This window comes from Rhodnius prolixus, unplaced genomic scaffold (assembly GCF_049639745.1).
Source record: "Rhodnius prolixus isolate KJV_2025 unplaced genomic scaffold, Rpr scaffold_4, whole genome shotgun sequence".
Lineage (NCBI taxonomy): Eukaryota > Metazoa > Arthropoda > Insecta > Hemiptera > Reduviidae > Rhodnius > Rhodnius prolixus.
In genome coordinates this window covers 42,615,897-42,904,254 of record NW_027411614.1, presented here as the reverse complement: position 1 = coordinate 42,904,254, position 288,358 = coordinate 42,615,897, and the positions used below count along the sequence as shown (strand labels likewise).

General features: G+C 33.9%; 4 protein-coding genes and 3 long non-coding RNA genes across 28 annotated transcripts; 5 read left to right on the top strand and 2 right to left on the bottom strand.

The window, feature by feature from the left end:
- Window positions 1-56,237: 56,237 nt before the first annotated feature.
- Window positions 56,238-76,947, top strand: LOC141455795 (uncharacterized). 5 transcript variants are annotated; one of them, XR_012459446.1, is made up of 11 exons: window positions 56,238-56,682; window positions 56,901-56,964; window positions 59,484-59,799; window positions 61,155-61,299; window positions 61,800-61,906; window positions 67,430-67,525; window positions 67,955-68,176; window positions 68,255-70,087; window positions 70,630-70,760; window positions 71,214-71,345; window positions 76,803-76,947. It is a non-coding gene; the product is annotated as an uncharacterized lncRNA (long non-coding RNA). The 5 variants fall into 5 exon arrangements; XR_012459444.1 differs by lacking the exon at window positions 76,803-76,947 and adding an exon at window positions 71,577-72,198; XR_012459445.1 differs by lacking the exon at window positions 76,803-76,947 and adding an exon at window positions 71,573-72,198.
- LOC141455793 (uncharacterized) lies at window positions 71,193-86,385 on the bottom strand. 8 transcript variants are annotated; one of them, XR_012459435.1, is made up of 17 exons: window positions 86,200-86,385; window positions 85,991-86,122; window positions 85,715-85,872; window positions 84,173-85,315; window positions 83,092-84,092; window positions 82,755-82,966; window positions 80,771-82,636; window positions 79,367-79,513; window positions 78,320-78,429; window positions 77,473-77,617; window positions 76,865-76,971; window positions 76,300-76,469; window positions 75,061-75,314; window positions 74,532-74,627; window positions 73,207-73,410; window positions 72,366-72,466; window positions 71,193-71,332 (listed from the first exon to the last, which is right to left on the bottom strand). It is a non-coding gene; the product is annotated as an uncharacterized lncRNA (long non-coding RNA). The 8 variants fall into 8 exon arrangements; XR_012459439.1 differs by lacking the exon at window positions 85,715-85,872 and having other exon boundaries at window positions 80,771-80,875; window positions 80,951-82,636; XR_012459441.1 differs by lacking the exon at window positions 85,715-85,872 and having other exon boundaries at window positions 80,771-80,875; window positions 81,024-82,636.
- A 163-nt stretch (window positions 86,386-86,548) lies between these two features.
- LOC141455794 (uncharacterized) lies at window positions 86,549-90,113 on the top strand. 2 transcript variants are annotated; one of them, XR_012459442.1, is made up of 6 exons: window positions 86,549-86,860; window positions 87,251-87,423; window positions 87,611-87,834; window positions 88,072-88,247; window positions 88,339-88,544; window positions 89,802-90,113. It is a non-coding gene; the product is annotated as an uncharacterized lncRNA (long non-coding RNA). The 2 variants fall into 2 exon arrangements; XR_012459443.1 differs by having other exon boundaries at window positions 86,551-86,860; window positions 87,683-87,834.
- Window positions 90,114-91,961: 1,848 nt separating this feature from the next.
- LOC141455790 (proteasome subunit beta type-5-like) lies at window positions 91,962-95,389 on the top strand. 3 transcript variants are annotated; one of them, XM_074131187.1, is made up of 7 exons: window positions 91,962-91,976; window positions 92,077-92,159; window positions 92,971-93,229; window positions 93,331-93,481; window positions 93,566-93,807; window positions 93,955-94,159; window positions 95,138-95,389. In XM_074131187.1, the coding sequence occupies exons 3-7, from the start codon at window positions 93,098-93,100 to the stop codon at window positions 95,230-95,232; spliced, it is 825 nt and encodes a 274-aa protein (XP_073987288.1). In that variant the 5' UTR covers window positions 91,962-91,976; window positions 92,077-92,159; window positions 92,971-93,097; the 3' UTR covers window positions 95,233-95,389. The 3 variants fall into 3 exon arrangements, with proteins under 3 accessions (XP_073987288.1, XP_073987287.1, XP_073987289.1); XM_074131186.1 differs by lacking the exon at window positions 91,962-91,976 and having other exon boundaries at window positions 92,014-92,159; XM_074131188.1 differs by lacking the exons at window positions 91,962-91,976; window positions 92,077-92,159 and adding an exon at window positions 92,416-92,516.
- Window positions 95,390-96,646: 1,257 nt separating this feature from the next.
- Window positions 96,647-136,619, top strand: Rhp (GTP-Rho-binding protein rhophilin). Of its 3 annotated transcripts, none has more exons than XM_074131179.1 (15): window positions 96,647-96,840; window positions 101,226-101,341; window positions 113,725-113,853; window positions 126,382-126,457; window positions 126,580-126,657; window positions 127,245-127,369; window positions 129,586-129,713; window positions 130,291-130,421; window positions 130,506-130,604; window positions 130,726-130,957; window positions 131,704-131,904; window positions 132,785-133,032; window positions 133,124-133,273; window positions 133,406-133,450; window positions 134,207-136,619. In XM_074131179.1, exons 1-15 carry the CDS (start codon window positions 96,802-96,804, stop codon window positions 134,360-134,362), a joined length of 1,953 nt encoding a protein of 650 aa, XP_073987280.1. In that variant the 5' UTR covers window positions 96,647-96,801; the 3' UTR covers window positions 134,363-136,619. The 3 variants fall into 3 exon arrangements, with proteins under 3 accessions (XP_073987280.1, XP_073987278.1, XP_073987279.1); XM_074131177.1 differs by lacking the exon at window positions 96,647-96,840 and adding an exon at window positions 97,881-98,015; XM_074131178.1 differs by lacking the exon at window positions 96,647-96,840 and adding an exon at window positions 99,767-99,908.
- Window positions 136,620-152,726: 16,107 nt separating this feature from the next.
- On the top strand, window positions 152,727-268,609 carry sona (sol narae metalloprotease). 5 transcript variants are annotated; one of them, XM_074131180.1, is made up of 18 exons: window positions 152,727-153,290; window positions 184,744-184,886; window positions 225,552-225,612; window positions 238,608-238,671; window positions 245,705-245,916; window positions 250,762-250,848; window positions 254,827-254,983; window positions 255,712-255,835; window positions 255,918-256,047; window positions 260,456-260,598; window positions 262,378-262,433; window positions 263,649-263,775; window positions 263,907-264,071; window positions 264,881-265,007; window positions 265,099-265,203; window positions 265,380-265,507; window positions 267,360-267,424; window positions 268,342-268,609. In XM_074131180.1, exons 3-18 carry the CDS (start codon window positions 225,556-225,558, stop codon window positions 268,485-268,487), a joined length of 1,893 nt encoding a protein of 630 aa, XP_073987281.1. In that variant the 5' UTR covers window positions 152,727-153,290; window positions 184,744-184,886; window positions 225,552-225,555; the 3' UTR covers window positions 268,488-268,609. The 5 variants fall into 5 exon arrangements, with proteins under 5 accessions (XP_073987281.1, XP_073987283.1, XP_073987285.1 ...); XM_074131182.1 differs by lacking the exon at window positions 262,378-262,433 and adding an exon at window positions 262,153-262,205 and having other exon boundaries at window positions 152,730-153,290; XM_074131181.1 differs by lacking the exon at window positions 152,727-153,290 and adding an exon at window positions 169,748-169,903.
- LOC141455791 (homologous-pairing protein 2 homolog) lies at window positions 257,504-263,291 on the bottom strand. 2 transcript variants are annotated; one of them, XM_074131189.1, is made up of 4 exons: window positions 262,644-262,680; window positions 260,530-260,633; window positions 260,173-260,415; window positions 257,504-258,311 (listed from the first exon to the last, which is right to left on the bottom strand). In XM_074131189.1, exons 2-4 carry the CDS (start codon window positions 260,533-260,535, stop codon window positions 257,934-257,936), a joined length of 627 nt encoding a protein of 208 aa, XP_073987290.1. In that variant the 5' UTR covers window positions 260,536-260,633; window positions 262,644-262,680; the 3' UTR covers window positions 257,504-257,933. The 2 variants fall into 2 exon arrangements, with proteins under 2 accessions (XP_073987290.1, XP_073987291.1); XM_074131190.1 differs by lacking the exon at window positions 260,530-260,633 and having other exon boundaries at window positions 257,505-258,311; window positions 262,644-263,291.
- Window positions 268,610-288,358: the final 19,749 nt, after the last annotated feature.

The following is a 288,358-nucleotide window of genomic DNA, read 5'->3' as shown; positions in this document are numbered from 1 at the left end:
AATGATGCCGCACAATGATGTGCAAATATAAGACAACAGAGCATCCAGTTGAGCCAACAACACACCACTGATACAACAAAAAAAATGTTTACATAACAAATCGTAAGCACCCTGGAGGTCGCATTGAGCACTCCCCAGGGACACAATAGCTGGCTGGCCAAGAGGACGAATGACAAACCCAAAGTGTAGATAATAGGATGTAAATTCGTTCTGCTATTAGTTGGATCGCTCAATCCCTGTTTTTTAGGTACCAATTTTTTACAGTTGATCTAAATAAAGAATGGGACAATTTCACGGTGAATTTTACCAAGTGGCGGATGGAGGAGTTCCCCAAGCAGTGTGGGGGACACGGGTCTGAGTCTCATTCCACATCCTGCAGGATTATCGTGATTAGCCTTGAATATGATAGGCTCTTTATTGCCTGATATAGAACTGATTAATTTTATCAGCATAGCCATATTATCAAATTAAGTACGTAAGCTCATCAATAGAGAAATTAACTGAAATTTAAAAAAAAAAGCCTTATATAAGTTTATTGCATACAACGATTCCATTTCTGTTGCTCCTTTTCTGGTACTCCTTCTTACTTAAAACGAAATACCGCAATCGTGTCTAATTTTCGAAATTGAATCAGTGAGTTGATTTTTATAAATCGAAATTTACAAATACTGATGAAAAACCTACGTGCGGTAAAAGAAAGTACGACACCAGCCAGAAATAACGAAATCATGCTTAAAAGGAATCAGCTGAAGTGGTACTCGCAAAAACTTGCTTAAAGAAATCAGTTTAATTTTATTACTTTAAACTATTATACCACTTCCGCACCCAATTCACAATATTTCTAAATAGACGATAGAATTCAGAAACAGGAAGTAATAGAAGATATTGGTTTGAAATGCCAAAAAATGAATCTAATTTACGGAATGCTATAAAAATCTGCACGGTGACTATAGCAACTATGGATCGATTAGTGGGTTTGACCTTATTGGATCACAGATTCCTAAGGTAGCGGTCCAGAAATTTTGGGTCAGCATCCGTTTATAAAGCAAAGAGGAAACACTCTCTTCTCAAACATGCGTAGAATTGGATTAGTGCCATATAACTAATTACTCCCAGAGAGAGTATCTATGTACCATACTCGGATTGATAGGATTTGGGACAATGTTGATGTGCTGAATGCCAGTAGTTCTCCAACAACTACAAAAAAAAAAACCACGGTGACAGAAGAAGATGCAGTAAACGAAGATGAACTAAGTACACTGAGACCATAAGAATAGCCAGTGAATCTTTGTGAATTTCAATTCAGGGAGCACTGTAAATATAGCCAAGTTCTTGGCCGAGAATGAGGAATGTTTGGATAAGAAGTACGCTAGCAGCGGAAACAGATTTCTAAGTGCATTAGAAAAGCTTTTTCAGAAATAACTATATTTTCAGATACGCTAAAATCACTACGAGTTAACCATTAGGAGGCCGACCGCAGAATTAATCCGTCAAGGCCGTGGGGCCATAAGGATGATTGCAGGCCTATTAACTGGCCACTGCATGCTCAGGAAACACATGTATCGCATGGGCCTGGCAGATGATAGCCTTTGCAGGTTCTGTCAGGAAGAGGAGGAAACGGCACTGCACGTGTTGTGTCAGTGCGAGGGGCTCGTATGGCTAAGGATGTTACTTCTCGGGGAGGAAAAACCAAGGCCTGAGAGCTTTACCCAGGAGCCACTCTCCAGAATTAAGAGTCTGATTAGGCGGACGGGTCTGGAGGGGGAGCTCTAAAGTCGGGGAGCCACAATAGATCCAAAGGGGTCGCGGTGGCGTAGGCCTTGAGGCCGCCCTAATTTAATCTAATCTAACCATTATGAGACTCGTTAGGGTACGGTGGGGCGAACTTTTTGCAAGAAGAGGAATGTCCTGATGGCAGAAGATTAGCTGGAGTCCAGGCTCAGGTAGTTCCTGTTTCTTACAATCCAACAATCTTCATAGGAACATCAATTTAGCGTATTTACCTAATAAGACCAGCGAAAATACAATTACCAGTAAATGTGTGCACAATTGCCCTATCAACATTTACTATATTTCCCAAAATGCTTCCTATCCAGTAAATGTGAGAATACACAAGGCATATTATCATCATAGTAAACTTACATTTTCTAATCTTTGGGATATATTTTTACTGGTGATACGAAAAAGAAGAATAGAATGGGAGAAGAAATGATGTTAGAGTGAGAAATCCGCTTGAGTTAGGCAGTTGTTATGTGCCAATTGAAGACGATCTTTTGATTTAAGTAGTACTCAGCTATTTAAAGGAGTTTGTTTAATAAGGTTGCTAGGTTACGGATGGTTTTTGGGTATTCGTTTATTAAAACAGTTGACGTTGAGAGATTACAAGAGAATTACATTCCTTTTTTGAGAATTCAGTGCTCTCTTTTAATTTCTCGACGTCAACTGTAATTAACCAATATCCAAAACACCATCCGTAACCTAGCAACCTTAATAAACAAACTCCTTTAAATAGCTGAGTACTACTTAAACCAAAACAACGTCTTCAACTGGTACAACTTGATAACGACTGCCTAACTCAAACTGATTTCTCAAGATCCTTATGTGTTCTATTAATTGAATCAGTTTGATTGAGCTGTATTTTGAAATTTGAATAAAGTAGTTATTTTGTGAAGTAATTTCAATTAAAAGCCTCCTTTATCAAACACCATACACATTTACTAGCGCATTTACTGGAAAACATATGCGCAGAAATTTTAAAGAACCTCTTTGAAGCCGACGGCGCTCAACTTCTGCAACCCAGTGACATTGAAAAACAAAGGAGTGTCCACTGAATATAAAACACGTCTGAGAGGGTTTTTAAACAAAAAAAAAAAAGTAAAGAGATTCCAGTGTACAAATAGATGCTGTGAAGTGGCTAGCACACTGGAGAGGAGCAACACCTACCCTATTTCCATTTCATGAAAGAAGTGTTTGCAACTCTTGTAACTTCAAGTGCCATGCACTTGCAACGTTCCATTGTTTTGACTAACGAGACTTTAATAAGTTCTTTGTAGAGGATAGACACTGAGAGCTGTTAGTAATAATTAATCTGTAGAGTGCGCTGGATCTATCTAGCTGTTGTTTAAACAACCATCTTATCTTTTGTTATCCATATAACATATAATATTTCCAGAAATAAATTTCAAAATTTGACTTGGACAAACACGAAGGAATAACAACATCTACTGTGAATAGTCTACCTTACCCAAACTGGTTACAGCAGATACAAATAATTGATAAGCTACTCACACGATTTTTTCTCATTCCGGAAATGTTAACCAAAAAAATTTATCAAACTTAGTTTCATATATACAGGGTGTCCCAAGCTACATGGATAGCGACTTTTTCTCGGAAACTAAGATAGCTAGAAAAAAACTAAAAAATACGTGTTCCCTTAGTTTTTTGTTAGGAATCCAAATTTAATTGGTAAATTTTTTCGTTGCTTCCAGAAGCGAGATACAGGCACCAAAAGCATTTCTAAATCTAGGTGTATCAGAATCAAGCCGGGATTGCATCTGTAGATGAACTAAAGCAGAGAATAATAGATGCCTGTAACTCGGTTAAAGCCGAATCTATTTCTTTGGCACTAAGGGGCAATAGGCAGGAAAGAGCATGTCTAATGGTATCTCTAACGGTGAAGCCATTTCGAGCATGATCTGTAATATTAATGAGGAGTAAAATTTATAATAAAATAGTACTTTACTTCTTATTCAATCAAGAAACCGTTATAATATTATCATTTTGAAATTTCTTATAAGAATCATGTTTTCATTCATATCTTGTAAAATAAAATATCGCTCACAGAAAAAAACCGTTCGAGTAAATTTTTCTTTAAAAAAAATAGAGGAATCTATTTCTGAAATAAAAACCATTTGAAAAAATGAAGTTAGTGGCTGTATCTCGCTTCTGGAAGCACCTAAAAAAAATTACACCTTAAATTTGGATTTCTTACAAAAAACTAAGGGAACACGTATTTTTTAGTTTTTTTCTAGCTATCTTAGTTTCCGAGAAAAAAATCGTTATCCATATACGAGGGTCGTTTGAAAAGTCCGTGCAAAGTCAGAGAGAGCACCACTGGCGCGTATCGAGGTTATGTTTAGTTAGTAGCATCTCTTGGAAGAACACACACCAAGTTTCAACCAGATCGGTCTATTTCTTTGTGTTTGGCATTCGTTTGAATCGAGGAAGACGAGTGATTTTCAAAAAATAGACGAAAAAGAATTTCGTGTGTTGATTAAACACTACTTTATGAAAGGCAAAACGCCTCAGGAGACTAAAGAGAAGCTTGATAAACATTATGGTGACTCTGCACCTTCGATTAGAACAGTTTATAAGTGGCTTCAAAATTTTCGGAGTGGCCATATGGGCACAAGTGACGCTGAACGTTCTGGACGCCCTGTTGAGGTTACTACTCCAGAAATCATTGATAAAATCCATGAAATGGTGATGGATGACAGAAGAGTGAAGGTGCGTGAGATTGCTAGTGCTGTGGGCATCTCGAATGAACGGGTACATAATATTTTGCATGAACATTTGGACATGACAAAGCTATCCGCAAGATGGATGCCGCGATTGCTCACGCTTGACCAAAAACGAAATCGTGTGAAGTGTTGCAAGGACGGTTTGCAGCTGTTCCAGAAGAATCCGCAGGACTTTAAGCGTCGTTTCGTCACTGTGGATGAAACATGGATACATCACTACACTCCTGAGACCAAAGAACAATCTAAACAATGGGTTACCAAGGGGGAATCTGCGCCAAAAAAGGCGAAGACCGTTCCTTCGGCCGGAAAGATTATGGCGACTGTCTTTTGGGATTCGCAAGGAATAATCCTCATCGACTATCTGGAAAAGGGTAAAACTATTACAGGTGCATATTAATCATCGTTATTGGACCGTTTGAAAACCGAGCTGCAAGAAAAACGCCCACGATTGGCCCACAAAAAAGTCCTTTTCCATCACGACAACGCACCAGCTCACACCTCAGCAGTTGTGGCCGCAAAATTAATGGAAATAGGGTTCCAACTCGTTTCACATCCCCCCTATTCTCCAGACTTGGCTCCCTCGGACTACTATTTGTTCCCCAATATGAAGAAATGGCTGGCGGGAAAAAGATTTTATTCAAACGAGGAGGTGATTGCAGAAACGAATGGCTATTTTTCAGAATTGGACAAATCCTATTATTCGGAAGGGATCAACAAACTAGAGTAGCGTTGGACGAAGTGTATAAGCCTAAAAAGAGACTATGTTGAAAAATAAAAAAGGTTTACCCCAAAAAATTAAGTAGTTTTTATTTTTGCACGGACTTTTCAAACGACCCTCGTAGCTTGGGACACCCTGTATACGGTAACTTTTACTCATATTATCATCCATTATGTAAAATCATACATTACAATTAAGTGATACCACAGAGAAGACTAAAAGTATTTAACTTCTTTTCAGGATGTCTTTTTTGGTCAGTTCTGATGAAGCGTAGGGCTATGCGTCCCTCTACAGTGCCATTTCACTCAATAGTAGGGAAGTACCATCGGATATATTATTTATTAAATATTTATTAAAACTGTCCGGTAAGGCAGTTGTATGAGGGTTGATTACTAAAAAATGCATAGTTTGTGCAAATTACGTAATTAATTACATCTCTTTTAACAAATTTATTTTGGCATTCGTATACTACGTAACTACCAGATGTTTTACTACTATTACTTTGTTTTAGGAGTTTAAAGAAGTCAAGCTTACCTCTAGCACCCATTCATTTGTAGTGAACACATTGAACTTAATAGCTATTCAGCAAAAATTTCTAAGATTAAGAATTATAGAAAGAGAGAACTGAGCGGATGTTCACAATAGATTTCTTTTTTTCCCCCTGTCACAAAAACTGAAATGCCTAACTGATTAAAGTAATGAAGAAATGTCTCTTAACAAAATCTGTCATCTTCCAATTAAGATGATCTTCCACAGGCAGGAAGTAAATTAGATGTACAGACATTATTTTTGTTTTTTTTTTGTACAGAAATATGGATACATCGGGAGGAATGAACTAAAAAAGTGGAGGAGGTTTTAAATATACAAAGGGCGGGTAAGGGTGCAGTAAGGTTATGTTGTTACTAAATCTCAGACAGTGAGAGAGTAGTAGGAGTGTATATCTCTCTCTGGAGATCTGGCTGGAGGCAATGATTTTAAAGAGTTCCACCACCTCCAGCTCCAGCAGCCGGCCTCTTTCTCAACACTCAGTATAGCTCGTGCTCGCTTCCAGCTATCACGATCTTCCCCTTTCAGCCTCTAGGCGCCGCCCCTCGTATACAACAGCTCTCAGCTATCCTCATCACTCTATATTCTTCTCCAAAAAATTATTTTTACTGGATATTTTTCCATCTTATATCCAACTCTCTCTTTTTTTTCTTTTTTTTTTTTAATTTCTATAAATAAACGGTCTTGTCTTTCACCGTTAAATGAAATTATGAAAATAAACTCCCGTAACGTTGCTTTTACTGATTGCTCTTTTCATTGAAGTAAGGTAACAAGTTCTTGTCTTGCAAGGATATTGTTACAATCAATAAAATGCAATGCTTTATTATATAGGTTCCACCAATTGCAATAAAGGATGCTAATGGTAGAGTAATTACTTCGATGGATCATAGAGTTTTAGATAATGTTCACACAGGAAATACACGTTTAGCCCAAGGTATAAGAAAAATAATTGGGAACAGCGTTTGAGAAATTGGAAATTTTAAAACAAAACAAAAAATGAAAAAACAATGCAAAATAGCCGTACTGTATATTAGATTAGGGAATGAGATTTTGTTCGCCAACAACCGTAGGGTTCTACGATGGTAACAAACCGTTATATGATGTTGGAAGTTTCCAGCACTTTCTGTAGCTGGAAGTACGAGAACAAATACACGCTCAAATCCACATTCATCATTTTCGAAAATTAAATAAATACAAAATAAATTTATTATTATTCTAATTTAATTAACACTGCCTTGGAATGAACCTAGACAAACGCTTGACATGGAATCCCCATACTAGATTGAAAAGACACGAAACTAACTAACGCTACAAAACTTCTCGCCAGAGACTACTTGACAGACGTTCGAAACTTAACCTACATAACAAAAGACTCTTATATCTACTGTTACTGCGACCTATTTGGTCATACGGCATCGAAGTATGGGGGATCGACTAAGCGTACCAACTCTCTACACCTCCAGACATTACAGTACTTTGGAAACATCTTAACACTCCGTTCTATGTATCTCTAACCTCACCACTATCCATAATGATCTCAAAATCCCTTTCATTACAGATCTTGCTAACACTCGTTTTCTCAAATTCATCATTCCTCTAAAGCGGCTCATCCTAAACCCTCTCATAGAACACCTATCTTCCTCCACATTATCAGGTAATCCTCTAAGGAGGATTAAAGAGAAGATGGCCTCTCGTGATCTACTCTTATCGTGAGAGCAGTATAGCAAGAGCACGTTACTGGTGTGACACAACTGTGGGTGCCTTCTCCACTCATGATTTTCTTTTATTTTTTTGCTATCAGGTACCATGTTTGCTTGTTGCAACAACCGTTGCAGTTGTAAATTCCAATAAAAGATTTAAAAAACAAAAAAAATATGTTATTATGAATAATAAACTCCTGACAGAAAAAAAAAAGATTAGGCAATAAGCTTATTTTTTGATATTAATGAGAGTCATTTAGTAATAAAGATTTTTAATAATCTATTTTCCGTCTCAATAGATTTCTCAACTTGTATCCGCTGCCAACTCATGAAAATTTTTTTTAAACGATCTCCAAATTTGTCTGAAATTAGAAACGAAAAATGAGAGAACAGATTAGAAAAATATGTAGCAAGGCACACTAGCGCTTCTGGCGGATTTTAATATAAACTTAAGTTATCGTCTCAAAAGAGAAAAATTTAACAAAAGTATAATTAATTATGGCATTATCAATCAAGTCAAATAAGATTGAAAATGAAATTCATCATTCACAGCAAAAATAAAATAGTTTCATTATGAAAAGAAATATAGGCAAGCAATAACACTCATTGAACACAACCAAGGCCATTAGAAGAGTTCATTTGTAATTTCCAAAATAAATAATTACCGATTAATTTCAAACAATCAATAATTCTACAACAATTATAACTTACTCATGAATCACACAATTAAATTTAGGTTTAATCAAGGTTTACCTTATTTAAAGATGAAGTAAAACTATTTGATAATGTTCATAGCTCGTGCCATTCATACCACAAATCTTATTACGTAATTTACTAATAATTCACAACATAACTAGCAATAAAACTGGTTCACATAACATTTTGTATAACTTACGAACAATTAATAACCAAAAGTTACATTTAAAAACACTTTCAACAATAAAAAAAATTTAAGACAAAACAAAATATCAAAAAAGTGAAACACTAGAGTTAAATATGACGGGCAGGAACTAACCAAAATCATCTATTGTCACAAGACACTTAATCTAACAGTGTTACCAACTTAACTTTAGTAATGGAATTATTGCCTACACATATAAATAAGTATCTTTATATTTATAACTGACTATCAGGGTATTGTTTATAAAATGTATAAGAATGACACAACAAACACATAGACACTCGGTCTTTTGTCTATTTCACTGTTCTAAACTTTTAAAATGTTCTGCTTTCTAGAAAACTTGTTTCTGAATTTAATAAACCTTTATCTTATAGAAAATTTATTAATTTCTCTGCATTATTTACTTCTTTTTATTCTCATGGGACTTTCTTTATCAAAGATGCCATTCGTACTGCCATAATCTTATTTTAATTAAAATCTGTAAGGACTACTCCTTCTTTTTGTGGTCCTTAATTTTTCGTAAAGACAAAGAATGAGAAATGAATTGTTTCACTGTTGATACCTTGGCCCTGAGCTCGCAGAATTATTAGAGGAAAGTGTCCGGATCCAAGAAGGTATTCTTCTAAAAACTGAATCTTCTCTGATCTGATCAGTATGGGGTAGGAGAGAGAGACCGTATATCACTACTCTTCACTGAAGAACCTTTTAGAAAGCCAGGTATAGATATTCGGTATTAGCCGAGTATTAAGGGAGGTATTAAATGATATTGTTGGAGACTGGCAGACTGATCTGGAAACTATGAGGTGACTTCCCCAATTCCCGATTGGGAAAAGAGCCCTCTACAGGTTCAGGTCCTTCCTAGAGTTTTGCAGCCTCAGTGAACGATTCCTAGTTTTATATCATCTACAAACTCAAGAACTTTATTATAGATTTCTTCCGATGTAATAAAATAAAAGTTTTGTAATTAAAAGATTCTGAGTTTATCTTCCTTTAGAATACTTCTCTTTTTAGAAAATCTACCTTGGACATATCACATAAACCTACGATCTAAACTTTATTTACTTTTTTATTTTTGCATATTGAACACATTAAAGAGTTTCCCACACTAGTCTTAAACAGGAATTCCACGCATATTCCATGGTTAATACTCTAGACGTAGATAAGCTGTTATTTGACGTAAAACAACTGAACAGAAGTGCCACGTCACTGATTAAATTTTGTGCCTTTTTGCGATTTCTTTCCAGACGATTCCAGCAAATTGCAATTTGAAAAAATGATGTAAACAAAGTTTTATGAATTTAAACCTGATTCGTTCTTTTTTTAAATGTACAAACGATAAATTAACAAAGAAATAAAACTTAAGTAAAGAAAAAACAAGACTGAAAAAGGTGAACAAGTATTAAAAGCATGGCAAAATGCCGTCTGCCAGAGTTTACTTCGTTGATTACATATCAAAATAACAAAATAAGAGTATAATATCACTTGACATAAAATCAAATAAAAATAGAAGAATAAGAAAAAGGAAAAATACTGAATAAATAAATAAAAAGAACCACTTGAGTTAAATTAAAAATAATATCAATATACCTAAATATAAACTCACCAAGACAAATTACCATATATGTGAGAATCCCTTAAATAAATTTATAGAGCAAAACATAAAAACAAATCAAAATTAAATAAAAGAATAAAAAATACAAAGAGATGTCTGAAATCCATTCAAATCTTATTTTCCAGGCATGGCGGGCGTAAGAAATCAGGACGCGGCATGAAACCTTGTCATGTAAATAATTTAAAATTTCCCCTCTATTAAGGAAACCTTTGCCAAAATACAGTAGCCTGAGTTCCGACAGAAGAGAACACTCGCCCAAAAAGTGGTAAGAGTCCTCTCGAACATTTGAGTTACATAGAGAGCACCTCTCGACATCTGGATCTCTTTGTAACCAAGGTCTGTAATTCAGGAAAAGTAACTCACCCCTCAGTTTGAAAAACCAACGCAGATCACGGAATTCCAGATGATTAAAAAAAGACATTGTAGTCAAATCTCTATGCTCAGAAATCAATACTCTGTAGAGAAGAAAAGGGTCAGTACTCAAAGCGCGATCCACCGCCTCCCCACGGCGGGCGGCCTCGATTTGAGACACAAGCCCAGAGAGAGTAGCGTTCCAACTAGGCAAACTTTCTAAGGATCCAGAAAAGTTCAAATTGTAAAGACGAGATAGGAAGCGCCAGTGTTTAAACCATAATGCATTTCTTTTTATTATTTGAAGAGCGGTGATCTTAGGAAGACGAAAATCATCCATCGACAAGACTTTAAGGCAGTATTTAATATGCAACTTCAGTGTAAAAGAATGAATAGAGACCAAAGCAGTTTCAATGGTCAACATATAATTGGGAGTACAAGAAGACAGAGCAAACAACTTTTTAAGAAAAAAACGTTGAAACTTTTCCAAGCAGTCAAAGGATTGAAACCCCCAGATTTGGCAACCGTAACACACGACAGCCCGGGACACGCTATTGAAAACTTGAAGTTTAGCATCCAAAGGGACATTTTTATTGAGTATAAAACTGGACCAAACCGTGTTTACGCCCAGTTTAGCTGTGGAAACCCTACTCTCAAGCTGAGGAAGGAAGGACAATCGAGGGGTGAGGATAACACCAAGATATTTATAGCTATTCACGATTTCTATCTGCTGATCTCTGTAGAACCATTTCTCAGAAGAGGACAATCTACCGCCTTTCCGAAAGACCATTATTTTAGATTTCCTGAGGTTGACAGTGAGATTCCACTGTTCACTATAGTAACCGAGAATTTTAATATTTCTTTGAAGGGAAATCGGATTATCAGCTATGAGAACAATATCATCAGCATATAATAATACGTTAATCCTGACCCTGTCGACTATCACTCCCTCCTCCAAGAGCAAATGCAAATCATCCACGAAAAGAGCGAAAAAAATTGGACTCAACAAACAGCCCTGCCTGACGCCTGAACTCACACGAAAAGGTTCAGATATCCCATCAGCAGTACGTACTGAAGAAGCTGCAGAGGCGTACATTGCCTTTATGATGTTAATAAATTTGGTCGATACCCCTAAGTTAAATAATTTTAAAAATAATGAGTTGTGATTTATTGTGTCAAAAGCTGACTTAAAATCGACAAAGAAACAATATAGTTTTTGGCCTTTATTTAATAGCTTAATGGTAATTAAGTTAATAAGAATGAAAATATTATCAACTGCGGAGTACCCGCGTCTAAACCCGGCTTGGAATTCACATAACAAGTTATTAGTTTTCACGAATTTGTTATTAAACAAGTTCTATTTATTTTACAATTTAATACTGTAACGAAGTTGACCTGGGCAGAGAAGAAAGGCCTAGATTGTTCTAGGGGTTAAGCGACCAAAGTCGGTATCAGGCCACCACTGTGTAGACAAAAGGGCCGGTCTCTACCTGAACTAGAAAGGAAAGGGCTAGATTGTTCAAGGAGTTAGTGACCTGTGTAAAAGCCAGCTAAGAGAAAGGCCTCAGTTGGGGTGGTGGCATATGTGTTTTCCCAGCCAGTGATTGACAGGTAGGAGCGAGTCAGGAGGGCGGCCCCAGCTGAGGTGGTGGCAGTATGTTTTCTCCAGCCAATGAACGTCAGGAGGGCGTGGAAACTTATGCTCAGAGAGTTGGAGGAGGGCTGCCCCAGTTGGAGGGAGGCACGCAGTTAAAAGGAGGCAGACACAGCTGGAGAAGTGAGTTTTTAAGGAGTTCTTAATGAGTTGTTAATCAGTTTTAATCAGTTAGTTTTGAGTGAGTCTTGGAGAGACACTTTGGAAGTGACAGTTTGAGAGAGTCAGTGTTGCGGAGTGCTTCAGTGGTAGCTAGTCAGGCGGTTAGTCAGTTAGTGAGTAGAGCTTTGTTTGTGTAGCAGAGACTAGTGCAATTCGGTGCAGTGCGGACCAGTGGTCAGTCGGGGAACAGTTTTGTGGCGTTACGTAGTGAGTAAGTAACAGAAAACTGTTGTGACTGTTGTAAATGGTAACTGTAATGAATAGCGTTAGTTGCTAGTAAATGTTAATGTGAGTAAAGGTAATGTGTTAATAAATCAGGTTATTACTTACAAATTTAGCGAGCTTTATTATTTAATCATATTTAACGTAACTAGTGGCAGGCATTAGTTGAGTAAGTAAAGTTCTTTCTTAGTAAAAGGACAAGAAAAACTTTACAATACTTTTTATTTTGAAATTTAATTCTTAAGAATAGTAATCCCTTATTATTTTTTTAATTTTTTTTTTTTTTTTTTTTTGCAAATACGGGATCGACTTTTATTCCAGCAAAAAAGAAGCATTAGCTTTGTCAAAACGTTTGCAGAACTTATCATAACTTTGTTAAACTTATCAATATCAGATGATAGATGATAATTAATTGCAATGAATGAGTTTTAGGAACTGCGGAAATAGGGAAGACAACAAATACTTGTGTTTCTACACGAAACATAGGCAAGCAAAACAAAACAAAAATTATCAACTCATTCATTAATTACACACAACAAAAAAAGTGAAGAATTAAATCGATTAGTATTAAATAAAAAAAATAAGACGAAAAAAACATTCTAAAGGTTACTCTACTGGTTCTATAATTGATAGCCACGGCCTTTTTAATTGGGGAAGTAGAGATTTCCTTTTCTTTTTGTTTTTTGGTTTTTATAAACTGTACACGGTTTGATGAGAGTGAAGCTGTAGGTATTGGAAAGAAGGATAGCGTGATTTCTTTTGTGACATTGCTTTTCGATGTAAATGGTTGCGGCGCTAGGGAGGAAGACGAATGGTGAGACATGGGCTATAGTGTAGCCTGCGGGCTCCTAAAAAAACACTAGCATTAGCTTAGAATGCCCCTCAGGAGATTCTGTCCAAAGAAGAGAGGACCATGGAGGAGGAGGCTCCATTGCATGTTCATTAAAAGTCTTCCTAGTTGTTGGATCCTCCTCTGACGTTCGAGATTTCCTTCACCCACCCTATCCACTTAGTTAAGTTTGCTGGAGGTTTCTAGAGTCTTAAAGAAAGATTTTTCTGGTTGTGAACACTCACTTTTCAGTATTATTTAAGCATAACTTAAAAGTAAAAGCTTTCAGACTTAAATTTTGGGACTTCTTCTTTCTAACTGGAAATAAAAGTAATCAATTTTGGTTATTGAAATTAACCAGAGCCGTTTTTTGAGAAAACCTAAAAAAAATGTGAAAAATACATTTTTAGTTAGAAAAAAGCACCTAAGGGGCTCTTTTAGTCGACCGTTATAATCAAATTTAGAATTTTACTTGAACATTTAATTCTTACTCCCTACTTTAAAATTGGTAAAACTGTAAATTACACGGAAGTGGCATTTCCAAGGAAAGCCTGCTCCTCACATTTAACCCCAAAAAATGTTTTAAATATAAGTTAGCAATCAGTATGCTCAAATTTTCAAGAAATTTTGGTTTCATTATAATATTTTCGTTAGAATTAAAAAATAAATAAATGAAAAATCTTTTCACTGCTAACTAGATAGTTTTCGTCTAAAAACTTCGAGACCAAATAACGAAGGTGAACTTCCTCTGTTTACGCACTATGCTGGTGAACAGTTTGGTAAAAACTCTCTTTTTTCGTATTCAGTAGAACTTCGATCGTGTATTTCGGCTGAACACACAAATAGAAAACAAAACTGCCCAATAACAAAAAAAAATACTCTTATTAAAAGAGGAAAGACAAAATGGACAAATTCTTTGTTAGCTATCTTTCCAGAACATCACAACTCTTTATAATAACGAAATATTAGGGAAGAGATTAGCTATGAGGTTAGGGTATTTGATTCCCACGCGGAGGTCCCGAGTTCGAGTCCAGCTGCTGACCCTTAGCTTTTCTCTTCCTAGGAGCTTCTTACAGACAACACTGTCCGGAGGCCGGCAGTGCTCTGAAAAAAAGCTCCGGGCGCCAATAACCTTAGATGTTGTCGCGCCTTAAATAATTAAAAAATTAAAAAAAAAATAACGAAATATTTGAAAATCTGAACATCCCACGTTTTTCCAGTTTTGAGTAATGCCTAAGATCAACTCCTGAAAACTAACTTCTCCAGTTTGACGAGACAGAGAAAATGCACTTAATTCTGCAACTTGTACTATTATTAACTAGACGACAAGTGAAGCTCTTGCAGATGGTATGTAGAAGAAAATGAGGAAACTTTAAAGGAACTAAGAAGAGAAATCACAGTGCTCACCCTGACTGGGGGGTAAGAGAAACCAAACAAAGGGGTTAAGAAAGATGAAAAGAAACTGGAGGGATGACTAGGCGCTGCTGGAATAGGGGGGAATAAGAATTATAAGAACGAGGAGTTGGAACTTCTCTGGAAGGGAGGAGGGATTCAGCAACCAGCACAAAGACTGGGAGAGAGCCATGGCAAGAGGACTGTGTGTGAGTATTGTGGGGGAAGGGGAGAGAGGGTAGGTAGGTAAGGATGAAGGGTATAGGTGGGTTTATTAGAGGACATGCTGCTGGAATAGTGGATATGTGCGTGTCTGCCATTTTGTAAACTTGTAGCGCCTAGAGCGAGATTTAGCCCACCACGCCGCTAGTTCGGGGCAGAGAGAGACAGAGAGAGAGAGAGACGGCCGTAACGGGCGGCGACACACAGAGAGTTCTATTGATCCAGCAAATATGAGCCACAGCAGCCGGCAGCCAACTGCAGAGGGGTGGCACTCCCCAGCTTCTTCTCGGCCGACAGTTAGCTGCTGCTGGCTGGCTGGCTGGCCTCCGTAATCTCAAACATTCCGTTCTACCAGTTATTGTCCAAAACCTACCGTACATCTATTTCTTTTTAAAACTTTTCTCGGTTAAAGCTATTTTTTTTCAAAACATTGTTCGTGCGTGGGAGGTCAGCAAAGCTCGAAACGAAAAAACCGCGGGATATTTGGTTAGTTCAATTTGGTGCCACCTGGGGACACTCTCAGCCAGCTTTTGGTCCAAATCAGCTGCTGAAATAACCATTCTATTAAAACTATGTTACCCGTCTTCTATAGCTATTTTCTCAAAAGCGGAAAACAATGATTCTCTTTAAATGTGGATAATTACGTAGAATTAAGGCGCCACGGTAGCCGAGCGGTTAAAGGCGAGACCCGCAAAGCTAATATGTATTGTGGTACTGGGTTCCATTCCCTCGGTCTTAGGCCTTGTATTTTATTTAATGGTTAATATGAGGAATTAACAGTAAAGTATGTTTGCTAGTCGCCTCCGTCCACGACACCTAATTTGGAAGTTGGACGTAAAGCCTGCCTGGAAAAATAGGCAACTACTTTACTTCATGTAGAATTGTGCACGTAGATGTATAGCTTTTAATAGAAATATTTTCTCTGAGAAAATTGTGGGTAAATTTTATTTTCATGTACTTCTAGTAGAGAGTTATAAAAGAGGATTTCCGGTTAAATTCGATAACCAAAATTGATGATACTTTAATTACCAGTTAGGAAGAGAAAGTACCAAAATTAAAGTATGAAAGCTTCTACTTTTAAGTGGTGCTAATTTCATTCTCTACGAATTTAGAATATAACATATATTGAATTCTTACCAATACAAGTAATTACAATTTAGTAGAGGAAAGCTAGCCAAAACTGCGCTTAAAACCATTTCCCACGGAAACTGTTTAAAATTAAAGTTATAGTTCTCAATGTGCACCAATGAGCGTACGAATGTTAAAACAAATCCTTGCAATAATTTCCAAGAAAAATCGACCCCGCCAAAAATTGATTAATCGAAGTTGTACATTCGGTTAGCTGGATTTTATATAACTTAGCTAATTGTTTATTTGAAATTTTAAACTGTAGAGAATAAATTTGAAAGATTTTTGTCTCCAGCATTGCTCTGAGGGAAGAGATTAACACAGTGGTTAGCGTATACTGGATTCCAACGCGGAGATCTTGGTTTTTTTTTTTTTAAATCCTGCTACTGGCTCTTCGAAATTCTCATCCTAGGAGCTTATTACATCTGACTGTCCTGGGATAATAGTATTGACTGTAACGACAGTACACTGGTACGCTGGCAATGTACTGAAAAATGTTCCAGGCCTCTACGACCTCAGATATTGTACGCGTCTTGATTAAAAAAAAAAAAAAATTGAACGTTCTGCAAGAAATATACTTTAGGGAGTCTCTAGGAATCGGTGCTGTTCAGGATTAAATTTAAAAACTTATCGACTCCCGACTACCAGGAAAGCATAATGCAAAAATATTTTTTCTTACAATTGCAAGAAAACTGTATGAAAATAAAAATACTCACGAAATAAACTGTAATAATTAAATTACAAAACACAAAAAAATGATAATAATTACATATTAATAATTTTTTAAAAAAAGTTGGTATGCACTGACGATTATTAATGGACATCCGTACGCAGTACCACACACAAGGAGATTTGAGGGGGAAGTGGGGGAAGGAAGGAAGTTTCCATTGTTATTGGTCACGTATTGCAATTTGTGTGGCTGATTGAATCATTATCTGGTAAACCACGAACTCATTACGCTACTCGACTAAAAAACCATCACCACCCGCACTATTCATTAGAATCAATTTCCCTTCGACGCTTTAGAGTTATGTGTAAAAAAAAATTAACAATCGTTTTGACTACTTATAATTATTATTTCAACTCGAAATTTTGGTTTATGCATTTCCTAGGCAAAATAATAAATAAGAACTTAAAACAAAAAGCTCTCCTCAAGAAAGAGGCATTACGGTCGCGATCTATTTTTTATCCAAATTTGGAATTCTTAATCAATACATTTTTTAAAAAACTAAAATGGCTTTTAGAAGAAAACTTCCCCACCCTTCTCCAAAATGAGCCCCCATGGAAATTTTCTTGGAAAAAACTTTACAAATATAAGTTTTAGATTTACACATATATGCAACTAGCACACCGTGATTTAAGAGTCGTAGGAGCCGTTTTTCAGAAAAAAAATTTTTTTAACTTAATTCAGTAAGATGGTACTTGGAACGAATGGGGAGGAAGAGGAAAGAATAACCAAGAAACTATTTCTTGGACATCCAGGAGGGCCTAGAAGAAAAGGGAGGCCCTGGGTGAGATGGCTCGACAATGTTGAGCAGGATCTAAGAGATTTGGGCATAAGAATTTGGAGAAGAGCGGCCCAAGAGAGAGAGATGAATGGTACCACATTATTGAGGCGGCCAAGGTCCTACATGGACTGTAGTGCAAAGCAAGAAGAGGAAGAAGAAGAATATGGTACATCCGGTTTGACGAGATTGTCTTTATTGTGGCGTCCTATATAGCTCTACTAACTAAAAAATCAAATTTTAACTATCTGCGATGTTTCCTCTTTGACTTACGATGGATACCCACCCATACATATAGGGATGGACCAAACCTCCATTTTTTTGGACTCACCTAAATACTGATCCGCACGATTGCAGTACCTCCCTAGTAGAGTGAGAGAAACTATAAAAGACAATACAGAGAGCGCACCCTGAGTAGATAATCGCAGTTATCCAAGCATCCGCGGAAAATAAAATAAAAAAAAGCTGGAACAATCCTAAAAACAAATACGACTAACAATAGAAGGTACACAACGTTTAGGATAAGAGAACTCATCAAACCATGAAATATAATCTCACATCCGCCCGCTTACTGCCATCATCATCATCATCAGTTTTAGCCTGGCAGAAAAGGAAGGCTCCACAAAAATATACTCATCATTCAAAGAGTTTATTTACTTAACCTCCCTCTAAATCTTCTCACTAATCTAATTGTTCATAATTCACTTTAATACAAGAGAAGAGACAGAGGTCTGTACGTCACTTTCCGGGCTGCGAGGATTTCTTTTCTCTTCTGTTTAAGGTTTTAGAAGGTTATTCACTGCAATATCTAATCCTGGGCCTCTCTTTCATAAACTCCTAGGGAAAAAACTTCTTTTTCTTTTATTTTTCTTTACGTTCACCTGGTAAGGCCAAAGTGCAGCAGGTATTATACTATAAGACCTAATGCCTAACTGGGCAGATATTGTACTACTGAACTGCTTCTTTTTTTTTTTTTTGTGAAGACGTTCAAAGCTATACTTTAGACAAATAGAACAAACCATCACCAAAAGTGTTGTTTTCTCGCGGATATTTTCAACATATTGGGTAAACAATAGAAGGGATTAGCTATCAGGTTAGCGTATTGGATTCCCACGCGGAGGTCATGGGTTCGAATCCAGCTGCTGAAACCTTAGATTAGCTCTTCAAAGGAGCTTCTTACAGCTCCGGAGATGGACAGTGTTTGTAACGAGAGAGCAATGTGCAGAGGCCGGCAGTGCACTGAAAAAAAGCTCCGGGCGCCAATAACTTCAGATGTTGACGCGCCTTAAATCATAAAAAATAAATAGAAGGGGTAAATATCTTACTTTAAATTATAAAAATCACGGTCTAATTTCCCGATTTGAAAAAGAAATGTTATTTTTTATATTTAGTAATTGGCCAACCCAAAATTTTATTGTAATTAACTCAAATAATAAATAGATATTAGACAATTTGTTAATTTTACTGATTTTCATATTTTTCTAGCGTGTTTGTTTAAAAAGATCAGGATTAACGATTTTCTCTTATTTTCAAAGTGTTAAGTGCCGCCAATCTGCGGATTTTCAGTAAATTCGAAAATTTATAAATGTAATTGATTTAAAGTAACTATAGATGAGAGATAAAAGCGAAAAGTTTTCAGAGATGTTACTGCCGAAGAATGCCCAAATAGATTCTCTACCGGAAATCCGTCTAAACTACTTAAATTTTCAAGAAAAAAAATATTATAAAAGAAATAAGCCCTTACACGAGTATTCACTACAAACAGTGTAAAAATTTCAGCGTAACTTGTTTTAGGAAGGGGGGAATTTGAAATTGTAGTTAGAATTATAAAAGCAATGAAGGCGATGATTGCACACTTCAGATAATTTCAGAAATCTTAAGAGACATTTTTTGAGAAAGTGCCTCCTCCCCAAAAAAATAAAAAATTATGTTAGAATATCCGGCTGGTCGATAAGCTCTAGTGAGAACAATGGAATTGTATACCAACTTTCTGAGAATTTCATTACGATGTCACTCACGTATAAGAAGGAGGTAGGAGAGTGATGAAGGAACTGACAGACAGAGAGAGCATTCTCTGAATACAACTCTTTCTTTGGATTCGGGAGTCCTCAAAACTCTAAGTCCTCTGAGATTGCCAGGTTAAAACTGATTTTAGAAAATTTGCCACTGTTACAATTTAATTGTACGAGTATAAAGAGGATGTACTAAAAGCGGAGAACTAGATTGTAACTGCAAAGATAACGGACTAGCCACAAGTATTTAAGAAAACAATGATCGAACCAAACAAGATTATAACTGGCCGGATATGAAGGGCGGGGACCCCCACTCTTTTTTGATGATATAGTCACCAGGGAATTTCCACTAAACACCGTGCATACCAATTTCCACCAACGATCCGTTTAGGCTGTATAAATGGCTTACCAATTTTGATAAATTGGAGTATTCCCAAGAGTTAGATAGGGTGTGAGACCCAAACTATGTACGGAGGGACAGAAGAGAGAGAACTGGATAACGTTTTAGTAACGGAAATGCACACGCTATTGGATTTAGTTTGGTGATATGAAGTGGTGCCAGATATCCCTAGTTTGTGGTGGCAGCGCCAAACTTCTGGAAGTAAACTTTGAGGGGAGGAGCTACCCAGTGATAACACTCCTTAAGTCGTCTCCAAAATTAGCTACTCTCTCTTCAGAAGAGAGAAAATCGCGAGGCCACTGGCGTTTTAATCGTCCGGGAGGATGATCTTGAAGGTGATAAGACGATAAATGGCGGAAAAGAGGATTGGAATGAGAGTGCAAGTTCTGATGAAAACTTTTATAGCGAGTTCGTGCAACCTGGACCTACAAACGGAATTTCCAGGTCTGTGTGGACGGTTAGATTTGAAACGTAAAATGCAGCGTAAACGATAGTGCGAGGAATTTTAGACTAAAGCGATTGAATTCGTTGAAGATTGGAGCGTTTCGTTGAAACCCACAGTTCAATACCGTACGTCCAGGCGGGTTTTAGTATAGAATTGTAAATCAGTCGTTTGTTATTAAGTGAAAGTTTTGAACGTTGGTATAGTAGTCTTTTAAGTAGTCGATAACGCCTGTTAACTTCAGTTCGTTTAAGTCTTGTGTGCGGGTTCCAAGTCCAGTTTTTTGTCTAAATACAGCCCAAGATAACGGACACAACATTGGCAGGAGGAATTGGAACTGAGTCATAGAAGATCGGAGGAAGAGTGATGCGGCGGAGAGTAAAAGTAATATTTTGAGATTTTGTTTCATTTAACTTGATTTTCCATTTTTTAAACCATTCCTCAAGAGAAAAGAGATGAGTTTGAAGGTTCCTGTGTGAAGTTACCGGATCAATGTGAGGAGAAAGTATAGCTGTATCATCTGCATAAGTTAGAAGGACAGTTTCAGGATGGATTGGTATGTCTGCTGTGTATTAACATATAGGATAGGTCCTAAGATGCTTCCTTGAGGGACACCCGCTTCTATACGATGTTTAGCTGAATATGATGTTCCGATTTGAATTTGAAAATAACGATCTGACAAATAGGACTTCAAGATGAGGAAGTGAGTGAACGGAAGAATGCCCTTGAGTTTCCAGAGCAAGCCTGGGTGCTAAACCCGATCTAAGGCTTGTTTCACATCGAGAAAGAATGTAGGCAAACTGCAGTTTGTAAAATCACAAGAATGGTAATATCTCATTCACAAACCTACTACTAACTAGAGAACATGGACATGCTCGTTTTCATGGAGAATAATTAAAAAAAAAATCGCGAAAAAGATGCGAGGGAATATTTCAAATTTGATTGGTACTCTTGCAGATTTAGAAGGCACTGTTATTGCACGGTTCATACCAGATGTTTTGTTTTAATTAGCACAAGTGTACTGGGAAGTACATAGATTTAGACTTCAGTGCTTGATATGGTGAAACACTGAAGCAGCCACATTCAGTTTACATACACTTCTATGGCAGTGTATTGGAGTGCAAAAAGGAACTTGGAAATAAATGAATAGAGTCTAAAAAAGAAGGTAGATTAAAAGAATCATAATTGAAATCTTTAAAGCCTCAGGATCATCTTCATTACCACTTTGTTATTGGAGGGAACGGAAAGATAGAAAAATTATATACTTATATATAGATAACGCTCCAACTAGTTCTTCCCCCTCGACTGATAATATAAAAGAACAATCCTGGCCCTTAAAAAGCAGAGAAAAAGATGACAGATGCGGTTACAAATCTAATTCTCCCACTAAATAAACTATTCTATGATGGATACCAGTGTGGCTAATAGCACAGTTTCAAATAGCCTATCCATTTTTTCTTTTTTATATAGACCCACCAACAATTGTACGCATCATTTACAAAGCAAATTGGCTTAAAAAAGATATCTCTCCTACAGTGATGATGGGGACATAGTGGTGACTCTACCCTTCTTTTAGTTAATTCTACTACCCAGGGGACCGTTGGGACCAAGTTGATGATGATATGGTTCTAAACAAGAGAGAAGTTGCCTCAACTTGAGAACGATTTTATTAGAATTACACTTATATATTATACTTTAATACACATTTCCTTAAACGTGTGATAAAACTATAAAATCCACTGAAATAATAATAATAAAAACTGCGTAAATTGAAGAAGCCCTTCAAAGAAATTCGCCCTTCCGTTCAAGCGTTTTCTTAATTCGGTTAGTTCCTTGTTAAAAGTTTATGTGGCTATAGAATCTTGATAAAATTTCACTGTAGAGGGAATCCAAATCAACCCCCCACCTTTAGAACTGTCATAAAATTAATTTTAAGAAAGAAGTTTTAAATACAAATGATAAAAATACTATCATTTGTTCAATTAGTTTTGGAATTAGAAACAATAAAATTAGAGGAAATCATTAGAGTCTTAAAAAGGAAAACGGAAATATCTATATGACAACATCCGGTTGATCAATTTTGTTCAATATCATATTACTTAGTTTCCTGATACCAATTTTAAAATTAAAATTTAAAAGTTTTGTCAATTTTCAGTTTTGAGATATCCGGATACATTGCCTCAATATGGCAGCTGTACGAAACCCATTTCTCAAAACTATGTGGTGGAGACTCTACAACGCAATACAATCTTTCCTAACATCCTTCAATTTTTTTTTTATAATAATTTTCTTATTTCCGAAGTCTAAAATCAAACTGATCTCTCTTAAGAACACAGTCATGTTTTACTTATTTTTATCTACATGTTCCACAAAAATACAAAAACTATCCTCATTTGGATAGAGTAGACTAATTTCATTCCAAACTCTCCTATAAGAAAAAATACAAACTGGAGATTGCGCTCAAGACGACAGAACCAACAAACCTATTTCACTTAATTCAAGAATCTATTCACAGATCACACAATACCATAATTTGATACTCCAACAACTAAATTGTCTCTGAGGATTGTATAGTTATCATAGAGCGCTCGCCAGACGATGATAAAATGAACTCATACAGCTGCAATAAGATCAATTCCATACTTTTGTCGAATATACTAACGATGAAGAAAAACCTCTCTGGGTTGTGGAAAAATTGAATTCTCTGTTATAAAATAGTTCCTGCGTATCTCTATGGAGAAGATAGGACCTGGATGAAGATAAAACCAATCCAGTTTGCATCTTATTTGATGGGTGTCTTCACTATTCATCCTATTCTGAACGATCCTCAAATCCATCATGAACAAAACTAGTTCTCTACCCTTCACTACATCTAAACTCATCCTCCATCTAAACCAAGCACTCCTTCTGAAGTTCAGTTCATCTTAAATCATCACTGCGTAAGAAAAAAAAACAGTTTCAACCTCATTCACCAACTTCTTAAAAAAAAAAAGGCTATTGTATTCCTCACCAAAATCTGTAACTCCAAGAACTATCACTTGAAACACTCCGAAATACAGCCCATTCTCGAAACCTAATAAACCTCAGCATCTTCCTTCTTCATATTGTCTCATTAGCCTTATTCCTACACTCGGCAAAATGTTCCAAAAAACTTCTTTTAAAGCAACAAAATCCAATCTCTAAATTCTCTAATATAATTCCTATCGTTAATTTGAAATTAAGGCGAATTGATTCAATCATTCAACAATGGCACAGGGTTACTGACACCATCTCATCTTCTCTTGAAGAAAAGGAAAGTAGCGCTGGTATCTTTCTTGAAATGAAGGCCTTCGATCAAGTTTGGCACAAAAATATGTTCTGTCAACTCAAAGCATTAAACCCTTCACCTACTATCTTATCCTTAGATCCTATCTGTACGATCGATATTTCTACAGGTTGATTTATGCAGGGAGAGTATCTTTAACACAATAAGTACTGCAGATATTTCTGCGAATCAACCAGCTACGCAGATGATAGATAATGCAACACTTTTCGTTAGTAGTAACCTACTGAGCCATTCAACAGAAATAGAATTTAAAAAAAGGGAAATCCAAATAAATGTACAACTACAACAAATCTGCTTCATACTACATCAGATAAATTCTCGCCTTCGCACTAAATCATTTATTCATGCCGATCGCCATCTTGCGCTTTACACCAAAGAAACGTTGATGGAACCTCCTTACACGTCATAAAAGACTATAGAAGTACAAGCAATTCCGACCTGTTAAAAGGGTTTCACCAGAAAACAGAAACTAATAGACGTTTTCACAAACAATTTCAAATTTCCGACCTATATGACCTACGGGACTCCTACTGGGTTCAACCTACAACGAAAATCCTTAGAACCATAGATACTGTCCTCTTGAAAAATGAAAAACAACACGTAATTGAAGTGAAAAAACAAAATAAAAAGTCTGTATGATGAGAATATGAATTTCTTCCTAAAGTACCGACAAAAGTTCAATTTCTTCTGGCGACGTCAAGTCTGAAATTTATGCATATTGAGTAAATGCTCATTTAGTTTGAAATCTACAAGTTTCTTCTTGTTTAAATATTAAGTGATCAAGTGAATCAAATTTGTTAAAAAGATTCTTAAGAAAAAAGAAAGCTTAAAGTATCGGAAATTTTATAAATTCCACAAGACTTTTAGAAAGAAAATGTTTTGTGAATTATATTTTGTGCAGCATTCTGATTACATATTTACTCGGAAAATACAACCAAATGAGCTGTTAACGAAATCTGCCTGCACACTAAATGTGTCATTCCACAATTCTAACCTACTTCTTTTTTAAATAATCAAATTAATACAAATTTCACAAAATAACATTTACTTTGAACGAAAATAATTACTGAATAATAAGACTTATAAGTACCTTGCATTTCCAATGGATAAATTAAATGATGCCAATTCTGAATGACTCCAATTTCGTCAAAGGATTCTGTAATGTGAACAATCATTATTAATTTTATCACTTTTTTTTTTTCTCTGGCGCATCGACAACTTGGTCATTAGCGCCTGTATTATTGATTATTTACAGTTTAAGAAAGATTCACTTTTTTTTCATTAGTCTGCAATGATTACTATATTAACATAGTTTCTTTGTTCATCAGTAGACGAATAATAATATAAGCAAGTGTACCTATTTAAAGGATTCATGTAAATTTAAACTTAAATTAAACTGAATGGTCATATTTTTATCATTTTTTGAAAATTTCAAGAAAATGCAGATCATTGCTGAAAAAACAATAAACCATGAATCTGGCACACCTTTAATAGTATAGTAATAGCAGAACGGAGTATGTAAAGGTTAGTTCTAATAATGGATTGAGTAATTGTTACAATCGAGAAAATGTATACCAAGATATTTATATAGTATATAATCTTTCATACAATTTGTTCTTTTTCTTTTAATTTAATAATAGAATTTAAGTCGTTAATTTTCACCAACCTTGCAGACCATGTGTTAAGATGTTAGAAAAACTGGTCGAAACTTAAACTGATTAATGAAAGTAAAAAATTCGCGATTAACTTTGTCACTAATTCCAAATGAAAAAAGTAAATTTTTCCCAAGTTTTTTTTTCAATTACACGTAATAAAATTACTGAATCTTTTATATTTGAACTAAGTAAATCTAATAAATTACAATCGAAGCAACCATAACGCCTTATCATTCAATTTGACTTTCTAATATGGCCGAGCACTACCAGTCACTCATACAGCACACTGATCAAGCAGGCACTTGCATTAGACGTCTTCAGTTCAATTTTAAAATAAATTGATTTCCATAAAATATAGGTTTTTAGTAAAAATAAACTTATTTTCAGATTCCAGTAGTTCAATTATAGATTTTTTTTTATTGGATTATTACCTAATGATTCTCATATGACTGTCCACCAGACTAGAAGAATATCATTGATAAAATAGCCCCTCCTGTCTCCTAAAATATTCCAGCTGTTGTCTGGAAGAAAAAACACAAAAGAATTCAGAGCCTAGTCGTTGCCTGTTTAACCGAAAGACACTCTCCTCCACAGGGCGAGTTTAGGGAACCTGATGATCTGAAACCCAACATAGAATAGCGGGCTCATAAAAATTATGATTCATTCTCCAAGAGGCATCATCTCAAATAATTTCCAGTGTCAAAGTAAACTGCAGCTCCAGATTTTCAATCCATCCGCTTAGGAATAAAAAATAATTATCAGATATCACACTAGTGCTAGTAACAAGTTCTGCCGAGAATAGTAAGAAAATAAGTTTCCTCCATCCCCTCTTATGATGTAATTTATAATATTTCGACCACTTAGTTGTCAAAAGTACAGCTAAGAAAGTAGTTAAATCTACGATCTTGCTCCTGTGAGAAAAACAAATTAATTTAGGTATTACCAGAAATTTTTTTTAAGGATATTTCAAAGATTTACTATTGATTATGTTACCAAGCTCCAAAATATCTAATCTGACCTGTGGTGAATAATATATGCAATTTTGTAATATAAATTAGAGACATCGCATATATATGTATAATATACCTTGTATATATTTTTAATAGGCCCCTTACTGCTTTGGTCCTTATGACTGATCGCACAATTAAGTGGTTGTTGTTTGCAGCACAGATTTAATACTTTTCACTTTTAATGATCACTAAAGAATAATTAATTACTTAATTTAAATTAACCCATATTAATGAACAATGTGCAAATACCAAATTTAGAAAAGAATTTCAGAATATTTTTAACAATAATACATGGTCACTGTTCTCTCGGACACTAAGCCTTTACTGTGGGTTCAGCCCACATAAATAAATTCCATGCCATAATAACTTAATAGTGTCGAATCATAACTTTTCTTACATTAATTATAGTATATAAAAGATGATAGAATTATTTACTCACCTAATCACCTATGTAGATGCTAATACATATTCTTGGACTCTCTTGACAACTCGCAATTGCAAACGCATCTACTTAAATCATTGAAAAAAGCCAACACTTCATCGTTTCGACATGTACATTGGTTCGGTTTAAAATGCAATATGGATATTCTAAGATCATTTATGACGAAGGAAACTAAAATTATTCTTATCTATTTTTGAAGATCACTAACATTAATTTTCCATTTAATCGGACCTACAATTTTGAATTAAGGAACAAATGTGTAACAATTTGGTTAGAAATTAGATTTGTTGCCCACACTGCAATGAAATTATTATTTTTTTTATTCTTATGTAGGAGAACAATTTCAGAAGTATCTAAAGATTCAATTTTTTGCAATAATGGTCAACCGAACACTTAACGGTTTTATAAAATTAACCTTTTATCCCAGGGAGGTAATGAAATGTTTTGAAGTTAAGTTCCAAATTTGACCGAATGAGAGCAGCAAATCCTAGAAACACTAACATTTTTACTTTGTAAAATGAACACTAGATGTCTACACCTATCGAGAAAATCCAAAACTTGGATAAATTACTTTATAAATTAAAAAAAATGTAATAGGGGTGTAGAAGGTCATAGGAGCTCCAACCATTTATTATTTTTTTTAATCAGATATAAAATAGGTAATACAATTAGAATACTTTTTGAAATTTTGATAAGTTAATATTACGAAAACTAGACAAATATACAATATGAAACTTTTATTTTATTCAAATTGTCCTTTAAACGAAAATAATTAAATAAAAATAATTGAATTAGAAAATTGAAAATAATTAATGTGTAGAATAAATACATTTAAAACAAGACATTGAACAAGAAAAAAGATTTTAGACTGCTTGTTCATATTTAAAAATTTAGAAGTATTAAAGTTTATATAGTTTATCTCTCCATCCAGAACTAGCCAAACTAATGAGAATTTTCCATTTTTCTCTTTATTGTAAATCTCTAAATCGAAAATGGCTAACCTATATTGTATAAAGTATGCCTGGCCAAAAATTGTAAAGTTAGAAACAAAAAATGACCAGTTTCCAGTAAAATTAATAAAGATGTACTCTTTTCTATTTTTTTTTTTGAACCTCTACATCTATAACTTCCCGACTTGGTTTGTATAATGTACATCATACCTACCAATATACATCGTTAGAAAATAAAAAACAAACAAAGAATTTCCAGAAAAATATTTATGATTTTGAATTTCTTTGATTTTCCTGAAACATTATGTAATAACACCAGGCATGAAAATAATTATTAGAAAAAAAAAAATAATGCATTCCCAATGAAACAATTGATGATTTCCCCCTTTTTCTGAACCACTACAATCAATAAAAGGCGACCTAATATGTACAATGTAAGCATGGCTTAAAAGCACATTGTTAAAAACAGAAAAAGAGGAAATTCAAGTAAATCTAATGAAGATTTTACGTTTTACCCTTTTTTCTAGTTCAACTTAAAAACTAGCAGATATTAGGTGTACGTATAAGGAATACTTGGCTAAAAACTAAAGAAAGACAAAAATAAAAAATACATTAAAATATAGCCAACCATATGTAGCTAATAAACTCCTTGCTTGAAACTGAAAATACAGAATTTACAAAAGACTATTGTAGTTATGCCAATTTATTTTTTCTTTTCCTAAAATTTTACATCATGCACTAGGTAACCTGATACTAAGATCCATATCTATATCTACATCTCAAACTAGACCACATGCAGGGCCGGATTTTCCAAAAGGTTAACTAGGCTTCAACCTAGGGCTCCAAGATCAAGAGGGGCCTAAATTCAAATTACTAGAAAATTTAAAAGTAAACATTTCTAAAAAACTGTGAACACTAAAACGCTTTTTTAGTGATATATCACCGTAGTGATATATTTCATTTTCTCTCATGTAATTTACAAACTTAAAACTGGAACATGAAAAGCCCTCACAAGTGGAATAGCCTAGGACCTCTTTTCATCTAAATCCTGCCCCGAGAGTAAGCCTAAAAATTAACTATGAAGAACTGCAGCCATCCTGTGAAATAAGAAGAAGATTTCGACTTTTTCCAGTAGTTTTCACCTCTAGCTTCTTAAAATAGATCGTCCAGCCATGCACAATCCAAGGTAAGCCTCAATATTAACTATAAAGTGCCAAAACAGCATCCTCCCAATGAAATAAGTAGGAAATTTCAACTTTTTCCAGTAGTTTTTACATCTGACTTCTTAAAAGAAATCGATAGATGATGCACAATCTTGGGTTGGCCTTATTACTAACTATCACGTACAAAAACAGCAGCCTTCCTGTGAAAGTAGGAATAAATTCCGACTTTTTCCAGTATTTATTACTTCTGAGTTTCCAAAATACATCAGCTTACAATGCACAATCCAGGAAAGCCCTTAATATAAACTATCAAGTAAAAAAACCGAAACCTTTCTGTGAAATTAGGAAGAAATTCCAGGTTTTTCCAGTACTTTTTACTTTTGACTTTTCTAAACAGATCAATCCTACATTTACAATCTAAGGTTGGCCTGAGTATCAACTATCAAGTAGAAAAGCAGCAGCCTTCCTATGAAATAAAAGAAAGATTTCTACTTTTTCCAGTAGTTTTTACCTCTAACCTCTTAGAAGAGATCGACCCATGATGCACAATCTAGGGTAGCCGTTAATATTAACTATCAAGTGCAAAAAGAGCCGCCACTTTATGAAATAAGGAAAATATTTTGACTTTTTCCAGTAGTTTTTACTTCTTAGTTGTCCAAATAGACCGATCCATGATGTACAATCTAGGGTAGGCCTTTAAATTAAATATCAAGTACAAAAACAGCAGCCTTCCTACGAAATAAAGAGAAGATTTCCACTTTTTCCAGTAGTTTTTACCTCTAACCTCCTACAAGAGATCGACCCATGATGAACAAGCTAGGGAAGGCATTAATATCAACTATCAAGTACAAAAACAGCAGCCTTCCTCTGATATTAGGAAGAACTTTCGACTTTCTGTAGTAGTTTTTATTTCGTAGAGGTCCAAATAGATTGATCCACTATGTACAATCCAGGGCAGGCCATAATATTAACTATTAAATATAAAAACAGCAGGCTCCCTGTGAAATTAGGAAGAACTTCCGACTTTTTCTAGTAGTTTTTACTTCTCAGTTTTCAAAACACATCAGCATATGATGCACAATCCAGGGTAGGCCTGAGTATCAACTATCAAGTACAAAAACAGCAGCCTTCCTCTGATATTAGGAAGAACTTTCGACTTTCTCTAGTAGTTTTTACTTCGTAGAGGTCCAAATAGATCGTTCCACTATGTACAATCCAGGGCAGGCCATAATATTAACTATTAAATATAAAAACAGCAGGCTCCCTGTGAAATTACGAAGAACTTCCGACTTTTTCTAGTAGTTTTTACTTCTCAGTTTTCAAAACACATCAGCATATGATGCACAATCCAGGGTAGGCCTTAATACAAACTATCAAGTAAAAAAACCGCAGCCTTCCAGTGAAATTAGGAGGGAATTCCAGCTTTCTCCAGTAATTTTTAATTTTGACTTTTCAAAATAGTTCGATGCATGATGCACAATTTAAGGTAGGCCTTATTCTTAACTATCAAGTGAAAAAAGAGCCTCCTCCCTATGAAATAAGGAAAAGATTACGACTTTTTCCAGTAGTTTTTACCTCTAACCTCCTACAAGAGATCGACCCATGATGCACAATCTAGGGTAGCCGTTAATATTAACTATCAAGTGCAAAAAGAGCCGCCTCTATATGAAATAAGGAAAATATTTTGACTTTTTCCAGTAGTTTTTACTTCTTAGTTGTCCAAATAGACCGATCCATGATGTACAATCTAGGGTAGGCCCTAGTATTAACTATGAAGTACAAGAGCTGTAGCATTCCAGTGAAATTAGGAAGAACTTCCGACTTTTTCCAGCAGTTTTTACTTAGGAGGGGTCCAAATAGATCGATCCATGATGTACAATCTAGGGTAGGCCTTTAAATTAAATATCAAGTACAAAAACAGCAGCCTTCCTACGAAATAAAGAGAAGATTTCCACTTTTTCCAGTAGTTTTTACCTCTAACCTCCTACAAGAGATCGACCCATGATGAACAAGCTAGGGAAGGCATTAATATCAACTATCAAGTACAAAAACAGCAGCCTTCCTCTGATATTAGGAAGAACTTTCGACTTTCTGTAGTAGTTTTTATTTCGTAGAGGTCCAAATAGATTAATCCACTATGTACAATCCAGGGCAGGCCATAATATTAACTATTAAATATAAAAACAGCAGGCTCCCTGTGAAATTAGGAAGAACTTCCGACTTTTTCTAGTAGTTTTTACTTCTCAGTTTTCAAAACACATCAGCATATGATGCACAATCCAGGGTAGGCCTGAGTATCAACTATCAAGTACAAAAACAGCAGCCTTCCTCTGATATTAGGAAGAACTTTCGACTTTCTCTAGTAGTTTTTACTTCGTAGAGGTCCAAATAGATCGTTCCACTATGTACAATCCAGGGCAGGCCATAATATTAACTATTAAATATAAAAACAGCAGGCTCCCTGTGAAATTAGGAAGAACTTCCGACTTTTTCTAGTAGTTTTTACTTCTCAGTTTTCAAAACACATCAGCATATGATGCACAATCCAGGGTAGGCCTTAATACAAACTATCAAGTAAAAAAACCGCAGCCTTCCTGTGAAATTAGGAGGGAATTCCAGCTTTCTCCAGTAATTTTTAATTTTGACTTTTCAAAATAGTTCGATGCATGATGCACAATTTAAGGTAGGCCTTATTCTTAACTATCAAGTGAAAAAAGAGCCTCCTCCCTATGAAATAAGGAAAAGATTACGACTTTTTCCAGTAGTTTTTACCTCTAACCTCCTACAAGAGATCGACCCATGATGAACAAGCTAGGGAACGCATTAATATCAACTATCAAGTACAAAAACAGCAGCCTTCTTCTGATATTAGGAAGAACTTCCGACTTTCTCTAGTAGTTTTTACTTCGTAGAGGTCCAAATACATCGATCCACTATGTACAATCCAGGGCAGGCCATAATATTAACTATTAAATACAAAAACAGCAGGGTTCCTGTGAAATTAACTGTGAGTTTCCAAAATACATCAGCTTACAATGCACAATCCAGGAAAGCCCTTAATATAAACTATCAAGTAAAAAAACTGAAACCTTTCTGTGAAATCAGGAGGAAATTCCAGGTTTTTCCAATACTTTTTACTTTTGACTTTTCAAAATAGATCAATCCTACATTTACAATCTAAGGTTGGCCTGAGTATCAACTATCAAGTAGAAAAGCAGCAGCCTTCCTATGAAATAAAAGAAAGATTTCCCCTTTTTCCAGTAGTTTTTACCTCTAACCTCTTAGAAGAGATCGACCCATGATGCACAATCTAGGGTAGCCGTTAATATTAACTATCAAGTGCAAAAAGAGCCGCCTCTATATGAAATAAGGAAAATATTTTGACTTTTTCCAGTAGTTTTTACTTCTTAGTTGTCCAAATAGACCGATCCATGATGTACAATCTAGGGTAGGCCCTAGTATTAACTATGAAGTACAAGAACTGTAGCCTTCCAGTGAAATTAGGAAGAACTTCCGACTTTTTCCAGCAGTTTTTACTTAGGAGGGGTCCAAATAGATCGATCCATGATGTACAATCTAGGGTAGGCCTTTAAATTAAATATCATGTACAAAAACAGCAGCCTTCCTACGAAATAAAGAGAAGATTTCCACTTTTTCCAGTAGTTTTTACATCTAACCTCCTACAAGAGATCGACCCATAATGAACAAGCTAGGGAAGGCATTAATATCAACTATCAAGTACAAAAACAGCAGCCTTCCTCTGATATTAGTAGTAGTTTTTATTTCGTAGAGGTCCAAATAGATCGATCCACTATGTACAATCCAGGGCAGGCCATAATATTAACTATTAAATATAAAAACAGCAGGCTCCCTGTGAAATTAGGAAGAACATCCGACTTTTTCTAGTAGTTTTTACTTCTCAGTTTTCAAAACACATCAGCATATGATGCACAATCCAGGGTAGGCCTAATACAAACTATCAAGTAAAAAAACCGCAGCCTTCCTGTGAAATTAGGAGGGAATTCCAGCTTTCTCCAGTAATTTTTAATTTTGACTTTTCAAAATAGTTCGATGCATGATGCACAATTTTAGGTAGGCCTTATTCTTAACTATCAAGTGAAAAAAGAGCCTCCTCCCTATGAAATAAGGAAAAGATTACGACTTTTTCCAGTAGTTTTTACCTCTAACCTCCTACAAGAGATCGACCCATGATGAACAAGCTAGGGAACGCATTAATATCAACTATCAAGTACAAAAACAGCAGCCTTCTTCTGATATTAGGAAGAACTTCCGACTTTCTCTAGTAGTTTTTACTTCGTAGAGGTCCAAATACATCGATCCACTATGTACAATCCAGGGCAGGCCATAATATTAACTATTAAATACATAAACAGCAGGGTTCCTGTGAAATTAACTGTGAGTTTCCAAAATACATCAGCTTACAATGCACAATCCAGGAAAGCCCTTAATATAAACTATCAAGTAAAAAAACTGAAACCTTTCTGTGAAATCAGGAGGAAATTCCAGGTTTTTCCAATACTTTTTACTTTTGACTTTTCAAAATAGATCAATCCTACATTTACAATCTAAGGTTGGCCTGAGTATCAACTATCAAGTAGAAAAGCAGCAGCCTTCCTATGAAATAAAAGAAAGATTTCCCCTTTTTCCAGTAGTTTTTACCTCTAACCTCTTAGAAGAGATCGACCCATGATGCACAATCTAGGGTAGCCGTTAATATTAACTATCAAGTGCAAAAAGAGCCGCCTCTATATGAAATAAGGAAAATATTTTGACTTTTTCCAGTAGTTTTTACTTCTTAGTTGTCCAAATAGACCGATCCATGATGTACAATCTAGGGTAGGCCCTAGTATTAACTATGAAGTACAAGAACTGTAGCATTCCAGTGAAATTAGGAAGAACTTCCGACTTTTTCCAGCAGTTTTTACTTAGGAGGGGTCCAAATAGATCGATCCATGATGTACAATCTAGGGTAGGCCTTTAAATTAAATATCAAGTACAAAAACAGCAGCCTTCCTACGAAATAAAGAGAAGATTTCCACTTTTTCCAGTAGTTTTTACCTCTAACCTCCTACAAGAGATCGACCCATGATGAACAAGCTAGGGAAGGCATTAATATCAACTATCAAGTACAAAAACAGCAGCCTTCCTCTGATATTAGGAAGAACTTTCGACTTTCTGTAGTAGTTTTTATTTCGTAGAGGTCCAAATAGATCGATCCACTATGTACAATCCAGGGCAGGCCATAATATTAACTATTAAATATAAAAACAGCAGGCTCCCTGTGAAATTAGGAAGAACTTCCGACTTTTTCTAGTAGTTTTTACTTCTCAGTTTTCAAAACACATCAGCATATGATGCACAATCCAGGGTAGGCCTTAATACAAACTATCAAGTAAAAAAACCGCAGCCTTCCTGTGAAATTAGGAGGGAATCCCAGCTTTCTCCAGTAATTTTTAATTTTGACTTTTCAAAATAGTTCGATGCATGATGCACAATTTAAGGTAGGCCTTATTCTTAACTATCAAGTGAAAAAAGAGCCTCCTCCCTATGAAATAAGGAAAAGATTACGACTTTTTCCAGTAGTTTTTACCTCTAACCTCTTAGAAGAGATCGACCCATGATGCACAATCTAGGGTAGCCGTTAATATTAACTATCAAGTGCAAAAAGAGCCGCCTCTATATGAAATAAGGAAAATATTTTGACTTTTTCCAGTAGTTTTTACTTCTTAGTTGTCCAAATAGACCGATCCATGATGTACAATCTAGGGTAGGCCCTAGTATTAACTATGAAGTACAAGAACTGTAGCATTCCAGTGAAATTAGGAAGAACTTCCGACTTTTTCCAGCAGTTTTTACTTAGGAGGGGTCCAAATAGATCGATCCATGATGTACAATCTAGGGTAGGCCTTTAAATTAAATATCAAGTACAAAAACAGCAGCCTTCCTACGAAATAAAGAGAAGATTTCCACTTTTTCCAGTAGTTTTTACCTCTAACCTCCTACAAGAGATCGACCCATGATGAACAAGCTAGGGAAGGCATTAATATCAACTATCAAGTACAAAAACAGCAGCCTTCCTCTGATATTAGGAAGAACTTTCGACTTTCTGTAGTAGTTTTTATTTCGTAGAGGTCCAAATAGATCGATCCACTATGTACAATCCAGGGCAGGCCATAATATTAACTATTAAATATAAAAACAGCAGGCTCCCTGTGAAATTAGGAAGAACTTCCGACTTTTTCCAGTAGTTTTTACTTCTTAGTTGTCCAAATAGACCGATCCATGATGTACAATCTAGGGTAGGCCCTAGTATTAACTATGAAGTACAAGAACTGTAGCATTCCAGTGAAATTAGGAAGAACTTCCGACTTTTTCCAGCAGTTTTTACTTAGGAGGGGTCCAAATAGATCGATCCATGATGTACAATCTAGGGTAGGCCTTTAAATTAAATATCAAGTACAAAAACAGCAGCCTTCCTACGAAATAAAGAGAAAATTTCCACTTTTTCCAGTAGTTTTTACCTCTAACCTCCTACAAGAGATCGACCCATGATGAACAAGCTAGGGAAGGCATTAATATCAACTATCAAGTACAAAAACAGCAGCCTTCCTCTGATATTAGGAAGAACTTTCGACTTTCTGTAGTAGTTTTTATTTCGTAGAGGTCCAAATAGATCGATCCACTATGTACAATCCAGGGCAGGCCATAATATTAACTATTAAATATAAAAACAGCAGGCTCCCTGTGAAATTAGGAAGAACTTCCGACTTTTTCTAGTAGTTTTTACTTCTCAGTTTTCAAAACACATCAGCATATGATGCACAATCCAGGGTAGGCCTTAATACAAACTATCAAGTAAAAAAACCGCAGCCTTCCTGTGAAATTAGGAGGGAATCCCAGCTTTCTCCAGTAATTTTTAATTTTGACTTTTCAAAATAGTTCGATGCATGATGCACAATTTAAGGTAGGCCTTATTCTTAACTATCAAGTGAAAAAAGAGCCTCCTCCCTATGAAATAAGGAAAAGATTACGACTTTTTCCAGTAGTTTTTACCTCTAACCTCTTAGAAGAGATCGACCCATGATGCACAATCTAGGGTAGCCGTTAATATTAACTATCAAGTGCAAAAAGAGCCGCCTCTATATGAAATAAGGAAAATATTTTGACTTTTTCCAGTAGTTTTTACTTCTTAGTTGTCCAAATAGACCGATCCATGATGTACAATCTAGGGTAGGCCCTAGTATTAACTATGAAGTACAAGAACTGTAGCATTCCAGTGAAATTAGGAAGAACTTCCGACTTTTTCCAGCAGTTTTTACTTAGGAGGGGTCCAAATAGATCGATCCATGATGTACAATCTAGGGTAGGCCTTTAAATTAAATATCAAGTACAAAAACAGCAGCCTTCCTACGAAATAAAGAGAAGATTTCCACTTTTTCCAGTAGTTTTTACCTCTAACCTCCTACAAGAGATCGACCCATGATGAACAAGCTAGGGAAGGCATTAATATCAACTATCAAGTACAAAAACAGCAGCCTTCCTCTGATATTAGGAAGAACTTTCGACTTTCTGTAGTAGTTTTTATTTCGTAGAGGTCCAAATAGATCGATCCACTATGTACAATCCAGGGAAGGCCATAATATTAACTATTAAATATAAAAACAGCAGGCTCCCTGTGAAATTAGGAAGAACTTCCGACTTTTTCTAGTAGTTTTTACTTCTCAGTTTTCAAAACACATCAGCATATGATGCACAATCCAGGGTAGGCCTTAATACAAACTATCAAGTAAAAAAACCGCAGCCTTCCTGTGAAATTAGGAGGGAATCCCAGCTTTCTCCAGTAATTTTTAATTTTGACTTTTCAAAATAGTTCGATGCATGATGCACAATTTAAGGTAGGCCTTATTCTTAACTATCAAGTGAAAAAAGAGCCTCCTCCCTATGAAATAAGGAAAAGATTACGACTTTTTCCAGTAGTTTTTACCTCTAACCTCTTAGAAGAGATCGACCCATGATGCACAATCTAGGGTAGCCGTTAATATTAACTATCAAGTGCAAAAAGAGCCGCCTCTATATGAAATAAGGAAAATATTTTGACTTTTTCCAGTAGTTTTTACTTCTTAGTTGTCCAAATAGACCGATCCATGATGTACAATCTAGGGTAGGCCCTAGTATTAACTATGAAGTACAAGAACTGTAGCATTCCAGTGAAATTAGGAAGAACTTCCGACTTTTTCCAGCAGTTTTTACTTAGGAGGGGTCCAAATAGATTGATCCATGATGTACAATCAAGGGTAGGCCTTTAAATTAAATATCAAGTACAAAAACAGCAGCCTTCCTACGAAATAAAGAGAAGATTTCCACTTTTTCCAGTAGTTTTTACCTCTAACCTCCTACAAGAGATCGACCCATGATGAACAAGCTAGGGAAGGCATTAATATCAACTATCAAGTACAAAAACAGCAGCCTTCCTCTGATATTAGGAAGAGCTTTCGACTTTCTGTAGTAGTTTTTATTTCGTAGAGGTCCAAATAGATCGATCCACTATGTACAATCCAGGGCAGGCCATAATATTAACTATTAAATATAAAAACAGCAGGCTCCCTGTGAAATTAGGAAGAACTTCCGACTTTTTCTAGTAGTTTTTACTTCTCAGTTTTCAAAACACATCAGCATATGATGCACAATCCAGGGTAGGCCTTAATACAAACTATCAAGTAAAAAAACCGCAGCCTTCCTGTGAAATTAGGAGGGAATTCCAGCTTTCTCCAGTAATTTTTAATTTTGACTTTTCAAAATAGTTCGATGCATGATGCACAATTTAAGGTAGGCCTTATTCTTAACTATCAAGTGAAAAAAGAGCCTCCTCCCTATGAAATAAGGAAAAGATTACGACTTTTTCCAGTAGTTTTTACCTCTAACCTCCTACAAGAGACCGACCCATGATGAACAAGCTAGGGAACGCATTTATATCGACTATCAAGTACAAAAACAGCAGCCTTCTTCTGATATTAGGAAGAACTTCCGACTTTCTCTAGTAGTTTTTACTTCGTAGAGGTCCAAATACATCGATCCACTATGTACAATCCAGGGCAGGCCATAATATTAACTATTAAATACAAAAACAGCAGGGTTCCTGTGAAATTAACTGTGAGTTTCCAAAATACATCAGCTTACAATGCACAATCCAGGAAAGCCCTTAATATAAACTATCAAGTAAAAAAACTGAAACCTTTCTGTGAAATCAGGAGGAAATTCCAGGTTTTTCCAATACTTTTTACTTTTGACTTTTCAAAATAGATCAATCCTACATTTACAATCTAAGGTTGGCCTGAGTATCAACTATCAAGTAGAAAAGCAGCAGCCTTCCTATGAAATAAAAGAAAGATTTCCCCTTTTTCCAGTAGTTTTTACCTCTAACCTCTTAGAAGAGATCGACCCATGATGCACAATCTAGGGTAGCCGTTAATATTAACTATCAAGTGCAAAAAGAGCCGCCTCTATATGAAATAAGGAAAATATTTTGACTTTTTCCAGTAGTTTTTACTTCTTAGTTGTCCAAATAGACCGATCCATGATGTACAATCTAGGGTAGGCCCTAGTATTAACTATGAAGTACAAGAACTGTAGCATTCCAGTGAAATTAGGAAGAACTTCCGACTTTTTCCAGCAGTTTTTACTTAGGAGGGGTCCAAATAGATCGATCCATGATGTACAATCTAGGGTAGGCCTTTAAATTAAATATCAAGTACAAAAACAGCAGCCTTGCTACGAAATAAAGAGAAGATTTCCACTTTTTCCAGTAGTTTTTACCTCTAACCTCCTACAAGAGATCGACCCATGATGAACAAGCTAGGGAAGGCATTAATATTAACTATCAAGTGCCAAAAGAGCCGCCTCTATATGAAATAAGGAAAATATTTTGACTTTTTCCAGTAGTTTTTACTTCTTAGTTGTCCAAATAGACCGATCCATGATGTACAATCTAGGGTAGGCCCTAGTATTAACTATGAAGTACAAGAACTGTAGCATTCCAGTGAAATTAGGAAGAACTTCCGACTTTTTCCAGCAGTTTTTACTTAGGAGGGGTCCAAATAGATCGATCCATGATGTACAATCTAGGGTAGGCCTTTAAATTAAATATCAAGTACAAAAACAGCAGCCTTCCTACGAAATAAAGAGAAGATTTCCACTTTTTCCAGTAGTTTTTAACTCTAACCTCCTACAAGAGATCGACCCATGATGAACAAGCTAGGGAAGGCATTAATATCAACTATCAAGTACAAAAACAGCAGCCTTCCTCTGATATTAGGAAGAACTTTCGACTTTTTCTAGTAGTTTTTACTTCTCAGTTTTCAAAACACATCAGCATATGATGCACAATCCAGGGTAGGCCTTAATACAAACTATCAACTAAAAAAACCGCAGCCTTCCTGTGAAATTAGGAGGGAATCCAGCTTTCTCCAGTAATTTTTAATTTTGACTTTTCAAAATAGTTCGATGCATGATGCACAATTTAAGGTAGGCCTTATTCTTAACTATCAAGTGAAAAAAGAGCCTCCTCCCTATGAAATAAGGAAAAGATTACGACTTTTTCCAGTAGTTTTTACCTCTAACCTCTTAGAAGAGATCGACCCATGATGCACAATCTAGGGTAGCCGTTAATATTAACTATCAAGTGCAAAAAGAGCCGCCTCTATATGAAATAAGGAAAATATTTTGACTTTTTCCAGTAGTTTTTACTTCTTAGTTGTCCAAATAGACCGATCCATGATGTACAATCTAGGGTAGGCCCTAGTATTAACTATGAAGTACAAGAACTGTAGCATTCCAGTGAAATTAGGAAGAACTTCCGACTTTTTCCAGCAGTTTTTACTTAGGAGGGGTCCAAATAGATTGATCCATGATGTACAATCAAGGGTAGGCCTTTAAATTAAATATCAAGTACAAAAACAGCAGCCTTCCTACGAAATAAAGAGAAGATTTCCACTTTTTCCAGTAGTTTTTACCTCTAACCTCCTACAAGAGATCGACCCATGATGAACAAGCTAGGGAAGGCATTAATATCAACTATCAAGTACAAAAACAGCAGCCTTCCTCTGATATTAGGAAGAGCTTTCGACTTTCTGTAGTAGTTTTTATTTCGTAGAGGTCCAAATAGATCGATCCACTATGTACAATCCAGGGCAGGCCATAATATTAACTATTAAATATAAAAACAGCAGGCTCCCTGTGAAATTAGGAAGAACTTCCGACTTTTTCTAGTAGTTTTTACTTCTCAGTTTTCAAAACACATCAGCATATGATGCACAATCCAGGGTAGGCCTTAATACAAACTATCAAGTAAAAAAACCGCAGCCTTCCTGTGAAATTAGGAGGGAATTCCAGCTTTCTCCAGTAATTTTTAATTTTGACTTTTCAAAATAGTTCGATGCATGATGCACAATTTAAGGTAGGCCTTATTCTTAACTATCAAGTGAAAAAAGAGCCTCCTCCCTATGAAATAAGGAAAAGATTACGACTTTTTCCAGTAGTTTTTACCTCTAACCTCCTACAAGAGACCGACCCATGATGAACAAGCTAGGGAACGCATTTATATCGACTATCAAGTACAAAAACAGCAGCCTTCTTCTGATATTAGGAAGAACTTCCGACTTTCTCTAGTAGTTTTTACTTCGTAGAGGTCCAAATACATCGATCCACTATGTACAATCCAGGGCAGGCCATAATATTAACTATTAAATACAAAAACAGCAGGGTTCCTGTGAAATTAACTGTGAGTTTCCAAAATACATCAGCTTACAATGCACAATCCAGGAAAGCCCTTAATATAAACTATCAAGTAAAAAAACTGAAACCTTTCTGTGAAATCAGGAGGAAATTCCAGGTTTTTCCAATACTTTTTACTTTTGACTTTTCAAAATAGATCAATCCTACATTTACAATCTAAGGTTGGCCTGAGTATCAACTATCAAGTAGAAAAGCAGCAGCCTTCCTATGAAATAAAAGAAAGATTTCCCCTTTTTCCAGTAGTTTTTACCTCTAACCTCTTAGAAGAGATCGACCCATGATGCACAATCTAGGGTAGCCGTTAATATTAACTATCAAGTGCCAAAAGAGCCGCCTCTATATGAAATAAGGAAAATATTTTGACTTTTTCCAGTAGTTTTTACTTCTTAGTTGTCCAAATAGACCGATCCATGATGTACAATCTAGGGTAGGCCCTAGTATTAACTATGAAGTACAAGAACTGTAGCATTCCAGTGAAATTAGGAAGAACTTCCGACTTTTTCCAGCAGTTTTTACTTAGGAGGGGTCCAAATAGATCGATCCATGATGTACAATCTAGGGTAGGCCTTTAAATTAAATATCAAGTACAAAAACAGCAGCCTTCCTACGAAATAAAGAGAAGATTTCCACTTTTTCCAGTAGTTTTTAACTCTAACCTCCTACAAGAGATCGACCCATGATGAACAAGCTAGGGAAGGCATTAATATCAACTATCAAGTACAAAAACAGCAGCCTTCCTCTGATATTAGGAAGAACTTTCGACTTTTTCTAGTAGTTTTTACTTCTCAGTTTTCAAAACACATCAGCATATGATGCACAATCCAGGGTAGGCCTTAATACAAACTATCAACTAAAAAAACCGCAGCCTTCCTGTGAAATTAGGAGGGAATCCAGCTTTCTCCAGTAATTTTTAATTTTGACTTTTCAAAATAGTTCGATGCATGATGCACAATTTAAGGTAGGCCTTATTCTTAACTATCAAGTGAAAAAAGAGCCTCCTCCCTATGAAATAAGGAAAAGATTACGACTTTTTCCAGTAGTTTTTACCTCTAACCTCTTAGAAGAGATCGACCCATGATGCACAATCTAGGGTAGCCGTTAATATTAACTATCAAGTGCAAAAATCCAGGGCAGGCCATAATATTAACTATTAAATATAAAAACAGCAGGCTCCCTGTGAAATTAGGAAGAACTTCCGACTTTTTCTAGTAGTTTTTACTTCTCAGTTTTCAAAACACATCAGCATATGATGCACAATCCAGGGTAGGCCTGAGTATCAACTATCAAGTACAAAAACAGCAGCCTTCCTCTGATATTAGGAAGAACTTTCGACTTTCTCTAGTAGTTTTTACTTCGTAGAGGTCCAAATAGATCGTTCCACTATGTACAATCCAGGGCAGGCCATAATATTAACTATTAAATATAAAAACAGCAGGCTCCCTGTGAAATTAGGAAGAACTTCCGACTTTTTCTAGTAGTTTTTACTTCTCAGTTTTCAAAACACATCAGCATATGATGCACAATCCAGGGTAGGCCTTAATACAAACTATCAAGTAAAAAAACCGCAGCCTTCCAGTGAAATTAGGAGGGAATTCCAGCTTTCTCCAGTAATTTTTAATTTTGACTTTTCAAAATAGTTCGATGCATGATGCACAATTTAAGGTAGGCCTTATTCTTAACTATCAAGTGAAAAAAGAGCCTCCTCCCTATGAAATAAGGAAAAGATTACGACTTTTTCCAGTAGTTTTTACCTCTAACCTCCTACAAGAGATCGACCCATGATGAACAAGCTAGGGAACGCATTAATATCAACTATCAAGTACAAAAACAGCAGCCTTCTTCTGATATTAGGAAGAACTTCCGACTTTCTCTAGTAGTTTTTACTTCGTAGAGGTCCAAATACATCGATCCACTATCTACAATCCAGGGCAGGCCATAATATTAACTATTAAATACAAAAACAGCAGGGTTCCTGTGAAATTAACTGTGAGTTTCCAAAATACATCAGCTTACAATGCACAATCCAGGAAAGCCCTTAATATAAACTATCAAGTAAAAAAACTGAAACCTTTCTGTGAAATCAGGAGGAAATTCCAGGTTTTTCCAATACTTTTTACTTTTGACTTTTCAAAATAGATCAATCCTACATTTACAATCTAAGGTTGGCCTGAGTATCAACTATCAAGTAGAAAAGCAGCAGCCTTCCTATGAAATAAAAGAAAGATTTCCCCTTTTTCCAGTAGTTTTTACCTCTAACCTCTTAGAAGAGATCGACCCATGATGCACAATCTAGGGTAGCCGTTAATATTAACTATCAAGTGCAAAAAGAGCCGCCTCTATATGAAATAAGGAAAATATTTTGACATTTTCCAGTAGTTTTTACTTCTTAGTTGTCCAAATAGACCGATCCATGATGTACAATCTAGGGTAGGCCCTAGTATTAACTATGAAGTACAAGAACTGTAGCATTCCAGTGAAATTAGGAAGAACTTCCGACTTTTTCCAGCAGTTTTTACTTAGGAGGGGTCCAAATAGATCGATCCATGATGTACAATCTAGGGTAGGCCTTTAAATTAAATATCAAGTACAAAAACAGCAGCCTTCCTACGAAATAAAGAGAAGATTTCCACTTTTTCCAGTAGTTTTTACCTCTAACCTCCTACAAGAGATCGACCCATGATGAACAAGCTAGGGAAGGCATTAATATCAACTATCAAGTACAAAAACAGCAGCCTTCCTCTGATATTAGGAAGAACTTTCGACTTTCTGTAGTAGTTTTTATTTCGTAGAGGTCCAAATAGATCGATCCACTATGTACAATCCAGGGCAGGCCATAATATTAACTATTAAATATAAAAACAGCAGGCTCCCTGTGAAATTAGGAAGAACTTCCGACTTTTTCTAGTAGTTTTTACTTCTCAGTTTTCAAAACACATCAGCATATGATGCACAATCCAGGGTAGGCCTTAATACAAACTATCAAGTAAAAAAACCGCAGCCTTCCTGTGAAATTAGGAGGGAATTCCAGCTTTCTCCAGTAATTTTTAATTTTGACTTTTCAAAATAGTTCGATGCATGATGCACAATTTAAGGTAGGCCTTATTCTTAACTATCAAGTGAAAAAAGAGCCTCCTCCCTATGAAATAAGGAAAAGATTACGACTTTTTCCAGTAGTTTTTACCTCTAACCTCTTAGAAGAGATCGACCCATGATGCACAATCTAGGGTAGCCGTTAATATTAACTATCAAGTGCAAAAAGAGCCGCCTCTTTATGAAATAAGGAAAATATTTTGACTTTTTCCAGTAGTTTTTACTTCTTAGTTGTCCAAATAGACCGATCCATGATGTACAATCTAGGGTAGGCCCTAGTATTAACTATGAAGTACAAGAACTGTAGCCTTCCAGTGAAATTAGGAAGAACTTCCGACTTTTTCCAGCAGTTTTTACTTAGTAGGGGTCCAAATAGATCGATCCATGATGTACAATCTAGGGTAGGCCTTTAAATTAAATATCAAGTACAAAAACAGCAGCCTTCCTACGAAATAAAGAGAAGATTTCCACTTTTTGCAGTAGTCTTTACCTCTAACCTCCTACAAGAGATCGACCCATGATGAACAAGCTAGGGAAGGCATTAATATCAACTATCAAGTACAAAACAGCAGCCTTCCTCTGATATTAGGAAGAACTTCCGACTTTCTCTAGTAGTTTTTACTTCGTAGAGGTCCAAATATATCGATCCACTATGTACAATCCAGGGCAGGCCATAATATTAACTATTAAATACAAAAATACCAGGCTTCCTGTGAAATTAGGAAGAACTTCCGACTTTTTCTAGTAGTTTTTACTTCTCAGTTTTCAAAACACATCAGCATATGATGCACAATCCAGGGTAGGCCTAAATACAAACTATCAAGTAAAAAAACCGCAGCCTTCCAGTGAAATTAGGAAGAACTTCCGACTTTTGCCAGCAGTTTTTACTTAATAGGGGTCCAAATAGATCGACCCGTGATGTACAATCTAGGGTAGGCCATTAAATTAAATATCAAGTACAAAAACAGTAGCCTTCCTACGAAATAAAGAGAAGATTTCCACTTTTTGCAGTAGTCTTTACCTCTAACCTCCTACAAGAGATCGACCCATGATGAACAAGCTAGGGAAGGCATTAATATCAACTACCAAGTACAAAAACAAAAGCCTTCCTGTGAAATTAGGAGGAAATTCCAGCTTTTTCCAATACGTTTTACATTTGACTTTTCAAAATAGTTCGATGCATGATGCACAATTTAAGGTATGCCTTATTCTTAACTATCAAGTGAAAAAAGAGCCTCCTCCCTATGAAATAAGGAAAAGATTACGACTTTTTCCAGTAGTTTTTACTTCTTAGTTGTCCAAATCGACCGATCCATGATGTACAATATAGGGTAGGCCTTCAAATTAAATATCAAGTACAAAAACAGCAGCCTTCCTACGAATTAAAGAGAAGATATCCACTTTTTCCAGTAGTTTTTACCTCTAACCTCCTACAAGAGATCGACCCATGATGAACAAGCTAGGGAAGGCATTAATATCAACTATCAAGTACAAAAACAGCAGCCTTCCTCTGATATTAGGAAGAACTTCCGACATTCTCTAGTAGTTTTTACTTCGTAGAGGTCGAAATAGATCGATCCACTATGTACAATCCAGGGCAGGCCATAATATTAACTATTAAATACAAAAACAGCAGGCTTCCTGAGAAATTAGGAAGAACTTCCGACTTTTTCTAGTAGTTTTTACTTCTCAGTTTTCAAAACACATCAGCCATATGATGCACAATCCAGGGTAGGCCTTAATACAAATTATCAAGTAAAAAAACCGCAGCCTTCCTGTGAAATTAGGAGGAAATTCCAGCTTTTTCCAGTAGTTCTACTTTTGACTTTTCTAAACAGATCAACCCTACATGTACAATCTAGGGTAGCCGTTAATATTAACTATCAAGTGCAAAAAGAGTAGCTATCTATGAAATAAGTAGAAGATTTCTACTTTTTCCAGTACTTTTTACCTCTAACCTCTTAGAAGAGATCGACCCATGGTGAACAAGCTAGGGTAGACATTAATATCAACTATCAAGTACAAAAACAGCCGCCTATCTCTGAAATTAGGAAGAACTTCGGACTATTTCTAGTAGTTTTTACTTCGTAGAGGTCCAAATAGATCGATCCATGATGTACAATTCAGGGTAGGCCTTAATATTAAATATGAAGTGCAAAAACAGTAGCTTTCCTGTGAAATTTGGAAGAATTTCTAACCTTTTCCAGCAGTTTTTACTTCTGACATTTCAAAATAGATAGGCCCATAATGAACAATCATAGGTAGGCCTAAATATTAACTATCAAGTAAAAAACCGCAGCCTTCTTACAAAATAAGGTAGAAATTCCGCCTTTTTCCATTAGTTTTAACTTCTAAGTTGTCCAAATAGACCGACCTATGATGCAAAATCTGGGGTGGGCCATAACCATAACTAAAAGAAAAATAAGAGCAGCCTTCCTCAGAATTTAGGAAGAAATTCCGTCTTTTTCCAGTAGCTTTTATTTCTGAATTTCAAAATACTTCGGCATATGATGCACAATCCAGGGTAGGACTTAATACAAACTATCAAGTAAAAAAACCGCAGCCTTCCAGTGAAATTAGGAAGAAAGTCCAGCTTTTTCCAATAGTTTTTACTTTTGACTTTTCAAAATAGATCGACGGATGATGCACAATCTAGGGTAGCCGTTAATATTAACTATCAAGTGCAAAAAGAGCTGCCTCTTAATGAAATAAGGAAAAGATTACGACTTTTTCAAGTAGTTTTTACTTCTTATTTGTCCAAATAGATCGATCCATGATGTACAATCTAGGGTAGGCCTTTAAATCAAATATCAAGTACAAAAACAGCAGCCTTCCTACGAAATAAAGCGAAGATTTCCACTTTTTCCAGTAGTTTTTACCTCTAACCTCCTACAAGAGATCGACCCATGATGAACAAGCTAGGGAAGGCATTAATATCAACTATCAAGTACAAAAACAGCAGCCTTCCTGTGAAATTAGGAGGAAATTCCAGCTTTTTCCAATACGTTTTACATTTGACTTTTCAAGATAGTTCGATGCATGATGCACAATTTAAGGTAGGCCTTATTCTTAACTATCAAGTGAAAAAAGAGCCTCCTCCCTATGAAATAAGGAAAAGATTACGACTTTTTCCAGTAGTTTTTACTTCTTAGTTGTCCAAATAGACCGATCCATGATGTACGATTTAGGGTAGGCCTTTAAATTAAATATCAAGTACAAAAACAGCAGCCTTCCTACGAATTAAAGAGAAGATATCCATTTTTTCCAGTAGTTTTTACCTCTAACCTCCTACAAGAGATCGACCCATGATGAACAAGCTAGGGAAGGCATTAATATCAACTATCAAGTACAAAACAGCAGCCTTCCTCTGATATTAGGAAGAACTTCCGACTTTCTCTAGTAGTTTTTACTTCGTAGAGGTCCAAATATATCGATCCACTATGTACAATCCAGGGCAGGCCATAATATTAACTATTAAATACAAAAATAGCAGGCTTCCTGTGAAATTAGGAAGAACTTCCGACTTTTTCTAGTAGTTTTTACTTCTCAGTTTTCAAAACACATCAGCATATGATGCACAATCCAGGGTAGGCCTTAATACAAACTATCAAGTAAAAAAACCGCAGCCTTCCAGTGAAATTAGGAAGAACTTCCGACTTTTGCCAGCAGTTTTTACTTAATAGGGGTCCAAATAGATCGACCCGTGATGTACAATCTAGGGTAGGCCATTAAATTAAATATCAAGTACAAAAACAGTAGCCTTCCTACGAAATAAAGAGAAGATTTCCACTTTTTGCAGTAGTCTTTACCTCTAACCTCCTACAAGAGATCGACCCATGATGAACAAGCTAGGGAAGGCATTAATATCAACTACCAAGTACAAAAACAGAAGCCTTCCTGTGAAATTAGGAGGAAATTCCAGCTTTTTCCAATACGTTTTACATTTGACTTTTCAAAATAGTTCGATGCATGATGCACAATTTAAGGTATGCCTTATTCTTAACTATCAAGTGAAAAAAGAGCCTCCTCCCTATGAAATAAGGAAAAGATTACGACTTTTTCCAGTAGTTTTTACTTCTTAGTTGTCCAAATAGACCGATCCATGATGTACGATTTAGGGTAGGCCTTTAAATTAAATATCAAGTACAAAAACAGCAGCCTTCCTACGAATTAAAGAGAAGATATCCATTTTTTCCAGTAGTTTTTACCTCTAACCTCCTACAAGAGATCGACCCATGATGAACAAGCTAGGGAAGGCATTAATATCAACTATCAAGTACAAAACAGCAGCCTTCCTCTGATATTAGGAAGAACTTCCGACTTTCTCTAGTAGTTTTTACTTCGTAGAGGTCCAAATATATCGATCCACTATGTACAATCCAGGGCAGGCCATAATATTAACTATTAAATACAAAAATAGCAGGCTTCCTGTGAAATTAGGAAGAACTTCCGACTTTTTCTAGTAGTTTTTACTTCTCAGTTTTCAAAACACATCAGCATATGATGCACAATCCAGGGTAGGCCTTAATACAAACTATCAAGTAAAAAAACCGCAGCCTTCCAGTGAAATTAGGAAGAAAGTCCAGCTTTTTCCAGTAGTTTTTACTTTTGACTTTTCAAAATAGATCGACGGATGATGCACAATCTAGGGTAACCGTTAATATTAACTATCAAGTGCAAAAAGAGTAACTATCTATGAAATAAATAGAAGATTTCCACTTTTTCAAGTAGTTTTTACTTCTTAGTTATCCAAATAGATCGACCCATAATGCACAATCTAGGGTAGGCCTTAATATTAACTATCAAGTGCAAAAAGAGAAGCTTTCTATGAAATAAGAAGAAACGTTCCACTTTTCCCAGTAGTTATTACTTAGGAGATGTCCAAATAGACCGATCCATGATACACAATCTAAAGTAGGCCTTAATATTAACTATCTAGTGAAAAAAGAGCCGCCTCTTAAAGAAATAAGGAAAAAATTTCCACTTTTTCAAGTAGTTTTTACTTCTTATTTGTCCAAATAGAACGATCCATGATGTACAATCTAGGGTAGGCCATAGTATTAACTATGAAGTACAAGAACTGTAGCCTTCCAGTGAAATTAGGAAGAACTTCCGACTTTTTCCAGCAGTTTTTACTTAGTAGGGGTCCAAATAGATCGATCCATGATGTACAATCTAGGGTAGGACTTTAAATTAAATATCAAGTACAAAAACAGCAGCCTTCCTACGAAATAAAGAGAAGATTTCCACTTTTTCCAGTAGTTTTTACCTCTAACCTCCTACAAGAGATCGCCCCATGATGAACATGCTAGGGAAGGCATTAATATCAACTATCAAGTACAAAAACAGCAGCCTTCCTCTGATATTAGGAAGAACTTCTGACTTTCTCTAATAGTTTTTACTTCGTAGAGCTCCAAATAGATCGATCCACTATGTACAATCCAGGGCAGGCCATAATATTAACTATTAAATACAAAAACTGCAGGCTTTCTGTGAAATTAGGAGGAAATTCCAGCTATCTCCAGTAATTTTTAATTTTGACTTTTCAAAATAGTTCGATGCATGATGCACAATTTAAGGTAGGCCTTATTCTTAACTATCTAGTGAAAAAAGAGCCTCCTCCCTATGAAATAAGGAAAAGATTACGACTTTTTCCAGTACTTTTTATTTCTTAGTTGTCCAAATAGACCGATCCATGATGTACAATATAGGGTAGGCCTTTAAATTAAATATCAAGTACAAAAACAGCAGCCTTCCTACGAATTAAAGAGAAGATATCCATTTTTTCCAGTAGTTTTTACCTCTAACCTCCTACAAGAGATCGACCCATGATGAACAAGCTAGGGAAGGCATTAATATCAACTATCAAGTACAAAACAGCAGCCTTCCTCTGATATTAGGAAGAACTTCCGACTTTCTCTAGTAGTTTTTACTTCGTAGAGGTCCAAATAGATCGATCCACTATGTACAATCCAGGACAGGCCATAATATTAACTATTAAATACAAAAACAGCAGGCTTCCTGTGAAATTAGGAAGAACTTCCGACTTTTTCTTGTAGTTTTTACTTCTCAGTTTTGAAAACACATCAGCATATGATGCACAATCCAGGGTAGGCCTTAATACAAATTATCAAGTAAAAAACCGCAGCCTTCCTGTGAAATTAGGAGGAAATTCCAGCTTTTTCCAGTAGTTTTTACTTTTGACTTTTCAAAATAGATCGACGGATGATGCACAATCTATGGTAGCCGTTAATATTAACTATCAAGTGCAAAAAGAGTAGCTTTCTATGAAATAAGTAGAAGATTTCCACTTTTTCCAGTAGTTTTTACTTCTTAGTGATCCAAATTGATCGACCCATGATGCACAATCTAGGGTAGGCCTTAATTTTAACTATCTAGTGAAAAAAGAGCCGCCTCTTAATGAAATAAGGAATAGATTTCGACTTTTTCAAGTAGTTTTTTACTTCTTATTGGTCCAAATAGACCGATCCATGATGTACAATCTAGTGTGGACCCTAGTATTAACTATGAAGTACAAGAACTGTAGCCTTCCAGTGAAATTAGGAAGAACTTCCGACTTTTTCCAGCAGATTTTACTTAGTAGGGCTCCAAATAGATCGATCCATATTGTACAATCTAGGGTAGGCCTTAATATCAACTATCAAGTACAAAAACAGCCGCCTTCCTCTGAAATTAGGAAGAAATTCCCACTTTCTCCAGTAGTTTTTACTTCTACTTTTTCGGATTAGAGCGACCCTACATGTACAATTTATTGGCCTTAGTATCAACTATCAAATAGAAAAACAGCAGCCTTCCTACGAAATAAAGAGAAGATTTCAACTTTTCCACTTGTTTTTATCTCTAACCACTTAGAACAAATCGACCCATAATGAACAAGCTAGGGTAGGCCTTATGATCAGCTATCAAGTACAAAAACAGCAGCATTCCTTTGATATTGGGAAGAACTTCCGAGTTTTTCTAGTAGTTTTTAATTCTCAGTTTTCAAAATACATCGGCATATGATGCACAATCCATGGTAGGCCTTAATATAAACTATCAAGTAAAAAAACCGCAGCCTTCCAGTGATATTAGAAAATAGTTCCAGCTTTTTCCAGTAGTATTTCCTTTTGACTTTTCAAAATAGATCGATACATGATGCACAATCTAAGGTAGGCCTTATTCTTAACTATCAAGTGAAAAAGGACCACCCTTCTTTTGAAATAAGGAAGAAATTCTGCCTTTTTCCATTCGTTTTTATTTCTATGTTGTCCAAATAGACCGACCAATGGTGCACAATCTTGGATTGGCTTTATTATCAGCTATCACGTGCAAAGAAAGCAGCATTCCTGTGAAATTAGGAAGAAATTCTGACTTTTTCCAGTACCATTTACTTCATAGTTGTCCAAATAGATCGACCCATGACGTAAAATCCAGAGCAGGCCATAATATTAACTATTAAATACAAAAACAGTAGGGTTCCTGTGAAATTAGGAAGAAATTCCGCTTTTTTCCAGTAGGTTTTACTTCTGAGTTTTCAAAATACATCGGCATATGATGTACAATCCATGGTAGGCCTTAATATAAACTATCAAGTAAAAAAACCGCATCCTTCCATTGGAATTGGAAAGAAGTTCCAGCTTTTTCCAGTAGTTTTTACTTTTGACTTTTTAAAATAGATCGACCCATTATGCACAATCAAGGGTAGGCCTTAATATTAACTATCAAGTGAAAAAAGAGCAGCCACCCTATGAAATAAGAAAAACCTTTCGACTTTTTCCGGTAGTTTTTTCTTCTTTGTCGTCCAAATAGATCGATCCATTATGCGCAATCTAGGGTAGGCCATAATATTAACTATGAAGTACAAGAACTGCTGCCTTTCAGTGGAATTAGAAATAACTTTCGACTTTTTCCGGTAGTTTATACTTAGTAGAAGTCCAAATAGATGGACCCATGATGAACAATCTAGGGTAGGCCTTAAAATTAAATATCAAGTACAAGAACAGCAGCCTTCCTGAGAATTTAGGAAGAAATTCCCACTTTTTCCAGTGGTTTTAACTTCTAATTTTTCCAAATACATCGACCCATAATGCACAATCTAAGGTTGGCCTTGTAGCAACTATCAAGTAGAAAAACAGCAGCCTTCCTACGTAATAATGAGAAGATTTCCACTTTTTCCAGTAGGTTGTAGCTCTAACCTCTTAGAAGAGATCGATCCATGATGTATAATTTAGGGTAGGGTCTTAATATTAATTATGAAGTGCAAAAACCGCAGCCTTCCAGTGAAATTCGGAAGAAATTTCTACTTTTTCCAGCAGTTTTTACTTCTAAGTTGTCCAAATAGACCGACCTACGATGCACAATCTAGGGTTGGCCTTAATATAAACTATAAAGGAAAGAAACCGCAGGTTTCCAGGGAAATTAGGAAGAAATTGCAGCTTTTTCCTGTAATTTTTACTTTTGGCTTTTCAAAATACATCTGCTTGTAATGCACAATCCAGGATAGGCATTAATATAAACTATCAAGTGAAAATCCGCAGCCTTCTTATGAAATAAGGAAGAAATTCCGTCTTTTTCTAGTAGTTTTTACTTTTGACTTTTCAAAATTGATCGACTCATGATGCACAATTTCAAGTAGGCCTTAATATTAACTATTAAGTACAAAAACCGCAGCCTACCTCTGAAATTGGGAAGAATTTCCGACATTTTCCAGTAGTTTTTACTTAGTAGAGGTCCAAATATATCGATCCATGATGTACAATTTAGGGTAGGCCATAATATTAAATATGAAGTGCAAAAACAGCAGCTTTCCTGTAAAATTTGGAAGAATTTCCAACCTTTTCCAGTAGTTTTTACTTCTTACATTTCAAAATAGATATACCCATATTGTACAATCATAGGTAGGCCTTAATTTTAACAATCAAGTGGAAAAAGAGCAGCCTTCTTATGAAATAAAAAGAAATTCCGTCTTTTTCCATTAGTTTTTACTTCTGACTTCTCAAAACAGTTCCGCCCAAGTTGTGCAATCTAGGGGAGGCCTTAATATTAATTATTAAATACAAAAATATTAGCTTTGCTGCGAAATTGGGAAAACATTTGGACTTTTTCCAGTAGCTTTTACGTAGTAGAAGTCCAAATAGATGGACCCATGATGAACAATCTAGGGTAAGCCTTAAAATTAAATATCAAGTACAAAAACAGCAGCCTTCCAGTGAAATTCGGAAGAAATTTCTACTTTTTCCAGCAGTTTTTACTTCTAAGTTGTCCAAATAGACCGACCTACGATGCACAATCTAGGGTGGGCCTTAATATAAACTATCAAGAAAAGAAACCGCAGGTTTCCAGGGAAATTAGGAAGAAATTGCAGCTTTTTCCTGTAGTTTTTACTTTTGACTTTTCAAAATACATCTGCTTGTAATGCACAATCCAGGATAGGCATTAATATAAACTATCAAGTGAAAATCCGCAGCCTTCTTATGAAATAAGGAAGAAATTCCGCCTTTTTCCATTAGTTTTTACTTCTAAGTTGTCCATATAGACCGACCTATGATGCTCAATCTAAGGTTGTCCTTAATATTAACTATCAAGTGCTAAAAGTACTGCATTCCTATGAAATAAGAAGAGGATGTCGACTTTTTCCAATAGTTTTTACCTCTTACTTTTTAAAAGAGATCTACCTATAATGCACAATCTAGTGTAGGCTTTAATATTAACTATTAAATACAAAAACATTAGTCTACCTACGAAATTAGGAAGAAAATTCGGCCTTTTCTATTAGTTTTTACTTAGTAGATGTCCAAATAGATCGATAGATGATGTACAATCAAGGGTGGGCCTTAATATTAACTATCAAATGAAAAGGAGCAGCCTTCTTATGAAATAAGGAAGAACTTCCGTCTTTTTTCAGTAGGTTTTACTTCTGAGTTTTCAAAATACATCGGCATATGATGCAAATCCAGGGTAGGAATAATTATAAACTATCAAGTAAAAAAACCGCAGCCTTCCAGTGAAATTAGTAAGAAATTCCAGCTTTTTCCAGTAGTTTTTACTTTTGATCTTTTCAAAATGGATCGACGCATGATGCACAATCTAGGGTAGGCCTTAATATTAACTAATTAATGCAAAAACATTAGCCTACCTGTGAAATTAGGAAGAAATTTCTACTTTTTCTATTAGTTTTTACTTAGTAGGTGTCCAAAAAGATTGATAGATGATGCACAATCAAGGGTAGGCCTTAAAATTAACTATCAAATGAAAAAAGAGTAGCCTTCTTATGATATAAGGAAGAAATTCCGCCTTATTCCATTAGTTTTTACTTCTGACTTCTCAAAATAGTTCGGCCTAAGTTGCAAAATCTAGGGTTGGCCTTAATATTAACTAATTAATACAAAAACATTATCCTTCCTGTGAAATTAGGAAGATATTTCTGCTTTTTCCAGTATTTTTTACTTAGTATTTGTCCAAATAGATTGATTTATTATGTACAATCTAGGAAAGGCCTTATAGTTTATTATCAAGTACAAAAACAGCAGCTTTCCCGTGAAATTATGACGAAAGTCCGCCTTTTTCCAGTAGATTTTACTTCTTAGTTGTCCAAATAGATCGACCCATGATGCACAATCTAGGGTAGGCCTTGATATTAACTCTCAAGTACAAAAAGAGCCGCCTTCTTGTGAAATTAAGAAAGAAGAAAGCTTTTTTTTGTACTTGATAGTTAATATTAAATCCTTCCCTAGATTGTGCATCATGGGTCGATCTATTTTAAGAAGTCAGAGGTAATAGCTACTTGAAAAAGTCGGAATCTTTACGTTATTTCACAGGAAGGCGGCATTTCTTGTAGTTCATTGTTAATATTATTGGCCTACTCTAGATTTAGCGTTATAAGCCGATTTATTTTGAAAACTCAGGAGTAAAAAGTACTGGAAAAAGTTGGAATTTCTTCCTAATTTCCCAGGAAGGCTGCTGTTTTTGTACTTGATAGTTAAGATTAAGGTCTATCCTAGATTGTGCATCATGGGTGTATCTATTTGGACAACTGGGAAGTAAAAACTACTGGAAAAAGCCGGAATTTCTTCCTTATTTCACATGAAAGCTTCCGTTTTGTTACTTGATAGTTAATATTAAGGCCTACCCTGGATTGTGCATTATAAGCCGTTGTATTTTGAAAACTCAGAAGTAAAAAATTCTGGATAAAGTGGAAATTTTCACCTTATTTCATAGGAAGGCTGCTATTTGATAGTTAATATTAGGGCCTACCCTCAGGGCGCGATTTAGATGAAAAGAGGGCCTAGGCTATTCCATTTGTGCGGCCCTTTCTCCTCCCAATTTTAAGTTTCTAAATTGCATGCGTGAAAATGAAATATATCACTACGGTGAGACATCACTAAAACAGCGTTTTATTGTTCATGTTTTTTAGAATAGTGTATTTTTAATTTTGCTAACAATTTAAATGTAGGCCCCTCTGGATCTTGAGGCCCTAGGCTGAAGCCTAGTTAGCCTATAGGAAAATCTGGCCCTGTATTTCTGTGTTTATTTGAAGTAATTAATGAAGCTATAAGCTCTATGTATTTTTCAATCTTTTCTGAGCATACCAAGTTCTACTTGGAAATACTAACTTATCAGCAAACAAAAGCGATTTTGGTAGAAATATTTCATAAATGAGATGATTAATGCTGTACTGAAAGACTATCATGAATCTGACCAATGAGACATTGGAATTTCTCCATAAACATTTCTCATTTCCTGTTTCAATATTCGATTGATTTTTGCCATTAAGGCCAAGATTAATCAGTGTATCCAGAAGATTTGGTGATTGAACATTCCTTCTATAGTCGACAAAAGTGGTGAATACATAACTACCTATCTTCTCTAGATTTATTTGTATGAGAAACGTGAGCCTAAATCACCCAATGTTCAGGGGGATTTATGAATATTTAAGAGTATCTTGTTGGGAATAAGTTCTACCTACATAAGAGCCTTGACAGTTCTACACTTGCATAAGCTTATTTCCTACTCTTCAAATTGTTTATTCAATACCCAAACATCATGTATAATAAAATCTAAAAAACATATATGTATAGCAACAAAATTTTTCTTATTAGGAACGACATGTAAATATCATAAAAAAATTTGATATTGAGTTATTTTATTTTCATACAGAATTGTTTATTTAATATAAACAATTAACTGTTTCACTTCCAAAATCTGGAAGGTTACACTTTAGTTCTACTTTTTGCCATCAGATATGAGCACTTACTAGACCCTTTTTAGAACTTTTAGCTGTTATCCATTTCTGCTAAATTCATCCATTTCCATTTCAAAGGTAAATTTTTGAGATTAAATTTTCACTTATTTTAGTAGCTTTCATTACGAACATATGTGTATTTATTACATCTATACTTGCTTGTCTCTTGCTTGTGATGATCATATGATTAGGTGAAGGTAGGTATATATTTTTTTTTAATTTACATTTAAATATGGATAACGTACCTTTTTCATTCAATTAGGAAATAAATTTTAAAAAACCAAGACCTTAGTAAATAACCTTTTAATTAAATATGTTATTTTTTAAAATATTCTATCCGTTTCTGTTAGTGTATAAAAGAAATTCATTCACGTTTACTGATAACTTAAAGAAAATTTCGTGTTAATCTTTACCCACGTAGGTGTGGCCTATTTATTTTCAGTACATGTGCGGTAGAGTAATACTTTTTTATAAGTTCCCGCCACAGATACATCAATTATTTTCAGTTTTGTACCAGCTGCAAGTTCCTGCAAACATTTTACGGTTTGCAGAAGTAAATATTACAAAAGATTTGTATCCAATTTGCAACCATTACAAACAAGGAAACTTAATGAAAACTGCGAACAAATGAAAATGGATGAAAAATGGTATTGTTTCAAACTGAAAGTTAATTTATTCAGTAAGTACACGTTTAAATAGATTATTTACACAATACATGGCACACAAAATGTTAAATTATGCATCCAATTTAAAGTGGTATTTTGGCTAAATGATAAGATGTGAATGCTAAAACAAAACAAGAAATTTAGAAAATTTTTGGTAAACAAGTAGTAATTAGTCCAAAAATTAAGTCACACTTAAGAATTAATTTTCTATTGTATTTATTTTTTCGTTTAGATTAGAAGGAAAAGATTTAATTCATTCTGAACAATTGAAGGAACTGTCTTATAGAAATATAAAAGTAAGTACGTTTATTACTTTATTTTTTTGGAACAATTTACATTTAATAATTTCCACGAAAAAAGTTGCCAAAATTGTGCAGAAACGACAACATTGTGTTTGTTACTTTTTTTTGTAAACAATAGAACGCCTTAACGCGTGAACCGGTTTTTATGAACGAGGTGTCATTCGATTTGGAATTTTATTTAGGTGTGCCATTATCGGCGCTGTCCATCTTAAAATGGGGGATTTTGACCCGCAAAAGTATATGTGTGAATGTGATGTCCTCGTGCCCAAAGGTTGTCTCTAAATATATGTGTAAATTATCGAGCGTTTCCTTTCTTCCTCTTGTGCAGCGTGGGCATATTTTTTAGATGTTTGAGATCTCTTTCATCATTGCATTATGCATATAGATTTAAAAATCTCTTATTAACTTAGTTCTGAAATGAGCTGACTTTCATTATTAATTATTTCATCTTTAGACTTTCTTATTTTTTCAGCATCAATTTCATCTGGTATAACTTGACAGTTCCAATTCGAGCATTACAATCCCCACTTACAGTACAATTCCAAATATTTCTTTCCACATAGAAATTACATAAATCATTATGTCATTGAGTAATGCAGTGCAATTTTTGTAAACTGGTAATATTCTAATAATCTGATTACCTCTTTGAATTCTAATCACAGTTACTTTATCAAAATTCTCAAACATTGCATAGCACGATAAATCAACCTTATAGCCAGCCAATCAATAGACCCCCTTTAGCACGGCCTGTTTTTCCTGGATTTTCATTAATTGCAAATACCCAATGTAATTTATAATCAGTAAATAAATTTACATATCTACTCATTTCGCGTTCAGTTTTGAAAGTTTCATTATAACAGAATACATATATCGTAATTGTTAATGAAACCTAGGAAAATGAGTATCATATTTTTTATTCATTATGTATCAGGTAGGTATCAGGTATTAGGTATCAGCCCTAACATTATAATATAAAATAGTAATCGAAAATGTACTTCTTACTGTTACAATGTTTCTTTCTGAAGTGAAATCAGATGTTCTACACCGAGTTGTCTCCTTCAAATTGGGGAGGATGTCAGGATCTTTTGTGCTGATGTTTCTATGGCTGATACCTTTGGTGTATAAATTTCCATAACTAGAACATGGATATTGTTGCCTTCCTTGCAATAGAAATATGAGAAATCGCATCCAGTCGCCTCTTTTAAAGCTGAAAAACCATCTAAACCTCCAGTTGTCACTATACCCGCCTCATCATTCAATTTTAACTTAATAGTTACACCCTGGGTATTTCTTATCAACAAGATGTCTGTATGCAGTCGAATCCACAGTTCAGGTGGCCAACAATAGTAATTTACCTCGTTTTACTCTGGTTGCAATTGAAAAGTCTTGATGGATTTGTATGCTAGTGTTCTGAGTTTTCCTTACATTTGAAGTTATCATTAAAACATCTTTATACGAAGCAAACACTGCCACAACTACATTACCTCTATTAGATGGAAAAATTTTAGTTATCGGAAAAGCCTGGATAATATCAACTTCGTTCTGCAAACCCAATATATTTCTACAAACTTCTTTAATTGCACTTTCATAATATTGCTCTCAGGAATACCACTGAATATTCAATTATTCCTTTTACTTTTATTTTCCAAATCAATGATTTTTTCTTTTAACTGTTTATTTTCTTCTTTAATTGCTGTTATTTCTACCTTCATATTACTATGTTCTACCATAATCTTGTCCATTTTAACATTGAATATATCTATATCATCTTTTGTTGCTACTCTAATCATTTTGCTCATTAATATTTGCTATCATTACCTTAATTTCTTGTATCCATGACGATTGAACATTACTAGAAACCGCTTCTAGCTTCATATCTTCCACACAGGAAAATTTATTACTGATTGACTCAGGCGAGCCTACACTACGTTTTATTTTATTTTCTTTTAAAGGCGTATTGGCGAGGAAGTCTGCACTACTTTTATTCATCAATACACACAGTTTCTTAGAAGAAAAAAAATCTTGTTAAAGCGATTAAATTTATTGATAATAATAGAAAAAAAGTTTATTGAACAAGTACTAGGCACTAAGTAATGCGCCAGTCTCCAACTTGCATTAGTACACTCTTACCCATCGCCTACAAATTACTGCTGGCATTGTTTCTTCTTATTTTTTTCTCGTATTACGCTAAACCGAATCTCACAAAAATTTCAAAAAACATTAAGAACCATAACACAAATGTACCTGTACAAAAATTTTTATTTAAAACGTAGCTAAATCAAGTAAAAAATTAAAAAAACTTAACTAGCTTGTTAAACACGTCTGCACTGATCACTGACATGTACGGAACTCCCACTTTTTAATTTTGAACCGTTGAATTATTAAATAAGTGTTGTGTGTATGGGTAATGTCTTTGTGGTACTATCTTTAAGTGAACCTCTTTCTTTTTATCCAGTATCTGGACGAAAGAAGTTTAGTGCTATACTAGCAAATTTTATTTTACGATATTGCAGATTGTTTTAAACATACCGACGGAACAGTACATACACCATATAGAAGGCTGGTAACTCACAAGTCTGCACATATATTACTTCTAGTGGTGAGAGAACTTAATGCCTATTTAAAGGATAGACTCCCGAAAGGAGAAGGTAAAGATCGCCCCAATGGTGGCTCTGTAAAACATCAGACATATTAGCATATGATAAAATAATTGCAGAAGATTGAAGTCTTACTGTTGATTGACGGATACAATGGATTAGCATGACTGAGGAACAACATTAGATTTATTGACAACCTTTTACTCCAGATCTTCAACTTCTTATAAAAATCGTTAGTATTTATTGATTTACTTATGGAAATTTTAGTTACGTTACTTATAAGTAATGAATTTTATTGATAATTTTAATCGCTTGTTTTACCAATACATATTATTGGCCCACAATTATTAAAATAGTTTTATAGGATTGGTTGGTTCCATTATACATAACGTGAAGAAAGTGGAATTTATAGATATATTATTTTGGTATTTGCTCTATTTAAATCAAAGAATAAATAAGTCCTTAGATTTAAATTTAAGAAATTGAGCAACCTTATTAGAAATACTGTACATTCTGTTCTTACTTTTAAAGTAAGTAATGGAAAAAATACACATTAAGGTCAAGCCAATGCTATCTAGCGGCAATAGCTTGAACTAGGAAGATGTAATTACTTAAGAAGTAGTTTTAGTGATTGCCGCTAGGTAGCATGAACATGTACTTTGACACTATTAAAATAAACATTAATTTTAATAACCTAATGGAACAACTGTCCGTTATGGCAGAGGGGTAAAAATGTTATTCGGTTTATTCCAAATATTCTCTTAATCACATAGCAACAGTAATAATTTGCTTTTTTTTTATTAAATGTTCATAACCCACGTTGATAAACTTTTAATATCGTCAGTATTTTAAAAAGAAGTTTACCTCTAAAAAAAATCCACTGTTAACATCATAATTTAAAGTTTCTTTATTTATGATTGATAGTTTAAAGTTGATGCTGCTGTATCTAAGACAGTAAGAACTTTACATACCTTAGAAAACTGATACTTAGATAATGCAAACTGATTGCATTATCTGATTTGTTAGTTAAAATTAAGACCAATGCTAGATTGTAATTGTAAAGTCTATAATTTTTGAAAAACAGAAAGTAAAAAGCAATTGGAAAAATTGAACTTTTATCCCAATTTTACTAAGATGCTGTGATTGCTGTATACAATAGTTAATAATAAGGCAAGGCTACAGGAATGTTGCTGCTCCTGTATTTAATAGTTAATATCATGCTTATGCTAGATTGTGCTTATTGGGTCAATCAATTTCGAAGCTCAAAATGTAAATACCATTGCATATAGGAGAAATTGTTGAAAAATTGAGACATTTTTAATATCAACTATCAAATACTGAACTTCGAGTGAAATTAGGAGAAATATTTCACCTTTTCTAACAGTTTTCACTTCTTGTTTTTCAAAATAGATCTGCACAATATGCAGAATATAGCTTTTAATTTAATAATTACTACCAAATACGGAAACGGGAGCGTTTCAGTAAAATTAAGAGAAAAGATCCACTCCTAAACTAGCTTTAGTCTTTCCATGTTTAAAATTCACTGTTAACATCATAATTTAATGTTTCTTTATTTGTGATTGATAGTTTAAAGTTGATGCTGCTGTAACTAAGTGGGAACTTTTCATAGCTTTGAAAACTGATTGCATTATCTATTTGCATTAAGCGATAACTTCCTAGGAAATTAAAAAACTTGTTTTTGCATCATTACTGCGTTAAGGATTTCTTGCAGGTAAGCAACATTTTTTGTGTATACTTTTATTTTTAATAACTAGTTAATGTGATAAGAAGTGTTTATGAAATTGTCATGTTCCTAGGACAGTTGATAGTAGATGCATTTTAAGTGTACTCATTTTAAAAAGTTAGTTTTAGTGTTCATTATGTTTCAGCGGTCATTTACTTCGTAACATGTTAATAATTTTTGGTCGTCTTTATTACTGTAAAGTAAATTACTAATTACGATTATGTATTTGGAAATTATGAACTTCCACGTAAATATTCACATTTCCCTCATTTGAAGGAGAGAGCAATCTCCATGAAATTTAAATAAATAATGTAAAGTTTAATAACGTCCTAGAATTATGGAGCTTGGATTTTGTAAGGTTCGCACAAGTAGTTTTAAATTCTAACTTTTTGAAATGTGATTTTTTACTAAATATGTACGTATTTGTAAATTGCAATGAAAACAATTGTATAAAAAATAGTTTATACAAATTTTATTTTTGTTCTCAGCATTTTTTCGACATTCTAATGGTAATTCTGAACTAGTTCAAATCAAACAAATGGCTGGTTTGATGACATTTTATCCAGTGTAACACATTTTAACTCCTACAGCAACAGTAAGTACAAGTTTTCAGCCTATAGCATGTGGTTTCTCAGTTAAGATATTATGACGTATTATCTGAAAATAAATAATAATGTATGCAGTAATAGATTAGATACGTTGTAAGTACAATGATTTGCATAAATTCAAACTATTCAGAAGGTACGTGAACTTAGATTTACGTTTTTTTTAAAAAAAAAAAGCGCATGTGCTTTTCACTTTTAATGATTCTCTATCAATCTTAGGGCTTTTTAGTGCTCAAATTAGTTTACTGAAGTGAATTACTAAGTAATAAACATATGTGTTGTACAGATTGCACATTCAGAATATTTAATTATATAATTTGATTGGTCTTTTTACTTCTTCAATACTGAACATTTGCAACAATTATGTCAAGTATCGCAAATAAGTAGATTGGGCGTGTTGTCTTCCGCTGTTATAACTCATTTCATTATTTTGAACGATCCTTGAATACTTCTAATTCTCTGTAAGGCTGATGTTTCTGCATTTTATAGTTAATATTAAAGGCAATGATAGATTGTATATGTTGGGTCGGTCTGTTTTGAAAAACAAGAGGTAAAACCATTAGCCAAAGAGGAAATCGCTCCCTAATTTCACTCGAACACTCCAGGTTTGTATTTGTTAGTCACTATTAAGGCCAATAGTAAAATGTACATGTAGGTACGATCTTTTTTTAAAAGTAAGAGGTAAAAAACTATAGAAAAAGTGAAAATTGTGGTCTAATTTTGCTGATTTGTTGATTTTGTTGTTTACAATTAGATTGTAATTGAAGTCTATCATTTTTGAAAAACAGAAAGTAAAAAGCAATTTTAAAAATTCAACTTTTATCCCAATTTCACTAAGATAGTTTTTACAGATGTTTGACAATTCGTTAATATTTTGGATAACACCACGTAACCTCCCTTACACAGTAGTGATGGGCAGAACGAGTCCGTCTTTGGACTCGTTGGATTTGAATCAGTTCCAGGGTTGGAATCGATTCCAACAACTCGTTCACCGATTCCGGTCTCTGTACTTACCCTATGCATTAGTAAAAATGTCACGCAATTTATTAAAAAATATCATTAAATGTTAGCTTTCCCAGTTAATAACAAAACTATATTTCTTTAACACACATTGAGTACTATCCCTAATTTCCAATTGCACTGATAAATATAAAATTAACAACGTAACACAAAAATTAACATAAAAATAGACTAGTCAATTATAAAAATTAAAGCAATGCTGTTTAGTCATTATCTAGCTTGACCACTGGAAGACTGGAGTTAACGTGCTTCAAGAGGATCCAAGGTAGAGAAACGGAAATGGGTAGGAAATTATTCCCATAAAAAAAATTCTAACCCTTCAAGCAAAATGATAATTACTCATAAATAAAGAAATATTTATTTACTAGGACTTGTATATCAAGCTTTAAAAATATTATCTTATTATCTTACGAAAAGAAAAAGCTGTGTGCTTAATCTTTAACATAGCGCTGGACACTCTTATTCTTATCTTCATTGGGTAAGTTTAACCGTGTACATGACCGTGAGACAGTCAAAGTAACACTGAGCCAAAATTTAGTATTACCTAATTGGTTTACTTACTGCAGTATCCCTCCCACTCTATCACCAATTTCACAAACATTCATCGATTGGAAATAATTTTTAGTTAAATATTCGTTTTATTTGAATACAAAAAACATTATAACGCTTTCTTAAGATGATTTTAATTTTTAAAATTTGTTTTTGTCCATTACTCTTATATAATACGAAGAATTTCAAATAAAATATAATATACAAACACAATGATCTAGTATGCAGGTGGAGTCAGTCCTCGTTACCATAGCAATGGAACCGTTAAACAACTCCGGTTCCAGCTCCAGCAATTTCTATTGGCTAGATTCAGTGAACGAAAAAATGGAACGAGTCCGGTTTCAAAAGGATTTAAATCACTCCGGATTCGACTCCACCAACTCCAGTGGATTTAACCAATGAAAATGCTAGAGCTGGGCCGGAGTCGTTTAACGGTTCCGTTGTCATGGTAACTACGACTGACTCCACCTGAACACTAGATCATTCTGTGTTTGTATATTATATTTTATTTGAAATTCTTCGTATTTTATAAGAGTAATGGACAAAAACAAATTTTAAAAATTCAAATCATCTTAAGAAAGCGTTATAATGTTTTTTGTATTCCAATGAAACGAATATTTAACTAAAAAATATTTTCAATCGATGAATGTTTGTGAAATAGGTGATAGAGTGGGAGGGATACTACACTAAGTAAACCAGTTAGGTAATACTAAATTTTGGCCCAGTTTTACTTTGACCGTCTAGCTGACATGTACACGTTCAAGCTTACGCCAATGAAGATGAGAGTAAGAGTGTCCAGCGCTAAGTTTAAGATTAAGCACACAGCTTTTTCTTTTTGTAAAACAATAAGATAATATTTTAAAAGCTTGATATTCAATTCTTAGTTAATAAATATTATGAGTAATTATAATTTTGAAGGGTTAGAATTTTTATGGAATAATTTCCTACCCATTTCCGTTTCTCTACCTTGAATACTCTTGAAGTAAGTTAACTCCAGTCTTCTAGTGGTCAAGCTAGATAATGACAAAACTGCATTGCTTTAATTTATATTTGACTAGCCTATTTTTGTGTTAATATTTGTATTACGTTGTTAATTTTATATTTATCAGAGCAATTGGAAATTAGGGATAGTACTCAATGTGTGTTAAAGAAATATAGTTTTGTTATTAACTGGGAAAGCTAACATTTAATGATATAATAATATAATAAATTGCGTGACATTTGTTCTTATGTTTAATCGTTCCAAACCTTCTGCTGCCTCATTTTCATTTTTATTTGCCTAAATTTTTTGGGGCGGGGCGGAATCACTTTTTTTAAAAATAGGGATTTGAATCAACTCGTTCCACCATCGGACTCGTTCCAATGGAACGAGTCCGCTCAAATAGCCCATCACTATTACACAGTCTACGCAGTCAGTAAGAGTAGTGCGGCGTGTGAGCTCTCGTGAATTTGAAATCATATTTGAAACGTTACATACTATTGTTCATTTATTTTTGGAGAATCGTTTCGTGTTTTGGTTATTGTTGTACTAAATGTAATATATCTAGTGTAAGAAAAAATAACAAGATGACAACGTGATATGTCATAAATTTTAGGGCTTGAAAAAGGCGTGAAATATATCGAAAATTTTGTATTTATACATGATGGTGATTTCGGCTATTCAGATGAAGATTCATAGATTGAACTGATAAGAAGTTACTAGCTCTGCTCTTCGCTGGTTATGGTTTTTGACTATTTCGTAAGAATAATGAAGAGGGTAGTAGTGCCAACAAGCAGGAATAGAATGAGAAGTCTTTTGTTGTAGCAAGTGTTGTGTGAACAACAAGACCTTTCCTTTACTATCGGCTTCATAAGGTATTTTTCTTTTCTTTGTCACTTGGCCCTTTAATTTTTCACTTTTACTTTAATAACCACCAAGCACTCGTTTCAATTCAATTTCTTTTTCTTACCTATGTCTTCGTATCTGAATGGTGCATTCAAATTTTTTTACAGCGAGATGAACAGCTATTTTCTCTCTTGAACAGCATATACGATTTTTTGTAAACAACGTACTTTCATTATTTTATTATGATCTAGAGCTTGTATTGAAACATTTCTCTTAAAAAATTCATTAAAAAAAAAAAACTAGAAACTCTCTGTAATAAATAAAAGCTGCTACAGCAGCTGGTATGGAGCAATCTGTACTTTTACAGGAATCATGAGATACTTACAACCTTTCCAACGAATTCAGTCTCCCATTATTTATTTAGGAAATTAGTCGTATGTTCTTCGGTTCGCTTTGATCTTACCATTCATGATGACCACAAAATCTTTTACCCTCTATCTAGCGAGAGCCTTTCTTTGCAGAATTATTGTTATGTGCATATCCATTGTTTTAGTTTAATTACAGTCAGATTTATTTAGTTTTATGAATTAAATCAGTGGTTCCCAAAGTGGTCCCTCCCTCCCCCCGATATCATTCAGTGGTTACCCCCAGGGGTCCCCGATATCATTCAGGGGGTTCGTGGATAATTAAAATTGATTTAGAGGTCCCTGAACAACGTCAGGGGGTCCGCGCAAGGTTCAATATAAAAAAATAAAACAGATCCCTTTTTATTATTATGGAAATTTGAATCTACAAGGTGACCAATTAAATTTAATCAAAACTAAAAGTGTAATATCTGCGTTGGTTTCTGTACAAACAAAACTTGGGAAGAGGAGAATGTTCTGTTTCCAAATCTTTCGAAATTGCAAAATAGAGATGTAGATTTGCTAGCTTACTGTCAACACTCAACGGTTCTTTATGCAGACCTGAACCAAAGATTTGAAGACATTCTTCACTTGGATATTCCCTATTGGGTGTTGAACCCTTTTGCGCATGGACTAACTCAGATTTCAAACACAGATGAATCCATTCTAATACAGGAGCAGTTTATTGAAATGTACACTAATGAGGAACATAAACCAATGTTTGAACAAGGATTCCACAAATTCTGATTACAAAAACAGAACCCAATTTTGTATCCTGCATTATGGGTTATTGTACAGAATTTGTAGACTGCTTTCCCGTCTTCCTATTTGGTAGAACCTGGATTCAAAGCCGTTAAGAACCTCATCACCAAAAAAAACCGGCCAGGAATTAGTGCTTGTGGGGATTTGCGGTTGCTACTCACAAACATTGAGCCGGATATAAATACAGGTACATGTACTCTCATAACATCTCATTTTATTTTAAACAAAAGTTAAAATTTCAATAAATACTTCTTCAACAAAATGTTTTTTTAAATTTGTAATTTTTATACTATGCATTTATGTAGCTTTTTCACTTGGGGGTCCGTGGGCAAGTTTTGACTATAAAAAGGAGTCCATGGGTCAAAAAAGTATTAAATGTAATAATTTTAAACGAAATTGAGCTTGAAAAATTGTTTATTTTGGTTGAGGAACTTAATAAACTAATGATTTAAATTTATGGCAGAGTGTAACTTGAATTAAACAAATTTAGTGTAAAATTAGATTGCAACGTAGGAGTGCATTCATGTTTGAATGATTGATTCGTTTAAAAGGTTTAAACTAAAATTTCAGCATTTATAATCACCTTTAATAACCACCAAGCACTCGTTTCAATTCAATTTCTTTTTCTTACCTACAATAATTAAAAGGTGTTACGATCAAGTGGAATGTTATTCAGTTTTCAACGGGTCTATTTGTTTTTGATAAATGTTTTTACGAATCGTCAAGTATCGTGTGTGATGAAATTCAATATTTAATTTAATGCTCCTTTTGGCGAAAACCTAAAATTTCAGCATTCATATTTTATTTATTTCTTAAATTTTTGAAAGATGCAAATTTATCTAAAACAAAAAATTTATCCTAAACGATTTAATTTGTGGTATCATTGAATAGAATGCTTTTTAATTTAAGATTAACTCTATAAACTGTTTATTTCATTGAATAATGATTTTCAGATTAAAACCAGCCAATACTGTGAGCCAATAACTGCAAAACCGTCCATCAACTGAAGCGGAAATGAAAAAGTCGTTGAGAAAACATCGATCAAATGAGTAAGTGCAAACAACTTTTCTTATGAATCAATTACTTAAAATTTGTATTATTAGGTGTAGGTAAATTGCATGGAGTAAGGAAAAAATATTGTGGGGGGGGTGAAGCCGCTCAATCAAATTGAAATTATTAATATTGGAAGTGATTTTGGATAGCTATGGTAATGCAACTCGCCATGTTGAAAATGTAAAATTAAATGTTAAACATTACATTGCCTGTAAAAAATATTTCACATTTGTATAATTCAATGTGGCGGTTGACATGGTAACAGCTAAACATAATCACACCAATATTCACGCCGTCACGCCACCAGCTGTCTATTGTTCACAGTTACCATTTTAAAATTAACCTTATTTAATTAAGTAGTAGGATTTGTTGTAGAATTTTATTTTAAATATTTTTACACATGTGTTACAATTCATTACATATAGCATATGGTATAACCTCCACCATGTAACCTTCCTCACTCAGTCAGTAGTCGACAAGTGTAGTGTGTAGCCGAAATATCTACTGTAACCATTAAATCTACTTTTTGATGGTAATTGTAATTATGAAACCGAATAGATACAATAAACATGCGTGCTACGTTAGATAAAATCAAAGTTATTATCCTGAATGGCGGGCCTAACAACATTTGGACTTGATACTTTTCGGTAAGGTATTAATTTTGTAGGTAATAATATTTCATTTATTTATAAAATATTGTATTACATACAAGATGATTTTTATAGGTCAGCTGTCTTTGAAGTTGATCTGAATGCAGCAGTTTAAATTGCCAACCAATGCTCACAAATAATGTCATTTTGCATATTTATAATTGCAGGGATATGAAATACAATAGGCAAAAAAAGTATTTGCACATCCTGTTATTTTAAGGTTTCATATAAAACAAAATTCGCTTTTTTACCCAAATTACGTTTATTTAACTTCTTAAATCAAGCACTATAAGATGATAAATAAAAATATGCAAAAGAGTCAAATAAATTAAGTATAAAGAACATAATGTTATTTTATACTGCAAAAAAAGTATTTGCACACCTAGTTAAACATTTCAAAAAATAATTTGGTTTACCCATAACCAATCATAACATTGTCCTTAATATTTAGTGTGCATCCCTTTAGCTTCAATTACGGCTTGTAACGCCTTGGCATTGATTCAACTAAATTTCTTGTCACCTCATCTGATAAATTGTTCCAGGAATTAACTGACACTTGTCTTAAGTGCTCCTTACTTGTAATAGAGGTCTGGCGGACTTTCCTGTCCACAATATGCCAGAGATTTTCAATTGGGTTCAGGTCTGGTGATTGAGGTGGGTTCAGTAATCTTCTTGGGGCATTATAAAGAAGCCATTCTTTTGTAATGTTGGCCGTATGTTCTGGATGGTTATCCTGCTGGAAATGAAAATCGTTCTCCAAACCTAATTTTACAGCACTTGCCTTCAAGTTGCCTCGCAACACCTCCAAATAAGACCGAGCTGTTATTATGCCCTCAATAACTTCTGAATTACCCACCCCAGAGTAAGCCATACGGCCCCAAACCAAGATATTTCCTCCTCCATGCTTAACAGTTTTTAATATATTTTTTGTATTCAAACCAGTTTTATTTCTTCTCCAGATTGTTATTATATTTTGTGGTTTAAAAACCTCAATCTTGCTTCCATCAGAAAAAAATAATTTTTTCCCGAAATTCAACAGGTTTTTTAACAAATTCTTTGGCGAACTCAAGACGTTTTTTCCTATTAACCTCACTAATAAATGGCTTTTTTAAGGGTCGCCTGCCTCGTATGCCTTTATTGTGAAGGACGTTTCTTATTGTTTGAGGTGTAACCGTCTTTCCTGAACAAGACGGTCATGCGCAAGTTTTTGAGCGCTGTGAGTTGGTTTCCTCAGCGTGTCTTTGACGACCTTCCTCCTCTCCCGTTCATTTAAGGCTCTTGGTCGACCTGTTCGCTGTTTATTTTCTGTTGTTCCTCTTTCAATGATATACCTCACTGTTAAAAACGATAAATTTACTTTATTTCCGATTTCTCTATTACTGTTTCCAGCACGATGTAATATAAGCACTTCCTGTTTCACACTCACAGGAATTTTTCTAGATTTTGGAGCCATCTCAATGCACTAGTTGAAAACACAATTAAAACTAATGAATCTAGTAAAGGGAGTATAGACAGTACCAAAGGTGACGTTAATCCTCTTTTGTTAGGGCATTTGTTTTATTTACAAGTCAAGAGATCCCAAATTACAGGTGTGCAAATACTTTTTTTGCAGTATAAAATAACATTATGTTGTTTATACTTAATTTATTTGACTCTTTTGCATATTTTTATTTATCATCTTATAGTGCTTGATTTAAGAAGTTAAATAAACGTAATTTGGGAAAAAAAGTGAATTTTTTTTATATGAAACCTTGAAATAACAGGGTGTGCAAATACTTTTTTTGCCTATTGTATGTAGTCAATCCCAACTTGAAAATGAGGCAAAACTGTTGGTAAGAGCGCTCTACTGGCAAGGTCAAGAACTACTCGGCAATTATTAGTTCTCAGTTCTTCCGCTAGATCGCATGGGTATGTAGAATTTGTTTTTACTTTCGAAGAAACCATGTAATTATTTCAACATTAATGTTACCAACTTTAGGTAACTTTAATATGTGCACAAATTATGTATTGAATATAAAAGAGATGAGAGTAAGTGTAACAATGAAATAGTTATTATCTTTTAAAAGCAAAAATGTTTTGTTGTAAATCGTACCAATTGCATTTCAAAATTTTTCTTAAAAGACATTTCACTGATTAAGATCATAAGTTATTAAAAATAAGGGCTTCGGATCGTTGACTTATCTAAAGTTTGATATTTTTAAGATTACTAATTGTTCTATTCATAATTTCACTCAAAATAAATAATATTCGTTAATACGAATATATTTGGTGCTTGTTTGTGAGTTTAAAGTACACTTAATGGGCAAATGCCCGTTCATTAGTACGTAATAAATAGAGAAATGTGTAGTTGATAGACATAGAAAAAAAATAAACAAATAATTAGTATTAATAAATTACGCTGTAAAAAATTCGTGTACGAATAAAAATTCGTATTTTTTCATTTCATGCAGTTCTAACATAAATGGGCCTTTTGTCAACTTGCAGCCCCGTTAAGCTCAGCTTTTACCTGAGATGAATTTTTAAGGGTCCCTTTCTATAATTTCAGCAGCAGTGCCATAAATATGAAGTGATTCGCATCCAGGTAAGTGTTATCTTATTATTTATTACGTTCAGAGTAATACGACAAAAACTAAAACTTTTTTCATATTATACTTTTTTTTATTACTGAAAAAATAGTTTTGATTTTTGTTAATTGTGGGTAAAGTTTTAATTGGAAAATACAACTTATTTTAGTTGAGCTAATAATTTTTCAATTCATTTTCATAATAATAATGTTAGTAGATTATGTGTGTTATATTTTTCCAATCAAATTAATTTTATTCATATGGAAGAAGTGTTGTTTGGAAATATATTTCATTATCATTGAATGAAAAGGTTTAGGTTAAAAAAAAAATCAATTTTTTAGTTTAATCACAGCCTTTATTTAATCTTTATAATATACATAAAGTGTTATAGATGTATTTCTTAATGCTAGGTGAAACTTACTTAACATTTTAATTTAATTTAAATTACAATAAATAATGTTTATTTTCAGAATCAATACTGGTGATTTCCAGAGTACTGCCTGCAAAACGGTCATCCATGGAAGCCCAAGTGAAAAAGATGTAAAAGATCAATCCAATATGAATGTACCAACAAACATTGGATAGGAATCTATAAAAAAAAAGTAAGTAGTTATTATGAGTAATATGCATGATTTTATCAAAATTTAAAGTTGCATGGTTAAAAAAAAAAAATTAATAAAAAGTGTTAAATAAATTATATTTTATTTTTCCATTAAATCTGTTAATGAATATAAAAAAGTAAAAATTAAACGAAAAAAATTGAAAATATTTGATTAATATTTCAAAATTACTTATAAAATGCGAAAAAATGAAAAGGATAACCTAAAAGGAAGGTTACAGAGTCTAGAGAGTGGTAGAAGTAAAAAAGAAAACCAAGAGGGAAGGTTAAAAATGGCCGGCAGGGTCGTGAGAGTGTGCAGAGCAACAGGACAGCTGGAGCGATCTAGTGGGCAGTGGATCAGGTGAGTTTAGTGCCGCCATCTTGCTCTGGGAGGCTATATAACTAAGTTCGCTGGAAGGGCGGGGCAGGGTGGGGAGAACCGTCGAAGCGACAACATCTCCTCACCTCACCTTCATGATTCTTTGGGAGAGAGAGAGTGATGATGGATGTTAGTAGACTAGACTAGATAACATATATTTGGAGCGACGAGCGATCTACCCCCCTGCATCACTCAAGTCGTACTGACGAGAATTTGTGCTGTTCCCGTATATATAGGGAAGGTTACAGCATTGCTACCTGGTGGCCATTTCTGGAACTATTTTTACACCTGTCTGATTAGTGGCGCCCTTTGGCGGATTTTTTGGAACTAATTTTTAATTTGATTTTTTTTGTTTCTCTGTTAGTTTTAAACGTATTTTAACACTTTTTTTGGGTATTTTATTAATTTATATATGTATTTTTTTTATATCATTGAATGTGAAATACTGAGGCTCTGTAAATGTAAAAAAAAAAAGGATGCAATAAATAAATTTTTTTTAAAAAAACAACGTTTTTCTTTGTTCTCCTGCTAAATACCTTTTTTACAGATAAATAAGATAGTGACATAAACATGCATTTCACATATATCTTTATCATATTTTTTTTAAGTAATTCATTCATAACAAAAGTCGTTTGTACTTACTCATTGGATCGATGTTTTCTCAACGTCTTTTTCATTTCCACTTCACTTGATGGATGGTTTTGCAGGTAGTAGTCACAGTATTGGCTATTTCAATCTGAAAACTATATTCAATGAAATAAATACTTTATAGAGTTATTCTTGAATTAAAAGCATTTTATTAAATGACACTACAAATAAATACGCAACCATTAGTTTGAGATACATTTATATCTTTCAGGAATTGAAAAAATAAATTAAAATCGCAAGTTAAAATTACAGTTTAAAACTCTTAAGCGGATCAATCTTTTAGAACGAATTCATTGCATTGTGAAACATTAAATTATATTAATTGAATCTACTCCTACGTTGCAATTATACTTTAGTAATAAATTATTATTCATTTAATTCCTACATAAAAGTTAATTTTTGTTCAAAATTAATGATCTATACCTCTATAGCTATCAGTCAAGTATTATTCATGAAAATTAAGCTGAAGCATTGATCTATACATTAAAATTGTTTATTAAAGAATCTAAACATGGTTACTCAATGAAAATGAAATATATATATTGTATTTCAAAAAAACACATGTATTATTTATCATTATGAATTATTTGATTGTCAAATCCTTTACATTTATTACCTTTTTTTATGAAATGAATTACAAAATGTTTAGTACGACTAATAATGGATCAAATTGATTGAACAAATATTCAGAATTCACATACAATTTGACGTTGAATTTATCTATCAAATTAAAATCCACTATCAACAAAAATTAAAAATTTCCATTTTCTGAGGGAAAAATTAAAAAAAAAAAGTTTTGGTTTCTGCAACAATATGAAATAATATATAAACCAACCTGAACAACAGTTCCATATAGGTCCCGTGATATGTAGATTTTCTTGACTTTCTTATGCTCCGAAATAGAATGGATGAGAGTGGACTTGTACTTCCTAGCGCATTGTAGGTTTAGTGAAGAAACCATTGAGGAAATCAGTTCAGATGAGAGTTACTTATGTGCTCAAGGCTGGTATAGCGTTAAAAAGGCCCATACATGAAAGCACTGGATAATGGAAAAGAATATTACATTATTATAATTTAATCCCCTCACCATGTTTCATTGGGAGAGAGGTAATGGATGTTAGACCAGACTACAAAACTGTTTGAGAGCGACAGAGCGTCGTATTAGCCAGTACTGCTCAAGTCGTACTGACGAGAATTCACTTTGTCGCCGTTTATACAGGATACAGCACTGCTACCTAGTGGCCATTTCTGGAACTATTTTTACACCTGTGTGATAAGTGACGCCCTTTGACGGATTTTTTTGGAACTAATTTTTTTAATAGGATGAAAAATTAATGCCATTTTCAGTCATGACAAACTTTATTATGCCGAGCTCTTGACCTAGGGACTAGGTCATCTTCGGGGCTGTGGAACCTATTTATAGTGTGTTAACAATTATATTACAATGAATATGTAAAATGTAATAAAATTTACTCAAATATTTACCCAATTTACAAAGTTTACAATCATTGGTTGGTGTGTCTTCTATCTTATCTGTTCATGGACTGTGTGTGATATCTGATACGTGTTTGGTTGTGAGGAAGTCAGTGTTGTCAATTGTCAAGTATTTTGTAGTAAGTTTGCGTATATGTTGTTTAAATTGTTGGTGTCAGTTTTGAAATTTAGACTGTTTTCTGTCTGATGTAATTGTTAACACACTGTAAATATGTTCCACAGCCCCGAAGATGACCTAGTCCCTAGGTCGAAAGCTCGGCATAAAAAGGTTTGTCATGACTGAAAATGGCATTAATTTTTCATCTTATTGAAACTATGATTCAGTCACCAAAAATAATGAACAGTAATTAAATTTTTTAAGTTTCTCTATTAGTTTTAAACGTTTTTTAGCACTTCTTTTTGTATTTTATTAATTTATCTATGTATTCTTTCATATCGTAGAATGTAAAATACTAAGACTATGTAACAAAAAATAGCATGCAATAAATAGATTTGTTTTTTTAAGCTAAACGTTTTTCTTTGTTCTCCTACAAAATAATGCTTTTTATTTTCACTTTAAGTCAAAAAATCATTTAATAAGATTGTAATACAAACATGCAATTTACAAATACCTAAATAATACATTTTTTAAGTAATTGGTACATAAGGAAAGTTGTTTTAACATACTCATTTGATCGATGTATTCCCAACGTCTTTATAATTTCCACTTCAGTTGATGGACGGTTTTGCAGCTATTGGCTCACAGTATTGGCTGGTTTTAATCTGAAAATCATTATTCAATGAAATAAACAGTTAACCTTAAATTAAAAGGCATTCTATTCAATGATACTACAAATTAAAACGTTTAAGATAAATTTTTTGTTTTAGATAAATTTGTCTCTTTCAAAAATCTAAGAAATAAATAAAATATGAATGCTTAAATTTTATATTTTCGCCAAAAGGAGCCATTAAACTAAATATAAATATTTGAATTTTCCGTTATTGATTTTCATCACACACGAAACTTGACATTTCGTAAAAACATTTATCGAAAACAAATAGGTCCGTTGAAAACTGAATAACTAAATTTACTTGATCGTAACACTTTGTTATTAATATGGATAAGAAAAATTAATTGAATTATGACGAGTGCTTGGTGGATATTAAAGTAAATATGAAAAAAGGAACAAGTGACAAAGATAAGCAAAATACGTACCTTATGAAGCCGATACAAAAGGAAAGGTCTTGTTCACACAACACTTGCTCCTGCAAGTACTTCTCATTCTATTCCTGCTTGTTGGCACTACTACCCTCTTCATTCTTGTTACGAAATAGTCAAAACCATTACCAGCGAAGTACAGAGCTAGTAACTTCTTATCATTCCTCTCTATGAAGCTTCATCTGAATTGCCGAAATCTCCATCATGTATAAATACCAAAGTTTGGATATGTTTCACGCCTTTATCAAGCCCTAAAATTTATGATATAACACATTGTCATCTTGTTATTTTTTCTTACACTGGCTATATTATACGAAGTACAATAACAAAAACATAAAACGATTCTCCAAAAATACATAAACAATTGTATGTAATACGTACATAAGCACATATACAGTAAAAGCTCCTTATTCGCGCTTCCTTCATTCGCGTTTTCACTATTCGCGGATTAAAAAAATGCGACCCAATTCCTAATTCGCGGATATTCGCGGAAGTACACTATGATAATAAAAGGATTCCAATAGGTATCCAACCCAATATCCTTTGTAAATGCCGTCAAATGGACTAATAAAAAAAGTAAAATAGATCTTATTACAACTTTGCCTAAAGTATGTTGTTAAATGATATCGCCGAGGACTTTGACATAAGCCGCCTTCGCCGCGATCGGTGATTTTGAGAATGTAAACGCACAGAATGAAAGCAATTGTTCGTGATCCAGCAATAGAAAAAATGGAAGTGGCGTTGCCATTATGGATCGAAGACCGCATCCAAAAAAGGGAGCCCCTGAGTGGTCCAATGGTCCGGGAGAAGGCAAAGTATCTTTACGCTCATTTTAAAGAACCTGATGGTAGTTGTAGTGGCAAGTTCAAACTTTGACTGCAAACAAAAGCTTTTAAAAACTGCCAAGCAAGAGGAAATTACAAAATTCTTCAAACCATTGCCTAAGCCTTAAAATAATTAATCAAAATGTTCAAAAACTTCAATTAAATTGATTTTTTTATATATTTGTTTTTTTTTTTATTTTGTCACCAAGGAACGTATCCCCTATAATCCCATATAAATTACCATTCCGTATTCACGGTTTCTGTAGTCGCGGCATATTTATGGAACATATACCCCGCGAATAAAGAGCTTTTACTGTACTTAATATCATTAAATGAGGTTCCTTTTTATTAAATCTATATCTATTGATTTAATGACTCCTCTGTCATAATAAGTATTCAATTTCATACACACGTCTAACTCGTTCTACAAGCGAATTAAGCTTATCCTACTCATCTTCCTCGTCATAGAATCTTGACCTGTGGTTTTCGTTACTTCTCTTCGATATAGAACTAACATTTCTCGAACCTTACTTTTCATAGGTCTTCATAATGCTAGATTGTTTACGCTAGGTCAATCTATTTCTAAAAACAAAAAAGAAAAACCTTTGGAAAAAGTAGATCTTTTCACCCTACAGTACAGGAATGATGCTGCTCCTGTATTTATTAGTTAATATGAAAGCTAATGCTAGAATGTGCATATTGTGCCGATCTATTTTGAAAAACAAGAAATAAAAAAAATAGGTGAAGGTGGGTAGATAGAGAATCAATAAAAGTGAAAAGCACATGCGCTTTTTTTTTTTAAAAAAAAAACGTAAATCTAAGTTCACGTACCTTCTGGATAGTTTGAATTTATGCAAATCATTGTACTTACTACGTATCTAATCTATTACTGTATACATTATTATTTATTTTCAGATAATACGTCATACTATCTTAACTGAGAAACAACATCCTATAGGCTGAAAACTTGTACTTACTGTTGCTGTAGGAGTTAAAATGTGTTACACTGGATAAAATGTCATCAAACCAGCCATTTGTTTGATTTGAAATAGTTCAGAATTACCATTAGAATGTCGAAAGAACGCTGAGAACAAAAATAAAAATTATATAAACTATTATTTATACAATTGTTTTCATTGCAATTTACAAATACGTACATATTTAGTAAAAAATCACATTTCAATAAGTTAGAATTTAAAACTACTTGTGCGAACCATACAAAATCCAAGCTCCATAATTCTAGGACGTTATTAAACTTTACATTATTCATTTAAATCTCATGGAGATTACTCTATCCTTTATATGAGAGAAATGTGAATATTTACGTGGAAGTTCTTAATTTCCAAATACATAATCGTAATTAGCAATTTACTTTACAGTAACAAAGACGACCAAAAATTATTAACATGTTACGAACTAAATGACCGCTGAAACATAATGAACACTAAAACCAACTTTTTAAAATGAGTACACTTAAAATGCATCTACTATCAACTGTCCTGGAAACATGACAATTTCATAAACACTTTTAATCACATTAACTAGTAATTAAAAATAAAAGTATACACAAGAAAATGTTGCTTACCTGCAAGAAATCCTTAACGCAGTAATGATGCAAAAACAAGTTTTTTAATTTCCTAGGAAGTTATCGCTTAATGCAAATAGATAATGCCATCAGTTTTCTAAGGTATGAATAGTTCCCACTTAGTTACAGCAGCATCAACTTTAAACTATCAATCATAAATAAAGAAACATTAAATTATGAGGTAAACAGTGAAAATTTTTTTGAGGAAAACCTATTTTTAAAATACTGACGATATATAATGTTTATCAACGTGGGGAAGAACATTTGAAAAATAAAGCAAATTATTACTGTTGCTACATGATAAAGAGAATATTTGGAATAAACCGAATAATCTTTTTACCCGGACAGTTGTTCCATTAGGTTATTTAATGTTTATTTTAATAGTGTCAAAGTACATGCTCCTGCTACCTAGCGGTAATCACTGAAACTAGTTCCTATGTAATTACATTTTCCTAGTTCAAGCTATTGCCGCTAGATAGCATTGGCATGATCTTAGTGTATTTTTTTCATTCCTTATATGAAAAGTAAGAACAGTATGTACAGAATTTCTAATAAGGTTGCTCAATTTCTTTAATTTAAATCTAAGGACTTCTATTTCTGATTTATTCTTTGATTTAAATAGGGCAAATACCAAAATAATATATCTATAAATTCCACTTTCTTCACAAGTTATGAGTAATAGAACCAATCAATCTTATAAAACTATTTTAATAATTGTGGGACAATAATATGTATTGGTAAAACAAGCTATTAAAATTGTTAACAAATCCCCATAAGATGTATTGATATTTTACTATTTACAAGTAACGTAACTAAAATTTCCATAAGCAAATCAATAAAAACTAACGATTTTTGTAAGAAGTTGAAGTTCTGGAGTAAAAGGTTGTCAATAAATCTAATGTTCCTCAGCCATGCTACTGCACTGCATCCATTGATCAACAGTAAGACTTCAATTTTCTGCAATTATTTTATACTAATATGAAGGTACATTGAAGGTGATAACAGATTGCCTCAAAGGTGACTTCGTACTTAAATGCACTGTTGTCAAACTTTTATCGGATGACAATATCACTTAATACTTACTAAAAACTTCACTTAGCTCGATATCGAAAATTTAAGTTTTACTATTAATTTTGTCTTACCATAACTACAGGAAGACTTCGCAATCTTTTAGATTATTCAATATATGGAACGTTTATTTTGAAAGTGGTGTAAGTCCATTTTCTGTTATTTCGAGAAAATTAAAGGTTAACATATCTGTTAATTATAAAATTTAGACAAATTATATGAAGTCTGGCAATGTTTCTACTGTTTTATCAATATGTAATTTGGTTATATAAATTTGTTTTAGGCGTATTTTACTAAACTGATGTATACTTACGGGCTGCAAATGGACTTACACCACTTTCAAAATTAGACAATTGTAAAAATCGTTTAATTTCAGTTTTGAAAAATCAAATAATATATAGTTTCAAATAATAATATACTAATGTATAATAATATTTCATGTTAATAAATAATAATATAATTCATAATAATCCAATTTTGTTTACAAATAATAATGACACGACATAAAATAGAAGTAATATTTTTAATTTTAGACGCTAATTACATTGTTAAAATTACAAGATATTGATAGTATTTAATATAAAACAAATGTAAAATAACAGGCTACTGATCGGCAACCATCTGCTAAGCCGCCTACCTCTGTCAATTGGACTTACACCACTTTCATAATCAATAATTCTGCAATTTCATTTACCGACCAATTTTAAATTCTACAAAACATGGGAATTTTTTAAGAAATTAAACACGGACTAGTTATACATAAAAAATTAACATAAAATTAAGCATGAATTACGTGATATCTCATTTTTTTCAAAAATGGACTTACACCACTTTCAAAATAAACGGTCCTATATTCATCAAAACCAGCTGCAATAAGCTGTAGTAAGCAGAGAAGAATTCCCAAACTAAATTTTGCTTTTTAGCTCTTGAAGCATTGCTCTTAATTAAGACTAGAATAACTGCAAACGGATTACTGAAACAAAATAGCATTTACAGCGAAATAATAAAGATGCTCCAGATTATCATACAGTAACCAGAAATAATTTTAGTTTACTGAATGCCAACGAATTCTGGTGGGAGCACTCACAAATTTCTCTCGTCACAACTTACGTAATACAATTCTTCAATATTGTTATACATGTTAAGTATTATAAAAAGATGTGAAACCATAAAATCGGGAAAACCGGATTTCGCTAGATAATGGATAAAAGGAATATGGAGGTCATTATGAATGGTAAAATCAATGCGAACCGAAGAGCACTTACTATTATCCTAAAGATTTTTGATTAGGGAGACTGGATTCACTGACGGTTGGAAAAGTAGTACCCAATGATTTCTGTCATAAGTTCAGATTGCTCCACAAGCAGCAGCTATAGCAGCCTCTTATTGATTACAGAGTTTTTAACGTCCGCCGAAAAGGCTTAAAAGAAGTTGGATGTAGAGTTTGGTTCCTTTGTTTTCGGACTAATGTGAGAGATCGAAGTTAATCTTTGTCGAGAAACAGTTATGTGAAGGAGTGGGAGAATTTCGCGGACCCGTAGAGAATTTTTATGTTCTAGCTTTACCCCGCGTTTATTTTATATTCTTCTCAAGCGAAGCCGCATAACACTGAGATGAGTCTGAAATGAACATTGGGCAGCAAAATGATCAAGATTTGGAAAAAAATATGGCTGTTACGTTCGCAAAAGTTCACAGTCCTATATTAGGCCATTGCGGAATAATAATAGCAGGAAACCAAGAACTGAGCCTTGAGTAACGCTAGCACGTACGGGGAATGTATAGGATTAGGCAAATCCATGATTAATAAAGTTGTCCTTGATCCTTATTTCGCAAACCCCGATTTCTTACTCTTTCCACGTCCGGACATCTTTGTAATGTCCAGGGCAATCACAAAGATTCACCTTAAGGAAGCGAACAAAAGGCGACAGAAAAACTTTTCAATACAAGCTCTAGATCATAATGATATAATGAAAGTACGTTATTAAATAAGCAAATTTGAACTTTCTATGAATTTTCATTATTGATTTTCATCGCACCCCACACTTGCCGATTCGTAAAAACATTTATCGAAAACAAATATGTCCCTTGAAAACTGAATAACTAAATTTACTTGATCGTAACACTTTGTTATTAATATGGATAAGAAAAATTGATTGAATTGTGACGAGTGCTTGGTGGATATTAAAGTAAATATGAAAAAAGGAACAAGTGACAAAGATAAGCAAAATACCTTATGAAGCCGATGAATAGGGAAAGGACTTGTTCGCCTAACAGTTGCTCCAGCAAGTAATTCTCATTCTACTCCTGCTCGTTGGCACTACTACCCTATTCATTCCTGTAATAATATAGACAAAAACAATTAGCAGCGAAATACAGAACTAGTAACTTCATATCAGACCTATCTACGAACCCATCCAATACTTCAACTGAAGTGCCGAAATCTGTTATACTGCTAATGTAAAATAAAAAAGTCAATTTCATACCCTAACTCGTTGTACAATAGATGCGAGTTAAGCTTAACGAAATTATCTTCCACGTCTTGCAGCTTTCTTTAGTTCACTTAAACATAGAACTAACTCTTCTCGTACTTCTCTTCGTTATTACGTTCTTTGTACCCGTTCAGGTTGGTTGTCTGACTTCAGAAGCTGTGTCGTACGTTCATCCATCTTCTGTGGTTATTCTGATTTTTAATACTAGTTTTCACAGGTCGATCGGATATTTTCTCTCTATTCTTCTCTTCTTTTAATTTAATTAAACAAATATGAATGTTAATTGGTTTAATTAAATTACTTTGCTATCAACTTTATTAAGTCCAAATTTATGCAGTATAAATTTGATTTTAATAAACAAAATTACACTGAAATGCATTAATACTTAATCCAGAGTGGACGTTTATAGTAAGACTTCAAAATCATTATATTGAATGTTCCTCTTATTTTATTCTATGCCATGCTACTTAAGTATTATTTCTTACAATTTTTTTTTTATACTTTTTATAGGTCTTTGTACAGTCTTTCGGACTTCCATCTGTCTCAGATGTAGGATTACCAGCTTAATTTAGAGACAGACTTATCCCACGTGCTTGTCCACACTACACTTACTGACTGAGCAGACTGAGTTTGGGAGGTTACACGGTGTTATCCAAAATATTAATGAATTGTCATTTGTAAAAATTATGAAATAAAATTATTGAAACCTAGGTAGTATTTGTTTAAAACGTCTGTTCAATTTTTTGTTTTTAATTCTGTGCATGTTTTTAGAACTGAAAAATTGGGAATGTATATTATACGAGGTAGGCGCGAAATTTAAGTTTAAAACACGGACATTATTGCATTTTCACTGCGAAATAATTACTGATAAGTAAAATATGAATGAATATGCAATTCTAATCATTTAAAAAATTCGTAAATCAGTAAAATCTTTAAAAGAAAACTTTTTGCTGTTATATTCAAGCTTTGCGAATGGCTTTCTGTTGGTATATTTGTAATACACGTATTTACATTTCTATGCCTAGCAGAAACACTAGTGTTATAAGACAGAAACTAAACAGGACATTAGCCAAGTAATAGCTCTAAGTGAAACTACCTGTCAAACAAAACTACTTAAGGTTTAACAATAACTTTTACCTAGCTAATGACGGATTGGTATACACGATTGGTGTGATTCAAACTGCCTATCGTTACAAGCACCTAAATTAGTCTCTGTCCTAAAGGAAAAAATTGAGTCTGCAATGGAATTGGCAGAACTTTAAATTTCCATGCAAAAATTCCGCCAAGTTATCAAGTTTCACTAGGACAGAGTACTAATTTGGAAAGGCCTCTTGGATATGTGGAATTAAAAATATAAAAATACTTCATTACCTCGAGAATGTTCTCACACAGGAAGTGGGGCTTGGAGCCCCAGAAGTCTGATGTTTTACAGAGCGATCTTTACCTTCGCCTTTCGGAAGTCTATCCTTTAAATAGGTATTAAGTTCTCTCACCGCTAGAAGTAATAAATGCGCAGGCTTGTGAGTTATCAGTCTTCTTTACGATGTATGTATCCCATCGGTATGTTTAAAAAAAATCTTAAATTGCATTTTTATTATAACAAAATTCTGCAATATTGTAAAATTTACAGTTGTATAAACAAAAAATACTTTAAATATAAATTTATCAGAAATCACTCATGAAATTCTTCTGGAATATGATGTAGGGTAATTTTTTTAAATCTACCTTCAGTTCCAAGCTGGCTACTCATTGGATAAAAAGGATGGTATAAGTAATTATTTGTTGTATTTTTCAGCTTCTTTGCATGCTATTGTTAAGATGCACTTCTTTTTAAATCAAATTATCAAAAAAAGTATAGAATTTCAATTTCCAGTTTGCATAACTTTTGTCGACTATAAGCATTCTTATATGTTCGATGCATTAAAAGCTCAAAATATCTGCAATACATATATAAACATCATTAAGTCAGTATACAGAGACAGCAAAGCGAGAATAATGACAGACTGGAAGGGACCTTATTTTAGCATTGAAAGGAGAGATAAACAAGGAGACTCACTGTTACCTGTTCTGTTTAACTGTGCACCTGAAGGATTGTTTAGATATTTAAACTGGAAAGCTTATGGCATCACTGTAGAAGGAAGAAAACTCAGTCACCTCAGATTTGCTGATGATTTAGAATTATTTGCCAATACATGTGGAGATTTAGGAAAAATGTTGATAGAAGCAGCTAGCAGAGAGGCAGGACTAGTTATTAACCTTGACGAAACTGTTCTACTTACAAATCATACAATAAAACTAAACTAGCCCTGAAGATGACCTAGTCCCTAGGTCGAAAGCTCGGCAAAATAAATTTTATTAGACTGAAATGGCAGTTATTTTTTCAATCCCAATAAAACTAAAGATATTTTATCACAAAATGTTAAATTAAAATGGGTTAAAGAGACAAGTTTATTTGGGGCAGCTAATTCGTTTTGATGACAGGAAGAAATGGAAAGAAGAATTACAATTGTCTGGGAAAAAAAATAATGGTCTCTGAAATACATAATGAAAAAGAGAAATATTAATATTAAACAAAGAAGTCAAGTTTTAGAACGATGCATAATGCCCTGCCTTCTGTATGGTGCTGAAACATGGTCTTACACAAAACTAAATCTAAATAGGCTTCAGACTACTCAATAAGCTATGGAGAGGAGTATGCTAGGAGTTAGTCGGAAGGATAAAATCAAGAGCACATTTATGAGAGAGCAAACTGGATTGACTGATGTTATAAAAAAGGTGAAGCTGGCAGAGTGGAAATGGGCAGGAAAGCTGATGAGAGTGGAGGATGGTGTTGGACAATAAAGAACTGGTCCATGGAATTCAGGAAAAGAAAGGTCGGCAGACAAAAAGGGAGGTGGGCAGATATTGTTCGACATGCTGGACTATCATGGAATAGGAAAGCGAAAGATGAATAATTATGGAGTGTAATGGGAGAGGCCTGTGCCAAGTTGTGATGGTCTGCTTTCAAGAATAAATCAATGTTTAGTATTCTTTTTTTGAAGTCATTATTTTATTTGTATTATTCTGAAACCAAATAAAAGGCTTTATTATTATTAATGCATTTATTATTATTTTCTTATGCTTTAAAAAGTAATCTCTCTTACCTTAATAATTTGCAGGTGAAGTTAGAGCCTATCAAGTTACAAATCAATCTGGCTGTGAGAAATCAAAAGTATTCTTGACGCTCCTTTCTCCCCCATTTCAGAGATATCATCAATTCCTTTCTTATGGATAAGTAGTATGTAATATAGGAACATTTTATTATAAATTGCATATTTATTAACAATTTTAATGCACACATTTCAATGCTTTATGAGAGGTTCCGGGGTTGGACTATGCAGTGAGTTCACTTTTGAAGGAAGAAGACTAGAAGGCAGCTTAGACCTTACATGATAAGAGCTAGAAATTCACAACTGAAAACGTCTTTAATAATGGTATTTAGTTCCTTGTTTACCTAAAGGCCATTTTTTTTTCAAATGCAGGAGCAATTAAAGAGAAAACTCATGGTCGAGCAAGATCTGGCTTTGCTCTCTTCTAAATAAAAAAGAAGAAAAAAAAAGGTAAAATGTACGTACGTATTGTATGCATAAGTACAGTATTTTTTTCCTATACAAAAGATTTGTTCAAGTAGCTCATCATTTAACTTAGATTTTCTGTAATATCTATTAATCAGAATAAAAGACATAATAAAGATAAATCAGAATTATAATTTGGAACGGAATCAAAATAAAGTATCTATTTATTTATGGAGTCGTAATATACATTTTATCATAATTTTAACAAAAAAATATTACGAATAAACTGGCCAGCATAAGGGTCTGTGACGTCTAATAAATTCTAAAAAATATTAATGAAAAGTGAATGCACTAAAATTACTTAAATGATATCGATTGTTATAATAATTCCATTAAGCAAACGTTTTTTGGAATGTTTCTAAATGGCTGAAATTACGAGCGAAAGAATGAATGAAATGTTGCTAGCTGTTTTTTTTGTCCCTTTTGTCCTTTAATCAACCCTTTTACTTAACTTTTTGAACTGTAAATTTTTGTTAAAGAGTCAAATCTTGTCTTAGGAAACATTTCTACCCCAAACTGCAGATTATCTTAAACTTTGTACTTTAAGGGGAATTTAAAGCACACGATCGTTATCTTACGCCCAGATATTGTTGAAATATTTGGAAATCCTTATAGCTTACTAAGGAGCGATCCCATATCGGCCTTTCTTCTATAACTGTGGATTGGATCACTCTGAAAAAAAACACAAGTTTAATTATTTTTGACGGCATCCCTTGGGAAAATAGAGAGAAAAAAAAACTTCAAAATTTCTAAAAAATCGAAATATATTGTAGTTATAATATAAATAAATTAATGAATCTTACCAAGTAAAAGATGGCAATAAAGTATAGCAAAATTTTTTTTTGCCACTAAATTTACACATTATTTTATAAAAATTGGGAGTTGGTAAAATATTGGAAACTACTTAGCTGCAGGTACACAGTAAATGGGTATTGTCTTAAAACTTGTTTTAAGTGTTTTAACTTACAGAGAGTATGGAAGAAACTTACAAATTTTTAAACACTTAAATTGAACAGTTATGGCTTTAGTTGTAATTTTTTTGTAAAACCATTCTTGCTTTCAGATACGTACTTGAAAACTCTTTTGTACAAGCCACAAGAACCTTCAATTTTAATCATAGCGTTATGTTTAAAGTATTCTTTAGTTCAGAGTAAAAGTCCCCAAAGCATTCATCAGTTTGATTTTTTAAAATAGAATTTTTAAGGATTTTAATAATTTATTTCCTTTTCCTAAAAAGATTTTTAAAAATTGAATTTATAAATGAGAGTGGTGAGATATAATGCACTAATTTCCCACTTTCACAGCTAGGTTACCTTTAAAAAATGGATACAAAAAATTATTACATACCATCTAATTCTTTTCCTTATATACTCAAGTCAAGTTACTTAAACTTAAGTAATTAGTTAATCGAATTTTCCACGTTGTAGCTCTCTTGATTTTTAGAAAACCTATTTTATGGAAGAAAAAAAGCAGAAAAACCTACGAGCAAATCAATAGTTACAGCATAATCGGTATTTTTTCATTTAGCGTAATAAGTGAAATGTTAAAAGCATTACCTGGGTTGGAATGGAATATTTATATTAAAATCATAGTTAATAAGGAATACTTAATAATAATGGAATAGTATTATGATAATACATTAATAAATTTTTAATTGAGAATTATGCACTGAATAAACAATATATGCACGCCCTTGGTTCTAATGTCTCTTTTTCACTACCAGTGTGCCAGTAAATTAAAGAAGGGTAATTTAAATAAAATCTATTGACCCGAAGAATACCGATAATAGCCGACTACATTCGGGTAAGTAACTAGTCTAGTTGAAACAGATCGAGAAAGGTAACAGGCGGCTAGGCAGCCGGGGTTCTGACCCATGTAAAATCTTTGTGTTAGTGACCAGTTTTCTAGGAATTACCTCACACACACAAAGATCTAACATGGGTCAGAACCCATGCTGCCTTAGCCGCCTGTTACCTTCCACAATCTGTTTCAACTGCTACTACCCGAATTTAGTCGGCAATTATCGGTATACTTCGGCTTAGGGTAATACATTATTTAATCTTCTAATCAGCAGTTTATTAGTTTGAGGCATCCTGCAGGAGGTTCTTATTTATGTTTACATGGATAAAAGTGATTTGAATTAATAGTTTACTTCTGGATTATTTTAACTGAAAAAACAAATGGATGTAATAATGCTAATCACTTACAATTAGTCAGGTAAATAAATTATTAAAAGAAACGTGTTTCCGAAAAGGTTAATTTTAATTTTCCTCCCAATGTAGTATGTACTGCCAGCAGCACCACAAAAATTTGCTCTATCTTTGAGAATAACATTCTTCCAAAAGCATGAAAATTCGTCCATATATTCTTTTTCAAGAAATGTTCTCTAAATACTATTCAATAAATCCCGTATAAAAGGGTTTTTACAAGTTTCTTGGTCTATGGCCAGAATTTCAATCATGTATCACATTTTGCTCCATTTGAGGATGCCTAAGTTATTATAATGCTTTCTGCGGATTCTTTGCTGATTTTTTTTACTGTTTTAATTTGCTTAATGTTTACCCTTTTCTTTGTTGACCGTTAATTAATTTTTGTCTATTATTTCAGCTTCTGGTAAAGTTCGACTGATTTCAAATGCTATGAAAACACCAATTTTGATAAAGGAGATATCACTTAACATAAATAATAATCAATCAAGTGTTGCGAGATTTTCAATGATTTCTGTTTATTTTCTGCCATTCTGAGCTTTGTCCAGCACTACTGTTTCAACAAACGAACTGGTATTTTTTTTAAGCGGATAAAAGTAGATCATAATATCTATCTAAACCATCATAACTCTTTACTGAATGAATTATTTTTTGAAGATTTTGCTACAATTTAGTTAATTGGTGTTGTACAATATCTCTAAAGCTTTTACTGGACACATTTATCTGGAATACGATTCATTAATTTTGATTATTTTTGCAGACATGCAGTTTTTTTTCTAATTTAGTGGTGTTTGCAAACAACATTTCCTAATACCTTTGACATCTGCCTCAGGTCTAATTTAAAAAAGCAAGGGTGATTTTTTAACCAGGAAATTTCTGGAAATTAAGCCTACTTTTTTCCAAGATATTGTCATTCAATTGTAGCTGTAGAAGCAGATCCTTGCCTTAGCATCATCTCGTTCTGCTCTGGATGATATGAGTGAAGTAAGTAATCTTTCTGCAGCCTACTCACATTATTTCTCTTCTTAAGTTCAATTCCTTTATTGGGTTTGACGAATCATATTGGTCATCGCATAATTTGTACGACACACGTAGGGGACACATTTTTCAATAAGGTCGAAACAGTTAACTGGTTAAACTACATGTGCATTATGAGACATAAAAACTTAAATGAAAGTAAAAGAGTGTGGCAGTGCTCCACATTTTGTTTGAATTTTTCAGAAGAAATGTTCCACCTAGGTACTAGGTCATCTTCAGGGCTTATACTACTAACCAGTTTAACATGCTTTGTCAAAACGACTTTATTCCAGTATGATACGAGGGATGCCTGCGTATTTTGCTTTGAAGCAACGGCATTGGGAAGGATTTTATTAATGGAAAACTTTACTTGTAATAAGGTTTGTTTTATTATTATTATTTGGTGTTAATTGAAAGGTGTATTTTATATTTTTCTATTCATCTCTAACAAAAAACGTAAATATTTGGTAGTGTAAACATTCAGTTAACAGAAATTAGATGGAAGCAAAAAAGAAATATTGTGGAATGAAATAGAGCACTGTCATTAAAATGTGAGAAACACTCACATTCGGCATAACGATATTACTATAAAGTATTACGTCTGGAGCTTATTTTGCAAGGAAGGCTACGCCAATGGGAAATAATTTTATTAATAGAAATACTATTCTTGAGAAAAGGTTCGTTTTATTATTTATGTTAGTAGCAAGTAATATTTTGTATTCCATTCATATTTTTGCTGTTGTTAGTTAGATGAACATGTAGATATAGTGGATATAAGAGCCGTTTTCGCTACTCCTACAACATCAGAGGATTTAAATTCAAACTTCGCTTAATTTTACTTCGTTAACCCTTTTTTTAGCTAGCTCCCTTTGGAGTCAAGTGATTGTGTATAGAATGTTTTTTGCCACTGAAAATAAATATAAATCAATATTATACTGAGGACGTCCTATTCATAAGATGTAGATAACGACAAGATTTTATTGGCAAGGTTTGTAGTGGCTGGAAATTGTTATTTTAATAATTTCGAATGGTAATTAATCAATTTCAATTAAATCGGGATACCTACGCGTCTATTTGCGTAAAGGATGGGTGGCTATGGTTATGTTAGAGTATATTCAATCCTGATTGAACCAATTAATATTTTATGACAAATCGACTTTATTCCAGTATGATTCCCTGGTATGTTGTAAAAAATATTTAAATAATTGAAATTCCTTTAGTATTTTTTAAAGTTGAACTGCCGGGAATCATACATCAAAAAATTCATTATCAGTCAATTAAAGTGCTTTGTCACATTCAAGTGTTCATTATTTTAAGGGTTGTTACAATTCTCTAATATAACGTTGATTAAACATTCTGTTTACAGAAATTACTCTAAGAAAAATTGTTAATATTACAACCAGCCTATTTATTTTCCTAGGCGATTTTTTTTTTAATCTGAGTTATCTGTTTGTGTTAACACAAGCTTTCCACTGATGCTTATGTCATCTTCAGGGCTAATACGTACTAACTTGCTTTACATTGTAAGGACTTGGTATTTTAGTTTATTGCATTGTCTATCATTGCGATCTTTTAAGTGAGTTACGCTCTCTCTAGGTAACATTAGAAGATAAATATCAATAACAAAAATATACGTGTAACTGTTTATTTCTTGTGAATCCTGATTTTCTTGGAGTTCTTCCTTTTGGTTGTAGGTGTAGTAGATATTAACACAAACTTTCCTTCATATAAATTTTTTTTTGATCTTATTTTAAGCTCCTTTGAGTGACGTGTTTGTGTGTTTGTATTACATTAGCAATGAATCTGCATTTTTTTTAAAGAGAGAATGAGAGGCAAGACACTACCTGTATGACAATGTAACGGAATTACAGTATTATATGGGAGCTTCATATCTTCAATGTCTTCAAGTTGTCTAAAATCATTGAATGTTACAGATTTTTTGAGACGGTGGAACTGGAAGATGCTGTACATTCAGCTAATCTAACAATGAAAGAAGGAAGGTCAAGTGACAGCCGATAATACAGATAGTTCTGCAATGAAGCGGGATTAAGATTACTGCATCTTGAGTACTCGAAGAGACTACCTTGCGAAGATTCCTTAAGGGTGCTATAATTCTGCCAGGAAAATATTTCATCTGCTAAAAATTGTTGTACAAAGAAGTTCTGTTTCATGTTATTCTTATTATTACAATATTCATTTTCTCTTGTTTGTGTATGAATAAAAATTGGGAAGTACTTTCTAAAAAATTATAACACACCTAAACCTTACCAAGTTAAAAGTTTAGAAGGCGTTAAGTGTTCGATTTGTGCCAGTTGTCGGTTCACTCAGCCATGGTAGTTGAAATAAAATTTTATGCTAAATCTCAGAGAAAGATAAGCTAAACTAACTGTACAACAAACGTAAAAAAATAGTCATCTATTTCCAAAACCTGAAAACTCTATCGCCGACATACTTAGTAAGGACTGAAATATTCTGCTAACTCATAATATGATATCTTATTGGAGTAGATTCACATGAGATATAAAATTAATTTAGTTACATTAAATTTGGAACAATACTCTTAAATTAAGGTAATCTTTATTTTATTTGTTTCTAAGTTTAACAATAATTTGTATCTGTCCTCTTACACATGCATAAAGTTAGCTAATTACAAATTAAATTTTTGAAGAAAATATATTTAAACAAAATTATTTTCATTAAGAGACGAAAAATTTTAAAACATTTACAGAGGAACAAGTAATAGATAACATAGTAATACAACTATTGATACGATGGTGAAATTGATTGGGTACAGTACATTTAAAATAATTTGCATTAGTTTCAATGCAGGTATTTGGGATTAATTAATTATTTTACTACACTTGAATTTATTTACAAGAGATCCAAAGTACTGGAGATTAGGTGAAAGTGAAAATAGGGAGAGAGAACAAGATTAAAAACTGTTAACATTTCTTGAAAATTGAAGCAATACTTACATAATATGTAGATACAGTAATGGTTCTTTTCAAATATATTATGGCAATGAAGTCTTATGGTAAAAAAGAGAGACACATATTTTATGATAATAAAACACAATTCCACCCTTTGTACTGACAATGCTGCTGATTGATAATCAGGATTATGTATAAATATGAATATTTAGGATCAACCACAGTGAAGAACAGGTTTTGAAGTAAATATTTTTTTAATCAAAGGCTGTTATTTGTATTATTATGTAAATAAATCCCATGAGAAATTAAAAATCCTCTTAGTCCTAGCCGGTAAATGATATCATTTGAGAATTCGCAAAAAGTTAAATCCATTTTAATACAAATTTTACAAAGATTTTTAATGAAGAATTTAAGGGAAATGAATGGAGTGGCGGCAAAATACCTGTTGAAATGGCTAATGTACTCAAATCTATGATGTAGTTATATTAATTCTTTAATTTTGCAATGAAATAACTAATCACTTGTAAGTAAAGGAAAACATATTTTAATACTGTTTCACAAGAAAACAAGAATTTAGATATTGATACGCATGATGAGAAACAAACACAGATTTATATTTTGAAGACTTGAGTTTAAGAAAAGATAAACTTAAGTAAGACTCATTAACACTTTAAAATCTTGATTAACGTCGACAAGACAAAACTTTCAAGATTTCTCTACCGAAAGCAAATTTATACATGGGAAACACACAGTAAAGGTGGATTTTGCTTTAGTTTTAATATGCAGAAGATGTCAACACAAACAACTAGAAAGAAATTATAACAGTGCGAGTAGGATACATTTCAGATTTTTGACGTAAGCAAAATAACTACTTTGGAGCTCCTTTATGTTTCTTTCCCCCTGATACAAAGATTCAATTTTGACCACTTTAGGGGTTTTTCTGGGTGTTTGCGAAAATGCCTGCTCCCTGGCGGCAAGATTCGGAAGTAGTTTTTGAACCATATATGTATTTTAAAAGTTTTGAAAACATTTTTTTTAACGTTCTACTATCAAATTAGAATAAAAAAAAAAGAGTTTTAATTCACTTGAATTATTTAATAATGTTTTAATGTATCATTTAGCTAAACCTTCACCCTAGTGGTTATTGTAGCAAGATAAATAATATTTCATCTGAACCTAGTAAATATTTACAATCTTTACATTGTGGGTTAGATAATTGCAGGTTAAATAATTGTTTGCTAATGTGGTTTATATTTTTAATATGTATTGTTATTTTCAGTTTGTTTTGTTGTTATTTACTGTCATATGAATACAATCCTGTTTTCAGGCCAGTGAAGGTGTTTATTAATTAGAAAAATTGCAGTAAGTACTTTTTTCTTCAAACATTTTATTTTATTTTTCTCTGCATGTTTATAACTTTCTTTTTAAATGCAAGCTCAGTAAACCATACATTAGTTCCTTTACTAAGAGTTAATGAAAACAATTTTTTAAATTAAAATTTATAAGCAATAACTTTCCCATAAAACTAACACTTTGAATGTTTATATCTGAAAAAAACTAATCAGAATTGGACTTTGTTCTTAAGCCTTGTGTGACACTGTCTGCAGACTGTACTGAGTTCTCGATTAAATCCAGTGACAGTGACAGCTCTGCCTATCTAACCAAACACAAATAAGATGTGGTTGGAATTAATTGCTGTAAATCGGTACATTTACATCGGTATTACTCTCTTTATTCTTTTTTCAATCCTGCTGCAATTGTATCAAACATCTCTTAGATTTTGCCTGTATCTCCCACACAAGAAACAGGATAAGTAAAGCTCGAATTAATCTTTCTTTCGCCACAATATTCATCTCCTCGGTCCCTCAGACGCCAGCGTATCCCTTAACACACTTTAATCATACTCTTATTGTATTAGTTGAGTGGAAATGAGAACTATACAAAACAAGATACTCGATAAAAGCTGGATGAAGGGATCAAATATGAGTAAAATAAAATTTTCAACTGTATTCACATTTTCTTCTTTAAAAAAAGTTTAGTTCGAGGGGGGGACTGAAATGTATTCTCAAAAATTTTTATCAAAATATTTGTAAAGAATTTATTAATGTAAATATTATTAATTTACTTACAAATTCATATTCAAACAAAAATAATTAATAAATTTCTCTTGTAGATCGATGGTAAATAGCTTGACTTGTTTTAAACACTGATACCTGTAAACACTGTTATAAAAGGTTCGAAGAGTCATTGTGAGTGTGCTAGCTTCAAGTATAACCATACATACTTATTTGTTTTAAAAAATGGCCTTAGAAGGTTTATTAGGCTTTAATGAAAATTTCGTGAAATCCTTTTCACATAAAGTTGATCCAAAAGAGTTTGAGGTTTATAATTTCAAAAATGAGATGTGTTTAGCTCCACCGCCGCTTGCAAATGTAAGTTATTTTTTCCAGATTTGTTTTTTGAGTAATTGCTATAAATGTAGTGTAGTATCTGAAATTTCAAGCAGTTCTAACAAAATATTTATTTGTCTTAGCCTCGTTCAAGCAATGTAAATTTTACAACCGATCAAAATGGTAGAGAAATTAAAATAAAATTTGATCATGGAACAACTACCTTAGGTTTTGTTTACGATCGTGGTGTAGTTCTCGCTGTTGATTCTCGTTCAACTGGAGGAAAATACATTGGTAAAGTCTGCCGTTTATATCCTTTTAAAGAAATATAATGAAACTGTATTTTCAATGTACATAATATTCTTAATTAACTGTTAGGCTCCCAGTCGATGAAGAAAATTGTGGAAATTAATAAATATTTATTGGGAACAATGGCTGGTGGTGCTGCAGATTGTGTTTACTGGGACAGAGTATTGGCCAAGCAGTGTAGAATGTACGAACTAAGGAACAAGGAAAGGATATCTACAGCTGCAGCTAGTAAACTCATGTCAAATATGGCATATTCTTATAAAGATATGGGGTTGTCCATGGGCATGATGATATGTGGATGGGATAAAAGAGTTAGTGTCTGTTTAGGTTTGCCTATAAGAACTTATAAGAAATTTTCTAATATTATAGATCTAAAGCTTTTTGATTATTGAGAACATCATTATTATACTTATTATCTTATTCATTATACTTATTTAATTTCAAACATTTTGCTTCAGGGACCAGCACTATACTATGTAGATTCTGAAGGATCTAGAACTAAGGGTAATGTATTCTCTGTAGGTTCTGGTTCAGTTTATGCTTATGGTGTGCTGGATGCTGGATATAGACCAGATTTGACTGACGAGGAAGCCTATGAACTAGCTAGGAGATCTATTTATCACGCCACTTTCAGAGATTCATATTCTGGTGGACTGATCAGAGGTAAATTTTTAAATGAAACATCACTATTCATAGTGGCAGAGGCGATTAGTCCTATTAATAGGTTGTGATTAGCAGAAACCGAATTCTCAGGCCACATCGATAAATCTACGTCTTCGATTCATATTATGTGCAATAATTCATATTTCCATTAATACGTACTTTAGACTTGTAGATGGCTTGACCAGTTCGAGATGGCGTGACCGGGATGCAATAGCAATTGGTGTGCTCCGGATAGAGTAGGTTAGCAAATATTCTTTGCGGAGGCCAGGGCTCGGAATGGGCTGAGCGCCAGCAACATAGGTATTTCCTACTTTTTACGGTTTCATTGTACCTTTTTCGAATACTCACAATAACTTCTCGATCAAGAATTTTCTGTTTCCAATTCCGACGTTATCACTTATTAAATGATAACCAGGTAGGTATTTGCTGGACGAATTAATTATATTCTCTTAATAGAACTAGAAATAACATTGTGTTGAATGAAACATATTTTTAAAACGTCTGGTTTGAAAACTCATATGACTTTCCCTTTCTACTATTCTCTTGATTCTAACTCGCATTTTTCCTATGAACTTTAAATATTTGAACCATCACCAATTCTTGCTACATTAGAAAGTTTGAAAAATTACACTACACCACAAGTGTATCCTACGGTAGTCTGCCCCACCTCCTACGCCAGAAGTATCCCCAAATGAATTTTTCTAGAAGGTAATAGATCTTATGCGCACGTATTTCGAAAACCAAGAGCCATTTTTGAGTGTGTAAACCATTGCGTTTAAAGCTTATTCCAGTTATAGAATTTTCTTTAAACTCTATAATTTTAGCTACACTTTTAAGCCTCAATGTACACAAGAAATAATAACTTCGATAATGAAGCACATTACTTACACCTTAGCACAGAAAGCATTACTAAAAAGTTTTAAAATTATAATTATGAAAATTTAATATTTTAAAGTTAACATTCATTTCTGTTTCCAGTATACCATATGAAAGAGAGCGGATGGGAATGCATATCAGTTCAAGATTGTATGGAACTGCATTACAAGTATAAAGACGAAAAACGCTCTAAATAGTGACAAAACAAATTGAAATAATTAAGTATATAATTTATGTAAAGGAAGTAAGGAATTATGTAAGAAGCAAGTAACACGTGAATAATTTTTTTTTTAATACTTTATTATTATACTCAATTATTTGCATTTCACTTTAATAAATTTATTATTCCTAATATGTATGTGTATTTTTTTAATAATTGCCCTGATTAGCTGCTTAGAATGTAGGTAGATTAAAAAAATAATATTTTACTTCAATTATGTTTATCTTAATAGGCAGATGAACATATTCTTGTTTTATGATATAAAACAAATTTTTTAATATATAGGTTAATATAGTTAGTACCTGTTGTTCATTTTTTTTTGTGACTGATTCATAGTTCCAATAGGATGAAAAAATAATTGCCATTTCAGTCGAGTAAAATTTATTTTGCCGAGCTTTCGACCTAGGGACTAGGTCATCTTCAGGGTTAGTTTAGAAAGTAATATTCTACATTTCAGGGTTGTGTGTCTTCTGCCTTCATGAGTCCATGAACAGACAAGAAAGAAGACACACCAACCCAGTAATGTAAAAATATTACTTTGTAAACTAGCCCTGAAGATGACCTAGTCGCTAGGTCGAAAGCTCGGCAAAATAAATTTTACTCGACTGAAATGGCAATTATTTTTTCATCCTATTGTAGTTAGTACCATTATAACACAAGCATAAGAGAATCCATTTAAAAATTTAAAATTTATTAGAACTAACAACTCAGTGTAAAGAAAACTTGAGCTCGTAAATATTTAGAGAACAGAAATGAACACTAAGATAATTCTCCAGCACTTACCTAACGGCAATGGAAGAGTAGTTCCATGTTTCGTCGCTAGATAGCATGAGAATGCTGTATATTAAGTTTTTAAACATGAGTTCTTGCATCTTCAAGTAAATTTTTACCAAGTAAACTTTTTAACACAACTGCTCTTTACATGAAATTGTTTTTCTTTTTGTGTTGTTCTTAACAATTCTCTTTAATGTAAAATTAATCTGCACAGTTTCTTGATGTTCTTTGTATTGAAAAAGGAAAAAAATAGTCTTGATTAATAATAGTTTCAATTTACATTTATTGAACACTCTTCTGAATTTTCGGTCATTATATTGTCTCTTCTTTTTGCTAATACTCTTACTGAAATGAACCAAAATTTAAGCATTAAAACGAACCATAAAATGAATTAATTGTAACTTCATATTTTGGAAAAAAAAAATCGTACTATTGTCACAAGTGGCTAGTTGGTTTTTGTTCTCATAATATTATAATAGAGTCAGTGCTCTATTGTTTGGGCGGCACGAATAAAAGTTTCCGTTAAACACCGGACTGGTCCATTGTATTGTGTTTCATTTCCAATGTATCACAACCACCGTTCTTCTCCATATTAGACAATATACAATGAGATCAGTTTTTTCGTAGCCAGAGCAACTACACTACAGTAATAGAACTGCTTTCAATTTTTCTCTGGAATTTTTCAATAATTTCTTGATTTTGTTAATAATTTCCTTTGAATCTAATTTATTCTTTGTTATAATGTATTTTATAAATTTGTGTAAAAGAAGAAATGGATGATGATGATGAAGATAATTTCATTTTTAAAAGAGTAAGTTTATAATTTAATTATTTCTATTACAAATTTAAGCGGACATCAGTTTAGCTGAAAACTATTATTAGTGAAAATTCTAGAAGGGCTCTGGGGAGCAGTATGTATTCGGGCTTCCCTAACCACCTCAATAATCTTAAATCATATTACATAATACGCTGTTAAAATGCTGAAATTGCAGATAGTCCGAAGTAAATGTGTTCTCCTTGGAGAATTTTTGGGAGAAAAGTCGTATGAGAGATTATTATTAGTATTTCCGGTTTAATTATACATTTTTATAATATAATAGCAATGAATGTAGAATTCATTGAGACTAAAGAAAGTGTAATTCGTTGAATATCAGGAATTACATAAAACATGAGAGTTTGGAAGAAAAAGTACCAGGCTAAAGAAGCTAAGGGTTAAGGTGAACATGCATTGTGCTAAAATCTCCTTTATATATTTATTTTTTAAATAAAGGATTTCAAGAAAATTTAATTACCAATAACTTCGTTAAGAGAAAGTCATGCGAGGGTTCGCATAAGATATTTTTAAGCAAAAAGATGAAAAACATAATTAGAACGAACAGTTCGTACTGACATTAATTCTCCTAAATCCTGGGATACCGTAGTTCAGTAACCAAGAGAAAAAAATCTTCTCATCTAATAACAATTAGCCTGCAGAAAGAGCGAGATAGAACATAACGAAGTGGTTATACAAACGGAGGAGGCCTTCTGATTAGCGTAATATGAGAGCTAGTGGAGGCCAGCAGGTGCTCGCAACTTGTTATAATAATCATGGAAATTACTGGCCAAATTTTCTCACGACATAACGTTATACTAATACATAGTTAGTTCACCTTCATATATGTGTGTTTGTGTGCGCACAACTCCCAAGGTTAGCTCTCAGTTATACACAGTCCGTCCTCTATGTTGCAAGATTCAATATCCTTTAGATTACAAATATATTAAGCGTTAATATATATATTTTGTTTTTTTTTTAACAAATTTTTACCGAGTGTTAATTTGAGAGAATAGACTGTTTAGGATAGTGATAGTGCTGTTGTAGCAGTGTGTTGTTATTGGTTTGTGATGATGTACATATCTAGAATTCTAATCGGCCTAAACCCTACCATCTACTTCGAACATAATAAAGTCATTGGAGACAATAATCATTTGGTCACCTGTCTAATAAATGTATGTACCTAATTTTTATACATTCTATTATTATTATTATAGATAAGTACCTAAAAAAAATTATGATGAGAACAGTATCTCAAATTGCTCGGAGAATAAATCCCAGCTTCCAAAGGCGTTGTTTTAGTGTTCCAAAACCATGTTTCTTGACTGCATTAGCTCGGAAGATTGCCTCTGTTTTTAGCACAATGTGAACGTCCAAATAATGATGATAAAATTGAAGAGTGCATAGGAAATTTATAACTGCAATTTCTGTTAAGTCCTGCACCGATTAGCCGCAATTTTCATCAATTGAATTACTTTAAAACCTAAATATTACTACTCATTCATAAAAAAATTGTACATAAATTAAAATATAATAAATATTTTTAAAAAGTCAAAATGTGTTACTGTGGAAGCAAATAAAAGTTAAAAACCATTAAATCCAGAGAAATTTGTGATTACCACAAAATTCAGTTTAAAAGTACGGAAAAAACGCAAGTTTTATATCAGTAGAAGATAATGGTGTAGGAGCTCGCAGTAAAATCTACTGGAAAAGGTTAGGGAGAAATAGGAGTAAACGTTAGCCAATCAGATTGCTGAATGACTGATCGACTCCATGTTGCCCACTTTTAAGTTCAACCAATCCCTTATATTGCTTACCGTAAAAAATGAAGACTGGCCGTACAGCTTTCTGATTGGTTATTATTTCCTATTTAACCTGCCACACCTTTTCACCGTGTTTGTACAAGGAGCTCCTTCCGTATTATGTTCTACTGATACGAAACTTGCTTTTTCGCCACTTTTAGATAGGGATTTCTAACTTTTTACTTTATTATTATTATTTTATTGCTTTTTACAATCAATTTGTCTATGATACTACTTATTTATTAACCTTTTTTTAATTTTTTATAGAACTATAATTTTTATACATGATTTAAATTTTGAAATTGTTGTTGTAGAAGGTTAACTTTAATAACCGAACCCTACAGCAAATTATAATCGTTAAATACTATACTATTACTAATAAATAATTATTAGTCATGATATATCGCGAATATATTTCGTGCTATATTTAACTTAAATGTGGGAAATCAGAATTCTTTCTTTCTAAAGGTACTTACCAAAAGAATTAACTTAAATCGTTGTTTAAAAGAAGGAACGTGGGCAACGAAAAATAGGAAATCTATTCTAGTTGGTTATCATATTCAAATTATGTCTGGCATTCGTGCAAGTTTAGATGGGCTCTTAACCTAGTTTTCAAAAGTTGATGTCTAATGTAGAAACACTGCCTACTGACAAATATTTGTTTTCTAAATTAACATAAAAATCCAGAAAGCAATTGAACTTTTTATTTAATATAATACACAAACTAGAAAACAACAGAACAGATACCTATGTCATTAAAGTCTCTTGAAGTATTTTATTTATTTAGTTCGTTAGTAGTCAGTGTTGCCAAGGCAGTATGAACTGGGAAAGTAGCAAATGCTATAAAATATCCCCATCGCTTGTGTTTGTTGATAGAGTGAGTGAGATAGTATGGCCCAGTGGAGATATCCTGGACAGGTAGGAGAAGAGAGATGTTTTTTATTCATTAATGGCGGGGATAGTAACCAAGTTCTTGTGTTATGCTTGTACCTGTGGGAAACAGTTATTTCTTAAGTGTTGCGCAGAGTCTTAGCTAGTTGGTTTGTCTGTGTCTTTCTTAATTTTTTTTTATTTAAATTTTTGTTTAGTTCAGTTATGGTGAAACTTTGTTTGGTTGTGTGTTTTCTGTGAATATTTGTGTATTTTTTTTTTGAAGTACTTGAATTTTTCCTTTTTGAATTCTTTTTATAATTAAAAATAAACATTAAAGAACATATGATGGCCCAAGCTGCTGTACTCAGGGCTCATAACAGAGCTCAAGCTAAGGTAAATAATCTTCCCAAGATTTATAGGTTAAGGGTTTAAACTAATTCAAATTGAGTCCACCAAACCTTTGGAATTTTATTGTCTTAATATTCTTTTGGTTCTTTTCAAATATAGATATATCTAATTTAGAACTTTTAAGATCAGTAATAAAGTCCTTTTAATGAAAAGAACCAAACAATGGAATTAATATAATAGGGAAATTACAATAACAAATATGAAGTTTTAAGTCTTCAGGAAAATTACCTGTATTTGGAGATTAATAAATAACCATAATTGCTGCTTATTAAAGAAACATTATGGGATATAAATAAAAATAATAAGATTGATAATGATGTGTTTACTTTCCTACAGATTTTCCTAATGGAATACTCAGACGAGTTATTCTTCTCTGGGAGCATAGGTAGTAATGGACTAATTTTGAGATCTATTTTGCTTCCCCTCCTTTTCGAGCCCCCGCACTACCCTCTACTATTTCTCCCAAGGAATCCAAAGATCTGAAAAGTTCTTGCAAAGATACCTTTTCTAATTTAATCTCCACACTCTAAATCTCTTCTGAATGATTCACTTGCATCGTAATCCGCTCAAAACATGTGATATTTTAGATGCATCTATTTAGAGGGGCAATCTTCCTTCAGAAGCTATCAAATTCTAGATCCTTAATCTTTATGTTTCCTCCAGGTCTACAAAGCCTCTTGGAGAAACCTGTTAACGTTTGCAGTTTGCTTTGTAAAAGCTTCATAACTTTCTGGTCGTAATAGCCCCCCAAAAAAATCACAGTCTTCCTCGGATCGTGAAGTAGATTTTCTAGAGCTATGCCCGAAGTGATTTCTATTTCTTTCTGTGGTCTTCATCAGGAGATTAGTTTGTTTATGTAACTAAAATGGTGGCAAGATAAGTTTTGCCAGAAAATATTATACTTCGGCCAACATGTTTTCTAATACCAAAAGCAGTGTAATTTTATTATTCTTCTCCCAAAAAGCTCAAGCCTCGGCCGTACATCCATTTTCGAACCAATAAACACATATGGAATAGGGTCTCCTTGATCCCTTTTAATTTTAAAATATATGCCTTAACTCCAAATTATTTTAGAATTGGATACTATTTTTTACTAGTTATTAGCGCCCGGAGCTTTTTTCAGTGCACTGCCGGCCTCCAGACAGTGTTCTCTCGTTACAGACAACACTGTCCATCACCGGACAGTGAGCTGTAAGAAGCTCCTAGGAAGAGAAAATTTGAGCTTTGATTTTGGAGTGGCAACTTTTTGTACATTTATTCAAGTGTTTTAATTTAGTTAACTCCATTCCACAACTGTTTCAGGGATCAGATCCAAGAGTGGCAACATGTCGTGGTAAACTACAGAACAAACGATCAAAACTGAATCAAGAAATCAACAAAGAATTAAGACTGAGAGCTGGCGCCGAAAATTTATTCAAGTAAGTTTTATTTTCTTTTATGTACATTCAGCAAAGAAATAACTATTTTTATGTAGCAAATAAAAGTATTCGCAAATCTACAGTAATAAGTGTTATCGTTAACATAAGTACCAGTTGTTTGGAGGTTGTCATGGTAATAATGTTGAGGTGAAATCGATTACAGTCCAGAGATAATCAATCACTTTAGAAATTGAGATTTTCTACTTTTATCTGTTAAAATCATATTATTTTTTAAGGAAAATAGACCTCTATGCTAGTGCCGGTTATAATAACTCACAATACAAAATTCAAATTTGATTTTTTGATTAGCACGATATTGTCGCAAAATAGATTAAGGTTTTTTTTTCAGAGAAATTTAATTTTTTTGGGGGAAGCAGACTTTTGCTTTGAAGAAAGTTTCGAATTTGCCTACACGAATGAGTTAACCAAATTTCTTTGGTTTTATCTATCATAGCCGGGGAGTTTTTATTGTTTTTGACCGGTTGCTGAGTCAGCAAGAGTAGTGTGTGACAAAAACAAAGTAGAAGTCTTTACCGATGAATCAACGTCAGATAGACTTAAAAGCAGAAAATGATTAGAAACCATAAAAACAATGATATTATCAAGCGGTTCAGGCCCAACTACATTATTCAAGAATTAATAATGAATTAATTACTAACAATTTTTTTTTTTTTTTAAGCACATTTAAAACAAAACCTGAAACAGTAACTTGTGAATTTATACTAGAAAAATTGCTTGCTTGAAAGTTGAGGTGATACAACTTGTGATAGAATTGTCAAACAGGATGTAAACAAAAAAAAAAGAGGATTCCTACTTCCTGTGCGAGGCTATCTTCTTCTTACGCAACACTGCACTTTTTCTCTTATAATGGGATTCCTTTGATTAAAGTTCGGGACTCACTTTTAGTTACCTGTAAAAGAAAACAAATACGTTAACTGTATGCCTTTATCAACTTTACTTCCATTATTTCCATACCTTATTATGTCTATCTCTCAATGTATTATTACATAGAATATTAATTCTTTATTATTCGGTAATGAGCCTGCCACATCGATCTCATAAATAGGTTGGTTCCTCATTTATTTATTTTATTTTTTTAAATACATCAAAAAAGAAAAAAAAAGATAACTAGCTTTAGACTAGACATTACGCAAGGCACATACTCGTATTTAAGTACTATCTTTTTGGGAGACGAGCCAGCGCTCTACAACCTCTCAAGTTCTACAGTGCCCCTCTTACTGGTGCCAGTCAAGTTTCCTCAAAGTCTTTCCTCTCAAATTTCAGATAACCAAAAAAAGTCCCAAGATCCTAGAGTACGATTCGCTTTCAGTGTTGAATAAATGTTAACGAGTGTTGACCTTTGAATTTCTTGTTTGGCATCTGAATTTTTCTTTTGGATAACGGCATTACATCCTTCATCTCCCCTCAGAATCTGCGGGTGAATTTGCATTTCCAGAACCTCGTGAGTAGACAATGCATCATGAGATAAACGGTCAACTAGGTCAAAGCACGCATCAGATAATTTTCTGTTAAATTACCAACCCAGTCAGATGTTCACCTGCTTCTACCTACTGAAGAAATCTATCGCTCACCCCACGGAGAGGTTTTAAACTCTATAAATGGGGTCTTGTCACCTTACCTTAACCAGGGTGGCGGCCATCTCATCCTCTCCACGACAATATGCCCTGGCAGACCAACTGTTTGGATATTATACATCAGATACCCAAGTCGTGAATTTCGCTAAGGCATTCCCAGGAGTTCTCAGGAGTTCACAATGAAAGAGGATAGCGGTCTCTAGGTCCCGATAGTTCCTAAAGTGAACGCAACTCCCTATTGGATATTATCACTGCCGAAGTTGAAACGCTGTTCGTAATGAACCATCGTCCGAACTGAGAAAGAATTTAAGGAGGCTATGGATTCATACATTATATACTTAATATATATGTTCGTAAATCTTAACTACAGATATTTTAGTTCCTTGTGGGTATCTTACAAGCGCAAGAATCAGTAATTTCAGAACAGCATTTGGAATTAATTAAAGAGAAAATATTTTTGCTTATTTCCTGTTAAGTTGATACAACCGTAAGTTTCTACAGGTGGAGAAAAGTTGTAAGTGAACTTCTAATTCAGCATCATGTACCTTACCACTACCTAGGGAGTTACGATGTAAACTAACTTACAATAAATAAGAAGACTATAAACATTTCGTAATGAACTGAAGTAAAAGATTTAACCTTTTAAATTTTGAAATGCCTTAGTGTCATGTAATAGAAGAATCTTTAAATTACCTCTAAGTAAGATATCACTGACCTCCCTCAGAATGGCGTTCTTAATACTTTGTACAGGTAAAAGTTAACCTGTACTACCATCAACATGTAAGATGCATTAAAGTTGTAGTATCTTTTGATAAAAAAAAAGATAACATTGTTTTGAAAGATATCCATTTAAATTGTTTAAATAGTTTATCTATTAGTTTTTAGAGGGTTCTATGGAAGTGGTACAAGAAGGGATACTAGATTACCCACCTACTAGGGTTTTGGTGATCTTTGGTTACGCCACAACTAAACACTAAACGTATATAAGGGAACTTTGGTACTGTTAACTGTAACCTTCATGAATCTTAAAGTGTATTTAAGACGTGCAATTCGAACCTAATGAGGCTGAGCCTTGCTTTCGAAAATGACCGCTTTTTTGTGCCAAAGATACGTTCTCATCTAGTTTGTCCAACTGGTGAAGTTATCCTCTTATTTAAAGGAAAAAAAAGTTGAAATTACGTAAAGGGTCGCAATTCCTGCGTTTCTAGTAATATTTTTCTAGCAGATTTGTTCCACTAGTTAATCGTATCCTTCTTCTTCTTTAATGTTTTTCAATTTGGTTTGCCGGATGTCAAGTCTTGAAAACTGATCTTTCTCAAATTGTCAACAATCTGGTAAAGTATCAGTTTGGGTGAAGTTATGTCATTTACAAAGACTAGGGATATTAGAAACACATTGCGATCTAACGATGCTTTTGGTTGCTCTAGATCTAGATAAGGAAATCTCATCTGAATTTCCGGATTTAAAGAGAATGACATTTACAAAAATTGGGAGTTTCTTGAATATTTATCTTTTCAGTTTTTCGCGATTTTCTCGTAAATCAATGAAGCTCTTAATTCTTCTTGCTAGGTGTATAAATACTCATTTTATAGACTTGAAATTTAAGAGGAGCTTTCCTTTTAAAAAGTGCTCTATTACTGAAAACACTACGGATCTAGTACTATAGAATTGTCAATTTCTTTCTTTTTAAATAAAGAAGAAGATTTAATCCAATAAATAGAAAGTTCAGAATTTAATCAGCACATGTTTTCGAACTGCATTATGCACTCATCTTAATCTGGTGTCTAGAAGTGTCCAATATTTGTGTTACAACGTACAGGCAGCCATTATTTAATAACAAAGAGGCTTACTTTACAACTTATTAGGAAACTTCCGGCCAGCTCCGATCACAGCCAGTGTTAACTTCCTCCTCCTTCCAGGGCCTGGATAATCATTAGGTGTACTGACCGCATATCATTATCATACACATCTTCTCCATCACCATTAACACCTCCGAGACACAAGTGTACTGTGAACAAAATATTTTAACGAACTATAGTTCATGACTTATTTTTCAATTCCTTTTTGGGCAGGGGATACAAAAATTAGTAATTTTTGATACAATTAAACCATACTTTTTAGCAATTAAATATATCCACTATAACAGCTGACATCTATAAATTTCAGAGCTTTATTGTTGCCGTTATAGTTGATGTCAACGAATAGAGAAGCTTTGTCTTACAATCCTTTTTTAGACTGTAAACAATATTTTTGTTTAAAAAAACAATAAAAATCTGCCAGTTAAACAGTAATTTTGTTTTCCGTCTTTTTGAATTATAGTTGAAATAAAGGCAAAAATTTATTAACATAAAGTAGAAAACATAAAATGATAAAAATCTCTCTAACTTCGTGCGAGGCTCTAATAATAAAGAAAACCTTGATTAAATATGGAGAGACTACTTGGTCGTGTTACAGTTTACCTCTTAAATTATATAGTAATCCAGATATGGTGAAGAGTCCTTGGCAGAAACAAACTGAATCAGCTCACAGCTTCAATTTCTAACAGGGATAAAACTCAGATGCCCACAAACAGCCCATTTTAGAGCTAATATGTTTTAGAAACATCTGGTGTGAACACACCCACGTCTTTCTCTTACTACAGTTTTCTACAAACCTGGAGTTCTTACTAAAAATTAGTTGGTTCAAAATGTAGCTTTACATAGAACACAATGACTTTTATGGGAAGCCAAACAAACTTATTACTTATGTTAATATTGCAGCCATGGCAGGGCTTTTCTAGGCTGTCCCTCGCTATTTACCAATGAAATAGGCGTACGTCCCCCGTAAGTACGCACAGAAGTCTCCTATGTGCAGATTCTAAGTGCGGGAAATTGACAATAATAAATCCTATTCTTAAATAAACGCATTTTCAATTCGTAACTGGTTAATATGGCTCTCTGGAGAAAAAAAATCAGTTCGTAAGTTTTGCTTAAAGAGAAAATTGAGGGAACTGTTTCTGATGTGGAATCTGTACCACACCGTCGTAAAGAATGTAAGAAAAGTTGATGTCTATAACTAACTCGCTCCTAGCAGTACACTGGCAGTAACACATTTATTCGTTGAATTTGGATTTCCAAGACGTATACTAAGACGTTACGTATTTTTTAAGATGTTTTTTGTTTATTTGCTTGCAGTTTGTTTTGTCCCTTAGCCAACATTCCCCTTGAGAAAAACTCGATATCCATTAATGCTTTGGAACATCGTGTTTATACCCAGATTATTTTTTGAAATCCATTTTTACTCCTCAAAAAGGAGCACTAAAGAAAAAAACGATTCACCGAGTGCGACATTATCTTAATTGGGCTTCGCTGTACCTCCTAAGCAAAACAGCGAACTACATGAGATACTACCTACATAACAGCTGATGCTGTTACCCATCTTGCAGTAGCAGAGGAAGTTAGAAATCGTTAGGGTTGTTCCAATGTACAGCAGGTAAAAGTGGTTCTCTTAAATTGAATTGAACTGGACGTTGAATTAGTTTAACCTGAGTTTGGTAATAAAAATAAACTAATAGACTAAATCTGTTAAGAGGAAGTCAGTGCCACGATTGTGCTCAAATAGCTGATTTGAAATTCTCGCAGAAGCACAAATACGTCGCTGAATAGTGGGAATTCCATTTATATTATCATTAGGAAAAAATACCGGAATTAAGGGTAAAGCTTTACAAGAATGTGCTACCATAATATATACAACTCTAAATACAGAAAATAAAATAAATCGTACGTAACCAGATTGCATTACTCTTTGTTTACCAGCCACGTTTCCTTCCTCACCTTCCATAACCAAAACGGACCTTCTACAGCTGCTGCAATATTGGAATTAGATATTGAAACGAAGCGTGGAATGCGAATAATTATTAGTCCGTCTTATATATACTGCAGACCTGGAATCTATATCTGTCATTTATCTTTTAACCAAATTAACCTTCTTTGATTTAGGTATTTGGTATTTATTGGGCTGTAACATGTGAAATGTCCCGTTTTGTAACACAAAATTACCAATATTTGAGATAAAAATTTTGGTATTTGTTCAAAATCATGTCCATTGGAGCACAGCATTGGGCAACTAGTTCTCCATTCCAGCTTTGAAGGAGAAAATTTTAACAGGCTTTAAGTAATGCAAACTAATAGCGTGTTTACCCAGCTCTAGTGGATAAAAGAAGAGATAAGACTAAAATGATTAGGGGCGCTAATGACCTCAGCAGTCGATGCGCCAAAAAAAAAAAAAAATAGCGTGTTTTATTAATATTAATTTTCTTGAATATTAACAGAAAATTAGCAAATGGCGGTACTAGTGCTAGGAACACAATAGTCCACACTCATAACCACTACACAAATAATCCTATTCTCTCCTGGAAGAGCGATTTTTTTGCAAAATATCGGAAATCAAACATTATACTCGTCTACAGAGATATACGTAGGCCTATCGATAAATCGTCATTACTGTTTTGTAAGAAAATGATTTAGTTTGGATTTATCATGTCGCTTGCCCCAGGAAAAAAGGGGTTTTTTCCCCAAAATATGAGATCTAAAAATTTGAACATTTCACACGACTATACATTTATGCAGGATTCTAAGCAAATATTTATACTACTAAAGTTTCATACCGGAGTAATTTCTCTGATAAAGATGTGTTTCAACTTAAAACTATCAAGTAGGCTTTCGTCTTCCACCTTTTAGATCTTAGATCTGAGGGAGAGAGAGGATTTTGACCATTTCTAAAGTTGTTGTGAACATTCGCAACCCAACTTGATGTTTATTGAATGCTTTAACAGGATATCTTCAAAATGAAAAATCCCAGGAATATGGTATCCTATTTTGTTTATACTGCTCCTTAAGATAAGATCTCTGGCTAAGTTCGAAATCCTCTTAGGCCGGACGTGAGACTTTTCTGCCTCCATTTTCCTCGTTTTTTCCGATTTTTTTTTTTTTCAAAGCTTGGCTATTTCCCGCTTATTGTACACATTATATCTACGTATAATTTCTATTCTATATGTATTAGGCAGTTCTGGACGAGAGGTAGGTTAAGATTTCCCGAGTCCAGCCATTACACGTGTAATGAGTGGCCATTTCCTAAATTTGAAGTGATTCGGTAGAGCGGAAGTGCCCCTTTACTGAATCAAGTTTGTGATTTTTCCGTAAAAAATAGTACCAAGAAATTTTATTAGAAAAATAGCCATAATAGAAAGCAATATGTGTGTTCCAGACTAGACATCTACCCATTAAAGAGAGATTAGTTAAATTTTCTAATTTTATTAGATAAAACAACAAAGAATTGAAGGAGGTTGTTCTGTTAGATAGTAAGGAGGGTGTTGAGGTGGGGGACACAAGTACAGTATGTAGGACAGCCAGTGTGTTATGGAGAAGATAGATATTGCGGAGATAATTGTTAGGATGTGTAGAAGAATGGAATTTGGACCAAACTGCCAATACAAAAGGAGATATTGGCAATATGGCGTTAGCGTGAAGGAATCCATAGTTAGAGTCAGAGTTACATCAACCCCATTCGTGACAAGTGCCTCATAAAACTATTACGTTAAATAACATTCCTCCACTTCAGGTCCTGTTCTCGTAGCCCCAAACTAATTTACCTCACATCCTAAAAGTGGTTCCTCTAGTTCAGTTCTCCCTGGCCAAGAAGTTATCATAGTAATGAATTAGAAAATTGAATTTCTTTAAGAGACCCCTCCTAATCTGTTTTAAACGCCACTTTCTCTAATTATTAAATTCTCTTCTTAACAGTTAAAGACAAATACGTTTTAACCATAATGTTACACAAGTGGTGAGGTTGTAGTTGCCATCACAATTCAATTTATGACGGGGTACCAAATTGTTAGGTGGCGCTGTCTTTCCAGCTCTGCCATAAACTTGCACAAATGTTTCCATTCGCATTCACTAAGAAAAACGTCGGGCTTTGTAAGTGGAAGAACAATAAAAGTCAAGTTGTGAAGACTGATTCAGACTTTTCAAACAAAATCCACCCAACATAATTAATGATTATCGACTGATAATTATCGATCTTGGTTATCGATTTGATATACTCCTACGTTTCAATTAAAGGTCAGTTACGTTGTTGATCCGTCGGAAAAATAGAGTCGAATTCTCTACTCCAAACTGATGTAGTAATCTATAACCTCTCAAGATGATGAAAGTGCTACAACGGATAAAATCGGACGATATTATCCAGCACCCGGGGACTTGACCTTACTTTCGTAAACTCATCTCTAAAAATCGCGGAGCCATCGATGGCCCATTTGAGGAATGTTTTAGACCAGAGAATTAGTTTGAAAAATAAAGTATACTGTAGATTCTATTACGTCAGGATTCTGGTAGGCCTTGGACAATATTAATCTTCAGATCTGAGTGGAGCGTAGCAATAGAGACGTGGTAAGGTATTTGGATTATTGTAAGTCGGAGGATTTTTGTATTCTGTTTAGGTTGGTATGTTCTGTGGTTCCGGAAAGTGCTAGTTCTTAAATCCAGAGAGTTGCAGTGAATTACTGTATCTTTTGTAAAAATAGAATGAGTTTGGAGCGGTTCTCTAGGAGTCTGACAAGGAATAAGAAATATCTGTTGATGGAAGTCACTTTTATTGTGCAAGAACATGCCTATATAACGAACGAGTTCTGTCTGTCACATGGGGGTGTTGTTGTGTAGGCTGACTGCGGTTTACCGCAGATCTTTTTTGTTTTAGATAAATACAATACTTTGGGGGATTGATTTTTAATCCAGGATTTTGTTAATCAGGACTAGTGTAATCGGAAATGGGTTTAGAGGAAACATTGAGAAATTACAGGTTCATTTTGGGAGGACACGATTGCGTTTATTGCCGGCATAAGCATGAATAACCTGGTTGGAATGTTAGGGGATATCAGCAGTGTATTAGTTAGTGTACGAGGGTCGTTTGAAAAGTCCGTGCAAAAATAAAAACTACTTAATTTTTTGGGGTAAACCTTTTTTATTTTTCAACATAGTCTCCTTTTAGGCTTATACACTTCGTCCAACGCTGCTCTAGTTTGTTGATCCCTTCCGAATAATAGGATTTGTCCAAGTCTGAAAAATAGCCATTCGTTTCTGCAATCACCTCCTCGTTTGAATAAAATCTTTTTCCTGCCAGCCATTTCTTCATATTGGGGAACAAATAGTAGTCCGAGGGAGCCAAGTCTGGAGAATAGGGGGGATGTGAAACGAGTTGGAACCCTATTTCCATTAATTTTGCGACCACAACTGCTGAGGTGTGAGCTGGTGCGTTGTCTTGATGGAAAAGGACTTTTTTGTGGGCCAATCGTGGGCGTTTTTCTTGCAGCTCGGTTTTCAAACGGTCCAATAACGATGAATAATATGCACCTGTAATAGTTTTACCCTTTTCCAGATAGTCGATGAGGATTACTCCTTGCGAATCCCAAAAGAAAGTCCATCTTGCAATGAAGCTGTTCTCAGCTGTTAGTAAACAACCAAATAGTTTAGCTACAACACAAAGTTCACTTTTGGCTAGGGTCAAAAAGAAAAAAATTCCTTAAATTTTCAACGTTTCAGACAATTCTGGTGTTCTTCTTCAGGAACAGATTTTTTGGTGGAAGGTAATTTCCAAAACGTGAAACGTTGTTAGTTAGCCCTAGCCGCCATTGAAGGTTTTTTTATTGCAGCAATGTCCCAAACATCCAACATTTTATGTACACTGAAGTTCTAGTGAACAACTTTTTGACGGATGTTCTCTGGATAGCGTAGAACACCTCCTCCGATAGACAGATGCATGTCAGTAAAAACCACTATTTCCAGCTCAGGATATAACAAAAACATGTATTTCCGGTGGATAACCAAAATTGAAAATCAAATTCAGTATAAAAACATTAAAAGTAATAAATTACCCAACAAAATGACATATTTTAAAATTTATAACCTGGCGAAAAAAATTACCACAGATGTTTTGAACAGGTCGCCGAATATAACCTGTTTGTATCTTCCTTTTTTTTTATTATGCATAAGATTCGACTTCCGGTGAAAATATGCTCCAGAATGATTTCCTAAAACTTGTTCCTCATATATTTGCCAACTTTTATTTATTTAAAAGGAAGAAACTCAACAGAACAAAACAAGAAAAAGATGCAAACTTTCACCAAATTGTCCCGGTTTCAATTTTAGATCTTAAAAAATTGAATTCTAAAAATACGGAAAAATATATTAAAGGTAAATGCTTAATAAAGATGCAATGAGTGCAGTTAGGTTGAGTGAAATTGAGGAATTTAATTTTAGAAAGTTCCGACCATCTGATATAACCAGAAAGAAACCTCGCTTGTTATTGCTAAATATATTTTCTCCCAAGTTTATTTTTTACGCCATTATGGAAATAATAAAATACTCCTAATTCTTGCTTAAAATATAATAATCAACAAATTTTCTTTAAATAATATGATACTTTTACTGATAATTTTACCTTAATTATTAGTTGGCTAAAAGTAAATGAATTGTTTGTTGAGGATAGTGTAGAATCCCACTTCTCCCAGTATATCCCAAGAAAAAAATATTGTGAAAAAATTTACACCAGGTGCAAATAAGAGTCAATAAAAAGTCTGAATCTCTATCTAGAAAATAACCGGAAACAGAGAGAACCATATCAGTAAAGCGGCACCTCCATTCAGCTGAATTTTTTTCGGATTTTGGAAACCAGCAACTTTTCTGGATTTGGAAACTACCTTAATTTGACAATTTCTTTTTCCCGGAGATTTCGATTAAGGGCAGTTCTAAGTGAGGGGAAGGGTAGAGTATATCTCTCTAAGGTCTTAGGTCTTACTTTAGCAGTATTACGGTTCTAAAACTTAATTATTACTCAGGAATGTTATAAATGAGTATCTAGAATACGGAACCATAATTTCTAAACCAAAATTACCACTTTATTAATGGAAAAAGAGGATTTTTTCCCTTTTTTGCGGAGTTTAAACCCAAATGGCTTCTTTAAATATTCATTTTTACGTTTCAGGTACGTAGTTATACGAGGGTCGTTTGAAAAGTCCGTGCAAAAATAAAAACTAATTAATTTTTTGGGGTAAACCTTTTTTATTTTTCAACATAGTCTCCTTTTAGGCTTATACACTTCGTCCAACGCTGCTCTAGTTTGTTGATCCCTTCCGAATAATAGGATTTGTCCAAGTCTGAAAAATAGCCATTCGTTTCTGCAATCACCTCCTCGTTTGAATAAAATCTTTTTCCCGCCAGCCATTTCTTCATATTGGGGAACAAATAGTAGTCCGAGGGAGCCAAGTTTGGAGAATAGGGGGGATGTGAAACGAGTTGTGGAACCCTATTTCCATTAATTTTGCGACCACAACTGCTGAGGTGTGAGCTGGTGCGTTGTCGTGATGGAAAAGGACTTTTTTGTGGGCCAATCGTGGGCGTTTTTCTTGCAGCTCGGTTTTCAAACGGTCCAATAACGATGAATAATATGCACCTGTAATAGTTTTACCCTTTTCCAGATAGTCGATGAGGATTATTCCTTGCGAATCCCAAAAGATAGTCTCCATAATCTTTCCGGCCGAAGGAACGAACGGTCTTCGCCTTTTTTGGCGCAGATTCCCCCTTGGTAACCCATTGTTTAGATTGTTCTTTGGTCTCAGGAGTGTAGTGATGTATCCATCTTTCATCCACAGTGACGAAACGACGCTTAAAGTCCTGTGGATTCTTCTGGAACAGCTGCAAACCGTCCTTGCAACACTTCACACGATTTCGTTTTTGGTCAAGCGTGAGCAATCGCGGCACCCATCTTGCGGATAGCTTTGTCATTTCCAAATGTTGATGCAAAATATTATGTACCCGTTCATTCGAGATGCCCACAGCACTAGCAATCTCACGCACCTTCACTCTTCTGTCATCCATCACCATATCATGGATTTTATCAATGATTTCTGGAGTAGTAACCTCAACAGGGCGTCCAGAACGTTCAGCGTCACTTGTGCCCATATGGCCACTCCGAAAATTTTGAAACCACTTATAAACTGTTCTAATCGAAGGTGCAGAGTCACCATAATGTTTATCAAGCTTCTCTTTAGTCTCCTGAGGCGTTTTGCCTTTCATAAAGTAGAGTTTAATCAACACACGAAATTCTTTTTCGTCCATTTTTTGAAAATCACTCGACTTCCTCGATTCAAACGAATGCCAAACACAAAGAAATAGACCGATCTGGCTGAAACTTGGTGTGTGTTCTTCCAAGAGATGCTACTAACTAAACATAACCGCGATACGCGCCAGTGGTGCTATCTCTCTGACTTTGCACGGACTTTTCAAACGACCCTCGTACAACTTGTAGTAGAATAATAGTGTCATTTAACAATTTCTGAAATTTTCCCAACTTTGAACATTGCCATGAGAGAAAGTAGTTTTAGGGTTTCTTTTTAACTAAATTTTTAAAAAATTGAAAATTCAATATTTGTTTCTAATCGGGACCATGTTGCATTTTAACGTTGCGTTAAATTAAGTAATAAGCAAATAACAATTAAACGAGTACTCTTGTTCTTAATTCATAATATTTGCTGTGAATGAGATAATTAACAATAAGATCATTAATTATTACGCGAATGATGATTCATTAGGTTGCAAATTGACGGTTACTGCTTCTTTGTCTGCCATTCCGGACATTAGATGCTGATTGCCTGTGTTTATATCTGCTCACAGCAATCATCTAATTTGACCAAAATATAATAATATTTTCTCCTTTATTTAGTAATTTATGTAATTAATTTTAATGAAATTATTTCAGAGCCACCAGTAATAGGAAGTTAAAAGAAACAGTGGCGCTAGAACTAAGTTTTGTAAATTCTAATTTACAACTACTAAGGGAACAGCTGGCGGAACTAAACAGCTCTGTTGAATTGTACCAAGGAGAAAGGTAAGTACCCAGTTTTATCGTTATCATTATTTTTAACATTAAATGTTGTGCGGAAGTTGGTAATTGTGAAGGTTACAGATTCCGGGCGAATAGGTATTCAGAGAATTCTTAGTTTTCCTCGCAACATTTGATTCCAAGTTATGAAATTTAGTAAATAAAAACCATATAGTTTTAACTTGATCATTTATGGAGCCTAATTCTGGACTTTTTCTGATCGAAAAACTCGTAGGAATCTACTTTGAGGAAATCTCAAAAATGTGAATCAAAAGAAAGGCAAAACTTACCGTTGAGCAAAATAAGAGAAAAATTGGTCAATAATGCAATATTTCTAATTAGCAAGTTCGAGAGAGTAGTACGTATTATGCATATTTAGTAATACGTTAAGAAATATTACGTTCATTAAGGAATGCACTATGGAAGGAATTTTAATTGAATAGAAGTATGTTTTCATCATGCACCACATTGCGATCTCTACGCTACAATTAATTTTGGTGCTCCCCGCCATATTATATAAATAAAATGAATGAAAACACTTTAGTTAGTTATTACCAATAATCTCCCTATCATTCCCCAGTCCAAAACCAACACAGGCCGATAGTGTAAACAATATTGTCTCTGTAGTTGGCGCTCTATTAGAATCTGTTCTAATTAATTCCTTCCTTGAGAATACCTTCTTTGTTTCCCGTCGTCTATTTGTGTAACACTTAAACAAAGAAATCTATATAGTATAGATAGTTCCTAGTTTTTTCACACACTATAAATAGTGAATTGATAGTACACATTGTTGAACAAATTACCTGCAAAATATGTGGTAAGATTTGTTTTTACTTTCTACGTACTTTGTACATCGTTAAGACGGTATCGCGCATCTTTTAAGCCTTCGAAATTTGAGTTTACACTTTGATTATGCTCTTTTATAGTAAATTTAGTTCATTCAAGTCTCCCTAACTTGTTGTTACTCTAACAAGTTGTGAGATCAAGTATTGGAGAATGTTCTAAATTTCGAAATGGGGATTTTACAGTTTATTTCTTTCAGTCAACAGAACTTAAACAGCTGCAATGATTTTTCATAAATGGTACACATTTAGATCTACAACCATTAATTTCGTTTTGTAACATTAATCCCGGGTAATTCGAATTAATGGCACTTCGGCGAGAAGAAGGTATTTGAAGGAAGGGCTTAGAGATAAAAGATGATTACCTAGTTCTCGTCATTCTGGGACCATTACTGCCGACTTTGTTCATGTAAAATCAATCACATATCAGCAGCGTCCAATATTTTTTGATTATTTTCGTTAATAAGTTCGCACTCAACCGGATCTCCTGAATATCTTCCACCAACTTCACAACAACCTGAATGGCCACACCCTCACCTAGACGAAAGAAAGCAGAGTAGGGGATACATCCGTTTAAGGCTCTGCGCTCTAAATTTTATAAACCAACCAAAACAAAAACAAAAAAAGTTTAAAAGAAAGTAATTATAAAAAAACATTAACGCTACACGAAAGCCGGAAGTAGACGTAAATGGTGGCGGCCAGTTTTAGTTATAATTACTTTTACTTCCTGCTTATAAGAGGAAGTCTTGTAATCGTGTCGAATTTTTTTTTTAAGGTTGAATTTTCACAGTCAATGGGTGACTGAGTGAGTCAATAGAATATCGTGCACACAATCGTCGCTAGCGACATTATGAATTCGGCCAGAAGCGTTCTTTTTTTAAATTACACATATTATATAAATCACTACTTTGCATACAAATTTGCCGCATACGACTAGATAATTGGGGTGGGTTATTTGTTCGATTTATTTAGGTAGGTATACATGATAATTTAGATCGATGACCTCTGGCTGAGTACTACGTCACTAATAAAAATAATGGTATAGGTTTGATGATAGTGTAGGTTTAAATTTTATAAAACGCCAAAACACACATTTCAAGTTTTTGACATCATCCATCATCTTGTTTATTGACCAGTAAAAAAAAACCAGTTGGTTCTGAATCATCATTTAGATGGGCAATAAACTGTATTTTTTTTTTTTTTTTAACAAAAATTCCGCCGAAATGCGTGTCTACTAAAATACCTAATAGGATGGGGGTGCAGACGTAATTTTCTAATCCGGATTGAAGATTCATTTCTTTTGGGGAGATTCATTGGAGTACAAGTTCTTAACTTAATACAGTCAGGTTTTTACTGCGTGCTGTGAAAAGCTGCTGCCACATAATGGAGTAAATCATCAGCAATTCGCCGGTGGTTTTATGTGTTACGATGAAGTTGAACGTTTAACACAAATTCGAAGATGAATTGATTATTAATGAAATAATTGAGGTTATTACAAGAATTAGTTCAATGAAGTGCAGGTTCGACTCCGCCGGCTTGCTGTCCTTTATAGGAGACCGTCATCGTCCGATAATGGACAGTTTGTAGTCACCCCAGGAAGGAAATTGTCCGCAAGTGATTTATCAATGAATTGTACGGAATTCTATGCATTGTAAAAGAAGTGTGTTGTTAAAATCCCGAGTTTGAAGGAGTCCTTCAGAATTGTAGTTAAGAGGAAGTCTTAAAGAAGGAATTAGCACAGTGGTTAGCGTACACTGGATTCCAACGAGGAGTTCCCGGATTGGAATTAAGCTGCTGGTAACGAGTAATAAGAGGACACTATTCGGAGGCCGGCAAATGAAAAAAAAAGCTCCGAAAAAAGCTCCGAGCGCCAGTGACCTCAGATATTGATTTTTTTATGTAGGAAGATCCATCATTTTCTAAGCCTCAAGAGCATACTTAGATTAACAATGATTTTAAGTACTCCCCAAAGATACATTCGGTTAGTTTTCTTCACTTCTGAGAGCCTCTACAGCTCGCTGTCTGTTGATGGACAGTATTGGTTAAAATAAAAAAAAATAAATAAAGATAATTCAGGCTCAATCAAAACGTTAATAAAGATAATCAAACTTTTTTTTTATTGATAATTTCTACTAAGCCACACCTCACTTTTTAAGAAAAGATAATTGATGCCCTGATATTATGGTACGGTATAAGGTATAATAATATGGTACAAGATTTGGCAGTGTGATAGATAATTCCCTGTTTCATAATACAGCTTCTTAGAAAAATAAAAGAAGAAGTAATTGCTTAAGTTGGCAGGTGATAATAATGAGCTGATGGGAAAGTCCTGTAAACCTACTTTACAGCACCCCGCCAGCCATTTGGTATCCCCATAAGTCCGGGGAACTAGTTAACAATTATCAAACAATTATCTAAAAAAAAAAAAAAAGTCTCTCATGAAATTAACTTGCCAACAACATGCTGCATTAACTAGATAATATTAGCATATATTCTGTTACTGAATGAAGGTGGAATACACTAATAAGACTCTGTGGCCAATGTTGTTTAGACTCGTTCGATAAATCATTGTAGCGTAACACTGCAGCACCAAGTGTGCTATGCAAAGAAAAAAACTAAAGAAAAAGGAAAAGCATCGAGATTGAAGCGCATAATGATACATTTCTGCTTGTTCAATGTTTTGGAAAACTTTAATTACCAACCACTCTCGTATCCAACAATCATGCTGAATATTTAAGAAAACTTTCTTTAACTTTGACAGTCATTTAACGCTATATTAGTTACGCCTTCTCCTAAAGTGTGGAAACTTTTTTTTTGAAAACAGTTGATTATTCGGGATAATATGGAATTTGATTAGTCAAGCTGATAATTTTCTATCGGAGAATATAACGTAATCATTATTACAATATCTTAGTCCAAATTGATCGATTTGCGTCTACACATTACTGGTAATCGATATGGCGATTTAAAAAAATGTTGGCAGTTCATAATTTGAACGTTCCAAATAGTTTTTAGTGGAGTATGAAAACAATATACCTCAAAAAAGAAGACTGTATCTCCAACTTGTCTTTCTTTCAGCTAGGACCGACACAGTTTAAATATTATTGAACTAAAAGGAGGCTATTCTCACTTGGAAGACTCCGGCACGTCTCTCTCTTTAAGCTTGATCAAACATGAACTAAACATTTCCTTCGAAAAACACATGAATTCTGGGGAAGTTAAGTTATCAAGATTTGGTCCATAAAGAATGGAGGAGATGTAAGCATATCATGGTACAGAAATGGGGCTATGCTTTGCATGCGGTTAGATGTTTTGAGATGGACATTGATACTCCAAGATCAGCTGCTACTTTTGCGATTGTCGACACTGTTTCTTCTTATACAGGCAGAGGCAAGGGTCAAGAGTGCGTAGATCGATCTCTACTGGACGCAAGAGAAATATAGAAACAAAGATGCCATGAATATACGAGGATAATTAGTAAAAAGTTAACCCTGGTCTTGCCTTTTGCATAACTGACCTTAAAATAAAATTTAACCTTACTGGGAAGCCTACTTTAAACCTCTCTCTAAGAAGTGACCTAATACAAACATTCCTACAAAACTGATAACCGAAAAACGTTTTAAATATTGTAAATAAGGAGTTTGCATAAAAGGTGTTTTTGGAAAATGGAACAAACTATCGATTAAAGAGCTACTTCGGATTGGGAAACTCCCTTCAAACTGGATTTTTAGCAAAATATTTTACCCCCCCTTAACAGTGCAGAAGAGAAAGGGCTGTAAATCACTGGAAAATGGCGCATTGAGGGAAATCTGCCTACTGCTTTTCCTAAAAGAATCCCTAATCGAATTTCCCGAGAAAAAGTCACAAACCAACGTATACCAAAAACAAACCAAGTCTTCAAAAACTGATAAAAACGTTTCTGTAGAGTTCTGTTACCTAGTATTGTCAGTTAAAGTAGAAACATATGAAACAAATGCTGGGATATATCTGTAGCTGCACGATAAATCTTTTGGATTTTTGACCTACGTAAATTTACATCTCAGCTGATTTTGGTCGAGACCAGTTAGGTCAGCTGATTAAATATACCTCTACCACTCTAAACAAAATAACACAGCGGAACTTCCTACATTATTTAGAACAGTTTCTCAGAGTAAGATTACCACTGTTGCTCTTCCAAAGGGGGTAAGAGAAAGTAAGAGAATAAATAATAGTATTAGTATTGAAGAAAGAGAGAGAGACACCATTAATACTATTAATATCCCCGATAGAAAGACTATACAGTAATATGGCGGTGAAGAAATCTATTTAAAGAGGCGGACAGAAAGTTGTTGGATCAGTGAAAGAGGCGCTGGAATGGAGGTCCAAGTTGCGGCTCCAGGTGAAAGTTGGAAACAGGTGTCTAGTTCTCTAGAGTATGTGTCTGTACAGTATGTCCGTCTGTTAGCTGTTTTTGGTGTCGTCTTTCATTTATATTTTCTTTAATAAATAATTTAATAAATATTTATTTATGGTTTTTAGAAGGCTGTGTATTATATGCGATAAAATAAATCTTTTAGAATATTTTTTTTTATTGCTTATATCTTCCAATTCAAATTTCTGGACGTAGCTAAAAGTGGCAGAAATATTGTCAAGTAGTCTGCCTGTATTATGCTAGTGTTACTGTTAATATTTATTTATATATTTTTACTAATTTATCACTTCATTAGACACGAGTTGAAATTAAAAAATAAATAAAAAAAAAAACGTAGGACAGTAAAATTTATAATTTCGCTTTCTCTGCACGTTTCCGCTTCAGAAAGTTTTAGAACAAATCCTCTAACCGGCGGTATGAGTTAAGAGATTCTTTTTGTCCAATGATTCGCGATTTCCTCGTGTTTCTGTGACTTCGCATTCCCAACATGTCGTCCATGGTGGCCAATAAACTTCTATTTGGAACTTTAACGCAGGAGAATTTATTTTGTTGTTGGAGGGAGGATCTTATTTCTGGTGAAAACTTAATTTTGGAAAACCTGATCTGATCGATATACTTCCTCTCAAAAAGAACTATGGAATTAATCATTTGGAGTATTCACTCACGCTACTGTTTTAAATTGAACTGTTTATGAACTCGCGGACATGCAAGTGAATACACTATTTTAAAAAAAAAGTTACAACGCGTCACGTGATTGTAATTATATATATATATTATTTAAATATCTAGTTGTAGTGTACATTGGCGAAGCGCTACATTACCCTGGGTACTGTAGATTCCACATTTTACACTGTTAGCACTGCATTAGTCTAAATCCGAAATTCTTACTGAACCATTGCCGAGCCTAAAGTGTATGTCAGGTAATCAGCGTCGCTATTTCCTTGCATCCTTCCTGTTCCAGTCGATAATCCCAAGAAAGAATCCTTAGATTCAACCCTTTGATGAATCTTTCAAATGGTTCCCTATTAAAGACAACTACTTCTAGCGCCGGTCGAACACAGAAAAAGACTGCCTCATGGTTACACATTCCTCAGCTTCAGCACTATCCAGGAACCCAAAAAAAGGGGGAAACTATTTTTCTGTTTTTCCTGGTTCATTTCGTCTTCTTCTCAGTTGTCATTCTGATCAGCTCTGATGAGCACTAAGGCTTTCATAGCAGCCTGACTATTCCAAGGGATTCTTACTGCACTGAACTAACGTTATTGTAACACTTTGATGGAATACGAATAATAATGATATGTCCACGTTATGTGGTAGAAAGGAAACGAATGTTTGACGACTTATACGCGATTATTTAGATGCACCATTTCGCTATGAAGATATAATATTCTCCATCAACATCTATGTGCTTAGATCTATAGCAGAGCTAGCACAGAAATATGAATGTATTTAAAAGTTATAGCCGATTAGAATGACTTGAAGAAAATGATTAGAGAAGGATTACGTGATTTTAATTTCGTTTAAGCTATAAGGATGGCAGGAATACAGAGTACTGATCCATCCATTAGTTGTAGTTTATGTAAATAGTTGTATATAGTAGAGGGATGAATGTGTGAAGCGAATGTATGTATTAGTAAGAATGGAGAGTGAGTGATATTCTAGTGATAAGCACCTAGACGATGCTGGCTGTATGGCGGAAGCCAACGCCAAAAAAAAGGCAAAAAAAAATACAAAGTTTATTTATGTAAACGAATTTGGAGCTCAAAGTGAAAATTAAGAAAGACTAAGTTATATCACTTACATTGAAATAGAAATAATAAAATGATCAAATACAGATAACAGCGTACATCGTGGAGTACTTTACACTTGTATCTCATTTAATGAATTACTTGTTCCGCTCAATTAAAGAGATAGAACAGTGCTGATGGTTGAGGCGCAACTGTTGGCTGTTTACGATAGAAATTTGATCTATTTCCACGTGATGGATGGTTAAATTTTGGCGATACAATAATAAGTGCAATAATGGGGTAAAAAAAACAAAAACACTGCAGATATATTTGGTGTAGTTAGGGCATGCTGTCCTATCAGTGGAAACGGAACAAATAATAACATATCTGCGATTAGACTTTACAGAGTCGCTATCAGGCTAACATCTAGACCGCAAACACTAATAATGTACTATCATCATAGTTTCTACTAGCATTATATGCAACTCTATCTATGTAGTAATAGTACCCATACATATTAACATGTTTACAGTTTTGTTAGCGTATTTTTTAGCATTATTAGGAACATAGGCAGTCGAAGAGCGGTCTATAACCCGTTATTCGTCAGTTTTATTCTCTCCTCGCTAATTATTCGTCAGGTTTTTTTTACCATCATACTAGTTTAACTTCACCATCAGATAATATTCCACGGAATGATAAGTAAGGTTTAATAAACCATAGTGAAAGAGCTTTCTTTGCAACGGTTTTTTTTTTTTAAAATAGCTCGTTTTTTTACAAACTTACTGAAGCAAATGATCAACCAGTTTAGTCCCTCACTGCGATTACCACAGTTCTAAATATCTGAGGCTCTCAGAGACTGGATCTGGAGAGAACACGAAAAGAACTCGGTGATGCTTCCTGGGGTCAAACACAGCAAGAGTGTTATGCCCTTGCTGTGTAAACAAAGAACCAAAGAGACTTTAGGCTTAGGCAGAAATCAGATTACTCTGGTTACAGGCCTATTCACGGGGCATGGTAGGTTCAGGAAGCAACTGCATAAGATAAGACTTATCAGCTAGGAACCGTTGTGCAGATTGAGCCAGGAAGAGGAAGAAACGGCCTCTCACCTGTTATTCGATTGCGTTGCGATCTTTGAGTACTTTGAGACCAAAGGAGATTGTAGCGCAGAAGGAACTGGTAGGGAAAGTCCTCAACCTTCTTAGAAGGGGAGGTTTCACTTACTAGACTTAGAGAGAAGGCACAATAAGCCTCTTGTGGCTGCGGTGCTGAGGGGTACAGGTCCCGTCCCGCCCGTTAAATCTAATCTAAATATCCAGACCTGGATGCAAGCTCATATGATGTTCTTTTGCTCGATTTCTAACAGTTTGCCCTCAAAACGAATTTTTGAATGGAAAATAACTTATAGACCTACAGTAGACACCAAAATTTAAAGAAAATATCAAATCATTGAAAAATTTATTCAAAGTAAAAGGCTCTTCCGGTATAGAAAATTTAATTGCTAAGATTCTGTCAGGTACCATGGGTAATATAAAGTTACAGTTTCCGGTGATTTTTTTCGATTTTAAATAGAATTTTTAAGGAATTTTAATTTTTTTAAATCTTTAGTCCCCTAAATTGCTTTCATTCTCAAGCGGGGTCCGCAAGATGACATAGGGTCAATCTTACTACTCAATGCCTTGGAGCAGTAGTAAGAAATTGATGATCGTTGTAGCCGTTTTTATCCAAAATCTTATTGTCACGATCTTTGGTGGCGCCGAGTCGAAATATAAAATTTCAATTTGCCATTTTTTGAGCAATCCTATTACCAACTTTACAACCTGCAAGTCCTAAAAACGGATGCTTTCAGTGAAGAATACTCATCATTCAATTTTAAGTATGATGATTGTTCAGGAAAATATTTGGCTTTTTTTTTGTTTAAACTTAAGAGAGGTCTCATTCAAGCAGGAAGGGGAAGTATTGCAGTCTTCTCAAATTTCCGCAAACGTTTTTATCGCCTGGGCTGCTTGATGAGCGTGTGTATGTCTAAGTACAAAACAGCTAACAAACCGTAAGGCGTAGAGACTTTAAACTTAATAATCTGTTTGGTTACTAAGGTTTTAGCCTTTAAGGCTAACCGGTGACGTATAACTGAGGCAATTTTTTTAAGTTATTATGAGAAAATGTTTTCGTTATCTCTGAGCCTGTAACCGCATCATTGACGCTTCAGCTGATGATCAGTCATGTCTAAATGCAATTCCCCTTTATTAAATATAAAGAATTTGCTATAACTGCTGGCTGATGTGACAAATAATTGAATAATTATCTTTACATAACAAAATTATTTATTATTTTTATTAATTGTTATCTAATTAATAAAAAAGTTAAAAGATGGTAGAAACTGAAGAAGAAGTAGTAAGAAAGAAATTTTGGATCCACATGATCGCGCATGTGTATCGACCATTCACATCATGAATAATTCCGGAAGTACGCGCATGTTTACCAATACAACCGCAGCAATTAACTAAACAACAACAACAACGACTACAAACACTATCTAGTAAACACACCAGGCGTTTCAAGCTTTGTGAAAGTATGTTATTACTTGGGTGGAAACCACTTTTTAAAGTTTCTATTCAAATTAAAAACAGTTAAATACTAAAGAAGTATAATTAAATGCTATTTAAATACATAAAAAACTAGAAGGAATCCATTTTTGGCATATTTAGTTTAGTTCCTATTCATTAATTATATTCTCTGAAATCGGCGCTAGATTTTAGTATGCTAACAGCTGATATTAATTAGTTACTTTCTCTTACTGGATGCTGAGTTGAAAGCTAAGTGTTAAGGGTCAAATTTTCTCGATGGAGTTGTCAATGGATATATATTTTAATCACGGTTTTTGTTTTTTAATTTAAGGCGCGATAACATCTGAATTCATTGACGCCAGGAGCTTTTTGCGGTGTACTGTCCGCCTGCGGACAATGTTGTCTGAAACGAGAGATAGTGAGCTGTAAGAAGCTCCTAGGAAGAGAAAATCGAAAGGGTTCCAACCAGTATCGCTAAGCACTGACCTAGTCCCGTCCACGCGGTCGATATATTACAGGTTATGGTGACAACGGTGCCTGAGTCCATATGGAGGATATTTCGAGATGGCCTATAGAGGAAAGAGAGTAGTTTAAAGGATTATTTTAGTAGATTAATTTGGTAATTACAATTATACGTCTTTCACTTGCTAAATTCTCCACGAAATTCCACACCAATTTCTAAATTTTTTCCTTAGAACGAATTTTCCTAGCAAAAGGTACAGATACGCGAAATTTAGAGAAAATCGTAGGTGCCATTTTTGAAAAAATAATAAAAATTACAAACATCCGTTCTATAAGTGGTATACATACTTCCGCTTGTGAAATTAACTAATTTTAGGCTTATGGCTACGAAGTCTGGCCTTCGATAAGCCAAGGGCACACCGATTACTTTACGCGGTCACCTAAAACTCAAAACCTTCGTCAAAGCTATTATTTTTCCGGATGAAAAGTTCGAACACTAATTGCGGTCAAGCGTATATATAATTATTATCGATCGTAGGCACATATTTTTGGTTTAAGTTTAACACTTACCAGGAGGCGATGGAAATGATTTTGGATCATACTATCTGTGTATATCCCTCACATTGTGGCTTTAACTGATGACCGGAAATGGGAGTATATTTAAATATCTTTCTCTTTTATATTTTAAATATCTCGATTTTCTTGACTTCCTTCCTAGAGTGGAAATTAATCCTGATCTAGTTTAATCCTCATTTTAGAAAGCGAGTCATTACCAGTTATTCGTAAAATATTATTTAGATATTTTCCTCCAACCAGAGATATCCATCAGATACCGCACAAAAACTGGGAGAGACATCACGGCTACAGCTTATCCAGATAAAAGTACCACGCTACTCTAAAGTATATATTTTCTTTTTATTACATGTTGTGCGCTTGCGTATCATTTATAGAAGCGTTGTGATAGCATAACCACAGTTTGAGAACCATTGTGGTTTAAACACAGATTGTGTAAGAAATGGTGAGTCCATCGATGTTTCAACCAAAAAAGAAAAAAACTTCAGTAAAAATTGCAAGTTTCACGAAAATTTACAACTAGAATTGTAATAATTGTAGTAAGTAAGTGTTTTGAACAGATGTGTTAAGTAAGGATAAACATGTAGAAGACAGCGCGAGTGACCTTTCTATTTAACATTTTCCTTGCAAGGTTGAGAGATTGCAGTCTAGAATTAGAATGCAACAACATTTCTGCTGTAGAACGCCAAGTTTCACTTTGAAATCACGACCAGTACCGGCGTACTGGAGACCGGGCACCGTTATAAATAAAATAATCAACAAGTAAGCGCATACTGGTTTTCTACTGGAAGATTTCCAAAATTTAGTATTTGTCCAATGTGAAAAGAGAAATCTTTCATGCTAAAATAATTATTATAAATATTTATAGTTTAATTACAGATAATAAACTATTGCAAATGCAATTCAACGATTTTTAGTCCGTCCTGACTAAATTTCAAAATTATGTTTTAGCCTCAAAACCATGTTTGTGAGGTTCCCTGAACGAGTGAGAGAGAAAACAAATGTGGGGATGTTACTAACTCACAAATCGGTGTACATATTGGACAGGGACGGAAGATCACAATTTTATATTAAAATTGTCAAAAGATTATCAATGCAACTTCACGTTTGGTCTCATATGTGGAGCTACCCTATAATAGTTCTTATAACCACTTTCGTGTTCTTCACTTCAATAAATCTGCTACATTTTAAGTCTTTTCTAAAAGTGAGAGGGAAATGCAAGTAACTGCTCTAGTTTTAAAGTAACCAATTTTTCCCCCCCCTTCAAGAAGACAAAAATTTAGAAGAACTAAGAGTAGTAAACAAATCTAGAGATGTAAAAGTGAAAAAATGGGATATAATTAGTGAAAGTGCTGAGATGATTTGGCGAACGATGCAGGAAAGTTGCAAGTCAGTTAGCATCAATAGAAAGATCTGGAGATTTAAAGAAATAGAAAGAAAAACTGACAGTTATAGAGGAAATAAGTTAGACAAAGATCCAGAAAGATGGAAGGATGAAGCCCTAAAAAAAATGAAAGGGCACGTTCAGACAGGTTTACTTACTTTATTTACTTACAGCTGGACGTTTGAATAGAAAGTGAAATTCCTTGTTTAGATTGGACAACCAACCTTGGGAATATAGGGAGTACAACCTCTTAGAAGCAAGAGTACTTCACGGTACAGTGCGGCAACAACACCATAATTATATGCTTAACGAAATAAAATTTGAGCCCTACTTGAGTTGTATATGCAAACAGAATTTAAAGAAATTCGACAAACTACAATATTATTTTTACTTTGTGTAATATGATTATATAATATATAATACTACATAAACCGCATCAAAAAAATCATTTCGAAACATTCAAAATTTCAAAAACATCTAGTAGTACCATTGATTAGTGTAGGTCATAATTTTGTCAAGAAGTATCTCGAACAAAAAGAGAAATTATTATTACAGTTTTCTATTGTTGCAGCACTGAACCAGTTATGCCGATGATTGCACTTGGATTGAAGGAAACCAAGGAGATAGACTTTATGGAACCATTCAAGGTAATCATTGTTGCAACTAAACTCATTTAAAAAAAACTTAACTAATTTCTCTCAGCTATAAAAATCGTATATTTCTAATAAATGAACATTACTTCTATTAAATGTTACGTTTTGTGAAATAGGATTTCATTTTGGAACATTATAGTGAAGATGGAGCAAAATATGAAAAAGCAATACAAGAATTTATGGATCTTAGAGAGGTATATTTACTATTAATAGATTAGTTTATATATTTACAGAGTTATATAAATAAATTAAAATTGCATTATCAAACTAAAGTAATTTTTTTGGCGATAAGAACAATTTTGCGGCAAAGTTTTTATATTAAAGACATTACTTCGTTTAATTAATATCTATGCAATAAATTGCACAGAATTTTTGATATTAAAAGCAGAAACGAAAGAACTCCTACAATGATCGACCCTTACAACACTGACAAATAAGTGCAAGTAATTTTTAGTCCAAATATAATTAAAAGTAGTTACCACACTTACCTTCAGGTTATGCCACAGTTGATCCTCTGTTCGCGATGGCTTAAGCTTTCTAACCCTACACCATCGTAGCATCTATGTTCAGGTTTAAATCTCCTGTCATCCATGGCTCTTTCATCCACACCAAAAATCTCTTCCAATCACAATGATTTCACAGCCATGTAACTCAGTCCAAGATGACATTAGCGTACTTGTTTAAATTCTTCTCCTGCAAGCATTAATTAATTAATTATTATTCATTATTAAAAGATTAATTTATTTCAAAGTTTTATAAGAGATTATATTTAATATTGTAGGCAATGAGAACACCTCGTAGAGACGCTTCTGGAGTTACGTTGTTACTGCAGTATTACAACCAGCTGTATTTCGTAGAGAGAAGATTTTTTCCACCAGACAGAAGTTTAGGAATCTACTTTGAATGGTAATATTTCAATTTACATAAGTTGTTAGGTTCTTTAACCTATTAATATTTAAAGAAATAGTGCATTTGTGGTAAACTGTCACGAATTCTCGATATTAGAGATAAGCAGAAGTTGTGAGGTTAATTACAAAAAGGATGTGCGGTTCAGTGAGTATCTATCCAGTTACGAATAGAAACCAATGTGAAGACATAAAAAGACGTTTCTTTCACTGAAACGTTTTGTTTGCTAGGAGCTGGAATTTGAAACCCGTGAACTGTGGTCCATTCTTCTAGAAAAGCCATCGAATTAATAATGGCGCTTTAATACTTGCCTTCCACCATAGATAACTATTATTGGATGAAGCAGACACACTTATTTTACTCTGCTTAAAGAAAATGCGTCTAACGTAGGTTTAACAATAGTACCTATTGGACAAAAAGACCAAGCCTTAAAGTGAAATTTTTAAAAACAATGTATGTACATTAGAACGCCCAACTGCGAGAGGAATGCTTTTTTTTTTTTATTCTTTGAAGGTTATCTTAGAATAGAGCAGAATGGCAGGTTAGGTGTTATATACATTAACATGTAAATGTACTTTCATAGTACATCATATTAGAATTGTTAGACAGTGTTCTAATTACTTCAGACAGGAAGTTACATTGGCATAATCTGGTGGAGCGTTTAGAATAATTTTATTTTTCCTTACGAAGTAATATCATACTGAAAGAGAACTAGCTAAGAATGCTTTTGTGAGTCATGAAGAGCTATGAAGTCCACCTATATTACCATAACATGCTAGATCAGCACTATTTCAACTGAGTGAATTTATATTTGTGGTTTATAGAATACATTTAATTTTCATTTCATTGTTTTTTAATGTTATAATGAAAAAAGTAAACAGTAATATCGGATTTTTGTTTTAAGTTAGTTAAATAGTACAGCTAATCATCGGAAACATTTACAAAGTAATAAACTGCAACCGAATTTTACTGGTTCGACAAAACTTGGTAATGGAAGAACACCATAATTTTTAAGTAAAAAGGATTGTCTGTTGTCTAATAATAAATTATAACTAATTAATTGTTACATACTTTACGTTCACGAATTGGTCTTCCCTTAAATGAGTAATAATTCTTTCAGCTACCTTCTGAATTTAACGATGACTGCTATATCTGTGGCGTTCCTTAAAGATAGGTACGGCTCGACTAGGTTAGGAATGATGTAAGAAGGTAACACGAGATCATGTTATGTTTACATTCAAGGAAGGTAACACGAGATCACGTTATGTTTACATTCAATGTGATGTATGATTTTTTGTCATAAGAAAATATAATTGTGTATATTTAATTGTTATTTAGCTATAGTTCCATTACTTACACTTTATTTTCTATAACCTGCACAGTGAACTTATTGATTTAGTATTTGATTATAATTTAAATTTAAAAAAAAGTTTAGACACGAAATTAAACGGTAATCAGTAAAAAGTGTTTTGTGAGTTATGTGACAAATGTTTCATAATCCTAGATATCCCGAGGGGAGGCGCACCCAGGTTTTGTTTTAATAGAACTATTCATTTCAATAATCAATTTCTTAATGAAAAAGTATCTGAGAATATACTTTCAAAATAATTTTGGCAACATGATCTCTTCAAGATGTAAAATGAACTTAAATAATTATGTAAGTATTTAAAGTTTATGATTTTATGACGTTCTAAGACATATGAAGCGGGGAGCCGGGATATACAGTGCTCACTTCGGCGAGGTTTCTTGGTGAACCAAGGGAAACCGGCCACAGTCTGATACAGGGCTGGTCGCAAAGTCGAAACTCGGCCATCCAAGCGGCTCCTCTGGCTATCAAGTCCTATGAAATTAATCCCTGGCATTGTAATGCTGCCTGGATGGAAAATTAGATTTGCATTCAGTACATTGTCTAGGTATCTGGAAATTCAGGACAAAACCGTTATAAAAAACAATCTATCTTCCCCGTAAAGGTTCTTAGGAATGTTGCTGGTTCTACCCTGTCTAGATTAGATTAGATTAGATTCCATCGGGGGAATTGGCTATTCAGCCTACGCCACCGCGACACCCCGAGGTCTACCCTGTCTAGCTTTCTTTTTGATTACACTTCCCTAGGAGTCGATTTATTTCTGACAAATGTGCTAACCTAGTCTTATACTTAAAGACAAAAAACAATTTCTATACATTGCACTAAAATTTACTCTTTTCTCTGTTAACAGGTTTGATTCCTTAACTGGTGTACCTTCTGCTCAAAGATCTGTAGCTTTTGAAAAAGCTTGTGTACTATTCAACTTGAGCTGCCTGTACACACAACTAGCAGCCAAACAGTGCCGAGGTACCGCAAAAGGTATGGCTCTAGACTAATTCCTTGATTTTGGTTGTTTTAATTTTCGCCCAGCAGACTGTATAGAAAACAATTTACTACAAACTTTCTAGTTGGAGTGTCGACATATTGTTCAACAATCTCATCTAGTGAGAGCAAAGCAATCAAGAACTATTGATAGAGTAAACAATTAATGGAAAAGAGTCCTCTTTGTCTAATTACCTAACAGAAGTTACAAGCATTGCTAACGAGATAACACTGTTAACATTTAAGGCCTTTCTTTTTCTCCCATTCCTAAAGATTAACATGTTTCTTTAAAAAGAAAAGTAATCGCCAATAAAGATCCATCCATTCAGGTTTTCCATTTGCCCAAGTGTCTCTTACTAGAATTCTGTTTAATTAAACAGACGGAACAGAAAGGAGGCACTAACTAATGGATGTCACAGTAGGTTCCCAGTCGAGGGCAGCTATTTGATATTTTATTGATTACTTTAAACGTTAGCAAGGTACAACTGTGTACGAGGCATCAGCAATAAGTCGATAAAATGAGTTTAATATTTAAACTCCTAATAATAATAACTAAATAACTTTATTTAAACAGGTCTGGATAAAGCGGTGTATTATTTGACCACAACATGCGATATCCTAAAATACCTTCAAGACAATTTTACTTCACCTCCATCCGCTGAACTAACTTCACCAGTGTTGAAGTTATTGGGAAATATTGCGGCTGTAAGCATTTTATATATTTTTTTTAAATAAGTAATTATTTATTTTGAGTAACAGCAAGTGAAGGTAACAATAATGTTGTTGCAGGCCCAAGCCCGGGAGTGTCTACTAGAGAAACTTCAATTACAGTCTAAAGATAAAAACGATCCGGATATATTTTTAGATTTAGCTCATGAAGCACAAACTGTAAGTGGACATAGTTTCTATTTCCATTTTTTTTTCTTTATCTAGTTTTTCGTAGCTTTTCAATGATTATTATTCATTCATTGCTGGAATATCTCTTAATGTTTTCCTCCTCTACTTTCAGGTATCCTCATGCTACAAACAGGTGGACACTATGATCAAAGAAGTAGTAGATCTGTTGCCACCATCCTGGGTATCATTGTGCATGCTGAAAACTGAACATTATGCAGCACTTGCGTGCTATTTCATGTCTCAAGCGTTAGGACCCAGTTCGGCTGGATTGGAAAAGTTGGCCAACAGAATCAATGGACAAACTGTACTGGAGTACAGCAAAGCTGAAGTAGCAGCTGTGCTTAGTATGTGTACTGTTTCTAAGCCCCATTTGCCCAAGATTGGCAGTCACAATCCTTTGAGCTAACACTCCACCCTTCATAGTTTTTCATATTCGGCTGCTAATGAAGCGGCTAAGGAGAACTATAACTAACATCTATCGGCCAGACTTAGGAAGAGTAAAACTTTCATTCTTGAGATCCAATCCTCCCAGCTACCACTATCAAACACACCCTTCCTTTTTCTCTCCATTCCCTTCAACTAGCGTATCTTCTGAATAACACTCCTTTGGATCTTATACAATACGACTGGTGCCGTACCTTTTTCTGAAGTTCATAAACTACGTTAATTTTCCATGCAAGTTTCCATTCCTGATCCTACTGAACCCTCTAACTTTGAACAAGAACTCTTCCCTTAATGGAATTCTGGAATCGGAGGGAAGAAATGAATGGTAAAACTCGAACAGCTTACATTACGTAGGACATCTATTTCTATTTCGCTAGGTCACAGTGAATGTCTACATATAACCCTACTTAGTGCTAGAAAAGAAGTAAAAACAACAAAACGCTTACAAAAAAAACTATAAAGATACATTTTATTTAATATAATATATTGGATCGTCAAGTATTTTAATTCTAGACAGTCCAGAAGTAATTTGAATCGACTGTGAACGTATTGAGCATTTATTTACCAGATGTAAAATGAACGTAACCAAATTGTATTTACTTTCTAGTAGCATAATTATTAAAATTGCCTTTGATTTGATTTTTAGGAGCCGCCTACCTTAATCGAGCTCTTGGTCATCATGAAGAATCGGCTAGGATACAACGCATGTGCAGAGAATTACGAACTAAAAGATGTCTGACCGCGGTAGTGGATCGGTGGAAAGATGCAGTTCACGCGAAATTGAGTTGCACATCCAAGCCTAGCGGTCATACAGGAGGAGAAATTATGGAATTACCTCCGATTGCTAGTAATTATTTTATTTGATTCAATTATTTTAATTAATTGAATATCGTGAATTTATTATAATTTGCCGCCGTAGTGTGAAATATCTTGATACTATTTCTAGATTTTGGATTTCTTGGGGTAATAGCTGCGTTATAGCTAATTTTTCTGACTAGAAAGAGTTATCTTTGACACTGCTTGCACACACTTTTGCATAAGGGAGACATATGTTAAAGGTCATTTGTATCTAGTCTTAAAAATATTAAAAGGTAATATTTATGCGAGGGTGAATACTCTAGTCAGGAGCGACAACATTCACGAAATTAGACTATCAAGGACTGGCGGCAATTCGGATCATCATAGACCTTCTTATTGACACGTGGAATAAACTTGCATCGCGAAGATATGACAATGGTTAGCCTATTTGTCAGAAATAAGAGGAAACAACTATGTGAAAGGACTGTATTCCTTAGGTTCGGATCATGTTTTCATTCTGTGTTAGAAGCCCCCTGAACAGGCTCCTTATTAGATTAGTCGGTGTCACAAAAGAATCCTGGGTTCGGTGACTTAAACTACCGGCAAATCCCTACGGAATGTAATCTATCCATTCCTGTAACTGTATCCCTACATAGTGGACTACAGAGTCTTCAGAATCTCAGGGCGCTAGCTGTATACCTGGATGATGGACAAAGTATTCTTTTGTTGTCTGTGTAGATTTTATTTATATTTTTATAGCTATTGAATAATTATCTAGTCTGGTAACCTGCCTTGCAGTCAAAGTCAACATCCTTTAGAGTTAGGTTGGGATCAAAATAGTCGGTTTCTATTAAGAATATGAAAAAAATTATAAATAAATAGTCTGTCTCTACTCGTTTGAATTTCTGATTTATGTATTTTGTTTTCAGCAAAAAGTAAATTTGAACTTCGTCCTCGTACCCCAGACTTTGGTGAAGTATCTGTGACCGATTTATTCCATGATCTTGGGCCATTGCCGGTATTCTCCGCTAAAACTAGATGGTCACCACCACGAAGTGTCCAACTACAGTTGTCCACTGATCCAGCAGGTGCGTGCAGAGAAAGGGGATACGGTTTCTCCTTAACCACCGACAGTCCAGCGGTTGTCACTAATCTCAGGCCGGGTAGTATTGCCCAGGTAAGATTGTTAATTAGCAACCGCTCTCTTTCTCTCGAACCTTTTCTTCTGTTGAGAAGTATAAATAAATGTTTTCCCCCTAAATTTACAGATGTCGGGGATGAAAGAAGGCGACATCATTGTATCGGTAAATGGTGTGGACGTTAAATGGGCCAGCCATAAGCAAGTTGTCGATCTGATCCGTTCATGCCAAGACAGACTGACCTTGAAGATTGTAACACCTTCATTTCCTCTCCACAAGGTACGAGATAGATGATTTTTGTGAACTTTTTGAAATCAATATTTGTAAATAAAAAATGATCATTTAGATTGGAACAAAACATTGCAGTACTCAAGTTTAAAAACTGTTTAAAAAAACAAATCCACTTTGCAGGGTTTACCGAACGGGCATGGTAGAAGCGCTAAGAAAGTGAGTCTAGTAAGTATTAAACATCTAATATCTTCTTTATACATTACGCTCAAAGTGTTAGCGTTTTCAACAAATTTGTTGGAGAGAGCTTATTTATTAAGTTTAAAATTTTTAAAACTAATTCGGTTAAATTCCAAAATCTGGAAGTCCAGTTTAATTCTTTGATTTTTCAATCAAAGTCAAAATAAAGTAAAAAAAAAAATGATTAAATAATTAATCAAAAAACGCGACTAGAGTCTGGTTGCGAAGCTATCCATCAGCTTGAAGCTACCTCAGCCAGAAGTGGAAAGAGTAACGAAATAAATGGATGATGGTTTCTACAAACTGTCCACTAAATTGTCAATTCTTAAACGATTGCACGCAATATCTCAGTATGGCAAAACTGTACCAAGAAATATCAGATTTTTTTGTTTTGTTTTAAGCACACTACAAAATAAGCTGGAAAGAATATTAAGAAGTAAGTAATGGATTTGCAAATTACTGAGATGTGATTTGCAAGTATCGAGTTAAAGTTAGAAGGAGTAGACTAACGGACTACCGTTCAGATAATCTGTAATTATCGTGTTCCTTCACCTTAAAGAAAGCACTTTATTCTATTGCGCTCACTAACAATACTAACTGTAAAGTATTATTGTCAATTTTAAATTTTAAGTGATAAAAAAGGGAGAAAATTCAATGTGAATATATGCTACTTTATTTAGACCAGTATCAGAAATAGTTAACTCTAAGATGAAATTTAATTTTTCCCTTAAAAATATTTTCCAGCATGAAGCAGCATTGAAGAAATCACAAACCCAAACTAGTGGAAATGTAGAAAATTCTGCTAAAAAAGATGCGGAAAAACCAACAACTCAAGAACAGCGTAAAGCAGGTTGGAGTATATTCAAAAAACTGGAAAAATCAAATAGTCATAACACGTGATAGAAATGTTAGTTGTTATAGTTTATTGATGTTTGTACGTAAATTTAATTATATATATATATATATTTGAAAAAGAGAAGAAAATGAACTGATAATTGATACTTTTTATAATATAAAATAAAATATATTGTGTAAATATTTCTAATAATATATAAACAGTACAATTTATTATCATTCATAAAGATGGAATGAATTTATCTCTTATGCAAAAACAATATTGAGTCATCGGCTATTTTATTCGATAAGAATATTCAGTTATCCCTTATCTCTGTTCTATTATAGCTCCATTTTTATCTCTTCTGCAATTATCTTTTATTATTTGTATTTTTATTTTGCTATTTCAACTATTTATAGTGTTTTGTTTCGAGTAATTTAATTCTCTCTAATCTAGAATAAAACTATTTTTTCAAACTCTTAATACGAGGGATGGGTGCTAGGTCCTTTTGTTAAGACCTACATTAAATGAAGAACCTTGGCGACTAATGGTAATCTTCCCATCTATTTATTTATAAATTCATAACTAAATTAACCAGGAACATGTTTAAAATGAGTTCCATTTTCATGAAAGTCTATACCAACTTCTCATCTTTCTACAAACAGAAGAAAGAGAAGGAATGACTGTTGGACTAGACTTGAGAAGTACTCTATTATGGTGGATAGTAAATGTTACATAACTGAATATGTTTTTTTTTTATTTCTTTAAATTCTGAACATTTCCTTCGATGTAAGACGAAGGCTGAAATGGGTCAAAATGCTAGTTTTTTTGTTCAATGTGATGTTAATTTGTGGAGGAAATAAACAGGGGAATGCCGGGAATCTGAAAAAGATTGATGATTGATCATTAAGAGTAAAATGCCTCTTTTTGATCAATCTTTACTTTTTTTAATTATCTATGTTTTAAATCCAAAATTGGGTGTTTGCATTCCTTTAATTTTATTTATTAATTATTTTGATAAATTGACTGAGCACTTAATTATGCGATTTCCAATGAACACAATTAGCACTTTTTGAAATCTACAAAAGCAATAGGGTAGCCAAATGAATGTTATTTAACTCTTTGGATGGTGTTCGGTAGAAACTAGAAATTATCTAGGCAGCGAGATTCTAGATGCTGAGGATATCGAATATTCTTTTAATTTCTCAAAAATTATGTAGCAATAAATTCTTGTTAATTAAAACAGAGAATGAAAAAAGAAAACCTATTCATTAATAAAGATCATGGTAAAAACTAATCAATTTGTGGTCAGGATTCGCATTGTAACGGGCATTCTTACTTATTATATGTAACTAACACTTCTAGTTAACTATTTTGCAGCAATCTAGAAATCTTCTATTTACGAAGGATGTAAAATGATACATATTTTTCTTCCTACCTTGCATTTTAAGACTATTTTCTAGCAGGGGAGGCTGGTATTTATTTTGGATATTTGGCAACTGAATAAGTAAATAATAAACTTATAGAGTTATAGACTAATAGTCTTATAGCATTTTTAATAGAATATTTTTTTTGGTGAATCAAAAAACAAACTGACATTCTTCAAAAATTAAAATAAACTTATTCACCTTATTCTAAGTTTTAAACGTTTTTATCCAACCATCTTCAAATCCAAGGTAGAAGTTTAGCAAAAGTATTTGTAGATTTTATTTTTTCAAAAACTATTGGCTTTAATATCAATTATAAACTTAAAAACTATTGATTGACTAATAATAAAACATTTATCAACACTTTAATCACTTCCAAATAACACACAATGCAGGGAAAACAAAACGATCAGCTGTTGAAAAAACTGCCCAGTTGATGGCGCCCCTAGCGGTTATAGTTTGAACTATTTTTTTTGTGGCAATGCTGTTTAATGGATTTTTAAAAAGAATTTTGTACTTATTGTAAATTTGTTTTTTTTAAAAATGAATACTATTTTTTACTGTAAAAAATCAAATTTAGAAGCTTTATTTTTAGATTTTTTATGTTTTTCCTTTTTATATTATTAAACAAAAAATTATATTTATATAAAATTCATAATAAATATCTTTTTTTCAGAGATTTTTATATAAATGTATGTTGTTGATCTTATTACTGTCACCGAATCTTTCTACTATTTATAATGAAATATGGATTTTTAATAAATTATATAATTCTATTGTTGCTTTACACAGAAAAAATGAGATATTTTATTACTATGTAAATCCGTCCATTAAGATTGTTTTTGGAATATTGTAAAAAATGAGTCTGTGAAAATAAAACTTTATAATTTTTCTATTTCAAGACTTTTTTTTTCAAAATCATTTTAATGAAGCTACAGAATTTTAAATTTATTTACCTTTCAACCACCAGCCATATATTCCTTCAAAATTCTCTGTTAGCCAGCCTTTCAGTTATTTAAACCAAACTGCTGAACAGATTTATGAAAAAATCACGAGAAGCTGCTTGTCGATAGGATTTCACGGTACTGTATTTTAATGATCCAAATCCCATGTACTAAAGGGACTGTGTAGACTCTTGACTAATCCTAAGTGTAGAAACTTAGAGACCCATCTGTCCCAAAGTACTTTTTAAAAAAACACCATGAATTACTCGCAGTATGTAATAATCAGCTACAATTAAGTTTCGGCCACTTACATTGCTACTCATGGCACTTCAAAGGTATATTTGAATGAACTATGTGTTGAAGATTGATCTCACCATTAAATTAAGGCAGCTAAATTACAGAGCTTTGCGGAAATAATTAACAAAAGAGACACACAAAAGCTTTGCAGCCCAGCCCACAAAGTCATTAAAAAACGAAGTGCAAGTAAGTGAATAATTAAATATATTTAAAAGCATAAAAGAATTGAATTGACGTCTTTTAAGTTGGGGATACGTCTAAAGATTGGAATAAAAAGTCTCTTCAAGACATGGATCCGTCATTAAGAGATTCAATTAAAAACGGACCGCAAAGTTATGTTTTGCAGTGCTGGGGTTCGATTTCTGGATTGAATTTAATGTGATCTGGAGAACAATAAAATAGATATGCGCCTCCTTCACGATACCTAATCGATGTTTGGAAAAGCCTGCCTGAAAAATTAGGCATTATTTCTTATTAAGTATTATTTTTTATTGATGACAAGAAAAAGTAAAAGTAAATCGGAAATATGTGACGTTATACAAGAAGGAGTGCATTAAGAGGGGAAGAGTGAGTGGATTACAGTGGAGGAGGAGTAAGTGACGTATATCGAGCCGTTCCGGAAGAAAGAACTTGTTATACCTTGACATACATTCTATTCGCACAGTATTTTTAAGCCCGAACGAGCACATTCGTTGGTTGAAATGTGCAAACGAATATGTATTTAAAAAAATCCCGGTCACAAACAAGAGACTCTAAACGAGTAGCAGACTACAGGACCGAGCTGATATGTTCGGCTTAACTGATTAAAAAAGCTAACCTATTTATTTGGCCCCCCACCAGGCTGGGGTAGAACTGTGGGCTATTCGACATGCAGAACACTCCATTCTAGTTCATGCAAATTACTAATTTCGTTTTGGTCATGGCTGGTTGAGCTTAAAGTATTAGACAATTGTTGCTAAATAAAAACAAGAATAAATTACAATACAAATACCGTAACTTCTCTGTATTGCAGTGTTAGCGCCGAATTGTAATAATACACACCAACCTTTATTACATTTCTGCTTATTATTACAGCTCTGGAAGCGATAAAATCCAACTAGTCCACTATAGGACGGAAGTAATCCCAAAAGGGCCGTCACAAATTTCATCAAATCTAATAAAACATCATCCCAAATTTAATTTAAACTTCAGACTGAACTTCCAACCACCACCATAGAAGATGTAGGAGTTTCACTTACCTTGGTGTTCACCTAAATCGTGCTTTCTCTGACAAATTTCCGCAGCATCCTGCATCCTAGAAAAATCAAAGAAAGCAATTAGTTAACACACCTACTTCGTAACCTATTTCATGTTTTTGTGAAACAATTAAAAAAATCCATTTCCTACAACGGATTTTCATGCGGCCTCATTTGACACAGATTCTTCTCGAGTATTTTGAGCAGCGAGCCTCCACCGGAAACAATTGCCGTGCAAGAATGTTCTTGTTTTAATTTTTACAAATGCAACACATACTGGTAATATTGGTTAGCTCAATCCTTGATATTTACTTCAGTAACAAAAAACATACATACCTCTAGGGTATTATATAAAAACCTTTCACACATTCTTCATAATTCATCTTAAGGTGGAACATCAAACATGCTCTTCAAACTTGAGATGTCTAGATCTTCTATGAGTCTTATCTTTGGTTATTTAAACGTTCAACGGTTATAAAACAAATCTTCTGTGGGCCAAAAATTTATAGATTTCTCTAGTCTTAAGGCCAGAATCATAACTCCTATTATGGCTTTCATCACTGGATGGCCGCCGTTCCAGAGTCCAAGCCATTGTGGTGGGCGCTAGTCTTCAGCCAACGCACATACTTTATAAACACATTCAACAGTTTTACTTGTCGTACCATGTATAGTTTTAAAATTCTTAAAATAAATGATTGGAATAAAAATGGTCCGATTAAGTCTGAAGTAGACCCTCTGCCTACACTACTCACTTTGACCAGCAGAGCTAATGAGATTGACTTGTATATCACGTTCTATTCAGCTGAAAAGCTCCAAGGGAGCTTGGAGAGGAGTTCCAAGGAAGTCAGAAGACGCGACTTCCATTGCTAGATGCCTAAGGGTTTCACACTTAAATTTAGAGGTAGCAAATTCTAATACTTGCTGCTGCCTCTTCATGAAACCATCTCAGTTCCAGTAAACGTGGACACGAAGTAACTAGCTACTTCTGGCTAACTACCCTTTCATCGTGCTCAATCTACTGAAGTAAACATTCGAAAGCAAGTGTTCATCACAGCAGATTTGTTTTATTTGGAGACTGTTGCGCAGTTACCAAGGTAACGTGTGCCATTGTGTATGGAAACAGAATTTTGAAAAAGAAAAGAAACATAAAAATGGTTCAAGGTAAGATAAGATTTGTGTATTAAAATATCATAGTTTTCCTTAGAATTGCGAAAAAGTAAATTTCAACAGTTTAGTGCCAAAGAGAACACAATATTCTTTAAATAATTATAAAGAGATAACTGAGACTTGGTGAAAAGAAAATTAATATCTAGGTATTTAGAGAAAGAGCATTGTTCGCTCGGTCTGTCTGCCTTGAATGCCAACTTAGAATCCATTCTAATAGATTGTTGAGGGCCTTCTTTTTTCTGCATTTTGTGTTCTTAGTATAATTGTGTTTCATATCTTTGTTTGTAGTTGATAGCATTTAGATGGATATCTTTGTATAAAACTGCTAGTTTGTTTGTCCTTCCATTCTCAGATCATCTATCTTAGCGCAGCTGTGTAAATATCTGGAGGGAAAAAAAAGAAAATGACTGAAATACACTCGACAGATTTTACTTTCTCTCATCCCAGTCAAATTGTTGCCTCTGATGCTAATGTTATGACGAAATGCAACTTCTGACAGCAGAAAAGCAAACTGTTGTATTAGACCATTATCTTAGTACGCACTTCTTCTGATGTAATTGTTCAGTTTTACGATTTTAATGAAGTTGACTACAACTATTTAAAAGTTTTTAACTTCTTACAAGAAGTATACACTAAACCGCCCCATTGAGAAGTCCATGCAAAATCTGGGACACTTTTACTTCGGTTTAGTGATCGCGTTTTTTTGCAGTGAGGGATTTTTGGATGTGATTCAGAGGAACCACTTTATAAACTTGTCTTTAACCAAATTTGAAAAGATACTTGGTATCGAGACGGTCAAATTGAAAGGCAAGTTCCGAGAAGACTGAATGTGAAAATTGAAGACTGCGTTAGGAGAAAAAAATATTGGTCAAGTTCGTTCTTATTTTTGATTTGTTCTTTCCAAGCTAGCGACTAGATCATCTTTAAAGCTTAAATTAATTAATTAACAATTGCAACTTGGTTTTGAATAAATAATTTGAACTGTACTTAGATTTATTTAAATGGAAGCTGGCATAAAACTGTGAGATAAGGTTAACTCGATTAAATATGAACTAAAACTGAAATTGGCAATGATTTCTCTTCCCCCTTGGATGAAACAGTCCTAACCAAAAAAAAGGGTAAAGAATACCCTACAAAGAGAGTTATGGTTCTCTAGGGTGGGCAGGTTCTAGACCTTAACTTGGAATGCTATTTGCTCGTTTATGTCAAAATCAATCACTCTTATGAGATAAATTTTTTTTTTGGTAGAACAAACTCTTGACGTGTCTCAAAATACATAATTTGAAAAAAATTCTTCCGAATTTGTCGGCCACTTCAGTGTAACTAGTCAGGTTTCCATACCTATTAGTAATTTATGGCAGCCCCTGCCATAAATATTACATTTAGTAAACTTCAGTATTAGTAAGATTTTTGTGTGCGAAATTTGCAAAATGGTTCCATAAAGAAATATTACATTTTATTTTTCTTGATACACAATATTTAAATAAAGTAATTGCTTTATATGCAGTAAGCCGCATTGCATAACAACAGCTTCATGGGAAGAATAAAGGAAATATAATCCTAAAAACAGGCACCTTATTACAAAATCGTCCTCAAATCTCGACAAATGTTCAGATTTTACAAAGAACAAAGATTTTACAAGTAATTGTGTGTATTGTGCCGCTACCTTCAGTACAAAAACTAACAGAAGTACTGTCCTAAGAACTTTGTGCTAAGTAAAATGAATGCAAAGAAAGAAAAGAAAAAAAATTGTATGCAACAAAGAAAGGCTGAAAATACACTGATTTCACAATAGAAGTAAGGAAGGTAGGTAATTTCCGTCAAAAACAAGAATTTCAAAAATCTGACAATATATATACTTCCTCCGGGCGAGAAAGGAGTGAACCTAGAAAGAAGGAGATTCAGAGTTTGCTTAAGAAAGCAGGGGTTTGAAGAACGTCGTGACCAGGGCAGTTCACCTTTGAACTTCAAGATCTCCATCACCATCAGCCAAACTAAAGTGAGAGACGTCGACTAAAAGCTATAGTTCCACCTTCAATGTAGAGACGACTACAATCCTTTGATTTTTTTAAATTATTACTATAAATATTAAGATCAGAACGAACTATCTAAATTGACGCATGTTTTGAACAGTCTATTCACTAAAATTTACTCTTTTAGGTGCCCTCAACATTGAATGCAACATTTAGCAAAGTTCAAATGTAATATTTCGCTTACCACCAAATAGAAGGTTATTCTCGATTTTACAGTAATTTTCTAGCTAGACTAAAAAAGTAATTGCCTATTTTTTCAGACGGGGCTTAACGTCCAACTACCAATTAGGTGACGTGGACTGAGGCTTTCTAGCAAACATACTTTACTGTACATTTCTCATATTAACCATTAAATAAAAGATAAGGCCTAGAGACCGGGAATCGAACCCAGTACTACATATTAGCTTACAGGTCTCGCCTCTAACCGCTCGGCTACCTTGGCGCCTTTCTAGCTAGACTAAGCTCATCACGTTTCCTTCGCAGTATCGTCAAAGTACAGTGTACGTAAATACCATCTAAACATGCCATTATTTAATCGAATTCTGAGTCTCAAGAAAATTTAAATAAGTGATCTACCTGAACAGAATACACACAAGAATTATATCATTAATATCTTCAGTTTTTATGTGGCTTTTGTGGCGCCAGTTTGAAAAGCCATTTAAGGCAGAGAGTATAGCCTTGCCTAATAGTATTCGCCTGCTCATTAACCAATTCAGAAAGTGAATTTATTCGCATAGCCATGGGCCTAGGTAACTAGCCTAGAAGCTAGTTCCTCCACTAACCAAATATGACGTACAATTAGACGAAATACAGACACTATAGTATAGGTCAAAGAGTAATGGTGGAGATATTCGCACATTTCTAATTTGAAGGAACCAAAATTTGCTACAATCGCGGAGTCATAACTTCCGAACACATGGTCAACTGATTGGTTATTTTTCCAATTGGACATTAATTATTTGATAATATAATCAACGAATCAGATTATCCACTGTACATACTGCCCAATGAACTCCCACTATAATTACCTAGATAACATAATAAGGTTACACCAATTAGCCATACGAATACAATACACCTTTCTATTAGTTTGTCTTTCAATCATTACCTGGAAAATCGTGATTCTGTAAATTGGAACTAGTCTGTCGATTGAAACTTGTCTATCGATTGGACAGGTCAACGTTATAAATAACAAAAAAATGTTTACGAAGGGCAACTATTTCACGACCAAATTTTTTTCAAAGATAAATTATTATTTATTTATTTGTAAAAATTCAGTGACAAAGTAGAACTGTTTTGGAAGTAAGAGAGAGAGGCACGAAATCTTTAAAGACACAGTGAAAGGAATGTATAATGCGCAGGCGCAATGAATTGTTTCAACTAGCAGTTTATACTTGTAATAAATACTGTAATTCTTAATCTTTAAAAGCTAAAAGTAATGTCATTTTTGTAAATATAGTACTATAAAAGGTCATCATAATTAAAAAACACACATTAAAATTATTAATATTAGATATCTTCCTACCAATTATTTAGAAAGGGAAGGGAAATGGCCAAAACGGCCTCCAGTGAACAAACCATCCATCAATTTGGATTTATCTCCATAGTTAGGTAATAACTGGTTTTGGACAACCTCTCTATAGCGCTCCAGTAGATTGGAGTTGTAAATAAAGTTAGAAATACTCAGGGTTATTTTTGTTAGTGAGATATTTTTAGGAAGTCGTCTGTCTTTCAGGCAATCTTCCCCCGTTTAGAGTTCAGTTGTATCCAATATCTTAAGAACCATCTACTTCGCTGACAATCAATACTTGAAAGACTTTAAAAGCGAACTCTGTGAGACGGAAGATTGCTGGTATATATATCAAAAGAAATCTAAGTGGAAATTTGGATTGTGTGCTGGAACTGAGAGGCGGAAACGATGCCGCTGCAGAACAGAGTATCTTGCGGATATTCAACATTTTTATTACATTAAGTTATGGCCACATGGAGACATAATCGAGGAGGTCTAGATCGGAAATCGAACACTAGAACCACAATTCATCTTTGCTGGTCCTCGCCTCTAATCGCTCAGTTTAATGCCACAAGAGATAATATTATCTACTTGGAATACCCAATTTAAGATTTCGGCAATTTTTTTGAGTTATTCTGTTCCTTATAAACCAGGATCCCTGTTCATGTTCCTCAGGGATCTAAAGAGCCCTGTCTTCCAGGATGAATACTAAAATTCGAAAATTTGATTACAATAATAATCTTTCCCTTATTAGAAGTAACAGAGAGTAAAAAGTATTTTTTCCAAAAACAGGAAATCCAAAAAGAAGCGCAGTCATAACTCAAGACCAAAAAGTCTTTTCGAATTTACTTTTTGTTCTTCGAGATAAGAGTGTGGACTAGTTATCCCCCAATTATGGAACAGTACACCCGCTGTCCTCCAAATTCAAAGACTCTCTTTACAATCAATCTAGTATTCAAGATGGCTGATATTAAGGTACACGAGTGATTATCTAGTGATCTACACGATAACTAACTAGAGATACATATATACACTAAATAACATGCATGCCCCGCTCTCGTGTACATACAGATATACATACAAATAGTAAAACTTGTTAAAACATATAACTAGCGGTAAATCCTTGAATCAATTGATTTTTTATGTCAAGGTTATGCTGTCACAAAGTTGACTTGTATTCATAAACAGGAGAGAACCTTCTCTCAATCCCTGTTGATGAATTGTTCTGAAGGTATCTCTTTTTTGTTTTAAATTCTCTTCGTTTTCAGTGAACTTCGCTGTTTAACAAAATAATAATAATAATAAAGCTAGGAGGACAAAAGTTCAAGAATTTATTTTGAAAACTATAGAGGTCATTGCCAGCAATTAAAAAAGGATATCTTTAAATACATATGTAAATATTTTGCCAATGGTAACATGACAAAACTTAGATATATTATCATGCTATACGCATCATCCGTTTTTGCCCTTTACTTCCTCGTACTATAGGCCAATGTGAAAAGGTTATTTTATTTAGATATTTAATTCTCTTTTGCATTTATTTTACTTCCATGTTCTTCTTAACTAATAATAAAAGATTATACATATATATATTATATCCCAAACATATAATTAATTTGCTTCATTGAAGTTTTCACAATCTAGTAATCAATCATCTTCGACAATATGATTCAACAATTAGTATGAACTTAAGACTGAATAAATCTCAAGAGAATGCCTGATAACGACTAGTGCATTCCCAAAATCTTTGAGAACACCTATGACTTTCTTACAGGACTGTGGAGGAGTAGTAGCTAGTTATCCCTGATCCAATTGTATGTAAGGGAACGAAGTGACCACCAGTCAGTGAAATAAATGTCGTTTTACTCATTTTTCAGAAGTAAAAACCACTTATAAAACAATTCTCCTGATTAAAAAAATTATTATGCGGGAAGTTGTAGCAGATAAAATTTGCCTTATGAAAAGAGATGATTCCGTACCTCAATAGCGACGAAGTTCTGGGATTTACACAAGTTTCATTTATTGCTGTCGTTCCAAAAATTCTATCCCAAACATTTTATTCAAATTTATAATTTCCAAATATGTTTAACTCTTATACATCTTACTGGAAGGAGTATTTCTTGATGAGAAGCAAGCTTTCGATCGGGTTTGGCACCCAGGATTGCTCTGGAAACTCAAGAGCATTCTTCCGTTCACTCATTTCCTCATCTTGAAGTCGTCACTTAATAATAAACGATTGATTCACACTTTCACACTAAAACCCACCTGGAAGTACTGATATTGAACCGTAGGGTTCAACGAAACGCACCAATCTACAACGAAATCAATCTTTTCATACTAAAATTCTGCGCCATATCGTTACCACTTCATTTCATGTTTCAAATCTAACCATCCGCTCAGCCTTAGAAATTCCGTTTGTGAATCAGATGGCTCGTCGAACTCGCTATAAAAGCTTTCATCAGAACCTACTTATCATCGCGTCACATTCCATGGGCGATTAAAACGCCAGTAGCCTCGCGATTTTCTCTCTCCTAAAGAGAGTAGTTAATCCTAGAAATAACATAGTAAGTGTTACCTCTGAATAACCCTCTCTCCCCAGTTAGCGGAGTGAGTAATAGTGCCAATATTATTGTCATTGTTACTAATATGCAGCTAGCGCGCAGGTGTAAAACTTTCAAAATTAATAAAAAACAAAAAATAACACATATTACACAGTTTAAAATCGTACTTTTCAACGAAATGAACTAGAGGGAAGTAACGCTCCATTTCTCCCTAGAACTGCTCAACACATAGCGTTAACAAGCCAGAAGACTTTGCTCGCAACTTAGCATGAAACCTAATGAAAGATCAATGCCGTACACGTCTTGAACTGAAAAACAGCTTCTACCAGAAATCAGAAAACTTACTTTCTAGGAAATTGTGTAAAGAAAAGTGGTTGTCACAATTCAGTGACACTAAAAGTGACAATATTTTAGATGATTGATTTAAAAAACTGCCACGGCCAACAATAACTACCAAACTGAGGCAAAACTAATATTATCTAATAAATTGCAGTTAAAAATGTAACCGGACATGCTCTGTTGGTTCTCTGAACCTTCCGCCCACTGAAGACCATTTAGACGCCGATAAGCTGGCTGCCTCCACCAGTCCACGCTAAATTCTATTACAATCGTATCCGTTAGAATCAGGTACTGTCGCAATGAGCTGTGACTTTAGAATACGAATAGATAGGAATTGGGGAGAAAAAGAAGAGAAATGTGCCTCGAGGTTTACCTCAAATTTACTAAGATGATTGTGCCACATTACACCATTGATTGTACTAATTAGTGGCGTTATAGAGGGTCAATCAGTTTAGATACATATCAAATCTTTGATCCAATTGTTTGACATCTAATAACAGTTTTTCGGATAGTGGTACCAATCTTCCAAAAACACTCCAATCAAATACAGAAAAAATACAACCATACCGGTATTCCGGCCGAACAACGTAACCTTTACATGGTTTCCACTGACCAATAATATTTAATGTAATATCACAAGGGCTTCAGGAAACAGAGCCTCTGGGTTCCGAGCGCCACACTACAATGAGTTTTGGGGAATCTAAGAATCAGTACTAGAAGAAGAACTTTCTTAAGATCACCTTTAGGCTAAGGAGAAATGACTATCCCTGCCTCTGATTTTTTTACGTAATGATAATTTGGAAGTTTTGGAAAATTCCATTTTCAAAGGCAATTTCTTAATTAGAATCATTAAATTGCCGCAATAGAAATTCGTGTTAGATTTTTTTTAGGGCAAGCTCTTTGCCTTAGTTGCTAAACACGATTATTTGCATGATCTATTTATCTATTAATTCTATCGTCACTTCAGATCACCTTGATATCTATTGTTACTTTTAATATGATTATCCTAATTAGATACCCATATAACCTTAATGTTGTACATAATTTATGATTGCATCAATGGCCTTCAATTGCGACAATACAAACGGGCTGAAGGTAAAAACTGTTCACAGATTAGGCAAAAATTTAGCCCTTACATAATCGATAAGTACCAAGTGAAATAATTGATTTTTTTTTCCTTTATAAACGAATCAATAGAATGTTGGACAGAATTGAATAAAGGTAGAAAATAAAAATCTTTATATTCAGTTTGGTACAATGGGGATTGAATAGAGTGCAGATGAAAAGTAACCCAGGAGAGCCTCTCGAAGTAGGTGTTAGGCAATCCTAAATTAGCCTGCATTGCCCTTCTACGTACATTGTGGGTGTCTCTGTCTAGTATACTAGATCTATTGCAATCTAGTAAGAAATAGAGCTACCTGAAGCATTATCTTAATGGAAATTAAACTTATCCATCTATTATTTGCTCCAGCTTCGCTCTTATCTCTTCCTATGGCGGTCCCTATTTGGATTATCTTTTTACCAGAAATACTCGTTTTGTAGACCTCTGAGTGCAAAAAAAGAGTGATATTTACAAATTAGTGTACACATATTGCAGGAAAATGGTTATTTTAAGCAGATAGTTGATTTTAAACGATTCCATTCTATTTTTCTTTAACGCCATTAGCCTATCTATAGTATAATATTTGTAATTATCGCTTTAAAACTCAGGATTGTAAATGCAGCTAATTTTTCTGTTATTGCTGTTATTAAGTTATTCTAGCATACTAATATTACTTAAGTTAAGAAATTAACAATGAAAAAAGATTCCCCTGTTTCTCGATTAAGTAAACATTTAAATTTAGTAATTTTTAATTAGTTTCGTTATGTTAACGTCACGATTTTATTCCATTAATCTGAACTCTTTAAAAATGCCAAAGATAACGGTGACACCTTGGTCACTGATAAGAACTTCTTTTATCCTAGTCAGACAAATATTTCGATAATATGACCCAATGGGGTTCTACCTTTTTTTTGTAATGATCACTTTTATGCTTAATTATAATCAATTATTATGTGGTATGCAGTCTTTGATTTTTTTAAAATACGATTTATTGAATGCTTTTTAAAATAAATACATTTATGAAGATTATATACTTGAATAAATTACTGAAACCAAAACAAAGAAATGATCAGTATAACCTCTTTGGTAAAATAAACCTTGAATGGCATATTTTAAGACAAAGAGCCATTCGTCTAGCCGGATGCTATCAACTTGAGATAACCATTTGCCAGTGACATACATTTAATAATGTACGTTTGAATGTCTGTCTATCTTTGTGTTTGATTCTTTTTTTTTTATGGATATGCTCATCGTAATAAAATTGCGCTCTTAAAGAAAGAAGCGTGACATCACAGCTCTCGCAGAATCTTTGAAAAAGTTTCCTAACAGCGATATAAGCCTTACTTAAGACGCAAGTTAAAATAAAACCGTTTTGAAACTGACTAGAATCGTATAATTTGCCGGAAGTAATTTAAAATTTAAATTCACCTTTTTCAAACAAAAAAACTTCGCATAAAAAGGTTTAATAAAAAACTTAAAAGAAAACCGGAAGTGATGTTTCGATAAAAAAATATCAAATAAATGAATCGTTTCCGCATTTCCGCAAAACTTAATTGAGGCATCTGGAGCCAAACATTAAATTTAAATTTTCCATGATTTTCCCTTATTAGTTATGCTAATCACCTAACACTTAGTAGAAAGGGAGGACATTTTTGGAAAATTATTTTTTCGAACCCAGAAGACTACCCAGTGAAAACTCGAAACTCTGCCAGAATAAAGGAAAGTAATAATAGGCAATAAAACAATAAAACAGAATAATATCTGCAGAAATCATTTCAGGAACAACTTCCTGAAAAAATATATATATATATCTTTAAACTATTTGGGGGGCCCCAAAACTATTAACTAGAGAAATTGTCATCAATCATCACTTTTCCACTTAATGATGTGACTTTTCTTCTATTTTAGAGACAGTCGTGCAGAATTCAATGAAAAATGACAGTCATAGATCAACATGAGTCTCTGAGCTTGGAGAGGCTTTCTCCTATTTTATTACATGCCTTAACTTCTTAGTCGACCACTAAAAACTAGGAATGTTCGCTTCGAAACAGCCTCCAACTTAAAGTACCACTTTTGCTGAATTGAGCTTTCATTTTTCTTGGATTTCCAATGAACTTCCTATATTGCACAAATGGAGATCAATAACTTTGATTCGAATCTTCTGAGTTCGAAGAATTTTAGACCTTGAGAGTTTTTACAAGAAAAGGTAACGTGTATTTCCACAATCATAAACTTTTTTTTTAATAGTTTAAGTGCAAATTACGAGCATGTGAATAAAAAAACAAACTATGAATTTAAACTAGCAATAATTATTGAAGGCTACAAATATGACTGCATGTAAATCATTTTCAAAGGAGCAGTGTCATTTGCAAGCAATGTGTAAAAACTGAGGACATCGGAAATGAATATGATATGCACAGAAAGGAAACATCTTTACTATTACCATCATGCACAGAGGACATCCACCAAGATCATCCTCAATACGTAAGAAGTATGTTAATAATGTTGTACACTTTGGCCATGGCAATTTCAACAACCTCCAGTAGGAACATTTTATGGCAATTTTCCAATTTTTTTGGCCTATTAGATTTAGGAAATGGAATGGATAGCAAGGAGACGGAAGTAAAACAATGTACTGGAGGAAAAACGGCCTTATATTATTTGCGTCTTTTTTCCTCGTGCACGGTTCAAGAACACGTTCATGTAATGAGCAATAACGTTGCCAGGCTAGATATTCAATAGAACAGCAACTATCTGCAACCTACCACACATGTGCCAAGGTGGCACGTGGAAAGGTTTGTTGGTGGAACGCCAAGAAAATGAACAAATTGCACTTTACAGTATATACTTTGTAATACACTTCATTTTTATAAAAAACTTTTTTAAGAGTTCCGTAAAATACAATTAATACAATAATTTGATTGTACATTTTTTATAGACTTATATAGAAAACGAGATAAAAAATGATCAAAGTTGGATGTTTTTCAACGATTCGTTTCTTACTGCACTATTGACAATCAACCCTTATAAACTAAGAAAATTCCAAGCACTACAACTTAACTCTTTCTGGGTAGTGCTTTTTGTTTACCCTCAGTTTAGATTGAAGTTCGAAAAAATTTGTCTTTCTTGTAACTTCTGCTGAATATAATGTTCTTTATATGGCTATAATTATCTATTTCAGATAATTGCTATCCTATAACGGTTGTAGACCTTTGCAATGAGATATTAAGTGAACAAACTCTGGAATATTAAACAAAAAAGTTACTGAACCACAGATTCAGATTTCTATATCCAGTAATCCAGATTTTTACGCACAGAAAATTATTCGATTAAACAAAGGGAAGGATATGGACGTAACACGATATGGAAATCGCTATCAGCTGATTGTGTAGTAACGTAACACCGGTAACTTAATAATTCAACTGCTATCGGCTTGTATTTATATCAATATTTTTTTTTAATTTTATAATAATGATTATTATTTTAATTATTACCTATTGTAATTGTAAAAATGAGTAGTAATTTTAATAAATGGAAAATTTTATCACCTCCTATTTGATTGGATAGAGGGAACGGCTAGAAAGTGTACGACACGAGTCTATTGAGCATCACCATCAGTCCTGTGAGCATGATCTGGAGTCTGGAGAGGACTCCAGGCTAAAGGATGAAGAATTAAGACTTATTCTTCTCTACAAAGTCAAACTCTGATCCTTAAAAAGCCCTTCGCCTTTATCCAATACGTTTGCCTTATTCCTGACAAATTCCTTACACAGGGCTGTTGTCTGGCTTTTGCTTGTGCCCAACCCCATATTCTGCAATAGCCATTTAGGGTGCATATTTTCGTCCGAATACTGCAGTAAATTTAGATGATGAACTAATAATAAACTCAGAAGGTGCATGAGATGATAGCTGATGATGGGTACAAGCTCTTTAAATGAAAGGTCAAATTTCTTTACAGAAACCTCATCAGACTCACGAAAGGACAGGCATGCTAAGCCGGACAAAAATCATTTAACCTAGAAATTAATTTTGAAACTCATTGGTTTGCTAATCCATCACTTAGCAAGCTCCAGACATTCCAAAACTAACTTGATACTTTGTCAGGAAAACTTTTAAAACATTGTTAAAATGAAAGAGGAAATAACAAGTTTATTTTCCAAAACATTCCACCAAAAGAAGGGCCTCTCCTAGCCATCTTAGGGGCGACCTTATATTTGCAAGCCAAACACAAAGGGACTACACTAAATTTTATGACTACTCAGTTTATGATTTAAGTGCGCCTGCCGACTGTATTGCACTACCAAACCCTAAATGGAGCTTCAGATCTGTCTCGTTTTTTTAAAGGCACAACTTTATAGGTTTAATTCTCGTAAAGAAAGACGCCCGGCAGTCTTTAACTAGGCAACGGATATGACGTTTATTGCCTTTCCCTTTTTAGTTGAAGTTTGTAGAAAGAGAAAATGTTGCAGGTAAAATTGTGTTAGTGACGCTTAAAAGAGCAAAATAGAGATTTCTAAAAAGAATTTGGTCCATACAAATATTATATTTTTTATAAAAATTATTTAAAAAAAATTAAATTCAGAATGTCTTAAATGATTCAATAGTTTGACTTGATTTCATTGGTTTGGCCAATTAATGATTACAGTCAATGGTCTTCAAAAAAAGGCAATTTAATTTTATAATTTGATTCATTGAAGGTTTAATCACAATAAGACCTGATAAGCCTCAAGTTCGAAATCTTCCGCTAACTGTGGCACTCAAGAAACTGAGACTGATCACAGAATGAATAACCTCAAGAAAGAACAGGGAGCCCGAGAGGCTTGAAGTGCCTAGAAAGGGGTTCCAATCTCAATGATTATTGCCCCAAATAGTTAGCAGTCCTGCAATGCCCCTAATATGGTTTAATAACCATAGACGGGCACAGTTTTTTTTTGCAGTTTTCAAGCCGGACATATTAGTCACGAATTCGAATAACAGTGTAACTAGTACGAATTACTAATGGGAATTTACAACTGCGCATCCTGTAAAAAGGTATGATACAAAGAAAATAACCTGAAATAATGCGAATTCAATATTAACATAGAATCCTTCATAAATTTACAGATCTATCTCTTTTCTATAAAATATTTTTTAATTTTCTCGTAACACTTTGTAAGAAAGGAAGTAAGGGAAAGATACTGCAGACTTGATCTCCAGTTTACCCCGGAAGTAACCCTTTTGATGCCCCCCCCCGAATGTTACACTTTAGAAATGGCTCCCAGAATTTTTTTTATAAACTCCGGATGTAAATTACAAACACATTGATCTTCCTTGAAAAGCTTCCCTCAAAAAATACGTCGTCCCTTTCTCTTACTTCTATTAAGAGGAAGGGAAGTAATCGTATATTGTATACATATTGTATAAATGTATGCAAGTGGAGTTTGGTAAAAGGAAGTCATAGGAGTGTTCCACGTCAGATTTATTGTTTCTGCCAATGCCATTAGTATAATTGCATATTTATTACACATTTTTTCGTATTCATCTCAGATAACAGTGAATAAATTTAATGATAAAAAGTCAATGAAGATATCACAAAGTACAATATTCGCCAAAAAATTAGTAATAAAGGAAATACTAGCATCAGAGAGCCTGTGCGAACTAACACACAGACAGAGCGTGCTGGGGAGATAGACAGATAGACAGTGGTGGTTGGTTCGGGGCCGGCCACCCCCTCTCTCTCACACAATACTACTACTACCACTACTACTACTACTACAGGGAATGCACAACTATATTATATACTAACACTGGCAATGCTCTTACACAATGTAGTAATAACACAATCACCTCACCTAAACCACCTCTTTTAACACAACAACAACGCACACTTACACCAAGATAGACTTGTGTTCTCCTCTCCTCCCCTCTAGTGTGTGCTGGTGCACTTTCACTTTTTTACTTCCAACAGTTTTCAGTTTCAATTTCAGTAGTCAACTGTCTCTGTACTAGTGTAGAAATCTTTTAGAGTAAATAGCGACCGGCTACAATTCACTTTTTAATTTTAATTTTAATTTTAATTTTTTTTTAATAATCAACAATTACACTTTAATCACTTTATCTCCTGATAAGTGTTGCCCACACTGCCTTTTAAATTTTCAATTTGATCAACATCTTTTTTGTTGTTTCTTTCTTTTAAATTTCTATGTTCGTTTAGTTTTCCGCATGAAGTGTGTAAATATTTTAGTGATTTTCATTTCTTAAATTTTTATTTATTTATTCTTTTTACCAATTTTCCTGAATACTATTTCAATCATTGGTCTATTCGTCTAATTTTTAATCCACTTCGGACCCAGCCAACTGTATCCAATTTGGGAATATTTGCAGCACTTCCACCTTTCTGTAAGTATTACAACTCTATTTATATATTAAGATATTTAATTAAACATATTACTTGAATTTACGTAAATATTTTTATATTGTTTTTATCAATCAATGATTAATTAAGCATGTTATTCTTTTTATTAATTAATTTAAGATTATCATTATCAGTTTGTTCCTTATTAAAAAAAAAAAAGCGACGTATATTTGACAGAATCAACGACACATTAACAGATCAAATAAAATTACGGTCGTCTAATAAATCTTTGTAGCAAAATATTTTCTAGATGGTAGACTGTTACTACCAGATGGTGCTCCAGTAGCTGTATTCTTGGATTAATAGATTATATTTGGATAGCTGTAGAATTTATATTCAAATTTTACTTTTTACAAAAAAATAAATAAGTAAAATGTATTGAACAAAATCTCTTTAAAACCCATATTTTACTATTGAAGACATCTTCATTATTATTTAACGTTAAACATTTGAATACTATTAAATAGTAATTCGCTGTGCGAGTAACTAATTAGGTAATTGTAAATTTAGGTGAAAAAACAACTTATTGTCACTCGTTACTAGTTCAAACTTCCGGAAACAAAGGAAGTATCACTACGAAGGACTTCGAGAATGGCGGTCCATTCTTCTTAAAATAAAGTTATCACTTCGTGAAAAGTATTTCAAGCAAATAGGTGCTCAATCTGAGTATACAGTATAAAAGCTAATCGTATGTAGAGAGATGTTTACTGGTGTAGCCTATAAATACTTGTGAATAGGTTAGAACTGACTTGTGAAACAGTATTAACTAAACGGAATACGAATTCCGGTTCTAGATTGTTCCTTTTATGAGATTTTGTTACCCGCTTGCCCACAAAAAAAACGAAACCGGAAATCTACTGAAAACTGAAGTTTAGGCCAAGAACTTGTGTTAACAAGAAAAGCTGTTGTAAAATACAACTAATAATTTTAAAATTAGAAAATATCATTACCAACCAATCGCGAGGGTAATTCTAAAATTAATAAAAACAATTAATGAGAAATCCGTCCGACTATGGCATTCGCACACAACACACCATGTGATGTCCAACTGAAAATGAAATCGTACTTCTCCTGAATATGAATTGCTTGCTTGGAACTACTCCAAACCACTGCTGACTACATTCTGCTGTACTAACTGAATGAACGCGCCTAATTTATATTTTTAAATAATTTAAATTACAAACAACTGGCAAAATGTTTGGGCTCCGTTTATTTCACCTCCTACTCAAAAAAATGATAAAAATTCACCCTTTAATTTTACTCTTACTGCAATCGACCTAATTAATCGAGTTTATATTATACGTGCTCACTGTGGTACTCTTGACGGAACAGTTCCTCAGATCCTTAATAAAATCAATATCCCTCCTTGACAAAGAGATATTGAATTGAAACCAAAGAGATAGACTGATATTGTTCCAACTCAGAATTTGGGATAGACATTCCACACATAAATATTACATAGTCCTCAGCAATCGATTCCTCGCTAATTTGAATCCTTAATTGAGTCCTCAGGACTCAGGACGTTAAAACAAAATTGAGATGGTACTTCAGATAAGAGCGTAACTTGACCACATCCTTTCAAGAAACCCGTTTATTCTTCTTCTTATATCTTGATAATATTGTAAATTGGTCAGAGAAAGTCACTTAGTTTTCACACACGTATTGATCAAAATTTTAACTTCCTCTAGCGATCCAAAACCATTTTTATGTACAATTACAATGAAATAATAAGAAAATTCAAAAACTAAACTAAACTAATATAAATAATTTACACATTTTTGACAAAATTTCAATATTATCAAGTTCGAAGAATATTGGTACAACAGTGGCCAATAAAATTTGGAGTATATGCAAGCCGTTTTAAATACGAGTTTTCGTAATAAACGTAGAATAAATATTCATAAAAATATACATTCCAATTATCTTATTCAGATAATATGATCGTACATTATCCTGAAATGACACTTAAACTGAAAAGCCTAAATCTTATCATTCACTAACTGCCGTAAAGTGCACTAAAAATGTTACAAAGAAGAAGAAGAACAAGAACAAGAACATTTTTTGAAAATGCCGTTTTTGCTCATTTTCGGTAACTTTTTTCTCAAATCTGTTAGATCTGGGTTGTTGCAAAAAAATTTCAGTTATAAAGGAGGATTTGACCTATATTTTAAAGAAAATTTGGGAATTTTATCTTGTATAGAAAAAGAGGAAAAAATTGTCAAAGTTGGGTGTTTTTCAACGTTACGCTTTTTCGTGCAGTTTTTGACGATCAACCCTTTATACAACTGTCCTACCGGACAGTTTTAATAGAAGTTATAATATGCGCATGTGCAAAGAGATAAAATGCAGGAAGTACTTTGAAGAAATTATTTTGAAACAATGAAAAATCATTTTTAGAAAAAATGGCACTTCCGTTTTGATCAAAAACTTGATTGTTTTTCGGCTCTGGTGGCATCTAGTGAAAAAATGAATTTTCTGTGGATTCCTGTTTTCATTTATCTGTTCATACCCACACATAGCCACGTAAATGCAAGGAAAAATTTGAAAAATAATCTATTTTTCCTCACCCAGAAGGACAAAAAGTTGTATTTCAAGTAGGAAATCAGAGGTTGATTTATCTGTTACAATACAGAGGATTTGATTTCCTTTCTAAAGCTTCCGCCACACACTGCACTAGAATAAGTAAAAATGCTTTCTGAAGCCTTTGACAGAAGTTTTATAACTGACAGACAAATTTTTCAAAATATTCAATCAACCGTTGATGATGGTTGAAAATCCAAAGTTAGCCGGAAATAGGATAAACAAACGTACTACGACGAGGTTAACATAGCAGGGGTCCTCAAAAAGTGCACTTCCGGAGTAAAACTGAAATGGAAAATCTGTACGTTTACAATACTTCCTCATCTTAGAGGTAAGAGAAAGTCCATGAGAAATCAAAAAAAAGAAAACTTGTCAAAACCCCCGAAAGATGGAGATATCCAAAACTTCTAACATTACCTCAGAACTGCACTCTTCCTGGCAATTTAGAAATTACATTAGTTAATGCGTTGAAATTGAAAGTTAATTCAGCCACCAATGTTAATATGAATTGGGAAAGTAGATATATAAGTGCTTGCACATACGTACATGCAGGGCTGTCTGTAGTATTAATAGTTTAGGCGAATTGTGGTAATACAACATTCAGTTGGCAACATTGTTATCAACGGATCAAGAAGATTATTGACAGAAATAAAATATCTTTTATTAGAATAACCCAAAGAAGATTTGAGAAGACGATTTCCATAGGATTGTTAACCACAAAAATACCAGATTATGAAAATGAAACTTATAGATCGATGTAAGGTGCCAGATTTGAAAAGAATCGTTAGAATTGTTATCGAGCAAAAAAAAGTCACTTTTTCCTACTTACAGATCGATCTCACAGAACGTGTTCACACAAAGTTTCTTTTGTTTCGAAACAGAGATTAGCTGAGTGGTTAGAAATCAAAGTTCGCAGAGTTCACGTGGCTGACCTTATATTTACCAGATTTGTATCCTGTTTGGGAGTTAGTTAATCTTACAATACCAGAGATTAGTTTCTGCCAAGCCCGCTTCCCAATCAAGAAATCAAACACCCATTTTACATTACGAAGAATGACACAGCATTCTCTAAACAAACGGAAATAATAACTCAAACAAAAAATAAAAAAGATAGATATAAAAAACCTGTTCTAGTTATCCTACTATTTAAAAGTGTATTCTATTGGGGGGAAGTAAGTGACACCTACTTCCGCATACTGTCTGTCGTCTTGTATGTCGCTAGAATACTTTCTACAGTATCAAGGCACTATTATTAGGAATAACCGTGAAGAATAATGATAATTATCCTGAAAAAAATTATGATTTAAGTGGGAGTCATAATTTAATATTAAAATAGAAATATCTGACCCGAAATAAAAGTTAGTCGCCTAGTTTGACATTTCTCTTTCTCCTACCATTTCGATATCAAATACAGCTGCCTAGGAGCTTCTTACAGCTCACGGTGGTGGGCAGGGTAACCTGTAACGAGAGAACACTGTCCGGAGTCCGGCAATACAATGAAAAAGACGTTGACACGCCCTTTTTTTTTTATTAATACGTTTTTCAAAAATATTGCTACCATTAAATTTTCAAAATTAATTTTTTTCCTGAAACGTTCTTCCTCAAATTTCCTCAAAGAATTCAGCCAAGAGTTTTCTTTCTTTCTCTCTCTCTCTCTCTACACACATACATACACACACATCGAAAGTTTAGCCGAAATCTTCACTCCAAAGTTATTAAAGTAATCGCCTATTTTTTCAGGCGAGGCTTAACGTCCAACTACCAAATTAGGTGTCGTGGACGGAGGCGACTAGCAAACATACTTCACTGTAAATTCCTTTTATTAACCATTAAATAAAATCCAAGGCCTAAGACCGGGAATCGAACCCAGTACCACAATACATATTAGCTTTACTGGTCTTACAAACTTATTAATTAACCTCTGATAGTGGATGTAAGTCCAAAACAGGTCAGGGAAACAATAAACATGCGAGCCACAATGGATAAAATCAAAGATTCATTCGTCCTGCACTACGAAACTTACCACATTGAGTACACTATTCACAGATGTATATCGAAACGGCAAGAAAATGAAGTTTTGCGCATGTTTCGAAATAGAATTATTACTAAAATCCTCTGGAGTATCATCATCATCTATAGGATTCGTCTAATTGGAGAAAAGGTTCTCTGTCCGTTCTAGTTTGGCTGAGTTCGTTGGTATTTAGCGTGCGAAATGATTATGTAATATTAAAATAGTTCTCTCCATTTCAAAAAGCCAGTTCAAGATGAAGTCTCGTCCAAGTTGAACAGTATCTTATATAAATAATAATGAAAAATCCTACAATTTTGGGGCTCTAATACTGAGTTCTGATTAAAGCAATTTAGTGAAAACTAAGGCATCGTTTCCACACACACATCTTCAGAAACTATTTTCAAGAACTGTAGTTGACTGTTTGTTTGCTGGTCTTCGAACAATCCACTTACGTCTGATGATAAAGAAGTTATGGCGAAGAAGATTCTGAAAAAATTATAAATTTTATGAGCACATAAAAGAAGACAATGACGAATTTGAAGACAGCGAAGGACGATGGTAAAAAGAAGAAAACAACCAAAATACTGAAACACGCAACCCTAAACTAACAGTCAGAGAGAGCATGCAGTTTGTGATGACGTAAAAGACGTAGATGACTCCATAAGAAAATTAACTAGGTTAAGGTTAAGATCTAAATTAAGGAAAAAAAATATATTCAGCTATTTATTTCTTAAAATATTTACACAAAAAGCTAACTTTGCTGAAGGCTCTTCTATAATTTGAGAATTTTAAATAAAAATGAAATAAAAGACCAGAACTGCGACAATAGAGTGCTTTGAACTTCAAGAGGGGAGTTCCCATAATTCCCCACTTCTTGTCTGGAAGGAACGTAGGCCGATCTACTACTATATCCAGTTTACCTGGTTTTAAACTCTCAATTTCAAGGTTCTTTTTTTGAAATGCAACTGAAGGTGATACGGTCTGCGCTTAGGTCGGCAAAAATGACAAGGAGATATTTGCTTTGTCGTTAAATAAATATTACTTCTTTGTTACAGCTGCATTACAACTACAGGGAAGTATTGCACGGTCGTATCAAATGATCGAAATTGATCCCATCGTGGGAATTCGATACGAAAGTACGATTATATAGCTTATATAATATTTTAACGGAAATCTGTTTAACTAAATGGGCAACCATTTCTAGTTGGTATGAAAACCCGAAATAGGCATTAATCACAAGACTTCCCTTACCGCCAGTAAGAGAAAGGTAAACCAATTTCTACGAAATTTATTGTTAAATTGTGGATTTGATTTCCTGTTAAAGCACAGGCAGTTGATCGAAAATTAGAATTTGAAACATATGTGCCGTACAACCTCCTTCACACCGAATACAAACTGATTAACCAAGTTTGCTGATGGAATGAAGTTCGAAACTGATCAGGAAGGCTGTGACTTATAAAATCAGGAAAGAACATTAAACTTCTTTTGAGTCTTTAGAACCTATTTTTTACTAAAATATTAGATTAGATGTTAACAAAGCCACTCCTTTCAATTGGTTAAGAGTTTGATCTATGCAAATTAAATGATTACACGAGGTTTGCCTAAAAGATTTAAATTCTTTCAACTTAACTTGCAACAGTTGGGAGGTATAATACACCATGTTACGTCATCACTTATCCAAATATTCGTTAAACGTTGTATACCAAGCTATTTGAAAGCGATTAGAACAAGCTAGGGTAAAGCTTTTTAGGGAGTTGTATGAACTGGAGAGCAATCAGATCTTATTAAGAGTGAGCCACTAGATCACCTGAGGAGCTTCAAAGTGAGCAAACATCTCAAGTGAAACTTCCAGATCATGCTCCTTCTCTCTCTTTTACTCCTTGCATTTATTACGTCATTCAAATCGTCAATTCGTCATCGAACCGAATAAAATGTATATTATACATAAATATAATATGGTGGGAATAATAAATGTCCCCTTAAGATTAACATGGATCTGTTTTCTACTTGGAGGGAACTTGAAAGAGAATATCAACTTAATGTGTATTCCCCTTAATATTTATTTTCAAAAATACCTTTCAAATGAATATAATAGGTTCAAATATTATTTCTATTCAAATACAAAGACGTCAGAAAATGGCATAATATTTAAAAGCTGCAGAAGAACCATTGTAACCATTATGTTTATCCTTTATTACCGCTAAATTAAGTAATTATGGCGAACTGCTGCAGTTTCCAAATAAAGATATATTTATTTACCGAGTTTACCCCCCCTCCAACTTTAACAATAAATAGTTAAAGATGATTAACCAATTAGCTGACTCACTGTTCACTAATTTCTTCTACAGAATTCAAACAAAGTCATGTGCACATCACAGGTAATTTGCATGCCATGTAAAGCTAGAATAAGCTAATGTTTACTTAAAAAATGATGATTATTAATTGTAAAATTGTTTAAAACAAACGGATATTGATGATTCACAAGTTGAAATACAGGAAATCATTAGAGAAATATTTCTTTCTGAATGCCTTATTGGATGTTCTTCTGACCAATCGGCTGCTTTATAAATAAAATTGAAGCATTGTTTTAATGTAAGCTAAAATAACTCTATTTAGATTGTACTTTTTTTGTAATCATAATTATATTTCATGAGACCTGCGAAGCTAAGATGTATTGTTGGTTTAGTAGGTTCGCTTCCCGGTCTTTAGGCCTTGGATTTTATTTAATGGTTAATAAAAGAAATTTACAGTGAAGTATGTTTGCTAGTCGCCTCTGTCCACGACACCTAATTTGGTAGTTGGACGTTAAGCCTCGCCTGAAAAAATAGGCGATTACTTTAATAACTTTGGAGTGAAGATTTCGGCTAAACTTTCGATGTGTGTGTATGTATGTGTGTAGAGAGAGAGAGAGAGAAAGAAAGAAAACTCTTGGCTGAATTCTTTGAGGAAATTTGAGGAAGAACGTTTCAGGAGAAAAATTAATTTTGAAAATTTAATGGTAGCAATATTTTTGAAAAACGTATTAATAAAAAAATAAAAAAGGCGTGTCAACGTCTTTTTCATTGTATTGCCGGACTCCGGACAGTGTTCTCTCGTTACAGGTTACCCTGCCCACCACCGTGAGCTGTAAGAAGCTCCTAGGCAGCTGTATTTGATATCGAAATGGTAGGAGAAAGAGAAATGTCCAACTAGGCGACTAACTTTTATTTCGGGTCAGATATTTCTATTTTAATATTAAATTATGACTCCCACTTAAATCATAATTTTTTTTCAGGATAATTATCATTATTCTTCACGGTTATTCCTAATAATAGTGCCTTGATACTTGATAGTTGGAAGTAAAGTCTGCCTGAAAAAATAGGCAATAACATAATTACTCGTATATTTCATTGTAGCTTAATCATTTTACGTTTCGCCTCTCTTTCTTTTAAACAATTCGGGTCTCAAGGGAAAGCTAGTTCTAAAAATAGAAATACCCGATTACCATATGAGTCAGCTAAAGTTCATCATTTTTTAAACTCTAGTCAATGTCAATTTAATGAACTAGATGTAAAGTCAAATCTTTGACAGTTTTATTTTATTTTTTTTGTTTCTTAATTTGGTATCAGTGTGTTCCTAAGAGAAAGCACGGTGTTGGTAACAATGTTTTCGGAATAATGTCTTTTTTTCTATTTTTTTTTTAAGTATAACTCAGAAAAGCATAACTCAAGGCATGTTAGGAATAAATTTCCCCTATAATAATCCCACAGGAGATATAGAGACTGTGGCTGTTAGAAACTAAACCAAATACCTAACATGAACATTCAATGTAACCCTGCTAATCAGATTCAGCCAATAGTAGCTGAGAAAAGAATCGAGATTAATATTCTCACTTATGTGAACTGTAAAGAAATGGCGAAAAAGGCGAACTCCTACACTATTTCCATTCCTAGCACTTTAAGAAATTATCTTTAAGAAAACCCAAAATAGGGTTCCAATTTTCTGCAGCCCAAGAGAAAGTAAAGTCTTGACTTCATCGTTAATACCCAGGAATTCCGAAATGAGTTATTTTAAGGAATACGAGGTGTGTTCAAAAAATAACGGGAATTTTCGTTTTTTGAAAAAAATATTTATTTATTCATCTACATTAATATTGTCGCCTTCAAAGTAGTCCCCTTCGCATACAATACACTTGTGCCAGCGCTTTTTCCAATCCTCGAAACACTTCTGAAACTCGATCTTTGTGATAGCTTTCAGCTCTTTCAGCGATTCGCTTTTAATGTCATCTATGCTTGTAAAACGACGGCCTTTTAATGTTCTCTTTATGTTTGGAAATAGAAAAAAGTCACATGGAGCCATGTCTGGCGAATATGGAGGCTGGGGCATTGTTAAAGTTTTGTTTTTGGCCAAAAATTCACGAACAAGCAATGAAGTGTGAGCAGGTGCATTATCGTGGTGCAAAATCCATGAATTGTTTTGCCACAAATCCGGGCGTTTTTTCGGATTGCTTCGCGCAAACGGCGTTGAACTTGTAGGTAGTACTCCTTATTGATTGTTTGACCTTGTGGCAAGAATTCATGATGCACTATGCCATTAAAATCGAAGAACACAGTGAGCATAACCTTCACATTCGACCGCACTTGTCGAGCCTTTTTCGGTCTTGGCGATCCAGAATGCCTCCACTGGGACGATTGAGCCTTAGTTTCGACATCATATCCGTAAACCCATGTTTCGTCACCTGTTATAACACGTTTCAGTAGATCCGCATCGTTGTCGACTTCATTGAGTGACTCTTGAGCAACTTCCATTCTCCGCTGTTTTTGTTCGAAATTCAACAATTTTGGAACAAATTTTGCTGCCACACGTTTCATACCCAAAACATCCGAAAAAATTTCATGGCATGAGCCAATTGATATGGCAACATCATCAGCGACTTCTCTGATTGTGATTCGGCGATCGTTCATAACCATTTCTTTCACGTTTTCATCGGTTGTTGATGTGCTTGGACGTCCAGGTCGTTCGTCATCTTCAACGTTTTCGCGGCCATCTTGGAAACGCTTATACCACTCGTAAATCCTTGTTTTACTCATAGCAGACTCACCATATGCCTTTATTAACATTTCACACACTTTATTTCATTTTTTACGCAAAATTTAATACAAATTCTTTGATCCATTTTTTTTAACAAACAAAAATCGCCAAGCTCGAAAAACACGTCTAACCTTAACGGCTGCCACTTAAGAAGTAAACAATGAATATTACTGAAAATTTTATCGTACTTCAGGGGCATGTGTACCAACATAATAAAAAAAAAAATTTACAATCAGACTCTCCAAACCCGCGAAATTTAAAAATTCCCGTTACTTTTTGAACACACCTCGTATAATAAGTTGTGAATGTGGGGTAGGATCCACAGTGATGGACATCGCTGATTCCATCTCTAGTAGCACGCATTATCATTTTCTGACATTATCAGAGGTTGATTCACCAGTTTGATGTAATGAATTTATATTCAACTACAGTTTAAAAGCAACGATAATTGAATAATCTACTCACTGCGCATGCCCCTAAATAATAAATGGGACTTCACACTTACGAAAATTACTTCAAGAAAATAAAAGCGCACATAAAGAACACATAACTAATATAGACATACGTAATCAGAAAATACTAATAATAATCGATGAGGGTGTGTTACGTAGTAACATATAAAATTACTAAACCTCCAGCCAAAAGTGCCGGCAAACTACAAGAATGCCAAAACTCATTTAAATTTTATGTAGGCATTTATATTTCGTCATTCGGTGGAGAGAACAAATAACAATAAAAACAGGCAAGTCACGACATGATCATTTTCTATTTAGATATATTGTTTTAATTTAGCTGGAACAATATTTTTAAAAACTGTTCTTATAGTTCACACAAGTTTTTATAACAGGAAATTTAATACTCTAATGGCTATTGTAATGTTGTCGGCATTCCTTTTGGAAAGAGATCCAAAGATGGGAATGTTCCCTATTTTATTGCCCGGCTATTGGAATTAATATTTACATATTAAGTTGTAAGGAAAGTTTTATGGCTTGCAGAGAGTGTGCAACTTAATTTATGCAACTTCGATTTTATCGTAAAATAGGTAACATTAGCATCTGTACATCTTTACCAAAGATTTTAATCACATCACTGTAAAAATTGGGTCCACAAAGTATCCAAGAGACAAAATCCGGTTTTCAGGGCTCTCCATTTTTTTTTTTTTTTTTTTTTATAGGCAACTGGGCGGAAGTTGTCAATTAATAGATTCAGATCCGTTTTTGTTGACCAATGCCGGATGTTGTCGCCATAATTCCCGGAACATTTCATCGATCCCTTTGACAATAACTCTAGTTAAACCGATTTCAAAAATGTATAGTGTATGACACTAACCAGTTGGACTTATTATAACGTAACCCACATTTTTTATTATATGGGTTTGGGTCTTTGGTGAATATTTGGGGGAACTCAGCCCTGCCCAATCCACTGTCTGTTTGAATCCCCAATTTTATCATTTGTATAAAAGTTCGATTTATTTAAAGTGGCTATTAACGTTTCAAATTTCGTGATGTATAATTGTGATAACTAAAGTTGAAAGCTAACGATATATACTCGTATTTCCTACAGCTGATTTTTAAAACTTAATGACCCAGATACTCTAAGACTCTATGGGGGGCTGTCTATTCTTGAAAGATTCTATTTACATTAGATATCGCTTGATGACGACATTAGATTAGATTAGATTGGACTAGGGCGGCCTCAGGGCCTACGCCACTGCGACCCCTTTGGGTCTATTGTGGCTCCCCTAACTTTAAAGCTCACCCTCCAGACCTGTCCTTTTAATTAGACTCTTAATGCTGGAGAGCGACTCTTGGGTAAAGCTCACAGGCCTTGGTTTTTCCTCCCCGAGAAGTAACATCCTTAGCCAAACAAGCCCCTCACACTGGCACAATACGTGCAGTGCTGTTTCCTCCTCTTCCTGACAGAATGACGACATTAGAAAACTCTCCTAATTTTAATGATAACCGTAAAGTTTAAAATTCCATAAAATATTCCAGTATAGCGACAAACAACTTATTATGAACTTCCGACATTTAAATGCTATTTAAAAATTCCGGAAATGAAAGAAACTAGAATGTTTTACTTAAATTTATATGAACGGCAGTGATATTTACAAATTCTTTCACTTCTTACCCATTTTCTGGCAAAAATATTATATTTAAAAAAAAAACAAATTAACTGCAGATTATGTAAGCGAGAACGAGGCAAGCCCAGCAGCTTTCATTTAAGAACTTGTCCAAAAGTGGTGAACTTAAATCGGTCGTCGTCCTGCCTTGATTTGTCCCGACTGTGTACAGTTTTTTTTTATACTTAACTTATAATACTTCCCTATTTCTTCAAATACTACCTTAAAATATTATTAATAATAATAAAATACTAACTTAGTGTTCTAGTATTATAGTATAAAAAGTAGTTTTTTGTTTTTTAATTAATAAACCACAAGTATTAATTGATACATTTTTCCGTTAGTAATTTGTTATATATTATTTTGGGAATTTTTTTGTTTAATTCCGCTACCGTCAGCTTATCAAAAAATTATTGATTGATTATTGATTATTTCTCTTGAAATATAAATTTAATTAATTTAAAAAAAAATTAAGGTTGTCCAGTTACTAAAACCTTTTCTAATTTGTTGAAATCATTTTGTTTAACTTTAATCTTTCTTTTTTTTGTAAATATGCACACTTACAATGACCAACTGGCACATAAAATCTCCTGTGATAACTCAATTTATGGTTTTGTTAAAAGCGGAAATGCCGAGTCGAATTTTTTTTTGGGCGGGCGCGCAAATTTCCATAAAAAAGTCTTGTATTTTTGTTAATCAATGAGTGAACTGATTGCTAATCTTTTCGTTTCATTATGACTACGCATTATCGAAAGATTAATTACTTTGTGCTCACTTTTTCATTAATTAATTAAAATGTTTGTTGCTAATTATTGGGAAGAGTTAGACTCTACTCTGAAATACCACCAATTTACGGGAAACGTGCTGTTCGGATCGGCTTCCGTAATTTTCTAAATTTGAACTTACAAAAACAAGTATTGTGAGTGCTCCTACTAGGAGTGAATGCTTCAGGACATTGAAACTATCTCAAACTTTATTATTTCCATGCCACAACACAATGGTAGCTGTTTCACTCTGCCCTGAATCAGAATATAAAGAATAAATAATAATAAAGTTACTATTTATTTTACGAATAAATCTGCTGACTAATCCAGAGCCCGCCAGTGTACTGTAACATTAGGTACTACACCTAATACATAACTCAATTAGGAAATGATGCTGCTCTATCGACCATCTGTATAGTTTTCCTTGCTGCCTTATATTCACCGAATTCATTTCACCGATACTAATTGTATGTCAGTTTTGTTTATATTCTAGTAGTTTTATTTTATAAAGATCTGTAGATTCTTATCTGTAGATAAGTCTATAATTAGAATACGCTCCAACTGCGAGTGTTTTACCTTAAGCGTCCCTCCTAAAGGCAGCGAATGGATCACGAGGAAATCGTTAAGGGTCGTTTTCGAGTAAAAAGGTACATCCAGTTTCCGGCATTTTGTTCATTTCTGATACAGAGTTCAACCCAGACCATTTCCTTTAAAAAAAAAAAATCACTTCAGGGAACTTTAAAATATTGATTTCCCTCTGAAAACCTCAAAGTCGAAAAACTTGTCGTATGGAGCTCTCTTTAGTAGACGTGAAAGAAAGACTATCAATAGTTCATCAGGAATAGGAGCTTTCATTAGGAAAACATGAATTAAGGTGAATCGAGGACCCGTGAGAGGGTATACAACAAGTGGCCTTAAAGAAATTAATATAAACTATAGCTGGAACTGATTGCCAGAAATATTGTTACTGTAATGTAACATAATTTCAATTTGATATCGCTAGTTATTAATAAACAAATTGGGGCTAGAAATTATTCTGTTATTATTTGGCATAGCTTTACGATTTGTATTTACAATTTTTTAGATATACTACGTTAACCTTGACAGTTGAAAGTGGTAAAGAGTTCAAGGGAATAGGTTGGGTCGCGGTGCGCTACTAGCCTCATTATGCTGGAAATATTAAATAGAAGTTTGTTCAATCTACTCAAGTTGTTGTAGATAATAAGCAAAACGGATAATGGAGTATAGATATGCAAATATGATTGACTATTGTAGACGTGGCTATGAATAGATTATCTAACTAGAGAAGACAATATAATGTAGAAAAGAAAAGTCTGATGTTGTTGAAGATCTTTTGTAACCCGTTGTACAATGGCCCCGCCTAATGAGGTGAACGCATTCACAGTTACAGTCCTCCACCTACGCCAAGGACGTCAGCCGGTCACCGTGGCGACCTAAATCTCCCTGCAATGCACTCACTCGTTGCTCTTGTTAGTTTTACTATTCACTTTTTATAAATAAAAACATTTTTAACGATAGGAATTTACAGTATGAAGGGCGGGCCAACTTACTGGCGTGAGATAAGGACAATGACTTACTGATCTTCTCTCATTTCTCCCTAGGAGGAAGAAGGTTAGGCATACATCAGGAAACTCCTGTGGATAGCCCAGTATAACGACACACACAAACTGATGATGCCCACAACGCTTACACAATGTGCATAGTTAGATGTGTGTTAGTGAACTATTTGGGCTTAGTATACCCACACCCCTACTCTAAATGAGCCCAATCCAAGGGTGGATAGCACAGAGTTACTCACGTTAAGAATATAGCCTCTGAGCTTGGAAAGACTTTGTGAAGTTACCCAAGAAAGTACGTAAATCCTCTTTTGGGATGGAGCGGATTGTTGTTAAGTCACTCTTCCTGCGCCTTTCTTACAGAGTATGGATAGTAAGTAAAGTAATCGCCTATTTTTTTTCAGGCGGGGCTTAACGTCCAACTACCAATTAGGTGTCGTGGACGGAGGCGACTAGCAAACATACTTTACTGTAAATTTCTCATATTAACCATTAAATAAAATCCAAGGCCTAAACCGGGGAATCGAACTCAGTACCACAATACGTACATATTAGCTTCGCAGGTCTCGCCTCTAACCGCTCGGCTACCGTGGCGCCCACAGAGTTTGGATAGTATGTATCTGGATGAAGCAGATACATTACCCTCCTTTTGGTGCCTCGGAGTGTTGGTGCATAAAAAGATGGGTTCTGTAAAAGGGTACGATAAGCTGTGCTTCGCTAAACCCGAATGGCAATTATTAAGAATCTGGATTGATAATGGTTATTCCGAAATTCTGAAAAAATCTATTTACAGGAAGGCGATAAACTGTGGCTAATGCGGGCAAACAGGAGCCTGAAATTTCTAACAATAAAAAGAAAAGCATTCGAGACATTGGCATACTGTAGCTGGAGAACTGGTTTAGGGAAAAACTTGCAGGAGTAGAGGGGATGCCCTAAATGAAGCTAATCTACCACCAAGTGGTTCATTTAATAAACCTCTCTCTGCTTCAACACATACGAGGAAAGTTAGAGCATTCGAGGTCAACATTTTTTCGGGACTTTTCGGAAGCCCGAAAACTGTGGTATACCTGTTGAAAGCTCCATTCTTCCGGAATGTGACACAATAATACTTTAAATGTTAACCATTTCTCGTGTGAGCCATTTAATTACAACCCCCATTAAAAAATAAAAATATAAATACTATCACTTCCTATTCGTGATAAAAATGTTTCCGCATAATTTTTGTTTTTTAACCATCATAAAAATGTATATCATCATATATCATAAACAGTTTGGTGTAATACAGATCTACAGAGGCGTAACGTTTCTTTCGTGGCCTTAATACACTGACTTGACATTGTTATTCAAAATGGAGCATCATGATTACTTTTGTTCTCTAAAGTATGCAAACAAAAAAAAATGTATGCTATATAAAACTTTTGTGTCAAGAATTTTCAACTATTCGAGTGGTAGCAGCGTCTTTATAGTTCACTTCCGGTGATGAACGGTGTCGTCTAATACGAGTGAATTCTGTCAAGGGGCTGCGAGTGTACTGAGAATACCTTATAGACCTTACAAATTGAGGAGCTTTGGACCATTCATATGATTTCCTGTTAATGTTAGATTTTCATTCAACTTAAAATTATATCCGTTTATTCTATTCGCCATAGAACGAACTAATTTTTTTTCAAATTCACAAGTCTGCAGGATCACCACGCAGTACTTTCCTCTTGCGATAAAGAACATTGTCGCGCGTTACTATTGTAATAATCAGATTCCTAAATAGATCGAAGGAGGAGGAGTGTTACAGTTAGAAAAGCAATTTACATTCACAATGCACATTCCAAGACAGACTCCCGGCTAGCCTAGCTTGGGGAAAACTGTAAAATACAATTACATAATCTGTTACCAGCAGTGTTACCCTCACCTAGCTGCCAACACACATGGAAATATTATAGCAATAAGTTTTTGAAATAGAAAAAATAAACGAATTGAAAACAAAACGAGAAAAAAAACTAGCAATAAACCGGTTCACCTTATTCACATATCTCCTCCTAGCTCCGTGGATAACTTAGATTATAACGGGGAGGGCGAACAAAAATACTCTTACGGCTCGCCGTCCGTATCTGTAAAGTTTGACGAACAATTACTCTGTTGTAGTGGATTTTTCATTCATATGAGTTCAGTATGTCTGTATGTATTTAAAGACCTCATCATTGCAAGCCACGGCTAGCTTTGATTGGCTGTTATTATTATTATTCCTGTAAATGGAGGTCATATGAAAGGTTTCCATGGAAACGTGATAAGAATAATGAATATTAATAGTTTAAAAAATAAAATATAAAGTTTTATTGCGTGTCCACATCTAGATAGAAGATGCTGCAATGTGTTTTTCTTTTATCTCACTGATTGCTTACTTTAATGAGTTTGGATGGGCAACAAAGACTACTTATCAACCTCGACAGAAAGATCGATTATGATTTAAGGAAGTATGGTAATAATTTCAAATAATTATTGCGTATTAAGTGGAGGGGGGAACTGGAAGATCGTTTTTTTATTGGATTTAATTGGAAATTGTGGATCATTGAGATTATATTCAATCTACCGTTACTTTTTGGAGAGATCTTAGTTTTTTTATTCGCTGATTTTAATGGAGCAACGTTAATTTACTAAACTATACAGAGTGAACCAGTAAGTAATATTGTCCATAGGCCTACTGTATGTAGTACATCTAAAGTGGAGATCAATGAAATTGACTACTGGTCCATCTAAAAGAGTTTTCAATAATTAAACCACTTGATAAACTAACACTGCTGTATGCTCGTGATCACGTTTTCTTGTAAAACAAACGTAATTTCTCATATGAAAATAAAAGGAATCCTGGAAAATTATATACAGTTTGAAAGCCCATTAAACAAGGAAACTTTTATAAAAAGTGCCAGCATCTAGGTCTGATAATGATCACGTAAGGGCCTAATGAGTTTTCTTAAAAATTTCGATTACCTTTATTTTTCCAGTATCCAGGAGGAAGATTGAGGCTGTTTGGAGAATAATTAATGCTTCAAAATGGTATCAATTTTTAAAAAATTTATCTGTCTTTCTAACCGTGTCATCAAAATCGAATTCGGACTAAAACTTTCTGAGTAATAACATTTTTATAGCAAAAAATTAATGATTTTAGAAAAAAAATTAAAAGTGACGTCACACAAGAACAGTGGAAAATATGGAGTTGGCCAATACGTCATTGAACTACACACAGTAGGCCTATGGACATTACTTACTGGTTCACCCTGTATACACTTTGTTGTTTTTGGATTTAACTGCTTTTTATGGATGCATTTTATTTCCAAATTTGAATTAATATTAAAACAATCCTCGATGGTGTTCCAGCCTATCAAGTTCTCTGAAGGAAAACCAAAAAAAGACAGGACAGTGGGCTCTGTAATTACACCAAAAGTACAGAGCCCACTACGAGAGAGTTAAAATGAATTTTAACCTTTTCCTTACAACAATTTCCAAATTAATAACCTATACACAGTATTCTAATTTGGGATTCCAAATATAATACTTAACTCTTAACTCAAGTTATACAGTAAGCAAAATCTTAGATAAATAATGAAAAGAAGCCCAGACGGAAGTCTATCGTAAAAAAAAATATTTAAATAAAATTACTACAGATCTGCATGTGATCGCCGAATATGTTTGTTTGGTTAAGTTAGTAAGAAAGCAAAAAAAATGGAAAATTAATTTACCAGATTGTTCCCAGAGAGTTGTTAGGAACAGATCGCTAGCGGAAGTTCCTCTGTGTTCAGCAATGTTCCCAGTAATTTTGATTAAGAATGTAAGTGAAAGTTTCAAGGAATATATTCGGAAATCATTAATCCATTTTTTTTGTTATTCTTCCCTTCATTAGTCATTAAAAAGAAAAAACGGGAATTTAGATCGGAATCAAACTTCACCATTCATACCCTTCTCTTAATTACAAAATGTATTATTAATCAATTATTGTTTTCAATAATTTTACATAAAATTGAAATATTTTTATTCTTTCCTTAACTATAAGAATTCTGTGAGATGTACCAAGAAACATATCCACTCCTAATTAGCTTGATTTCACATCATGGAAGGGCTAGTAAAGGGAGAACCTAGGAGATTACTTGAAAATAGAATTTACCCCTATTTGGCTAAATATACGAATATTTAGCGGTGCAGATTGGTAGATCTAATTCGGTTTAATGTCATCCGATTTAATATTTAAAAAATAAAGGGTTGTGTTCTGTTGAAAGCCCTTTACTGGAACGCGTTTTCCTTCCAAGTACAAGAAATGGTTACTCATCTATTATCATGAAAAGTATAGATCTGTATAGATGCAAGGCACGGTTATTTACCGAGGTAAAGGCACGACGAAGATACCTCACTGGAATGAAACCACAAGACTCCATTTAAGGCACCTTAAAAGATAACTTAGATAATGGGGCACGGGTGTGTGTAAGAGAGAGAGAGGGTGGGGGAGAGAGAGATATCCTTATCTCTCCTTAAAGTTGCCTGCGTCACATTAAACCCAAACTACTGCACACAGCAATTACTTCAGCTGAGTGCTGCAGGTGACCAAATAATGTTGATTCCGATCATTGGGATATCCACAAAGAAGAAAAGATCCCAGAAGAAGAGTCTAGCTAGCTAAGCCTTGAAGGGAACACTTATCCTATCAGATCCTTTTATACACAGCGCAATTAAAATGAATTACTTTTCATATTAATTTCCTATTTTAATTACTTAAATCACTTTAGAATTGACCTAATAGGTAGTTAGACGTTACGCCCCGCCTGAAAAAAAATAGGCGATTACTTTACTTTTACTTTTTACTTTAGAATTGGAAAAAATTGATTATGTAGGTGGATTCCATTTTTTCCCCTAGAGACGGCGAATGAACTGTGGTCTTGGACCCAATCATAATCTTGATTTAATGTCTTAAAAAATAAATAAAATAACAAGGAATTAAATTCACTTACCGGTCCTGATCAAATAGCTCGACGTAAAGCTCTCCTGAAACAACACAAAAAGGAAGCTATTGTAGTAACTTAGTCACTTTCAGCTGCTGAAATCTATGCCAAACATTATTAATACTACCATGATCACTTATCTATACTAAGTTTTAACTCTATCAGCACTTAATTTTGTCTAGACCAATAACATTATTAGTAACAATTTCAGCATATAAGGAAAATTCGGCAATTAGCTTTAATCAGGAAGTGTTAAACGCTAGAATTTCCGGTGGTAGGGAAAGTTATTATTTTCGGTTTTCATTTATCGATTAAAATAAATCATGCCCCTTGAACACTGAAAAAGGTTTTTGACAAAATTGGCTGTATGGTGAAGAAATTCGAATAAGGGTACTTCTGAGGAGAGATCGATCGTTCCTATTACAATATTAGTAAGAGTAAAGGTATTTCAAATATGGGGAAAAAAATCGAATACCTTTATTTCATTTCTCGAAAACCGCTGCGCATAAATTCCCTTTAAACTTGTTGGTACACCATTTTGTGCAACCATTTACAAGTAAAACATTTTATTTGAAAGATTTCTCCCATAAAAATCAATTTAAGCGGCCTTCTTAGTAAGGCGGTAAAGTTAGGCAATCCAGTAACATGTCTTTTAAGGATATTCTACAGTCCTTATATCTGTAAGAATGTTTATGGTATGAAAGAATTTGAGTCCACCGGAAATGCGCCTGCAAGTGCAGCTTTTTCGTGTTCCCCCCTTAAAATTTTTTATGCACTTGCCAAAGTTCGATTCTTTTAAACTTGCACGTAAAGTATGTTAAAGATTGGAGTTTCGTTTGTGACTTGTTCAGCCAATGCTGATTTTAGAGCAATTCTATGGGTGCAGTGACTTCAACTCCTGTAACAGTATTATTTTATTCCAGAATTCTTCCAGAATATTCCTCAAGAATAATTTAATTATGCAAATTAAGTTGTATTCTTTCACAATAGGTTTTTAAATTATTCTTTTCGCAACACAATTAAGGTAATCTATTTAATGGGCAGAGATTTTTATTCTTTTTTTTAAAACTCTTAAATAGAATTAATTATTGATATATTATTAGTTATTGATCCTAGCTGACGAGAAACAACGATAAGCAGGCGCAGTTGACAATTTGAAAAATGTCTTGCATGTTTTAAGGTGTTACTTAATTTATTCTGACAAACTTGCTTCGAAGTCACTTACAGTGACATCAGTCTTTCTTAAACATAAGTATTGGTATCAAAACTTTTCAACTATCTAGTACAGGGGTCCCCAAACTACGGCCCGCGGGCCAAATGCGGCCCCGTGAGGACATTTATCTGGTCCCCACCGCCCTTCCGGAAGGGGCATCTCTTTCATTGGTGGTCAGTGAGAGGAGCACTATACGAGGGTCGTTTGAAAAGTCCGTGCAAAGTCAAAGAGATAGCACCACTGGCGCGTATCGAGGTTATGTTTAGTTAGTAGCATCTCTTGGGAGAACACACTCCAAGTTTCAGCCAGATCGGTCTATTTCTTTGTGTTTGGCATTCGTTTGAATCGAGGAAGTCGAGTGATTTTCAAAAAATGGACGAAAAAGAATTTCGTGTGTTGATTAAACACTACTTTATGAAAGGCAAAACGCCTCAGGAGACTAAAGAGAAGCTTGATAAACATTATGGTGACTCTGCACCTTCGATTTATAGTTTATAAATCACCATATGGGCACAAGTGACGCTGAACGTTCTGGACGCCCTGTTGAGGTTACTACTCCAGAAATCATTGATAAAATCCATGATATGGTGAGGGATGACAGGAGAGTGAAGGTGCGTGAGATTGCTAGTGCTGTGGGCATCTCGAATGAACGGGTACATAATATTTTGCATCAACATTTGGACATGACAAAGCTATCCGCAAGATAGGTGCCGCGATTGCTCACGCTTGACCAAAAACGAAATCGTGTGAAGTGTTGCAAGGACGGTTTGCAGCTGTTCCAGAAGAATCCGCAGGACTTTAAGCGTCGTTTCGTCACTGTGGATGAAACATGGATACATCACTACATTCCTGAGACCAAAGAACAATCTAAACAATGGGTTACCAAGGAGGAATCTGCGCCAAAAAAGGCGAAGACCGTTCCTTCAGCCGGAAAGATTATGGCGACTGTCTTTTGGGATTCGCAAGGAATAATCCTCATCGACTATCTGGAAAAGGGTAAAACTATTACAGGTGCATATTATTCATCGTTATTGGACCGTTTGAAAACCGAGCTGCAAGAAAAACGCCCACGATTGGCCCACAAAAAAGTCCTTTTCCATCACGACAACGCACCAGCTCACACCTCAGCAGTTGTGGTCGCAAAATTAATGGAAATAGGGTTCCAACTCGTTTCACATCGCCCCTATTCTCCAGACTTGGCTCCCTCGGACTACTATTTGTTCCCCAATATGAAGAAATGGCTGGCGGGAAAAAGATTTTATTCAAACGAGGAGGTGATTGCAGAAACGAATGGCTATTTTTCAGACTTGGACAAATCCTATTATTCGGAAGGGATCAACAAACTAGAGCAGCGTTGTACGAAGTGTATAAGCCTAAAAGGAGACTATGTTGAAAAATAAAAAAGGTTTACCCCAAAAAATTAAGTAGTTTTTATTTTTGCACGGACTTTTCAAACGACCCTCGTATGTGGTGGTGCCGCAAAGCACTGCGTCGCTCATGTACAGTACTACTTCCGATGCCGCGGGACGGACGCGTCACGGCTCCGAAAACAGTGTAAAATAACAGCCAGAAGTAGGAAGAAAGGCAAAGCACTATAACTAAACCGGACATTGACCATCTCATTAGCCAAAAGCAGGCCCTTAGTTCCCACAGAAATACTGGGCAGTTTGTTGATTTAAATTTACTTGTTCCTTTATTTGGAATATTCTATTTGTTCTCGTTTTGTTTTTTTTTTTTTTACTTTAAAATAGTTTGTTTTATAGTCCGGCCTTCCAACGGTTTGAGGGACAGTGAACTGGCCCCCTGGGTAAAAAGTTTGGGGGCCCCTGATCTAGTAGAATCTACAGCATAAAAATCATCGTCAGATATAAAACAAACGAATTATGAATGAACAAAGAATTGTTATAATAATAAAAAAACAAATAGCAATGTGAATAAATGTTTAGAGTTAGTCAGAATAAAAGACAATAATATTTATAGTAAAATAGGGCAAAAAACATATTACTTAATACACCTTATCGCTTATAAAATAATAGAATATTCATTTAATATAACAAACGGGCAGGTAGTATGTGAACGGCCAGCAATAGGTGAACATGGCGTATTATTGTGTTATTTAGGTATAATTTTTGATGGTTCGCTTTGTTTCATTCTTATTTATACATTATTTTTTTCTTGCAACCTCCGCTTACTTAGTAAAATGAAATTATTGTGAATGCGTCAAATTTTCTGTCTGTTCCGGAAGTACCAGAAGATTCTGAGCTTTCATGTAATGTCCTCTAGTCCAGAAAAAGCTCTAATCAACATATATATATATCGTAATTAATTAAAGCGCGACAACATTTAGTCACTGACATCCGGAGCGTTACAGAGAGTCAAAAAGTGATTGGAGTCTCCTTCTCCACCTTTCCACGGAATATTCAAGTGCCATCGCGTTCCAGTTCCAGCTTCTTCAGATGCTCTCTGTTGCCAACAGGTGGCCTAAGCAGAATCTGTAAGCTTGACGAATTTATTTTCACTCACACTCTGTTGCACGGCAAATTTTTATTTTTTTAAATTTCTTACATTGGTTTGAAATTGCTTTTGAGAAATGCTCTTTGTATTGATAGATCGATTATCGTGACCCGTTACCATCTAATCGCAGTTACTCACTAATCAACGGGAAGTTCAACAAATTATTCAGTAAAAATTCCAATTCTAAAGAAAATTCTAGAGAACATTGTGCGAGAGTAGAATGTCAGTTATTACCAGAATATATTACAATGTCAGTAGATATATCAGATCTAATTATCCCGTAAGGAGAAGGGGCAATCTAGGGAGTGCTTGTCAAGGTATACGGGATTCCTGCTACAGTTTTTACTATTATTATAATTATTATTATTGTTGTCGTTGTAACCAAGGATTTATTATTTACTTTTATTATAACTGATATTTATTTTTTTATATACTTTATTTGAATTCGGAAATTAAATGACATAATATTTGATTATGCACACCTGTGCAATCTAATATCTATCATCAAATACCTATTTGATGATAGATATTAATTCTATCCGTTACAATATATTATTTCTTGTAACCGTTCTGTGATACTGATCGGGTTGCAAATTTTCGTTTGGTTTACGAAGTTTCTGTCTCACTTAACATTGTGTGGCTGTGTTTGGTTTTGTGAAAGAAAATATATCGGGAAGTTCGAAAGTTATTTTTCCATTTAGTTTACTAAATCTACATCCGGTTTGAAGGTTTTGTTTTTTAACGAAAAATTTATTCCATATTAGAATTAAATAATAAAGGGGAAGGAAGTGGTAAGGATGTTCACGCCTCCGAAGTTTCAAAGAGTTGAAACGTTAAATTTTCATTGGATGTAGTATGTTGACCGGCTAGGCATTTTCGTTTTGCATCCCTCCAAATTATAGATTTGTTAATAATACATAATTCATAATATTTCAAAATATATAATACGTTGGCGCAATCAAATCTTGTAGAAGGGTAAAGGATTCACAATTGCAACCAGCCTCAATCTAATGGAGGATTCATCAAAAGCAATTATTTCAATACTTTTACTACAAAACTGGCAATCTTAACGTCTTAATTAGCGATCAAGGGTCATGATTGTAGGCGGGTTATAATTAAATATACAAACCTACATATCTGCAAATTCAGCCTTCATACGAGACAAAGTTCAAGGTCTCAGTATTTGGGACAGAACATACAACCTCTGTTTAAGATCATAGGTATAAATACCGCAAGGCCAATCTTGAAAATCGAACCCAATAGTAGCCAGCACATCACGTCTGAGTTTACACCCGCGCCATTGAGCTAACTATCCCAACTAATAACCACCGAATTATTTGGATAATTTCACAAGAGTTGGAAGAGGTTGGAGGAGGAGGTAGTCGAATTTTGTAACAATTCACGAGAAAACGCCTCAAATGTTAAATTTAGTTAAGAAAAACAGGAACTTCGAAATCTAATTTCCCCCCATTAGCCACTACTTTAAAAGGGAAATGATCTATCAATTAAAGGGGAAATTATAGTAGTTGATAATTCGCACTTCTGGAAACTTCTACTCTTTCCAAGAATGGAAATCTAGCAAGCCTAAATTACATCATCTCCCTACTGACGTCAGATAAGACCACTCATCCAAAGAAAATCGCTCCAAGTTAAGGATATCTGATAATTTTCAAAAACTGTAAAGCTTCTAAAAACAATATTTCTCTGCAAAGACTTGGAATTATAGCTAACTGGGTTACTGAACGTTAAAGAGTATAATTTGTCTCTTTTATCCCTTTGATAACCACCCAAGACTTAGCGAACCTTCTTAGAGCATCACAGTTCCTCGTAGAAAGGGTTTTTTTTTGTTAAGAAACTGCTCCAACTCCACACAGAGTTAGGCAATTGCCAGCAATGTCCAAGCATTTCCAGGTGTTTTCCGTGATTTTCAGAGCTGTTCCGTGATTTTAGAGAAAAGTGATACTGAACGGAGTTTGAACGCTGAAGAATACTGAACTCTGATTGTAAGTGTAAAGGGGTGGGGCATGGTCATGGCTGCTGGGACCCATTTATTCCTTTAAATTAAAGAAACCAGTTTTACTACTTAGTGAATTTAAGGGTCACGTTAAGGAAGACAGTTAATTTTATAAATTAATTTCGTTTTTAGTAGCCTACAGTGAGTGAAGTTTAATGGAAAATATGAAACACTTCCTCTTCATGCGAGCAGTGGGAAAAAGAAAAAAAAATAATGCTACGAATTTCCCAAATATAAAAAGAAACCAAAAGGAAATAGTTACGTTACACTATCATACGAACATGTTCCTGTACACGCACAGACAAACAGATATGTTAAAAAAAAAGAACTTGCCAACTAGGCTATATGACAGAGGAGGCGGTTACCTCTTTATGGGCGGATAGTTAGCACATCTTAGGACATGGATGCCCAAAAAGCCACTATATGTTGTGTTATTATTAACACTTTAAGCAAAAAACAAAATAGTTACCTAACTCCCACAAAATAAACTTAGAAGTTACCAAACTGTGAATGCGGTTATTTTAGTCTTTTTTTATTTTTTGTTTTTACTGCGTTTTCTTGTCCATTTCTAAAAAAAATATTTTGGCTAATATTACGCAATTATTCTTACATAAAACAATATTTAGTAATCAAAATCTAAATATTATTTAACTAAATATAATAAAAATGTAGTGAAGAAACAGCCTGGTTTGTGTTAAAACCACTAATTTTGTATCGAAACTATATTATAGGTATATTCAATAAAGAGAGATAAAGATATCAACCTTCTCTCTCTTTCTTGGCCTTATCTAGGAGGGATGATAAGCCCAGTTTCCAAATTACGAATTATAGAAAGATTTTTCATCCATTATTAGAGTAACTCTTTCATTTTTTTTATATGAATGAAGCACTAGTCCATTTATAAACAAAATATTTAAGTCATAAAACATAAATTTGGCATCTCTTTTGGCAACTCCCTTTATTAGCCAATTTCTGGCTTGTTCAAAACGAAATGGGTCCAGCTGTGCTCTCCAGTATCAAATGATTTCAACCTCTGCTATTTATTAAAGCCTCTGTCAGCACTCCGAATCATGAAGAATTGTGGTGGGAATCAGAAAATTAGATAAAAAAGTCAAACGATTGTCTCTTACAAAAATCTCATTTTCTTACAACTTCTAAATGTATGCGTGTTTACTTTCTAACACGATGCAATATGCAAAACATTGCCCGGAAATTAAACTATATAAGGAAGCGCGCTCGAACTGTCCTAAAAAGAACTTCTTGGAAAAATGATCAAATAAAAGTTCTTCTAGATCTAGTGTACGTAACCTGCATGAGATGTTTCAAAGAATATCGTGAAGCCATGTTTTAAGAAATTCTTAAAAACGTTGTAAACCAATTCAGTGAAGTGTTATTCACACTTCTACAGTTATACAAAGTCGATCCTGCCATCCAGTCAGATGTTATCATTACAAGCTCTCCATTAAACTTTAAACTAGTCCGTGCGCAAAGCACCAAGATAAGGATTATAATTCTTATTATCCTCTAGTTTTGTTTTAATAGGGTATAACAGCGAAGAATTGCGACCTCTCAAGATCTGTGTATTGGTACCATGTGACTCTCCCACTCTCTCTACAGCATCCCCTTTGCGAGTAAGATTCCAAGAAACCACAGCCGAGAGGTTCCAGGGGAGAGTATATCCTTTTCCAGCACCTAGCAACTTCCCAGGTATCAAAATCTTTCCTGGATAATTACATCGCAATAAGTCAAAAGATATATTGGAGTTCCCTCCCATCTCCATCATAGTTTCCTCATGTTCCAGAACTAGCTTTTTTTTTTTGGAAGTCCTATAAGGAAAAACTCGTCACTAGTGGAATTTATTTTCTTTCTGAACGAGACAAGCTTACTCCCTACAGAAGGGTTAAGGCGTTGACCCTCTCATTTCCTTACAAAGCCAAGATGTCCCAATAACCTTCTAATTATCTTAGCCAATACTAACTTTGAACCTCAGTATTCAGCCAAGCTCTTGTGATCCATAAATAGTACAAAATTAATTAGTGTAAACGTGTATTTATCAATTGCAAATACACGAGTGTAATTTGTGTATCGGGCTTCAACATGAAGTCATTTATCTCGCCGCCAATCCCAAGATGTGTTGTCTCGACTAGCAGATCTCTTGATTAAGAAGCATTACAAGAAGAAAACCTCTTTTATTTTTCGCAAAGCATAGCGAACCCTCGAACTTTGGAGCTAATAAGGCCACAATTATTGAATGTCATGTTAGAAGATTAACCCTAGAACGTATTCACGATCTATTGAAAAGTTCAACATCTGACAGCCAAACATTTTTGGGTATCTAAACTACTCGAGAAGATATGGACATTAGATAGCAATTATAAGTGTGAAAGCCAACATCATAATCTCCCCCCAGTTACATGTTTCTTGTATATAGATGTAATATAAAGGGTAAACCGTAATGTGCCGTGCGTATTATGTTAAATATACACAACATGGAGGAGGTTACCATCATGGCTTTCTTCTTTGTCAAATCCTGCATTATACATTTATGCAGTGTGTTCCGTTCAGTGTGAAAGGTGGTGGATTATATGGTGAAAGTGTTGTTTGTTTTCCTACATCCAGAAAGCTATATAACAGAAATGAGAGAGCTAGAGCGATGGAGCTAGAGCGAGAGAGAGAGGATTCATGCACAAACGGGAAGTATTATTTCCGTTTTAGGACATACATTGAGTGTGGGCAGTTCTATCTTTGCATAAAACATCTACATCTACCTGCTATACAACTCCCATTTATACAGATATCAATCATAATTTGCTATGAAATGTCATAAAACCTGTCAATATATCAACTTTTTAAAAAACATCTATATTATATAAACGAATGCTCAATCATTGGCTTTCGCAGTTTTGAATTTTAATTTTATTCAAATAAAAAATTAATTTATAATAATAAATACGAAGAGTAATAAAGGATAAATCATTCTCCTATATGACCTATAATATATCAAAATTGTATCTGGATGCTGTGATGATGAAATGGGCCGGTTGTGTCGGAAGCTGTTACAGCTAATTAACTAACAGATATTAGCATAAAATTAAATTGTGTTACTTCTTTTACGAAACAAAGGGAAATCTGTTGCCCAATTTTTTTCGAAATGAATTTAGATCAGCTGGTTAAAGTAGTATTTAAATTATATCGTTCTAAATAGGCACTGCCTTCTAAAATACTAAGAACAAACCCGGAATTATAGTTATAAAATTTAGAAGAGGAATTTAATATATTTTGAAAATAGCTTCGGTAGCATTTTAAAGCTCTTAAATCAGACAGAAATATTTGGAGAAATGAAGATTTGCCAAAATAGGCAATCAGTGAAAGGCAAGGTGTTATAGGGATAACGCCTAAGTAGGCTGGCTACAATTATCTCAGGCGGTAATACAGAATATTAAATAGCGTGGTCTTTTTAAGGTTGGTGTGTGAAGACTTATAAATACTGACGAGAACTGGTAGCATGCACAAGGTCTTTCTTGTCTATGGAGGCCACCACTTCTACTAAATAAAAAGGCAAAGTGACGGTAGATCGCTAGCTTCCGGATTGCTAACTTTCCTGCCTAGTCCTATAGGAGTGGCCAATGAAAATCCTGAATTTTTTGTAACTTTTGAGCCAGAGTGATGTTCACACGCCAATTTATGAAAAAACCACTTTTGAGATTGGCCGAGAAACCCAAAATGGATGTTCCTGATGAAAGAAAAGTCACCAATGGAAATCAGCATGAACGCAGTACTGCTCCTTAAGAGGAGGAAGGTGTAACTGAAAGTTAAAAGCTCTGGAGTAAACACTGATACCGCCATTCCCTGACCACAATTAGTTCACTACTAGCTTGCAAACACCTCTATGCTTACTTACGCAATCTGCATGGACAATACTTGCGACAGTAATAATGAAGTATAAATGATCCTTATATAATATACTAAATCCTAACAATCATACTACTTGACCCTTTAAAACCAAAAATCAGTAAAAATACTAGGCGGAAGAAATAGATATGACCTTTGCATGAACTGTTCAGTTTACGATGGACCAATACACCATTTATGGTTATATAACAATAGGACCACAATATCTGAGTACATTTTATTAGGTACATTACTTGCACCAATAACCAAAATTTCTCACTGAAACTATTACTCAATGGCGTCATTAGCGGTAACTACTGAAACTATTACTCAATGACGTCATTAGCGGTAACTACTGAAACTACTTTATTGTTTAAAACCGTAATAAAAATAATAATGAACAGTATAAAAAGTGTTCCACTTTTATTTTATCGGTTGCTATTAGGTGTTATTAAATCAAGTCGTATTTAAATTCAATCAATTCAATTATTCTGAAATCTTTTCAGCATTAAGTCAAGTTTTAGAGATTGAGCTTCCAAAAATATATTTATCTTCTTTTGATCAAATTCCCGCCGGAAATATTTAACTTTTGAGTATCTATGAAGGCGATAAATTTTTATAAATGAAAATTTGCAAGAAAGTTCAGACATAATAGACATTTTCCTGTCTATCGCCGCCAATATTTTTTGGCTTCTTTCCTTTTTCAAGTCATCCAGTCTCAAAGGCTTTCCTATATTTTTCAACTCCTTAAGTTTAAATCCTCGATACATTCCCGTAATACCAGATCTCGCTCATCCGATCTCTATATTCCCTCTCAACGTACCACATCCTTTGACAAGTCCTTCCTAATACGTGCTACCTCTCTCTGGAACTCCTTACCATCATCTGTCCGCCATGCTCCTACCCTATCTATCTTTAAATCCCGTCTATTCAGTTATCTCCTTTCTATTCAGCTTCCTCCAAAATTCTAATTGTTTTAAATTATTTCCTTAATTTCTGCTGTTATTTTTATTTTCACTTTTTGTAAATACTTATTTATTTATTTATTTTCTGTTTAATCACAGGCCAAACTATTAAGGCCTCTATTTGTACCTGTATTTATTCTTAGGGGACAATTGTCCCAGAATAATAAATTTATTTTCTATTCTATTCTAATATTTCGTTTTGTGGCCGTTCTAGCTTCCGGCGCTAAGAAATCCGTCCACCGAAAGGGCAACATCCATTCATTAAAATTGCAATGTCTAGTTTTCTTTTAACGAAAAAACAACCTCATTTCCGGCGCCAAACTAGCTCATATTATTACTATTATTAGGATCGCTAAAACGCGAGTAACTCGAGCCTCTATGTATTGATACGTTGGTACCTCTTCCAAATGATTTTCAGATGACTATCTACAGAAGCATGTTCAATCATCACCGCCACTATCTCTTTGGATCCGAACATAGGGATCCAGATAACCCTGCCATCCCCTACTTGGTAATATCTTTGAAACAATTGATGGCCATCTTTGAGTCTGTTATCCAAATATTAAAATCTCATACTTCCAATTTGCCCGGCAGATATGACTGAAAGTTAATGTTGAATTCCCACATCTCTTATTGGTCTTATCCAATACGAAAACCAGGATTTTGTCTATCAGCTTTGCTGCTAACCAGCATTTGTTGAGGACTTCCTAAACTGTCTTGTAGATGCACGAACATTAAAAAACTGATTAAACGTAATTATCTGCAGACTCAATCGCCCATCATGGAACTCAGAGATCACGAGAGCCGGAAAAAAAAGAAGGTCGACTACACTTTCAATCCTCTATAACCCAGATCTGCCATTTCCCAATGAAGATCTCACCCTTTTGCTAATTTTTAAGATAAAAAGTAATAATTGGCCATCGTTCTAAACTATTAGTTAATAGCATTAATTGAATGGGGCCGTAGAGTTCAACCTTGGTGAAGATGTAGTTAATTAAAAGAAATACTTTCTAGAGGGAGAGAGAACGTCTGTTAACAGTATGTACCAGTAGAGAGGGGGTCATCTCAAGATTCCAAAGATTACCACTTTGAATGTTTATTAGCTAGACTAGGTAAAGTGGTAATAAAATATTATTGCAACAAATTAATGTTTACATCATTTCAAAAATAACATTTTTAAGTAAAAGGTTATTTGAAATAAAATAAAAAAAAAAAAGCTAAAATAAATAATATGTTGGCAAGAGTGAGGTTATGTTTATAACCATTGGTAAACATTATATTTACCCTTTTATTTGAGATTATTTTCTATTTGAAAAAAACAAAGCAGAAATTAGGTCAACTTAATATTAGTTAGAAGTTAATTTTCATGTTAGACGGTTGGGAAATAATAGCTCACAGCTGGCTGCTGTTACACAAAGAAGTAATGAATCTTGGCTAGATATAGAATTAGATTGAAAACTATTTCTTCTTTGGAACTGTTTTTATTTCTATACCGCTACCGCTTGAAGTGACGTTTCCAATTCTATGACGCAATCGAGAACCAAAGATGCGCACGAATCAATCTATCTAGTGAGGATGTCGTGATTTCTTTGAATGTCGGTCTAAATTACAACCAGATATCTTCACTAACTTTAAATGATATTTTTTACTGTTGCTATTTTTCAATTTTATTACCAGCCAATGTAATAGCCTACTAACTATAAATAGTAATTAAAATATTTTGTATTGTTTCAGCACTCAATTAAGGATGTGTAAAAAGATAAAAGCCCCTTCATGACGGTACCAAAACATGGACACTGGGATATAATCAAAACTAAAAACTATTACCTAAATAGACCACCTTAAACCTACAAATTACCAAACTGATCTCATTACCAGTAAGTAATTTTCTATTATTTATTATTATTAGTGATAATTGCTATCTATCTAATTATTGAATTAATAATTATTGTAATAAAATTATGGGATTGTCGATATTGCAAAAAATATCCAAAATGGTGTCCACAATTTAGTGGAGAGAAAGGTTAACCAGTGCGAGAATTTACTACTTTAGGTGACTGAACACATTAGATATTTTTAACAATTTCTGGTCATGACCTCCAACAGGTTGTCTACATATACAGGGTGATCCATTTAAAACGCACCAATCGCTAATAACTTTTTAGGAAAGCGGAATTTTGAAAAAAACGTACGAAGTAAACTATATGTTTTTTTTTATTTAGTTTTCATATTTTCTACCCCCGATGCTGTATCTTCATTTTTGGTGGCCAAAAACCCGATTGGGGTTCCATAAGGACCACTAGTTTTGACAATGATTATGAAAACTACATAAAAAACTGTGAAAAATGCAAGACTTCTTAACCTATGATTACTGTAAGAATATCTTGCCAGGGTGTTGGTCTAGTGTTGGTAATTCGAATCCCACGTTTGACTACATTTTATTTAAAAAAGTGTTATGATGTATTAAGTATTCTGAATGTCCGCACCCTCGGGATTCGAACTGGGGATCTCCCACTTACAAAGCCACGCTCATGACCACTAGGCCAACACCCACTCCTCCCTGGCAAGATATTCTTTCCGTAATCATAGGTCAAGAAGTCTTGCATACGGGGTACATTTAAAATGAAGTGATGATTGCTTTTATTTGATGATAAAACAAATTTATCCTGATTCACTCACAACTATTACACTATACTACATGTTTTAAAATCTTCAATTACTATTATTTTTGTTCTTAGCGTCACAAATAACATTTTTTACAGTCAGAGGACCTCCAAAAACGTGTATTTCTGGAGGAAAATTAATATCGAAAACCGATCACGAATAAGATAAAATAGTAACTTTGATCTTAAATATCTCGACTAATATTAGGGATATCGAAACGGGATTAACGTTATTTTTCACAGTTTTTTATGTACTTTTCATAATCATTGTCAAAACCATTGGTCCTTATGTAATCCCCGTAAATCCCCATAATCGGTTTTTTGACCGTAACTCCGCCAAAAATGAAGATACAGCATCGGGGGTAAAAAATTTGGAAACTAGACCCAAAAAAAAAATATAGTTTACTTCAAAAAGTTATTAGCGATTGGTGCGTTTTAAATGGACCACCCTGTATATATATATAGTGCAAGCTCCTTTCGCCCGTCACTGTTTCCTGTGCCAATTTGCAAATTATGTCATTATTAAAGATGGTTTCAAGACACTATCCACTTTTTGTAAGTCAATGAAGTCCTACATTTAATTATATGTTAAGCCCAGGGTTCTACTAGCATGAACACAGTAAGTGTCCTGAAAAGTCCATGAATTGGGGTAGCTTTCTCACATTCCTGGATTAAAACGTTGTTATCTCAAGGGACAATCCTTCAAGCTGGAGCAATATGTGTGTGTGGACACTTTAGTTTAAAAAAAGCCATGGAAGTTCAGATTAAGATTTAGACTGAACTCAGTGAAATAAAAGTTTTTTTCTTTATTTGTAATGAAGGAAATGAAATGCTAATATAACCACATTTAAGATATGGAAGATGAAGAGATTATTATTATGGCTGTGGTTTAGCTTAATGGCAACACTGCTTTAATGATGTTATACAACCGTTACTTATCTGCATTCAGTAATGAATATATTATTCGTGCAAAAATGGCAGCAGCACAACTTACCGCTGCAATTACTAAATATATTACGAAGATGTACGTAAACATCAGGTGAACTTTTTATTTCTATTTTTATTTCTCCCTTATTACAACATAGAAGTGCTTTATTGGATGTTCATATAAAGTGAGCATTAGATGGACTTTTAAAGTTTCTATCTTTCCCTGACATTTACTATCTAAAGAGAGAGTGAGTGAGAGAGAGACCTAAAGAAGAGGACAAAATCGATATTACAAATCGATTGGTTGAATAAATATTTTTTAAGAAAAACCTACGTGCTTATTAAAAGATTGCTTCTTTCTGTGTTGACGCAATGATGAAAGTATTATGATGCACATATAGCATTCACATGAGAGTTATAGTAAAAGCACACACTAATATGGACTTAAAAGAACAGATAATCATTCAACTGATATTGTGTAACCCCGTATAATGTTAAAGTTGATCGATTTATTTCTGGGAAATCGTTTTTTAAAAAAAATAACATTTTTATGGGGCTATCGTTAGCATAGACGGACTGAGAAAATATTAATCAATCATTTTAATGGTAAATTTCAAATTGATGTTAATTAGAGGGAGGTATGCCGAAGTTAAGAGAAAGGATAACACGGTTATATCAACTTACTACGAAATAACAGGTTGGAGAGCAAAGATTTGCCGGTTTTGAAATGTGTCCTTTGATAAAGTTTAAAACAAATAACTTAGTTTTTTATGAATTAACCTTTGTACAAAATCAATTCAGTAAAATCTATTTCCGGCTGAGGAATTTTGATCACTAAATAACAGTTAAGCCTTCCGGTGGGTCTAAATCGAAATATTAAGTGTCAACTTCCGGCAATTTTTCGTTTTTTGAGTTATTTACTAAGTAAAGACGAACTCACAAACCATTTTCTTAAAATAAAGTAAAATGAACACTTTTTTTTTTTTACTGTCTCAGATGAGCTTAAGACTTGGAGGAAAACTCAATTTGGGCATTATCGCAACACTTTCCTTACCTAGCAAAGTAGAGTTAAGTAAGCGCCTATTTTTTTGCCAGGCGAGGTTTAACGCCCAACTACCTATTACGCGTCGTAGACGGGCGGAGGGAGGCAGACGCACATACTTTACTACTAAATTTATTTTCTAACTAATACAAATTCACCTAGTAAGGTAATCTTTTGACCAATACTCAAAGACAAAATTTCGCAATTAATTCTTACATTCGCAGAACATTCGCTTTAATAGATTAATTAATATTTAACTTCTCTATCTTTATACAATTAATTAACAGCAATAAAAACGCTAATTAATAATAAAAATCATTAATAAAGAACAAACATTGTCAGTTAAACATTTTTAATATTAATAAGAAGTTAAAAAATAAAACCATTCACATGAGCTGGGCCTCTTACATTCAAGTCACAGCCTTATAGATAATTAACATATTAATATTAATTATGGAGTATTAAATAAGGAAGAAAACAAAAAGTTTTTGGCCTTCAACAATTTCTTTTTTAATTTTTTCCACCAAATAGAGGGAAAATTATTTATTTTTATTGCCAAGTTAAATAATTAAATATTTACCCAAATATAATTAGTGGCTATTAATTATTAAAAATCACGTAACCAATGTTTTGGTAAAATTTGGGATTACGTTTATACTTAAAGTATAGCAGGTCGCAAATTTAATAATAATTAGACTATGGAAATTAGAGGGAAGTAAGTTAATTATGTACATATGTATGTATAGTTAACTATTAACATTGTTTAACTTCATCAGCCGTCAGTAATTATACTTATTTTGATAACTATGAATAATTTCGGACAACTATTCTTGATTAGATCATAATCATGGATCAATTATCCATAAGGAGCTTCTACTCCTTTCGTATTATGATCCTATTGGACAGTTTTTGATTACCAGGAGTTTTTAGGAGACAGACATATTTCTCCTCCTTATCTGTTAGAAGTTTTTTTTAAAAAACTGTAGATCGAAGAGATCTCAAATTAGGATTTAATGCTGAGTTGCAACCTCTTATTTTGTAAATATTTTGTATATAAAAATGGCCAGCAAAAGGGATTGTTACATCTAATAAATTTTAAATGATATTAATGAAAATTTAATGGGGGTAAAATTACTTTAATGATATCAATTGTAATAAAATATCAGCTTTTTCGTTCGTTTCTGAAATTACGAGCTGAAGAATGGTTTAACAAATTCAAGCATATGAATGATCATTATTCTTTTACCAGTTAGACATAGTGACGTTTGTATTACGTCAAAAGTTAGTGACGAAAGAATTAATTGTTTCATTGATACAATTTTTAATTATATCATAAAACTAGGGGGGGTGGGGGACGCATTGTTTGTTTGCGTAATGTATTTATTTAAATTTAATGATCCGGAGAGGAGTGCTAATTATGACGTAATCAAGTTATGACCACTTAAACAGATTGATCTTTTTTTATTTTATTACAGCTGAAAAATAAGAGAATTGCGTTATTTTGATAAAAATTTCGAGATTTGATTTACGCCCCAAAAATTTCGAAGCATCCTCCAGATCGAAAATGAATAAGTAGCGTGAAAGTAAAAGCTCAGGTGTATGTAAAACCTAGATGTTCTTAAAGTACAGGAAGTTCGTCACAGGATCCGTTCGGAACTTAGAGTCAAAACTTAGGGTCGAACAAGAAAGGAAACCAAGATTGTTCCATCAGCTGGAGTCGCCTTGATGACTCATTTGAATTGCTTAAATTTGTAATTAAAAAAAGCTAATATTTAGTATAATTTCTAAGTAGAGGTTACTTTTTTCAATTTACAACTATAGAGGTGCTAAAAATTTGTAGGCAATCTATTAGGTAATAAATAGCTCTTGAATTAATACGTTCAACGTAATCGTAATAGAAGGAAAATTACTTTTTTTTTGCTTCTGCTAAGAAGAAATAACATCACGTCTGTAATTCTAGCTGTTATTTAAGAAGATAATTCAAAGAGAAATAAATAGGGGATTATGAAAGTGGTAATAGTGTTATTGTGTGCGTCACCAGCTGGCCAAGAACAAGACTATAGACCAATATACTCCAGGAGTAGTATCTAACAACGGTAAGAACATGGCTCGCGGCAGGATGATGCCATCTATTGGGTAATTTTCCTTTCAAATTATTTCTGTTTAGTGACAAAAAGTTTTGTGCATTTCCTTTTGAAAAACTGCCTAAACAGTGAACAGGTAGGTAGTGTTGGGCAAAGCGTTAAATAGACGAAATGAAAGACGTGCTGATTTCTGTATTAATCGCCAGAGCAAACTGATATACTTTGTAATCACAAACAGAAGTATGACATCAGTTCTCAGTATGCTCAGTACAATGTTAATTTGAGTGGAGTAATGGTCCTTAGAATTACATGTCGAGGAGATTGCATAAAACAGAATTATGAAGAAGTATTATTAACCAATCATGTGGCTGAAAGGCTGTGACGACATGGATAAATATTTGCATCATTATTTGTATTGGAAAAGCTAAAATGCAATTTGAAGGTCATTCTGATTTTCTTTCGATTCAATCAGAACATCGGTTCCGGAGACCCTCTGCATCTAAAATATCTCAAACTAGGCTATTGAAAAAGTCAGGTTGTAAAAACCATTTTCTGCTTACTCAGGAGCTGGACGCACTTTAGACACCTGATTTCTGAAGTTCATCGTGTCCTGAAAATCGTAATGGCATTTGAACTGATCTGGGTCAAGATTACAAGCTAGTTACAAGTTGGTTTCTCATTAAAAGGCCTTTTTGTCACAAAGGATCTCCTGATCGGCGCCGGACCCCAACTTAAATTGGCTCTACCTCCCGATTCAAAATAAAAAACTCCAGAGCTGACTTCAGATTCACATCCACTAAGCCCAGTAGAGAAGCTGAGGCACCAAGAGAGTGATACACTCCAACTTCGTAATCAAATATTGCCTTTAAGTTTTATCCATCATTCCTATTTTTGCAAGTAGGATACCTCCAGGAGTATGCTCGATCAGCACACCCTCACTAAACTGTTAATTGCAACCTACTCAGGACGAGAAAATTCTTGGTGAATGAGTGATAGTGGAAGTCAGGATAAACACTCCCTTTCCTCATACATTCCTTTCCTAATATGCCCACGAAGGCGATTATTGGAGATATTCACTCCCTCTCCACAATGCTGTATACTCTAAGAATGTTCCACGTTAAGGGAATCAATCTCCCCAAGAATAGAGAAGACCACGAGTTGCCAGTAAGGTAAGGGCAATGCCCTCACTGGATTTTCCAAACATGTCTTCTAAAGAAACTGCAGGACATCAACGAAGGCGATTATTGGAGATATTCACTCCCTCTCCACAATGCTGTATACTCTAAGAATGTTCCACGTTAAGGGAATCAATCTCCCCAAGAATAGAGAAGACCACGAGTTGCCAGTAAGGTAAGGGCAATGCCCTCACTGGATTTTCCAAACATGACTTCTAAAGAAACTGCAGGAGATCAACGAAGGCGATTATTGGAGATATTCACTCCCTCTCCACAATGCTGTATACTCTAAGAATGTTCCACGTTAAGGGAATCAATCTCCCCAAGAATAGAGAAGACCACGAGTTGCCAGTAAGGTAAGGGCAATGCCCTCACTGGATTTTCCAAACATGACTTCTAAAGAAACTGCAGGACATCAACGAAGGCGATTATTGGAGATATTCACTCCCTCTCCACAATGCTGTATACTCTAAGAATGTTCCACGTTAAGGGAATCAATCTCCCCAAGAATAGAGAAGACCACGAGTTGCCAGTAAGGTAAGGGCAATGCCCTCACTGGATTTTCCAAACATGACTTCTAAAGAAACTGCAGGAGATCAACGAAGGCGATTATTGGAGATATTCACTCCCTCTCCACAATGCTGTATACTCTAAGAATGTTCCACGTTAAGGGAATCAATCTCCCCAAGAATAGAGAAGACCACGAGTTGCCAGTAAGGTAAGGGCAATGCCCTCACTGGATTTTCCAAACATGTCTTCTAAAGAAACTGCAGGACATCAACGAAGGCGATTATTGGAGATATTCACTCCCTCTCCACAATGCTGTATACTCTAAGAATGTTCCACGTTAAGGGAATCAATCTCCCCAAGAATAGAGAAGACCACGAGTTGCCAGTAAGGTAAGGGCAATGCCCTCACTGGATTTTCCAAACATGTCTTCTAAAGAAACTGCAGGAGATCAACGAAGGCGATTATTGGAGATATTCACTCCCTCTCCACAATGCTGTATACTCTAAGAATGTTCCACGTTAAGGGAATCAATCTCCCCAAGAATAGAGAAGACCACGAGTTGCCAGTAAGGTAAGGGCAATGCCCTCACTGGATTTTCCAAACATGTCTTCTAAAGAAACTGCAGGACATCAACGAAGGCGATTATTGGAGATATTCACTCCCTCTCCACAATGCTGTATACTCTAAGAATGTTCCACGTTAAGGGAATCAATCTCCCCAAGAATAGAGAAGACCACGAGTTGCCAGTAAGGTAAGGGCAATGCCCTCACTGGATTTTCCAAACATGTCTTCTAAAGAAACTGCAGGACATCAACGAAGGCGATTATTGGAGATATTCACTCCCTCTCCACAATGCTGTATACTCTAAGAATGTTCCACGTTAAGGGAATCAATCTCCCCAAGAATAGAGAAGACCACGAGTTGCCAGTAAGGTAAGGGCAATGCCCTCACTGGATTTTCCAAACATGTCTTCTAAAGAAACTGCAGGAGATCAACGAAGGCGATTATTGGAGATATTCACTCCCTCTCCACAATGCTGTATACTCTAAGAATGTTCCACGTTAAGGGAATCAATCTCCCCAAGAATAGAGAAGACCACGAGTTGCCAGTAAGGTAAGGGCAATGCCCTCACTGGATTTTCCAAACATGACTTCTAAAGAAACTGCAGGAGATCAACGAAGGTGATTATTGGAGATATTCACTCCCTCTCCACAATGCTGTATACTCTAAGAATGTTCCACGTTAAGGGAATCAATCTCCCCAAGAATAGAGAAGACCACGAGTTGCCAGTAAGGTAAGGGCAATGCCCTCACTGGATTTTCCAAACATGTCTTCTAAAGAAACTGCAGGACATCAACGAAGGCGATTATTGGAGATATTCACTCCCTCTCCACAATGCTGTATACTCTACGAATGTTCCACGTTAAGGGAATCAATCTCCCCAAGAATAGAGAAGACCACGAGTTGCCAGTAAGGTAAGGGCAATGCCCTCACTGGATTTTCCAAACATGTCTTCTAAAGAAACTGCAGGACATCAACGAAGGCGATTATTGGAGATATTCACTCCCTCTCCACAATGCTGTATACTCTAAGAATGTTCCACGTTAAGGGAATCAGTCTCCCCAAGAATAGAGAAGACCACGAGTTGCCAGTAAGGTAAGGGCAATGCCCTCACTGGATTTTCCAAACATGTCTTCTAAAGAAACTGCAGGACATCAACGAAGGCGATTATTGGAGATATTCACTCCCTCTCCACAATGCTGTATACTCGAAGAATGTTCCACGTTAAGGGAATCAATCTCCCCAAGAATAGAGAAGACCACGAGTTGCCAGTAAGGTAAGGGCAATGCCCTCACTGGATTTTCCAAACATGTCTTCTAAAGAAACTGCAGGAGATCAACGAAGGCGATTATTGGAGATATTCACTCCCTCTCCACAATGCTGTATACTCTAAGAATGTTCCACGTTAAGGGAATCAATCTCCCCAAGAATAGAGAAGACCACGAGTTGCCAGTAAGGTAAGGGCAATGCCCTCACTGGATTTTCCAAACATGTCTTCTAAAGAAACTGCAGGACATCAACGAAGGCGATTATTGGAGATATTCACTCCCTCTCCACAATGCTGTATACTCTAAGAATGTTCCACGTTAAGGGAATCAATCTCCCCAAGAATAGAGAAGACCACGAGTTGCCAGTAAGGTAAGGGCAATGCCCTCACTGGATTTTCCAAACATGACTTCTAAAGAAACTGCAGGAGATCAACGAAGGCGATTATTGGAGATATTCACTCCCTCTCCACAATGCTGTATACTCTAAGAATGTTCCACGTTAAGGGAATCAATCTCCCCAAGAATAGAGAAGACCACGAGTTGCCAGTAAGGTAAGGGCAATGCCCTCACTGGATTTTCCAAACATGACTTCTAAAGAAACTGCAGGACATCAACGAAGGCGATTATTGGAGATATTCACTCCCTCTCCACAATGCTGTATACTCTAAGAATGTTCCACGTTAAGGGAATCAATCTCCCCAAGAATAGAGAAGACCACGAGTTGCCAGTAAGGTAAGGGCAATGCCCTCACTGGATTTTCCAAACATGACTTCTAAAGAAACTGCAGGAGATCAACGAAGGCGATTATTGGAGATATTCACTCCCTCTCCACAATGCTGTATACTCTAAGAATGTTCCACGTTAAGGGAATCAATCTCCCCAAGAATAGAGAAGACCACGAGTTGCCAGTAAGGTAAGGGCAATGCCCTCACTGGATTTTCCAAACATGTCTTCTAAAGAAACTGCAGGACATCAACGAAGGCGATTATTGGAGATATTCACTCCCTCTCCACAATGCTGTATACTCTAAGAATGTTCCACGTTAAGGGAATCAATCTCCCCAAGAATAGAGAAGACCACGAGTTGCCAGTAAGGTAAGGGCAATGCCCTCACTGGATTTTCCAAACATGTCTTCTAAAGAAACTGCAGGAGATCAACGAAGGCGATTATTGGAGATATTCACTCCCTCTCCACAATGCTGTATACTCTAAGAATGTTCCACGTTAAGGGAATCAATCTCCCCAAGAATAGAGAAGACCACGAGTTGCCAGTAAGGTAAGGGCAATGCCCTCACTGGATTTTCCAAACATGTCTTCTAAAGAAACTGCAGGACATCAACGAAGGCGATTATTGGAGATATTCACTCCCTCTCCACAATGCTGTATACTCTAAGAATGTTCCACGTTAAGGGAATCAATCTCCCCAAGAATAGAGAAGACCACGAGTTGCCAGTAAGGTAAGGGCAATGCCCTCACTGGATTTTCCAAACATGTCTTCTAAAGAAACTGCAGGACATCAACGAAGGCGATTATTGGAGATATTCACTCCCTCTCCACAATGCTGTATACTCTAAGAATGTTCCACGTTAAGGGAATCAATCTCCCCAAGAATAGAGAAGACCACGAGTTGCCAGTAAGGTAAGGGCAATGCCCTCACTGGATTTTCCAAACATGTCTTCTAAAGAAACTGCAGGAGATCAACGAAGGCGATTATTGGAGATATTCACTCCCTCTCCACAATGCTGTATACTCTAAGAATGTTCCACGTTAAGGGAATCAATCTCCCCAAGAATAGAGAAGACCACGAGTTGCCAGTAAGGTAAGGGCAATGCCCTCACTGGATTTTCCAAACATGACTTCTAAAGAAACTGCAGGAGATCAACGAAGGTGATTATTGGAGATATTCACTCCCTCTCCACAATGCTGTATACTCTAAGAATGTTCCACGTTAAGGGAATCAATCTCCCCAAGAATAGAGAAGACCACGAGTTGCCAGTAAGGTAAGGGCAATGCCCTCACTGGATTTTCCAAACATGTCTTCTAAAGAAACTGCAGGACATCAACGAAGGCGATTATTGGAGATATTCACTCCCTCTCCACAATGCTGTATACTCTAAGAATGTTCCACGTTAAGGGAATCAATCTCCCCAAGAATAGAGAAGACCACGAGTTGCCAGTAAGGTAAGGGCAATGCCCTCACTGGATTTTCCAAACATGTCTTCTAAAGAAACTGCAGGACATCAACGAAGGCGATTATTGGAGATATTCACTCCCTCTCCACAATGCTGTATACTCTAAGAATGTTCCACGTTAAGGGAATCAATCTCCCCAAGAATAGAGAAGACCACGAGTTGCCAGTAAGGTAAGGGCAATGCCCTCACTGGATTTTCCAAACATGTCTTCTAAAGAAACTGCAGGACATCAACGAAGGCGATTATTGGAGATATTCACTCCCTCTCCACAATGCTGTATACTCTAAGAATGTTCCACGTTAAGGGAATCAATCTCCCCAAGAATAGAGAAGACCACGAGTTGCCAGTAAGGTAAGGGCAATGCCCTCACTGGATTTTCCAAAGATGTCTTCTAAAGAAACTGCAGGAGATCAACGAAGGCGATTATTGGAGATATTCACTCCCTCTCCACAATGCTGTATACTCTAAGAATGTTCCACGTTAAGGGAATCAATCTCCCCAAGAATAGAGAAGACCACGAGTTGCCAGTAAGGTAAGGGCAATGCCCTCACTGGATTTTCCAAACATGTCTTCTAAAGAAACTGCAGGACATCAACGAAGGCGATTATTGGAGATATTCACTCCCTCTCCACAATGCTGTATGCTCTAAGAATGTTCCACGTTAAGGGAATCAATCTCCCCAAGAATAGAGAAGACCACGAGTTGCCAGTAAGGTAAGGGCAATGCCCTCACTGGATTTTCCAAACATGACTTCTAAAGAAACTGCAGGAGATCAACGAAGGCGATTATTGGAGATATTCACTCCCTCTCCACAATGCTGTATACTCTAAGAATGTTCCACGTTAAGGGAATCAATCTCCCCAAGAATAGAGAAGACCACGAGTTGCCAGTAAGGTAAGGGCAATGCCCTCACTGGATTTTCCAAACATGTCTTCTAAAGAAACTGCAGGACATCAACGAAGGCGATTATTGGAGATATTCACTCCCTCTCCACAATGCTGTATACTCTAAGAATGTTCCACGTTAAGGGAATCAATCTCCCCAAGAATAGAGAAGACCACGAGTTGCCAGTAAGGTAAGGGCAATGCCCTCACTGGATTTTCCAAACATGACTTCTAAAGAAACTGCAGGAGATCAACGAAGGCGATTATTGGAGATATTCACTCCCTCTCCACAATGCTGTATACTCTAAGAATGTTCCTCGTTAAGGGAATCAATCTCCCCAAGAATAGAGAAGACCACGAGTTGCCAGTAAGGTAAGGGCAATGCCCTCACTGGATTTTCCAAACATGTCTTCTAAAGAAACTGCAGGACATCAACGAAGGCGATTATTGGAGATATTCACTCCCTCTCCACAATGCTGTATACTCTAAGAATGTTCCACGTTAAGGGAATCAATCTCCCCAAGAATAGAGAAGACCACGAGTTGCCAGTAAGGTAAGGGCAATGCCCTCACTGGATTTTCCAAACATGTCTTCTAAGGAAACTGCAGGACATCAACGAAGGCGATTATTGGAGATATTCACTCCCTCTCCACAATGCTGTATACTCTAAGAATGTTCCACGTTAAGGGAATCAATCTCCCCAAGAATAAAGAAGACCACGAGTTGCCAGTAAGGTAAGGGCAATGCCCTCACTGGATTTTCCAAACATGTCTTCTAAAGAAACTGCAGGACATCAACGAAGGCGATTATTGGAGATATTCACTCCCTCTCCACAATGCTGTATACTCTAAGAATGTTCCACGTTAAGGGAATCAATCTCCCCAAGAATAGAGAAGACCACGAGTTGCCAGTAAGGTAAGGGCAATGCCCTCACTGGATTTTCCAAACATGACTTCTAAAGAAACTGCAGGAGATCAACGAAGGCGATTATTGGAGATATTCACTCCATCTCCACAATGCTGTATACTCTAAGAATGTTCCACGTTAAGGGAATCAATCTCCCCAAGAATAGAGAAGACCACGAGTTGCCAGTAAGGTAAGGGCATTGCCCTCACTGGATTTTCCAAACATGTCTTCTAAAGAAACTGCAGGAGATCAACGAAGGCGATTATTGGAGATATTCACTCCCTCTCCACAATGCTGTATACTCTAAGAATGTTCCACGTTAAGGGAATCAATCTCCCCAAGAATAGAGAAGACCACGAGTTGCCAGTAAGGTAAGGGCAATGCCCTCACTGGATTTTCCAAACATGTCTTCTAAAGAAACTGCAGGAGATCAACGAAGGCGATTATTGGAGATATTCACTCCCTCTCCACAATGCTGTATACTCTAAGAATGTTCCACGTTAAGGGAATCAATCTCCCCAAGAATAGAGAAGACCACGAGTTGCCAGTAAGGTAAGGGCAATGCCCTCACTGGATTTTCCAAACATGTCTTCTAAAGAAACTGCAGGAGATCAACGAAGGCGATTATTGGAGATATTCACTCCCTCTCCACAATGCTGTATACTCTAAGAATGTTCCACGTTAAGGGAATCAATCTCCCCAAGAATAGAGAAGACCACGAGTTGCCAGTAAGGTAAGGGCAATGCCCTCACTGGATTTTCCAAACATGACTTCTAAAGAAACTGCAGGAGATCAACGAAGGCGATTATTGGAGATATTCACTCCCTCTCCACAATGCTGTATACTCTAAGAATGTTCCACGTTAAGGGAATCAATCTCCCCAAGAATAGAGAAGACCACGAGTTGCCAGTAAGGTAAGGGCAATGCCCTCACTGGATTTTCCAAACATGTCTTCTAAAGAAACTGCAGGAGATCAACGAAGGCGATTATTGGAGATATTCACTCCCTCTCCACAATGCTGTATACTCTAAGAATGTTCCACGTTAAGGGAATCAATCTCCCCAAGAATAGAGAAGACCACGAGTTGCCAGTAAGGTAAGGGCAATGCCCTCACTGGATTTTCCAAACATGACTTCTAAAGAAACTGCAGGAGATCAACGAAGGCGATTATTGGAGATATTCACTCCCTCTCCACAATGCTGTATACTCTAAGAATGTTCCACGTTAAGGGAATCAATCTCCCCAAGAATAGAGAAGACCACGAGTTGCCAGTAAGGTAAGGGCAATGCCCTCACTGGATTTTCCAAACATGTCTTCTAAAGAAACTGCAGGACATCAACGAAGGCGATTATTGGAGATATTCACTCCCTCTCCACAATGCTGTATACTCTAAGAATGTTCCACGTTAAGGGAATCAATCTCCCCAAGAATAGAGAAGACCACGAGTGGCCAGAAAGGTAAGGGCAATGCCCTCACTGGATTTTCCAAACATGTCTTCTAAAGAAACTGCAGGACATCAACGAAGGCGATTATTGGAGATATTCACTCCCTCTCCACAATGCTGTATACTCTAAGAATGTTCCACGTTAAGGGAATCAATCTCCCCAAGAATAGAGAAGACCACGAGTTGCCAGTAAGGTAAGGGCAATGCCCTCACTGGATTTTCCAAACATGTCTTCTAAAGAAACTGCAGGAGATCAACGAAGGCGATTATTGGAGATATTCACTCCCTCTCCACAATGCTGTATACTCTAAGAATGTTCCACGTTAAGGGAATCAATCTCCCCAAGAATAGAGAAGACCACGAGTTGCCAGTAAGGTAAGGGCAATGCCCTCACTGGATTTTCCAAACATGACTTCTAAAGATAAAAACTTTAGCAGGATCCTGGGGAGAGAGTTTACACTCCTCCATTTCCTGCAGGTCCAGTTGGATCTATCTCAGATGCTCTAAATATCGGAATACCCAGACGATTGAAAAAGAGAACAAAATTTCAGTAAGATCTCAAATAATTTGGTACCAATAGCTCCTCCACTAGCGCAACCAGGTTGGCCGATGACATCTATCCTAATCAACCAGAAGAGAGGTGCAGTAACAATCCCACCACAATTTACTCTCCAATCTGCCGTTAAAACCACAAATTAAAATCAGCTGTACCCCTATTTTACCGCCTTTACAAGAAGTTGCAGAAGGTGGCCGCATTAACCAAGCTTTGCCAATTCCACAGCTATTAACCGCAAAAGTATAGTTAAATACAAAATACCAACACAATTGATAAGAAATCTCCACCATGGCTTTAGCACCTAGCTCTAGCCATTGCTTCTAAACTATGAACATTAATATTGTACATTTGTGGACATTCCTGTTGGGAAAAAAAAAGTTTTATTCTTTATAGTGGGACTTGGCGGCCACAAATCATTAGTTCAGACTATAGTGTCCACGATGGCGACCTTGGCTTTCCCTTTTACCAACTTCTCCCCTACCCCTCTAACTCACTATATTTGCCCACTGTAGTCAGTATTACCAACTGATCTCTGTACATTTCAACTTTACTTTCTATTTTATATTTGTATTTGTTTTAAATCTGTATTTATTTATTTAATTTACCACCAAAGTTCTAAAGAAACCTGAATCCTTTCAAATTCAGTATTGTGTAACGTTAACAAGCGTTTCTACATATCTTATTCTTGTAAGTATAGGGAGACTTAGCTAGAATTGAATAAAATATGCCATTTTTAAAGGAAGCGATTTTACAAATTTTAAAGATTTTTCTTTTTGAACTTTGAACTCATTTTTTTAATTTAAAGGGTGTCAACGTCTGAGGTCACATTGGTGGTCTCCCGGAGCTTTTTTCAAAGCACTTTGTTCTCTCGTTACAGACAACTCTGTCCGGAGAGTGAGCTATAAGAAGCTCCTATAAAAAAGAAAATCTAAGGGCCAGCAGCTGGGTTCGAACCCGCGATCTCCGCCTGAGAATCCTGTGACGATATCCACTAAGCTAACTATAACTCATTTACTATTTACCACCGAAATATGAACAAGTTTACGTTTTATTTTATTACTCCTTCGATATTAATAAAACTTTGAAATACGGTTGGTTTATGTTATAATCAATCGCTTTTATAAGAAATAATATTCCGGTACAATTCTAAAGGTAAACGGATATAACTTGAAAAAAAAAATTGAATTGAAGTGTCCTTTAAACTAACTTCCTCTAAATACTCGTAAAGAATGTGAAAATCTCGACCGATAAGAATTTATTAGAATGAGGAAGCCAAAGTTAGCTTACTCAACTAATTAGTTTTTAGAACACCTGTTTAATCAATTAGGTCAGCTGTTGCGGAAGAGAGCTTTAATAAAAAAATATTGTTCTAATTAACATAATGCTTGTCCACACTTTATTTTGTTTTCTATTTTTACCCTAATATTACCAAACTTCTTCTTTTTATCTTACGAGTTTATTGCTTTATTGTATATACTTAACGTGTTGCAATTAAGCAATTAATGTAATTATAATTAAAAAACATTTAAGCGCAAGTTGTATAATTTTTGGAAAACTTTTACTTAAATTAATTAATCTAAAAATTTGAATATAAATAATTTCCTAGTGTTTTATCCCTTCCTTTGATCACTGATGACGTACGGAGTGGGTGTGGTGTCCATTGAAACGACCACGTGTATAGGGCACGATCCATTGCTAATTAAAATTAAGTTCTGATTGTGCCACATTTGCGCATGAGCAGAACTGGCTACTCGATATTAACAACTCAAAATTGTACGTAATGGGATTAAGATGGATACGCCAAGGTCCTGGACGCAAAGAAGAGTAATTTAGATTAAAAACAAAATGGATGATCTGTAGTCCCTCTTTTCCGACAAACAGAGTGATGCCAAAAAGATTAAAGGGCAGATTATTTAAAATGAATGCAATTTTAATTTGCCACATTTCAAAATTGACTGTTACAATGATTCTGTTTAAACTCTGTGAACATCCTACAGGTCCAGCTGTCTGTCACATTGTAGAATAGAATAGAAAAGAAATTTATTATTCTGGAACAATTGTCTCAGAAAAAGTAAAAATAAAAATAACAGCAGAAATTAAGGAAATAATTTAAAACAATTAGAATTTCGGAGGAAGCTGAATAGAAAGGAGATAACTGAATAGAAGGGATTTTAAGATAGATAGGGTAGGAGTATGGCGAACAGATGAAGGCAAGGAGTTCCAGAGAGAGGTAGCACGTATTAGGAAGGATTTGTCAAAGGATGAGGTACGGTGAGAGGGAATATAGAGATCAGATGAGCGAGATCTGGTATTACGGGAATGTATCGAGGATTTAAACTTAAGGAGTTGAAAAATATAGGAAGGCCTTTGAGACTGGATGACTTGAAAAAGGAAAGAAGCCAAAAAATATTGGCGGCGATAGACAGGGGAAAAGCCACTTCAACTCGTCGTAGCAGAGCGAAATGCGAGAGTCTCTGGAAATGATGAAAATAAATCTTATGAAGCAGTTCATGAGAGGCGCTTGAGCTTAGCTTCAATATCACCAGAAAGACCGCGATACACTAAACAACCATAGTCGAAATGGGGGAATATAACAGAGGAAACAAGGAGTTGCCGGGTCTTAATTGGAAAAAGGTGACGGGAACTATTAAACTGCTTAAGGATATGTAGGTCTATTTCTTTGTTATTTTTTCACGTTTTTCCGGGAAAGCTTTGTTCTAAGCGGGAGGTGAAATGGTAGATATGCCCTAATTATAAATATTGGGCCCATCATTTAAGGTAGCAGAAAAAAAAGCAAATGTTGAAAGCTGTTTTGTCTAAATTTTAAATTTTGATCTCTTCTTTTCATCTCATACTTGTGCACCACTTGCATTTATTTCTTATTCAGGTTACCGTTCAGAGAAAATTATAAATCGCTCAAATTAGACTAATCTTCCCTCAGAAAAACATGAGTGGGACAAGGAAGTGGGCAGAGTATTAGTAACCTTAAACAGAGAATCATTTCCGGTGATAAGTTCAGAAATTTAGCTGGTTACAATACTTCCGGTGCATTAATTGGCAGTAAGAGAAAGTAAATAAATCTACACAGCCGACTGACTGTTCGAGTACCCACAGAATTTTCTGCAACTTGAATAATAAATTTAGAACTAATGACGACCTCAAAAAACAGAACAGAACAAAAATAAATACAAACAATTAGCCGTTAAAAAAAATAGTTTTCACTGATCCTACATTATTTTAGTCGCACTAATTACCAACATGTAAATTTTACAGTTTAATCTTATTGTTTAATTGCCACAAAGAAAAACGAGAGAATATTGTCAATGTATTTATTAGCATGCGAGTTGTTTTCGATATAATGTAGGTGCCACATGGTATATTCTGATAGTGATTTAGGCGAACTAACGTGGGCGCTTACAGTATTGATATCTCTCTCTCAAAGTAGATAATCTTATGTAATAATTAAAAGCACTCAATAAAATGTTACCCAATTCATCTTACAGTAACAAAGATTAACACAGCTTTAAATTACAATGAATTTAAAAAAAAATAACCGGAAATAAACTTCTCAAAATTGTTGTTATTTAATTATATAATTAAAACGGCTGACAGCTGTTACATGTTTTATCTCCTTAACAAAAACTTACAGTTTAAAAAGTTAAGTATAAGGGTTGATTAAACGCCAAAAGGTACACAAATCAGAAAGTACCCATCATTTCTTTAGTAATCCTTTAAGTAATTTTACTTAATTAACTTTTCTTTAATATTTTTTAGAATTGATTAAATGTCACAGACCCTTATGCTGGCCATTTTCATCTACAAAATAATGGCAGACAGATTACAGTAATGGTAATAAAGGAAGATTCTATAAAACTAGGGCAGATCAGTTACCTAGACAACCATGGTTTAAGGGAACTGTCACTAATAAATTTGTTGTTGGTTGTTACGACAATAAGCAGGCTGAGAGCGAACCACGCGATGTGCGGAGCGTGTCTACACAGGATCAACAAAAGGTCCTCTCCTCTTTGCGTAGATTGCAATGAGGAGGAGGATTTCAAACATATAATAATGATATGTCCCACGTTATGTTGTAGAAAGGAAACGAATGTTTGACGACATAAACAGGTATTTAGATGCACCATTTCGCTACGAAGACATAATATTCTCCACCAACATCTATGTGCTTAAGTCTATAGCAGAGCTAGCAATGAAATATGAATGTCTTTAAAAGTTATAGAATGAATGGAAGAAAATGATTAGAGAAGGATTACGGTGATTTTAATTTCGGTTAAGCTATAAGGATAGCAGGAATATAGAGTACTGATCCTTCCATTAGTTGTAGTATATGTAAATAGTTGGATATAATAGAGGGATGAATGTGTGAAGCGAATGTACTTATAAGCAAGAATGGAGAGTGAATGATATTCTAGTGATTAGTACCTAGACGATGCTGGCTGTATGGCGAAAGCCAATGCCAAAAAAGGAAAAAAAGAAAAAAAAATCAACAAAATATTTGATTTATTAGGATCACTACTTTTTAAAGAAAATCACTCATCACCCGAAATTCGGAGAAAATGTTTAATATGTTCAAGTTCAGGATAGTCGCATTTTCAATTATTCAATTTCGGTTGTTCTTTTTCACTTCCAAAAGAACGGGGATGTTTTCTTTTTTTTTTTCTTGTGAAATGTTCAATTAAGGAAATTTGAAAACGATTCCAGCTTCTTCAACGAGTTGAAGTTGAACTGGAGATCAGCTGATCACGAATCTGTAGCTGTCGATAGAAACCGTCCAATTACTCTTAGTAAAATCAATTTTAAGTTAAATGGTACGCTATGGTCTTTACTGAAATCGCCTTTAAAGGAGAAAACAGTTCCACAGACAGCGAAGATTTGGGCCAAAGTTGTGAAGTGAAATTCAGGGGAAAATACTAGTATAATGTTGGCATTACTGAGCTGAAAATAATTAACAATTAACAAGATGGCTGACATAAATGTATTTTTATTTTTGAGCCAAAAAACAAATATTTAAACAAATAATTTCTACAAAACAAATCTATGAGTTTCTCCTTTTTTGGTAATATAAATTACCTGCCAGAAGACGCTCTCTCATAAATAGCAATGCTCCTACCTCTAAAGTCACTAGATATGGAAGCAAACAGACTGGAGGAGTCAGTGCGCAAACCACTTTGCTCTATCCCTTCCTCAATATAACTACCTGCTGTTATTAATTTTTAAGTATTATCGGACCGAAACAAAGCTTAATAATTCTTATTGTCAGTCATCATACCAATCCTAAGCGAAAGGAAGAAGTAGGAAAAGTAGGAAAAAGAAACCCTAAGAGTAGCCCTCCAGAGGTTCTTCCTGCAATAACTCCGAGTTCCGTCACTCCTACCACAAAATCTCACATATAATTAACCATACAGGTTGCAATTACACGAACAAGAAAAACAAGAATAATCAGATGAACATTTATTATTATTATTATTATCTTAAGTTCAATAAAATATTGTTTTTATGGAAGTTCAAATAAAATTATAAATTTGGAAAGACTATAAAAATAATGTTAAAATTTAAATCTTGAAAATTTCAAGGTCTATACAAGAAAATGTAACAATAATAAGGCACCAATCTCAATATTATACGTGAATTATTAAAAAAGCCGATTAGTTTATTGTGTAATAAAAAAAAAAGAAAAAATTAATGTGCACACCTATAAGAGTAGGGACGGCTCTGTAAATTATTATTTCTACCTTGAAGTGTAATACCTATTGTGAATTGTAAATCTCTTTGTCTCTCACCAGTGTGAACACAATTACAGTTACACGTGTGAATAGAGACGTAAATATTACCACGCAGCACGTGTCAACTTGTCTGTACCAAGTGTGAATATAGCAGTAATATTCTTTATTTTATAGTGGGGATTTTGAGATGAAGGAAACTGTGATGTGCAACTTTCTCTAACTGCAAAAGCTGTACTAAGTGAAGTAATGCATATTTTTAAGGCGGGCTTTACGTCAAACTATGAAGTTAGGTGTTATGTTGGGCACCTAATTTCTCTCATATTAACTATTGTATTATATATAATCCAATGCCTAGACCTGGAATTGAACCCAGTGCCAAAATACACCTCAGGTATTTCGGGCCTGCTCTCTAACCACTCGGCTACAGTGGCACCTTGTAACTTCTGCAAGTAAATTTTCTTTATACTTGAAATTCATCCAAAATATTGAACACGTTTAAAGTCGGGGAGCTTCTTCTACTAATACGACACTCGTAGAATGGGACATGTTCGTCCACTCTGCTTCCTTAGGAAGGATATCGCTGTTACTCTGAAATTGATACCTTTCAAAAAAGTCATCTTTAATCACTGATTTGTTTCCAAAAAGGGACGCTGCGCCTGCATTTATTGTCTTTGGGATCGCTTATTTTTGTTTTTATTTAGTCTCATGTGTACATTAATTGCATGTTTTCAAGTTGTAAAGTATGACGCCAAGGAGAGTAGTTGAGGAGATTGGACGTTTTAACAATTCGCTGAATACTATTCGATAGTAAAGCGCGAATATCGCTCGTTCACCATCTAAACCTCTGTCCAGGGCTATCCAAGCCTATGATCGATAATCCTATCTAACAAGAACCTTCTCTATCTTCTAATAAAGCGGAAATACTGAATAATCAATCCATTAACAACACGAACGTTCACAAATACAATCGAGAACGATTACTTCCTGTTTAAACGATGGATTAAGATGCTTCTGTCGCTTCACCTCTTGCACAATTACACAAGACAACTTGACTGAGACTACTCGTTAAAGTCAACTGTGGGGAGGCTTAAAATGCGGACAAAAATTTGTTAATCTGTTTGATGTTTGGTGTTGAAACTCCCTTGTTATGTGAGTATTATATTTGGTTTGAAGCTCTTACTTTCACCTAAAATTAAACAAACATTAACCTTCAGTCAGACAGACAGACATATACAGGAAATGACAGGCTTATTGATGCTTCTGTTAATTCTTTTAACTAGTTATCAGAAATAATTTTATATAAAATAGAGCTCCTTAAATTCCGCCCCTTTCATTATAAATGAAATATTTGATTGTAACACTTCCAAAGGATAATGTTTGTTTTTGGTAAGTACAGGTTTGTTCAAACACCTCAGACTCACTTAAGTACACAGTACCAGCTCTCATTAACTTAATAACTATGGAGGCTGACCTCGAAGGAATTTCTTTCAATTAATTAAGAAAATAAATAAATAAACTGACATAATTTTTGGAGTAAACTCCAAACGACCAACAACTTCCAAAAGATTATCTACTCAAAATTACGAAATCACTTTAATGAAAAAATACAGTTGAAATTATTACAGGAAAGCGGACATTGCGTTTCCACGAGTTTGCAGAAAATGATGTTGCCGGGTGTCTAGATCTACTTTTTTTTTTACAATGAACTACATCAAATATCCTAAAAACGGAAATGTTATTAATATTTAATGTTATTCGTTTAAGATAGACGCTTGAATTAGCAAATCGAAACGAAATCTTAGTTTATAAAGTTAGATGCTTTAACAATTTGTCAATCTATTATGCACAATTGAAAAACATATTGCATTTCCCAAAAATGAAAACTGAACTTTAAAGGTTTATCCATTTCACGAAGTACAAAAGAAATTAATTCGTAAATCTAAGAATTTTGTACAATATTAAATTATCAAGTAAATTAATAATAATCTAAAACAATAAATTTTGGCACTTACCTGGTAAACCTGGAGCAAACAACATGGCCAAAAGGTGGCTAACCTGGAAAGAACAATACTTCCTTTAAATATGATCTCCAATTAGCAAACATTTCTAATAATTCTAATACGTATTTAAATTTACTCAAAAATTGTTGAGATCTATCAGAATTGCTCTAACAAATATTATTTAAAAAACGCAAAATATAAAAAGGGCTCCATTAACTCAACCATTCAAATTTCCCTAACCAATAATAAATTTAATTTCAGTGCTTAAATACAAAACTGTAAAAATATCAATTTTTATTTGTGCCAAATTTACCTTTGTTACAAAATTTTTCGAACGAATTAACTAATGAGTGTCTCACGAGCGTTTGAACAAGTCACTTCGTGTCTGTCTATAAGTTAAATTTAAGTGGTTTAAACTAGGAGTGCGATAGTAAAAATTGACCAGTGAGAAGATTATACAATTTTGTACTTTATAGTGAAAATTTATTAAATTCTATCGATCGGTTTTCGAGTATTTAGTGTAAATAAATTGAATGAGAACTTAATAAATTAGTAAAAATTCATTGAAGAGAATTGTTAACGAGTAGAGGGGATAGCCCAACTCTCGGCGGAGACTGTTGATCAACATTAAAGTTCGCTCAGTTATATATTGTATTGGAATAAAAAGGTAAATAATACAATATTATTAGATAATCACAAAAATATCAGCTTTACAACTGAGTTCTAATCTACTGCCATATTTTTAATTACAAAATAAAACTAAATTAAAAATTAAAAAAAAAAAAAAGAAAGTAAAAATTAAATAATACAAGATTTTTTTTAAAAAAAAGAAGTAAATATTATAAATAGAATTATCATTTTATATATTATAAAGGATATCAATAAAGGTTTTATTTTTATTAATAATTGTTAGAATGGCTGAAATTAATTTAAATGATATAATGTGTAAATTGATCGAAATGAAAAATCAAATGGAGCAAAATACTAAGCAATTGGAGAATACAATTAATTTATTCCGAAACCAGCTTGAGGGAATCAGCAGTAAATTAGATAATGTAGAAGTGAAATATAGAGATGTGAACAAGGAAGTAAAAGATTTGAGCAGAAATGTCAGTAGTTTGATGAGAAAGGATAAGGAGAAAAACATTATAATGTATAATGTGGAGCAAAAGGAGAATGAAACAGTAGAACAACTAGAGACGGCTGTTATGAGTGTATTAAGGAATGATTTAAAAGCTGATATTGAACTCAAGGAGATTGATAGAATTATAAGAGTTGGGAGACATTTGCCTAGTAATAGACCCGTTTTAATTAAATTCGTTACCTTCCGTAAAAAAATTGAAATTATAAGACTTGCAAGAAACTTAAAGGGAACAAATTTTGGCGTATCTCAGGATTATTCGTATGAAGAAAGGCAGCTTGGGAAGAAACTAATACCTTATATGGTGCAAGCGAGAAGTATGCAGTGTAGAGCATCGCTAAGAGGGGGCAAATTGTTGGTTGATGGTGAGTTGTACTCTCTGGAAGAATTGATTACATTAGAGGAGCAAGAGCCGATTGCTATGGGATCTAACACCGGCCAAGAGGAAGCAGATAAAGGCAAGCCAAGTAGTGTGTTGACGCCAGCCAAGCTTAATGTCAGTGTTCAACAGCATAGGCAGAAGGTTCAACCGCCAGTCTTCAGTAAACATCCCGCGCTGAGATGGCTTCGTGGACATCCAACTGGCGAGCAGACCAACAAGAAGAGGAAGACAGAGTCGAGTAGTGTATAGCAATTGTTGGGTTCAGGTATGAGTCTCGTTAAGGGTTTAAAAAATAATTCTGCTAATCTAGATAATAAATTCATTCAAATTGTTTCTTATAACATTAGTGGGTTAAAGAATAAAATTTTTGATAATCATTTTATGGCATTTATAAAAAGTTTTGATATTATATTTCTACTAGAGACGCATGTTGAAAGAGAAGATATAGAAAAGTTTAACAAATATTTTCAGGAATATTCATTGCATTGGATACCAGCAGTTCGAGAGTGTACACATGGTAGGGCCAGCGGCGGTATTTTGTATCTTTTAAGAAAAACCACATTAATTAATAACTTATGCACATTCATTATTAAAAATAATGTTTGTTTTGTGAGGATAAATATTGCTAGTAGTAATTTGCTAATACTTCCTGTGTATATAAACAGCAGTCATTGGGATAGAGATTTCAATAACTTGGAGTACTTACTGAGAGGTGAAGATCTAGGAGACTACTTAATAATAGGTGACTGGAATGTTAGAATTGGGGAGGAGCAGTCTATGCCAAGTGATCTTTTGGGCGATAATGGAAGCACTCTTCCGGTGGCTCTGTACAGAAAATCGAAAGATAAAATTGTAAATGGGAGAGGAAGGAAATTTTTGGAATTGTGTGAAGCGTATAATTTGATAGTACTGAACGGCAGAACTCCGGGAGACGAAGAAGGAGAAATAACTTTCACGGGTGCAATGGGTACTTCGACAAATGATATTGCTTGCATTACTTTTGATAGTATTAATTTAGTGAGTAGTTTTCGTGTTTTATCGGAATTTTACTCGGATCATTTCCCAATTAGTGTCACAATCAAAGTGAATTTAAAAGAAGATGAAAATGAGTTGTTGCCGTTGTTACCGAAGTTATTATGGACCAGACAGGACGAGATATATTTCTCTGATAAATTAGATAATGCAGTAAAGCAATGTGCGCAATCTGAGAATATGGAAGATGAATTAGTTAATTTACTTACCTGTGTACGTAAAGCCGCCAGTATGGGGAATTATTGTTTTAAAAATAGTAAAAATTTTGGGCCAAGTTGTTTTAAACAAGTTTGGTTTGATAAGGATTGTCAGAAATTGAGGAAAGAGGTGTTGTCCTTGCTAAACAAATTTAGGAAGATTGATACGGAGGAAGCAAGAGAGGCTTATCTAGTAAAAAGAGGTCTATATAAAAGATTATGTTCTGAAAAAAAGAAAATGTATTATATAAACACTATTGAGGAGCTAAATCAAATTAAAAATTCAAAAGATTTTTGGAATAGAGTAGGAGTATTTAAAAATAAAAATTTTAGATGTTCTGCGCAAATTGATATGAAAGATTGGGTAGATTATTTTATGCAATTGTTGAATCCCCCTCTTATTGCTAGGCCAATAGAATATGCGGAGCCACTTGTGATAGATCCTGTGCTTGATAAAACATTTTCTGTAGAAGAACTAACGGCTGTGTTGATGTCTGCTAAAAGAAATAAGGCGCCTGGACTAGATAGGATACCGTCAGAATTTTTCAGTGGTTCCCCAGCAAGTTTTCAGGCCCGTTTGTTGGCATTTTTTAATGTTCTGTACGAGCGAGGTACAGTGCCGGTAAGTTTCACCACGTCCATTATATTTCCGTTGTTTAAGAAAGGAGAAATATGTCAAGTTTCAAATTATCGCGGTATTTCCTTTATTAATGCGATCGCAAAAATATTTACAGGTCTACTGTTAAGACGGATTGCAAATTGGGTCCAGAATAGAGGTATCCTCAGTGAATGTCAGTCGGGTTTTCGTCCTGGCTATTCTACTATAGATAATGTGTTCAGCCTAACCTCTGCGGTGCACGTGTCTTGGAAAAGAGGGTTTAAAAGAGTTTACGGGTTTTTTGTGGATCTTTCGGCAGCTTTTGACTCCATTGACAGAAGAACTCTATTTTACAAATTAAGCTGTATAGGCGTGTCAAGTAAGTTTCTTGCTACCCTTAGAAGTTTATATAGTAACACTAGATCGGTGGTATGGAGTAAAACGGGAGTCTCTTCCTTTTTTGATTGTATGATGGGCGTTAAACAGGGATGTCTTTTGAGCCCTCTGTTGTTCTCCCTGTTTATGAATGATCTAGAGCAATATTTAGGCGAGGGTCTGCAAATAAATGGGCGTAATATCAATGTGCTAATGTATGCTGATGACCTGGTGCTCCTTTCCACGAGTGCATTTAAAATGAAAAAAATGATTTGTAAACTAGAAATGTACTGTGATAGGTGGAATTTACGTGTAAATTTGGCTAAGTCCAAGATGATGGTCTTTCGTAGGGGAGGGCAAGCTGGTGATGATAAATGGGTGTATAAAAATCAACGTATAGAAGTGGTTAACCAGTACAACTATCTGGGGGTATTGCTGACTCCTCGGCTGGCATTCCAGGCTCACCTTGCTAATAAAGCTAAATGTGGTAAACTAGCCATGAATTTAGTATGGAAGCGTTTCATTCAGAATAAATTTATCTCAGTGATCTCTAAGTCCCGAGTCTTTAATACAGTTACTCGAGCGATGCTCACGTATTGTGCGCAGGTTTGGGGTTTTAAACAGTATGAGATATTAGACAAATGTGAACGCTTCTATTTGAAACTGCTTCTGAGTGCACCCAGTTACACTCCGAACTACATGCTGGATCTGGAATGTCAAAGAAGTAGTATTTTTGAATATTGCCTGAATCTTCATTTGGGATATATTGGTAAAGTTGCATTAAGCTATGACGATGAACGTCTTCCTAGGTTTCTGGCACACGAGGTAGTTAGATGTAACGCGTTCTGGTTTCGTGAATGGGCAGACCTTGCTCGAAAATATGATTATAGCTTAGCCCTAAATTGGGAAAATAGGGAAATGTGGTTGGGGGAAATGAGAAGTTTATCCCAGAAAGTAAAGCAAGTTGAGCTGGAGAGAGCAAGAGCTAGGGCAAGTCATTCAAATTTCAACAGTTATTACAGCCAAATATGCTTGGGTAATTGTAATTATTTTTACAATGAAAATAATTTAGATCATGTAAAATGGATTTTTAAACTGAGGTGTGGACTGTTGAATTTGAATGACAAGCCTTGGAAGAAGGAAGATCATAGGAGATGCTCTTTGTGCAATCTCGGCCAGATGGAGGATCACTTCCACTTTATTGCCATTTGCCCAGTTTTGGGATTTATAAGGAAAAAGTGGTTTGGGTTATCAAACCTCTCCAAGGGACAGTTTGAACAGTTTTTAAGTGGAGGTGATTTTAAATCCCTGGTTGGCTACGCTCAGGAGGCTTGGATTTTTAGGGAAAGTTTGGTAAGGGAGTTCAACTGGGATTAGCTATAGCCTGAGTTGTGTGCTGGAATAGGAAATTAAATATAAAAATAAATAAATAAATTATATTCAAATTAAAGATAATTTATTATGTATAATAATTATGTTTTCAAATATTGTAATAGGGAAATTTTATTCAGTTGTTTAAAAAATAAATAAATAAATTATAATCAAAAATTTAATAAAATAAAAATAAATTGTTCTATGTTAGGGACAGTAAAATGTAATTGTATAGTGAGACTCTTCCTCCTCACAGTCTAAGGACTAAGGAGTAAAGATTATTTGAACAAAAATATTTATGAAAATGTATATTTCTGATAACAATAAATCTCTCTATTATTATTATTATTATTAACTAATTAACGTAATTGTTGTCCATTCTTTTTGGTGACTGATTCATAGTTTCAATAGGATGAAAAAAATAATTGCCATTTCAGTCCGTGATAAATTTATTTTGCCGAGCTTTCGACCTAGGGACTAGGTCATCTTCAGGACTAATTTACAAAGTCCCTAGGGATTAGGTCATCTTCAGGACTAGTTTACAAAGTCCCTAGGGATTAGGTCATCTTCAGGGCTAGTTTACAAAGTCCCTAGGGATTTAGGTCATCTTCAGGGATAGTTTACAAAGTCCCTAGGGATTAGGTCATCTTCAGGGCTAGTTTACAAAGTTCCTAGGGATTAGGTCATCTTCAGGACTAGTTTACAAAGTTCCTAGGGATTAGGTCATCTTCAGGGCTAGTTTACAAAGTCCCTAGGGATTTAGGTCATCTTCAGGGCTAGTTTACAAAGTCCCTAGGGATTAGGTCATCTTCAGGGCTAGTTTACAAAGTCCCTAGGGATTAGGTCATCTTCAGGACTAGTTTACAAAGTCCCTAGGGATTAGGTCATCTTCAGGGCTTGTTTACAAAGTCCCTAGGGATTTAGGTCATATTCAGGGCTAGTTTACAAAGTCCCTAGGGATTTAGGTCATCTTCAGGGCTAGTTTACAAAGTCCCTAGGGATTTAGGTCATCTTCAGGGCTAGTTTACAAAGTCCCTAGGGATTAGGTCATCTTCAGGACTAGTTTACAAAGTCCCTAGGGATTAGGTCATCTTCAGGGCTTGTTTACAAAGTCCCTAGGGATTTAGGTCATCTTCAGGGCTAGTTTACAAAGTCCCTAGGGATTTAGGTCATCTTCAGGGCTAGTTTACAAAGTCCCTAGGGATTTAGGTCATCTTCAGGGCTAGTTTACAAAGTCCCTAGGGATTAGGTCATCTTCAGGGCTAGTTTACAAAGTCTCTAGGGATTTAGGTCATCTTCAGGGCTAGTTTACAAAGCTCGAAAGCTCGGCAAAATAAATTTATCTCAACTGAAATGGCAATTATTTTTTCATCCTATTAATTGACGTAATTTTATTTTTGTTAATTTATTTCATATTTAGATTTTAAATTGGTTTTTTCCCTTTAAGATCTAATAATAACGACCTTGTAATCATAATTACAAATTTACAAGAACCATTTTGTTGGTTTGTTCTAGTTTTTCGTGATTACACAGGACGATTTAACTTTAAAACGAAAGTGATTAAAATAATAAAATTTAAGTAATTAAATATTCAGAGCGGACAGAAGGCAGTTGTAACAGTAAATAATAAAAAAATGTCGCCGCAATTATTCACTTCCTTCTTTGTGGATTCTTTACTACAAAAAATCGATAATTATTGCTATTGTTGAAGCGTAACATTTACAAAATATCTCTGACGTTGATATGATTAAAGTCTTAATTGGAAATGTGCAATCGTCACTAATGCACTAATAATGGGATTGCAATAAACTGTACTCTTACTTTCTCTTTAGTTGAGGGGGAAACTCATCTCGGATTTAGGGAGTTTAATTGAAGTATTGTCAGTTATGGGAATCGATAACACCGATCGATACAGTTTCAGAGGTGTTGCTTTTTTTTGGGAACCTGCTGCCTTTAATGTTAGTTTTCAGAAAGGTTACCTTAGAGACGTGAAAATTAATCTCCATTTTGAGGTGGCATCAAAAAGATGCAGACCCAGCCCAGCTGTTATTGATTACTAAATAAAAAGATTTACTAATTTTCTATTATTTTTTTTTTGTAACTCTTGGCGACAATTACAAGGATAAATAATTATATAACAAACAGCGAGCAGTAAAAATAAATAAATTGTTCAACTGGCAAATTGTGGAAATCGGTTAACAGCATAGAACAGAACTATAAAAAAAAAAATCATAGCTGTAGGGAAAATGTGTAAAAATAGCAGCATTTTTCTCTGTTTAAAGTTATCTAGAAAAGGATAGTTGCAACAGGAAATAAGCTGGGTGAAATTACAGTTGAGGAAACGAGACTGGACCAAGAATCACGATCGGCCAGCCAGACAGAAAGGTTGGTAACGCTTCTCTAAATAGTAAGAGATGGCAACTCGTCCAATTACCACAGCCCACTCAATCTAACAAATTATTGTGAGATAAAACAATTTAAATTTTATGGCAACCATCTGTCGCATTGGCCTAATCCGGTAATCTAGTATTACAAATAAAAAAAGTAGGATAAAATTACAGTTATTTCATTATCCTTTAAATAATCAAGGATAATTTTATTTATTTTAAAATTTCATATATTTTAAATAATTTTGTTCATTTTGTATCGCAATGCACACATAGTTTTTGTAACTTACAGAATTAGGCAGTTGGTAGAATTTAAAGTAAAGTAATTGCCTATTTTTTCAGGCGGGGCGACTAGCAAACGTACTTCACTGTATATTTCTTTTATTAACCATTAAATAAAATCCAAGGCCTAAGACTGGGAATCAAACCCAGTATACCACAATACATATAAGCGTCGCAGGTCTCGAAGTGGGTAGAATTTAGTTAGGCTATTTTATGAAGGGGGAAACCCGAGCCTACATCCTCGTGGAGCCTCCTGCGCTCCTAGAGACGATACAAGGGACTTGCTGAGCATGATATACAAAATTATATCAATCAAATTTCTGCAATCATCCAACTAAAAGCTTTACATCTGTCTTTGTCAGATCTTAACAGTCCTCCAAGTGTACCATAGGCAGAATGGTAACGTAATAACTTCCTTAGGTGTGCTAATCAATTTATTATCGACAACGAGTAATTAAACTGCACCTAAATACTAAGGTGACGAATTGCCGCCTTCGAGAGAGAGAGAGAGAGAGATAGAGACAAAGAAACGGTCCTAAACCTGCATTCACACCCAGGTCCGCAAGTGTCCTTTCTCAACAAGTTAAACTTGTTTAAGTAATGGTAACCTTCCCCCTCTATTTTTTTTTTTTTTTTTTTTTAACAAGTCTTTGCTAATTAAGTAATTTATCCAGATATTTAAATAGGTACCAATCTCCATGAGTTCCCTTGGGAAAAGATAATTTTTGAATAAAAAAAATCTTCAAAGTTTCATTGGAACTGTCTATTTCTTTAATTTAGATAAAATTAAAGAAATTGAAAAAAATCTCTCTTAACCGACGATTCTTATCTAATTTGATTATTATTTTTTTTTTTTTTTCTTCAAGGCGCGGCAACATCTAAAGTCACTAGATATGGAAGCAAACAGACTGGAGGAGTCAGTGCGCAAACCACTTTGCTCTATCCCTTCCTCAATATAACTACCTGCTGTTATTAATTTTTAAGTATTATCGGACCGAAACAAAGCTTAATAATTCTTATTGTCAGTCATCATACCAATCCTAAGCGAAAGGAAGAAGTAGGAAAAGTAGGAAAAAGAAACCCTAAGAGTAGCCCTCCAGAGGTTCTTCCTGCAATAACTCCGAGTTCCGTCACTCCCGGATTAACCATACGACTATGCCAACCAAGCTCGAGCTTAGTCAGTCTCACTACAGAGTTACAGAAATCCTTCTGGGTTATTGCAATTTTAATGCTATCCCATTGGTGCGTGATATCGACTACTCGTTTGGATACTATAAATCCCGACTGAATTTGATCCCACTTGCCTTATGCTCTCTGGGTTACCCCATCTGAAAAAGCCTATAAAGTCATCTCCTATAATCTACAACTTATTTGGAGCTCAATGATGGATTGTGGCCTGGAACCCACCCATACAACCACTGATGTGCATCACATTAAACCACAGACTGCATCTATTTCTATGAACTCATTGAAGACGCTTCTCCCAGTCAATTAAAACGATTAACGATTCAGCTCCTCGGTTTTACAAAATTATTTCCCAATGCTTCACATTAAAACGTCCTAACTTCCTGTACCACAAATCGTTACAGGCAAAAAAGAAAAAATTATACAACACTCTGACCACGTTACACACAGATAAATCTAGTTAGAGAAAGCAAAAAAGCCAGAACAGTATAGAAACGCTGGTTCCGGCCACCACAAAACTTGCAAGGACTAGATTTTAATATTCCAAACTAATATGTTTGTCAGGCAGTGTGTCGACAGCCGTCAGACAATGCGCTCTCACATGTTCAAGGTTATAACCTTCACAATCGTACACCGAAATTATATAAACCACACCTGTATTTTCTATGTAGAAAACAAAGAACCAAATTGGAAGAATGGAGACCACAAGTTAACGCTTGGTAATACATATTTAGAAGGAAAAATAAATCTTTATTTTGTATTTTCATTCATAAAAGCTGAAACCCACAAAACCTCATCTGATTCGAAGGTCATTCTTTAGATTTTCCCTATAGTTTTCTTTTTTCCTCCACGCATGGCCAGAGTATAACCAAGAATTCTACTTCTTTAGACAAAAAAAAAAGTCTAACCAATTCATACCTCTATTTTTTTTCTTAATTTGAAGGTTATTTTGGTTTCATAGTTTTTCTACCACTCATATTTCCATGTACCATGAAGAGGCCCTGTGATTGGTCAATACTCCAGGGGGTTTACACGTATGACGAAACGATGGGTAAACCAAAAACGTTTTGCTGGGAAAAATTACCAAACTATTTTCATATTTAAACAATTTGTGGGAAAATATTTCGAGTTTCCAAAGAGGATGAAAGTATGAAAATGATTTTGTCTAACGTTCCAAGGATATTTGGCAGCCACATGTTTTATTAATCCAAGGTTATGGTAAAAAAAAGAAATGAAAATTATATAGCTTTTCCGTTTTTTTTTTCTTTCTTAAAAAATGATGGCTGACTTGATGAAGTTTCGTGTATACAATGAAATGAGATGCAGTCCTAGAGTTGCTGCCAGGATATAAACGTACCCACCACAAAACTCACTTCTCCATCATTCCCTCTCATTCTCCCGCAACAAACGCACACAACAGCAATAAGCATTTGCTTTTCGTCAACATAGAATAGAACAATTTCCGAAAATGCTGGTTTTTGCCCATATTCGGTTAGGTTTTCTCGAAGTCTGTTTGTTTTGTGTTTTCAGCAAAAAAACTACACTTATAAAAGAGAATATACCCATTACTTTCAAGAAAATTTGGGAACCGAATCTTTTTGTAGAAAAAGGAGAGAAAAAAAATGAAATTCTCAATGCTGGGCGTCTTTTAATGTTACGCTCTTTCGTGCAGTAGGAGTATTTGACGATCAATCCTCATTCAATTGTCTTTCCGGACAATTGTAAGGGAAATCTGGGTTTAGTTGAATGGGTTTAGAAGAAACTCACTTTTTTGCTACTAAATACGCACAATATTTTGTTTATTTTCATCATCAGGATTTCATAAAATGGATTTGTTTAAGAGAGTTAGAATTTAGGTAGAAAAAAAATCTAATTAAGGTATGATAGCATGGCGGTTGGGCGGACAGAATCAAGCCTTCTTCTTGCAGTTGTAAGCAATGTTTGGAAGCTAATTAACGAGGCGAGAAACGAAAATTGTGTACAGACAAGTCGTCTAGCAGGTTCGGCTGTCCAGTATTCAACTAGGTTGGTGGAGGTGAACTTTATTTAATAAAATGCGAAATAGAAAGTAGAAATATTTATAAAAATATTATTAATTAACAAATGAAAACAAAAAATATGGGTTAAACAAGATAAAAATGGCAATAACAGGTGAATGTTTAGAAAACCTAGGAGATTTATATTTCTAGCTGAACAGCTGGTTAAAGAGAACGGAGATAGGTTATGCAGGACATGCAATACACCAGTGTGAAGCAAAAGAGTATAAGCACACATACTGAGATTGACAGCAAGGGGCCAACACCAATCTAACCAACACAAAATCTAATGATATTTTTTAGTAACCATAATCAGATTAACCTTTATAATTTTGCTAGATCAGATGCCCTTGAAAGCAAATTAGATAACCAATCTAGAAGAGTGTGATCACCTTGCCTACTTGGTCCAGATGACTGGCGATCTATCTTAACTGAAGGCAAAAACTCTCTTTTTCAATGCTACTGATCAGCGAACTCTGCAGAACTCTGGTGCAAATAGGAGATGGATACTTAAGTTACAACGTCCATATTTGATGAGAAGGCTCTTTCTTCAGCTATTACACTAGAGGAGCGACAAATGAATTACAATTTTAGCTACACAGTCACCCCCTGCAGCAAATTTAATTTGAAATTAACCGCCAAAGTTTCAGTAACTTAATTTTCCATAAAACAGACGATTTTCTATAAATTTTGTGCACCCCCTGTATGCAGGCCTATAACTTTTTATTAAAACATAGACCAGAAAACTTTTTAAAGGCGGATTTCTTAGACATCGAAAGTTGCGACTTTGCCAGTGACTATTTCTCCAGCAATCAACCAAGGCAGTGCTAAACGGTTTCATTAGAACTTTAGCATGACGTCACATTGTTGGAATGTTTTGTCAGGAAGTACACGATTGTAGAGTGATTCTGGGAGAATTGAGAAGTTATGTATTGACCTATACTGTCGTATTATAGTAAACGTAGGTATATAACATCTCTTTGTACTAATTTCAAGATTCAAGAATATTTAAATAAACAAAGAACGGAAAGAGAAAATCGTCTGCTTTCACATCAGGTTTTTTTATTCAAGAAATTCGTTGGGAAAAACTAAAATAATATTAATGTATGAGCAAATCGAGCAGGAAATCCAAAGGATATAAATCTGCATACATTTATTTATTTAATATGTGTAAGCGGCTAGTTGAAGAGCGAAGAAAAGTAGGTGGTCGAATAAATAGAACAAACTAGTTGGACCATTGCTCATTACCAACCTAAAACAGATTAGTAATGACCAGCAAGTGGGGTTGGTTGAATTTCGTAATAATTACTTAGGTAATTATTGTTTTAACAAGTTTTAGCGTACGCAGTGGTTACCAAGTTTCAAGTGCTGACACAATATTCCAGGAACTTATGTGGTGGCAGCCGCACCTTCCTTGACCATCTTAGAACGTCGTCCGTTCTACGCTTAAAGCGCATTTTCAATTTTCCAATTAACAACTTTGTTCTTTTTAATTTTATTTTTAATTTAAATTAAAAGTGTTAACATCTGAAGCAGAGATGGGCACTAATTAAAAATTACAATTTGATTTTTTTGGTTTTTTAAATTTTAATCAGATTTTAACCCCGTTTTGGCGAGGCCACCTTTCTCAGTAACTCCCAAAGAAAAACTTTTTGATTAATTTTCTTCACACTTGGACTTCACAAACATACGACTCACTAAACCAAGATAGGTCCACACTTACACTCACATTTAACCGTGGTGGTGACTCACTATTCCTACAAAGGAGCATCTCTCAAGATATTTTAAGATTTTACTACCTCTAAGTATTTGATTATTAAATTTCTAACCAAACTTCCAAGAAGATAGAAAATCAGTACACCTGAAATGCAATTTTAAAGAAACGCATTTTTCTGTAATTTACTATGAAATGCCAAGCAGATCCATTTAAAGCTGATCTAATGGCGTACTTAAGCCTTAAATGTTAGTTTGGCTTGTCATTTTTATTCAATTAATAGTTTGGTTCAGAGGCAATGTGTCGCATTCTTTCAACATTATTATTAAATTGATCTTTTATTCTTAATTTTAATGCAATTCTAAGTTACTAGAAAATTCAATTATTTTCTTAAATTAAGGTAAGAAAAAGTCAAGAGAGTGGTCATACGAGATTCTTTTCATGAGAAAGTAAAGAGGAACTGTCGAATATTGGAGAAAACTATTCGAAAACGATCTTAACTTTTGAAAAATTTCTTGAAAATTGAAAATAATTTTTGTTTTTGAATAATTTGTTAGCATTATTTATCAATACCTAAGATTAATATTCTTTCTTTTTTCTTTTTTTGCGTTTATTGTGCTATAATCAGCGCGTTAGCGTTATAAGTAACAGTGATAACCGAGTAACAAATGATAAGTAACGAGTGGAGAAGTTACCCAGTGGTAACACTCCCAAATATTAGATGGTTAGTCGCTCTCTTCACTTGAGAGGAGATCACGAGGCCACTGTCTCTTAAGGCATCTTGTCCGGGTTGTCAGGAAGAGTTCTAAAAGAAAGATTTTGAGCAAGAGTATTTATATGAGATAGCAGGCTGAAGTGGAGTTTCTGTATCGTGTTTTAGCAACTTGGGTGACAAAAGGAATGTTAAGGTCAGTGTGTACGAGGGTCGTTTGAAAAGTCCGTGCAAAAATAAAAACTACTTAATTTTTTGGGGTAAACCTTTTTTATTTTTCAACGTAGTCTCCTTTTAGGCTTATACACTTCGTCCAACGCTGCTCTAGTTTGTTGATCCCTTCCGAATAATAGGATTTGTCCAAGTCTGAAAAATAGCCATTCGTTTCTGCAATCACCTCCTCGTTTGAATAAAATCTTTTCCCCGCCAGCCATTTCTTCATATTGGGGAACAAATAGTAGGCCGAGGGAGCCAAGTCTGGAGAATAGGGGGGATGTGAAACGAGTTGGAACCCTATTTCCATTAATTTTGCGACCACAACTGCTGAGGTGTGAGCTGGTGCGTTGTCGTGATGGAAAAGGACTTTTTTGTGGGCCAATCGTGGGCGTTTTTCTTGCAGTTCGGTTTTCAAACGGTCCAATAACGATGAATAATATGCACCTGTCATAGTTTTACCCTTTTCCAGATAGTCGATGAGGATTATTCTTTGCGAATCCCAAAAGACAGTCGCCATAATCTTTCCGGCCGAAGGAACGGTCTTCGCCTTTTTTGGCCCAGATTCCCCCTTGGTAACCCATTGTTTAGATTGTTCTTTGGTCTCAGGAGTGTAGTGATGTATCCATGTTTCATCCACAGTGACGAAACGACGCTTAAAGTCCTGCGGATTCTTCTGGAACAGCTGCAAACCGTCCTTGCAACACTTCACACGATTTCGTTTTTGGTCAAGCGTGAGCAATCGCGGCACCCATCTTGCGGATAGCTTTGTCATGTCCAAATGTTGATGCAAAATATTATGTACCCGTTCATTCGAGATGCCCACAGCACTAGCAATCTCATGCACCTTCACTCTTCTGTCATCCATCACCATATCATGGATTTTATCAATGATTTCTTTAGTAGTAACCTCAACAGGGCGTCCAGAACGTTCAGCGTCACTTGTGCCCATATGGCCACTCCGAAAATTTTGAAACCACTTATAATCTGTTCTAATCGAAGGTGCAGACTCACCATAATGTTTATCAAGCTTCTCTTTAGTCTCCTGAGGCGTTTTGCCTTTCATAAAGTAGTGTATAATCAACACACGAAATTCTTTTTCGTCCATTTTTTGAAAGTCACTCGACTTCCTCGATTCAAACGAATGCCAAACACAAAGAAATAGACCGATCTGGCTGAAACTTGGTGTGTGTGTTCTTCCAAGAGATGCTACTAACTAAACATAACCTCGATACGCGCCAGTGGTGCTATCTCTCTGACTTTGCACGGACTTTTCAAACGACCCTCGTATAGTCAAGTTGGAGACATAAAATGGAGCGTTTACGATAGTTCAAAGTATTTTAGATTGTAGCGATTGAATCCTTTGGAGATTGGAGCGTTGAACCCCACAGCTCTATTCCATTCGTCCAGATAGGTTTCAAAATAGAAGTATAAATCAGTCTTTTGTTGTCCAGAGAGAGTTTAGATCTATCGTCTAAGAGTCTTTTAAGTAGTCGATAGCGTCTGTTTAGTTCTGTTCTTTTAAGTCTAGTGTGGGGGGTAATATTATTTCTAAAATTACAAAAAAGTTAATAACTAAATCAATTTAATCCAATGACAAGTAAAAAAAAATTCCTAACGAGTAACATTTTCAAGCCGTGTTAAAGCTTAAGGTGCACATTTCCCAACTTGCAATTGGCAAACATGTTTACACTTCGAGATTATTTCCACCATAGTCTAATCGTCCTTAACATTATTTATTAGGAGCCCATGTAGTTCTATGGCGTTTTTAAGGTTACCATAACGTCAGCACTTCTTGAAAGCCCATAAAATCGATTCTATTGGGGGGAGGTGGAGATAAAAAAATTGATTTGAATCAAATATGGCTGCCAAATATATTTACAAGATTTAAACATTCACAAAGACTTTTGAAGGTCCTTTTTTTTAGGAAAATAGCGAAAAAATTGAAGAAACTTACTCCTGTTTTTTATCTAACCAAAACTTGTAAACTGATTTAAAAAAAAATAATGTCAAATAATAAAGAAAACCTTGTGACAGCTAAAAGACTTTTCTGCAATTTTTCTTTGGGGAGGAATTTTCCACGCTAATCATTTTCGTGTAAAAAAAATCTGGCGCATGACACTTTCTGCGGGATCATTTCTGATGGAGCTATTTCCAAAATCTGACGCCATTACAATAATGCTGATATGTAGATGTCACGTAAAGGACATTAAAACGCACCAATAGACACACACCAACTATCCAACAAAAAGAAGAAATCCAACTATTAAATCAAAGTGTAAGATCATCTACGTAAACATCTCTAAATTTAGTGGAAAAGCGACGTTAAAAGAGAAATTATTGAAATTGTTTTCAAGTAAAAGTGCACAACAAAACAAAAAACGCTATAAAGCTCTGATTTACTAATTATGACCAAAACTTTTCTGAAGGCCCAAAAAAGGTCCAAAGGGAAACATCAAAATGGCCACTTCTTTCGAGGCAAGTCTATCCCCCTGTACCAAAATTGTCCTTAATAGAAATTTGCTGAAAAAGATGAGTGCTATCAGTAAATGTAAATTTTAAAGAAATCATAGAATTCATTTTTTACATTTTTAGAAAATTTCTAAAAAGTGAAAATCCTTTCGGTAAAGTGCCATTTCCGGTAAGGGGATTTTGGCCGCTAACTACTAGGTCACGTGGGGCTTTTCGCATGAAACGTCAACTTTTCTAAAATCCAATTTTCTGGACTCAGAGAACCTTAAAATACAAAATTTCCGCTGAATCTCCGGTATGAAAATATTTAAGCTTTTTTTTCTTTTTTTTTTTAATTTATTTTGTAATTTACAATCTGCATGCAGTTGTATACAATCAGTAAATATGGAGAGAGCGATGAACTGGTGCAGGAGGAGAGAAACTACCCAGCGGTAGCACTCTCTATAGGAGAGAGGAGAGTGTGAGGAGGAGAGAGGAGAGATAGGAGAATAATGGCGTTTAGGCCTTCAGACAGTAAGGAAGTCGCGGGGCCACTGGCGATTCAGTCGTCGAGGAGTATTGTTAGGGATGTCAGAGGAGGCGAGAGACTGTACAAGAGGATTTGAGCAAGTAGAGAGAGCAGTATGGAATTTTTGGTATTCAGTCTTGGCGTGTTGGTCTATAAAGGGAATGTTGATGTCGGTGTGAAGGGTGAGGTTAGTCACGTAGAAAGGAGCGTCAGCTATCTGTCGGAGGAGTTTTGACTGAAACGCCTTTACAGTCCGTATGTTTGTAGGTTTGGCTGAACCCCACAGCTCTAGTCCGTAAGTCCACATAGGTTAGAGAATATTGTTGTATATTAAGCGTTTGAGTTCAATGGGTAATTTGGAGCTCCGTCCAAGTAGTCTGCAAAGCAGTTTCACACGTTTTGTCTTTGCTTGTCTTTGTATGTCTATTGTGTGGGTAGATTTAAGCTAAATTGTAAAACTAACAAAAAATAATTAGTTATATACGAGTAGCAATAAATATAAGTATACGAATTTCAACATCAACCTCTAATATTAATTTAAAATATTAATTAATGTTAATTATTCAATAAAGATACTAACAAATTGACCTTGATCATTAAAATCTATAAAGATAAAGTCGAAAGTTGAAAACAAAAATACTCGTACTTAGCCATTTTTGTTTCTGGAATCTATGACTTAATTTATACAATATACATTTTATTATTACATGATGTAAATTAATTAGCAATAACAATAATAATGCACTGTCTACGAACAAGGATAACGGCATAATAAACAGCGCCCAATGAATCTAGGAGAAAGTGGTGACGATGATCGCCTCTAATGTTTATATGTACGATATAATTAGCATCTGGGATATGTATATAAGATTTCCCACAAGTGTATCTAACAGCGGGAACTAAACTAAATAAATAAAAAAAGCACTACATACTACAAAAGTGAAATTGAACGTAATGTGAGAATTAAGTTGGGGATGCTTCTTGGGAGATTGTTTTATTTTTAATTTTCAAAGAATTAAAATCAAAATGCATAATTTTTATTTTTTTGAATTGCTAGTTTTGAGTTAGAAGTTTCATATAAAAAGAAAATAATACTGAATTAATTAAGTTTCAAAGTAGGAAATCGTCTTAGGATTTCTGCAAAGTCAGGGCATGATTCCTGCTAATCATATGTATCGAGATGATCCTTCCAACGTACTATTAGAGGAAACCATAAATTGCCCATCCTCTGCCCACCCTTAGAAACATATATTTTAAGATTCAAACGCCCTACGAGTATGTAGGTGGTAGAGAATACAAAGAATACCTTTAAGATTGTAAGAGAAAAGTTACGGTTGTAAGGAGTGTTACAGACAGGAAAGTCTGCAACAAAAAAGACACTTCAAAGTGAACGATTCAGTCAACAAGTTTGGGAGAAAGACTGGGTAAAAGAGGAAGTGTGGGTAAAGCGGAAGTCTGATGAAAATCAGTAACCAGTAAAGCATGTGTTCTAAATATCGAAAAATAGATATTGTTGGTGATTAATTTTCTAAGCCAGCTGATGGTAGCCGATGCTTACTAAATCAAAATTAAAAAAGTGGTGCTTTTTTTTTGTTACGTTCATTAACAATCGCAGATGAACTAAAAGTTACTAATTATAGAATGTAGAACGGAATATTATTAATTGTGAAATATAATCTCCATTGATAGGACTTCACTTCTTACTTAATTTATACATGAGTACTCACAGCATTCCCGTTGAAACAAGCACAACTCAGGGACACTGGCCACACGTTTTCTATTCTTCCCCATCTAATTTTCACCGTCATTTAACTTTCTGTTCGCATTATTATTTGTATTATTATTATTTTTTTTTTCTTTTTTACTTAACTGTACTTCCTAAATGGAGATATTCTATCATTACCATACGATATTTGAATTTTAGTTTTTTTTTAAATTATTAATCATTTTTAATTATTAAAAAACCATTTTGTCTTGTGTTACAGTAAAATGTGGCGTTACCTACTGTTAATATGCTGCCAAAATGTCTTTACCGCACATATTAAGGTTAGTCTCTTTGCCAATATATTACTTATTTAATTTTACTTGTAAAATTAGCCGAAACGAACTATTCAATAGTGCTAATTAAGTTAGGAATTTTCAAGAAACTTTGAAATGGCTTAAAAAAAAAAAAAAAAATACAGTTGGTAGATTAGGATATTATTCTAAAGGTTTATAGAGAAGCTGAGTTGGTACACAGGGCACTTCTCATTTCTCTACACTGTGAACTACGAATTCTTCAATATTAGACACGTGAAGCCTCACCAAAATTTTAGATCTATAAGTACAGGGTTCGTAAATCTACTGCAAAAAAGTAGCCAGGTGGATCTGAAGTAGACATTTCTGCCAATAAATCCGATACTAATTGCCCGAACTAATGAAACCTCGCTGAACCCAGAGATTTGACTGAAAACTAGTGTATCATACCTGGTAATATTACACTAAAGAGTGTGATATCTGACAGTTTTCGCGGCGGGTAAAGTGATGGAGATGACTCTCTAACATCATCACCGTTTGAGATTGGGTAGACTATGAAAATATATTTCGGTAACAATTTTGAAACAAGCATTTCTAAATATCTTTGTCTCTATCCCAAAATACCTCCTCTCATAGTTTAGATTAAGATTATTAAAACTGCGCACCGTTTAAGTATTAAAAAAATATTATAATTAATACGTAGGTTATATGATGAAATCAAGTAATCCATGGATATTACAGCTGTTGCTGTTATAATACGCACACCCAACTGTTAACAATATAATCACTGCTGTAGTGTTTAGATCTGTGTGCTGACCTATATTATATGCAAGAATAAATTTATGTACGTAATAAATTTTTTATGTATTCATTTCTTTCTTCTTTTTTTCCAGCTTAATACATGACTGACTTTATTTACATTTTTTATTATTATATAACATAATCTTATAAGATGTAAGAACGCAATAAGGCCTGAATCGTATTTGTACAAATTTACAAATTAATTTAAAATTAAAAAAGTATGATGTAGGAAAAAGGAAGAGATACAAAAAATAATAAATAAGTAAATTAGCTCAAAACAATTTCTGACAATTGAAGAAAATGAGTGTTCGGCTCGTTTCTGACTATTCTACACTCAGAAGAAAAGCATTCCGTAATAATCATCCACAATAAAACTATTTTTTTACTATTCTGAAATAATTTCTAAAATTTAATAGTAAATTATGTGCTTCCCGGCCATGATACCTCCTAATTTGATAGTTCGGTATGAAGTTCCGCCTGAAAAAAGTAGGGGATTACTTTAGTCATTGTACCAAAAGCACCGCTGTAGACGAACGGTTAGAGGCTCAGATTAAAAACTTAAGATTTACTGGGTACCGGATTCCACCCCAATTAGGTCTTGGGTTTTATTTAACATTTTCAATGCCCAAGGCGCCTAATCGGTAATTGAACATAATGTCTGCCTCGATAAATAGACAATAGCTTGACTTACTTCTTGCAAATACGAGGGTCGTTTGAAAAGTCCGTGCAAAGTCAGAGAGATAGCACTACTGGCGCGTATCGAGGTTATGTTTAGTTAGTAGCATCTCTTGGAAGAACACACACCAAGTTTCAGCCAGATCGGTCTATTTCTTTGTGTTTGGCATTCGTTTGAATCGAGGAAGTCGAGTGATTTTCAAAAAATGGACGAAAAAGAATTTCGTGTGTTGATTAAACACTACTTTATGAAAGGCAAAACGCCTCAGGAGACTAAAGAGAAGCTTGATAAACATTATGGTGACTCTGCACCTTCGATTAGAACAGTTTATAAATGGTTTCAAAATTTTCGGAGTGGCCATATGGGCACAAGTGACGCTGAACGTTCTGGACGCCCTGTTGAGGTTACTACTCCAGAAATCATTGATAAAATCCATGATATGGTGATGGATGACAGAAGAGTGAAGGTGCGTGAGATTGCTAGTGCTGTGGGCATCTCGAATGAACGGGTACATAATATTTTGCATCAACATTTGGACATGACAAAGCTATCCGCAAGATGGGTGCCGCGATTGCTCACGCTTGACCAAAAACGAAATCGTGTGAAGTGTTGCAAGGACGGTTTGCAGCTGTTCCAGAAGAATCCGCAGGACTTTAAGCGTCGTTTCGTCACTGTGGATGAAACATGGATATATCACTACATTCCTGAGACCAAAGAACAATCTAAACAATGGGTTACCAAGGGGGAATCTGCGCCAAAAAAGGCGAAGACCGTTCCTTCGGCCGGAAAGATTATGGCGACTGTCTTTTGGGATTCGCAAGGAATAGTCCTCATCGACTATCTGGAAAAGGGAAAAACTATTACAGGTGCATATTATTCATCGTTATTGGACCGTTTGGAAACCGAGCTGCAAGAAAAACGCCCACGATTGGCCCTCAAAAAAGTCCTTTTCCATCACGACAACGCGCCAGCTCACATCTCAGCAGTTGTGGTCGCAAAATTAATGGAAATAGGGTTCCAACTCGTTTCACATCCCCCCTATTCTCCAGACTTGGCTCCCTCGGACTACTATTTGTTCCCCAATATGAAGAAATGGCTGGCGAGGAAAAGATTTTATTCAAACGAGGAGGTGATTGCAGAAACGAATGGCTATTTTTCAGACTTGGACAAATCCTATTATTCGGAAGAGATCAACAAACTAGAGCTGCGTTGGACGAAGTGTATAAGCCTAAAAGGAGACTATGTTGAAAAATAAAAAAGGTTTACCCCAAAAAATTAAGTAGTTTTTATTTTTGCACGGACTTTTCAAACGACCCTCGTATGTGGATTTACAAAATTTATTCTAATATTTGCCCAGGAACATACGATTAACGTTATTTCTAAAGGAGAACTTTGGGATGATTCCCTCTAATGTGCCATTTTGGTATTATGTACGGATCTATCAGTTATGTACTATTAGGTAGGATCACATTATGTTGCTAAAATTCATAATTCGAAGAAAAATTAGCTCTACGATTTGCCTCAAATCATTTGCCCTTGAATTTTCTAAATAGCAAGCTTAACTGACTGGTGTTGTCAGTAACGAGAGAACACTGTTAGAAGGCCAGTAATGTATGGAAAAAGGCTTAAAATCCAATGATTTCAGATGATGATTCATTTAAAAATTTAAAGAAATAAAACGTTCTGAGCTAGTAATAAGAGAAACGCTGTGTTTGTACCGGATGATTCGCCGTGATGATGATAAAAGTGATGACTTCATAAATCTACTTCCGGTGGAAAATATAAGTCTGCAAAAATTGGCCCAAAGTAAGGACAATTCATCCGAACGAAGTGACTACAATAAATGGTCTAGGCCGTCCGTTGTTGACACTCCCTATAACTACAAGTCTAACCTAGTCAGCTGCAATAAATAACATAAAACTTTTGTTCCCTTTTTAGGTCAGATAACAAAAAAAAAAAAAACTCACGAAATTCTTGAATATCAACATAAGTATTGGGCTGTAACGAGTTTAGTGTGTGTGTGTGTGCGATATGAGATCAAACGTGTTGCTAAAATATACACTTGAATGGCTATTTGGAAATTTAATTCAATGAAATTCTATTTATGTATTATATACAATATATATATATAGTAAATGTCGAGGTTAAATAATTTTTTGGAGTAAATCCACCTCCCCTCACCCACACAAATCCACTGTTCAATAGATAATAAATTCGTCGTCCATCAAACTGTCAATTGCAGTAAATGCAATATAATATAGCTAATTAAATTTCACATTATTACGTCACTATTATACTAAATTTTTTTTTTAAGTTTCATGTCTGAACTTTATTTTACACAGATCTTAGTCCTGCAATCTTGGAAATCTCTTAATTTCCAACCTCACGGCTGCCAACCACCAGTAAATAAAATACTGTTATTTTGGACTGACAAACAAAATTAACTTACACCTTTACTACTGTATTCATAAATTGAAACTATAATTTAAAAAAAAAAAGTAATTCGATATTCAATATCAGTAACACTTCCTGACAGATAATGAAATATTATATATTAAGACTACGTACTTGGTGATATATTATTTCCTTTAAAATAACAACTGTTACTTTGACGTGATATTTTGAAATGAAATGTTGGCAGTAAAATGGGATTTCTAAACATAACAAGGAGAAAGAAGCAGGACTAAATTCCCCCTTATCTCATCCCCTTTGTTAATCCCAAAGTAAAGTAATCGCCTATTTTTTTCAGGCGGGGCTCAACGTCCAACTACCAATTAGGTGTCGTGGACGGGGGTGGGAGCTCATACTTTACTATAAACAATTTCGCCTAACAAATAAAAAGTGGTGATACGCGGGATTCGAACTGGGGATCTCCCACTTACAAAGCCACGCTTTAGACCACTAGACCAACATCCGTCCCTGTTGTTTAATCCCAAAGAAACTAGCTGAAGCTGAATGTAGCAGAGAGAAAACGGGGGAAAACAAATTAATTCTCTAACCGGTGTGAAATACAATTTATTGTATCGTTAACAGAGTGTATATATTCAAATATACAATAGAATAATTTAAGATTGCATAAATCGTTAATAGTTTAGCACTATATTTACATGAAATGTGTGAGAAAACTATGCAGGAAGTAGGGCAGTATAAAGAGCCCAGTAAGTACTAGATCGGTAATAAGGACTAGATAGCAACAAGCTAGTACACTCACAAAATGCTACAGCAAAGAACATTGGGTCACCTACGGAGTAAACTAGTTCAAACCATTCGTCGTCCATGTTGTGGCCACGCCCGCCATATATTGTGAAACTATTTAGTTATACAAAATAAATATTTTGCCCTCCAACATTTTGTAGGCGTATTTATTAGCATTATTTATTATTATTATTGTTTACCACAACTAATAATAATATAAACATAACTAAAATAAATTAATTCCATGTTTTTTAAAAAAAGATTATTTTTTTTAAGGAAGAGAGACTTTAATTTTGATAAAGTTTTTGGTTTTATAACAGCTGCAAATTGACTGCCGGAATTAATAAATTCCCGGGGTCGTCTACACCTATATATTTCACCCTTGTATTAAAACAAGACGGAAGTCTAAGGGTACGTTTACAACGGAGCTGTGAGCATAGATGATAGCGGAGATGATAGCAGTGATGCATCAGCGCTTATAGAATAACCTAGTACATTCTTATGTGAGCGTGCACAACGAAGCTTCGACTATACGCGCTGCTATAAACGAGTAGATGATAGAATTGAATTTTTCATTTTTCTGCTAGCTGAACTCCAGTATCGGAGCTTCAAAATGGTCGTCGAAAAATTATTTAGTGCTGTCTTTACTCATTATTTTTGGTTAGTATTTTATTATTTACTTTTAAACAATATTTTGTTTTTTAAGTCGTGCTTACATTTATTTTCATGTGTATTTATTTGTTTTTTTCTCAATAAAACCATTACTTACCTAAGAGTAATCACTAGTTTTTCTTCTATGGTTATAGGATTTCCATGACAATTTTTCCAAAGTTTTCTTAATTTTGACCTTATTTTTTCTAAAATATAGTCGAATGTGGGTGGACCCATCCTCACATAAAAAACGATCCGGATAATTTCTAAGTTCCTTATATAAATAGTGAAATTCACCCAAAGTACTTCGTTTTTTATTTATGGGATGTACATGAGATTTTCTAAAGCGTTTTTCCTTTAAAATATACCATTTCGTGGCTGCTGAACATAAAAACTCTTCTTCTCTACTCGGACATGTTGCATGTATCACAGCTCCGTTGTGCACACTAATCAGCGATTATATTTTACTCTATCAGTTATCATCTCTGCTATCATCTATACTCACAGCTCCGTTGTAAACGTACCCTTGTTTGACTTCCGTCTTGTTTTACTACAAGGGTGAAATATATAGGGTACGTTTACAACGGAGCTGTGAGTATAGATGATAGCAGAGATGATAACTGATAGAGTAAAATATAATCGCTGATTAGTGTGCACAACATTGTCATGGAAAAAATTGTCATGGAAATCCTATAACCATAGAAGAAAAACTAGTGATTACTCTTAGGTAAGTAATGGTTTTATTGAGAAAAAAACAAATAAATACACATGAAAATAAATGTAAGCCCTAAGGGTACGTTTACAACGGAGCTGTGAGTATAGATGATAGCAGAGATGATAACTGATAGAGTAAAATATAATCGCAACATGTCGAGTAGTGAAGAAGAGTTTTTATGTTCACCAGCAACGAAATGGTATATTTAAAAAAAAAAAGATGTAGAAAATATCATGTACATACCATAAATAAAAAAACGAAGTACTTTGGGCGAATTTCACTATTTATATAAGGAACTTAGAAATTATCCGGATCGTTTTTTTGAATATGTGAGGATGGGTCCACCCACATTCGACTATATTTTAGAAAAAATAAGGTCAAAATTAAGAAAAAGTAGGAAAACTTGTCATGGAAATCCTATAACTATAGAAGAAAAACTAGTGATAACTCTGAGGTAAGGTTATATTGAGGAAAAACAAATAAATACACATAAAAATAAATGTAAGCACGATTTAAAAAACAAAATATTGTTTAAAAGTAAATAATACAATAATAACCAAAAATAATGAGTAAAGACAGCACTAATTAATTTTTCTACCTCCATTTTGAAGCTCCGATACTGGAGTTCAGCTAGCAGAAAAATGAAAAATTCAATTCTATCATCTATGCTCGTTTATACCAGCGAGTATGAGTCACAAGTCGAAGCTTCGTTGTGCACGCTCACATAAGAATGTACTAGGTTATTCTATAAGCGCTGATGCATCACTGCTATCATCTCCGCTATCATCTATACTCACAGCTCCGTTGTGAACGTACCCTAAGGCTGGAAACATAGTGGAGCGGCGAGCAAAGCGGCGAAAACAAACACTCTCTCTTGGTAGCGTTGCTCTATCTTCGCTTTGCTCTCCACTAAGCGCGGTCCCATATGTTAACTTGTGTTTGATTTCGCCGCTTTGCTCTTCGCTATCATCGCCGCTCCACTATGTTTCTAGCCTAATTCGCCTAATCCTTATTTCCTCTCAATTTCCAAAGCATATTCCTTCCAATCCTCAGAACGAGTGAATATTCTAGATCTGCGTATTACTAGATGAAGAGAAATTCTTAGGAGTCAATACCATTTCAATTAAATTAAAAAAAAAATTAATTAAAAAGTTGCTCATTGAAGTATTACTTCCGGTTGAGGAATTCACTTCAAATACTGGAATCAAGTCAACATTGCTAATAAAAAGCCTCAAAAAAACTTATTTTAATTAATTTATTTTTTATTAATACGATTAATTTTTATTAATATTCTTATTCCCTTCATTATTCGCAACCGATTAAATTACGATACTTAATAAAATGTAGAAAAACATTCTAATTAAAAATAATCAATGTTCCGCAAAAGAAGTAAGTGAGAATTGTTGGTATACTCGTATATCGTTCCGGTTGTATTCGATTTTGTCACAGTTTCTTATCTTTCTACAATTTCCTTCCTCCCCCCCCCCCATTTAAATATAGGAATGATCATAATAGTATTATATAAGACAGAATACATATTTCTAAACTAATATATTGTATATTGTAATGAATATTGTAAAATGAAAGTAATTAAAATCAGATATGCTACTTTCAATATTACAAATAAATAATTTAATACAACTATTTATTTATTGAACAGTAAATAGGAATTTGTAATTTAGCGAATAACTCAAATTGGGAAAAAGTATGCTCTAATTAAAGCTAACAATTTCTTTTGACTTCAAGCGATTTACGGCAAGCAGATTACGATTATAATTTCTTCAACTGAAAGTTCAGAAATCTACTGAATTGGAAAGTCTCGACTAATTGTTTCCGATCTGCAAAAATTCGACGAATTATTAAAAATTGTACTCTTTTTTAGATCCATCATATTTTTTGTATATCTTTTACTCACTCGCAGCGATTATAAATAAATAAATATATAAAAAAAGAGATAACAGTGCAGATAAAATATAAAAGATAAGACAGATCATCCGGATGTTGTTACCGGGTTCCTAAATGTGTATTTATTGTACTCAGACCTCTTGTAAGACCTTCAACTCTTCTTTCAAAAGAAAAGAAAAATAAACCTCTCCCCAGTTGCCAATAGCAACATCCCTTCCTCTATTTATTAACAGCAGAAATTCAAAAAGAATGAGTCATAAATTAAAATTAAACACCTAAGGATTCTATTATTATCTGGAGGTTACATCGCCGCCTGCGTCCAAATAAGACTGTGAGGTCAAAAAAGAACCAAAAATTTTAAAACCACGTCCACGATCATCATTTGAACTATGTTAAGAAACTTGAAGAGAAAACTCGTGGTGTGCGTACTGCACACACAGACTTTCATCATCTATTCCGCCGCACACGCCAACAAACTATACTTCCGGTCGAAACATAGCTGTCTTCGCAACGCCTTCAAGGCCGGATTAATCACTACTCCAAGTGTATAATTTCCTATTTCCTATCTAAATAGGTAAATATCTGAACGTCGATCTTTTTTTCTCGCAATGATTTCATCTCCTAGCAATATTCAATCTTTTATTTTTTTTTTTAATTTTCCAATTATTTAAATTACTTGACGTATAATTAATACATTTAAATCACGTCTTTATAGATATTTCCGGAATTCCCCCTTTTTTTTTTGAGCTAGTAGTAAGAGTATATTCATGAGAAAAATAAATATCTGCGTGAATACATACAAAAATCTATAATTATAACAGTTCTCGAGGTTACACTTATGCTAATGATAATAATATCTTTTTTACATTGTTTTATGTAAGGTTGGTGCGTCTTCTGTTCTGTCTATTCAAGCACATATTTATAATTGCGCTTACGGGGGCGTGCGATTTAGTTTAATGTCAAATCTCCTTGGCATTTAGTTGCCTGCGCAATTATAAGTTGTACATTTAAGCGTCTAATGAAAGTTGATATTCAATAAAAAAGTGGTCTGTGAATGTAGAACGGAAGATTTCGTAACTCAGTTAAGACACTAAACTAGGCGAACAAATTAAAGCAAATCACATTACTTGGTGTAGCACCTTATATATGCAACTACGTCTATTTACACTACGCTATAGTACAACCATTTGTAAAATGCATCAGGTTTGCAGAAACGTCTTTTAAAGGTAGATAAATTTTTGAATAATAACAATCTGGTAATGGATACTACGCGATTTCCTCTTTGTGTAATTCTCAAGATTCAATATATTTAATCCTTCTTCGCTGGATAAGGGGAAGCGGACCTAGCAAGTGTACAGTAGCGATCCTTTGGAATCCTGAAGTTGTACACTCATTGGAGCGTGACCTATCCTTTCCTTCCACTCTGGACAGTGGCAAAAAGTCTTGACCGAATCTTCAGCTTCCATTCTGGCCAATAGAATTTGAATTTGAATTTTCTTCCAAAGTTTTTGCGAACGAATCCCCAAGTGGGATCCTGATGTTTCCTTCTAGAATCTCTTTCAATTATTCTTCTCTAGATAATTGTATGATATCTTGGCGGTCCATTTTTGTATGTCCTATTAGCTGATTAGAATATATGTATATATAAAAACAGAAATAATATCCACTAGTGGTGGCAGGTAACAGTAACTTGGGCTAGATGTCTGGATGTGACCTTAAGAGAAATGTTGTTCAAGGTTAATTAACAGGTTTGATGGTTCCTTGTCTGGTTTAGGTGTGGTGCGGGACCCACTCCTGTTACTATGTAATAGCAATTATGTCTGTATTTTGACTGTTAATTTCCTTCTTATTTTTTAAATAAAAACGGTTAATATTGAATCGAAGGAATAATGGTAGAATTTATCAATTAACAGGAAATACCCGTAAAAGACGAAAGCTTTGTGGGAGGTGATTGAGTGGTGGTTGACTTAAAAAAAACAAGTGACCTCGACAAGAGATAATCTAAATGATAAGAATTAGCCAGATCTATTTTTTTTAAAGTAGTACCGCATTCCCTCAGGGTAAGAAATAAATACGTTATCTAAGAAAAGATGATGACGTAACAATCCATTGTTTACTTATCTGCCAATCAAAACATTGTCTGCTGCCTTGTCCAAAAATCTATTGTGCCACAATTTGCACATTGCACATTCCGTAATAAATATCGTAGTGCATTAGTAATAAATAGTGCAAAGACATTAGCACGCCGATTCGATTCCATCAATGTAGCACACGCGTTTCCTTTCTTACAGATAGTTCGTAGTTACGATTAGCTGCATAAATAATGTTAAAAAAATTACCGCCCGATCCAAAAAAAACGTTTTCCTCACACAAGATTCATTCAAATGAAATAATTCGGCATAAATTGTTTTGGTAACAATTTGCTGTTGCAAATTACTAATTGTTTAAGTTATTAAAAGAGAGATAAAACCGACGATGAACTCCCAAATCAATCAGAACTCGTTCCTCAACTGTAGGGTATTCCCTATTCTTGAGGCCTTCCCCTAAAGCCAGAAAGCCGCGGTGTTCATGGTTAGAGAACTTCTCTTCAATAGGACACTCCCTCTTCTTAATTCTGGGTATCATGTTTAGAATATCTATCTAGAGAGCGCTGCACGAAGGTGTGCTTGGACACCTGGAAGTTGTGATCGGCTAGCTATATCGGTTCCCCTCTCTCCCTACAACTTCCATGGAGACTCTGGGGCTTTCAATTTGAAAGAGCCATCATTCAATATTTGGAGAGAGTCTTGAGTTGTATCAGAGAATGGTTATTCCTACCAGGTGAATAATCCTAAATTTCTTAATAGTTTGTCAATAAGTGCAGTAACGGAATCCAGATTTTTGTAGATTCTGCTTTAACTTTTAATCAATGGAAGTTTCATAAACTAGTGTTATCGGCTAGTAATTGTTATCAATTATAATTCCAAACTAAGAAACCACCAAGAGAACTTTAACGCTTTTTGTCTTGAAAAATGAGTAATCGCTTAAGTTAAACTGATATTAGAAGCAGACCAATATTATTTAGAAGATAATTAACGATAAATAATCAACTTTTTTAAAGATTAGTACTGGGCCAACAAAACCAAAACAGGAAAATGCAAAGCAAAATTATTGCTGCATAAATAAATGATAATAAAATGCAAGTTACTAAATTAATAAATATTTAATATGAATATTAAACTCTGACTAATAAAAATAGTAAAAACGCTTCTTCCGTGTTTATTAGATTTGACCTTGGCACAGGACTGGACAGGACAGGTTCTCCACTCGCAGTACTATACTAATCAGGCAATCGCTCGGCCAGTTCTCCATTTACACGCTCATTATAATCATTTAGCTAAACACTTCAAACCCCCCTCCACCAACACCACCAACCATCGTTCGTAATTAACATCCCATATAAAGGAGGGTCCCATTTTGTAATATCGAATTGAATGTTAAAGAGTAAACAGTAATTTTTTTGGTAATACACAATAAAATGCGCTTATGGTCGGTTATTAATCTTAAACATTTTTACGATTGATTAATGACTTGCCGAATTTAAGCACCTTACAATAACAATATATTATCAAAGATTCCATTCTTATGGTGGTGATTTCAAAAGAAATTAAAGAGAAAACCAATTAGAGGCATGTGCGAGGTTAGATATATAATTCAAACTTTATTCATTTTTTACTGCTCAATAAACTATAATCATTTTTTATGGCGTGCTAATACTTTCAGACGTTGGATAGACGAAATATGCAGCAGAGGAGCATTGGAAAAATGCAATTACTCTTGCAGTAAAATTGCACTTTATCCTTCGCAATTAAATTCTTTAATAATTGAATAATCTGAGAACACGTTGATATTTTTAGATTACTTTAAAAGTTGGATCGCTTATTGTTGAGTACTTTTGAAATAAAAAAGATTTGCAGGAAACGTTAGCGGGTACGATGTCTGGTACTAAGGGGTGACAATTGCTCATTGCTTGTTCCTGGCTCCTTTGACATTCTCCTAGAGAGTCTGGGTGGACACTAGGGATTAAAGGGGCGAATTCAGAATTTAGGAGGCTATCTTTAGAACTATCTGGATAGGACGTGAAGTTGATTCCTTCTAATTTGAGGGAACCATTATTAAAACATTTGGAGAGCGTTAGGGAGGTCTTGTGTTACATCAGGGAGTGATCATTCCTAACTAAGGATTTCCCGCTCTTCCTGGGACTTGCTCTGGGTAGTTACCACAGGTTGAAAGGAAATATGACCCACCTTAGAGCCCCTTTTAGCTTTAGAGAACTCTTCTGTAGAACAAACATCTAAGGAAGGCATTAGAAGAAAGTATAAGATGGCACCAGCAAGTGGTTATATCTAACTGCAAGGAACCATCACTCTTACTAGGTACCTGGATGGAGTGTTTCTTCACTCGAGGGTGCAGTTCTGGAGAGGCCTAGCTGGCCCCAATGGGGAGGCAAAAAGACTATGTGGTTACCAGATAATCTCTTAAATATAATAAGAATAAACTCTTTTTGTCATTAATTTTTTTTTGTATTCTTTAAGTAAACTTTTGCTTCCAATGAAAAGCCCTAACAACTAATCTTACTAATTGCCCAATAATTAAACCAATAAGAAAACCATAAACTGATCAAGTTCTTTTACGATTTCTCGTGTCCAGAATCCAATGGATTTCATCTTGGATGGTAATGCAAGCTTTTTTTAAATCAAAATCTTTCTTAAATTCCTATTATTCTTTAATTGAACCCAGGTATACTTTAGTTTTTTATTATTGTCTGATGGGAAGAAGTTTACATTTACCCCTGATGATACACGTACGTAGTAATCAAGTTTTTATGGAGTTGCGTTGTTATGTAGTAACATATAAATCGAATATTGCACCGAGATTTTTATTATTTTTATGGCTCATTTAGAGGCATTCTCTCACGAATAAGCTAAATACAAAAATCCATTTATTTGAGCACAAATGATGTGGCTGATGATGTAGTTTCTATTATTTGTGGCTGTTCACCAGTCAATAATCATAAAAATGATGATATCTTGTCTGTTACAGTTACACAATCTGATGTCAAGAGAAGAATTAAGAAGTTTATTTCATGTGGATAATATAGACAGCTGTGAGTATGTCTGACGTAATCATTGATATTCTGTATATTTAAATTTATTATTATGTTTGTCAGTTGGTAGTTATTTTATTTATTTTTCAATTGAAGAACATAATTTAGTTGTACTTCCGGTCATCCGAATTTTTCTTTGTTTACGTAAACAATCTTAATTAATATTTAATAAGTGGCAAGTGCTACCCTTAACAGACCTCTACTTTAGCAGGAAGCTAACTAACCCCGTGGCCCGGAAGTGTAATCAAAAGAATTTTCTCTGGTAAAGAACCAAACTACATGTGAGCTTTTACGTAATCCAAATGAATCCAGAAGATCGTAGGAGTCCTTTTTGTGTATATCTCAAAATCGATTCAATTTAAATGATACTTTTGGGTTTTTATCGACTCATTTTGATCGAATCCTCTATTTTCGTATCCTCTTACTGATAATAGCTAACCAAAATAATAAATTTGAACTTTCCGTGATTTTACATTCTGGAGCTGCTGACGGAAATACCAACAATTTGGAAAGACCACTTTTTAGTACACTGGGGATCTTCAGAATCGATATTTGCGTTGAATAGGAAAACACAGCTGGAGCATTCCTTTCTTCTTAAGAAGGTGCAAGCGCGAAAATGTGCCGAGATTTGGGAAAACCAACTATTTTCTCTTTAGCCCAAATTGCTCTTTAAATATCACTAATTAATTCAATTGTATTTATTTAATAGATTAACTATATAATTATTTTACAAAACTACATACCATGTATGTATATCGCCGCTATGTAACAGAGACATAGTGAATGCCCCATATATTCACAGTAATAACGAAATATAGAAAGGGCACAAGTTGCAGCCATATTGTTTACGTAATGTTTTTTTACATTTACCATGCATAAATTTTGTAATTGAATTTGTATATAAAACATATGCCCAGTGTGACAATTTTAACAACTACCATATATCGTACAACTTTCCTTTCACTTTATTTATTTTTTTTCTTTTTTATCGATATTAAACATCGATGTAAGCGCAAAGGTTTTTGACAGGTTTACCTAAAGTGATCAGCTGATTCAAACCTTTTAATACACCACAAAATGCTCAGAATTTGTTCAGAAAAATTATTTGTACATACAAAATACGAAGTTAAAGAGAAAATGAAGGAGATGAAAAATCCATTTCAGTAAGACGGTACTTTCATTCTTTTTTTTGGGCGGTGCTAAGGGAATTTTATCTAGACAATTGACCCCGCTTTATGATATAAAACACGCAAAGCCGTACATTATATTAGAATAGAGCTTTAGAGGCAAGAATACCGACTCGCTATCCCAAGAGCCCCTTTAACCAAATGGTGTTGGGATAATTTCTCAAACGAAAGTTGTAGTCCCAACAACAGTGACAAAGAAATTGTAGGATTGTGTCTGGAAAGCAAATAACACAAGAAGTTATGGAATATTCCAAATCGATGCCTCTAATACGCAACTGGATCTAGTCAACCAAGCGGAAATACCTCCAACTTTTCTATTTGACAGGAAATTTTCTCAAAATCGGCTCGAGCAATTCTCTTCAAACTGCTTTCTCTGACTGTACAAAAAGAGCATCTAAAAAACTTTTATTTGAAAGTATTTCTCAGAAAAATACTTTTTTTCGGGAAAATTTTGAGAGAGAGAGAGAGAGAGAGAGATGGGACTAGGCTTCCCTCTAAAATCAAGAATGAAGTATAATGTACGATCACATTACCTTTATAATACATTTTAATTAGTGTACCGCTGCATAATCAATATTAATTACAGTTTGTTTTTTCCATCTAATTTTGGGCATACATTATTAATATAACTAAAAAGATGGCGGAAGTGTTTACTAAACGAAGATGGTATGAAAAAGTTGGAGATGATTAATGCAGAATTATACATTAAGCGAAATTATTATTAATATAAAAAATAAAAGCTTCAGTCACGATTTTACATTATTTGTTCATGTAAAATACATTTGTTTACATCCTACAATAGAGAACTAATGACTTGATGTACTATTTTAGTTTTGTGGTCGGCCGGTAAACAATAACACAAGTGAGTGTCAATTAATAACAATGATTACATTAAGAAATAGCTAAACAGAAATAGTAAATAAAATAAAAAGAGATAATAAATTATGTACAGAGCCTTGGAATGCAGTATAGTGTTATTGAAAGGTGAAGGTTAACAGAGTAATATAATGTAATGCTGCACACACAGACAGACAGACACACACATAAATACATATTATGTAGAATATTACATGGGATTAAATAATATTTAATAATAAGGGCAAACTGCGTAATCTATTATTATTACACCCAAGCTATAACCGCATTGCAAATTCCATGCTGATAAAAGTAAGTTAATTATAAGTTGAGGAAAAAGAAAGATACATAAAAGAATAAATTATTTCAAACTGTTCTCACGTTCTCTTACAAGTTCAGAAGGGTAGTGTTGAAACGAGGCAGCAAAAATGGCAGCTGAGACTAGGGCTCTGTCCAGTATTAAAGAATATAGTGATCTAAGAGAGTCAGATGGTCCCAGAAGATCTTTGGAAGCCACAAAGGGTTGAAGTATATGGGCCAAAAACCAAATTAGATACTCGGAGGACTCTTTTAAGAGAGTCAACTTTATGGACTTTTTTCCCCCCTTTCCTACAATAGGCTGTGCTCAGTTCTCCGGGAAGAAGCGGACTATAGAATCAGGAAATAATGACTACGATAGCTCTGTGTACAGGAAGTGACTATAAAAGGAATCAACTTGTATGTGGCTATCTTGAGCTTCAATGAACATTTCCGCTCAGGTGTTAGTCTATACAAAAAAAAAAAGAGCCAGATCATAGACCTAGTACTCTAAGAACAAAATAGTTACACACCTTTACTATTATCGGCAGCAATGCGTATCGATTGAGTATTAAAGGTGATTGAAAGGTTATGTTGATTAACCTCTCCAAAAAGATCTTTGAATTATTGGTGAAGCATTCTAGTTAAGACTCAAGCTCATGTGAGTGTGAGATAAGCGTCCAACTGGAGAAAATTAGCCAGGAAGAGTCCAGAAACCCTGGGTGGAGTATGCACCTACTAGTATCCCGTTTGGAGTAAGAAACCAAACAGTTCTATTAACCAAAAGGTCAGGAAAAAGGAGGAAACAATGGAGCATTGTTCCTTAGTAAACCCTTCAATTACTGAATCTATCTCCTTAACAAAAACTTACAGTTTAAAAAGTTAAGTATAAGGGTTGATTAAACGCCAAAAGGTACACAAATCAGCAAGTACCCATCATTTCATTTATACTTCATAATGAAGTCTTCATTGATATGATTTAAGTAATTTTACTGCATTAACTTTTCCTTCACATTTTTAGAATTTATTAGATGTCACAGACCCTTATGCTGGCCATTTTCATCTACAAAATATTTGTTCTAGACAGTAGATTGTAATATCTATTTATCTATAATAATCAAACTATTAATTACAGGTTAAAAAGAAAAAAAAAATAGGCTAAAAATTTCAAAAACTTTTTTAAAAAAATGCTCACACCAACATACATTAATGATTTCATTTTATTTATTTTTATTTTTAAATAAAAATCGTCGGTTTAAGTTCATTCTTCGATTAAAGTAATTGTTATTTTATGTTGTAGTCAAACGTTTATAATAATAGGTAATAATTATCTGGCTTTATCGCAAATAATATAGTTTTCTTCAATTACATTCTCCATCTAGGTATTCATCCCACAATGTTGAATATATGTATTATAAAATAAATAAGATATGCATATTTTTAGGACAGCTAATTATTCCAGGATTTTACTATAAGTAAAATTAGGGGGCTAAATTAAATTACTATTGAGAAATGAATAATTGTTGTTGAATAATCTACTTGTTATAACTGTGTGTTATTTGTGCTCTCGAATATTTCGGTAAGACGAATTCAAGACTGAAATATTCTTTTAAATCCTTGATTCAAATTTAAACAGTAGCCGACTCTAACTTTGTCTTTTTTTACTTTAACGTGCATGTATATTTGACTACTCAGAATAATTCAGAACTCATTTTATCATAATTATAACAGAAAAATATTATGAATCAACTGGCCAGCATAAGGGTCTGTGACATCTAATAAATTCTAAAAATGTGAAGGAAAAGTTAATGCAGTAAAATTACTTAAATCATATCAATGAAGTATAAATGAAATGATGGGTACTTGCTGATTTGTGTACCTTTTGGCGTTTAATCAACCCTTATACTTAACTTTTTAAACTGTAAGTTTTTGTTAAGGAGATTTTTGTACCTTTTGGATAGATTTTTCTTTTTGTCTATTTTGCAAAGTTACATATCTGCTTTACAGATTTTTTAAAAATTTGGTATAAGCAATTCTATCATTACAACCTGATAATCGTTAAGTCGGAACCGTAACTACTGGAGAGATCTTTTTAAAGAATGATTATAATTGCGGTCCCCAAACCATCCTCAATAACAATTTTTTTGAGAAAGCGTTTTGAATAAAATAGGAAGGTATTTGTACGTAAATAGCAAAATTAAACTGCGATTTCAGTACTTCCTTTTAAGAGGAGCAAGAAAAATAAACTGCGATTACAGTACTTCTCCCTAAAAGGCAAAGATTTTGAATCGAACGACAATTCATTGATGTAAATCGGTTCACTCATTGATAATTTTAACGATTGCAGTACTTCCTGTTGGTAGGCGTAAGAGCATGATGGCACTTCACAGCCACGTAGAGGAGCTTTAATCACTTCTTCGTGCTAAATTTTATCAAAATCGGACTAAGCTTTATAGAAATATTGGTAATAATAGTTTTAGAAAGGGCCTTACTTGGGTGGGGTAAACTCCCCTCCTTATGAGGCACAGCCTCGAGGCTTTTAAAGTGCAAATCTGTACAAAATTTCGATTCCAATGACACTTCATTCATGAAAATCGGTTCACGTGTCGATAATTTGAAACGATTGCTATACTTTCCCTTAACAAATGTAAGAGCTGATCGCCGCTTTAATGTTACGTAGGGGAGCCCTAACTCTATCATCCTACCAATTTTTTTCAAAATCGGGCCAAGATTTACAGAGTAATTAGTAATAATAATTTTGGAGGGGGCCTTACATTAAGGGGGCTAACTCCTCTCCCATTCGATGTACAGCGTCGAGACCCCCAAAAGGCACATCTACATAAAATTCCAAATCCAATGACACCTCATTCATGAAAATCGGTTCACGCGTTTAGGCGGTACGCGGTTTACAAAAAAGGTAACAACAACAACAACAACAAGAAGAAGAAGAAGAACAACAACAATTTTTGAAAATGCCGTTTTTGCTCAATTTCAGCAACTTTTTTCTCGAAATCTATTAGATCTATGTTGTTGCAAAAAAATTACAGTCATAAAGGAGGGTTTGTCCTATAATTTAAAGAAAATTTGGGAATTTTATCTTTTATAGAAAAAGAGAAAAAAATTGTCAAAGTTGGGTGTTTTTCAACGTTACACTTTTTCGTGCAGTTTTTGACGATCAACTCTTATACAACTGTCCTACCGGACAGTTTTAATAAAGCATGTATTAACAACGTCATAATTACAAGGTCATTGTAAATTTAGACACAACCGAAAGAAACTAGCTCTGAAAAACACTTTAATGCCATACCCCAAATAAAAACCCAAAACTATCCACTCTAAAAATCAATGGTCGTACTAATAGAAAATTTAAGTAAGTAAGTAAGTAGGCATAATGACCATAGCAGTTAAGTGCCTTACAAAAAAAAAAAAAAAAAAAAAGTAAGTAAGTAAGTTAGACCCTTCTTTTAAAAAATTCAATATTAAAAAATAAGGTAAAAATTTGTAAAACATCTTCTAGCTAGAAATTGCCCAATTGGGATTTCAGCGTCCGATGATTTCAATAAATTTTTAAATAATGATAATGCTTTAGTAAAATAATGTTTAAAACATTTTTCGGTAGGCAAGATATATGCATTTTTATATGTATTAAGAAACTGCATATAATCTGATGACTAGTAATAAATATGTAAGTAAATTCACTCCGCAAATAATCTAAGTAATTACCTCAAATTGCGTTAAAAAATATAAGCAATATCTATTCGCGAGTTTTTTCATTTAAAATAATAGTAATAATGTTTATAAATTCCTGGTCCAAAGTCAGATAGTCACCGATCATTACAATCGTACCAATTAACTGCACTATGATTCTAACTTATGCAAGTTTGTAGTAACGAACATTCATTTGTAAATAAAGAGCAAAAAAGTTGGAAAATATTCTCATTGATTAGTCAAGTATAACTAATTAACGGTTGCGAGTGTTTCTAATGTTTTATAAAAAGCTAAACACAAAATTGTTAAAAATAAAACGAAGATTATAAAATAATATTTACTTACAATGTCACCTAGGATAAATCAACTTTTCTCTCAAAATGAGATGCACGTTTTACGGATGGTAAAATTATATAATTTGAATAGATCAGCTTTGATTAAGGGGACAACCTCTGAAAGTGCAATCTGAAGCGCTTCTTCTCCCAGTAGTAGAGCAGTGTCCCCAACAAGAAGGCTACAAGTAGATCTTAATTATTGGGAATTTCTTCGATAAAGGGGCACTGACAACAAACTAGAGATCACTTTACAAAGCCGCAAGAACGGAAAGAAGAAGTTCCAGAAAAAGCGTTAAACAAGTCTTTGGACTAGTTTTTTATTTCATTAGTTTGTTTAAAATATATATATATATTAATTATAATTCAAAAATTCCATTCCATTTTGATTTATTTCACAACCGAGCTGGTTAAACAAAAATAAACTAGTTTGGACTTCCTGCAATTTTTGTTCCTTCAAAAGTGTAAATTAATAAACGCATTCTCCAAAAAACCATTGTCTAAAAACTACTTTTTCAAACTTAGAGGACATCCAAACGGGTATTTGAAAACTCCAATACAAAAATTTGAAAAGATTACAATACTTCCCTTAACATTAGTAAGATTAATTTGTTTTAAAATTAATTTCAATTTTATTACTTTTCTTTGTTGCAGTACCAGAATACCAAATTGTTAACATACACTCAAGAACGAAAAGGGATACTAGTAATGAAGAAGATAAACGAATAATAAAATTAAACATATTTGGTAAGAGTTTAGATTTGAATTTGGAAAGAAATAATAATTTAATGCGTAACGATGTACCATTATATTCTGTGATCGCAAATTCTACTGGCCATTTGGAATACCAACTATTACAACATGAGGTGAGCCATATTTACTTATTTAACTAACATTTTATTTAATTTAATGTTTTATGTGAAATACAAAATGTGCAGCTGATTTTTAATATGTGATCAAGAAGTAATTTAACAGATAACAAACACATATGGTTAGTGAATTAGGTTTGCCATAAAATTTAAAGGAAATGAAAGTTGAGAATCTGTCTCCCACTGTTTAATTCTTCTGGCACTTTTTACTTTTAAAACAACAAAATTATAAACCTAAAAGATATGCACTATATTCTTAGACAAAAGGACAGCGACCCCAGAATTAATTATTGTTTTTTTTTTTTTAAGTACTATGTTGTTAACGAAGAACTAAAGGAACTTCTTTGTGTCGAAACATGAATTCTATTAGTTCTAAAAAAATACCAAATGATGATTCGTGACTATCTTATTGTAGCTAAAAACATTCCATTCAAATGTTCTTTACAGATTTAATTAGGGTTATAATTTTGGAATAAAATTTAGTTTCCCATGTACGGCATTCAATTAACTCTTTCTTACTACCAAAAGCCAACACATAAATTATATTCAAAAGAATAATTACAATTGGTTACACACATAATTTCAACCTAATAGGAAATAGGTAAAATGAGAAATATGACTTCTAAAAAAACTTACAAATAAGATCTGATAGATGTCAGCACTTACCCCAATAAAAAAGTTGTGCAATGGCGGATTCTACAAATCAATTTAGATTCACTAAATACTTTTCACTCTTTAGACGAAAAAGAAAAATATTCACAATATCAAAACTTTCATCATTTAACCGATTATTAGAAGATTACTATTTAAAACAAATCAAACATTCTTTGAGTTTAATTCAACACACCAAGTGAACTTAACTAAAAGATTTAATGCTTCACTGTGAAGAAGATTTAAAGATTAGTTTAGAATTAGATCAAAATAGCTTTAATTTGTTACGAATTATTGTAAAATGAGTAAAACGTCTAAAATAACTTTATTTACACATAATCTTAAAGTAAATTGAAAACTTGAACTTCTCACTACACAAAGAAAAACCGTCCATATTGAAAACTGCGCTCCATTCCACTGCCAACTATATATGTAAATAAAGGTCAGGTAGAATAAAGAAATTATTTAAAATAGATAGACTACAATAGGTATTGTAGGTTATGTTTCTGAGTTTGTGGTTATCTATTTAAGGTTTTGTTTGTTTTTAGTAATAATCAAGAGATATATCGTTATTTTGCGTTATTATTAGCAGTAGTTGCACATAATAAAATAATTATATTTAGGAATACTGTACTTAATTTAAAAACAATAAAATTATAAATTAATCATAAAGAATATAAAAATGAATTACGGAATTTAATTTAAAAAATTTCCTTTCAAGATTACAGGATATATTGAAAGAGGGATTGTTTAATAACAGGATGTTTTCATATAACAACGCTCAAGGATGATCAAAATGCTGTAATTGTTAGAAAAATTTTACGTCTTAGGAACTCAACATGCTTACAATACCACTACAAACTCAATTTTGAAAACATAACAATTTATTTCTGGAGGACGTTACGTTCATCTACCTTATCTATATCGAGTAGAAATTATGTTGAAAATTATTTTAATACATGAAATTCTTATTAAACTTGGGAATTTTATTAGTTCGACATAAAAAATAACTCAAAATTAACATTCCCAAGTCTAGACTTTGGTCACATTGTACTAGAACAACTAACGCATCAATAAATCTGCAGAAGCTTGTCATCTGTCGAATGCTTTGTCGGAAAAGATGTGTACAACAAAAATAGAGGGGGGGGGGGATTTGTAGAAAGCGGAAGATTCCGAATTGGCATTGAGAAGCTGGGTAAAAGGAGGATTTCTTCAAGCACTTCTTTATCGCTGCAAAAAATGCAAATCTTAAGATTTCAACTTCCAGATAGAAAAAACATTCTAGACAAAACTTATAGCCTGGGGTCATAACGGTTGCAGTTGCATCTCCCACGCTGAACTTTCTATCAAAAAATGAACTTTATGCACTTTCGCTGTACCATTACATGCTGTGCATTGTAAACATAATTTTTTACAATCTGCAATGTCTACACTAAAATGGGGAAACAATAAGCTTGAAGATTTTAATAAATTCTACAAAATAAGCATTGCAAAATTACAGCATTTATTTTAGACAGTTTACTCGGAAAACTCATCCTAGCATTTCTACAGGCGTTATGACGTAGAGCTTCCCTTTAAAACGCCGTTAGAGAGGAATCTGTAGGATACACAACTCCAGCGAATAAATAACGTCGAAGCAATTAGAACTACCTTACTACGATGCTTCTGGAGGGTCCCTTGTATTGTAACTTCTATGCCTAAGGGAAAATGAACTAAGAAGGACTACTGTTACGCAGATAGTAACTGGACATGGTTTTGTAGAGAAATGAAGGTTAAATCCTGCTTCCCTAGCATTGCCAATCACTTAAATTTCACTGGCAGGCAGTTCCTCCAATTTGTGGTGTGCCCATTCGCTGACCACCGACAGGATCTCTTATAGATTTCTTCAGATTGACTAACAGTATGTTTTATTGTCCTTCGAAAATTCGGTGCTCTCACAGAATCAGAATCTTTGTCTAAAATATACTTTTGAAGCCAAAGCTCTCTACAGCGATTACTTTTCTAACAAATTTTTCTTCTTCATTGTTAACTTCGGAACTTAGCCCTCAGAGGAATATTTATTTTATTAGTCTGATTAATACTTGGGATAGTCAACGGCTAGCCTAAAGTGGATTAACACTAGAGTTGTGCGAAAGGAACAATGGAATCGCATTAAAAAAAATATATAAAGAAAAATAGTAAACAATGGGGAAGAATATTTGTTCGCCCACAGCCACCACAATCATGGTGATAATTATTGTAAAGCAAATAAAAATAAAAATTCAATTTTTTAACCAGGTACCAGCGAAACAATGAAAATCATATAAGTGTCGTGCTGATCGAGAGATAGGTGTTATAGGCTATATCTTTCAATGTTTTATGGTAGTGGCCCAACTTGGTCGGAAATCTAGAATGCCTTTCTAGTTATAATTCTCATTATTGAAGGTCTTGCTGTGGAGTTGTTTTAGAAAGTGAAAATGGTAGTGCTCGAAAGGGTATAAGCGGCCTTAGCAGCTGTGGATCCCTTTATACAGGAGAACATGTCAGGGTAGTAACTTCGGATGGACTTGACCATTGTTTATTTAAACCCTAAATTTATTAGTAAATCGTATCCATTACGATTGATGGCTTCTTGTCCATTCCTCTTCTAACGAGAAGATGCTCTACTTAATTTTGTGCAAATAATCTTCACATTACGAATGGTTTTCGTTCTGCTTGTAAAGTATTGCCTATTTTTCAACCAACTACCACAATTAGGTGTCGCGGACGGAGGCGACTAGCAAACATACTCTACTGTAAACTTCTTTTATTAAACAATAAATAAAATCCAAGGCCTAAGACCGGGAATCGAACCTAGTCCCACAATAAATATTAGCTTTACAGGAGTCGTCTCTAACCACTCGGCTAACGTGGCGCCTTTCTGCTAGTAATAATTACAATTTCCTAAGTTTTTAGGCACAATTCAAATTTTACCATCTCTAGGGGAAATGGTTCCAGGATGAAATCAAAAACTTGTCATCCGTTCCGAAGATGGTATTCTTCCATTATGAAATATATCGCAATAATTCTGTTAATACTTTGGATTTCCCAACTCTAAAACCAATTCACCTTTCAAGAAATCCTAATTTTAGATCTGATCCTTATCAACCAAAAGAAATATATTTCCTATTTAATATTAAATCCTTTTTTTAAAGTATCTTTAATCCTGAACAGTTTTTTGTTTCGCTTTAACTAAACGTCCTCTCTCTCTCTCTCTCTGTCGCTCGCCTCTCTCTTTCTATGGAGAGTGTGAGGTGGGGGTGTATTCGTAGAAAAGTGAGTGGTTGTGAACTTAGAGCAGCTTAATGTTAAAAGTGTACAATGTGATGAAGTCCTCGTCCTGTGAATAAGAGTACGTCTGTCTGCACACAGTTGGAACTCTTCACTATATTATATAACAACTGTATATACATATATATACACATATAAACTTTCACTTATCTCTTCTATATAGAGAGAACACGATGATGTCAAGATGCTGCACTGCACTCTCATCTCCCCACTGTGTCCCGTTGATTCTGTTTTCCATTGTCATCCTCAATTATTACTTCAACGGGAAAAATGCACATTTTCAGAAACCACTCACAAGACTTTATCTCACTTCCAGTTAATAACTCTTTCTCCATGCTTGCGAAGGAGGCACTGGTATGTGATTCTAGATCGTCAGACATCTTCCAAAATGTGCAGGAAGAGGCTAAAAAAACTGAGGAGATTGGTGACGAGTGCCATTGTGCGGTATATGTTGCCTTTGACAGCAAGCCGAGACACACAGTGGAAGGGCCGAGTCTATGTGGAAAGGGTGTTAAACGTTGCTCATAGGAAGCATTGCCAGCGTAATCAATTTTCCATTTTAATGAATAAAACGTAAAAGTGCCAAATAAATATTTCGGTTTGGTTCATCCTATTGGGTCTAATAGTATAGTGAGTTAGCAATTCAAAACCCTCAACAGGGTATACCATTTTACTGAATTAGTTTTTCCAAATCTTTTTAGAATGATCCTGACCTACTTTCTTTTAACTTGGATTACTTATTGCTCAGCTCAAATGGGCATCAAAGGTTTTTATTTTTAGGCAGTTCAAAAAACAGAGTTGTTAGATATGTTTAACTGAATCTCTGAATATAATCTACTTATATAGTAACCAAATAATTTCATAACAACAATTTAATTACAGGAACCTCTGGGAGTAACCTACCAAGATATTAAAAATCAAGCAGCACTTGTAATTCATACAGATCCAGAAGATGGAGCCACTTTATACGTAAGTAATGATAGTAATTAAATAATTACAGTAAATATCTTTCTATATCTCGGTAAAAACCATGCAATCATGAAAAACCCGAGAGGAAAGGGGCTTGCATGTGCTGAGAACCACCCTTGCTGGAGGATCCAGTCTGCTAACCTACGGACAGTGAGATCAGTTTTACTGTAGAACTAAGGGACTCCAAGCTTCTAACGAACGAAGGCCTAAACGGTGAGCTACATCGTAGGCAACTACAAGCGCATGCACCGCTGATCTTGCCTGTCCAATGAGGATGTGTTCTAACCGTAACTACCCTCGTCCAAATACACAAATTTATGTGTGATTTTTTTTCTCCATCTTCACCACCATAATTCATTATTCCTTCACATTTCACCAATTATAAGAATACTGTGAATAATACTTCCCCCAGAGACCGCTCACCTCATGAGCAGCGCCCCCACTTCGAATCAAACTATCTGGGCACGCCACTTTTTTTCATCTATTATTAGTTGTTGCCAAATAATGTCAAAAACAAGTGGATTCCAGATTTTCTTCATTTTTGCTTCCAAATAACCGGATGTTTGCTTGCGAAAAAAAAGTCAAATTACAAAATATGTATTTTATAAGAAGATAAGTATAATGTCATTGACTACATCCGCTTTGCGTGAATTTAACCATTCCTTAATATAAAGGAAATGGTAGTTTCACACACAAGTGACATCAAACAAGTACAAAAATGATTATAACAGGTTAAGGTTGAATCCATTTTAGCGCAATTCAGTTTTAAAGTAACTCATCAATAATTAGTTGAATTGAAAATAAAATGAATTTAATATCGTAATCATAAAATCAAGATCAAAGAGTTTAGTTGCATAAAAATTAAATTACTAGGAGATAAGGCTGATGAATTTTTGACGGAAAAAATTACACTTAATTCAATGTACCTTTCGCTTTTTGACGTTTTCCGTTTTATTTGTACATTTATCTGAAATTAACGGAGATGATACCACAAACGGATAAAGTGTACAAACGGGATCCACCTAAGAGAGAGTGAATTTTGTTGCCCAGATCAACAAAAAAAACTATGGATTAAGATTTGTAAGAAAAATCCTATAAATATAACGGTTCCGTACGGTTTTCTATCTCACTATAATTTTTTACTTAAATTTATTTTGCTTCAATATTAAATAAATAACGTCCTAAATAACTGTAAACCATGTATTTATTGTGTAAATTTCACTTCAATCCGAAAATTTCACATTATCCCACTTCTAGAACCATTTAAAAATTAATTTGCCTGGTATTAACAAGGTTTTTCTAACATAAAAGAAGGACCTAGCAACACAAATAAAATCGCAAAAAATGAGAAAACTGTTTCGAGTAAAATGGACCATCTTATACATAGAGTCTGACTAAAATTTGAGTCAAATTGTGAGGGAATGGAACTCTGTGAATGTGATCCCAATTTCCATCAACAAATGATACTTAGCAATTAAATAATTATACGCTAGAAATCATTATTCAATAATGTTAATACTAACCCCTCCAAAAAATTAAAAAGTTATACTATCTATTTAAAAAAAAAAAAAAAAAAACTAATTATGAAATTCAACAGCACATCTAAATCTAAATGTCAACATAAATAGTGAATATGACATTTACTAAATCAGCTGCTTTTATATTCATGAAAAACGAAGCGAGAATTCACTATCTCTGAATAGAATATTTAAAATTGAAAAATGTTTTTTAAATTAATTTTCTTTTCGTTTTGTTCCTTCTTACATCGTATTGATTAAAGCATTATTTACCCTTACCTTCTTAAGTAGCCATCAAATTGAATGTCCCTGAAATAAAACATATCCATTACTAACAAATTTCAATTATTAATTACATATGTCATTATATTAATTTAAATTAAAAGAATTAAAAAAGAAGAAGTTACTACAGCTGATAGAACTTATTATGAATATTTAATTAAGGCAGTCTTAATTATTAACCTAATAAATAGATTTGTATTCAAAAAGACAAAGAAAAGAAAGAATTTCCATGGCAGTCAAACGTGGCAACAAGTATTTCTTAACAAATTTGCAAGTAATTTAAATTGTTACATAACAAACTAACCGTTAAAAACTCATTTTTTTTTAGAGTTCCAGTGGTGAACAGCTGATAGTCAATGCTGCCCACTTTCTACCATAACTTTAAAAAAAGTCATATATTATGTGTGTCTATGTTTCTTCAAGAGTTTATTTAAAACAAAAAAAAAAAAGTTTTCGTGAAGGTTCCAAATTTTGCCGGGAGCCAAACGAATAAAGGTCAATCTCAAGAAATTGTATTAAATTGGATTTTTTAAAAATCAATTTCTCTAAAACTACTTCTTACTTGAAAATATTATATTACCTAGTTATTAAAATATGTTTATTTTCTCCTTGACTGTAATAGTTTAGTTTTTATCGGAAATACACGTTTTGAGGCGTTTGATAAGTTTTTTCTTTGATTAAAATACTGTTATTAAAATTCGTAGTATAGATAAAAAATATTGCGTGACTAGTGATTTTTTTTAAATAAAATCAAAGCGTTTATTGAATCTTGTATCACTTACTCTCAAGACCTCTGTTTTCCTTGAAATGTTTCCCGACAGAAATGTGTTTTGGAGGAGGATTTGGGGCTCCCTTCTAAATGACATCTTTATTGTTGCACTTTATTATCAATTAAAGTGTAACGGGAAGGGGAGTTAAATTTGTAAGTGAAATTCTGAGTTTAGTAAATCCAACTTTAGAATATTACTTTTACTACACTTCCAGAAGGTTACATAATTTTCATTCATGAAACACCAAGTAAAGGGATGTCTTGTGAGTGTTACAAATAACCAAATAACAAATTCGTTTAAAATCGGTTCTAAAAAGAAAAGATTTAAAATACTACACTAATTTGATAATAATAAAAGTTCATTTAAAGCTACAACCTGGTGACCTTTACATTTCTGAAAGAGTTGTTCCGTTAGAGGTGGGTGCAGTATTACAATGAGAATGTAAAGCACTACATTCGTAATGAATTCACCTTGGCGTGATTTGGTTTAGTAAAAAATTATTTTTAATATGGTATGCATTTATTTTTTTAAGAATTATTTAAAGTTTAAAACTACGTTAATTAAGAAAAGAAATGGTAAGTTAGAGTGCCGCATCACATAAGCGGATCGATCGAGAATCATTCTTTTTCCCAAAATGGCTTAATTGGTTCCTTAACTCTCCAGTTTTGTAATAAATATGAATGAAATAGTGTTATTTTACCTGTTCAAAAATATTAGAATCTGAAGAACTATCAAAATCTAAACGCTAATATTTAAATTTGTAATTGAGTCTACAATGACTGCTTGAACTACAAAGGAGTTCAGATTCATTCCTCGCAAAGGCATACGAAATTATAACCTACAAAGGAAAGGCTCTAGAATTTTACTTCAATTGTAGTAAATTAATAATTATAGTATAAAGCAAACTTATATCAACAGAATCCATAATCTGAAACTAAACTCATATCAAGATCAAGAAATACCTTTCGCTAACCAATATACTGTTTTATTTAAAAAACAGTATTGTATAACAGTTTGGTACAAACTAATGTAGCTTACTTTCATTATGATTATATAATTGTATAATACTTGAACACCTACATGTCTGCAAAGTACAGAATATATTATATGTATGTACAGGGATTATTAATATCAAATACTTTTTTGCATTCTTTTCTTTAAATTTAGCAGAAGAGTTTACAAATTTCTTTTTAAGTAAATCAACTCTGTCATTAAGAAATAAATGAAGAAAAAAACTTTAGTGCAATTGTTTATTCAAGGTTATGTTTACACACTATTCACACGTGACACTATTTTCAATAGAGCCCTTTCTAATATTTTTATGAAACCAAAAGAGATAATTCACGTTTCTACTGTCTCTTTTGAAGGGCATCTTACAATTAAATAGTAATTTTTCTATTTCATTGCAGGAAGGTACAATAGGACATGAACTAGTTGTAAGACCGTTGCCAAGCTCGTTAAGGCTGAGGATGATGGAAAATGAGATTGAAAATGCGCACATAGAGAAAAGTCATGTTATATTTAAAAGGAAGCAACAAGATAAAGTTCCTCATTACTCTGATTATGGTAAACCAGTCTAACGAAATTCTAAACGTTAAACTATTCCTTAATTGTAACCACTAAAACAATGACTATGGCTTTTCACTAGAGATCTCACCCTTCTTTTGGGATATAGTAATCTTCCTTCCAATAGTGTTGCTAAGAATTGATTATAATTGATATAATTTACTTCAGCATTCATTCTACTATCGAGGGCCAGAAAACAGATATCTCAAGTTAGTGAGTTTGAAGCTAGTCGTGTCCTACTCAGTGAAACCATTCTGACTTGCCTGGGCAGATTGCTGGGAATGGGATTACCAAACAACCTCTCTCTTCACGTTCTTGTTGGCTACGTCTTCGACATATTTGGGAAAAGTCAATCTTCTAACAGCATTATCATAAAACAGTTCTTAAGCCGGAGGCTCTGGGGAAATAGTGAATAGCTAGAAGACATTTTATCCACATTCTCTGGCATCAGATTTTTATCCACTTATTTTGCTTGCTTCAGAAATGCAAAATGCATATTTTCTTGAAGATGGTCTGGGGTTCAACTAGGAGCTAACAATATTAAATCATCTGCAAAAGGAGGAACAGATATTCTAGGGTTTTTGTACGGGATATACAATATCATTTGTCATGTAGAATAAAATATGGCCTAGAACATCCCTTGAAGCATGTCTTCCTTTGTTGCTTTTTGACCGGAACCAGAGTACCTGAATCGTACTCACATTTTAATTTCCTAATTTTATTTCTAGCATTAATGGAACCTGGAGATCTAGTGAGCAAAATTAGACGGAAAAGATCATTAAGAAGAAAACGGGAAGCACCTTACGTCATATATCCAGAAATATTGGTTATTGTCGATTATGACGGTTATAGGTAATGATCAAATTTATAAACTACGAAAGAGAATTGATTATTTTACATAATTAACTATTTTTTGTACTATTTTTATCTAAAGGTTACATGGAGGCGATAATGTACAAATCAAAAGGTATTTCATTTCATTTTGGAATGGTGTCGATTTAAGATATAAACTTTTAAAAGGACCGAAAGTGAGAATATCCATAGCCGGAATCATAATTTCTCGTGTAAGTAGATGTTTGGTGTTTTTACATATTGTTGGCTTAGTAGTTTATTTCCATGACTTAATAGTCACAGAAAATAGAGTAAAAGTTTTGGTTTGGTAAAAAAGTCAAGATTTCAGTGGCCTGAAAAAAAATATTGATAGAATAAAAAAAACCCACTAGGTAAGAAAGCCAAAAACATAATCAAATCTTTCACAGTTTTTCAAGTACCCTTAACAATTACAGACTTACGTTTAGCTTTTCATCTTGGAATTAAAAAATTTGAGATTGCAGGAGCTTTAGATAAGTTGGTGTTCACAGTGTCAAATTTAAATTTTTACCGAGACCATCAAGAATAATCTCTCAGTTTGAGAATATTTTCTCAGAAATTGAGATAAGTTTTTTTGGTTAGTCATATTTGGTAGATTTTTTGTTTAAAGCTAATTTCAGTGTGAAATTCAAAGAGGCACGCAATATATTAAGAAAATTATTTTAAAGGCAATTATAGTTAAATCATTTGTGCAAGAGAAATCAAAAGAACCCATCGGAATGAGACATTTTTAAAGATGTTTTTTAACCATGATGTTCAAAAGAATAAAACTTTTTGGTAAAAAATTTAAAAGAAAAGTAATAGAAACTTAAAAATTGAGCAATCCTTTTGTAAATCAAAACTTATTAGGGATGAAATATAACTATATTTGTAATAATCAACATTTAATGACTGAAATTGGCATTATCTTTCTTCCTTCTGGAGTAATAAAGCAGTCAGCAAAAACAATGAACAATACTTAGTTTACCACGCTATAATTCCTCAGTAACTTATAAAAATTAGTAAAATATTTGTATAGTAGGTATATTATAGTTTAAGAAATCACTTACATACAGTAACATATCCTCAAAGTATCAATAGATCCGTTTCCAGTTCACAAAATTCTTTAATTAATAGAAGCAACACAATGGTTTTGTTTTAAAGAGATTACACTTTAAAGAAATAAATTTGTATTAAGTAAGCAATAAAACTTGGAAAAACTTAAATCAGAAATTGTCCGCCATGAAAACAAACGTCTCAATATGTTGTACTAATAGACTACCATGCTCTCTATTGACGATTGTAGCAACTATTTATGTTGCTATCCACCATGACATCATAAAATAAACTAATTCTATTTTTAAAGATTTTTGGATGAAGAGATTTATTTTTACCGTTAAATTAATCTCTCTATTTACTTACTTTTTAAATTAATTTAATATTGTCTATAATTACTCTTTTTGTAACATATACAATAAAAGTTAGTTTGTAATTAGATTTGCTTACTCCTTTTCTCTTCGTGTAGAGACGTCTATAGGGTAACAAAAAAAAAAAGATAATACTGCAAATAACTAATATTTATATAAATTTAATGCCAGCACTCTAAACCTCTTACTTTGATTTGAATTCTTGGGTACTGAAAAAAAAAACAAAAAAAGAATTTGAGGAGAAATCAAAGAATTGTACTAGATTAGTGCAGTTTTATTTAAGAATATCCATTTCTATAAGAGTGTAATGAATTCATTATATGAAAAACATATTAAAAGTTGAAAAATTCATCAAGAACAAAACAATGAAATTCTCTGTAAATATACAATAAAAGATTCCTTCCTTTTTTTAAAGAGAAAAAATAAAAACAAATACATAGAAATGAAGATAAATATAGAATACAGCGTTTAATAACATATTTCCAATAAAATGTTGATAAACATGTTTAAAAATTCTTAATGTATAAAATGAAAATATTACAATTTGCATGTACATCTTTACAAGTCCGTTTTTGAAACTTTGCAATGCTTTTTAGTTTTTTTTTAAATCATTGAAAAAATGTAGCAAAAAACAAAACTAGTTCAGGAGTTTAAGCAACAAATAAATTAACAAATTAATTCAGAATCTGTTCCAAAATTTGATCCCCATCCTGATCAATACCAATCTCTTCTAATAATACTTTTTTAGATTTTGGATAATTTTCTAAAATTTCATTTATAACGTTCATACATAAACGTTTTCGTTTTTTAAATTCATTTAGATTTGCAGTTTTCGCCTTAGATATTGCTATTTTCTCTTTTTCGGGTATTAGATTTGTAGATTTTTTTAACAGTTCAATTTTTTCTGACATTCTTGTATTTGCATTTTTCAATAGATTAACTTCATTTAAAGCGTCTTCTGTTGTCGGTTCGGATAGTAATATTTTTAATGAAGCTTCTGTGGTTGTTAATTCATTTTTTAGATTTGTTAGTAAATTTGTTGTGGATGCTATCTGAAACAGCAATAAACATTGTAAGACTGCAAACATTATTGTAATTTTGTTCGTAAAATCTACCTTTCCAGAATTGTGGGAATTATTATGGGAAGAGATTAGCTCAACGGTCAGCATACACTGGATTCCGACGCGGAGATCCTCGGTCTGAATCCAGCTGCTGGCCCTTAGATTTTCTCTTGGAGCTTTTTACAGCTCACTGTCCGGTGATAGTGACGTAACCAAAGAATACTGTCCGGCAGTGTACTGAAAGAAGCTCCAGGCACCAATAACCTCAGATGATGCGCCTTGGATTAAAAAAATATAAATAAAATACAAAATTACATTTACAAAAAAATATATATATCGTATATTTATTCTTTGTTCAGATCTTGCTAAAAATTCTACTTCTTCCGTTTTTCTCGAAGTCCTGCCTTCTTCCACCGATATCAACATTCTTCAACTCGTTAGTTTTTAAGCCTAGTTTTCATGGCTGGTTCTGTGCTAATAATTATTTCCCAAACGTTAGGTTCGAAAAAGTGTCAATTAGATCATTCGTTAGCTTACTTTAGTAACAAGAGATGCGCTACTACTTTATCTTTTTGATTATACTATAGAACTGTGGGCTCTATAGACTATGGCAATTAAATTGATAGTGATGAAATGGTCTAAATGGGATGCTGAGTAGGATGAACTATTTAGAGAACCTATCTCTAATGATGAAATTAGGTGCTACTGGAAACATATCATGTATGCCTTTTATAGCACAGAAATATTTTTTGTTGAGCAGGAGAGAAATGGTTAAACACATTTTAAAGGTTTCAAAAGCAGAGAGCAAAAAGAGCTCGAGACCCCAAAAAGGCTGGATCTTGGACGAGGCTATAATATGAGGAGCCTATAATAGTAAGCCTCACTCGGCAAGCAAAGCTGGAGTGACAAAGGTGGCGTAATGGCCTTTATGGGGTAAACGAATCAGAAACGATATATATATATATATAAAGAAAATAATGGATAAGTAAATAACAAAAAACATATTCTTGCAAAAAGTTACTTAGTTGCCGAAACTGGTTTTGTATCAAACTGTGTCTGCTACAAACTCAACTGAGTTTGGTAGCAGACTAACAAGCGCTGGATGAAACCAGATAAAATACATCTTGAAACCATTTGTCATCTCATTCTTGATGGATCAGTAACATGGAAATTCTTAATACCATTTGACCTACTTGTAGATTCCTGGTGTAGTTTTGTACAATTGCTAAACCAATGAAAATTGTCCAATCTCACTAATCAAACTTCCAGCTAATTTCGGAGAGTTAACTATTACTTTCCACTTAAATATAATGTAAACTTTCCGGGCAGTCATTAATTTTGCGCGATTGTAACAAATCCATAATCGTATTTAATTGATTCATTGTATCTTTCAATATTTCCGGGTCAAAAGTTTTTTTCTTCTTATTCAAGTCTGTATATATATCTTTCATAATCTTCTCAACAGAATCTAAATTTTGGATAATATTTGAAACTAGACCATTGACTTCGTTTTCCTGAAAAGAATTTTAAAAAAACCTAATGTGAAATTCTTAACGACTTCATTCTACTATAATTATTGTAATAGATTTTTTAAAAAAACACTAGGTCGCAATAGTAATAGATTTGAAAAAAACCTAATGGCAAATCACAAATCAATTCAGTTTCAATCAATCCAACCTGTTAAACTACGAAAAAGTTGGGTCAAAATACTTCTCTTGTAGCAAAACGTAAAAGGAAAATATTTCTATGAGGTGTATATACGAGAAGTTGCAGTAGAGAAGTTTAATCAGGACATTAAACACAAAGTTTTCAAGAAATTGTAAAAATAAAAAAATTAACTAAGTTAACTTACCTTAGCATTAAGTTCTGTTAATTCTTCATCGTTATTATCTTCAGCAGTTTCTTTCTGTTTAATACAATATACTTTTTGTTTACCATAAACTTTTTCAATAATACTACCATCGGCCACTAATTCATCTAAACTTTTTTGTATTTGTGATTTAGAATATTCTTTGTGCATATTTTGTACAATATCATTTGCTGAATATGGCCGATTTGTGTCCTGTAAATATTTTAATACTGCTTGTGAAGCCATCTGAAATCATTGCAATATTATTATTATTTTGACTTTTTAGGGACGAGATGCAACACCATATTTAGAAAGGAACCGAGTCGGCAGAGATGCTATAGATTCAGCGGCTGCACTTACTGACATGGGCAAATATCTGTTCCGTGAAAGAAGATTACCAGTTTATGATATTGCAGTGGCTATTACTAAGTAGGAAACTCTATGACAAGTTATTATCGATAGTACTGAAAACAAAAAATAATATTATTGTTCTTAGGAATTTCAGCATTTGGTAAAAAATATTAATAATATTTTCTGGTTATTGTCCATTTGACTTAAAGAAACTGAACAGACTTTTATAATAATGAATGGCTTTGGTCAAAAGCTTCATAATTACAAACTTACTCTTAAAATCAACCACCTTAGTTTGCTTAAGATTATTATTCTAGTAAATTGCAGTTAAAACGATCTTAACTAGTAAAATGTTAAATTGTAACAAACCAACAACGTACATGATACCATGAAATATTATAAAAGAAAGAGGTTAAATTAACTTTCCTCTTGGTCTTTCTTGTGGGTATCACAGTGGTTCCAGTTGCATTTCGCTAACTTGCCAATTGATGGCAGTGAACATTCTGCTTCCGGCTCAGATAAGCGACTTGATGTGCTCATTGGGTTGGATAGAAGACTAATTTCAGCTCTGGTACACTTCGCCAAAAGGTCAGCCGTTTCATTCCAAGCTGAGTGATTCATTGAGGATTAAGTTTCTACTTCTTTCTTCTTATGCCTTCAGTCAGTTCTTGCACATTCAGAGAACAAACATTTCAAGCTGCTAAGATTGGCAACGCTAACGTCCTGTTGCTAATTCCCATAAGTAAAACGTTATTGCCTTTAATGCCAGAAATGCAGTCTTAAGATCCCTTTCGCAATTAGAGACTTCTTCACCAACTAGAATAGTGTCGTTAGTATTGACAGCACCTATGGTGGAGCTTGCGTCCTAAACTGATCCATCTGCAGGAAGCCATTCAAGCATCCTCATTGATCGTTTTTATGACTATTGCTTTCTGCTGTTTCACTTAATTTGACATTTTCGTTCAGCCCAGGAAGCATCTGACTTAATAACATTTCCAATCTGAGAACTTTTCGAGTTCTCAGAAATTTTAAGTAATCTAATTTTAGTTATGTTAATAATGGATCCTAGAAGGCATATTTTCCAATAAAGCTCACTTGCATTGACTCTTAGAGGGGACGACATTTGCAAAGAAATATGTAATGTACACCTGACAACACCATCATTCGGCAAGGAATGGTTGTTTGGGTAGTTACTAGATGATGAATGAGTTGTATTTGTAAGTCAATGGTAAGTTACTTAATGTATGCTTTTCTTTATTTATCAATCATATAAGTCGTATAACATTTGTATTTATAATTACTCAATAAATAGTTTAAGGAAGTGAACACTACTTTTACATTTTAGTAAAAATGAGAACCTATTGGTTCCAAATATCTATGGCTGGAACTGAAGGAAGTTTCGAACTCAGGATATTATATAACAATCGCAGAAGTTACTTATTAGTAATATTTTCTATCCAAATTAGCAAATTTATGAAAACGATACTTTGTTAATAATCAAATTAATAAATTAGGGTTTACTCTCATAATCGAAAATGACATCAATAGTTTTCATAGATAATAAAATAACATCTTAAAGAAAACTTTCAGTTGACACTAACCCCCCGAAACACTAAAAGGCGTAATTTTCAGATATGACATGTGCAGAAGACGAAAAGGAGGAAGATGTACAAAAGGAACAGCCGGTAAGCTATAAAGTAGAAAAGAAAACTCAACTCTTCATAGGTCACATGGAAGGAATAAAATAAAACTAACACTTTGTACATAGCTTGTTTGGGAAGAAAAAAGGTTTTGTGGAAGGTTTTTTTTACCGTAAAAATAATCAACATTTTGTTGTGTGTTTTTGTCTGCTTTTAGATTAGACATGTGCCGGCGACAATTCCCCAAAGACACATGTAATCGCGGAACAGCAGGTAAAATCTGAATGACGAGCTAAATTTTTGCCAATAAAGTCTCCTTTTATTAAGTGTTCTTTTTCCAGAGTAACCCCATTTCTATTCTACGTTTTCAATTAAAATTTCAGTTAAAACAAATTTTTCGATTTACCAAAATCATTAAGCCCATCATGAATGTTAACTCTTTAATTTTTATTAAAAAAAAATAAAAACTATAGCCATACATACCTTTATATGAGGAAATGTAGAAAAACAAACCTAATCTTGAACATAGCAAAAGCTCCAAATTTCGCGCTCTTTTTTTGAAACCTCGCCTTTGGTTATCTGATATGGATATGTCGTTTGATTCCTTTAAATCGATCTTATTCTTTGAACTTTCCTAGTGTATGTTAAAAATTACCATTTTTTGGGGGGCAAGAACCTCTTAATTATATACTTTTAAATAAATTTATGGCTGTAGTTTGCATTATTCCTTCCAGAGTAACAGAATAATATTTCATTTTCTTCTTTGAAATTCATGCATAATTTCTTCTCAGAATTTTTTCCAAGAATGTCTTTTTTTACTATTGTTTTTTCTTACTTTATTTATATATTTGCCAAACCGACGAATATGGATTTCTGGAGGAGGTAAGATTTATTTAGAAAAAAAAAAGAAAACCTGCTGTGTTTCTTCTTCTATTAATCAATTTTTTCTTTTGTTTTCTCTTGTTCTCTATCAAGTGTTATGGAAATTAGTTTTCAAGATTAACAATTGCACCGTGCACTAAAAGCTTAATTGTTTTGAGTATTCAGCTATTAATGAACGGGATTTTCTTTTTTATTATTCTTGTTAACAAGTATTAATCAATTCAAATATTTTAACTAGCATGGCACACTTAACAAAAAGTAACTATGCTTATGTTTGAGATTATAACTTTCGTGCTTATTTTATTTGAAATGTGTGATTTTGACTTGTGTTTCTTACCTGTTTGCTTATAATATGTGCGTACTTCATTTTATTTATTAAATTATTCTTCTTTTTTCTAGAGTAAATTAAAAATATTTAATTAGTTAGCTGACAACTTTATTAAGAATAACGAATAATATTTATATACCATTTGGTACTGTTTTATTTAATTGATTATTTACTGAAGCTTTATTTAAATTGTTGATACTGTTGATTAGTTTTTTGACAGATAAGTAGAGCTTTTTTCTCATTATTATTCAATTAACTGGTCTCAAACAAAATTACAGGTTTCGCATACGTTGGTGGAGCTTGTGTTGTGAACAAAAGGTTGGAGAAAGTGAACTCTGTGGCAATCATAGAGGATACTGGTGGATTTAGCGGTATAATAGTGGCTGCCCATGAGGTTGGACATCTGTAAGTAATCAAGTTTTTTTTACAGGCTCTGGCATTATCCCAGACGTTTTACTGGAACTGTAATATTGGGTCAGTTGTTTCAATTTCATGCTTAATTCATTTTTTTTTTCTTTTGTTTAATTGAAATTTAGGTTGGGAGCCGTACATGATGGTTCTCCACCACCAACATATCTTGGAGGTCCGGGTGCTGAGAGATGTCGCTGGGAAGATGGTTATATCATGTCCGATTTGAGGCATACTGAAAAAGGCTTCCGATGGTCACCATGTTCCATTTCCAGTTTTCACCATTTTCTCAAGTATGATTTATTAGTTACTATTATTATTTTGTAATGAAAGGCGCCTCAACATTTGAGGACATTTCTTGCCTGGACCAGTTTTCAGTACTCTGCCTACCTCCCTACAGTGTTCTCTCGTTAGAGACAACATTGTTCATTACCAGACAGTGAACTGTAATAAGCTCTGAATTTACAATTTTTTGCAAAAATCTTTTAATTTTCATTTTTTTTTTGTCATTCTCTCAAACATAGCTTAAAAGATTTTCTAAAATCTTTGAGTTCATGATACACACACTTTTCTTGGACAGTTAATTTTAGTAGAGTTTAGAGAAAGGAATCGAGTCAGGCCTTTTTAAGTGTCATTAATTTAAAGTAGTACTTTAATCGGCCTAGTTCCCTTTATAAATGTTAATGAAAATTCTGACTTAAAATCACAGTACGAAGCAAATTAATGAATTGGCCACTTTCCTTTTTGAGATATATAAGATAATAATATATAATACTGATATACATTATGATTTATTAGTTTTCCAAATTTTCATCTTTCGCGCTACTGATATCACTAAACCAACTTTTTATTTTTGTTTGAGAATTGTTAAAATTGATTTTAAGGGAATTCAGATGGGATTGGTAATACAAGGATTGCTCTCTTTTGAATTTGTATTTCGCAAGATATAACTTTCCACCTAAAGATTGTTGAACGCATTTAAAATATACAATAAAAGTTTGAAAAATCAGTAATTTAAAACTATTTATTCACAATATTTGCTTCTCATTCTCAATTCATACAATAGTTCTAATTAATTTTATTTTTTCTTTTTCAAAAATAGTGGAGATACAGCAACTTGCCTCTACAACTCTCCTCACGAGGATGAAAGCCTACCGCGAGTATTACCTGGAAAATTACTCTCACTAGACGCACAGTGTCGTCGTGATAGAGGAACTTCTGCTTGTTTTGTAAGTTCTCAAAGTTATCTTGGTTTACCACGAATATAGGTTCTTATTCATGATATACATTATTTATTTTTTGAATAAATTTGTTTTACAGAAAGATGAAAGAGTGTGTGCCCAACTGTTTTGTTTTGATTCTGGTTCTGGATATTGCGTCGCATACAGACCTGCAGCTGAAGGTTCACCTTGTGGTGATGGTCAGGTATTGTCAACTTCTTTTAACTTGTAGGTTAAAATAGATTCTGATTTTTGAATGTAACTATAGTAAATTATTTTGAGAGTTAACTTTAAATGAACAGAAATATTCTAAGAGTTTCTTTGATTAGTTTAAAAGTTTTTGTTTTTAGTTAACTACATTAATTGTCATACTTTTTTCAGATGTGTAACAGTGGTAGATGTCAAGTAGAACACGAAAACATCATACCTGATTATTCACAACAGACTGTATCCTACGTTAGAAGAAATGGACAGACAGTATCGTTAGATGGAAATTCTACTGTAGCTAGGTAATATTAAATATTAATTACGTGTTTTCATTCCAAAATAAACCTTAGATATGCTAAAAAGAATGTTTAGAGAAGCCTTACTAATATTAAATTTAGATATAGTCCTTTAGATCGTCTACATTACAAATTTACCGTACCTTAGGAAAATATTAAAGGTAAAGGACCGTTGTGTAGTTGCTTTACTGTGCTGATTTGGTGTGCAAAAAAATCTACATGGATACCATTTGGGTCTACATGGGATTATTTAAAGTGTCAGTCAATAGAAATAGTAAATTGGCTTCAGCCAATTGATGAGTGACAGTGAACGGTTTAATTATTAACATACCTCCTAACCTCCTCCAACATATTATTACTTTGTCCTTACAAAGTAAAGTAATTATTCTAGTCGAAGCGCATTCATATCTTAGAAATCAAAGGGCGTTACCTTCCCACTTCCCTAAGGGTACTAAAAATCTAGAGGTCTCCCTTAAAAGTGCTCGGGTGCTATTAGAAATCTCAGAATACAAAAATGAAGGGGTAGCAAAATCGTTAAATAAAGAAGAAGGTAATGAAGCTTCATTTTGAACGACTCCATTTAGTACAAAATCGAAGATTAAAAAAAAGTCGTAGATGCAAGAGGAACTGTTAGCAAACGTTGGGCATCATATGCAGCACTGGGTAATTTCTAATGATATGGGATTGAAACCATGGCTGTTCCATGAACCCTGTCTAATTGTGCTGGATAAATAGTAAGCAGTGTGAACCCTTTGGCACTTAAATCCGAAGGATGTGCCATTAAAAAACGACTTAAGAAAAATCCCTGGAGCTTGCAAAAACGTGGATGGGTTTTTCTTATGGGAATTATCAGGGGTTGGTAAAGTAAGCTACTTTGGGCTACAGTGTCTGGGAATCGAGACCTACCTATTTAAAATCAATTCATTTTCGGTACTTAATTAAATGTATTTTTTCGGAGTTTTCTACATTACGACCTTCAATTAGATTTATTAGACTCCTCATTAGTGCTAAGTGAGACCATCCAGCAGGTTTAGAAGCCCGGTAATAAAACACTCCTAGTTGTTGCCTAGTTACTCTATGGAAGTTCGAGGGGTAGAAGTTGACGCTGGCATCAAGGGATACTGCATAGGTACTAATCCACTCCTCCTTACCATTACCTTGCATAAATATTCTGAAGAGAGCTCCCACAAGAGGATTCTAGGTAAGGTGTACCTGATAACTTCCCAGGCGAGGGGTCAAGATAACTCTAAGAAGCGAGGGGCTCATCATCCACGCCATGTCCCCATGACCTCCCTGATATTCTTAGGATGGCTTCCTCAAATCATAAGGAACCAAGCTCTCCAGATAAGTTTTAAAGAGAGAGTGGAGTCGGTGGTCAAGCACCCTTTTCCGCAAAACCCTGACTAGTATTAGATGCCTCAATTGTCTTAATCTTATTTACATTCTATGGTTTTATAAAATTTAGATGGCTTAAATAAAATTGTCTTATTACAATTCTACATCCCATTTTTTTATTTTTTTCCGTAACTCAGAAATTATATAATGACTTTAATACGTGTGATAAATTGAAATGTTGCACATTTGTCGAATAAAGTTAAAAATATGTTAGGTTATTGAAGATTTATATAAAAGAATGCCGTGAAGTATCAAATACTGCTTCTCTTAATAAAATTCATTTTTTGGGTGAGTTGCTAGTCAAAATTAGGAATCAGTTGAACTAATTTAAACTAACCCAAGTAAAAATTAATGTTTTTTTTAGTTATAAGAATGAAATGGTATTAAAAATTTCTTATTTGTTTTTATTTATGTTATTATTGTAAACATAATTGTTGATAATAATATTATTTACAACACTAAGGTCCAAGGAGTCAACTACAGCATCATATCAAAGTACAGAATCGTATACACCACATAGCTTTACTGGTAAGAAATTGAAGGAAAACAAAAAAAAAAAAAAAATTGAAAAACAAATAATAACACAAAGTTTTAAAAGTTTCCTATTAAAAACAAAACGTCATCAGCATGAACTTCACATCATCATTATCTTCTTCTTCTTCATTGGATACTTCAATTTATTATATCTTCAAAATATTGATTATCAGTTTTCAACTATCTTTAAGCTCCTTACTTTTTAAACTTCTTTTTCTTTTTCTCAAATTTGGATGTTAATTCTTAAAATTAGTTTTATCAATTTAATGTTAATCGATTACTTATTTCAAATGCTCAGAACATTTAAAACACAGCGATTCTTTAATCTACTTCTATTGTTTATTTTATGGATATAAACAAACTAGTATCCTTGCTTAAAATCTTTTGTAATTTAAAATTACAAAACAAGTTATTGTTCTATGCATAAACCGCTTCTAAATTACTAATTACTATTTCTTTTTATTTAGCTTGGGGCTTTAGCCATTACATATTTATTCTATTTTTTACTACACATTAAATAACGTTTCTCCTCTATTTTCCTTTCAAAATTGTTATTATTTTTGGGTAAAATGTGTTCAGTTTTCTTACTGGATATTTATCTCAACAATTAGTGCATTATTTATTAACTTAATAGTACATTATAATTTAGTACCATTTAAAGTAATTTTAAAATAAATTCTCCTTAAAAGCCTGATCACTTTTTGTAAAATTCCAATTTGTAAAAACCTTAGTTTTTACTCTAGGACCTCTGCACGATCCCATTCTGTTAAGAGGAGTAAGAAAGTAAGAAGGAAAACTGTTATGGTTTTCCAAACACATTTTATCCAAAAAATATTCATTATCTATGTATATCATTTATTAAAATGCAATTTATTTTTTAATCTATTTCTGTCCTTTTTTTTATTTTGTAGGAAACAACCAATTTTGTGAGGACAAAATGGATGTTTGTATATACTTATTAACGAAATACTACAACAATTACTGCAACACCAATTACATGAAGAAAAATTGCTGCAAATCTAATAAACAATTATGCAAAACACTGCCGTCTAAATAGATTATTTTAAAATGTTTATGCGATGTAAATACTCGGAAATTTGTATTTTTAATTTAATTTTAGGCCAAATAAAATGTGACAAATCACAAATAAAATGAAGGGAATTAAGTAAAAAAAAAAAATCTGAATTAATTTTTGTTTTATTTTCAATTTGAAATTTTCTTTTTTTTTTCTTAGCTTGTAAGAATTCTTAAAAAATAATTATGTAAATAATTTTTACCTAAATTATGTGATATAATTATTCGAATTAATTTGTGAAGTTGAAAAAAAAAATGATGTGAATGATTTATATATTTTGATGAAATAAAAATTTGTAAAATTGCAAAGAAAAAGTAAAAATCCAGCAGATTTTTTCCTTGTCTTTAAATTTAAAGTTTTCCAATGGTTGGGGCTATAGAAGGTCAGTATTAATCTGGGGCAATACCCTCAAGCAATCAATGGGGAAGCAACATCTTCGCTAATGCTAGTAGCTGTAAGCCAAATACATTTGACCTAAAAAATATTTGTAGCACACTAAAATGTAATTTTTTTCTGCAAAGAATGTGAGCACCCGTAAAATGGTAATGTTAATAAGCTACAGGTGAATCCAAATAATAGCAGACATTAAATATTTTCAGGCCAAGTATATTGATATATATTTTCTTTAAATTTAGGGCGCGTATCCATTGGCGCCCAGTGCTTTATTACAGTACACTGCCGTCCTCCGGACAGTGAGCTCTGGGAAGCTCCAAGAAAGAGAAAATCTCAGGACCGCAGCTGAATTCGAACCCAATATAAGAATCCATCACTGCGCTTAATCCTAGAGTGTATATGTGAGAGTGATGCAAGTGTCAACAGAAATGTTTGGCGCCATTGTTTTCTTAGTTTGACAAGAATTTCCTTGATTTCGGCTCTCTGAAATTAGGAAGAACATCCGAATTTTTCCAGTAATTTTTACTTCTTTGTTGTCCAAATAGATCGACCCATGATGTACAATGTAGGGTAGGCCTTAATATTAACTAACAAGTGGAAAATCAGCAGACTTCCTATAAAATAAATAGAAAATTTCGACTTTTTCCAGTAGTTTTTAATTCTGACTTTTCAACGTGGATCATCCCATAATGTACAATCTAGGGTAGGCCTTAATATTAACTATTAAGTACCAAAACTGCAGTCTACCTAACAAATAAGGAGAAGATTTCCACTTTTTCCAGTAATTTTTATTCTTAACTTTCAAAAATAGATCGGCCTACAATGTACAATCTAGGGTAGGCCTTAATATCAACTATCAAATACCAAAACAACAGCCTACCTGTGAAATTAGGGAGAAGATTTCCACTTTTTCCAGTAGTTCTTATCATTAACTTTTTAAAATAGATCGACCCGTGATGTACAATCTAGGGTAGGCCTTAATATTAAGTATTAAGTACAAAAACTGCAGTCTACTTAAGAAATAAGGGGAAGATTTCCACTTTTTCCAGTAGTTTTTACTTTTAACTTTTAAAAATAGATCGGCCTATAATGTACAATCTAGGGTAGGCCTTAATATTAACTATCAAATACCAAAACAGCAGCCTTCATGTGATTTTAGAAGATTTCCACTTTTTCCAGTACTTTTTACTTCTGAGTTTTCAAAATACATCGGCTTATAATGCATAATCCAGGGTAGGCCATTATATTAACTATCAAGTGCAAAAAGAGCAATCTTCCCAACGAATCAGGAGAAAATTTTCCACTTTTTCCAGTAGTTTTTACCCTTAAGTTTTAAAAATAGATCGGCCTATAATGTACAATCTAGGGCAGACCTTAATATTAAGTATTAAGTACAAAAACTGCAGTCTACTTAAGAAATAAGGGGAAGATTTCCACTTTTTCCAGTAGTTTTTACTTTTAACTTTTAAAAATAGATCAGCCTATAATTTACAATCTAGGGTAGGCCTTAATATTAACTATCAAATACCAAAACAGCAGCCTTCATGTGAATTTAGAAGAAGATTTCCACTTTTTCCAGTACTTTTTACCTCTGAGTTATCAAAATACATCGGCCTATAATGTAAAATCTAGGGCAGACCTTAATATTAAGTATTAAGTACAAAAACTGCAGTCTACTTAAGAAATAAGGGGAAGATTTCCACTTTTTCCAGTAGTTTTTACATTTAACTTTTAAAAATAGATCGGCCTATAATGTACAATCTAGGGTAGGCCATAATATTAACTATCAAATACCAAAACAGCAGCCTTCATGTGAATTTAGAAGAAGATTTCCACTTTTTCCAGTACTTCTTACCTCTGAGTTTTCAAAATACATCGGCCTATAATGTAAAATCTAGGGTAGGCCTTAATATTAACTGTCGAAATACCAAAACAGCAGCCTTCCTGTAAAATTAGGAGGAGATTTCCACTTTTACCAGTAATTTTTATTCTTAACTTTTAAAAATAGATCGGCCTATAATGTACAATCTAGGGCAGGCCTTAATATTAAGTATTAAGTACAAAAACTGCAGTCTACTTAAGAAATAAGGGGAAGATTTCCACTTTTTCCAGTAGTTTTTACTTTTAACTTTTAAAAATAGATCGGTCTATAATGTACAATCTAGGGTAGGCCTTAATATTAACTATCAAATACCAAAACAGCAGTCTTAATGTGAATTTAGAAGAAGATTTCCACTTTTTCCAGTACTTTTTACTTCTGAGTTTTCAAAATACATCGGCCTATAATGTAAAATCTAGGGTAGGCCTTAATATTAACTGTCGAAATACCAAAACAGCAGCCTTCCTGTAAAATTAGGAGGAGATTTCCACTTTTACCAGTAATTTTTATTCTTAATTTTTAAAAATAGATCGGCCTACAATGTACAATCTAGGGTATGTCTTAAAATTAACTATCAAATACCAAAACAGCAGCATTCCTGTGAAATTAGCAGAAGATTTCCACTTTTTCTAGTAGATCTTATCATTAACTTTTTAAGATAGATCGACCCATGATAAACAATCTAGGGCAGACCTTAATATTAAGTATTAAGTACAAAAACTGCAGTCTACTTAAGAAATAAGGGGAAGATTTCCACTTTTTCCAGTATATTTTACTTTTAACATTTTAAAATAGATCGACCCATGATGTTCAATTTAGGGTAGGCCTTAATATTAACTATCAAATGTCAAAACAGCAGCCTTCCTGTGAAATTAGGAGAAGATTTCCACTTGTTTCTACTAATAACTTTTTAAAATAGATCGACCCATGATGCACAATTTGGGAAAGGCCTTAATATTAACAATTAAGTACAAAAACTGCAGTCTACTTAAGAAATAATGAGAAGATTTCCACTTTTTCCAGTAGTTTTTACCCTTAAGTTTTAAAAATAGATCGGCCTATAATATACAATCTAGGGCAGGCCTTAATATTAAGTATTAAGTACAAAAACTGTAGTCTACTTAAGAAATAATGAGAAGATTTCCACTTTTTCCAGTAGTTTTTACCCTTAAGTTTTAAAAATAGATGGGCCTACAATGTACAATCTAGGGTAGGCCTTAATATTAACTATCAAATGTAAAAACAGCAGCCTTCCTGTGAAATTAGGAGAAGATTTCCACTTTTTCCAGTACTTTTTACCTCTGAGTTATCAAAATACATCGGCCTATAATGTAAAATCTAGGGCAGACCTTAATATTAAGTATTAAGTACAAAAACTGCAGTCTACTTAAGAAATAAGGGGAAGATTTCCACTTTTTCCAGTAGTTTTTACATTTAACTTTTAAAAATAGATCGGCCTATAATGTACAATCTAGGGTAGGCCATAATATTAACTATCAAATACCAAAACAGCAGCCTTCATGTGAATTTAGAAGAAGATTTCCACTTTTTCCAGTACTTCTTACCTCTGAGTTTTCAAAATACATCGGCCTATAATGTAAAATCTAGGGTAGGCCTTAATATTAACTGTCGAAATACCAAAACAGCAGCCTTCCTGTAAAATTAGGAGGAGATTTCCACTTTTACCAGTAATTTTTATTCTTAACTTTTAAAAATAGATCGGCCTATAATGTACAATCTAGGGCAGGCCTTAATATTAAGTATTAAGTACAAAAACTGCAGTCTACTTAAGAAATAAGGGGAAGATTTCCACTTTTTCCAGTAGTTTTTACTTTTAACTTTTAAAAATAGATCGGTCTATAATGTACAATCTAGGGTAGGCCTTAATATTAACTATCAAATACCAAAACAGCAGTCTTAATGTGAATTTAGAAGAAGATTTCCACTTTTTCCAGTACTTTTTACTTCTGAGTTTTCAAAATACATCGGCCTATAATGTAAAATCTAGGGTAGGCCTTAATATTAACTGTCGAAATACCAAAACAGCAGCCTTCCTGTAAAATTAGGAGGAGATTTCCACTTTTACCAGTAATTTTTATTCTTAACTTTTAAAAATAGATCGGCCTACAATGTACAATCTAGGGTATGTCTTAAAATTAACTATCAAATACCAAAACAGCAGCATTCCTGTGAAATTAGCAGAAGATTTCCACTTTTTCTAGTAGATCTTATCATTAACTTTTTAAGATAGATCGACCCATGATAAACAATCTAGGGCAGACTTTAATATTAAGTATTAAGTACAAAAACTGCAGTCTACTTAAGAAATAAGGGGAAGATTTCCACTTTTTCCAGTATATTTTACTTTTAACATTTTAAAATAGATCGACCCATGATGTTCAATTTAGGGTAGGCCTTAATATTAACTATCAAATGTCAAAACAGCAGCCTTCCTGTGAAATTAGGAGAAGATTTCCACTTTTTCCAGTAGTTTCTACTAATAACTTTTTAAAATAGATCGACCCATGATGCACAATTTGGGAAAGGCCTTAATATTAACAATTAAGTACAAAAACTGCAGTCTACTTAAGAAATAATGAGAAGATTTCCACTTTTTCCAGTAGTTTTTACCCTTAAGTTTTAAAAATAGATCGGCCTATAATATACAATCTAGGGCAGGCCTTAATATTAAGTATTAAGTACAAAAACTGCAGTCTACTTAAGAAATAATGAGAAGATTTCCACTTTTTCCAGTAGTTTTTACCCTTAAGTTTTAAAAATAGATGGGCCTACAATGTACAATCTAGGGTAGGCCTTAATATTAACTATCAAATACCAAAACCGCAGCCTTAATGTGAATTTAGAAGAAGATTTCCACTTTTTCCAGTACTTTTTACTTCTGAGTTTTCAAAATACATCGGCCTATAATCTAGGGTAGGCCTTAATATTAACTATTAAGTACAAAATTTGCAGTCTACTTAAGAAATAATGAGAAGATTTCCACTTTTTCCAGTAGTTATTACCCTTAACTTTAAAAAATAGATCGGCCTACAATGTACAATCTAGGGTAGGCCTTAATATTAACTGTCGCAATACCAAAACATCAGCCTTCCTGTAAAATTAGGAGGAAATTTCCACTTTTACCAGTAATTTTTATTCTTAACTTTTAAAAATAGATCGGCCTACAATGTACAATCTAGGGTATGCCTTAAAATTAACTATCAAATACCAAAACAGCAGCATTCCTGTGAAATTAGCAGAAGATTTCCACTTTTTCTAGTAGATCTTATCATTAACTTTTTAAGATAGATCGACCCATGATATACAATCTAGGGCAGACCTTAATTAAAACTGTCCGGTAGGACAGTTGTATAAGGGTTGATCATCAAAAACTGCACGAAAAAGTGTAACGTTGAAAAACACCCAACTTTGACAATTTTTTTCTTTTTTTCTATAAAAGATAAAATTCCCAAATTTTCTTTAAATTATAGGGCAAGTCCTCCTTTATAACTGTAATTTTTTTGTCAAAACCCAGTTTTAATATATTAAGAGAAAAAAGTTACTGAAAATGAGCAAAAACGGCATTTTCAAAAATTGGTCTTGTTCTTGTTGTTGTTGTTGTTCTTCTTCTTCATGTTGTTACCTTTTTTGTAAACAACGTAGCGCCTAAACGCGTGAACCGATTTTCATGAATGAGGTGTCATTCGTTTCAGAATGTTATGTAGATGTGCCTTTTGGGGGTCTCGATGCTGTACATCGAATAGGAGAGGAGTTAGCTCCATTTAAGTTAGGCCCCTTCTAAAATTATGAATTACTAATAACTCAGTAAATCTCAGCTCGATTTGGATAAAATTTGGCAGGATGAAAGGGTTAGGGCTCCCCTACATAACATTCTGCGTTCTGCTCTTACACCTATTTTGGGGAAGTTGGTAAACAGCAGCCTTCCTGTGAAATTAGGAGAAGATTTCCACTTTTTCCAGTAGTTTCTACTAATAACTTTTTAAAATAGATCGACCCATGGTGCACAATTTGGGAAAGGCCTTAATATTAACAATTAAGTACAAAAACTGCAGTCTACATAACAAATAAGGAGAAGATTTCCACTTTTTCCAGTAGTTCTTACAATTAACTTTTTAAAATAGATCGACCCATGATATACAATCTAGGGTAGGCCTTAATATTAACTATCAAATATCAAAACAGCAGCCTTCCTGTGAAATTAGGAGAAGATTTTCACTTTTTCCAATTGTTTTCACTTTTAACTTTTTAAAATAGGTCGACCCGTGATGTACAATCTATAGTAGGCCTTAATATTAACTATCAAATACCAAAACAGCAGCCTCCATGTGAATTTAGAAGATGATTTCCACTTTTTCCAGTATTTTTTACTTCTGAGTTTTCAAAATACATCGGCTTATAATGCATAATCCAGGGTAGGCCATTATATTAACTATCAAGTGCAAAAAGAGCAGTGTACCTAACAAATCAGGAGAAGATTTCCACTTTTTCCAGTAGTTTTTACCCTTAAGTTTTAAAAATAGATCGGCCTATAATGTACAATCAAGGGCAGGTCTTAATATTAACTATCAAATGTCAAAACAGCAGCCTTCCTGTGAAATTAGGAGAAGATTTCCACTTTTTCCAGTAGTTTCTACTAATAACTTTTTAAAATAGATCGACCCATGATGCACAATTTAGGGAAGGCCTTAATATTAACTATTAAGTACAAAAACTGCATTCTACATAACAAATAATGAGAAGATTTCCACTTTTTCCAGTAGTTCTTACCATTAACTTTTTAAAATAGATCGACCCATGGTATACAATCTAGGGTAGGCCTTAATATTAACTATCAAATGTCAAAACAGCAGCCTTCCTGTGAAATTAGAAGAAGACTTCCACTTTTTCCAGTAGTTTTTAGTTTTAACTTTTTAAAATAGATCGACCCGTGATGTACAATCTAGAGTAGGCCTTAATATTAACTATCAAATACCAAAACAGTAGCCTTCATTTGAATTTAGAAGAAGATTTCCACTTTTTCCAGCACTTTTTACTTCTGAGTTTTCAAAATACATCGGCTTATATTGCATAATCCAGGGTAGGCCATTATATTAACTATCAAGTGCAAAAAGAGCAGTCTACCTAACAAATTAGGGGAAGATTTCTACTTTTTTCAGTAGTTTTTACTTATAACTTTTTAAAATAGATCGTCCTTCATGTTGAATTTAGAAGAAGATTTCTACTTTTTCCAGTACTTTTTACTTCTGAGTTTTCAAAATACATCGGCCTACAATGTACAATCTAGGGTAGGCCTTAATATTAACTATCAAATACCAAAACAGCAGCCTTCATGTGATTTTAGAAGATTTCCACTTTTTCCAGTACTTTTTACTTCTGAGTTTTCAAAATACATCGGCTTATAATGCATAATCCAGGGTAGGCCATTATATTAACTATCAAGTGCAAAAAGAGCAATCTTCCCAACGAATCAGGAGAAAATTTTCCACTTTTTCCAGTAGATTTTACCCTTAAGTTTTAAAAATAGATCGGCCTATAATGTACAATCTAGGGCAGACCTTAATATTAAGTATTAAGTACAAAAACTGCAGTCTACTTAAGAAATAAGGGGAAGATTTCCACTTTTTCCAGTAGTTTTTACATTTAACTTTTAAAAATAGATCGGCCTATAATGTACAATCTAGGGTAGGCCATAATATTAACTATCAAATACCAAAATAGCAGCCTTCATGTGAATTTAGAAGAAGATTTCCACTTTTTCCAGTGCTTTTTACTTCTGAGTTTTCAAAATACATCGGCCTATAATGTAAAATCTAGGGTAGGCCTTAATATTAACTGTCGAAATACCAAAACAGCAGCCTTCCTGTAAAATTAGGAGGAGATTTCCACTTTTACCAGTAATTTTTATTCTTAACTTTTAAAAATAGATCGGCCTATAATGTACAATCTAGGGCAGGCCTTAATATTAAGTATTAAGTACAAAAACTGCAGTCTACTTAAGAAATAAGGGGAAGATTTCCACTTTTTCCAGTAGTTATTACTTTTAACTTTTAAAAATAGATCGGTCTATAATGTACAATCTAGGGTAGGCCTTAATATTAACTATCAAATACCAAAACAGCAGTCTTAATGTGAATTTAGAAGAAGATTTCCACTTTTTCCAGTACTTTTTACTTCTGAGTTTTCAAAATACATCGGCCTATAATGTAAAATCTAGGGTAGGCCTTAATATTAACTGTCGAAATACCAAAACAGCAGCCTTCCTGTAAAATTAGGAGGAGATTTCCACTTTTACCAGTAATTTTTATTCTTAACTTTTAAAATTAGATCGGCCTACAATGTACAATCTAGGGTATGTCTTAAAATTAACTATCAAATACCAAAACAGCAGCATTCCTGTGAAATTAGCAGAAGATTTCCACTTTTTCTAGTAGATCTTATCATTAACTTTTTAAGATAGATCGACCCATGATAAACAATCTAGGGCAGACCTTAATATTAAGTATTAAGTACAAAAACTGCAGTCTACTTAAGAAATAAGGGGAAGATTTCCACTTTTTCCAGTATTTTTTACTTCTGAGTTTTTAAAATACATCGGCTTATAATGCATAATCCAGGGTAGGCCATTATATTAACTATCAAGTGCAAAAAGAGCAGTCTACCTTACAAATCAGTAGAAGATTTCCACTTTTTCCAGTAGTTTTTACCCTTAAGTTTTAAAAATAGATCGGCCTATAATGTACAATCTAGGGCAGGCCTTAATATTAAGTATTAAGTACCAAAACAGCAGCCTCCATGTGAATTTAGAAGATGATTTCCACTTTTCCCAGTATTTTTTACTTCTGAGTTTTCAAAATACATCGGCTTATAATGCATAATCCAGGGTAGGCCATTATATTAACTATCAAGTGCAAAAAGAGCAGTCTATCTAACAAATCAGGAGAAGATTTCCACTTTTTCCAGTAGTTTTTACCCTTAAGTTTTAAAAATAGATCGGCCTATAATGTACAATCAAGGGCAGGCCTTAATATTAACTATCAAATGTCAAAACAGCAGCCTTCCTGTGAAATTAGGAGAAGATTTCCACTTTTTCCAGTAGTTTCTACTAATAACTTTTTAAAATAGATCGACCCATGATGCACAATTTAGGGAAGGCCTTAATATTAACTATTAAGTACAAAAACTGCATTCTACATAACAAATAATGAGAAGATTTCCACTTTTTCCAGTAGTTCTTACCCTTAAGTTTTAAAAATAGATCGGCCTATAATGTACAATCTAGGGCAGGCCTTAATATTAAGTATTAAGTACCAAAACAGCAGCCTCCATGTGAATTTAGAAGATGATTTCCACTTTTTCCAGTATTTTTTACTTCTGAGTTTTCAAAATACATCGGCTTATAATGCATAATCCAGGGTAGGCCATTATATTAACTATCAAGTGCAAAAAGAGCAGTCTATCTAACAAATCAGGAGAAGATTTCCACTTTTTCCAGTAGTTTTTACCCTTAAGTTTTAAAAATAGATCGGCCTATAATGTACAATCAAGGGCAGGCCTTAATATTAATTATCAAATGTCAAAACAGCAGCCTTCCTGTGAAATTAGGAGAAGATTTCCACTTTTTCCAGTAGTTTCTACTAATAACTTTTTAAAATAGATCGACCCATGATGCACAATTTAGGGAAGGCCTTAATATTGACTATTAAGTACAAAAACTGCATTCTACATAACAAATAATGAGAAGATTTCCACTTTTTCCAGTAGTTCTTACCATTAACTTTTTAAAATAGATCGACCCATGGTATACAATCTAGGGTAGGCCTTAATATTAACTATCAAATGTCAAAACAGCAGCCTTCCTGTGAAATTAGAAGAAGACTTCCACTTTTTCCAGTAGTTTTTACTTTTAACTTTTTAAAATAGATTGACCCGTGATGTACAATCTAGAGTAGGCCTTAATATTAACTATCAAATACCAAAACAGCAGCCTTCATTTGAATTCAGAAGAAGATTTCTACTTTTTCCAGCACTTTTTACTTCTGAGTTTTCAAAATACATCGGCTTATATTGCATAATCCAGGGTAGGCCATTTTATTAACTATCAAGTGCAAAAAGAGCAGTCTACCTAACAAATTAGGGGAAGATTTCTACTTTTTTCAGTAGTTTTTACTTATAACTTTTTAAAATAGATCGTCCCTTCATGTTGAATTTAGAAGAAGATTTCCACTTTTTCCAGTGCTTTTTACTTCTGAGTTTTCAAAATACATCGGCCTATAATGTACAATCTAGGGTAGGCCTTAATATTAACTATCGAAATACCAAAACAGCAGCCTTCCTCTAAAATTGGGAGGAGATTTCCACTTTTACCAGTAATTTTTACTTTTAACTTTTTAAAATAGATCGACCCATGATGTTCAATCTAGGGTAGGCCTTAATATTAACTATCGAAATACCAAAACAGCAGTCTTCCTGTAAAATTAGGAGGAGATTTCCACTTTTTCCAGTATTTTTTACTTTTAACTTTTTTAATATAGATCGACCCATGATGTTCAATCTAGGGTAGGCCTTAATATTAACTATCAAATGTAAAAACATCAGCCTTCCTGTGAAATTAGGAGAAGATTTCCACTTTTTCCAGTGATTTTTACTTCTGAGTTTTCAAAATACATCGGCTTATAATGCATAATCCAGGGTAGGCCATTATATTAACTATCAAGTGCAAAAAGAGCAGTATACCTAACAAATCAGGAGAAGATTTCCACTTTTTCCAGTAGTTTTTACCCTTAAGTTTTAAAAATAGATCGGCCTATAATGTACAATCTAGGGCAGGCCTTAATATTAACTATCAAATGTAAAAACAGCAGCCTTCCTGTGAAATTAGGAGAAGATTTCCACTTTTTCCAGTGATTTTTACTTCTGAGTTTTCAAAATACATCGGCTTATAATGCATAATCCAGGGTAGGCCATTATATTAACTATCAAGTGCAAAAAGAGCAGTATACCTAACAAATCAGGAGAAGATTTCCAATTTTTCCAGTAGTTTTTACCCTTAAGTTTTAAAAATAGATCGGCCTATAATGTACAATCTAGGGCAGGCTTTAATATTAACTATCAAATGTAAAAACAGCAGCCTTCCTGTGAAATTAGGAGAAGATTTCCACTTTTTCCAGTGATTTTTACTTCTGAGTTTTCAAAATACATCGGCTTATAATGCATAATCCAGGGTAGGCCATTATATTAACTATCAAGTGCAAAAAGAGCAGTCTACCTAACAAATCAGGAGAAGATTTCCACTTTTTCCAGTAGTTTTTACCCTTAAGTTTTAAAAATAGATCGGCCTATAATGTACAATCTAGGGGAGGCCTTAATATTAAGTATTAAGTACCAAAACAGCAGCCTCCATGTGAATTTAGAAGATGATTTCCACTTTTTCCAGTATTTTTTACTTCTGAGTTTTCAAAATACATCGGCTTATAATGCATAATCCAGGGTAGGCCATTATATTAACTATCAAGTGCAAAAAGAGCAGTCTACCTTACAAATCAGGAGAAGATTTCCACTTTTTCCAGTAGTTTTTACCCTTAAGTTTTAAAAATAGATCGGCCTATAATGTACAATCTAGGGCAGGCCTTAATATTAAGTATTAAGTACCAAAACTGCAGCCTCCATGTGAATTTAGAAGATGATTTCCACTTTTTCCAGTATTTTTTACTTCTGAGTTTTCAAAATACATCGGCTTATAATGCATAATCCAGGGTAGGCCATTATATTAACTATCAAGTGCAAAAAGAGCAGTATATCTAACAAATCAGGAGAAGATTTCCACTTTTTCCAGTAGTTTTTACCCTTAAGTTTTAAAAATAGATCGGCCTATAATGTACAATCAAGGGCAGGCCTTAATATTAACTATCAAATGTCAAAACAGCAGCCTTCCTGTGAAATTAGGAGAAGATTTCCACTTTTTCCAGTAGTTTCTACTAATAACTTTTTAAAATAGATCGACCCATGATGCACAATTTAGGGAAGGCCTTAATATTGACTATTAAGTACAAAAACTGCATTCTACATAACAAATAATGAGAAGATTTCCACTTTTTCCATTAGTTCTTACCATTAACTTTTTAAAATAGATCGACCCATGGTATACAATCTAGGGTAGGCCTTAATATTAACTATCAAATGTCAAAACAGCAGCCTTCCTGTGAAATTAGAAGAAGACTTCCACTTTTTCCAGTAGTTTTTACTTTTAACTTTTTAAAATAGATTGACCCGTGATGTACAATCTAGAGTAGGCCTTAATATTAACTATCAAATACCAAAACAGCAGCCTTCATTTGAATTTAGAAGAAGATTTCTACTTTTTCCAGCACTTTTTACTTCTGAGTTTTCAAAATACATCGGCTTATATTGCATAATCCAGGGTAGGCCATTATATTAACTATCAAGTGCAAAAAGAGCAGTCTACCTAACAAATTAGGGGAAGATTTCTACTTTTTTCAGTAGTTTTTACTTATAACTTTTTAAAATAGATCGTCCCTTCATGTTGAATTTAGAAGAAGATTTCCACTTTTTCCAGTGCTTTTTACTTCTGAGTTTTCAAAATACATCGGCCTATAATGTACAATCTAGGGTAGGCCTTAATATTAACTATCGAAATACCAAAACAGCAGCCTTCCTCTAAAATTGGGAGGAGATTTCCACTTTTACCAGTAATTTTTACTTTTAACTTTTTTAATATAGATCGACCCATGATGTTCAATCTAGGGTAGGCCTTAATATTAACTATCAAATGTAAAAACAGCAGCCTTCCTGTGAAATTAGGAGAAGATTTCCACTTTTTCCAGTGATTTTTACTTCTGAGTTTTCAAAATACATCGGCTTATAATGCATAATCCAGGGTAGGCCATTATATTAACTATCAAGTGCAAAAAGAGCAGTATACCTAACAAATCAGGAGAAGATTTCCACTTTTTCCAGTAGTTTTTACACTTAAGTTTTAAAAATAGATCGGCCTATAATGTACAATCTAGGGCAGGCCTTAATATTAACTATCGAAATACCAAAACAGCAGCCTTCCTGTAAAATTAGGAGGAGATTTCCACTTTTTCCAGTATTTATTACTTTTAACTTTTTAATATAGATCGACCCATGATGTTCAATCTAGGGCAGGCCTTAATATTAACTATCAAATGTAAAAACAGCAGCCTTCCTGTGAAATTAGGAGAAGATTTCCACTTTTTCCAGTGATTTTTACTTCTGAGTTTTCAAAATACATCGGCTTATAATGCATAATCCAGGGTAGGCCATTATATTAACTATCAAGTGCAAAAAGAGCAGTCTATCTAACAAATCAGGAGAAGATTTCCACTTTTTCCAGTAGTTTTTACCCTTAAGTTTTAAAAATAGATCGGCCTATAATGTAAAATCTAGGGTAGGCCTTAATATTAACTATTAAGTACAAAAACTGCAGTTTACTTAAGAAATAATGAGAAGATTTCCACTTTTTCCAGTAGTTTTTACTTTTAACTTATAAAAATAGATCGGCCTACAATGTACAATCTAGGGTAGGCCTTAATATTAACTATTAAGTACAAAAACTGATGTCTACTTAAGAAATAAGGAGAAGATTTTCACTTTTTCCAGTACTATTCACTTTTAACTTTTAAAAATAGATCGGCCTACAATGTACAATCTAGGGTAGGCCTTAATATTAATTATTAAGTACAAAAACTGCAGTCTACTTAAGAAATAATGAGAAGATTTCTACTTTTTCCAGTAGTTTTTACTTTTAACTTTTAATAATAGATCGGCCTACAATGTACAATCTAGGGTAGGCCTTAATATTAACTATCGAAATACCAAAACAGCAGCCTTCCTGTAAAATAGGAGGAGATTTCCACTTTTTCCAGTATTTTTTACTTTTAACTTTTTAAAATAGATCGACCCATGATGTTCAATCTAGGGTAGGTCTTAATATTAATTATCAAATGTAAAAACAGCAACCTTCCTGTGAAATTAGGAGAAGATTTCCACTTTTTCCAGTGATTTTTACTTCTGAGTTTTCAAAATACATCGGCTTATAATGCATAATCCAGGGTAGGCCATTATATTAACTATCAAGTGCAAAAAGAGCAGTCTACCTAACAAATCAGGAGAAGATTTCCACTTTTTCCAGTAGTTTTTACCCTTAAGTTTTAAAAATAGATCGGCCTATAATGTACAATCTAGGGCAGGCCTTAATATTAAGTATTAAGTACCAAAACAGCAGCCTTCCTGTGAAATTAGGAGAAGATTTCCACTTTTTTCAGTAGTTTTTACTTATAACTTTTTAAAATAGATCGACCTATAATGTAAAATCTAGGGTAGGCCTTAATATTAATTATTAAGTACAAAAACTGCAGTCTACTTAAGAAATAATGAGAAGATTTCTACTTTTTCCAGTAGTTTTTACTTTTAACTTTTATTAATAGATCGGCCTACAATGTACAATCTAGGGTAGGCCTTAATATTAACTATCGAAATACCAAAACAGCAGCCTTCCTGTGAAATTAGGAGAAGATTTCCACTTTTTCCAGTGATTTTTACTTCTGAGTTTTCAAAATACATCGGCTTATAATGCATAATCCAGGGTAGGCCATTATATTAACTATCAAGTGCAAAAAGAGCAGTATACCTAACAAATCAGGAGAAGATTTCCACTTTTTCCAGTAGTTTTTACCCTTAAGTTTTAAAAATAGATCGGCCTATAATGTACAATCTAGGGCAGGCCTTAATATTAACTATCAAATGTAAAAACAGCAGCCTTCCTGTGAAATTAGGAGAAGATTTCCACTTTTTCCAGTGATTTTTACTTCTGAGTTTTCAAAATACATCGGCTTATAATGCATAATCCAGGGTAGGCCATTATATTAACTATCAAGTGCAAAAAGAGCAGTCTACCTAACAAATCAGGAGAAGATTTCCACTTTTTCCAGTAGTTTTTACCCTTAAGTTTTAAAAATAGATCGGCCTATAATGTACAATCTAGGGCAGGCCTTAATATTAAGTATTAAGTACCAAAACAGCAGCCTCCATGTGAATTTAGAAGATGATTTCCACTTTTTCCAGTATTTTTTACTTCTGAGTTTTCAAAATACATCGGCTTATAATGCATAATCCAGGGTAGGCCATTATATTAACTATCAAGTGCAAAAAGAGCAGTCTACCTTACAAATCAGGAGAAGATTTCCACTTTTTCCAGTAGTTTTTACCCTTAAGTTTTAAAAATAGATCGGCCTATAATGTACAATCTAGGGCAGGCCTTAATATTAAGTATTAAGTACCAAAACAGCAGCCTCCATGTGAATTTAGAAGATGATTTCCACTTTTTCCAGTATTTTTTACTTCTGAGTTTTCAAAATACATCGGCTTATAATGCATAATCCAGGGTAGGCCATTATATTAACTATCAAGTGCAAAAAGAGCAGTCTATCTAACAAATCAGGAGAAGATTTCCACTTTTTCCAGTAGTTTTTACCCTTAAGTTTTAAAAATAGATCGGCCTATAATGTACAATCAAGGGCAGGCCTTAATATTAACTATCAAATGTCAAAACAGCAGCCTTCCTGTGAAATTAGGAGAAGATTTCCACTTTTTCCAGTAGTTTCTACTAATAACTTTTTAAAATAGATCGACCCATGATGCACAATTTAGGGAAGGCCTTAATATTGACTATTAAGTACAAAAACTGCATTCTACATAACAAATAATGAGAAGATTTCCACTTTTTCCAGTAGTTCTTACCATTAACTTTTTAAAATAGATCGACCCATGGTATACAATCTAGGGTAGGCCTTAATATTAACTATCAAATGTCAAAACAGCAGCCTTCCTGTGAAATTAGAAGAAGACTTCCACTTTTTCCAGTAGTTTTTACTTTTAACTTTTTAAAATAGATTGACCCGTGATGTACAATCTAGAGTAGGCCTTAATATTAACTATCAAATACCAAAACAGCAGCCTTCATTTGAATTTAGAAGAAGATTTCTACTTTTTCCAGCACTTTTTACTTCTGAGTTTTCAAAATACATCGGCTTATATTGCATAATCCAGGGTAGGCCATTATATTAACTATCAAGTGCAAAAAGAGCAGTCTACCTAACAAATTAGGGGAAGATTTCTACTTTTTTCAGTAGTTTTTACTTATAACTTTTTAAAATAGATCGTCCCTTCATGTTGAATTTAGAAGAAGATTTCCACTTTTTCCAGTGCTTTTTACTTCTGAGTTTTCAAAATACATCGGCCTATAATGTACAATCTAGGGTAGGCCTTAATATTAACTATCGAAATACCAAAACAGCAGCCTTCCTCTAAAATTGGGAGGAGATTTCCACTTTTACCAGTAATTTAACTTTTAACTTTTTAAAATAGATCGACCCATGATGTTCAATCTAGGGTAGGCCTTAATATTAACTATCGAAATACCAAAACAGCAGTCTTCCTGTAAAATTAGGAGGAGATTTCCACTTTTTCCAGTATTTTTTACTTTTAACTTTTTTAATATAGATCGACCCATGATGTTCAATCTAGGGTAGGCCTTAATATTAACTATCAAATGTAAAAACAGCAGCCTTCCTGTGAAATTAGGAGAAGATTTCCACTTTTTCCAGTGATTTTTACTTCTGAGTTTTCAAAATACATCGGCTTATAATGCATAATCCAGGGTAGGCCATTATATTAACTATCAAGTGCAAAAAGAGCAGTATACCTAACAAATCAGGAGAAGATTTCCACTTTTTCCAGTAGTTTTTACCCTTAAGTTTTAAAAATAGGTCGGCCTATAATGTACAATCTAGGGCAGGCCTTAATATTAACTATCAAATGTAAAAACAGCAGCCTTCCTGTGAAATTAGGAGAAGATTTCCACTTTTTCCAGTGATTTTTACTTCTGAGTTTTCAAAATACATCGGCTTATAATGCATAATCCAGGGTAGGCCATTATATTAACTATCAAGTGCAAAAAGAGCAGTCTACCTAACAAATCAGGAGAAGATTTCCACTTTTTCCAGTAGTTTTTACCCTTAAGTTTTAAAAATAGATCGGCCTATAATGTACAATCTAGGGCAGGCCTTAATATTAACTATCGAAATACCAAAACAGCAGCCTTCCTGTAAAATTAGGAGGAGATTTCCACTTTTTCCAGTATTTTTTACTTTTAACTTTTTAATATAGATCGACCCATGATGTTCAATCTAGGGCAGGCCTTAATATTAACTATCAAATGTAAAAACAGCAGCCTTCCTGTGAAATTAGGAGAAGATTTCCACTTTTTCCAGTGATTTTTACTTCTGAGTTTTCAAAATACATCGGCTTATAATGCATAATCCAGGGTAGGCCATTATATTAACTATCAAGTGCAAAAAGAGCAGTCTATCTAACAAATCAGGAGAAGATTTCCACTTTTTCCAGTAGTTTTTACCCTTAAGTTTTAAAAATAGATCGGCCTATAATGTACAATCTAGGGCAGGCCTTAATATTAAGTATTAAGTACCAAAACAGCAGCCTTCCTGTGAAATTAGGAGAAGATTTCCACTTTTTTCAGTAGTTTTTACTTATAACTTTTTAAAATAGATCGGCCTATAATGTAAAATCTAGGGTAGGCCTTAATATTAACTATTAAGTACAAAAACTGCAGTGTACTTAAGAAATAATGAGAAGATTTCCACTTTTTCCAGTAGTTTTTACTTTTAACTTATAAAAATAGATCGGCCTACAATGTACAATCTAGGGTAGGCCTTAATATTAACTATTAAGTACAAAAACTGATGTCTACTTAAGAAATAAGGAGAAGATTTTCACTTTTTCCAGTACTATTCACTTTTAACTTTTAAAAATAGATCGGCCTACAATGTACAATCTAGGGTAGGCCTTAATATTAATTATTAAGTACAAAAACTGCAGTCTACTTAAGAAATAATGAGAAGATTTCTACTTTTTCCAGTAGTTTTTACTTTTAACTTTTAATAATAGATCGGCCTACAATGTACAATCTAGGGTAGGCCTTAATATTAACTATCGAAATACCAAAACAGCAGCCTTCCTGTAAAATTAGGAGGAGATTTCCACTTTTTCCAGTATTTTTTACTTTTAACTTTTTAAAATAGATCGACCCATGATGTTCAATCTAGGGTAGGTCTTAATATTAACTATCAAATGTAAAAACAGCAGCCTTCCTGTGAAATTAGGAGAAGATTTCCACTTTTTCCAGTGATTTTTACTTCTGAGTTTTCAAAATACATCGGCTTATAATGCATAATCCAGGGTAGGCCATTATATTAACTATCAAGTGCAAAAAGAGCAGTCTATCTAACAAATCAGGAGAAGATTTCCACTTTTTCCAGTAGTTTTTACCCTTAAGTTTTAAAAATAGATCGGCCTATAATGTACAATCTAGGGCAGGCCTTAATATTAAGTATTAAGTACCAAAACAGCAGCCTTCCTGTGAAATTAGGAGAAGATTTCCACTTTTTTCAGTAGTTTTTACTTATAACTTTTTAAAATAGATCGGCCTATAATGTAAAATCTAGGGTAGGCCTTAATATTAACTATTAAGTACAAAAACTGCAGTGTACTTAAGAAATAATGAGAAGATTTCCACTTTTTCCAGTAGTTTTTACTTTTAACTTATAAAAATAGATCGGCCTACAATGTACAATCTAGGGTAGGCCTTAATATTAACTATTAAGTACAAAAACTGATGTCTACTTAAGAAATAAGGAGAAGATTTTCACTTTTTCCAGTACTATTCACTTTTAACTTTTAAAAATAGATCGGCCTACAATGTACAATCTAGGGTAGGCCTTAATATTAATTATTAAGTACAAAAACTGCAGTCTACTTAAGAAATAATGAGAAGATTTCTACTTTTTCCAGTAGTTTTTACTTTTAACTTTTAATAATAGATCGGCCTACAATGTACAATCTAGGGTAGGCCTTAATATTAACTATCGAAATACCAAAACAGCAGCCTTCCGGTGAAATTAGGAGAAGATTTCCACTTTTTCCAGTAGTTTCTACTAATAACTTTTTAATATAAATAGACCCATGATTTACAATCTAGGGTAGTCCTTAATATTAACTATCAAATCGCAAAACAGCAGCCTTCCTGTGAAATTAGGAGAAGATTTCCACTTTTTCCAGTAGTTTTTACTTTTAACTTTTTAAAATAGATCGACCCATGATTTACAATCTAGGGTAGGCCTTAATATTAACTATCAAATGTCAAAACAGCAGCCTTCCTGTGAAATTAGGAGAAGATTTCCACTTTTTCCAGTAGTTTTTACTTTTAACTTTTTAAAATAGATCGACCCATGATGTACAATCTAGGGTAGGCCATAATATTCACTATTAAGTACAAAAACTTCAGTCTACATAACAAATAAGGAGAAGATTTCACTTTTTCCAGTTTTTCTTACCATTAACTTTTTAAAATAGATCGACCCATGATATACAATCTAGGGTTGGCCTTTTATTAACTATCAAATACCAGAACAGCAGCCTTCATGTGATTTTAGGAGAAGATTTC

Excerpts from the sequence above, each read along its gene's own strand:
- LOC141455790 (XM_074131187.1), top strand. The coding sequence starts at position 93,098 with ATGGCCTTAGAAGGTTTATTAGGCTTTAATGAAAATTTCGTGAAATCC. Across the intron at positions 93,482-93,565 it reads AACTGGAGGAAAATACATTG|GCTCCCAGTCGATGAAGAAA; the intron begins GTAAAGTCTGCC and ends ATTAACTGTTAG. Across the intron at positions 93,808-93,954 it reads TATGTGGATGGGATAAAAGA|GGACCAGCACTATACTATGT; the intron begins GTTAGTGTCTGT and ends ATTTTGCTTCAG.
- Rhp (XM_074131177.1), top strand. The coding sequence starts at position 97,911 with ATGATGTACATATCTAGAATTCTAATCGGCCTAAACCCTACCATCTAC. Across the intron at positions 127,370-129,585 it reads TTAGGAATCTACTTTGAATG|GTTTGATTCCTTAACTGGTG; the intron begins GTAATATTTCAA and ends CTCTGTTAACAG. Across the intron at positions 131,905-132,784 it reads GGAATTACCTCCGATTGCTA|CAAAAAGTAAATTTGAACTT; the intron begins GTAATTATTTTA and ends TTTTGTTTTCAG.
- sona (XM_074131180.1), top strand. The coding sequence starts at position 225,556 with ATGTGGCGTTACCTACTGTTAATATGCTGCCAAAATGTCTTTACCGCA. Across the intron at positions 265,508-267,359 it reads GGAAATTCTACTGTAGCTAG|GTCCAAGGAGTCAACTACAG; the intron begins GTAATATTAAAT and ends TACAACACTAAG. Across the intron at positions 267,425-268,341 it reads TACACCACATAGCTTTACTG|GAAACAACCAATTTTGTGAG; the intron begins GTAAGAAATTGA and ends TTTATTTTGTAG.
- LOC141455791 (XM_074131189.1), bottom strand. Across the intron at positions 258,312-260,172 it reads TAACAGAACTTAATGCTAAG|ATAGCATCCACAACAAATTT; the intron begins GTAAGTTAACTT and ends TTGCTGTTTCAG.